At 43.8% G+C, this 279,317-nt stretch overlaps 5 protein-coding genes and 1 pseudogene across 9 annotated transcripts; all 6 read left to right on the top strand.

Moving 5' to 3' along the window:
* Window positions 1-32,343: 32,343 nt before the first annotated feature.
* Window positions 32,344-128,906, top strand: GARRE1 (granule associated Rac and RHOG effector 1). 2 transcript variants are annotated; one of them, XM_080645791.1, is made up of 15 exons: window positions 32,362-32,409; window positions 54,958-55,012; window positions 66,814-68,082; window positions 90,793-90,990; window positions 98,401-98,541; window positions 98,756-98,851; window positions 98,977-99,138; window positions 100,796-100,954; window positions 102,646-102,743; window positions 110,166-110,291; window positions 112,083-113,116; window positions 121,354-121,519; window positions 122,635-122,772; window positions 125,481-125,559; window positions 126,339-128,906. In XM_080645791.1, the coding sequence occupies exons 3-15, from the start codon at window positions 67,588-67,590 to the stop codon at window positions 126,645-126,647; spliced, it is 3,201 nt and encodes a 1,066-aa protein (XP_080501917.1). In that variant the 5' UTR covers window positions 32,362-32,409; window positions 54,958-55,012; window positions 66,814-67,587; the 3' UTR covers window positions 126,648-128,906. The 2 variants fall into 2 exon arrangements, with proteins under 2 accessions (XP_080501916.1, XP_080501917.1); XM_080645790.1 differs by lacking the exon at window positions 54,958-55,012 and having other exon boundaries at window positions 32,344-32,409.
* LOC308235247 (serine--tRNA ligase, cytoplasmic-like) lies at window positions 68,118-75,717 on the top strand (annotated as a pseudogene). Its single transcript has 2 exons — window positions 68,118-68,130; window positions 74,212-75,717. The product of its transcript is annotated as a serine--tRNA ligase, cytoplasmic-like (transcript).
* Window positions 128,907-137,400: 8,494 nt separating the features above from the next.
* GPI (glucose-6-phosphate isomerase) lies at window positions 137,401-167,750 on the top strand. Its single transcript, XM_080645113.1, has 18 exons — window positions 137,401-137,680; window positions 138,681-138,771; window positions 139,086-139,154; window positions 140,530-140,649; window positions 146,796-146,879; window positions 147,001-147,147; window positions 147,883-147,954; window positions 148,391-148,435; window positions 149,708-149,761; window positions 160,595-160,655; window positions 161,093-161,136; window positions 161,310-161,462; window positions 162,419-162,548; window positions 162,661-162,737; window positions 166,659-166,787; window positions 167,008-167,083; window positions 167,169-167,235; window positions 167,332-167,750. The coding sequence occupies exons 1-18, from the start codon at window positions 137,559-137,561 to the stop codon at window positions 167,465-167,467; spliced, it is 1,677 nt and encodes a 558-aa protein (XP_080501239.1). The 5' UTR covers window positions 137,401-137,558; the 3' UTR covers window positions 167,468-167,750.
* A 10,492-nt stretch (window positions 167,751-178,242) lies between these two features.
* PDCD2L (programmed cell death 2 like) lies at window positions 178,243-204,094 on the top strand. 3 transcript variants are annotated; one of them, XR_013959174.1, is made up of 8 exons: window positions 178,243-178,392; window positions 178,492-178,655; window positions 178,759-178,819; window positions 183,150-183,523; window positions 184,708-184,818; window positions 197,647-197,750; window positions 199,639-199,787; window positions 203,919-204,093. XR_013959174.1 is itself a non-coding variant. In XM_080644024.1 (7 exons), exons 1-7 carry the CDS (start codon window positions 178,285-178,287, stop codon window positions 204,047-204,049), a joined length of 1,098 nt encoding a protein of 365 aa, XP_080500150.1. In that variant the 5' UTR covers window positions 178,243-178,284; the 3' UTR covers window positions 204,050-204,094. The 3 variants fall into 3 exon arrangements, 2 of the variants coding, with proteins under 2 accessions (XP_080500150.1, XP_080500151.1); XM_080644024.1 differs by lacking the exon at window positions 197,647-197,750 and having other exon boundaries at window positions 203,919-204,094; XM_080644025.1 differs by lacking the exon at window positions 197,647-197,750 and having other exon boundaries at window positions 178,492-178,634; window positions 203,919-204,094.
* A 12,650-nt stretch (window positions 204,095-216,744) lies between these two features.
* On the top strand, window positions 216,745-269,367 carry UBA2 (ubiquitin like modifier activating enzyme 2). The gene is made up of 17 exons (XM_080644444.1): window positions 216,745-216,942; window positions 220,761-220,844; window positions 221,823-221,893; window positions 223,113-223,177; window positions 225,710-225,810; window positions 228,236-228,357; window positions 233,558-233,625; window positions 234,064-234,185; window positions 238,204-238,303; window positions 239,437-239,603; window positions 242,165-242,258; window positions 242,358-242,470; window positions 247,323-247,478; window positions 258,920-259,016; window positions 264,247-264,352; window positions 265,976-266,112; window positions 268,367-269,367. The coding sequence occupies exons 1-17, from the start codon at window positions 216,805-216,807 to the stop codon at window positions 268,546-268,548; spliced, it is 1,923 nt and encodes a 640-aa protein (XP_080500570.1). The 5' UTR covers window positions 216,745-216,804; the 3' UTR covers window positions 268,549-269,367.
* Window positions 269,368-273,387: 4,020 nt separating this feature from the next.
* LOC308236111 (large ribosomal subunit protein uL18-like) lies at window positions 273,388-274,393 on the top strand. The gene has a single exon (XM_080645428.1). It carries the CDS (start codon window positions 273,445-273,447, stop codon window positions 274,336-274,338), a length of 894 nt encoding a protein of 297 aa, XP_080501554.1. The 5' UTR covers window positions 273,388-273,444; the 3' UTR covers window positions 274,339-274,393.
* The last annotated feature ends 4,924 nt before the right edge of the window (window positions 274,394-279,317 follow it).

Consider the following 279,317-nt stretch of genomic DNA (forward strand, 5'->3'; position numbering starts at 1 on the left):
ACAGTTCTTGAGGACTTAGAATATGGTGAAAGATAGTAGTGCCCAGCTGTAATACCACTCCACACCAGTGTGCTCAGCAAGTAATTCGTTACCATAAGGTTCCAGAAAACCCTGATGTACTGTCAATGTAGACAGATGTGTATATTAGAGCAGATTCAGGGTTAATCCTCTGTGTTCTTTAGCCTTTGACCTCTGAGAACAGTTCCACATTTAGGCACAGTGAGCCACTCTTTTAAGTCCTGGAAATGGTGGAAATATTCCCATCACCAGCTTTCCCTGTGGTGGCATTGGAGTATTTCTTGCCCTACAAATCTATGTTCAGGATGTGGGCTTGGTGTCCTTGCTCTCTTCTCTCTCCTGATAAAACCTCTATTACTCTGTTGAGGCTCATATAACCCTCTCACTCTGCTGATTTGATCATTTAATGACCTAATTACTGCCCATCGTTTGGAAAACCTGATACCTGCTTGCCTCTTACTCTATGCTTCTATTCTTCCAAATGACTTCAGCTTTTGTGTGGTTTACACATCTGTGTTGGGAATCCCCAAATAACCATACTCATGGTTATGATTTCTTACAGCAAAATTAGCAAATGGCAAAGTCTGTGGGAAACCAGGCTGAAACTTTCAGAGGGAATTTTGAAAGGAGTCACACAGGATGTGCAGTTTAGGCACAGTGAGCCACTCTTATAAATTCTGGAAATGGTGGAAAAACTGAAATTCAGGTTTCCAGATGTCAACCAAGGGCCAAACTTGAAAGCAGGCCTGAAAAATGATAGAAGTCAAACTTGCTATGTTAACTCTTCTAGACCAACCCTGGTTCTTGTTTCTGATCCTGTGGCTTTTTCTTTCATCCCCTTCCATCCAAAGCTGTAGATATACCTGGACCTTGTCCATCAGCCTCATCTAAATCATGGATTTCGACACTCCACACTTTGATCTTCCAATTGGCTTCCTCAAGAAATAACTTTTCTTTTAAATTTTATTTATTAAGGTAGAAGCCCAGTGCATGAAATTCGTGCATGGAGGGGGTTGTCCCTCAGCCCAGCCAGTACCCTCTCCAATCTGGGACCCCTCAAGGGATGTCCGACTGCCCGTTTAGGCCCGATCCACGGGCAGTGGGACATCCCTCTCACAATCCAGGACTGCTGGCTCCCAACCGCTCACCTGCCTGATTGCCCCTAACCGTTTCTGCCTGCCAGTCTGATCACCCCCTAACCACTCCCCTGCCGGCCCGATCACCCCTAACTGCCCTCCCCTACCCGCCTGGTCACCCCTAACTGCCCTCCCCTGCGGGCCTGGTCTCCCCTAACTATCCTCACCTGCAGGCCTGGTCACCCCCAACTGCCCTCCCTTGCCAGCCTGGTCATCCCTAACTGTCCTCCCCTGCAGGCCTGGTCACCCCCAACTGCCCTCCCCTGCTGGCCGAGTCACCCCTAACTTCCCTCCCTTGCCAGCCTGGTTTCCCCAAACTGCCGTCCCCTGCCGGCCCGATTGCCCCTAACTGCCCTCCCCCATCAGCCCGATTGCCCCTAACTGCCCTCCCCTGCAGGTCTGGTCACCCACAACTGCCCTCCCCTGCTGGCCATCTTGTGTGTTGGAGTGGCCATCTTTGACCACATGGGGATGGCCATCTTGTGTGTTGGAGTGATGGTCAATTTGCATATTACCTCTTTATTATATAGGATTGATTGAGGTGAATTTGGTCAACATGAACATACCGGTTTCATGTGTGGGTTTCTGTGTTACAAGATCTAAGTATTGTACCGTGTGCCCACCACCCAAAGTCAAATTTTCTCTTGTCACCTCATATTAAAACACCCTTCTCTCCTACCCCCTTACCTCTGGCAGCCGCCACTCTGCTGTTTCTGTACATAAGTTTCAGTTTTATGTCCCACATATGAATGAAATCATATGGGTCTTAGCTTTTTCTGTCTGACTTATTTCACTTAGCATAGTGTTCTCATCCATGTTGTTGCAAATGGTGCTGTTTCATCCTTTCTTATGGCTGAGTAGTATTCCATTGAGTATATGTACCATATCTTCTTTATCCAGTCCTCTACCATGGGACACTTTGGTTGTTTCCATGTCTTGGCCACTGTGAATAATGCTGTAATGAACATAGGGGTGCATATAATTTTGCAAATACATGATTTCGCATTTTTCAGGTATATACTCAGGAGTGGGATTGCTGGGTCATATGGTAGCTCTATTCTTAACTTTTTGAGGAATCGCCCAACTGCTTTCCATAGTGGTTGTACAGTCTGCATTCCCACCAGCAATGAATGAGGGTTCCCTTTTTTTCACAATCTCCCCAACACTTGTTATTGTTTGTCTTGATAATGGCCAATCTGACAGGTGTAAGGTGGTATCTAATTGTAGTTTTAATTTGCATTTCCCTCATTGCCAGTGAGGTTGAACATCTTTTCATATACCTATTCGCTCTATGTCTTGGGAGAAGTTGTATTTCCAGGTCCTCTGCCCACTTTTTTTTTTTATAATATATTTTATTGATCTTTTACCGAGAGGAAGGGAGAGGGATAGAGAATTAGAACATCGATCAGCTGCCTCCTGCACACCCCTATTGGGGATGTGCCTACAACCAAGGTACATGCCCTTGACCGGAATCAAACCTGGGACCCTTCAGTCTGAAGGCTGACGCTCTATCCACTGAGCCAAACCGGTTAGGGCTCTGCCCACTATTTGATTGGATTGTTTGTTTGGTGTTGAGGTTTACGAGTTCTTTGTATGTTTTGGAAAATGAAACCTTTGTCGGAGCTACTATTTGCAAATATCATCTCCCATCTGGTTGACTGCCTGTTTGTTTTGTTGTCCATTTCTTTTGCTGTGTAGAAGCTCTTCAGTTTGATATAGACCTGTTCATTTATTTTTGCCTTTACTTCCCTTGCCTTTGGGATCAAGTCCATAAAATGTTCTCTATGACCCAGGTCCATAATTTTGATACCTATATTTTTTTTCTATGTAACTTATTGTTTCAGGTCTTATATTTAGGTCTTTGATCCACTTTGAAATAATTTTTGTCCCTGGGAACAAACTGTAACCCAGTTTCATTCCTTTGCATGTGGCTTTCCAGTTTTCCCAGCATTATTTATTGAAGAGACTATCTTTTCTTTATTATTATTTTTTACAGAGAGGAAGGGAGAGGGATAGAGAGTTAGAAACATCGATGAGAGAGAAACGGATTAGCTGCCTCCTGCACACTCCCTACTGTGGATGTGCCCGCAACCAAGGTACATGCCCTTGATCGGAATTGAACCTGGGACCCTTGAGTCCGCAGGCTAATGCTCTATCCACTGAGCCAAACCAATTAGGGCTGAAGAGACTATCTTTACTTGAATGTGCATTTCTGGGCTCTTTGTCAAAAATTATCTGTCCATATATGTGTGGTTTTATAGCTAGGTTCTCTATTCTGTTCCATTGATCTGTGTATCTGTTTCTCTGCCAATACCAGGCTATTTTAATTATTGTTGCTCTGTAAGTATAATTTCAAGTCAGATAGCATGATACCTTCAGCTTTGTTCTTTTTTCTGAAGATTGCTTTGGCTATTCAGGGTCTTTTGGGTTACATACAAATCTGATGATTTTTCATTTTATTTCTTTTCTTTAAAATGACATTTTTTAAATTCCCATTGCTTTAAAATCTGTATATTGCTTTGGGTAATATGGCCATTTTAACTATGTTGATTCTTCTAATCCATGAACAAGATATTTTTCTGTTTTGTTGTGTCTTTTTCAATCTCCTTTAATAATGCTTTGTAAATTTCAGTATATAGGTCTTTCACATTCTTTGTTAAGTTTATTCCTAGGTATATTTTCCTTTTGGTTGCTATTGCAAAAGGAATTGTTTTTTCCATTTCTTTTTCTAAAGTTTTGTTGTTAGTATACAGCAAGGTGGTGGATTTTTGCACATTGATTTTGTATCTGCAACTTGACTGTGTTTATTGTTTCTAATAATTTGGTAGTGTCTTTAGGGTTTTATATATACAGCATCATGTTGTCTACAAAAAGTGACAGTTTGACTTATTCCTTACTTATTTTTATGCCTTTTATTTCTTTCTCTTGTCTTATTACTCAGGCTAGGACTTCCAGCACTATCCTATATAATAAAAGCCTAATATGCAAATTGACCGAACAGCAGAACGGCCAGTCGCTATGACATGCACTGACCACCAGGGGCCAGATGCTCAATGCAGGAGCTGCCCCCAGCCCGCAGGCCCCGACTGGCAGTGGCGGTGGGGGGTGGGGCTGGCAAGCGGGCGGCGCCAGGCCAGCCAAGGTGGGTGCCATTGGGGTCCCCAGATCGCCCCGCAGATCAGCCCTGATCGCTGGCCAGGCCTAGGGATCCTACCCGTTCACGAATTTTGTGCACCGGGCCTCTAATATTGAATAAGAGTGCTAAGAGAGGACATCCTTGTCTTGTTCCTGATCTTAGGGGGAAACCTTTTAGTTTTTCGCCATTGAGTATTGTATTAGCTGAGGGTTTATCATATATGAATGGTCTTTATTATGTTGAGGTACTTCTATTCCTTATTGAGTATTTTAATCGTAAATGGATGTTGTATCTTATCAAAGGCTTTTTCTGCATCTATTGATAAGATCATACAATTTTTATCTTTTCTTGTGTTAATGTGGTGTGTTACCACATTGCAAATGTTGAACCATCCTTGTGCCCCTGGAATGAATCCCACTTGATTGTGATACATTGTTTTTTGGATGTACTATTATATTCGATTTCCTAGTGTTTTGTTTAGGATTTTTGCATCAGTATTCATCAGGGATATTGGTCTATAGTTTTCCTTTTGTGTATTATCTTTGCCAGGTTTTGGTGTCCAGGTTATAATGGCCTCGTAGGATATCTTAGGAATCTTTGTACACTTGGTAGAATTGACAGGTGAAGCCATCTGGTCCAGGACTATTATTTTTGGGGGAGGTTTTGATAGTTGTTTCAATTTCCTCACTGCTAATCAGTCTATTTAGATTTTCCAATTCTTCATGATTTAGTTTAGGGAGGTTATATATTTCTAGGAACTTACCCATTTCTTCTAGGTCCGTGGTCGGCAAACTGCAGCTCGCGAGCCACATGTGGCTCTTTGGCACCTTGAGTGTGGCTCTTCCACAAAATACCACGGCCTGGGCGAGTCTATTTTGAAGAAGTGGCGTTAGAAGAAGTTTAAGTTTAAAAAATTTGGCTCTCAAAAGAAATTTCAATCGCTGTACCGTTGATATTTGGCTCTGTTGACTAATGAGTTTGCCGACCACTGTTCTAGGTTATTGAATTTGGTGGCATAAAGTCTTTCATAATATTCTAGTATAATCCTTTGTAAATCTGTAGTGACTTCTCTCTCATTTCTGATTTTATTTATATAGTTCTTTTTTTAATATTTTTTTATTGATTTCAGAGAGGAAGGGAGTGAGTAGAGAGAAAGAGAGAAGAGAGAGAGCAATCAATGAGGTGAGAGGATCATTGATCAGCTGCCTCCTTCATGCTCCACAGTAGGGGATCGAGCCCACAACCCAGGCATGTGTCCTGACCAGGCACCGTGACGTCCTGGTTCATAGGTCAATGGGCTGTTTATATGGGTCTTTTCCTTTTTTTTCCTTAGTGAGTCTAACCAGAGGTTTGTCAATTTTTTTAAATGTTTTCAAAGAACCAGCTCTTTGCTTTATTGATTTTTTGGTATAGCCTTTTTGTTCTCTATATCATTTAATTCTCTAGTTTTTATTATTTCCTTTCTTCTGCTGACTTTGGGTTGGTTTTGTTTTTCTTTTTCTAGTATTTTAAGATGTGATGTTAGATTGTTAATGGGTTTTTTTCTTGTTTCTTGAGGCCTATCATAATATAAATTCCCATCTTATTATGGCTTTTGCTACATCACAGGAGTTTTGATATGTTGTGTTATTCTCATTTGTCTATATATTTTGATCTTGTCTTTTATTTCTTCTTTGAGTCATTTTATAGTAATATCTTATTTAATCTTCACGCATTTATGTTTTTTTTACTTGCTTTCTGCAGTTGATTTCTAATTTCAAGGCATCGTAATCAGAAAATATGCTTGGTATAATTTCAATCTCTTTTAGTTTGTTGAGTCTAGTTTTGTGATTCAATTATATGGTCTGTCCCTAAGAGTGTTCCATGTGCTCTGGAGAAAAATGTATAATCTGATGTTCTGAGATGAAATGTTCTGTAAATGTCAGTTATATCCATTTAGTCTAGTGTATCATTTATGGCTGATATTTCTTTATTGATTTTCTGTTTGGTTGATCTGTCTAGAGCTATGAATGGAATATTAAGGTCTCCAACTATGATTGTGTTTTGATCTGTTTCTCCTTTTAGTTCTGTGAGTAGTTGCTCCCTGGTTGGGTGCATATATATTAAGAAGTGTTGCCCAGCCAGTGTGGCTCAGTGGTTGAGCGACGACCTATGAACCAGAAAGTGAAGGTTTGATTCACAGTCAGGGCCTATGTCCAGGTTGCTGGCTCAATCCCCAGTATGGGGTGTGCAGGAGGCAGTTGGTCTATGATTATCTCTCATCATTGATGTTTATATCTCTCCCTCTCTGAAATCAATAAAAATATTTTTTAAAAGAAGTGTTATGTTTTCTTGATGTAGTGTTCCGTTTATCATTATAAAGTGTTCATTTTTGTCTCTTGTTATCTTTGTTATCTAGAAATCACTTTTGTCAGATGTAAGTATGGCTAAACCTGCTTTTTTGTGGACATTATTTGCTTGGAGAATCATTTTCCACCCTTTTACTTTGAATCTACCTTTGTCTTTGCTGTTTAGATGTGTCTCTTGTAGGCAGCATATGGTTGAGTTTTGTTTTTTAATCCCCTCTTGTTACTCTGTGCCTTTATACCAGTGAATTTAGACCATTTACATTTAGGGTAATTATTGATGTATGAGGATTTCCCAAAGCCATTTTATCTTTTGTTTTCTGGTATTTTGTGCTTCCATTGGTTCTTTTCCTTTATGCTTCTGTCTGTTGTTTTTTCTTTGGTGGTCTTCCCTACATCTTCCCTCTTTTTTATATGTTCTGTTTTGGAGATTTTTGTGTATCGTTACAATTAGGTTTATAAAAAGTGAAATTGCATATATATCATGGTTTTTTCCCTTTTGAGTGTATCTGATCTTCATCTTCCTTTGCCAGTTCAGACTTTTTCCCTTGTACGTTTTTGTTGTCACAGATTATCCCTGTTTATGCTGTAAGTTTTTTGGTGCTCTTACTCATAGTGTTGTGACCTTATTTTCTTTGTTTCAGATAGAATTTCCTGCACTGGAGGTTTTCTGGTGATAAAATCCCTCAGCTTTTGTATGTCTGGGAATGTCCTTATTTCTCCTTCATATTTAAAGGATAATTTGCTGGATATAATATTCGTGGCTGGTAATTTCTCTCAGCCATTTGAATATTTGGTTCCACTCTCTTCTGGCTTATAGATTTTCTTCTGAGAAGTTGGATGAAATTCTGATGGGTTTTCCTTTGTAGGTCACTTCCTTTTCCTTGGCTGCTTTGAGAATTTTTTCTTTGTCATTAATTTTTGACAGCTTCATTACCAAATGTCTTGGAGAGGGCCATTTTGGATTGATGTAACTAGTGTTCTATTTGTTTCTTGGATTCGGATCTAGTTCTTTCTATAGATTTGGGAAGTTCTCATCCAATATTTGTTTTAATAGAATCTCCATTTCTTGCTCCCTCTCTTCCTCTTTCGCAATGCCTATGATTCTGCTATTACTTTTTCTGGTTCAGTTAGAGAGGTCTTTATAGCTCTTTCATTTTTCTTTATTTTTGGTTCTCTCTTCTTCCCTCTTCATCATTTCTTAATTCCTATCTTCAATATCACTAGTTCTTTCCGCTAACTTATTGGTTCTGTTTTCTATGCTCAACAGCTTACTCTGATCTCCTTAATTGCCTGCTTCATTTCCAGGAGTTGTGATATATTTGTTGTTAAAGTTTTGATCTTCTTAGAGAAATATTCATTTTGTTCATGGATTTGTTTTCTGAGTACTGAATTGCCTGTCAGTATTTTCTCACATCTAGTTGAGTATTTTCAGAACTGCAATGTTAAAATCTCTGTCATTTATATCACAATTCCATTAGTTCCAGCCTACTTTCTGGGAATTTTTCATTATCTTTCTGATCATTGTCATTATTGTGGTTCCTCATGGTATTTTATGTCCTCCTTGTTTTTGCATTTATCTCTGAGGAGGTCTTTCTGCTATGTTTCAGTAGATGGCGCTGAATTGCAAGATTCTTACCTCTTTGGCCTCACTGTTTTGAGCCTCTGTGGCTTCTGTAGGATAGTACAAGCCTCTGCTGCTTGAGGGTGGAGTTTGTTTTGCCCCTCTACCTAATGGTGACCCCTGACCTCCACAGGTCCAGCAGAAGCACCCCTCCTGGGGTTCAATCACAGAGGGAAACACGGTTGTACTGCAACAGCTCTTGGTTAATAGATAATATGCTCCTAGAGAGCCAACTCCAAGGGCAACGAGGTGAGTTTTGGGAATCTAATCAGCAGCAGAGCTATGTGATTTTCTTTCTTTGTCTGAAACACCACCACCAGGCCCAGCAGTGGGGAGCTGCTTGGTTGGGCATTTGCTGACTCTGTTCGCTCTTTCTGTTCACTCACGTGACTCAAACCCTATTTGCAGCATGCGCACAACTCAGACAGTGTCCTCTCTTGCTGCTGGCAGGTCACCACTTGCTACTCACAGATTGCCTTGTGGTGCTGCCACCCACAGCTCTCTGTTCCTCCCAGCCTGTGGAAGTGCCTGCTACTACAGCCAGCTCTCTCCCCTTTCCTGGCCAGGCTGGGAGTTTCCAGCTGCACTGGAGACCCCCTGCGCTGCAGGTCTGTGCCTGTAGCCATATCTGTGCTTTCCTCCCTTCTTGTCTCCCCATTTATCCAAGGAAGCCCGCCTGTAGGTGTTTCAGTGTGCAGGTCTCAGGCATGCATTTGTGTTGAGCAGGGACTTCTTTATCGAATTATAGATAGACTAGAGGCCCAGTGCATGTAATTCGTGCAGCGAGGGGGGGGGTTGTCCCTCAGCCCAGCCTGCACCCTCTCCAATCTGGGACCCCTCAAGGGATGTCCGACTGCCAGTTTAGACCTGATCCAGATCGGGCCTAAATGGGCAGTCTAACATCCCTCTCACAATCTGGGACTGCTGGCTCCTAACCACTTGCCTGCCTGCCTGCCTGCCTGATTGCCCCTAACCGCTTCTGCCTGCCTGCCTGATTGGTGCCTAACTGCTCCTCTGCCAGCCCGATCGCCCTAACTGCCCTCCCCTGATCTTGTGACGACATGGGGGCAACCATCTTGTGATGACATGGGGGTGGTCATCTTGTGGTGGCCATCTTGTGATGACGTGGGGGTGGCCATCTTGTGACACCATGGGACCGCCATCTTGTGATGACACGAGGGCAAGACGCCACCTAGGCTTTTATTAGTATAAATGGTTAACTTCTTGAAATGTCAGGGGAGTAGGAAAAGGCGCACTTACGTAGCCATTCCTCTGACTTCACTCATTCCGTCAAGAAATAACTTTTTGCCCAGCCATTTTGGCTTAGTCTTTGAGCGTGGACCTATGAACCAGGAGTTCACGGTTCAATTCCCAGTCAGGGCACATGCCTGGGTTGCTGGCTCAATCCCCGGTGGTGGGGTGTGAAGGAGGCAGCTGATCAATGATTATCTCTCATCATTGATGTTTCTATCTCCCTCTCACTTCCTCTCTCTGAAATAAATTTTAAAAGAAATTTTTTTTTAAGAAAACGAAGAGCCCTCGCCTGTTTGGCTCAGTGGATAGAGCGTCGGCCTGCGGACTGAAAGGTCCCAGGTTCAATTCCGGTCAAGGGCATGTACCTTGGTTGCGGGCACAACACCAGTAGAAGGTGTGCAGAAGGCAGCTGATGGATGTTTCTCTCTCATCAATGTTTCTAACTCTATCCCTCTCCCTTCCTCTCTGTAAAGTCAATAAAATACATTTTTTTAAAAAAGAAAAGAAAACGAAGAAAGGAAGAACTTTTTAAAAACAGTACTCTCTACTTTGGATTCATCAGCTCTCTCTTTTGCTTTCTCCAACACCATCTCCAGCCTAGATTCCATGATCCTTCATCTATCTTGCAAATACTCTAAACTTCCTTGCTCCTCTTTTTTTCTTTTTTCCTTTTTTCTTTTTTTTTTTTTAAGATATGTTTTTGTTGAATTCAGAGAGAAGAAGGGAGAGAGAGATAGAAACAATCGATTGCTGCCTCAAGCACACCCTCTGCTGAGAATCAAGCCCCCAACCTGGTCATGTGCCTTGGCCAGGAATTGAATCATGACCTCCTGGTTCATCAATCGACACTCAACCACTAAACCACATCAACCCGACCCTTGTGCCTCTTTTGAGCTGCTTTTCCTCCTACCTAGAGAAACTTCAACCCTGAAAGTATCCACCCATCCACATTGTCAGTATTCACCCAGAGGGCTTTTTCCTATGGAAAATAATTACAAATGAGTAAATTAGTACCACTATAAATCTGATTACTGCTCTCTACTGGGCCCTCACATTGCCAGCAAAACTTAGTACCTTTTTGTAATCACTTCACTGCAGTCAGCAAATGGCCTAGCCATCTATTTCAAAGAGCACTACAGGATATTGATTAGAAACTGCCTCAAGCACTTATACTCTCTAAACCAACTCCATCCACAATTTAGCCTATTTCCTGGTGGCCCAATAAAAATATCGGGGAAAGAACATCAAAAAACTGCTTATGCTCTAGCTCCATACTGATTTACGTCTTTATCTTCAACTTCTTACCTGATAATGGATCCTTTCTATTCACATTTAATTTTTAAGCTGACATTCTACATAGCATAATGTGTTAATATTCATAAATTAACGTAATGATGTTGCGAACTATTTTAAGAAAATTATGCTTGAATCCTACATCTTATCAGCTCCTACTTATCTCTTTAACTGTCAAGATGATCTCCCTTTTCCCTTCTTAATGCACTTGATCTACTCCTTTTGATAAGGTCACCAATGATCTCCAGTGAGCCTCTCCAGTTTTCCTCTTGTTTTACAGAAGCATTCCATATGGTTGACCTGTTCCTTCTTAAAATACTCTTATCTTCCTGGCTGCTATATTCATGTGGTTTTTCTCCCCTCTCTAGCTGCTGTTCCTTGTTCTGTTTACTTGATTTCTCCACTACCCCATCTTGAAAATGTGTTCCTCAAAGTTCTTTAGCTTTCCCCCCTCGTTTTAAGCTGCATACTATCTCTGGCAGCAATGCCTATGAGGAATTATTTTCAAATTCACATGTCTGGCACAGTTCTCTTTTCTGAATCTAGATCTGACTTCTTGATATCTTTACTTGAAGGCCTCTCAAATTTTGAAGTAATCTCTACTTTTCTTCCAGTGGGCCCATGTACTAACCTGAGTATGCCAGGAATCTGGAAGTCATTTTCAACACTTTCCTTCAATTCTGCACCAGCATCACACCTTTTACCAAGTTCTATCAATTCTTCCCAAATATATCTAATATCCATTTATTTAAAATGTTTAAATTATTTTGATGAAAGATGTGTACATGAATTTGGGGGGGGTTTGTTATTGTTTTAATTGATTTTAGAGAGAGAGGAAGGGAGAGAGAGAGAGAGAGAAGCATTGATGGGTTGCCTCCCATACATACCCTGACCAGAGATGGAACCCGAACCCTGGATATGTGCCCTGACCGGGCATCCAACTGGCAACCTTTCAGTGTACAATATGACACTCAACCAACTGAGCCACACTAGCTAGGGCCATGTATGTGTTTTGTTTTAAATTCCTCTAAATGGTTTATCAGAGAGAAACCAAGATGGCGGCATAGGTAAGCACCTAAACTGCTGCCTCGCACAACAATTTCAAAACTACAACTAAAAGAACGAACACCATCCAGAACCACAGGAAAGCTGGCTGAGTGAAAATTTTACAACTAGAGGGAAAGAGAAAAGCTCACATAGAATTGGAGGTACGGCAAAGGGTCTTTGTGCGCACAGAGAGGAAGGGCGGCTGAGAGCCTGGCTGACTTTCTCTGGCGGAAGGGGGAAGGAAGCCCCCGACCGCACTGAACCCCAGTTCTGACTGCACTGAACCCCACATCCGGGCGAGCCCCTGGGGACCCACGCTCTTACGGGGGGAGTCTGAACTCCTGGGCGGAGACTCGGGAGCCGGGGAAGGCGGAGGACTGAAAGCGCGCGCGTGCCAGTGCACACAAAGGCTGCGGAGGTTGCCACAGGCTTTCCCTAGTGGAAGGGAGTCGGAGGCTCCTGACTACACTGAGCCCCAGTTCTGACTGCACTGAACCCCGGTTCCAGGCGAGCCCCTGGGGACCCACGCTCTTGTGGGGGGAGTCTGGACTCTCGGGCGGAGACTCAGGAGCCAGGGAAGGCGGAGGTCTGAAGGTGTGCGCGTGCCAGTGCGCACAAAGGCTGCGGAGGTTGCCACAGGCTTTCCCTAGTGGAAGGGAGTCAGAGGCTCCTGACTACACTGAGCCCCAGTTCTGACTTCAGTGAACCCCAGTTCCAGGCGAGCCCCTGGGGACCCACGCTCTTGTGGGGGGAGTCTGGACTCTCGGGCGGAGACTCGGGAGCCGGGAAGGCAGAGGTCTGAAGGCGCGCACGTGCGCGCAAGGGCAAGGCTGACGGGAAGCCAAGACTGAGACTCCACCCCATCCAAGCTGAGCACAGAGGCTATTGTAATTTGGCAAGTCTAATCCTATAAGGCTGTCTCCAGCACCGAACTTCTTCCAGCATAGACACAGCTGATCCTTACAGCCAACTGGCCTGGAGGTCAATTCTTCCCAGTGATACCAACAACAATAAAGACTTAATTACAACAAGGCTGTACACACAGTCCACAAAGGGGTGCACCAAGAGTGTCCACCTCAGGTTAACTGGGCAGGCAGACCCACTGGGCCATATTGGAAACCTAGCACACAAATCTACCTTACCAACTCAGGGAAGCAGTGAAAATGCAACGTCAAAGAATCAGATCACAAACAAAAGAAATGGAGGAAAACAAACGACTGGATATAGAATTCAAAACCACGGTTATAAGGCTTTTTAAGAATATCCTAGAAAAGGCCGATAAATATAATGAGACCCTCGAAAATATGAAAAAGGACCAACTAGAAATTAAACATACACTGACTGAAATAAAAAATATTATACAGAGACCCAACAACAGACAAGAGGAACACAAAAATCAAGTCAAAGAATTGAAATACAAAGAAGCAAAAACACTCAACCGAAAAAGCAAAAAGCAAAAAAAAAAATCCAAAAAGTTGAAGATAGTGTAAGAAGACTCTGGGACAACTTCAAGCGTACCAACATCAGAATTATGGGGATGCCAGAAGAAGAGAGAGAGCAAGATACTGAAAACCTATTTGAAGAAATAATGTCCGAAAACTTCCCCCACCTGGTGAAGGAAATAGACTTACAAGTCCAGGAAGCGCACAGGAATCCAAAGAGGACCACACCAAGACACATCATAATTAAAATGCCAAGAGCAAAAGACAAAGAGAGAATCTTGAAAGCAGCAAGAGAAAAACAGTTAGTTACCTACAAGGGAGCACCCATACGACTGTCAGCTGATTTCTCAACAGAAACTATGCAGGCCAGACGGGAGTGGCAAGAAATTTTCAAAGTGATGAATAGCAAGAACCTACAACCAAGATTACTCTACCCAGCAAAGCTATCATTCAGAATTGAAGGGCAGATAAAGAGCTTCACAGATAAGAAAAAGCTGAAGGAGTTCATCACCACCAAACCAGTATTATATGAAATGCTGAAAGGTATTCTTAAAGAAGAGGAAGAAGAAAAAAGTAAAGAGAAAAATTATGAACAACAAATACATATCTATCAACAAGCGAACCTAAAAATCAAGTGAATTAAAAACCTGAGGAACAGAATAATCTGGTGAATATAATAGAATCAGGGGCATAGAAAGGGAGTGGACTGATAATTCTCAGGGGGAAAGGGGTATGGGGGGTTCATGAAGAGAATGGACAAAAATCATACACCTATGGATGAGGACAGTGGGGGGGAGGTAAGGGCAGAAGGTGGGGTGGGAAATGGGTGGAGGGGAGCTATGGGGGGAAAAGGAGAAATAATTGTAATAATCTGAATAAAGATTTATTTAAAAAAACAAAAAACAAAAAAACAAATACATATCTATCAACAAGTGAACCTAAAAATCAAGTGAATTAAAAACCTGAGGAACAGAATAATCTGGTGAATATAATAGAATCAGGGGCATAGAAAGGGAGTGGACTGATAATTCTCAGGGGGAAAGGGGTATGGGGGGTTCATGAAGAGACTGGACAAAAATCATACACCTATGGATGAGGACAGTGGGGGGGAGGTAAGGGCAGAAGGTGGGGTGGGAACTGGGTGGAGGGGAGCTATGGGGGAAAAAAAGGAGAAACAATTGTAATAATCTGAATAAAGTTTTATTCAAATTTAAAAAAAGAAATGTATAAAAAAAAAAGGTTTATCATAAAAGACAACAGTCATGCTAACAGTCTTATTCCTTCCTACCTATATTCTGTTACCAGTTTTGCTGATTTACTATGAAAGGAGAAACAGTTTATTCAACAAATATTTGAGCCCTTATTATGGAAGAGGTACTGTTGCACCCAGCCCTTATTAGAGAGTATATTCCAGAGATAAATTAGTAAAATATGTAATATGCTAAGAAAATGCTTAAGTGCTTGGAGAAAAAGCCAGGAATTGGGGGGTGGAGATAAGTATGGGCTGGAGGGGAATTGCTGCTTCCAATTTAAAATAGGTAAGGGAGTCCTGTCTGGGTGGCTCAGTTGGAGCATCATCCCATGCAACAAAAGGTTGCAGGCTCGATCCTGGGTCAGGGAACATACAGGAGGCAAAGGATAGATTCATACCGATGTTTTGCTCGCTCTCCCTTTCTCTAAAAACATAATAAGCATATCCTCGGGTATTGGGTTTAAAAAAAAAAAGACATAAAAAGCTGACATTTGAGAAATTACTCAAAAAGGCGATTGAATATTCAAACAAAAGAATGTAGCTGCCAAAACCGGTTTGGCTCAGTGGATAGAGCATCGGCCTGCGGACTGAAGGGTCCCAGGTTCGATTCCGGTCAAGGGCATGAACCTTGGTTGCGAGCACATCACCAGTGGGAGGTGTGCAGGAGGCAGCTGATCGATGTTTCTCTCTCATCGATGTTTCTAGCTCTCTATCCCTCTCCCTTCCTCTCTGTAAAATATCAATAAAATATATTTAAAAAAATAAAAATAAAACAAATAAAAAAGAATGTAGCTATGCCCGCCTGTGTGGCTCACTACTTGAGCATCAATCCATGAACCAGGAGGTCAGGGTTCGATTCCTGGTCAGGGCATATGCCCCGGTTGTGGGCTTGATTCCCAAGGGGGAGCATGCAAGAGGCAGCAGATTGATTCTCATGATATTTCTCTCTCTCTCTCTTCCTCTCCCTTCCTGTCTGAAATCAATTTTAAAAAGAAAAATGAACTATAGCTGCAAAGATTCTGAAGCAGGAGCGAACCTAGTATAGCTGTAGTGGAGTGAGTGGGGAAAGGATGGTAGCATTTGAGAAAGGGGACATTGGGGGCAACTGTAATGATTGTTGTTTATGCTGAGGTGGGAGCAATTGTGAGGTTTTGAGCAGAGGAATGACAGTTTGACTTAATTTACAAAGAATCTTGGCTGCTGTGTTGGGAATAAAATATATAGTAGGGCAAGAAGCAGGGAGGCCGGGTTGGAGGCTAGTGCACTAATCCAGAGTGATGCTCCTGGCTCCCTGGCAGTTGGAACATGAGGCTGAGACTTCCAATACTGACTTTATTGTAGAGGCCTTTGTGGTGAGCCCTGTGGTATGGTGGCCAGTGTGGTATCCTCAGCAGATTTGTCCTCTGGCCAAGGCTTTAATGCATGCATTCATTCACACATGTCAAAAATAAATAATAGGATACAGTCAAGTCTTCTCATTGTCCCTCAGACTTAACAGTTACCCTCTCCATGTGGAGCGAGACTGTTTGCAATTTTTGCTAGTACAAACAGTGCTGTAATGAAGAACCTTCATAAATCGTTTAATAAATGGTGGATTTATCTGTAAAACAAATCCAATAACTGGAAATTCTGGATAACAGGAGACATAGCTTTGTAATTATAATATTCCTGTGTCCCCCTCAACAGAGATTTATGGCAATTTACACATTAACCATTTTTTGAGGGTGTCTGTGACCCCATATTCACCAATATGATGTTATCAAACTTTTGAAAGTTTCTGCCAGTCTTTTTGTTGTTGTTAATCCTCACCTGGAATATTTTTCCTATTGATTTTTAGAGAGAATGGAAGGGAGGGGAGAGACAAAGAAGCCTCGATGTGAGAGACACATCAATTAGTTGCCTCCCACAAATGCCCCAACCAAGGCTGGGGATCAAGCCTGCAAGCATGGTTGGTACGTGCCCTTGACCAGGACAAAGCTCTAACCACTGAGCAACCAGTCAGAGCTTGCCAGTCTTATAATTGAAAAATGTTACCTTGGTACCCTATGCATTTCATGTTGTGTGAGGTTGAACATCTTTTTCATAAGTTATAAGTACTTTTTTTATGTGAACTGCATATAAATATTGTTTGATTTTTTTTTCTTATTGGGTGTTGGTCTTTTCTTAGTTATTTGCAGTAGCTCTTTTTGTATTAGGGGAAAAAGTGTTTTGTTTTGTTTTTTATTGACTAATACTGTACATAGTAATGAAAATGAAACAAAATAGTATGTAGTCAGTCTGCTTCTCTTCCTTAAAGACAAATACTTTTAACTGTTTATTTGTATTCTAGAAGGTGTTCCTCTCTACTAGTAAATTGTGTGTGTGTACGTGTGTGAGAGAGAGAGACAGAGAGATACCTGTGTCCCCTTATTATTAATATATCATTAGCAAGAGCCTATATGAACTGTTGTTTACTTTATTTACCTGTTTTATCAACTATAGACCTCCTGATATGAAGACATACTTCCTTAAACTCACAGACACAGATTCACACATCATCACTGTATCTTATTAATATACTTACTATAATACTTGGTTATAGCTCATATATATTACTTAGGAAGTAAACATCATAATGAATGAACCAAGTAGTATAAATCCCATCTGTATTTTCTTTTTTACAAAATGTTATTCTTCCTGCCATTAAGAATTGCCTTAATTACATGTTGGTGACTTTAAAAGCTGAAAATAATAAGCAATATTCTGCTATGATTTTATAAGAATTCTTTAGCACAGAGCCAAGTGGTATGCCTTCCCTACAGTTGTAATCATAAATACTGTACATTTAAAAAAGATATTACTGCCAAAACCGGTTTGGCTCAGTGGATAGAACGTCGGCCTGTGGACTGAAGGGTCCCGGGTTTGATTCCGGTCAAGGGCATGTACCTTGGTTGTGGGCACATCCCCGGTGGGGGGTGTGCAGGAGGCAACTGATCGATGTTTCTCCCTCATCGATGTTTCTAGCTCTCTGTCCCTCTCCCTTCCTCTCTGTGAAATATCAATAAAATATTTTTAAAAAAAATTCTTTAAAAAAAAAAAAAAAGATATTACTATGATCATGATTAAATGGATTGTCTTTTCATAGATTCAAAATCATCTTTTTTTTTTTTAAAGACTTCTTTGTTTTGTTTTAGAGAGAGGAAGGGAGAGAGAAAAAAACATCAATGTGAGAGTGAAACATCGATCTGGCTCCTACACATCCCCTACCCAGGATCAAGCCCGCATCCTGGGCCTGGGCCCTGACCAGGAATCAAACCCGCAACCTTTCCTAGCAACAGGATGACACCCAACTAAGTGCACACCGGCCATGACAAAAGCATCTACATTTTACATTTTAGTTTGCTTGATGATTTGGACCTTAACTTCTCCAATTTTTAAATTGTTTTTCCATCTTTCTCTCATAGTCTCTATTACTTGGAATTTGTTCCATTCTTGAGTTCACAGATTCTCTAATCTAATTTAGCCAATTTTTTCTTGGACCATTATTTTCTCTACAGTTTTTTTCTTGGGTTGTTTTTCTTAGAGAAACTGAATGCTCTTCCTTTTTGCTTGTATTTGTTGCCTTTATCTTATAATAAAGATTTCCCTAACACTCAACCATACTATTTATTTTACTTAGTCTATGAAGTCTCTTTGTTTCCTAGAGACAGTTGTCCTATAACCCTCCACTATCCTGCTAAAATTCAAACATGTTGCTTTCAAGATCTTCAGCAAAGTAATATCCTGGGATTTCTCTTCATTGCTCTTATAAGTTAGAATCACAGTTTCCTGTGTGCCATGTTTTCTATTCCCTTGCTTATAGAATTCTTCCTTAGGGAGCTTTCTAAGATAGTAAATTTCCATCTTCTTTTTATTTAACAAGCCTTTAAAAATATAAAAACTGTTAAGAAACATTCAAATCCAACGAATTTTTGTGAGTTTATTTGAGCCAAACAGTCAGGAAGCAAAATCTCAAGGAATTAAGATAATGCTCTGGAAATGACGGTTTTTCACCTACTTTTATACTTTTACATAAGTGGGTAGAATATACTATCTAATAAAAGAGTAATATGCAAATTGACCATACCTCCGCTACACCCACAAGCCACGCCCACCAGCCAATCATGAGCGAGTATGCAAATTAACCCAACCAAGGTGGCTGCGGCCATGGAGCGAGCAGGAGGCTTGGGTTTCCCTGGCAATTGAGGAAGCCAAGCTTCCCCGCACACTCTGGCGGGCCCTGGATGCCACTCAAGGCTACGAAGTTTCAATTATAGAGGATAAATAAATCCCAACAAAAATGGCTGCGGCCACAGAGCAAGCAGGAGGCTTGGCTCCGCCCAAGGTTACAAAGTTTCAATTATAGAAGATAAATCCCAGATACCAGGGCCTCCGCTTGGGTAGCCAGGGAGGGCGAGGCCGGCCTGCAAACCACCACAGGCCCCTCACCCAGGCCGCCCCACACCCCAAGGGAACCCCCACCCTGATCCGGGACACCCTTCAGGGCAAACCAGCTGGCCCCCACCCGTGCACCAGGCCTCTATCCTATCTAATAAAAGAGTAATATGCAGATTGACCATCACTCCAATACACAAGATGCCTGCCCCCATGTGGACACAAGATGGCCAGCAGGGGAGGGCAGTTGGGAGGGACCAGGCCTGCAAGGGAGGGCAGTTGTGGGCAATCAAGCCTGCAGGGGAGAGCAGTTAGGGATGACCAGGCCTGCAAGGGAGGGCAGTTGGGGCAATCAAGCCTGCAGGGGAGGGCAGTTAGGGGTGACCAGGCTGGCAGAGGAGGGAAGTTGGGGGCAACCGGGCCTGCAGGGGAGAGCAGTTGGGGAGGACCAGGCTGGCAGGGGAGGGCAATTAGGGGCAAGCAGGCTGGCAGGGGAGCAGTCAGGCATCAATCAGGCTGGCAGGGGAGTGTTTAGGGGGTGATCAGGCTGGCAGGCAGAAGCGGTTAGGGGCAATCAGGAAGGCAGGCAGGCGATTGCAGTAGGATCGGGCCTAAACGGGCAGTCAGACATCCTTTGAGGGGTTCCAGATTGGAGAGGATGCAGGCTGGGCTGAGGGACACCCCCACCTCATGCACGAATTTCATGCACCAGGCCTCTAGTTGTTAATAATTAACATGATAGCCCTAACCAGTTTGGCTCAGTGGATAGAGCGTCAGACTGCGGACTGAAAGGTCCCAGGTTCAATTCCGGTCAAGGCACAAACCTAGTAGGAGGTGTGCAGGAGGCAGCTGATCGATGTTTCTCTCTCATCGACGTTTCTAACTCTCCCTCTCCCTCTCTGTAAAAAAGCAATAAAATATATTTTAAAAAAATAATTAACATGATAATAACAATGAGGGAATTTGTGGTCTTTGCCTTGGTGCATTGGTTGTGCCGTGAGGGAAAAGGGAAAGTTACAAGTTACCCTGACATTACAATGGTATGTTATCTTAGAGGCAAAAGACAATAGGCTCAGTTAAGATCAAAATTGATCTTTGTCGCCCTGACCACTTTGGCTCAGTTGATAGAGTATTGGCCTACGGACTGAAGGGTCCCAGGTTCGATTCTGGCCAAGGGCATGTACCTTGGTTGTGGGCACATCCCCAGTGGGGGGTGTGCAGGAGGCAGCTGATCGATGTTTCTCTCTCATCTGATATTTCTGGCTCCTTATCCCTCTCCCTTCCTTTCTGTAATAAAATATATATATTTTTTTAAATTGATCTTTGTCAGTGAAGATACAGGCTAGGAAATGACTACCCACCATAACTGCTTTTAGTTCATGTTAATTTCAGACCATCCTTTTGTGTTTCCTGTAGGTCTTTGAGTTTGCAAGACTGCCACACAGGCCTTCCCTGAGCTAGTCAGGTTAGCATGTGGCCTCTTTTGTCCATAAAACCATTCTTAGGTCAGTTGCTAATCCTTCATCTAACATGGAGTAGTGCTAAATCCAATGTCAATCTGATTCTTTTTCTTTAAACATGATGTTTGTTTTTCCTCTCTGGAAACTTAGCACTATCTTTTGTGTTTAGAAATTTTATAATGACTTCTCTGGGTATGGGTCTTATTTTTTTTTTTTTATCCAGTGTTATGCTGGGTAGTTCATGGACTTCTGATTTAAAGATTTGTCACTTTCCTTTAGCTTGTTCATTTATTACTTCTTAAAAAATTTATTTGACGCAATCCAGCATGTTCTTTTACTCAGATATGAACTGTTGAATCTATCCTTTGTGTCTTAGTCTTTTTTTTGTTTTTTTAATATATTTATTCTGTTCTCATCCGTCTATATTGCCCTAGCTGGTTTGGCTTAGTGGATAGAGCGTCGGCCTGCGGACTGAAGGGTCCCGGGTTCGAATCCGGTCAAGGGCACATGCCCGGGTTGTGGGCTTGATTCTCTCTCATCATTGATGTTTCTCTCTCTCACTCTCTCTCCCTCTCCTGTCCTCTCTGAAATAAAAATATACATATATATATATATATATATATATATTATTAATTTTTAGAGAGAGAAGAAGGGAGAGAGAGAGAAACATCAATCACTTGCCTCCCGTATGACAGGGAATCAAACTGAGCCACACCAGGGCTGTCTTAGTTTTTTCCTCATTTTCTTTCCTTATCCTGATTGTTAATCTCCTTCCTATAGTACACTTCATTCAAATATCTTAGGAGATAGAAGAGTTAGTTGTCCTGGAGCTCTGTATGTGGCCAGGATTTGTCTTCTGGCAAGGTTTGCTTTAAGGTAGTGATTTTTGTCCTCAAGATGTCTGAATTCCAGGGGTTTTGTTCAAAGATGCCATTAGTTTCAGATCCCACTGATACCTGCAGAGAAGAGTCTTCCTTTTACTGTTTGTGTTTCTCAGGAGTTTGTTGCCTAATTATAGGTCATTCTAATTGCAGCAGTGAGGCACAGGATTGCTCACTGCTTGTGCAGACAGACCTTAGATTAATCTGTTTTCCTGATTTCAAACCTCCTTTTTACTCTGCCCTCTGTCACACCTGCTGCCTCAGAATCTGAAGCAATTCAGAGCTCCAGGTGAATAGCTCCTCCTACACACTAGCACTCCAGGCCTGGTCCAGGGGCCTCCTCTACCCTTGGTCACCATACTTATTCTATTCTCAGGCTAGAAATTTGTTGAAAAAATACCTCACAGTTTCCTCCCTGCCCAGTTCTATTTATATTATAAATATCATTTTACTCATTTATTTAGTCTTTTAAAAAAGAAGGTAAACATTTGTAGACATTTATAGTTGGTTTACCATCTTAAAGCGGAAATCTGTTTGCCTCTAGTGTGAAGCATCTTCAACTCTTGCTGGTACTACTACCTCCTCATTGGTCACCCTCCATCTATACCACACTCCTCCAAATCATTGTGTGTGCAGTAGCCAAAATGAACCTTTGGGAACACAAATCTGATTGTCAAATTATACATGTCTTAGGACATCTAATATGGTGGCCTCAAGAGATGGTGTCCTACAGGAAATTGTATCACTGCAACTATGGTCTGATATGGATGTGATCATGGTGTCAAACAGCAAGACCTGTACTCACAAGAGCCAGCCCCTGAGCAGGACCTCTTCTCTCCTTAAGGCCTCAGTCTTGGTCTAGGCCAGTGGTCGGCAAACTCATTAGTCAACAGAGCCAAATATCAACAGTACAACGATGGAAATTTCTTTTGAGAGCCAAATTTTTTAAACTTAAACTTCTTCTAACGCCACTTCTTCGAAATAGGCTCGCCCAGGCCGTGGTATTTTGTGGAAGAGCCACGCTCAAGGGGCCAAAGAGCCGCATGTGGCTCGCAAGCCGCAGTTTGCCGACCACGGTTCTAGGCCTCTGAGTCACAGATCTAAAAGTAAGTTACAGGGCTGTGAGCTAGCAGGGCAACTGCACACCTCTGGTTCTGTGGCTAACTGCTATTCAGCAGTAGTGAAATCCACATGTCCAGCACTGCCACTGCTCTGGACAGCCTGGAGATCCAGCTCAGCTTCCAATTAGGACTCAGAATTACCCATAATCTGGCACTGGGCTTATATCTGGGTTGGAAATGATCAGAATTCCAGATCTATTCTCTGCAAGTGTCTAAAGGGTTCTTAACAAAGCAAGAAATGCCATGCCAACCCATATTTAGAATAACCTCTCCCTGGATGTGTCCATGTGTCTCGATTCCAGACTGTCACTGGATTTGCTCTGCAGCTTTCATCATCCTAGGTCATGACTTCTGCTCAAATCATACCTAGTGTCTGGGCCAGCTTTTCCCTTCCAGCTGCTACTTGGTTTAGATCTGGAAATCCTGGAGTCTTCAGACTGCCATCGAACTGAGATGGAGCTGTCCTGGTGTCTCTCCGTAGCACCATCAGAAGATAGCTGCTTTCTCTTTACCCAGGAATGGAAAGGAGCTGTCAGACATGCTCATTTTTGCATTACCCCAACTTGAACTTCTCATTTAACTTAAGGAGTCAGGGAGGGAAGTATAAAATCAAACATTACTAAGTGCAAGTAATGTCTGCCACAACCAACTTTGGAAAAGGACAGCCAGAGGACCTGGCAATGATAAGACCACAGAGATTTGGTGAAAAGCCTGGCAATACCCCAATTGCTGGCATGAGTACCACCATTTGATCTCCTAACAAACAACTACACCAAATGAACAAACAGGGTGTGCACAGTCTTCAGCCTTTTCAAAAGAAAGGAGATTAAAGAAAAACTCAGCAAATTAGGAATAAATGGAAATCTTACTAATCTAATAAAGAATGTACAACCCACATTATATGTAATGGTGAAATATTGAACTCTTTCCTCTTGAGACTGGTGTCAAATTTACAAACTAATAAGTGAACTGTTAGAGGCAGGGGGAAAAATATGCAAGACATCTACACTGAAAACATTTCTGAGAAAAAAATAGCATATCTTCAGGACCTTGGACTAGGCAAAGAGGACAAAAAAGTGATAATAAAAGACAAAATATTGATAAATGACCATTAAGACAAAAATTGTTTATCAAAAGACATCAAGAGAATGAAAATGGGAGCAACAGCCTGCGAGAAGATATTTGCATTATGTAACATTAGTCATCAAAGAGCTCATAATCCAGAATATAGAGAGAGCTTAATAATCAGTTTTGTAAAGAAAAAGGATCAACAACTGAATTTTTTTAATCTTTAACATAAGAGGATATTCAAATATCTAATAAACATATGAAAAATTCTTGACACTTTGTCCTCAAGAAAATGCAAATGAAAACCACAAAGCCATGCCATTCTAAAAGTGACTGAAACTTTTTTTTAATATATATTTTTATTGATTTCAGGGAGGGAGGGAGAGAGAGACAGAAACATCAATGATGAGAGAGAATCACCAGTCAGCTGCTCTCTGCACGCTTCCTACTGGGGACCGCAACCAGGGCATGGTCCCTTGATCAGAACCGAACCAGGGACCCTTCAGTCCACAGGCTGACATTCTATACACTGAGCCAAACCAACTTGGGTGTGACTGAAACTTTTTAAAAGACTATAATGTGAAGTGTGGGCGAGGAAGTGGAAGAACTGGGATGTAAACGGAGGAAGTGTAAACAGGTACAGTCACTTTGGGAAACTAATAGGCAATATCTACTAAAGCTAAATATATTCATGACGCAGCAGTTTCCTTGTTGGGTACATACCCAATAGAAGTGATTGGCTTATGTCCACCAAAAGACTTGTACAAGAATGTTCATAGTAATCATAGCCAAAAGCTGGAAATAATTTTGAATGTCCAGCAACAGTAGAATTGAATAGATAGTGGTATATTTATCAATGGAATACAAATGAAAAAATAAAAACTTGCTCCACACAATGGTAAGTGAATCTCTGACAATATGATGAGTGAATAAAGCCAGGCACAAAAGAGTATGTTCTGTATGATTCCATTTACATGAAACTCAAAATTGGCAAAATTAACCTATGGGGATAGAGATAGTAATCATCTTTGGGGGAGGTTGGGCCTGCTAGTAAATAAAATATTTTATATCTTGATTGGATGGTGGGGATAGTATGTATGTATACATAAGTGATCATTTGAACTGTGTACTTAAGATTTGAGTGTTTTGTTAAATGTCAATATAAAAGATACATGGGGGAAACGAAGATGGTGGCATAGGTAAACACCTAAACTGCTGCCTCGCACAACAATTTCAAAACTACAACTAAAATGGACATCATCCAGAACCTCAGGAAGGCTGGCTGAGTGGAAATTCTACAACTAGAAGGAAAGAGAAAAGCACACTGAGGCCCACAGGAGCTGCAGAAGGTAGAGATACAGAGGCGCGCTGAAGAGGGCTGGCAACTGAGTACATGGCTGGCTTTCTCAGTCGGGAGGGAGACAAAAGCTCCCGACTGAACTCCAGTTCCGGGCAAGACTCTGGGGACCTAGACTCATATGGGGAGAGACTGGACTGTCTGGCAGCGGGTGAAACTCAAGGGCAGCTTTCTCTCAGAGGTGCTTGCAGCAATTACCAAGGCACACTGAGACCCAGGGGCCTCTTAGGGCAGGGCTGATGGGAAGCCATTGCTGTCTGCTCCACCCTGAGACTCCGCCCCATCCAAGCTGAGTGCAGAGGCTTTTGCATATGGGCCTGGTCCTTTGAAATCTAAACTTACCTAACAAACTGCAGCTGAGTCAGTGAGACCCAGAACATCCAAAAGAAGGCCCAAGGCCCCACAGCAGCTTGCACTGCTTCACAGCTGGGCCTAATCTGGGCACCTCCAAAACCCAAACAAAGAAGAGGAATCTGAAGATCTCTCTGTAGCTCCTGCTGGGTGGCCTCAGGCAGAGACTAAATTAGCACCTCCTTGGAGATCCAAGAGCCAGTGTACCCAGGGGTCAGAGTGGGACCATCCAGATTACAACCCCTCAGATCCATAAGGGACACACTCAGGGGGCAGACTCAGTGAGCACCAAGCCCCACTGAAGCAAGTCTTGTCTCATAAGGGTGTCTGCAGCATAGAAGTTCTCCCAGCATAGACACAGCTGATCCTCACAGCCAATTGGCCTGGAGGTCAATTTCTCCCAGTGATACCAACAACAATCAAGGTTTAAATACATGACTGTGCACACAGCCCACAAAGGGGTACACCAAGAGTGTCCACCTCAGGTAACTGGGGAGGCTGAGCCACTGGGCCCTATAGGACACCTAGCACACAAAGCCACTCTGTCAACTCAGGGAAGCAGCCAAAATGCGGACACAAAGAAACAGGTCACAAATGAAAGAAATGAAGGAAAGGAAACAACTGGATATAGAGTTCAAAACCACGGTTATAAGGTTTTTCAAGAATTTTCTAAAAAAGGCCGATAAATTTAGTGAGACCCTCGAGGATATGAAAAAGGACCAACTAGAAATTAAGCATACACTGACTGAAATAAAAAATAATATACAAAGATCCAACAGCAGACTAGAGCATCACAAGAATCAAGTCAAAGATTTGAAATACAAAGAAGCAAAAAACACCCAACTGGAAAAGAAAAAAGAATTTAAAAATATGAAGATAGTGTAAGGAGCCTCTGGGACAACTTCAAGCATACCAATATCCAAATTATGGGGGTGCCTGAAGAAGAGAGAGAGCAAGATACTGAAAACCTATTGGAAGAAATAATGATAGAAAACTTCCCCCACCTGGTGAAAGAAATAGACTTACAGGTCCAGGAAGCACAGAGAACCCCAAACAAAAGGAATCCAAAGAGGACCACACAAAGACACATCATAATTAAAATGCCAAGAACTGCCCTAACCGGTTTGGCTCAGTGGATAGAGCGTCATCCTACAGACTGAAACGTCCCAGGTTCGATTCCGGTCAAGGGCATGTACCTTGGTTGCTTCAGGGCTTTTGCATGGGCTGTTTGATGAAGGTTGAGTCCCCTGGCAGCTCCTCCTCCCTGCATCTTACATGTTTTCTAAGGTGGTATCAGGCATCCTGTCCTGCTTCTAAGGGAAGGAGTCTGAAAATCCTGCAGTCCAACCCACACATCAGATCTCCCAGGCCCCTGGCCAGCCAAAAACCCTCAAAACAATCAAAGGCGCCGAAACCGGTTTGGCTCAGTGGATAGAGCGTCGGCCTGCGGACTGAAGGGTCCCGGGTTCGATTCCGGTCAAGGGCATGTACCTTGGTTGCGGGCACATCCTCAGTGGGAGGTGTGCAGGAGGCGGCTGATCGATGTTTCTCTCTCATTGATGTTTCTAGCTCTCTATCCCTCTCCCTTCCTCTCTGTGAAATATCAATAAAATATATTAAAAAAAAAAAAAACAATCAAAGGCAACCTAGGATCTTAGAAGTAGGGGTGAGACAGAAGCTGATGTGCCTGGCAAGGTCCTCTTGGCCACAGCACAACCATTTCCAGCCAATGGAGGATGGAGTGAAGAAAGAATAACAGGATGCTCAGATGGTAACATTCAAAGGAGAGGGAGGGGAAGGAGTAACTTCTTCAGGGAGGCAGTCTGAAGACTGAGTTTGCTCTTCAGCACATGACCCACACTGCCCTCACCCCCTTTCCTGCCGGCCACACCACCCAAACTAGACTGGACTGGTCTTGCCCCAGCCTTTTCATACTAAGCAGACAGCCAGCTGCTTTGTGTGCAGAACGTCTGGCCAACCCTCTCCAGACTTCCAAATCCTGTGGATTCTGGAATGCAGCTATGCCTCCTGGGCTCACAGCCCATCTTCCAGCTTCCACACTCTGCCTAAGGGAGACTGATAAGGTAAAATAAAAAATTTTACTCTCTCTAAACTCAAGACCATTGCTCCTGACATCCCGCGCCTGTGCAAGAACACTTGGCTGTGAAAACTTCCCTGAAGGTTCTTTCAGACAGGCCGACTGAAAAGTAACGTGTTAAAGCCCAGCCTGGAAGCCCTGGCTTTTACATCCATGAAGGGTGTACAGCCAACAGTAGGAACTTTGCCTGCTTAAGAAAACCAGTTCTCCAATCCTTTATGAGCCCCTCTAGGGATGTTTGTATTCTTCAGCCCTTCTGACATTAGAAATGTGAAGCCCTGCCCTATCTGGTTTGGCTCAGTGGATAGAGCATCGGTCTGTGGACTGAAGGGTCCTAGGTTCAATTCTGGTCAAGGGCATATGCAACAGGTTGCAGGCTCAATCCCCAGTGGGGGGCATGCAGGAGGCAGCCGATCAATGATTCTCTCTCATCATTGATGTTTCCACCTCTCCCTTTCCCTTCCTTTCTGAGATTAATAAAAATTTTTAAAAAAGAAATGTGAAGCCCTCATGAAAGCTAGTCATAGCAAATCTGCTTTTATTTCCTCAGTAAGAGGAGGCATCTCATGCCAAGGTCAAGGTGCATCTCGGGCCCATCTCACTAACACAGGGCTCTTCAGTCACTGAGGAGCTTCTGAAACCTTGTTCTGCTCTCCTCACCAGCAGTAACCCCCAAGACTCTTATCCCTTCCACAGGATCTGACTCCAATTCTCCCTCTAACCAGATACACAGGGTGCTGGGTGGATTCAGGGAGACCCTGTCCCTGGCCTGGACCTTCTTGGCCTCCTAAGTAGCAAATTGAGGTGTTGGTCTGGTGATCTTTAGCACACCATCCCATCCCTCTGTGCATGTTGAGGCTTCAATCATGAACCTCTCTGGAGAACTGGAGGATCACAGCTTGTGCCTGAAGACAAGGGCTCCGGAAGGGCCCAACCCCCATCTCTAGACCCCTGTGGGCTCCAACCTCTTTTCTTGGCACTCTGGTACAAGAGAGCTTGGAATAGAGGTGACATGAAGTGACAAGTGTCTCAAACCTGTGTGGTGGGAACATGGGTGTTTTTTCCTCCTTTTCTATATAAACGTGTGTTTGATGAATGAAAACAAATAGTTCAAATCTTTATGAGGTGGGTATGATAACTGTAGAGGAGCTCTCAAAGAGGACTTGATAAGTCCACAGTACAAGATGTCCTCAGGTAAGCTTGATGGGTCGGAGCTCCACAGAGGCCACCCAAGGTTGGCAATGTTCACACTGAGGTCAAATAAGAACTGTATGTATGGCTGAATGATTCTCCAGAACCTCCTGGCCCTGGATTGAAGTCTACAGAAGGGGCCCAGATGATGCCAGCACGAGTGGTTTACAGAACTTTACTCTGCAACCATGATGTTTGGAGTGAAGTGAGCAGCAGTGTTTGGGAATGTGGGTCAGAGCCTGCCACATGGGAAGGGGACCTCTTTAAAGTCCCATCTGGCAGTTAGCCAGTGCTTCTAGGCGTGGACACTGGAGGCTTCTGGGACCTGGAATAGGAGCTAGGACCTTCAAATATAAGACAGGCTTGTCCTGAGACTACAGGAGCCACAGTTGGTCCACTTAGAAGCCAGCCATCATTATCTCTGGTCCCTTTTCCAGCCTACATAAGATGACACCAGCACCCAGAAACACTTCCTCCAGCCTAGCTGTTCTCTTTCATATCACATCCCTCCTCCCATAGCTTGGATTCCACAGCCCATCATGTTAGTAATAGCCTTACCCTTTCTCTGTCATTCAACCACCAGGTGAATCCTTGCTCCACCTTCTTCATTTTTACCTGAAAGCTGCTGGGGCAAGCCACTTAATCAGAAAGAGGGTTCTATTCTGAATTAATGGTTATCAACCTGAAGTAGATCCTAAGTACAATTTAGAAATTCTACCACATTTCTCCTGTCAATTCACCTTTCTGCTTTCAGACCTTTTTCACTCTCCCCACACCTGTTTCCCAAGTGCCCCTCACTCTTTGCTGCAACCTGAGGTAAACCCATTGTCAAGCATTTTGTTTTATTTTTTAGTGATTTGAAAGAGAGAGGCATCGATTTGCTGTCCCACCTATTTATGCATACAATCCTGGCCTATCCGGATGAGGTCCTAACCAACCGAGGAATGAGCAACCCAGCCAGGGCTTGTCAAGCTTTTTAGATCCCCCTCCAGCCTTTTCAGAATCTCACAAGATGAACCAAAACATCTCTCTCCTGTATACTTATTCTTTTTGTCAATCAGATCTTCCTGACATGGAAACATGTTTTAGCCTCTTCCTCCTTAAAAAAACCAGCCACCAAATAGCCTCCCCTCAATCTACACCCACTTGCAGCTTATCCCCACAGTTCAATGACCACCTAAGCCCAGTCGATCCCTAGCACTCTCCTAAACTCCAGACCCCTGTCCCCAGTGCCTACTTAGGACTTCCTTTTTGATGTCATGTTCACAATGGCAGCCAATGGCCTTCTTTCCCATCTTCTTCAGGGGCTTCCCACCAATGTGTCATCAATACAATGGTTAGTTCCAGAAACCAGAAGAAATTGAGGATTCCCTCCCCTTCCTGACGCTCCATATCTGTTTAATCATTGACTTTATTCCCCATTGCCACTACCACAGTCTGTGAGTAGCTTTCAAAGTGAGGTTCACATACCCACTAGTATAAGAAGGCAATCTTCTGGGAAACAGGAAGAAACTGTTAGAACTTTTTAAAATTGAATTTTAGAAAGAGGAAGAAAGGGAGAGAAACATCTATGTGAGAGAGAAACATCGATTGGCTGCCTCCTGCATGCTTCTGCATGCATACCCCCTACCAGGGATCGAGCCCACAACCCAGGTATATGCCCTGACCAGAAGAATCAGCAACCTTTTGGTGCACAGGGTGATGCTCAACCAACTGAGCTGTTGGTTGATTCTTGTATGTAACCTAACGGGATTGAACCTGCAACCTTGTCATATCTAACCAACGGAGCTACCCAGCCAGGGCCTAAAACTTATATATACTGGGGGTTTTTTCTTTTAAAATTCTTTTTATGTATGTTTCATAATGTAAATAGCATATTAGTGCATATATATAATTTATAAATAAAATCTAGGTGATAGTCAAACTTTTATCTATGGATGTTTAAGAATAAAAAAAAATGTGGAGCCCTGACCGGTTTGGCTCAGTGGATAGAGCATCAGCCTCCGGACTGAAGGGTCCCGGGTTCGATTCCGGTCAAGGGCATGTACCTTGGTTGCGGGCACATCCCCAGTGGGAGGTGTGCAGGAGGCAGCTGATCGATGTTTCTCTCTCATCGATGTTTCTAACTCTCTATTCCTCTCCCTTCCTCTCTGTAAAAAATCGATAAAATATATATTTTTTAAAAATGTGGAGGTTCTGGTCTAAATCTGGATCACCTTTTGCTTGGATAATCAAAATAGCCTCCTGACTGGTCTCTACATCTATTGATTGACAGATTGTGGTAAAATATACCACTATAACCATTATATATATTCATTGATTTCAGAGAGCAATGGAGAGGGAGAGAGAGCTAGAAACATCAATGATGAGAGAGAATCATTGATTGGCTGCCTCCCGCACACCCCCTAGTGGGGATTGAGCCCGCAACCCGGGCATGTGCCCTTGACCAGAATTGAAGCTGGGACCCTTCAGTCCCCAGGCTGACACTCTATCCACTAAGCCAAACCAGCTAGGGCCATTATAACCATTTTGAAATGTATAGTTTTGTGGCATTAAGTACATTCACATTATTGTGCAACCATCTCCATGTCCATCTCCAGAACTTTTTCATCTTCCCAACCTGAAACTCTGTCCATTAAATACAAACTCCCTTGCTTCCGCAGCACATATATTAAAATTGGAATGATACAGAGAAGACTAGCATGACCCCTGTGCAAGGATGACACACAAATTCGTGAAGCATTCCATATTTAAAAATAATAAAATAAACAAATAAACACAAGCTCCCTATGCTCCCCTACCCTGGCAACTACAATTCATTTTTCTGTCTCTATAAACTTGACTATTCTGGGTTCCTCATATAAGTGGAATTATAAAAGATTGGTTTGTTTTTTGTGACTGGCTTATTTCGCTTGTTCATGTCTTCAGAGTTTATTCATTTATAGTATATGTCAGAATGTCCTTTTTAAAAAAAGTCTGAATAATATTCTGTTGTATGGATATGCCACATTTTGTTTATCCATTCATCCAACGTGGACACTTGGGTTGTTTCTACATTTTTTATTATGAATAATACTATGAACAAATCTACGTTCACTCTTGCCTCCCACAATATAGCCCAAGTAATCCCTTTAAGTCCACAAGTATGGTAAAATCGCCTCTTGCTTAAGACTCAGTTTTCCAATGCTTTCAGGTAAGACCTCACCACCCTAGTTTCTTGAATACAAAGCCCTTGAAGACACCTGCTGCTTCTCCTGCGGAAATGGCCTTTTCTTCCAGCTTCTCCAGGTTTTTCTTTTCTTCTTTTGCTTCTTCTTTCCTTTAAGACTTCAACTCCTGCTCATTTCCTGGGCGAAGAATTTCCTGGGCGAAGAATTTCCTGATTACCCGCCTTCTCTAGGTCAGGGGACACTCTCCTCCCTCTTCCACTTTCCCCTCCTACCACTTGTCACAGTTGGCACTATGTCATCACGCGTATTTGTGACAATTTTATTGTTTCCATCATTAGAGAGTACACTTATGAAGGTGAGGGAATTATCCAGTCCTACAGTGCCTGTCAGGGCCTGGCAGCTAGTAAGCGCTCAATACCTCAGTAATCAATTACAGTAATAAATCCTTGAGGAAGCAGCTGACCCCTCCCTCCCGGAGGCCAAGCCACAGTGCAGGACTGCGTTGGCCTTGCGGGCTCTGGCCGCCTGTCCTCATCCCTGCCCCAGCTGTCCCACATGAAGGTGCTCGGTCCCCGGAGAAAGAGGTTAGGGTCCGCCCCCGCCTTGCTCGCGCGAGGAGGGTTTATGTCGGAGGGGCTGGGTCCGCAGCCACACCGACGTCCGCCGGGCGGGGGCGGGGCCGGCCCGGATACGTCACTTCCGGTGTACACAGCCGGTCGGGGCGGTGTGCTGGGGGCCGGAGCGCGTCGCAGGTGAGGAGCGGGCGCGAGCGGGCACTGCCTGGCGCAGGCGGGAGGGGTTGGGGATGGCCGGTGGCTGGCGGGTCGCGGCCGGAGCTGGAAACTGGACGAGCTCGCAGCGCGCCGAGCCGTAGGCTCCTGCCCCTTGCCCGTCCGCTGTGGAGGACGCGCCGGGTTCTGGGGGCGCTGGCCGGGCGGACGGAAGCCTGGAGGGCCTCCTGGCTCGTGCCTGGGCCCGGGGGAGCGGCGGGGACCCCGAGGACGCGGGGCTGGAGAGGCGGGGGACAGGCGCTCCCTCGGGCCGGCGCCGAGACCGACTCCCGGAAGCCCTCGGAGCGGTCGGCGGAGGGACGGCGGCCTGTGGGAGGCCGGGGTCCGCCGGGACAGGCTGGGGACGTGGCCCTCACGCCGCCCCGCGGCTGGCCGGCCGCTGCGCGCACCTTCCTCGCGGAGCTTGTGCCGTTCACTGCCGGCGCAGTCGGGCTGGGGAGGTTCCGCGGGGACCCCTGGAGGCCCGGGACCGAGGAGGATGAAGGACCCACGCGCGTGCGGCGAGCGCAGGGTCAGGGGTGTGTCTTCCTGCTCCGCGCGGGACCAGGAAAGAAGCGTGCCTGGTTGGCATGATAAGAATTTTGTTTATAGTTCTTGCAAAATTTGCCAGATAAACACTCAGCTTGGGGAGGGGGCAATTTGAAAATAGCTCGTTCCCTCCCCACCCCTCCATTATAAAATCAATTCTCTCCTCACATTCAAGACAACACAAAAAGTATTGACAATACTTTTTAAAATGACAATCATCCACCAACCTATCACTCAGTGACAACCATTGCTAACATTTTGGTGGTATCAATAAATAGAGTCATGTATTATTTTTATGGACTTAATAGTATACCATTGCATATCATAAATTTAACCAAGCCCTACAAATGAACATTTAGATTGTTTCCAGTTCGTCACAAGATAAACAATTCTGTCAAAAGGATTTGTCTGATTGTTGTTATAGGAGAATTTTACAAATAAGGGAAAAGGTAACACATTCATTTAAAAAATACGTAGTATTTCTTTAAGTAAACAGGTTGTTTTTTTCATTGTTGACATGTTTGGAAAATTCTCCATTCCGATGTTTAAAAATTCCATGTTTACTTCTCATTTCACGGTTTTTGTTCGTTTATTTTTTAACTGTTAGCTATTTAATCTACTTAAAATTTGGTTTTGGTTTAAGATATGAAATATTTTCCAAATGGGTTAGTTGTCCTGATTCTATTGAAAAGTTATAACTGCTATTTTATCCTGTTTTAGACCTAAAGTTCTAAGTATGTTTTTGTAAGAGGATTACTTACAGATTTGATATCTAGATTTTGTATATGATGTTTTTAAATGTTATTCACAGTATTTTTTAAAATCATGTTCCTTTACAAGTCCAGGAAACATTTCATGTTTGAGATTTTTTTTTCTCTTTCCTAAAGTAAAAAGTTGAGTTTATTGCTGTTTCATTTGCTTTCTTGCTGACAAGATAACAAACCATATGAAGAGTTCAGGTTTGTTGTGGCAACTTTTCAGTCTGGCATTTGAGATTCTAATCTTCCTCTATTTTTGCACACCAATACGTAGGTTAGCAGTGGAGACCAAGATAGAAAAGTTCTCAGATTCCCTTGGCAAGCCTAGATTTTTTCAATCTAAAATTATCTCTGGATTTTTTGAAGACAGCATGTTTTAATCATCATCCTTAAAAATTTTTAAACAAGTTGCACATGATTCTGTTGAAAATTTTACTAAATGTTCATTCTGTTGAAAACCTGAAATCTAATACACCATTTTTATGTTAAATGGGTCTTCCAAATCTATAGGAAAATAATTGTATCTCAGAGTTAGAAGGCTGGGGCATCAGATGGATTGGATGTCCACTCTCTCTCATTCCTTCCTGTGACTGTCCTTGGTGGAAAATGATGATCTTCCTAGGTAGACAAAGAAAGTTGGCTTGAACAAGGAATTGCTTTATTTTGGAGTTACAGGAAAAGCAGGATGCCATTTCCTCCGGAGAGAGCCTGAATGTGTCAGGGGCTGTGCTTCATATGCCTTTATCTCTATTGTAACTGCCCTCTTGAGGGTCCCCTGATGGATAGAAGCAGTGGCTGCTGCTTACTCATTTCCCTTGACCTTGACCATAAATATTTGGCATGGTGAGCCATACTTTCTTGCTGTTGTGAGTCTCCTTTTGGTTGGCCTTCTTGACTGAGAGCTGTTGTGGTCATTTTCTTAACTTTGTGCCTGTGCTTTTTTCAATTTGCTGCTGCTTTTCTTCCCACATCTGCCTGGGAGCATTTTGTTCTTTTTCTTTTTTGTTAATCCTCACTGGATATTTTTCCATTGATTTTTAGAGAGAGTGGAAGGGACAGGGAGAGACAGAGAGAAATATCAATGAAATACATCGATTGGTTGCCTCCCACCCGAGCCCCAACCAGGGCCAGGGATCGAGCCTGCAACTGAAGTATGTGCCCTTGACCAGAATCAAACCGGAGACCCTTCAGTCCGCAGGCCGACCAGCTAGGGCCTGGGAGCATTGTCTAAGGCTTAGCTTCATGCCTCTACCCTTGTCCTTTAATACATGCTCCTTCCCACTCATTGGATATGTATGTGACTTCTAGATAGAGATGCTCTTCATCCCCTCACCCTGCCCAACTCAGATTTTGCTGCAGGTGATTTCTTTATCTCTCTAACTGACCCTGGACTGTTCCTGAGCCCATACTTTCTCCAGGTCATGGAGCCCTTCAATGCTTCCCAAGGTGGCCTGTCCTTAAATGACCTTAAGGTTCTTATTCGTTGACATAGCACATCTCTTCTTCCTTCTTGATTTGGGTTATATTTGGCATATGCTTCTATTCCTACAAATTGATTTAAACTTTGTACCTTTACTCAGGGACCTCAGACATAATCTGGTTCCACCCTGGATGAGAAAGATGAAATCCAGTGAATTTAGTCTTGAATTTAGTTAGGTTATATTTATGAAGTTTTTGCAGTATAAGCCAGTTACTAAACTGGAAGATTGGAATACAGAGCCATAAGGCTCAGCCTGGGGATAAAAACCAAATAATCCATTGCCATAATGCATTGTAAGTGCATAGAGAAGCAGGAGGCACATATAAGCTCAACCAGGTTTTAGAGAAGATATCTTGCCTGTTTCATCTGTAGGGCCTACAACACAATGTTCTGGAAAAAAATAAGTTTTTGTTAAATGAAATGAATGAATCAGTGATCATCTAGGAATGAAATCAGAATAAATGTTACACAAAACAGCTATCTATAGAAAAGATATAAGCCAAGAGACATTTTGTAAATGTAGTTTGGAGAATTTCAAGGAAAACTTTTTAAGTTCAATCAAAATGACCCAGTTATAACCCCAGGAAAGCATGATTGGAATTTGTTTGTAGCCTGAATGCTTAAACTTAATTTAGTATCCTCAGAAGAAAGACTGCATTTTTTTAGAGGAAGGGGGTTGGGATGGTGTCTATGGGAATTGGGGTAGTGGGGCCAAGTGAGGAATTAGGTGATGTATCTGTAGCACTGTCTGGAGGCCTAGAGCAGAGGAGCTGTGTGTGTAGTTCCCCACCAGGCCTCTGCACTACCAGATGGGCACATCCCTGTTGATGCCTTCAGCCAGGAAAATCCCTTGCTTTGCTTCCATGATCTTAATACCCTCTGATTAGAACATGGCTTCACATGAAGATTTCCTGCCAAGGTGAGTTGTTGAGAGTTTGCATCCAGACTGCTTGGGTCAGATCCTGGTCTTTTTTTTTTTTTTTTTTTAATATATTTTATTAATTTTTTACAGAGATGAAGGGAGAGGGATAGAGAGTTAGAAACATCGATGAGAGAGAAACATCGATCAGTTGCCTCCTGCACACCCCCTACTGGGGATGTGCCCGCAACCAAGGTACATGCCCTTGACAGGAATCGAACCTGGGACCCTTCAGTCCGCAGGCCGACGCTCTATCCACTGAGCCAAACCAGTTAGGGCCAGATCCTGGTCTTGAGATGCTGGCTGATCTCTCTGTTTCCCCATCTGTAGAATGGGGATAATAGTAACATCTTCCTCTTCACTGTCTTGGCACCTGCTAAGTGCTCAGTATTAGCTCTCATCAGTATTTATAAACTAGTAACTGATCTTCTGATTAATGCATCAGTTATCTTTGAGCTTAGATAGCCTGAATTAGTCCCCCTGAACTCTGGTGCACTGACAAAGCTGAGCACCATAAGGTGGAAGTCATGACAGATCGGCTCTTCCCGAACTGGTCATCCAGAGAATCCAGCTGCAGTTGTTAGGGAAGACTTTCCTGGAGAAGGTTGTGCTTGAGCTGAGTACTGTGGGGAAAAGTTAGTGAGTCCAGCCCCACAGTAAGGGGTAAGGCCAGCACATGTAGGCAGGGCACTGACAGGTACAAAGGTGTACATGTGAGCAAGCATGAGGTATGTGAGCTGCAGGAGATACAGGGCAAAGGGTGGGCAGATATGAATAGAGGCATAGAGGGAAATGAGATTGGAGAGGAAAGTGGGACCAGCTCTTGAAGAAATAAGCTCTAACTTATTGGGCACTATAAGTGCAGTGTTAATCTCTTAGACTTACTGTGCTAGTCAGGTTTTATGCTAAGCGTTTTGTGTGCATTACCTTGTTTAGTCCTCATAACAACCCTATGATGTACGTACTTGGTAATACTATTTTAGAAGTGACACGTTGAATGTCACCTGGTAGGTCTCTGTTGATTCAGCATGCACATTTCTGAAAGGCTAACCCTAGACATCTTTTGTACATTTAAAAGCCTTTGGTGACTCCTGAGGAAGCCCAAGCCCACCAAGATCCTCTGGCTTCATGAAACCATCTTGGGCGAAAGTGTGAAAATACGTGTATCTTAAAACAGCATGGGTGTGCCCGGCTGACATGGCTCAGTGGTTGAGCGTCAACCTATGAACCAGGAGGTCAGTCAGGGTTCGATTTCCAGTCAGGGCATGTGCCTGGGTTGTGGGCTCGATCCCCAGTATGGGGCGTACAGGAGGCAGGCGATCAATGATTCTCTCTCATCATGGATGTTTCTATTTCTCTCTCCCTCTCCCTCTTTGAAATCAATAAAAATATATATTTTAAAAAACCAGCTTGGGTGCAAATAATGAATCAAGCTCAGAGAAATATCATTCAGTGAAAAAGGCAAGACACAGAACAATATGTATATGTACCCATTTGTATAAAGAGAAAAAAGAGAGACCTGAAATAGGTTTCTAAGTACAAAAGTTTCTGGAATAATAGAAAAGAAATAGTGGTTGCCTTTGGGAGGAGGCCCCAGAAATCTAGGCTGTTAGACTGACCTAGCTTTTCTTGTGAACTGTTATATAGTGTATAGAGTTTTTTCATTCTGTGTGTGTATTGTATTTCAATTAAAAATTAATAAAAACAAAATTTTAAATGCTATGTAGATAGCAGTCATTTAGAGAGAAAATGTAACCTAGAGGTTAAGAGCAAGTACTTTATTCAGATTGCTTGGGTTTGAGTCCTGCCTCTGCCATTTTCTAGTCACTGACCTCTAAGCTATAACCTTTACCTCATTTGACCCTGTCTGAAAATGGGGAGGTAATAGTATCTACCTCCTGGGGTTATAGTGAGGCTTACATGAGTTTATTTTGTGAAGTTTTTAGAACAGTTCCTGACAGATGTGGTTTTTGTGTTGGTGGTGGTGGTGGTGGTGGTGGTGGTGGTGGTGGTGGTGGTGGTGGTATGGTCCTGTTCTGTGCACTGCAGTGAATGTGAAGATGGGTCCAGCCTCAGTCTCTGTGTGTTTACAATTCATTTGGACGGAGAAAGCATACAAAGCTAAAAGGAGCAATGGCAGTGAAGGCTGCAGGAGATTAGGAAAGGCTCCATGGGAACTGAAGAGGCCCAAGTTGGTTTCATTGAAACAGTGGTTCTTAAATAAGAGTAACTTCTAGAAAAAGTGAAAGGAGAGAAAAGGGCACAAAGGGACTTGTTCCAAAGGTGATGTGTGTTCCAGATGGACTGAGGTAGAGGAGTAAGACAGGAAAGAGCCTTTAGGGAGACTGAGATTGGAATGTGCCATGCGATTGCAGGTCATGGTTATGTGGCAGAATTTTTCCTTTACCATATGTAAAATAATGACTTACAAATGATAACATCTTGGGCTTGTGAAATGTGGCTTTGCCTTGATCTTTAAGATGGTGAGGTATTTCTGTATAATTTATTTAATGACTCCCTTAATGCAGGACATGTGGGTTACTTCCAGGTTGATGCTTATACCAGTAGACAGTGCTGCCAGTGAGCATGCTGAATTCAGACCCCCATATTCCTGAGTCAGTTTCTAGGATTCATTTCTAGATGTTATTGCCCCCCCCCCCTTTTTTTTTTTTTTTAACAATTTTGACTATGTTTTTTGTGTCTGGGCCACTGTGCTTTTTATTTATTTATTTTTTTTAATATTTTATTGATTTTTTACAGAGAGGAAGGGAGAGGGATAGAGAGTTAGAAACATCAATGAGAGAGAAACATCGATCAGCTGCCTCCTGCACACCCCCCACTGGGGATGTGCCCGCAACCAAGGTACATGCCCTTGACCGGAATCGAACCTGGGACCATTCAGTCCGCAGGCTGATGCTCTATCCACTGAGCCAAACCGGTTTCGGCAAGCCACTGTGCTTTTTAAAATTCGTAGTTGTAGCCCTAGCTGGTTTGGCTCAGTGGATAGAGCATCGGCCTGAGGCCTGAAGGGTTCCAGGTTCGATTCCAGTCAAGGACACGGGGCCATGTTGTGGGCTGGATCCCCAGTAGGGGGCATGCAGGAGACAATCAATGATTCTCTCTCATCATTGATGTTTCTATATCCCTCTCCCTTCCTCTCTGAAATAAAAAAAATTTTTAAAAAAGAACGTGGTACAGTCTTGTCCAGATTTGTCATTCATTTAAAAAAAATTTCGTAGTTGTAAAAAATCATAATGGACAAGTCTTTTAGTGTGGAATTAAAGCTAAGTATTACCTAAAAAAAAAATTAATTTTCCTGGTAAAAATGATTTGAGAATTAGGTGCTAGTGAGATGGTAATTATGATTGGGAAACTTGGGAATACTTGAGTCTTTTCCCATCCCACTCCCACGTCCCAGAGGTGGATGTGTGTGCCTGAGAACACAGGCAGAGGAAAGCTGGCTTGGCTCCCAGACTGAGTACTTGCTGCAGGCTGTGATAACCTATGTAGGGAGAGGCAAAGTGGTTCCTTTCACCACTCATAGGGACCTACCCATTCTGCCCGAGAGTCTCAAGGTGGGAGAGAGTACATACACCACATCCTTGTGCTTCAGTAATTCCTCAGCATCGTCCATGTTCTTCTAGCCTGGGGCTGAAAGAGGAGGGAGTAATAGGCAGGGAAATGGGAGGAGCAGTGACCTCTTTTTCCCTCTGGAGGACACAGGGCAACACTCTTAGTTTGTTTCCAGGACCTAAGGAGTTGGGGCCAGAGGTGCAGGAAGGTAAGTAATATGTTTTGAAGTAGTTGTAACTATGCAGTAGTTTGGGAGGGAGGGGAGTGTATTTATTTATTTATTTTACTAATGGTAGGACAGAATGAAGAATTTCAGTAGAAGGTAAAAACTAGTGCCTGGCCGAAACCGGTTTGGCTCAGTGGATGGAGCATCGGCCTGCGGACTGAAGGGTCCCGGGTTCGATTCCGGTCAAGGGCATGTACCTTGGTTGCGGGCATATCCCCAGTGGGGGGTGTGCAGGAGGCAGCTGATCGATGTTTCTCTCTCATCGATGTTTCTAGCTCTCTATCCCTCTCCCTTCCTCTCTGTAAAATATCAATAAAATATATTTAAAAAAAAAAAAAAAAAAAAAAAACTAGTGCCTGGCTTCTTTAGAGCAGTAGCTTCCATTTACTGAGTGAGATTCGGGATATGCCAAGTGCTGTCCTTTATGGATTGAATCCTCAGCACAGAACTGAAGAAATTGAGGCACAAGAGTTCAGTCATTTGCCTAAGGTTATAAAGTTGTTTTTTTCTTTTTTTAATCTTTATTGTTGAAAGTATTACATATGTCCCCTTTATTCCCCCATCGACCCCTTCTAGCCCTCCCCACCCCAGGCCCATTCTTTCCCACAAACATTCCAGCAGGTCAAATATTTAGCAATGTGAACATTAAAGAAGTCTCTCCTACCCTCCCTCTAAGGGAAGACAGCCTTAGAGACCAGTCCTGCAGTGGCTCACCAGACTGGCTTCCAGGATCTGTCACTTATGTAGGCCATGAGCCTTCACATATTTAAGCATTTACTAAGGTCCTACTATGTGCATGGCACTGCTCCAGGCACTGGGGATGCAGTGGTGAATGAGACAGACACAATTCTTGCTGTCTAGGAGTTTACTTAACAGCCTTAATGGAAGAAAAAGGAGCAGTAGCTTCCATTTACGAAAAGGCTCCTTCACTGTGACTGACTTGCTGTTCTTTTTCAGAGATGGGAAGGCTTGCTGGGTGTATAAAATTGGAGTCAGTGTTCCCAGCCTGGAGGAGGGCCATTGGTAAAAAATTTTATGGGTGCCTTACATTTTCAGAAATGGTCCTGGATCTGAAGCACATTTATCTAAAATTTATATAATCCTCTCCATAGTAAGAATTTCCAAATTACAGTTTGATTTACCCATTTGTATATATGCTTCTTGATAAATACTTGTTTTTCCCATTTGAGGCTAATTTTGGGTAGGTTCGTTCCACAGTGCAGGTTGTTAAGAGTGAGTAGCACTATAGAATTTTAAGTTTTCTTTAAAAACTTTCTAAAGGATACATTAGTTTTCACTAATTAGTTCAGCTTTTTCAAATTTGGAAATTTTGTATAACTGGGCTAAAACTAGGCTTAAACAGAGCTGAGTGGGATCGAGGCTTTTTCATACTGTAATAGAAATAAATTCCAGGTTTCTAATAGATGTATATTTTTTGGAAAATTTTTTTTAACAAATTTGGCTTGAAAAATTGCATCAGTGCTGTCCTGACCGGTGTGGCCCAGTTGGTTGAGCATCATCCCACGCATCGAGGCTACAGGTTCCCTTCCTGGGTTGTGGGCTTGATTCCCCAGTATGAGGCCTGCTGGAAGCAGCCCATCAGTGTTTCACTCTCACATCGATGGTTCTCTCTAAAATATATTTGTTAAAAATTACATCAGTGCTTTGTGGTTTTAAAAAATTATTTACTTTAAAGTAGTTATTCTTCTTGATTTACAGTTGAATTTCCATCAAGCAGCACAGTTTTTGTTTGGGAATGTTTTCATAATGCTTGGGAGCATTTGATATGAAGTCTTTTAATGGTCCAAAGCCATTTTAGTTTATAGATAAAAACTTCATTTTACATAGGCCACTTTGTTCACCCCTTGGTGGTGTGTGGTAGTTGTTTATATAAAGGTATTTTCTTTCTTAAAATATATTTTCTATTGATTTCAGAGAGGCAGGGAGAGGGAGAGATAGAAACATCAATGATGAGAGAGAATCATTGATCGGCTGCGTCCCGCATGCCCCACACTGGGGATGGAGCTCACAACCCTGGAGCTGGAACGACGACCTCCTTGTTCATAGATCCACACTCAGCCACTGAGCCAGCACAGGTGGGCAATAAGTATTTTCTTGGCAAGGCTTTGTCCCTCCCAACCCAGTCCCCCTTTTCCCCTTCTTTTGAAGATTTCTGTTTAACAAAGATTTTTTGAACTCAGAGTGTTTCTCTAATAAAATTCTTTCCAAAGTTCTAATACTTGTTTTGTTTGAATGGCAACAGCCTTTGAGAGTTAGTCTTTTGACTTCATTAGAAGACTAAAACACGAGTCTTAGAATATAGTAAGTTAATTTATTACTAGAAAATCAGATTGCTAGGTCTGTCCTCAGCAGGACCAAGTAATAATGGATTTTTCAAAAATTAAATGTTCGCCTGGCCTGCATGGCTCAGTGGTTGAGCATCAACCTTACGAATCAGGAGGTCAGGGTTCGATTCTCCGTCTGGGCACATGCCTAGGTTGATGTTTCTGTTTCTCCCTCTCCCTCTCTGAAATCAATAAAAATATATTTTTTTAAAAAACAATGTTCACTATTTTTCTTTGTATGACATTGAAGATATGGTGATTACCTTTCATTTCATTTACTTTTCTACTTATTTATGTAATGACTGTTTTAAAAATTAAACTAGCCTTTGATCTTCCTCTTTTTCCACCCTCCCATCCCCACCCCCACCAAATACCCTCAGTTTAAACAAAATTAAACTGTCCTTCATTTATATGACTGTTTTAACACATTTGGCCTGTGGTTTTTTTTAATCTGTATTATTTTGAAACTAAATTTCAACTCTGTTGACTTGTGGTTAGAATTTTTTTCTTCTCAGGAATTATCAGTTGTTTGTAGATTACCAAATACAAAAGCTCTTGAGATCCACTAATGATAACTTGCTTTGTTTTGTAGAGGAATGTCATATTTTGTGGTGACAAATTGTTATAGAGCATGTGTCAACACAAAAGGCAGTCAGGTGTCACCATGTGGAGGGAGACCAGAAACTCATTGACAGCAGGCACTGTTCGCCTCTGCTGGGTGGCTAACGCACTTAGGCCCACCTCACAGGGTTCACCGAGTTGGTTGGGGACAGGTGTAGAAGCACCTTTATTTTAACTATCCTCTGATTAGAATTGTTTAGAATTCTATGATTAGAATTTTTATTTAGTAGTGTTTTTTTCTATATACTTGAGTTTTGATAGCTCAGTTTAGGGCATTGAACTTTTGATCGTGTCAACTGATCAGTTAATAACTTTATTTTGTTTTAACAGCAGTTTTAGTAGCTACTTCTTGACTAAAAGGAAATAAATAGTTTAATCTTAGCCTCCTTAAAACTTACTCATTGACATTTTTTACTGATAGGACTTAAATGTTTCAAAAGTTTACACATGATTCTTTAAATTAACATGCTTTTAATTAATTTAATTCCTTGGAAACTGTTTCTGTATAATAGGCTATTGTCCAGTTTTGCACATACTTTTCTTTGGGGACAGTCTGGGCCTGGTGGACCCAGAAGTGTCACTTCCTTTCCTCTGGCCTTGGCTCTCCATGCCTGCCTTCCGTTTTGATGTTTTAATGATACACTCCCTGTTCAGTGATTTGTGTTCAGGAAGCTGGACAGTGATTACTTTTGTTTCTGCTTTGTGAACTTCCTCCCCCACTTCCTATTTTTATGGAGCAACTACAGGAAATGAGGCAGCTCTTGGCTGCTGCTGCTAAGCACTGATTTTAGATGGGCAAAGACAAGGCCTTAGGGCCTGAGCCATTTAAAGCATTTTCCATCTTTGTCTTTTCACTATCTCCTTCCTGTAGGAATCATAGGAACACCATTAGGTTGATATGACGATATATCCTCCTCAGCTTTGGGGGCGGGGAAGAGGTAATGCTCAGCTGGAGGGCAGAGCTTTTGTGAAATAGGTGAGGGGTTTTTCAGTGGTAACGGTAGGGATGGGAATAGTGACCCTGTGGACCAGCTGCTGTCATGTGTGAACAGTGGCAGGAGCAAAGGGTGGATTGAAGGGCCCTGTTACGACTAAGGATGGAAAGGTGCATTCTGGTTATTTTGGAGGCCTTGACTGGCAGGCTCAGAGTGAAACTAAGGAGCCCCTATCTGCTCTCTCAGATCTCTGACTGGGTCTCAGCCTCTGTGGCGCTCTCCTTCTAAACTCATGGCATTTGTTTTCTAAACTACTTATTTAGCTTTTACCGACCTCTTTTCCAGTGATACTGTCTTACGGACCTGTTGTAGCTTAATTTTGGGAAAGTTTGTATCATCTTCCCAGAAAGAAGTAACTTTTTATACATTAGGTAACTCGATTATAGAAGGAGCTCAAAGCGTTTGTTTAACAGTTGCTCATTAGCAGCATTGTTGGCCTTTTGAGTGGATAATTCTTTGTTTTTCCATGGACAGGGTGCTGTACTGTGCATTGTAGGATATTTGGCAGCATTTCTGGCCTTACCCACTTTCACTCCCCCAGTTTTAACAACCAAAAAATATTTTCAGCCCTAGTTGGGTGGCTCAGTTGGTTGTAGTATTGTCCCCTACACCAAAAGGTTGTGAGTTAGATTCCTGGTCAGGGCACATACCTAGGTTACAGATTCAATCCCCAGTGGGGGTGCGTGTGGGAGACAACTGATTGATGTTTCTCTTTCACACTGATGCGCCTCTTCCCCTCCCCTTCTTTTCTCTCCAAAATCAATAAACATATCCTTGGGTGAGGATTAAAAAAGAAGTTTCCAGACATTGCTGAATGTCTCCTGGGCATGCAAGTGCGTGTGTAATCATCTCCACTATTGAGAATTGCTGTGCTAATGGAATGAATGCTGACTTACTGCTTGTGTGAAATGGAATAAAATAGAATGTTTGGTTCCTTGGGATTGGAGCCATTTGTTAGTTTCTAATTCCAGTATCTGACATTCTCATACATTTTTAGTTTGCTACTGAGATTTTGTTCTTGTCTATTAGCCAGCTTTGAGATATACCTTCTGTGTGCTTTCATTTAAAGAGCTGGGGTCTGAGTATCTGGCAGCTTGGCTTCTGGTCCTCATAAAAGGCATTCTCAGCCTCAAATGCTTCTTCTGGAAGGCTAGTTAGTTCCTTGGAAGCTGAACAGTGTGGTGTAAAAGAGGATGAGAAGCATTTAGGATGTAACATAACAGTAGCTAACATTTATGGAGTAGTTGCTGTAGAACAGGTAAACAGGATCCAACTGTGAACTGTGGTGAACAAGATTGGCAGGATTTAATTTAAGGGATAGAAAGGTAAGGAAACAAGACAGGGATAACACCTTAGGTTTAGGCTCAAGATTGGCAGTAAATACAGCAGAAGGAGCAGGGGATGGAAGGATGACTAGGTAAATTTGAACACGTGAGTAGATGTTTTGTGAGTCTAGTCTTGGGGGGAGGAGAGGTCTTGACTGGAGAGTTGAATTTGGGTATCATCAGCAATGCGAAGGGTATGATCTTCTAAAGAGAGGTCACTTTTCCTTGCTCCAGCTCAACGTTATGTCAATTCCAAGAAGCCTACAGCTTTCTTTAAATCATCTAAGAGTGAGAAACAGAATTTCTTTGGCTAGATGTTTGACTGACAGAGGTGGAATAGTACAGTGATAGAGCGCTCAGTCTCTAGTGGCAGACAACCAGGCCCCAAATCCAGCTCTGTTGGTGACTACTACCTTATCCAAGTGGCAAGAACTTGAAGAGTTCACTTAACTTCTTTAGATGCCTCGCCTACCTCACAGGGTCATTCTGAGCATTAAATTAGGTAGCAAGTGTAAAGTACATAGCACAATGCCTGGCATTTAGTACCCATTTAATGTCAGCTGTTTTTCTTTTACAGTTCTAATTGAGCCTTAAAAATGAGACTATGTATCTAAAGCTCCATTGTAGACATTTAATGAATGGTTCATTTTGCTGAGGAGTACTTTGTGTGAACATGATATGTCATCAGTAACTTTTCTTTTTTCTTTTAATAAAGCAGAACCTTATTATCAGCATTTAACTGCTGCCTTTGTGAATGGCAAGGCTGACTGTGAATGCTGTATAGACTTAGCCATTAAATAATACTAAGAAGGAACTAATCATTCAACAAATACCTGTTGAATGTTTAGAGTGTGCTTAGCACTCTCAAATATCTTGAATGACAGGAAGCACAAAGGAAACTGGCAGTTGTGATATGGAATGGTACAGCAAAGATAATACTAAGACGGGCTTCAAAATGGGTGTTATGATAGCACACAGATTTGCTCCTAACTCAGTCTTTGTCAGGGTGGCTTCCCAGAGGAGGTGATGTCTAACTTAGATATCCAGGAGGAGTGAGAGTGAGCCAGGAGAGCTTTCCAAGCAGAGGGAACTAAATGTGTAGATGGCGAGAGGGAAGATGGCACAGCAAGAACGGGGCAGTGTTGGGCAGAGATTGGGAGTGGTGGTGTAAGAGAGTTGCCAAGTGTAGTGGAGAGCTATATGGATTTTACACAGGAGGGTGGCATGATTAAATTGACTCTAGAACAGCCACACAGCAACCAGAGGGGAGCAGTCCAGGCATTTGGGAAATCACTCGGGAGACTCTCTGTAATTCAGGCAAGAGGTGAAGATGGTCTGAACTTTGGATTGGCAGTGAAGGTAGAAGGGAAAAGACCTGACAGATATTAAGAAGACAGGAAGGATATGACTAAAGGATTAACTGGATGTAAAGGTGAACGAGGAGTAGAGGATAACTTCCAGGTTTCTGGCTTGTTCAGGTAGGTAAGTGGTGCTGCCACTGAAAGACTGGGGAGAGTTCGTTTAGACGTTTGACATGGAGGCCTGTTTAGTAGGGATCTGGATATTTGGGATCTGGAGCACAGGAGAAAGATCTGGCTTAGAGAGATGGGTTAGGGAACCCTGCCCAGGGAGAATATGTTGAAACAGACTGGGCACAGTTTAGAGCTCTGAGTAACCCAGCACTTCAGGTCTGTCAGAGGGGGTGTGTGGCTCAGAAGCAACTACGAATGGCCAAAGGGGCAGGAGGAGTGCTAGGAGAACTACCATCTTTTCATATCATTCTTTTAATGTGGCAACATAGAAGAGCAGCAAAAAAAAAAAAAAAAAAAAAAAAAAAAAAAAGAGTCCTGAGAGAGAGAGAGAGAGAACTGAATCTTTCAGGCATTTTTTCTTGCCTGGGTAGGTATTTTTAATTTATGAATGTTGAAACTAAAAGTCTTCAAAGCATTTTTCTGGAGTGCATTTCTAAATATGGCCTGTGTCCTTCTGAACTGCCAAAAAAACATAGAAATGGTTGGGCTTTGAACTTCATAGACAATAACTTCACTAATCTCCCTAAAGCATTTCCTGTAGTGTCTCCACATTAGCAAGGGTAGATATTTAAATTTACATTGTTGTGAACTAGAGAGGAAAAATTTTTGTATCTTTTTCTATGAAGAGGAAATTGTTTATGGAGTCTTTCACGTTTTTTTTCTTTTTTTTTAAATAAACAATAGCTTTATTGAAATTAACTCACATGCCATACAATATCTATTTAAAATGTATAATTCAGTGATTTTTAGTATATTCACAGTTATATAACTATCATTACAGTTAATATCAGAACATTTCATTACTCTAAAAAAACAAACAACGACCATATTCATTAGCAGTCATTCCTCATTCTTCCCATCAACCCTACACAATCATTAATCTACTTTCTGCTTCAGTGGATTTGCCTATGCTGGACATTTCATATTAATGGAATCATTCAATATGTGGCCTTTTGTGTCTGGCTTCCTTCACTTAGCATGATGTTTTCTTTTTTTAAAATATATATTTTTATTGATTTCGGAGAGGAAGGGAGAGGGAAAGAGAGATAGAACATCAGTGATGAGAATCATTGATCGGCTACTCCTGCACGCCCCCTACTGGGGATCGAGCATGCAACCCTGGCATGTACCCTTGACTCGAATCGAAGGCGGGACCCTTCAGTCTGTAGGCTGACGCTCTGTCCACTGAGCCAAAACAGCTAGGGTAGCATGATGTTTTCAAAGCTCAATTTATGTCAGCAGTCACCAATCTTTCAGACCTCATGGACCACCAGTGGTCCACGGAGCACTGGTTGGCGACTGCTGATTTATGTCATAGCATGTATCAGTACTTACTTCCTTTTTATGCCTGAGTAGTAGTATCCCATTTTATGCCTAGATTACATTTTGTTGATCCATTATCTGTTGATAGACATTTGGTTGTTTCCTCTTTTTTTACTGTTTTGAATAATGTTGCTCTGAACTTTCATATACAGGTTTTGGTAAACACATTTTTCATTGTTCTTGGGTATATACATAGTTGTGGAATTACTTGGTTATATGGTAATTCAATGTTTAACCTTTTTGTTTTGTTTTGTTAATCCTCTCCCAAGGATTATTTTTTTCCTTTGATTATTAGAGAGAGTGGAAGGGAGGGGGGAGAGAGAGGGAGAAACATCGATGGGAGAGAGACATCAATTGACTGCCTCCCCCATACCAGGGCCGAGATCAAAGCTGCAACCCAGTTATGTGCCCTTGACCGAGAATCAAACCCAAGACCCTTTGATGCTCGGGCTAATGCTCTAACCATTGAGAACTCTGATCAGGGCTATGTTTAGCCTTTTAAGCTGCTGCCAGACTGTTTTCCAAAGTATCTGCACCATTTTATATCCCCACAGGCTTCCAATTTCTCCACATCCTTGCCGATACTTGTTATTGTCTGTCTTTTTTATTATAGCCATCCTTGAGGTTGTGAAGTGGGATCTTGTGGTTTTGATTTGCATTTCCCTGATTACTAATGATTTTGAGCATCTTTACATGTGCTTTTTAGCCATTTTGTATATCTGCTACAGAGAGTTCGTCTAAATTTAGTTGCAAAACCTGAGACTGTAAAAGAACAGATGAACATACTTGACTAGAGAAATAAAGAAATTGTGTGTGTGTGGTGAAAGATGCTGTAAACATAAAAGATAAAAGGACGGGCCCCCACAGAAATAGCCAGCACTCTCCACCCATATCAAGCCTGAGTGTGTTTGATGACCCTGTTACCTAGCCTTGACTTGGAAGTAGAGACGGTGATCTCTGCTTTCCTTCCCAAAGCAGCCACCCTAAGGCACAGATACTGCAACCATTGCCAGGTTTTTGCAAACCAAAGGCCTGACAGGTAGAGATAGCTTGCCACATGGGTGGATAGGCTCATCCATACTGAAGCATGCATTAGGATTTCCTTCCTTTTTAGGCTAATAGGCCATCGTATGGTTATGCCACATTTTGTTTATCCATTCATTGTCGATGTCCATCTGGCTTGTTTCCACCTTTTTGCTACTTCTACAGTGATAATTGGTGTACAAATAACTGTTCAAGTTCCTGCTTTCAGTTCTTTTGTGTATATTCTCAGGATTGGAATTGCTGGATTATGTGATAATTATATGTTTAATTTTTTGAGAAACTGCCACACTGTTTGCCACAGTGGCTGTACAATTTTACATTCCCACCAGCAATGCACAGGATTCCAGTTCCTTCACATCCTTGCTAACATGTTATTTTCTGCTTGTTTTCCCCCCTTTTTATAATAGCTATCTTTATGGATATGAAGTGATATCTCATTGAGGCTTTGCATGGCATTTTCCTTAATGATTAGTGATGTTAAGTATCTTTTCCTGTGCTTATTGGCTATTTGTCTATTTCTTTGGACACATTTCTATTCAAGTTCTTTTTTATTTTATTTTATTTTTTTAAAGACAGGATCTGACACGACCAGATTAGGGTGAGGGGAGTGAGGTAAGTCATCCCAGTGCAGGGTTGGATCCTGTCTCTGTTTTATTTTGTGTTTGTTTTTTTTAAAATATATTTTATTGATATTTTGCAGAGAGGAAGGGAGAGGGATAGAGAGTTAGAAACATCGATGAGAGAGAAACATCGATCAGTTGCCTCCTGCACACCTCCTACTGGGGATGTGCCCGCAACCAAGGTACGTGCCCTTGACCGGAATCGAACCTGGGAGCTTTCATTCCGCAGGCTGACGCTCTATCCCAGCCGTGGGCAAACTACGGCCTGCGGGCCGGATCCGGCCCGTTCAGCTGTTCTATCGGGCCTGCGGAGCCGAAAGACCGTACCCTTTTATGTAATGATGTTTACTTTGAATTTATATTAGTTCACACAAACACTCCATCCATGCTTTTGTTCCGGCCCTCCGGTCCAGTTTAAGAACCCATTGTGGCCCTCGAGTCAAAAAGTTTGCCCACCCCTGCTCTATCTACTGAGCCAAACCGGTTTCAGCTTAAGTTCTTTTTTAAAAAATATATTTTATTGATTTTTTACAGAGAGGAAGGAAGAGGGAGAGAGAGCCAGAAATCGATGAGAGAGAAACATCGATCAGCCGCCTCCTACACATCCACCACCGGGGATGTACCCGCAACCAAGGCACATGCCCTTGACCGGAATCAAACCCAGGACCCCTCAGTCCGCAGGCCAATGCTCCATCCACTAAGCCAAACCAGTCAGGGCTCTCTTCAAGTTCTTTACCCATTTTACAATTGGACTGTTTGTTTTTTTTGACTCAGTAGCCTTTGTTTTGTGTTTTTTTTTTATCATGAGTTGTAGAACTTCTTTATATATTCTGAATATTGATTCCTTTTTAGATATATGATTTATAAATATTTTATCCCATTCTGTGGGCTGCCTTTTCAGTCAATTGATAGTGTCCTTTGATATACAAAAGTTTTAATTTTGATGAAGTCTAATTAGCCTATTGTTTCCTGTGCTTTTGGTGTCATATTCAAGAAATCATTGCCAAGTTTAAATTCATTAATTTTTTTTTAAATGTATTTTTTTTAAAAAATATATATTTTATTATTGATTTTTTACAGAGAGGAAGGAAGAAGGATAGATAGTCAGAAACATCGATGAGAGAGAAACATCGATCAGCTGCCTCTTGCACACCTCCTACTGGGGATGTGCCTGCAACCAAGTTACATGCCCTTGACCGGAATCGAACCCGGGACCTTTCAGTCCGCAGGCCGATGCTCTATCCACTGAGCCAAACCGGTTTTGGCTAATTTTTTTTTTTAATTTATTTTTTAAAATATATTTTATTGATTTTTTACAGAGAGGAAGGGAGAGGGATAGAGAGTTAGAAACATTGATGAGAGAGAAACATCGATCAGCTGCCTCCTGCACATCTTTTACTGGGGATGTGCCCCAAACCAAGGTACATGCCCTTGACTGGAATCGAACCTGGGACCTTTCAGTCCACAGGCTGATGCTCTATCCCAGCCGTGGGCAAACTACGGCCCGCGGGCCGGATCCGGCTGTTCTGTCCGGTTCTCTTGCTCTCCCCTCCGCTCCTTTACTTTGAATTTATATTAGTTCACACAAACACTCCATCCATGCTTTTGTTCCGGCCCTCCGATCCAGTTTAAGAACCCATTGTGGCCCTTGAGTCAAAAAGTTTGCCCACCCCTGCTCTATCCACTGAGCCAAACCGGTTAGGGCAAAATTCATTAATTTTTATATATTTTCTGAATTTTTCTCCTGAAAAGTTATTCTTTTTGATGCTTAAATTGTCTCATTATTGGCCATTTATAGAGCTTTTTCTTCAGGTTGACTCTAGGTCCTTTTGACACAAACGAGATAGTATTAGATGGATTCCCTGGATCTGGCCAGATAAGAATTCTAGGGCTTTTTGTTTTTAGCCTGAGATCTAGAATCAGCCATTTCTGTACTGTAAGGAACTCTGATTCTTTTTGGTGGGAAATTGTATTAGGGGCATTTGTTGCAATTGGGATGTGAATTCTAGGTCTTTTCTGTAAAGTATGTATTTTTTTGGAAAGAAAAAAAAATCATGATTTCAGACTGATATTTCAAATTCAGATAAAGAATTAAAGAATTTTTATTTTATTTCATATCTGTCTCTTCTTTGTTGACAATAACATCAGAGAGGTACAGTCAAAACACTGTTTACTTGACACAAATCTTCTTTTTTTTTTTTTTTTTTAAATATATTTTATTGATTTTTTACAGAGAGGAAGGAAGAGGGATAGAGAGCTAGAAACATCGATGAGAGAGAAACATCGATCAGCTGCCTCTTGCACACCTCCCACTGGGGATGTGCCCGCAACCAAGTTACGTGCCCTTGACCGGAATCGAACCTGGGACCCCTCAGTCCGCAGGCCGACACTCTATCCACTGAGCCAAACCGGTTTTGGTGACACAAATCTTCTTGATAAATAGGTTGGGTTCATTTGTCTGTTTTTTTTCTTTTTAGGGATTTTTTTTTTAATATATTTTTATTGATTTTTTACAGAGAGGAAGGGGGAGGGATAGAGAGTTAGAAACATAGATGAGAGAGAAAATCGATCAGCTGCCTCCTGCACACCCCCTACTGGGGATGTGCCCGCAACCAAGGCACATGCCCTTGACCGGAATCGCACCTGGGACCCTTCAGTCCCCAGGCTGACGCTCTATCCAGTGAGCCAAACAGGCTAGGGCTTTAGGGATTTTTTAAAATTTACTTTTTAAAAGTTATATTCAGTATTTACATGGTTCTAAAGATCCTATATAATAAAAGCCTAGTATGCTAAGTGTCCGGTCGGCCATTCAACCAATCAAAGCATAATATGCTAATTATATGCTAAGGCCGCTCAACTGCTCACTATGATGTGCACTGACCATCAGGGGGCAGACGTTCTGACCAGTAGGTTAGCTTGCTGCTGGGGTCCAGCCTATCGGGACTGAGCGAGACAGGCCAGACATGCCCTGGAGCCCTCCCGTGGCCCCTCCCTGGTTGGCCAACCTTCCGAGTCCCTCCCTGGCCCCAATCCTGCACCGGTGGAGTCCCTAGGCCTGGCCTGTGCCCTCTCACAATCCGGGACCCCTCGGGGGATGTCGGAGAGCCAGTTTCAGCCCAATCCCGCAGGCCAGATTGACGGATCCCACTGGTGCACAAATTTGTGCACCGGACCTCTAATAAAGCTATAAAGCCAGGTAGATTGAGAGAAGTATGGCTTCCTTCCCTGCTTTTGTTCCTTTCTATACCTCATAGGAAAACATTTTTATTGGTTTTGGTTTATTTTTCCGTTGCTTCATTTTAAAAAATATAGACAAGTGTGTGTGTGTTTGTGTGTGTGTATCTCCTATACCAGGGGTGGGCAAACTTTTTGACTCGAGGGCCACAATGGCTTCTTAAACTGGACCGGAGGGCCGGAACAAAAGCATGGATGGAGTGTTTGTGTGAACTAATATAAATTCAAAGTAAAGGAGCGGAGGGGAGAGCAAGAGAACCGGATAGAACAGCCGGATCCGGCCCGCGGGCTGTAGTTTGCCCAAGGCTGTCCTATACCCTACTCCACTCCCATTTTATTTCTTTCCTTGTTTTTCATCTTGGCAGTCATATTTCTTATTTCCAATAATTCTTTCCTGATTTCTGCTTCCTTTGTGATTTTTCTTCTCAAACCTCTTTGTAGATGTCAGTTAGAATTTCTTTTCAGATTTTTTTCTAGGACTAAAATAGTTTTTTTCTGGGGTCTGATATGATTTTTTTTTTAATCCTCACCCGAGGATATGGTTATTGACTTTAGAAAGAGTGGAAAAGGCCCAGCCAGCATGGCTCAGTGGTTGAGCATCAACCTAAGAACCAGGAGGGTCAGGGTTCAATTTCCAGTTAGGGCACATACCTGGGTTACAGACTCGATCCCTGTGCAGGAAGCAGCCAATCAATGCCTCTCTCTCATCATTGATGTTTCTGTCTCTCTCTCCCTCTCCCTTCCTCTCTGAAATCAATTAAAAAAAATTTAAAAGCGTGGAAAAAAGAGAGAGAGAGAGAAACATCTGTCATATGCGCCCCAACCAGGTGTGTGCCCTAACCGGGAATTGAGCCCGCCACTTTTTGGTGTACAGGAAGACACTCCAACCAACTATGCCACCCAGCCAGAGCTTTTTTAATTTTAAAAATAATGTGTTTTTTTAAATTATATACTTTACATTGAGCACTTCAGAAAATATAATTAAAATGATTTCAAAATGCAATCCCTGGATCCAATAAATATTCTCTATAATTACCTTCAATCGATATGTAGACACTAAGCTAACAAAGTTATGACCTGCTTTTCATCTTAGTTGTCTTTTGGTCCTTTTGGTTTTCTTTCACTATCTGGTGATCCTTGTCAATGAAGAAATGAGCTGATAATGTAGGAATTGGCAAGAGGTTCCTGTTCTTCCAAGATGAGTTGACTGATTCATTGATCAGAGTGAGAAGTATGGAGGAGATCAGATAGATGAACCTATTTCCCACTCTTGATTTCTGTACCTGCTCACTCAAAATGGGGTAGTTACCCAGCTTTGCCAGGAAAAGAGGCTCTGCTTTTCTGCCCACATTTGACTGCATGTTCTGGGAAGTGTCCAGCTCTGCTCTGGTCTGTCTTGTCATATGATTAACTTACCAGTATTTCTCTCCATCTTCTAGAAAGTGGCCAGCATTAAAATAGACTATACCCTCAGCCCTTTTTATTACTATTATGCTGTGATTCCCTTTTTCAAACGTCTTTATTATTATCTCATTGGGATTTGGGGAGGGTGGGTAGGTAAGTGCATGAGACTATTAATTTAACTGGTCATCTTAAAATGAGGCTACTTTGTGCCATACCATTGCTGTCAACAGGACTGCTTTTCGCTCCATTTTGTCTGTTGGCTCAATAACTGGAATGGATTTAAAATTTGTTGTCTGTGTTGACAGATTATAGCTATCACTTCACTAAAGCTTGATGCTGCCTGCCCTAGGATACATACATAGACTCAGTTCAGGGATTGGGTGGCTTTACAAGACCTTTCTTATTTGTTAGAAACTTTTTTCTAGAAAAGCAGAGGTAGCAAGGCCTTATTGTGTGGGAATGATAATAATGAGGTCAAATATATAGTGCTTCCTATGTGCTAGACATGATTCTAAGTGCTTTCTTTATATGTATAAATTTAACTCAATAACAGTAGTTACTGTTATTATATCTATTTTGCAGACGATGAAACTGAGGCACAGAGAGGTTAAAGAACTTGCCCAAGGTCACATAGCTGGTAAGTGGCAGAGCCAGGATCTCACCCAAGGCCACCTTATCCACTGTACTCTCTAAAGGGAAGTCCTTCCGATTTTCTTAGGATGACCACTTTTTATATCTTATCAGTTATGGATATAAGAAAACCCTCTTTACTTAAACTTCATGTAGCATGTTCTTCGTTGTTTGAAATAGAAATTGCTGATCACTTTGATTGCAGAATGGAATGCTTTATTTTAAATGATGTAATCAATTTTGAATTTAATTTTAATATGAGAACTTTTGCAAGTTATTGTGGTGTTGAAAAGATGTAACATCTGCCGAAACCGGTTTGGCTCAGTGGATAGAGCGTCGGCCTGCGGACTGCAGGGTCCCGGGTTCGATTCCGGTCAAGGGCATGTGCCTTGGTTGCGGGCACATCCCCAGTGGGAGGTGTGCGGGAAGCAGTTGATCGATGTTTCTCTCTCATCGATGTTTCTAGCTCTCTATCCCCCTCCCTTCCTCTCTGTGAAATATCAATAAAATATATTAAAAAAAAAAAAAGATGTAACATCTACTAAAGTGTCCTTTTTTGCTATGTGTTTGAGAATCTCAGGCAGCAGTAAAACTTACAAACATGTCTTAGCCCTTCAGGCAGGAAAATACGGGGTGTCGGAAGCATTAAAAATACAGTAAGACAGCATTGACAAGAACTTCATTTATTGTATTTTTAAAAATATATATTTTAATGATTTTTAGAGAGAGACGAAGGGAGAGGGAGAAAGAGAAACATCTGTGTGAGAAAGGAACATCAGTCATCTGCCTCCTGCCCACTGGGGATCAAGGCCACAAACAGGGCATGTGCCCTGACCAGGAATCGAACCCGTGACATCTTTGTGCACTGGCAAGGGCAGAAGAATTTTTTTTTTTAAGTGATGTATCAGCCTGGTTGGTGTGGCTTAGTGATAGAGCATCAACCCATGAACCAGAAAGTCACAGTTCGTTTCCTGGTCAGGATATGTGCCCCAGTTGCAGGGTGTGCAGGAGGCAGCCAATGGTGATTCTCTCTCGTTATTGATGTTTGTATCTCTCTATCCCTCTCCCTTCCTCTCTCTAATAAAAACATATTAAAATTTTTTAAAGTTTAAAGTGCACACAAATATGTACCTAAGTACCTAGATATATCACTTTTTTAAAAATGTTTTTATTGACTTCAGAGAAGAAGGGAGAGGGAGAGAGAGATGGAAACATCAATGATGAGAGAGAATCATTGATCAGCTGCCTCCTGCATACCCCCCACTGGGGACTGAGCCCACAACCCAGAGATGTGTGCTCTGACTGGGAATCAAACTGTGACCCCATGGTGAGATCCTTTCTGGATTCTTGAATGTATAGGAATATTGGTGAAATACCTGAGTTGCATTAAATGGTATTCATGTGGTCAGTATCTTCAGGTGTCCATGCTAAGGTGCTCTCAATCCTTGTTGCTTTCAGCAGGTTTTCAACTGAGTATTTTGGTTCTCAAATTATAGCATGCAACAGAATCACCTGGAAAGATTTTGAAACATGTATCTGCTCCTACCCCCAAAGATTGATTCTTTAGGTTTGGATTGTACCCCTGGAATCTGAATTTAAAAAATATTTTTATTGGTTTTGAGAGATGGGAGGAGAGAGAGAAACATTGATGTGAGAGTGGAACATCAATTGGCTGCCTCCTGCATACCTCCTACCAGGGGTGGAGCCCACAACCCGGGCATGTGCCCTGACTGGGAACTGAACCCGAGACCTTTTGGTGTGTGGTATGATGCCCAACCAACTGAGCCACACTGGCCATTGCCAGGAATCTGCATTTTAATAGTCATTCCATTAAGAATGGTATTCTGGTTCTAATATCGGGAAGTCCTTCAGCCATGATTGGTTTTCATTGGCTTCTTTGTTTTCATCCTAGTCTTAATAAGGTTAATATTAATATGGCATCTTGTGAAAAACTTGCAGGGCACATATCCATCAAGGTTGCAGTTTCAGTCTCTGTTTGGAGTGTGTATGGGAGACAACCAATCAATGTTTCTCTCTCACGTTGATGTTTCTCTCTCTAAAATAAATAAAAAACATATCCGTGGGTGAGGATTTAAAAAAAAAATAAAGTTTCCATTCTTTTTTTTTTTAAATATATTTTATTGATTTTTTACAGAGAGGAAGGGAGAGGGATAGAGAGTTAGAAACATCGATGAGAGAGAAACATCGATCAGCTGCCTCTTGCACACCCCCTACTGGGGACATGCCCGCAACCAAGGTACATGCCCTTGACCGGAATCGAACCTGGGACCTTTCAGTCCGCAGGCCGACGCTCTATCCACTGAGCCAAACCGGTTTCGGCTAAAGTTTCCATTCTTAATAATATATTTAGTGGCCGTTAGGACCACCCCTGTACACTGATAGAGACAGACTTAACCAAGTGCCAGTACACCTTTGGTCCTGGACAATTCAGTTCTGATGCTCATGATATAAAGACCATACCTTGAGAATAAGGTAGTGAGTGGTATTGGGTGCAAAGGGTCCCAAGTGTATTTTCCTTTGATTCTCCTTAACCCATTAGCCTGAACCTTAGGCCTCTGCTGCTTGGTTATCTATTGGGTCACCACTAGATGCAGAAAATGAGGCTCAGTTTTCATGAAGTCACCTGTTGCCTGCAGCTCTATGTAAGGGAAGGGAAGCACAAGGAGTGTCAAGGGCAGGTAGTTCTTCACCTGGGAATCCAGTGCCAAAAATGAATGGAAACTTGGATGGTTTGGATATATATTTGACTAAGGAGTGTTCTTCCATCAATTTCTCAAGGGAATCTGACCTATTCCTCCTCCGTGCTTCACTACTTCACGCCACATACATACACACAACAACAAAAAAAAAAACAGGCCCTAGAGCAGCCTGTGTAAGAATCACCTGACCTCTGGAAAGCAACTGTGGAGGCCACATTACAATTCAGCCTCTCTATGGTGGAATCAGAATTGCTTTTGCCGTCTGGTTAGGACTTTGCAACACACTGCTGAGCCTGGGTGGACAGCTGTGGCCAACTGTAATGCTTACTTATTATTCCATATCTCACCCTACATTTCCCAGCTTCTCTTGTAGTTACATTGGCACTGAGTGACTAATTCTGGCCAAAGGGCTTTGAGGGGAAATGATGTGTGTCACTTTATTTACTTATTTAAAATCTTTATTGTTGAGAATATTACAAATGTCCTCCTTTACCCCCTCCCCGTTGCCCTCCTCCACCACACACCACCCTGCCCCAGGCCTTCACCATCCTATTGTCTGTGTCCATAGGTAATGCATATCTATACTAATAAAAGGGTAATATGCTAATCAGCTAATCAGGGCGGACGTCTTCCAAGCGTCCATCTGGACAAAGCCACAGTGGCTGCGAGGGCCTAGGCTGCTGCCACGTGGGAGAGGTGGGTGGGACTGGCGCTTGTGCAGTGGGGCGGGGGCACCACTGGTCCAGCAGCCGCTTTTGCAGAGCCAGCGAGAAGGCGGCACCACGCCCCCTTCTGCAAAGGTGGCGCGGGACAGGCCGCGGTGCAGCCCAGTCCCAGTGCTGCCCCTTCTGCAAAGGCAGCCACAGAGGCAGCAGTGTGGGCCCGGTCCAGGCACCAGGCCTCTGCAGAGGCTGGACGGGGTGCAACCTGCTGTGCCTCAACCTCCCACAGCCCCTCCCCTAGCCGACCTGGCCCCAGATGGCTCCCCACCCACCAGTGGGCAGGGGGCAGGGCCAGCGCTAAGAAGCGAAGTGAGGGCCAAGGGCCTGCAGCTGCGGTGGCTTGCAGTGGCTGCAGCAGCGGGGTGATGGAGGCAGCGCCTTACCCTAATCATCCCGGTCTCCTCCCGCAGAGGAGGACATCCCCTGAAGGGCTCCTGGACTATGAGAGGGGGCCGGCCGGGCTGAAGGACCCCTCTCCCCGCCCCGTGCATGAATTTTGTGCACCGGGCCTCTAGTATGCATATAAGATCTTTGATTAATCTCTTCCCACATATCCCTCATCCTTTCCTTCTCAGATTTATCAGTCTGTTCTATATTTCCATGCATCTGATTCTCTTTTATCAGTTTACTTTTTTCATTAGATTTCTTGTTCATTTATTTTTATTTTTAGATTCAGTTATTGTAGATATGTATTTATTGCCATTATATTGTTCAGATTTTTTACCTTTTTTCTCCTCCTACTCCTTCTTCCTCTTCTTAAAGAATACCCTTCAACATTTCATGTAATATTGGTTTGGTGGTGATGAATTCCTTTAGCTTTTTCTTGTCTGTGAAAAATTTTTTAAAAATATTATTTTATTGATTTCAGAGAGGAAGGGAGAGGGAGAGAGAGATAGAAATATCAATGATGGGAGAGAATCATTGATGGCTGCCTACTGCATGCCCCCTGCTGGGGATCAAGCCTGCAACCCAAGCATGTGCCCTTGACTGGAATCAAACCCAGGACCCTTTAGTCCACAAGCCAATGCTCTATCCACTGAGCCAAACCAGCTAGGGCGGTCTGTGAAATTTTTATCTGATCTTCAATTCTAAATGATTGCTGAGTAGAGTAATCTTGGTTGTAGGTCCTTGCTGTTTATCATTTTGAATATTTTTGGCCTGAATAGTTTCTGTTGAGAAATCAGCTGACAGTCGTATGGGTGCTCCTTGGCAGATAACTAACTGCTTTTGTCTTGCTGCTTTTAAAATTCTCTCTTTGTCTTTAACTCTTGGCATTTTAATTATGATGTGTCTTGGTGTGGTCCTCTTTGGGTTCCTCTTCTTTAGGATGCTCTGTGCTTTCTGGACTTGTAAGTCTATTTCTTTCACCAGGTAGGGAAGTTTTCTGTCATTATTTCTTCAGTAGGTTTTCAATATCTTACTCTCTCTCTTCTCCTTTGGGCGCCCCGATAATGCGAATGTTAGAACCTTTGAAGTTGTCCCAAAGGCTCCTTACACGATCTTAATTTTCTTAATTCTTTTTTCTTTTTGCTCTTCTGATTGGGTATTTTTTTCTTCCTCATATTCCAAATTGTTGATTTGATTCTCAGAATACTCTACTCTACTATTGAATCCCTGTAAATTATTCTTTATTTCATTTAGTGTATGCTTAATTTCTGACTGGTCCTTTTTCATGTCTTTGACATTCTCAATAAGATTCTTAAAAGTCTCACTAAATCCCTTGAGGTTCTCATTAAGTCCCTTGAAGCTTTCATTAAATCCTTGAGTAACCTTATAACCATTGTTTTGAACTCTGTATCCACTAGTTTGCTTGTTTCTATTACTTCCATTTGTGACATGTTTTTTTGTCTCCACATTTTGGCTGTTTCCTGCATTTGTTTCTATGTATTAGGTAGATCTGTTATGTCTTCTGGATTTGGTAGAGTGGTCTTGTGTATTAGGTGTCCTGTAGGACCCAGTGGCTCAGCCTCTGCAGTCACCTGAGCTGGGCACTCTAGGTGCACCCATGTGTGTACAGTCTTGTTGTAGTTGAGCCTTAATTGCTGTTGGTGTCATTGGGAGGAATTGACCTCCAGGCCAATTGGCTATGAGGATCAGCTGCAACTACAATGGAAGAGCTGCTGTACAAGAGATACCCCTATGGAGCAGGACTTGCTTCAGTGGGTCTTTGGTGCTCACTGAGTCTGCCCCCTTGAGTGTGTCACTTGTGTATGTGTAGAGTTGCAATTTGGAGTGGTCTGAAACTGTCCACTGGGTGCACTGGCTTTGAGGCCTCACAAGAAGTCCAAAGTCAGCCACTGCCTGAGGCCACCCAGCAGGAGCTACAGAGAGGTTTGCAGATACTAGTAGCTGCCACTTGTTTTGGGCTAAGAAGTGCCCAGGCGAGGCTCAGCTATGAAGCAAGGCAGGCTGATGCTAGTGCCAGGTCTTGGACCTTTTATTGATAGGTTTGTGGCATGCTGACACCAGCTGCTGCTTGTCTGAGAGATTTTAGCAAAGTCTGAAGCCTGAGCAAGGGCAGGTCATTTATATGGAAAAGCTTGGGTGGGGCTGCAAATTGGATGGGGCGGGGTCTCAGGGAATTACCAGGGCAGAGCGAACAGTGTGTGTGGGCCATGCTGATGGAAACTCAGATATGGCTACCTGTTATGGGGAGGTCCCAGTGCAGGAACAATGACCCCTGCGAGCACCTCTGTCTGGGAGAAATCTGCTCCTGAGTTCCTGCCCCGATGCCAGATAGTCCAGTTCCTCCCCATATGTCCCTCGATGCCTCCAAAATCACCACCTGGCACTGGAGCTCAGAAGAAGCAGGACTGTGTAAGTTCATGCACCATCTCTTCAAGAGCAGCCTCTGTCACTCAGCCACAATCCCTGCTGGTTTTTATAGTCCGAAGTTATGGGGACTTCTCTTCCCAGCTCTGGAACCCTGGACTGGGGGCTGGTGTGGGGCTGGGATGCCCCTGCTTCTCATGGGAGGTCTTGGAGATATCACTCCCAATTAAAAAAATACCACACATTAGTCTTGGACCAGCCCGTTCAGCACCTCCACTCCTCCTACCAATCTCAATGTGCCTTCTTCTCCACTTCTCTGTTAGGACCTCCATTCAGCCAGATTTCAAGTGGTTCTGAATGATGGTTTTTTTGTATTTTAGTTGTAATTTTTTTTATATATATATTTTATTAATTTTTTACAGAGAGGAAGAGAGAGGAGAGGGATAGAGAGCCAGAAACATCGATGAGAGAGAAACATCGATCAGCTGCCTCCCGCACACCTCCCACTGGAGATGTGCCCGCAACCAAGGCACGTGCCCTTGACCGGAATCGAACCCAGGACCCCTCAGTCCGCAGGCCGACGCTCTATCCACTGAGCCAAACCAGTTTCGGCTTAGTTGTAATTTTGATGTGGTTGTGGGAAGTGGCGAGTACTGGCGTTTACCATTTTGGGTCTCATGATGTGTGTCACTTTAGTGGAAAGCAGTAAAGAATGGGTATGCGTTTCCTTTTTTTAATGCTAAGGTGATTCAGGAGAACACAAGTTCTAATGATGTCCCCTACAAGTTGAAGAAGGGCTGCCAGACCCACATTGAACTTCATGTGAGCAAGAAATAAGTCTTTACTGGGTTAGGCCACTCGTTTAAGGTTCTGTGACTGCAGCTTAGCTTATTTTATCTCCAGTCTGGGTAGTTCAGAACAGAACGTTTATGTATGTGTTTGGAGTTGTGAGACTCAAGATACCCAAGTTTGATTTTGACACTGTGTGGTATATGCAAGACATATAGTATCCTGACATTTTCTCCTCCTCATCTGGAAATTGAAGGGCTTAAATTATGATCTTGAAGGGACAGGGTCTGGATAGCAGCATTTACTAGTAAGTACAGATTTCTAGTTGAATATGAAAAGGAAACTAGGTCTAACATTAGATGTATCCCTGGGAAATTGATTTTTATGTACTTGTTTTTATTTACGAAGGAATTTTGTGCCTTTTGCTGTTAAATAAGAAGTTACATAGGGAAAATGGAAATGAAAGATGAAATAATATGTCACGAACCATATGTGTTTTAGTATATTCAGAGTTGTGCACCCATTCCAGCTATCCAACTTCAGAATCTTATCATCACCTCCCATAAAGAAACCCATTAGCAATTACTCCACAAATCTACTTTCTGTTTCTGTGGACTTGTCTATTCTGGACATTTCATGTCAGTGGATCATATCATATATGTGGCTTCATGTGTCTGGCTTCTTAGGAGTAGAATTGCTTGCCCTGCCTGGTAGCTCAGTTGGTTAGAGTGTTGTCCCTATATGCCAAAGTTTCTTGTTCGATCCCCTGTCAGGGCACATACAAGGAGCAACCAATGGATGCATAAACAAGTGGAACAACAAATCTCTTTCTCTCTCTTTTCCCTCCCTCCATCCTTCCCCCTTGCTTGCTTGATCTCTCTTAAAAAAAAAAAAAAAGAAGAGAGTAGAATTGCTTGGTCATATGGCAGTTCTCTGTTTAACATTTTGAGGAACTGCCAGACTGCTTTTCATAGTGGCAGCATCATTTTGCATTCCCACCAGCAATGTACAAAGGCTCCATTTTTTTCTATATTCTCGCCTAAACTTAACTTCCGTTTTGTTTTTATTGTAGTCATTCTAGTGTTGTGTGAAATGGTGTCTTATTGTGGTTTTGACTTGTATTTTTCTAATGACTAGTCATGTTGAGCATTTTTTTACTTGCTTATTGGACAGTTTTATACGTTTGAAGAAATGTCTATTCAAACCCTTTATCCATCTTTTAATTGGGTATTTGTAATTTTATTGTTGAATTTTAAGAGTTCTTTATATATTCTGGATAAGAGATACTTACCAGATATATGATTTAAAGATATTTTTTACCATTCTGTGAGTTGTCTGTTTACCTTGATAGAGATTAACCTTTGATGTATAAGCATTTTTAATTTTTATGAAGTCCAACTTATCTATTTTTTCTTATATTGTTTGTGCTTTAGATGTCATGTCTAAGAAACCATTGCCTAGTCAAAGATTTACCTGTTTTTTTTCCTGAGTTTTACAGTTATAACTCTTATATTTATGTTTTAGATTCATTTTTGAGTTAAGTTTTATGATATAAGATAGTGTTCCTTATTCATTCTTTTGCAAGTGGATATCTAGTCCCAGCACCATTTATTGAAAAAGACTGTTCTTTTCCAATTGAATGGAATTGGCACCCTTGCCTAAAATCGGTTAACAATAGATATTTGGGTTTATTCTAAACTCTCAATTCTAAAAAATATATATCTTTCCTTATACCAGTAGTCCACTATCTTGATTACTATAGCTTTAAGTAGGTTTTCCAATCAGGACGTGTAAGTCCTCCAACATATTTTTTCAATATTTGTTTGGTCATCTTGGGTCTTTCGCATTCTCATATGATTTTAGGGTTAGTTTGCCCATTTCTTTTTAAAAAGTTCAAATTTTTATAAAGATTGCATTGAATTTGTAGATGAATTTGGTGAAGTAGTATATTTTTAAGTTTCATTTAAATAAATCTTGGAAACATGTAACATGAAAAAAGAAGTTTATGATGCTTTTTAAAAAATTAGATAAGTATATGGTTCTTACTTGGCCTTCTAGGACCATCTGGCTGAGTAATGGGGTGGACTTTCAGAGCCAGAGGCACTAATGTATAACACAGAACAAAGAAGGGTTGTTCAAGGCTCCCTATGGCCAACTCAAGATGATGGTTTCTCATTCACAGACCACTCAGGGTTCATGTAAACAGCCTTCCTCTTTCAGCATTCCTGTTGAGCACTTCTATTGTACATTAGAGTTTGTAAAGCCACATTGATTATAATGGAGCCCTTGGGTAGAGATAGATATGATGGCTTCATTGCCATGAATTGGAAAGAAAGAATACTTGGGAGCATATTTCTTACAAGTAGCTATTTGATATGTTATTTCCTGAAAAGTTTATGAGATTTTAAGAATGAAGGTTCTCTTCAACACAGAGTTACAGTTGGTGGCCAGTTGAGTTTAATAGACATGCTAGCTGGAATAAGGTTGCTATACTTTTATTTACTAGAGGCCCGGTGCACAAAATTTGTGCACTGGTGGGAGGTGTCCCTCAGCCCAGCCTGCACCCTCTCCAATCTGGGACCCCTTGGACATCCCTCTCACAATCTAGGACTGCTGGCTCCCAACTGCTCGCCTGCCTGCCAGCCTGATCACTCCCTTAACCACTCCCCTGACAGCCTGATCGACGCCTAACTGCTCCCCTGCTGGCTCAATTGCCCCCAACTGCCCTCCCCTGCTGGCCCGGTAACCCCCAACTGCCCTCCCCTGCTGGCCTGGTCGCCCCCAACTGCCCTCTCCTGCCGGCCTGGTCGCCCCCAACTGCTGGCCTGGTCACCCCCAACTGCTGGCCTAGTCACCCCTAACTGCCCTCCCCTGCCGGCCTGGTCGGCCGTAACTGCCCTCCCCTGCTGGCCATCTTGTGGTGGCCATCTTTGACCACATGGGGGCGGCCATCTTGTGTGAGGGTATGAGGATCAATTTGCATATTACCTCTTTATTATATAAGATTTTTTTATTTTATTGATTTCAGAAAGGGAGAGGGAGAGAGAAACATCAGTGATGAGAGAGAATCGTTGATTGGCTGCCTCCTGCACGCCTCTCACTGGGGATCGAGCCCACAACCTGGGCATGTGCCCTGACCAGGAATCAACCATGACCTCCTGGTTCATAGGTTGATGCTCAACCACTGAGCCACACTGGCCAGCCTAGGGTTGCTATACTTTTAGAGTATAGCACTTTTCTCATCTTTTGTTGTTTAACATACTTACCTTTCTAGGTTCCTTATGCCATCACAGAACCATAAAGGAGGCATGGTATATTGGCCATAATGAGCGACTAAGTATGACTTGTATTTATTTTTATCTACAAAATAAAGAAACTAGAAAGAAAGAAAAACCTAGTTATCAATAAGTAGACCAAACTATATGGAGACATCATACAAGTTGGAAGTTTAATATAGGCTAAATATATTTGAACTATTGTTATGTTTGGGAGAACAGATAGTTCAGGCAAGTGTGAACCCTGCTGTTAGCTGTGTGAGAATTACACTACTGATACACTAGGTATTGGTAACTACAACCAGAAATGTCCAGACATTGTTATTTGAACCTATCCAGAGTCAGGGGTTCTTCAGAAGTTTCCCTTTGAACATCTGGAGGAGAAATTGGTACCTGAGTGAGGATGAAAACATCCTGTCTGCAAACCTCCTGCCAGCCACTAACTTCTCCAGGCTCTGTCTTTCTGTATGCTGCATTTTGGTTCAGCGGGGTATGCTGATTAGATTCTGTGCCATCCTGCTTTGCTGTGGTGGTCCTTTCACCTGATTAGCCCCACATTTCCCTTTTGCACTTGTCACAACATATCCTGTAATCAAGGCCTACATCAAAGTAACATCTATATATATAAAAGCCTAAGTGACGGTCACAATTGAAACAACCCAATGGATGACTGAACAGGCTGCGTGGGGTGACCAGGCCAGCAGGGGGTTTAGTGGGGGCCGACCAAATGACTGAGCAGCAGGCTGCGTGGGGCGACCAGGCCAGCAGGGGGGGCAGTGAGGGTGACCAAACAGCAGGCTGTGTGGAGCAACCAGGCTGGCAGGGGGGGCAGTTGGGGGTGACCAGGCTGGAGGGGGGGCGGCAGTAAGAGGTGACCAGGCTGCGGGGGAGACAGGGGTGACCAGGCCGGTGGGAGTGGGGCAGTTGGGGGCAACCAGGCCGGCGGGGGGGGGGGGGCAGTTGGGAGTGTCCAGGCCAGCAGGGGGGCAGTTAGGGGCAATCAGGCAGGCAGGCAGGTGAGCAGTTAGGAGCCAGTGGTCCCAGATTGTGAGAGGGATGTCCTGGATTGGAGAGGGTGCAGGCTGGGCTGAGGGGACCCCCCCTCCATGCATGAATTTCATGCACCGGGCCTCTAGTTTTCTTCATAAGAACCTTCCTGATTTCTCTCAGTCTTTGCTCATCACTCCCTTCCCCAAATCCCCTTAAAGTTTTATGGGTGCTGTACTTGTCAACATGAATTCAGGCCCTGCTCGATGTATCACTTACTAACCTTAGCTTTGGGGTTGTTGATGTGGAATCAAACTTTTCTTGTTGCATTATTTTTGTGCTACAACTCAAGGAATTTTCTAGTAATCATCATGTCATAGTTCAAATCACACTGTTGTGCCTAGTTTTGTAAGGTTCTAAATATGATTTCTTAATGCATTTGTAGTCCACCTTTGTGGATAATAGCATTTCAGAAGTTATTGTTCCAGAATTACTCATTGTCCTGTAACTTTCCTAACTTTATCTTATTTTTCCCCCTTACAGGAAATGACTTAGAGGCCTTACAATTACATCTGTGTATTCTTGCTTTGGACTTTACAATTGAGGGCCAACCCAGTCTGGAAGCACCTCTTATTAATGTTACAAGGAAACCGCTACCTCAGCAAACAAAAGGAAAGAAGACTTATAATAAATGCCATTTTTTAAAAAACAAAAACTTGTTTTCAGAAAATATTAAAGAAAATTTGACATTTTTTTGCATTCAAAAGAAGCTTTACAGGTAAATGGATTTGTCAGGCAGGCTCTGTCAAAATTCTGCAGGGATTTAATCTTCCTTCTTAAGAACTTAGAGTAAAGTAATTCTGTACTGCTTTTTAAATTGCTGTTGATCAGCTTGTAGGTTTTTGGTTTCTAACTTTTCTGGTATATTACAGATACATTATTATATTACATTTTTAAAGTTATTTTTCTGCCATTGTAAATACAAGTATCAAAATATTCTTGCAGAGCAATTATAGGTAAGCATTTTTCTCAAGCATATCTTTTTAAGAGAGTGGAATGCTAATAGTTCTTATACAGCATTTTGGACACACTTATTTTTTGTCAGAGGTCCTGCCTACACTGAAAATATTAATTATATAAACCTGTTGTCCTTCTCACATCTATATTGGATCCCATGATCACCTGCCTCATAGAAATGCCTTTTTTAAATCTTATATTTTCAGAACTCCACTATTTTTATACCTAGCTACAGTTTTGGGGATAAAAGACTCAGAACCCTGACTCACTCACAGTCATTGGGACAATTCCCTCTCCCGCATGTATTGCTGCAGTGCCCAGGACAGTAAAATGGACTACAAGCGGCGCTTCCTGCTTGGCGGGTCCAAGCAGAAGGTGCAACAGCACCAGCAATACCCAATGCCTGAGCTGGGCCGAGCACTGAGTGCTCCCCTGGCATCTACAGCCACCACTGCCCCCCTGGGCAGTCTGACCACTGCAGGTAGCTGCCACCATGCCATGCCCCACTCCACTCCCATCGCCGACATCCAGCAGGGCATCTCCAAGTACCTGGATGCCCTCAATGTCTTCTGCCGTGCCAGTACTTTCCTCACAGATCTCTTCAGCACTGTGTTCAGGAACTCTCACTACTCCAAGGCAGCCATGCAGCTCAAAGATGTGCAGGAGCATGTCATGGAAGCAGCCAGTCGGCTGACTTCAGCCATAAAGCCCGAGATCGCCAAGATGCTGATGGAACTTAGTGCTGGGGCTGCAAACTTTACAGATCAGAAGGAATTCAGTCTCCAGGACATTGAGGTAGTGTATCTTCTGTGTCATAACTGGGTAGGGAAATGTATTCCAGAGGTAAGTGAGAATATTGTCTTAGTTTTCCTCCAAATCATCGTAAGTAATGATGGTCTTCATCCTTTCTTGTTTCTTTTAATTTTTTGTTGTTGTTGGTATCCTCACCCGAGGATACTTTCCCATTGATTTTTAGAGAGTGGAAGGGAGAGGGAGAGATAGAGAGAGAAACATCGACCTGAGAGAGATACATCTGTTGATTGCCTCCCATGTGCCCAACCAGAGCCGGGGATTGAGCCTGGAATCGAGCCTGGAATCCAGGTACATGCCCTTGACTAGAATAGAACCTGGGACCCTTCAGTCTGAGGGCTGATACTCTTTGCACTGAGCCAAACTAATGAGGGCTTTTTCCTTCTTTCCTTTTCTTCCCTCCCTCCTTTCCTTTTCTTCCCTCCCTCCCTCCCTCCCTTCCTTTCTTTCTTTCCTTCCTTCCTTTCTTTTTAAATATGTTTTTTATTGATTTTAGAGAGAGAGGAAGGTATTGATGAGAGAGAAACACATCTCTTGGTTGCCTCCTGCACACTCCCTGCTGGGAATTGAGCCTATAACCAGGCATGTGCCCTGACTGGGAATTGAACTGGTAACCTCTTGGTTAATGGGGTCGATGCTCAACCACTGAGCCAAACCGACTGGGTCTCTTTCTTTCTTTTAAAAAAAAAAAAATACTGTATATGTATATAGTATTGATTTCAGAAATGAAGGCACAGAGTGAGAGAGAGAGAAACATCAATGATGAGAAAGAATCATCTATCAGCTGCTTCCTGCACGCCCCACACTGGGAATTGAGCCCACAACCCAGGCATTTGCCCTGACTGGAATCAAACTGTGACTTCCTGGTTTGTAGGTCGATGCTCAACCACTGAGAATACTAGCCAGGCTTCATTCTCTTTCCATTGATACTCTCTCCTTATAAAAAATGTGTTGTGTGCCAGGTTCTGAATTGTTTTCATTTCAAATTAAGTAGGTTAAAAGATTATTAAAGAAACAAATCAACCTATATTTATGTTCTTTAAATATTCAAATTGTAACTGAATTTCCAGATAAGATACTATTAAAAGTACAGGATAGAGACTATGATTATGAGCTTTATTTGTGAATTGTCATTATATAGAACCATTGTTTACTGTGGAAAGTTCCACACGTTTAAATTATTTTTCCAATTCTAAATTCACAGCTATTCACAATTGGATGCATTTGATTCTTATTGGATAGTAGAAGCCTGGTGCACGAAATTTGTGCATGGGTAGGGCCCCTAGGCCTGGCTGGCGATCAGGGCCAATCGGGGCCTTCCAGCTGCTGGGTGGGGCCTTCCTTTGTTCCACGCCACCTCCTGGTGGTCAGCGCACATCATAGCAAGTGGTCAAACTCCCGATCAGTCGAATTCCCAAGGGGACAATTTGCATATTAGCCTTTTATTATATAGGATATTTTTTAGGGTCTTTGATACTCAAAATGAAATATTCTCCCTCTTTTAAGGTGGCTCTAAGTTATAAGATTAGACTAAAAATTTCAGAATAAAAATGACCCTTTCCTTCATTTAAGAAATGATTTATTAAACTTGATCTGTTATATTAGTGTCACTGCTAGAGTTTTTATGTTTTTTATTATTGATTTTTTTTAGAGAAAGAGGAAGGGAGAGAGAGAGAAAACATCAATGTGAGAGAGAAACATTGATCAGTTGCCTCCTGTATGCTCCTGGACCAGGGATCTTACCCACAAGCCAGGTATGTGCCCTGACCAGGAAACGAACCCATGACCTTTTGGTGTATGGGACAACAGCTCCAACCAACTGAGCCACACCAGCCAGGGCTAGAATTATTTTTTAAAATACATTTTTTTTAAAATTTTATTTCAGGGAGGAAGGGAGAGAGAGAGAGAAACATCAGTGATAAGAGAGAATCATTGATGGGCCGCCTCCTGCATGCCCCACACTGGGGATTGAGCCCACAACCTACGCATGTTCCCTTGATCAGAATCAAACCCAGGACTCTTCAGTCCTCATGAGCCAACGCTCTATCCACTGAGCCAAATCGGCTAGGGCTGCTTGACCATTTTAAACCTAAGACAAAGTACCAATCCAACTGTCCCACTCTGAAGGTGCCCAAGCATGCTTCTAATGTTCCCTTATTTACAGCCAGGTTTGGGATTGACAGATCCTGAACTGCAGTTGCCTACTTTGTGCTCTGGGCCAAGGCTGGGTATATGTGAGTCCTGTCATCAGTGACTTTGCCCCTTACCTTGGGTGGTTCACCCTTCACAGTCTCATTGTTGGATAAATGAGTTGCAACTATGGTCTATGAGTTAGTGCCTGTGAAAGTTTGTTAAGGGTCCTGGAGTCGGAAGATCTGGGTTTAAAATTTAACACTGCTTCTTACTGACTGAATGGCTTTGAGCAAATGTAGCACCTCTAAGCCTCGGCTTGCCCATCTATAAAGTGGAATTACCACCCACCTTCCAGGGTTCTTGTGAAGATCAGAAGCAAGTGGTATGTGTAAAACTCTGTATCCATCATCATCATTTATTATTGTTGTTTCAAATATGGCTTGAAAGGTACTCTTAGCTTTTGTCTGAAGTATGGAGCATAATATGTACAAAACCAACATCAGAGAGATGTGTGCAAGTTATTCTTCTAACTGGAACTCTTTTAGGTGGAAAAAGTTACCATTCCCAGAACATTTGCTCTGCTCATTTCTCTCCAGGTTCCTGAGGTAGGCGCCTCCCTTTCCCCTCTTTATCTTCCCTTTTGGTGTTGTAAGTTGGCAGTATTACCTTCCCTTTCCACCAATAGTTACTGCTCTGTTTGCCTTGCATCTAGAATGGGGCCATGAAAAAGGAGTGTGGGGGGAGTGGTTCATTGAATACACTTGTAGTAGCTGAGAACCTTTGAACAAGCCAGCCAATTGACACTTTTCCCTCACTGGATTTATAGAAAATGTGTTGTTTATATTATATAGAAAGAATTTTGTCTAAAATGGGAAATAGGATCTTAATTGAGTACTTCATGGGATTTCCTTTGTATAAGTTTCACACCGTCAGTCCAGGAATGTGAATTCAGGAAAAATATGCTTTTCTGTATTGAATTTTTTCTTTGTACAAAGCTTTGACATGCAACCAAGATGTTTTTTAGCGGTAGACTATGCGGGACCAGCTCTCTGTATCTTTTCTTTTTGAGTTTAGCAGCATTTCCACCAGTGGTTTTTATGATTGTGTTAACTCCAGTGTTCTTGTAAAATGCCAGGCTAGCTGGATTGAGTGGCTGATTTCTCTTTGATTTTGTCTACCTCAGTTTCATTTGTCCTAGAAATGTGTTATCCTAACTAAGGGTCATTTTCAATTAAAACATGTAGTTCATATTAAAGAATTACAGGCAACCCTATAACTTGGTTTTCTATTTACTAGAAAGTGACAAATGTCCACCTCTTTACAAACATCTATCATTTGTCTTAAGTAAAATTACTTTTTCAGTGAAAATATAAATAAAAGAATCAAATGGACTTGTGATTTACACATTCATTCTACAAATATCCATTGCACCCTTTATTTTGTGCCATGTACTGTTTCAGGCACAGGATACAGTGATGAATAAGACAGAAATTCCTCCCTTTGTATATATGGATATAAGAGGACGGCAGTCTTAGATAAGACAGTTAGAAGGCATCACTGAAGAGGTGTCATTTGAGTAAAGACCTGAAGGAGTAAACCCTGTTGATAACCAGGAAAAAAAGAACACCAGGCAGAGAGAACAGCTAGTGCAAAGTTCCTGAGGCAGGAGTGACCCTGACTGTTTGAAGAGCAACAAGGACCTATTGTGGCTGAAACAGTGAGCCCAAGGGAGAGTACTAGGGATGAGGTCAGAAGGTAAAGAGGTCAGCCTCTGAAAGTAAGGTAAAGGGAGGCCAGCAGGACAGGATCTGCTGTCCTTGTGCAGGAAGCAGTGATGCCACATCTCCCTTTGCTTGCTTCATTTCTTGGCAGCTCCAGGGCTCTGGTGTCATGGTGGGGCCTCACTGTTGGGAGACCTTGGCCCCCTGGGCAGGTGCTCTGTACAGGCATTCCAGAAGTCCAGGGCAGCTACAGATCTCCCAGGAGTTTTATGTCTTTAAGGGGACTATATTTTATCTGTCAGCACTTTTAGTGACTAAGTATTACCACCTTGTAAACGGGTAGGCAGACTTTACTAGTAAATCAAATCTTTATGTCTTTATTTGTAAGAATAGTTTATTGATTTTTAGAGAGAGAGGAAGTGAAAGAACCATTGACATGAGAGTGTAATATCAACCATTTTTTAAAAATATTTTTTATTGATTTCAGAGAGGAAGGGAAAGTGAGAGAGAGAGAGAGAGAGAGAGAGAGAGAGAGAGAAACATAAATGATGAGAATCATTGATTGGCTGCCTCCTGCACACCCCCTACTGGGGATTGAGCCTGCAACCTGAGCATGTGCCCTTGACCTGAATTGAACCCGGGACCCTTCAGTCCGCAGGCCGACGCTCTATCCACTGAGCCAAACCGAGTAGGGCTAACATCAACCTTTGATCAGCTGCCTCCTGCAAGCCCCCCACTGGGGATTTAGTCTGCAAACCTGGGCATTTGCCCAGACTAGGAATCGAACCCGCATCCTTTAGATACACAGGATGACGCCCAACCTACTGAGCCATACCAGCTAGGGCAAATCAAATCTTTATGTAATTGAACCTTGGCTTTCAGTTTGATGCACTGACAGATGTCTTTTGTATACTATGTGGTTACCTATGAAACCGTTGGAAATAATTTGTGAGTACTGACTGACTTAATGACCTTAATCCAGGCATATTAACATTTATTTAGGATAGATGCATGCCAAAAATACTGTAGAATAACAGTAATGGAAAATATTAGAAGCTCATTTCAAAATGCGGTGTTCATTAATCTTAATGGAATTAAATTTGCATACTGGTTTTGTGTATGTGTGTTTTGTTTTTTGTTTTTTTGCCTAAAAGTAAGATTCAGTATTACTTTTTTTTTGTTTTGACTAGTAGATCTTCCATAACAGATTATGGAGTAAATATTTCCTAACTGCATGAAAATCCAAATTGCTGCTATTAACCAAAAACTGTAGTTCACTTTATAAAAAGCTTGTATGAATCCATTTTCAAGCTGTTGCTAATTTCTAGTAACGCTTTTTGGCTTATTCTTTTATTGAGGTGAATCTTCTATTATCTAAATTGTCTTCAGATTTTAGCCTTTAGAAGAACCTATAGCTAATTAAATAGTTGGCATTTGAGTGAGTCTCTAAATTTAATTGTGAACAACAAACAAGATTTACTGTCTGACCAGCACATTCTATGTGGGTAGAAGCCAGTGAAGCCAGAGGGCATATGCCACTCTGGGGAGACTGGACCCTTTGACGTTGATTTGTCAAGACATGCTGTGCAACCAATTTATTATCCTGAAAATTACTAATATAAAGGAGAAACATAAGAAATTAAGCAAATTTCCCTGCCTCTCTGGGACAGACTGTTTTTCAGGGTAAACTTTGTCTAGTACTTAGAATATACTGCAGTATATTCTACAGTATACTATATGTATATAGTATACAAAATATACTATAATAAACCACACAGAATAATACTGAGATTCTTCTATTTAGAAGTAGAGGATAAAACCATTTGGTGAAAAGTCCTAGGGGGAACTTCATAAGGGAGGGATCAGCCCTTTCCCAGCCAAATCCATTTGTCAACCTCAGCATTACTGAATATGATAGAACCAGGTGATCATGTCTCCTGATAAGAACCACATAGCATCACCCCTATAATATATTCTTGTACTTCGCCCCTCCCCCCAAGGGGGAAAAACAAACTAATCAAGCCTCTAGAATGAATTCCCAGTCTACAGGAAATGTGAGACATAGTGGAACAAGTTATACAATACTAAAAGGAAGCAATCACACAAATCCAGAATGTGGCATATTCTACAGGCAGTTGACCTGATTTGTTCAACAAGTCGAGTACCTTAAAAAACATTAGGTAGAAGGTACCTGAATTAAAGGAGAGTTAGGTTGACTACTTTGCTGCAATCTTCATTTCTTCTTATGTTGACCTGGGAGGAGGAAAGGTAGTATTGGATCTGGATTTGTTTTGGGTCGATAAAGGAGGGGACCCAGCCCTCATCTGAGACACAAAAGAACTGCTTCAAGGACCTGGGACTAGTGGGTCAGCTGGTGAAGGCAGATGGTGAGTGGCAAAGATGCAGATTTTGAGCAGACAACTTGAACAAGCTGAAGAACCTATGCAGCAAGAAAATTAATTGGAGAGAAAATGAAGAAAAAAGAGATAGTGGGAGATGATGAGTCTATCCTGGAGAATGTGTTAAATCTCGATGATCTCACCTCAGACACTTTAGCTAACGTGAAAGTGTCACAGATCAAAAAAGCTCCCAACTCCTCATTGACGAAGTCATCCTGAAGTGTGATGCCAAGCTATTAAAGCTAGAGGAAGAGCAGTTTGAGAACCTCTGAGAGATCGGAAACCTTCTGCATCCCTCTGTGCCCACAGGTAACGATGAGGATGCGGACAACAAAGTAGAGAGGATTTGAGGTGATTATAATGTCAAGAAGAAGTACTCGCAAATGGACCTGGTGGTGATGGTTCATTGCTTTGAAGGCAAAAAAGGGGTAGTGGTGGCTGGGAGTCAAGGGGGCCCTGGTGTTCCTAGAACGGGCACTCATCCAGTATGCCCTTTGCACTTTGGGAAGTCAGGGCTACACTCCCATTTATACCCCATTTTTCATGAGGAAAGAGGTCATGCAGGAGGTGGCACAATTCATCCAGTTTGTTGAAGAACTTTATAAGGTGATTGGCAAAAGCAGTGAAAAGTCTGATGACAACTCCTATGATGAGAAATACTTGATTGCCATCTCCAAGCAGCCCGTCGCTGCTCTCCACCGGAATGAGTGGCTAGAGTCAGAGGATTTGCCCATCAGGTATGCTGGTCTGTCTACCTGCTTTCGCCAAGAGGTGGGCTTCCTTGGCTATGACACCTGTGGCATCTTTTGAGTCCATCAGTTTGTCTACTCGTCACCACATAACAAGAATTCATGGGAGATGTTTGAAAAGTTGATCACCACCGCAGAGGAATTCTGCCCGTCTTTGGGGATCCTGCACCACATCGTGAATATTATCACAGGTTCTTTGAATCACTGCCAGTATGAAGCTTGACCTGGAGGCTTACTTTCCGCACTTGGGAGCCTTCCGTGAATTAGTCTCTTGTTCTAACTGCACAGACTATCAGGCTCGCCGCCATGAATCCGATATGGGCAAACCAAGAAGATGATGGACAAGGTGGAGTTTATCCATAAGCTCAGTGCTACCATGTGTGCCACAACCCGCCTCATCTACACCATCCTGGAGAACTACCAGATGAAGAAGGGCATCATTGTGCCCGAGAAGTTGAAGGAGTTTATGCCACCAGGTCTCCAGCTCTCTTTGTGAAGCCTGCACCCATTAACCAGGAGCCACCGAAGAAGCAGCATGAGGGCAGCAAAAAGAAAGGGGCAGCAAGAGATGTCACCTTGGAGAGCCAGCAGCAGAACATGGAGGTCACCGATTCCTGAATATTCCTTCCTCCCAGTTCTGTCAGCTGGGATCCCAGAGCCTGCCTATGGGCAGGGAAGCCAGATATACCCACTCATCGCCTGGCCCAGTGGTCGGCAAACTCATTAGTCAACAGAGCCAAATATCAACAGTACAACGATGGAAATTTCTTTTGAGAGCCAAATTTTTTAAACTTCTTCTAACGCCACTTCTTCAAAATAGACTCGCCCAGGCCATGGTATTTTGTGGAAGAGCCACACTCAAGGGGCCAAAGAGCCGCATGTGGCTCGTGAGCCGCGGTTTGCCGACCACTGGCCTGGCCCATCTGGCTGCATTGCTAAAACTGGAACCAACTGCTATTTACAATGCAGTGTAACTGTTTGCATGGGCCTAGGACTGAGGACTGAGGAAACCATGTAATGAAGCCTCTCTGAGGGAAGGCTAGGACTTGCCTGCAGTCTTCCACCAGGCCCTGTCTCATAGCTCTACCTGGAACCACACTCACTTTTGCTTTTCCTCCTACAGAGAGTTGTTCGATTTAGCAAGTAAAAAAAAAAGAATTAGAAGATATAAAAACCAAATACCATTAAGTCCTAGCCACTTTGGGTCAAAGGATAAGAGTGTTGGCCTGTGAACTAAAGGGTCCTGAGTTCAATTCTGGTCAAGGGCACGTACCTCAATTGCAGGCTCGATCCCTGGCCCTGGTCGGGGCCGTGCAGGAGGCAACTAATCGACGTGTCTCTCTCACATCGATGTTTCTCTCTCTCCTCCCACTCTCTAAAAAAATCAATGGAAAAATATCCTCTGGTGAGGATTAGCAAAAAAAAACAACAAAAATAAAATAAATAAATAAATAAAATGAGCCTTTGGGGTTGAGAAACAAAAAAAAAGACATTTTAAAAAATAATTTAGCAAGTTTGAACATGTACTAGGTCTTGGTTGATTGGATTTGCTTCAGAACATTTCAACAAAAGTGGAGTTGTGGAGAACTTTTAAAAATGGCATGGCACCCAGCTGGTGTGTCTCAGTGGTTGAGTGTTGATCTATGAACCAGGAGGTCATGGTTCAATTCCTGGTCAGGGCACATGCCCAGGTTGTGGGCTCTATCCCCAGTGTGGGACATGCAGGACATGGCCGATCAATGATTCTCTCATCATTGATGTCTCTCTTTCCCTCTCCCTTCCAAACTCTGAAATCAGTGGCCCTAACCAGTTTAGCTCAATGGGTAGAGCGCTGGCCTGCGGACTGAAGGGTCCTGGGTTCAATAACAGTCAAGGGCTCATGTCTGGGTTGCAGGCTCAATCCCCAAATTGGGGTGTGCAGGAGGCAGCCAATGAATGATTCATCATTGATGTTTCTATTTCTCTCTCCCTCTCCCTTCCTCTCTGGAATCAATAAAAATACATATTTTTTTTAAAGTATGCCTTTGGGATTAGACACTTAAAAATAATTTTAAAAATGACCCAATGTTGGTAGTTATTGAAGCTTTTTTGATGGATATGTAGGGGTTGGTTATACTCTGCTTTTGTGTATATTTGGACATTTTCCAAACTTAAAGGAAGAGAGAAACGTATGACTACCTGATAGAAGTAATGTATCAAGAATAACCAATAGATTCCATTTCATGGAGGGATTTGTGCATGTGAAGTGGTCTTCTAACAGAAAGGGGAGTATTTAGGAAAACTTCATTTTCTGTCTACTCACAGATACTCTGTTCACTCTTAACACTTCTCATTAACAGATGTGTAGTGGTTTCCCCACACCAGGCATTTCTGACACTATTTATCTGGAGTTAGCATCAGATCTCACCAGATTAAGGGCTCACTCCCACAAGACTGCCCCTCCTCCCCTTTAGATGTCAATCACAAGCCCAGGGTGTTGTTACCTGTCCTTGCAGACTGGTTATAAATCAAAGGGTCCCATGATTGATTTGCTAGAGCAGCTCACAGAACTCAGAAAACTGTTTTACTTACTCGATTATAAAAGGATATAACTCAGGAGCAGCCAAATGGAAGAGGTGCATAGGACAAGGTATGTAGGAAGATATGTGGGACTTCCATGCGCTTTCCAGGCATGCCACTCTCCTAGCACTTCCATATCTTCACCACCTTGGACGCTCTCCGAACCTCTTCCTTTGGATCATTGACTTTTTGGAGGCTTCATTACATAGGTGTGATTTGATTAAATTATTGTCTGTGGATTATTGATTCTACCTCCAGCTCCTTCTCCTCCCCAGAGGCAGAGGGCTGAAAGTTCCAAACCCCTAATCTGTTGGTTGGTTCCCCTTGCAACAAGCCTCCATCCTTAGGGGCTTTCCAAAAACCATCAACATAAACTCAGGTTTGGATGAAAGATGTTACGAATACTTTATCTCTCTTGTTACTTAGAAAATTCCAAGGGTTTTAGGGAGCTGTGTGCTAGGAACCTTGAAAGTAGACCAAATATATAAATTTCTTACTATAAATCACAATATTGCAGGGAGTATTATTAAGATATAGTGATGAATGGAAAGCAGAAAAATGAAGAAAAGAGAAGTGACTCAAAGAAAATGAGAACAGAGAGAAGACTCCTCTGAAGACAGGACCCTAGCAGCAGGTGTAGGAGTCAAGGAAAGAATTGGTGTTCTCCTAATATTGGTGATTAAACTGACAATGTTGCTTTCTTTTAGGAGAATGATTTAAAATTTCATAGTTGCTAAGAAGATTTGAGCAGACAGTAGTGAAAAATTAGGTTTGGTGGGCAAATTAGAAGGAAACAAATGAAAGATTTCATGGAATGTAATTCTATGTAGAACTAGTTTCCCTGAATTATTATTTTTTTAATATACTTTATTTCAGAGAGGAAGGGAGAGGGAGAGAGAGAAACATCAATGATGAGAGAGAATCATTGATTAGCTGCCTCCTGCACGCCCCCTACTGGGGATCGAGCCCACAACCAGGGCATGTGCCCTTGACCAGAATCAAACCTGGGACCCTTGAGTCTGCAGGCCGACGCTCTATCTACTGAGCCAAACCAGCTAGGGCCTGAATTATTTCTTATTCTAAACTAGAGGCTCGGTGCACGGAATTCGTGCACAGGTAGGGTCCCTAGCGGCTGCCAGCTGGGGGCTCCTCCCTTCCCCCCGGCCACCTGCCTTGGCTGCCAGCCCCACCCCCTGATCAAAGTCCTGGTTGAACTCCCAGTTGAGGGGACAATTTGCATATTAGGCTTTTATTATATAGGATTTTTATGGTTGCTGGTCAGCTTGTTAGATTTCACTGCTTTCCTCTTCACCTAGCTGCTACCACTAGGGTAGAATACAGATGAGCTGGCTGTACACTGGCAAAGTTGAGTGAGGACCATCTAAAGTGCTCTAGGCTCGGTGGGCAAGACAGATAAATAAGTAGACTGTGACACTAGGTATGATGAGTGCTGTGATGCATTGGAAAATATCAAGCCTGATCCAGCTCCCTGAGATAGGACTCAGCTCCCATACCAGAATCTCCTAACTCCTGGTGGATGAAGACAGAGCAGGCTCTGGTAAGAATTTAGATTTTATACAGAATGAGATTGGATTTTTTAAAAGGGGGATTTTGAACAAGAGACTAATATTTAAGTTGTTTTAAGAATCACTATGGCGCCGAAACCGGTTTGGCTCAGTGGATAGAGCGTCGGCCTGCGGACTGAGGGGTCCCGGGTTCGATTCCGGTCAAGGGCATGTACCTTGGTTGCGGGCACATCCCCAGTAGGAGGTGTGCAGGAGGCAGCTGATCGATGTTTCTCTCTCATCGATGTTTCTAGCTCTCTATCCCTCTCCCTTCCTCTCTGTAAAATATCAATAAAATATATTTTTTTTAAAAAAAAGCTCATATAGTACTTATATCATGTTCTGTTCTGAGACTCTACACATTTTTAAATTTTTATTAAATTTATTGGGGTGACTTTGTTTAAGATTATATAGGTTTCAAGTGTACAATTCTACATTATATCATCTGTATATTGCATTGTGTGTTCACCACCCAAAGTCAAGTCTCCTTCCATCACCATATATTTTTTTTTGGTTGTTAATCCTCACCAGAGGATACTTTTTCCACTGATTTTTTTAGAGTGGGAAGGAGGGGGAGAGATAGAAATATCCGTGTGAGAGAGACACATTGATTGGTTGCCTCCCACACACACTCCAACCAGGGTCCGGGATGAGTTTGCAACTGATGTATGTGCCCTTGACCGGAATCGAACCCTTCAGTCTGCAGCTGATGCTCTGTGCACTAAACCAAACCAGCTTGGGCTCATCACCATATTTGTGATGGGACTATACACAGTAACATACTGAATTCTATTAATAACCTTATGAGTTAGGTACTATTCATGTTCCTATTTTGTTGATGTGGAGACTGAGGTATGGAGAAATTAAGCAATTTATCAAAAGTCTTCATGGCAGATCTAGACTTCAGACCCAGGCATACTGGCTTACAGAGTACAAACGTGTGACTGTAGCACTGTAGTGCCTCTTAGCAAAACAGTGTATAGTAGTCCCCCCTTATACATGACTGCACTTGCCACAATTTCAGTTACCTTTGGTCCAAAATATTACATGGAAAATTCTGAAAATAAAAAATTCACAAGTTTTAAATTGCACATCATTCTGAGTGATCTGATGAAATCTCCTGCCTTCTTGCTCCATACTGTCTGGTATGTGAATCATCTCTTTGTCCAGAGTATCTACACTTTATACACTACCTACCTGTTAATCAGTAAGCACCTTGGTTATCAGATGGAGTGTGTGGTCTCACAGAGCTTATGTTCAAGTCACACTTATAATACTTAATAATGGCCCCAAAGCACAAGATGGTGATGCTGGCAATTCGGGTATGCCAAAGAGAAGTCATAAAGTGCTTGTTTGTCAGAATGTCCATTTTAGCTAAGTCCCGATGCCTGTGTCATTCACCTCACTTCATCTTCTCATGTAGATATTTTATCATCTCACATAACAAGAAAGGTGAGTACAGTGCAGTGAGATACTGTGAGAGACCACATTCACCTAAATTTTATTACTGTTATTACCATTGTTCTATTTTATTAAGTTAATCTCTTACTATGTCTAAGTTATAAATTAAACTTTATCATAGGTATATATGTATAGGAAAAAGACATAATGTAAATAGAATTTAGTACTAATCTGCGGTTTCAGGCTTCTACTGGGGGATCTTAGAACTATCCCCTGTGGATAAAGGTGGGGGCGGGGGGGACTGTTGTATTTACCTATGAAACTAAAGAAAGTAAGTTCTTTGTGGTTGCATCTGGGAGCTTACTCAATACTGCACAGACTCAGCCTTGGTCTCGTCTCTCTGCCTTTATTTCCAGGCAGACTTCTGTCTCCCTGCCCGAGTCCCCAACAACTCTGCAGAAAGAGCACCTCTGCTTTTCTGGAGATTCTGACAAAAGTTCCAAACTAATGTGGTTGGCTTGGCTTAGGTCAGTGGTCGGCAAACTCATTAGTCAACAGAGCCAAATATCAACAGTACAAAGATTGAAATTTCTTTTGAGAGCCGAAAACCGACTTCTGCGCATGGGCCACGAAGTTTCAATCGCATTATACGTGCCCGCACAGGGTATTTTGTGGAAGAGCCACACTCAAGGGGCCAAAGAGCCACATGTGGCTCGCGAGCCACAGTTTGCCGACCACTGTCTTAGGTCACTTCTTATCTTTGGACCTTGTGGCCAGAAAGGTGAAATGAACCCACTGATTGGCCACTCCTGGGGCTGGGGTACAGTCAGAGCAGTGACAGTGATTTCCTGAGGGGCTGCTTTCAAAGCAACAAGGATTCGATGTGGGGAGGCACACTGCAAATGCCAGCTGGAGAGCATTAGAGCTGTGGTCAGCAAACTGCGGCTCACGAGCCACATGCGGCTCTTTGGCCCCTTGAGTGTGGCTCTTCCACAAAATACCATGGCCTGGGCGAGTCTATTTTGAAGAAGTGGCGTTAGAAGAAGTTTAAGTTTAAAAAATTTGGCTCTCAAATTTCAATCGTTGTACTATTGATATTTGGCTCTGTTGACTAATGAGTTTGCCGGCCACTAGAGAGGATGAGAAACATAGTTAGGACCTGGGTACATTTTGCTAAGTTGTTTTGTTTTTTAGGATTTTAGCAGTCTATTAGGTTTTTTTGTGAAGCTTCTGTAATGTTTCTTAGTAAAATTCCAGTTTTCTTTCTAGTGAGTGTGTATTCTTAAAATTATTAAATTATTTATATTTTAGGTGCTGTAATGAATGAAATAATATTTAAACGTTTTTTTCTATAATATAGAAATATTATAGGTTTTTATATTTTTATCTTTTCTCCTGCTATGTGATTGAACTCAATAAATCTAATGTTTCTTTTCATTCACTATTTTTTTGGTATATGTAGTTATGTCATCTGCATATGTCTGTTCCCTTCCAGTAGTTATAGATCCTGTTGTTTTGGCCATAAGTTTAATATTTAGGCATACCTCATTTTATTGTGCTTTGCAAATATTGCTTTGTTTTGGTTTTTTTTTACAAATTGAAGGTAAGACTCTCCATCATCAAAAAGATTATGACTTGCCCTAACCGGTTTGGCTCAGTGGACTGAAGCGTCCCAGGTTCGATTCCGGTCAAGGGCATGTGCCTTGGTTGCGCGCACATCCTCATTGGGGGGTGTGCAGGAAGTGGCTGATCAATGTTTCCTTCTCATCAATGTTTCTAATTCTCTATCCCTCTCCCTTCCTCTCTGTAAAAAAATCAATAAAATATATTAAAAAATATTATGACTTGCAGAAGGCTTAGGTGATATTTAGCATTTTTTAGTGATAAGTTATTTTTAAAATTAAGGTGTACTAGTATGTGTTCACTTTGGCAGCATATAAATTTAGGTATGTATATTTTTTTAGACATAATGCTATTGCACACTTAATAGGCTACAGTATAGTATAAACATAACTTTTATATGCACTGGGGAACCAAAAAATTCATGTGTCCCAGAATGGTTTGAAAGAGGACTATGATAGGGTAAAAAATATTGGATTTCCATATGAGGGAATCAGAATGTCACTGACTCACTGTGTGTTTTGGGAACAATTTTTATCATCTTTTAGGTCCTTAGTTTCTTTCTTGACTTCTGACCAATACCTTTCCCCAGTACTTAACACATATACACCCATGGTGGGATGATGTTTCTTCATAAAGTATGGGACATTAGGTAACTAGACTCAGGCTTCAGATCATGAAAGGCCTCAGTTTGCAGGATCACAGAGCTCTTAGATTTATCTGATTTTCTATTCTAATTTTTTTGAGAAGGTGGAGTCTAGATATTTCTCTTCCTTGCAGTGCTTCAGTTGTATTTTAATCCTGCAGCAAAATGGATACCTGGATGCTCAAAAGCTTTCCTCTGCTGCCACATTCACACTTTTATGCAGTTACTGGTGCCTCAGAAGTCCAAGGAGGAAGGGACTACTCTGCTCTTTTTTTTTTTTTTTTTCCAACAATAAAGATTGCAAAATTTATTCAAAATAATGTGATCTGAGTGATTGTGGTGGCTGCATCTCCCAACCAGTGCTCCTAACGACAGATTCTCTGACCTCAAATGACAGTAGTGCTAAAGTTGAGGAACCCTGAAATAGTGGCAATTGCTTGTACAAAAGACTTGAGACTGGAGCTGTTCTTAAAATTATTGAGGAAAGCAAGAAGGCCAGTGTGGCAAGAGCAAAGAGAAGAGGGATAGGAATAAGTTCAGAGAATAGTAAGGGGCCAGATCATGTAGGATATTGTAGGATGCAATGAGGAATTTGGATTTTATTCTGATTGTAATAGAAAGGCATCAGAAGATTTTGAGCAGGGGAGTGAAATAATCTGATTTCTGTTTTATAAGGCTTCCTGTATGGAAAGTAGCCTCTAGGGAAGAGAAGAGAGAGTCTGCTAGTTTCCTCCCAATATCCAGTCTACCCTTCCTTAGAGTTTTCTGGAGTGGTGGTGGTGTGTGTGAGAGAGAGAAGTCAAAGATGACTCCAAGGTTTATGACATGAGCACTGGTAGTGCTATATACTGAGATGGGGGGCACTGGGGAAGGGTAGTCTGCAATGCCTTTTAGACATCCAAGAGGTGATGTCAGGTAGATAATTGAATATACAGTTTTGGAGTTCAGGACTGAGGTCCATACTGGAGATGTGAATTTGAGAACCATCAGTTAGTAGATAGTATTTAAAGCTCTAAAACGATCCTGGTTGAGGTCATCAAGAAAGTGAATGTAGCTAGAGAACCAAAGGAGGAATCTAGCACCAGTGAGTCCTGGGCTCATTTAGAGGTCAGGAAATGAATAGGAAGCAGCCAAGGAAGGTGCAAAAGGAACAAAGAGGGAGGACGAAAGTGGAGCAAGGGCAGTGTCTTGGAAGCCCAGGGAAGCAAGTATTTCAAGAAGGCCCATCATCTCAGGTGCTGAGAGAGAGGACATGTGAGACCCCCTTTCCTGCCTCAGCCCAAGACTTGCCACAGTTATCACCAATTGGGTTACCATGTGAATAAAAGTGGCTGGGGGTATCCCTGTCAAATGGGGATGGGGATTTGTATTCAATGAAGTAACACCTGAGAGGCATCTAGTGCCATATCACCTAACATGCAGAGAGAGCCCCTCTCCTAAGTGATGAAGATAATGTTTATGGAGTCAGATTTCCACTTGTGAATTCCTTTTGCCTTTTCAGTTTATCAGTTTAGTTTATCAATTTAGTTTATCAATATTTTAGTATTTTCTTCTTGATTGAAGTGACAATTTTTAATCAAAAATACACTCATGTCAACAAGAATTTTCTAAATTCTAGTAGGCTCCTAGGCCACATGCTGTCTGGTGACTTAAATATATTTTTATCCCTGCCTGATATAAACCCATAGTATTATTTTGCTCTTTTACTATAATTAATGTGCACCTAGTTACCTTGAGTCACATTTAACTTATTCATGTCCTGGATGATATTTTATTATTATCCTAATTAGTTAAGATTTATAGCAGTGTAGCTGAAATAAAAAATTTCCTCTGTGTTGACATGGTAATACATTTTTGACGTATGTATTTTATTTTGCAAAGCAGGCTGTAAAACAACACAACATGATTTAGTTTTTCCAAAAACCATCTATAGGTACAAATGTAGGCTGTATAAAAATATGTAAATCAGTGGTTATTCTATTTAGTAATATTTGGTACATTTATTTATGTATGTAGCTGATCTTTTTCCCCCTGATTTATTTGCAGTGAATATAAATTACTGATGTAAAAGGTTTTGTGTACCACAGCGCTTGGCACATGAAGTAGGAGTTCAGAAACTATCTGTTGATATTTTCACCAGCAGTAAAGCAGCATGTCCAGGGACAGAATATAATTTTGTCTGAATGACTAGCATTTGGTGTTGGCTCAGCCACCCTTGGGCATGTGTTAGCTTTTCTTCCTTCTTCTTTCTCCTAAACATAGCATGGTAACTTCTTTATGCGCTAAATCAACACCGACTGCAAAGAGATCTTTGTTATTGTTTTGTTCGTTGCTCTTTTAATTGTAAATATTTAAACACTCATTGTAATCAGTTTTTAGGTCAGACTATACATGTTAGTTTCCATAAGCTTGTTTTTTTACATTTTCGTACTGTAATCTAATCTTCATAAGGCACTTTGCACAGCATGGTCTACTTCCTTCTCTATCTCTGGAGACACATTTAGATCTTTGTATCAAGTTCTGGTCTTTTGTTTAGGTCATTATGTAATGACTCTGGAATTGTCATAATTACAAAAGGACAAGGTTGAGGACACTTGGAAACAAAGTAATGTTTGAGGTACAAGGATTGAAGAGAAAGAAATGATTGAATGGCTTTGGAATTTCTAATAAAAGCAACCAATTTGAATCGACTTCATTTCATTAACTTTAAACATTTAAAGTGATGAAAAATAAATGCTAGAATCCCTGGGAATGTTTGACACTAACATACAGGACAGTTTTACTTCTTCACTCTGCTGGGATTGAAAAAGACAAATTGTTAAATGAGGTTGAGCAGAAAATGAACTTAGTGAGACACTGTATGTATTGAGGTGAAGTTCACTGGTGTGTTGGGAGATGGGGTGGTCTCAGGTATTCTGTAATTTCAACAAGCAGATATTAAGGACTTAGGCCTCAGCTCTAGATGAGGAATAATGAAAAAACTTTTTTGGCCTTAGCTAGTTTGGCTCAGTGGATAGAGCTTCAGCCTGCAAACTGAAGGGTCCCTGGTTCGATTCCAGTCATGGGCACATGCCCCGGTTGTGGGCTCGATCCCTGGTAGGGAGGTTATATTTCCCTCCCTTCCTCTTTGAAATCAATAAAAATGTATTTAAAAATAATTTTTTGAAATATTCTAGGAAGTAAACTTGAGTAGATCATCCAAAATTATGGTGGTGTGGAAAAGATCGTCTTTTGGGGTTCAAAATAGGATGACCTTAAACTAAAACCTGTTTTAATTAATAAAGTATAAAAATTACCAAAAAGGCTCTGACCAGGCGGCCCACAGACTGTAGGGTCTTGGGTTTGATTCCTGGTCAAGGGCATGGACCTGGGTTGCAGGTTCAATCCCTGGCCCCAGTAGGGGTGTGTACAGGAGGCACCAATCGATGTATCTCTCACATTGATGATTTTTTTCTCTCCCTCCCACCCTCCTTCCATTTCTCTCTTCCAGCCTTTCTGAAAGTCAATGGAAAAAATATTCTCGAGTGAGAATTAACAACAAAAAATTACCAAAAGAAAATGTCCATAAACACAATACCCTTAGCAGCAAATCTTGTACATATACAGGGGAATGGGAAAGCGAATTCATGCCCTTTCTCTCCTCCATCAGGGATTCCCAGAAAAGTCGGTCTCAGCAGATCCTTGATTGATGTTTATAATCCAGAATGTTCCATGGAGGCACAAGGGGAAGGGTCACTGATTGTCTATACTCAGTAATTGGGCCTTTATGAGGAATTTAAGTCACACCCAAAGGTTTCTCCTAATGCAAAAGTTTGATAATGGCCTGTTATCCGAAATTCCATCAATTTGGGATGCATTGGGGTGAATGGATTTATTTTTTTAATGCAAATACCAAGAGTAAGACTGATGTACTGAAGGACTGGACAGATGTTTTGTGGTTGGGAATTTCTTAAGAGGCAGGAGAAGCTGCTCTTTTTCTAAGCCCCAGGTGCCTTCCCCCTGTTTATCATTGCTTTTTCCATCCAGTCTTAGCAGCTGTTCTCTGCTGTGGAGATCATAAAATTTGAGGCTCATGCCACACAGGAATACCACAGGCCACCCCACTTGTTACTCTTGCCCCAATCCCTTTCCAACTGTCAGTGAAGACTGAGCTATGCCTCTCAGTCTGCATTCCCATCCCCATGGTCTGACAGTATACAGAGGATGTCAGGGTTCCTCTCCTCTTCTTAGTATTCACCCACTGTTGTCATAGGAAGATAGAGCAGCCTTGTGGTTAGAAATACAGCCTTTGGAGTCAAACAGACCTGGCATTGGATCTCTACTATACATCAAGTTTCTCTCCGTAAGCCTCAGTGGTGTCATCTATAAATGGATGAATCGCTGTCACCCGCAGAGTTGCTTCACTGCATATAAAGTGCTTGGTATGGGTTAATCCTTCAATAAATGGTAATTGTTGATAGAGCTGTAACTATAGCTCCACTGACATTTTAAATTCAAATGTCTCTCTTTTGTTCCCCTGCTTGCCACATCTGTTCTGCAACCTCACTGAATACCGCAGTCCAGGAAACTTTCTCCATGTGAAAAGCAGCCATCCACTGCCCTGGGGTCACACGCTTCCATGTTCATAACTTTAGAGTCTATATTTCCTCCAAGTTTCTCAGGAAAATCCCAAGGACTAGCCCATCCCTGGGTCAAGCAGTGTGGGGTCTGTTACAGCAGGGGAGGTGGGCTAAGACAGATGTATATAGAAAAGATGGGTAGAGGCAGGCTGGAGGTTGAGCTCTATCCTCTCTCTGGATATGCTGTTTATGCATCTGTTAATTTATGCAAACTTAGAGCAGATATTCTGTGAAATGGGCTTTTTTTAAGGTCCAGGGTAACTATTGGTTTGATTGGCTTTTAATGAGTTGCTTACAACACAAATATTTTGTCACAAACATATTTACATTGTCATTCCATGCATCGTGTAGGAGGAGGGAGGGACTTAGTTCTTGTTCTCATCAGTCCTTATTAGGGAAGAAATTTAGATTAAATAATTCATCCAAGATCAAATATGTAGTAGGTTAATGGAGACAACATACCAAATGTCTGCCTTTTAAAACTATGCAGCATCTCTCCCCACACTTACTCCTCCAGCAGCACCCTCCTCCTTTCACTATTCTTCCACTCAACAGTGAGAGGGTGCTTCCATCCTGCCATTGACCAGTACTGTCAGAAAATGCCCTATTCTACCCCCTGCATCAGGGCCCTTTTCCTGAGTTGTCCCTTTTAGAAGAGGATGGGGTAACTCACTCTGTTCCCTTGGTCCTCTCTTCAGAGATCGTTTTCCTTCCCACTTCACCCTTTAGCATTTCTCCTCCAGTAGCCCTGGCTTTGCATATCTACTTACTGATTTGTTCCCCACCATTAGAAGGTAACTCTCATGAGGACAGGGATTTGCTCATTGTCTTTCTTGTAGTATCTTCTGGCCTTTTTTGTGCTTGTACATATCAGGCATTCACATACAACATATTGTTGGAAAAATGAATGACTTGGTTATATTGGTCTAAAGCTGTACGAGTGTGACCCCAGAGCACAAGGTGCATGACATCTCTACTTCCCTTCCTCCCCCCTTTGCTATAGCCTGCCAAGAAACTGAGGAAGGAGGAGGAAGAGTTTGTATACCTGAGGACCCAGCTCTCCTCCCCCTGTGTTTATACTGTGTGGAGCTTCGGGACACCCTCATTCTGGTGCATGCCAGTTAAGGTTGAGTTTCTGTCATGTCCTTGGTCTCAGTGCATCCAGCCCACAGCTGTATCCAATTGTTTAGAGCCTGTTGAAGGCAGTGGGACACACTGGCTAAGCGCATAGACATCTGAGTCTTGTGACCACTCTGCCACATCCAGTTTGTGTTCCCTTGACAAAGTTTAAACCTTTCTGTGTCTTAGCCTTATTGTCTGTAAAATGGGAATGACCTTATGCAGTTGTTGCCAGGATTAAATTAAATGATCCATGTGATATCTTTAACATAGGAGAAATACAGACTGAGTGTTCCATTAAAGCTGGCTGTTAAGTATGGTACAAATTAAATGCCATTTATTTCATTCATGTCTCATGTCTGTAGGCTGCTAGGTCTACTTCCTTTGTGTCCCTCACCATGCCCCATCTGACACAGATCATTGATGGGTTATAGCTTTGAGGGAGGTTTGTGAGTAAAAACCCATACCTGTAGTTTAGCCTGTAGTTCTGATTGTTTACTATAGAGGGTGGCTACTTTGGTGTGAGATTTCTGTTTGTTTGTTTTAGTTTGGTCCTAGTGATTTCCACCAGGAAAAATAATTCCGAGGGATTGTCACCACTAGGAACTTCCCTGAGTCTCTTTCTCCAGGAAGCAGAACTCTTTGACTAGTGGGACAGGAGCTCACAGACAGGCATCTGAAATGTGCACTAGGAAGTGAGCAGTCCAAGTTTAAGTCTTATTTTTGGCTGCTCCAAGGGACAGGACTGGGCCAGAGGGTCGGCATTGGGGTCTTATGAAACAAAGCTGACAGTCCAGTCTTCTAGGAGCCAACAAAACCGACTGGACAATTCCATTGTTTCATAAGATTTTAGTTGCTTGCAAAAGGCAATGGAAACTGTTTCCCAACATTCACCACCTTCCCAAGGCAGTTCACTGAGTGCATCTGTGCTCTGCCAGCTGGATAAATTGCAAACTCAATAAATAAATTTTTTAAGTAACCTCCTATGTAAGCCAGTGAAATTTGGAATAATTTCCATGAAAAAAAATGTGATTGTATGGTACATGATAAAAGTGGCTAAAGTTTTTGTGGTCAAATTTGGTGTGGACAAAACAAATGTAAAAGATTAGGGGAAATACCAGTAACCTGGAGGGTCTCTGCTCAAGTTGCCTTTTAAGTGGCAAGTTCTTGCTCTCCTTTAAAGAAAAAGAAATAGTTAATCCTAGAGAACACCTTGTAGTTGGGGTTAACTCAAGCAAGGAAACGGGGACCCACGTGGGAACCCAGAGGAAGGGGCCTGCCTGCAGCTAGGATCAGTACAGCAAAGCTTCTAGAGGACCAGGGAGAAAAGGCTGGTGCCCCGGAGAACAGCTTTAGCAAGTGCCAATGGCTTGTAGATAAATACACATCCATATCTTAAAATGTTTGTGTTATGTAGTATTTCTAGTATATACATTATTATAATTACATATTAATAGTATATGTTAAGGTAGTGTTATGTATATGGTACTTTTAAAATTAGTTTCCTAGTTTAATGGACTACTTCATCAACCAACCAATTACTAACATGGATCAGGTGAGGGTTTCTGCTGGACTAACAAATGGAGTTGCCCAGTAGGTTTTGTTGACTCCTAGAAGACTGGTCTGTCAGCTTTGTTTCATAAGAGTAGAAGTATGACATAAAGCTATGTTAATAACTATGTTAATAACACTGTTACCAAAGTAACCTGTTCTTTTGGATTCCATTTCCAATGGAATGTCTTCTTAGAGTAAAACTGACTTTTCAGATTTTTAATCACATGGCTTTTACTCTGCCTTATGAATGCTGTGTAGATATAATTGGAATTGTGGGTTGCTCTGGTTTAGCCAGAGCTCACAGACAGGCATGTTAATGTGAGCCAGAGTCCAGATGAGGGGAGTGGAGAACAGGAATGGAGGAGTGAGAAGTTGGAAGGTGCCTATGAACCTTGGGGCTTGCTATTTGGTTGACTTGTAGGCATCAGGCACCCAGGTCTAAAGATGAGAACAAAGGCAGATCCCTCTAAAGCATGGTGACTTCTAAACTTCATATAATTTCAGATTTCCAGTTAATTGTTACCTTCTACTCAGATTGATGGCTGAGAATTGACTGCACTAATGTAGTAGCAACCCATAATCTAAAAATGCCTGGCTCTTGTTTTCACAGGTGTTGGGGCGATGTTTCCTGACCGTGGTGCAGGTCCATTTCCAGTTTTTGACCCAGGCATTACAGAAGGTCCAGCCAGTGGCTCACTCTTGTTTTGCTGAGGTGGTTGTGCCTGAAAAAAAGAGCAGCAGCTTATCTGGCATGGGCCACACACCTGAACTGGAGGAAGCTGTGCGATCTTGGAGAGGGGCTGCTGAGGTAACTCTGACTTTGGGGAGCTTGCTGCCCTGTGTTCAAACAGGAGAGGCCTTTGCCTGTGGGTTCTTAAAAGAGCCTTCTTATTTAGAATTTTAAACTGTAACCAATAACTTGTCCATTCATTTAACAGAGAATGTCTTTGTAAATGCCCACTTTGTGTCAGACATGCACCAGGCACGGGGTGACAGCCTCTACTCATCCTTGTTGAAGAAAGGGCTTACAAAACCCGGTTAAGGGACTGTGATGGAGGTGCGTGGGAACCCAGAGGAAGGGCCTGCCTGCAACTAGGATCAGTGCAGCAAAGCTTCTAGAGCAGGCGTCCTCAAACTACGGCCCGCGGGCCACATGCGGCCCGCCGAGGACATTTATCCGGCCCCCCGGGTGCTGCTGCCTGTCCTGCTTAGCAGCCGATGCGTCCCGGGCCCGCAGTGTGCATAGGAATTTGTTCATAGTTGGTTTTTTTTAAACTATAGTCCGGCCCTCCAACGGTCTGAGGGACAGTGAACTGGCCCCCTGTTTAAAAAGTTTGAGGACCCCTGTTCTAGAGGGACCAGGGAGAAAAGGCTGGTGCCTCCGTCTGTAAGACAGACTGGAGCTGGCTGCAGAGGATGAGTAGTCAGCCAGGCAACTAGGTGGGGATATAGTTGGTGAGAACACATTTCTTTTTTTTTTTTTTTTTTTTTAATATATTTTATTGATTTTTTACAGAGAGGAAGGGAGAGAGATAGTTAGAAACAACGATGAAAGAGAAACATTGATCAGCTGCCTCCTGCACACCTCCTACTGGGGATGTGCCTGCAACCAAGGTACATGCCCTTGACCAGAATCGAACCTGGGACCTTTCAGTCCACAGGCCGACGCTCTATCCACTGAGCCAAACCGGTTAGGGCGAGAACACATTTCTTGTCGGCAATTTAATATTCCTTTATTTCCAAGGCAGGGGGAAAAGAAGCCTTTTCAAGTTGGGACTTTAACTAGCACTAATTTTGTTTTACAGAGTAAAAGATAATTTATGGAGTAGTATAAGGAGTAGTATATTGATTTATTATATAATATTTATTTTTGTTATATAAATATTGTCATATAATATTTAGTTTGAATCATTCCATAATTAAATTGGGAAAATTTCATTTTATGTTTTAGAGATCTTCTTTAATCAATTTCTTTTAAAGAACTGTTGTTTTGTTTGTTAAATATGTTTTCATTAATTTCAGAGAGAGAGGGAGGGAGAGAGAGATAGAAACATCATTGATGAGGGAGAATCATGGATCAGCTGCCTCCTGCAAGCCCCCTACCCGGGATCGGGCCCACAGTCCAGGCATGTGCCCTGACCAGGAATCAAACCAGTGAACTCTTAGTTCATGGGTCAACCACTGAGCCATATCGGCCGGGCTTAATCAAATTTTTAAATGTGATTTTTTTACACCTTAACATCTTACATTCTGTCATTTTCTTAATTCAGTTTTATACTGTTCTGCATTGTTGTGATTTCTTTTGAATTTCCTTTCAGTTTTTTTTCTGTTTGTTTTGGTCTCACTTTCCTATTAAGGGCTTTTCTTAGCTTTCTTTTATATATATATATATTTTTTTTTTCTTTATTGATTAAGGTATTACATGTGTGTCCTTATCATCCCATTGCCCCCCACCCCACCCCCCACTCATGCCACTCACCCCCCTGGTATCTGTGTCCATTGGTTAGGCTTATATGCATGCATACAAGTCCTTTGGTTGATCTCTGCCCCTTACCCCCACCCTCCCCTACCTTCCCTCTGAGGTTTGACAGTCTGATCGATGCTTTTCCGTCTCTGGATCTGTTTTTATTCATCAGTTTATGTTGCTCATACTATTTTCTTAGCTTTCTTGCTGTTTTTCAGAGCAGCCCTTAAGTGCTAATTGGGGGTCAAATGTGAGTGTGGGACCTGTTGACTTTATTGCAGGTGGCTGAGCAGTGGGATCCAGACCTTTGTCTTGGATCATGTGTGTCCTGCGGCTGCTGGCTTCAACCTCCTGATCACGCAGCTCACATTTATATCCTTAGTACCTGGCTCACGGTGCTCTCCTCTCCACCTGTTGGCATCATTCATGCTGGGAATCCAGCCCATGTGAGGCCTCCTGGGGGTCCCTTGACCTGCTTGCCTTCACCTTTTCCTTCACCCACTTCAGTCTGCCCATGGGTTTCTGCCTTTCCTTACTTTGCTTTCAGCCAGTGACAGTACCCCACACTAGTGAAAATAGAATCTGCTCGGCAGCAGTCCCTCTTCTTCACATCACCAAGTGACATCCCTCCCTCAATGCAGACCCTCTTCTCTTCCTTCCCTTCCTTATTAGTAGAGGAGGTGCCCCCTCCTCCTGTCCAGGGCCTACTCTGTCCCCGCCTTCAAGGCTTCTGTGGTGGGACCCTGTGTTTTCTCCCCTTCAGCGCGCTCCCTCCAGGACACAGACATGCTTACTAACCCAAAAGTCCACCCTGCCCTACCCTGTTTCTCTGCTCTTTTCATAGCCAACTTAGAACTGTTCAACTCACCTTTGTTTCAGTCTTAAAAATGTTATTATGACACATTTCAAGCACATAGGAAATGTCACACATATTCATCTATCTTCCTTTTAGCTTCGTAAAATGAATCTTAACTTTTTGCTACATTTGCTCTATACCTTTTATTTTTCATAGAAAAATATTATTGCAAAGTCAAATGAATCCCCTTTGTACCTCTCCACTATCTTATTTACATTCCTTCCTCTCTAAAGATAACCTCTTAAGTGTGGATTCTGTGACTCCTGTGCATATTTTCATATTTTTGCTCTATGTGCATATATTCATAAATAGTATAAGGTTTTATTTTATACAATGTGAAACTTTATATGAATAGCATCATTCAGCTCACTGAAATCTGGCCTCCACTCCTACACAAGAACATGCCTTCTCTTGTCAGGGTCACTGCTGTCTCTGTGTTGCCAAGTCCAAGAAACCCTTTGCCTCCATTCAGCAGCTCACAGCAGCATGAGCGCTTGGAAATCCTTTCTTCTTGTGACATTTTCTGAACCAGGCGTTCTTAGTCACCCTTTAACCTCTCAGGCCATCCTCTCCATCTACTTTGCTAGCTTCTCCTCTTCAACAAAACCTATGAATATGAGTTTCTTAAGGCTCAATTCTAGGAAATCTCTGTCTAGTCTTGAGTCTTTAAAAACTGTGCCCTCGGGCCCCTCAAATGTGTGTGACCACTTCTCCTGTGGGCTCCAGGCCCCTGTATTCAGCTTCTGCTTACCTCAAGTATCTAGGTGTCTCAGGCTTAATTTATCCCCACAGACCTGTCGCCTCCCCCCGCCACTCCCCAAAAAAGAAATCTTCCCCATGCTAGCAAGTGGTGCTATTCCACTCGGGGTCATTCATGCAATAAGCCTGAGATTTATCCTCCAATTTTTCTGTTATGTTTATATCTATCCATAAGAAAGGCTTATAGGTCGCACCTGCAAAATATCCCAGATCTGTCCCTTTCTTTCCATGTCCACTGTCACTATCCTAGTCCAAATTCTCTTCTGACACTTTTGGTAGCTAGACTCCTTTCTCCCTTTCCTGTCTGGCCATTCTTCATCTCTTTCCATTTAAAATTGGGTGACGTTGCATCCCATTTCCTTAGGGTAAAGTGTGGACCCTTCACTATGACCTGCCTAGTTCTGCAGAGTCTGGCCTTGCTCATCAACCTATCAGTGGTCACTGTCCCCTTTGCGCACTTGGTTCTCGTTTTTTGCTGCTATGTCAGCCTGTTCTACCTCCGTCCCATACTTCCATTGACTACCTCCTTCTCCTTCTTAAACTTTCAGCCTAAATGTCAGTGTCTAGAGCAGGGGTGGGCAAACTTTTTGACTCAAGGGCCACAATGGGTTCTTAAACTGGACCGGAGGGCCGGAACAAAAGCATGGATGGAGTGTTTGTGTGAACTAATATAAATTCAAAGTAAAGGAGCAGAGGGGAGAGCAAGAGAACCGGACAGAACAGCCGGATCCGGCCCACGGGCCGTAGTTTGCCGATGGCTGGTCTAGAGTGTTCCTATTACAGTCTTTGTTTCAATCCATGTGCTTTTCTCCACGTTTAATTATTTTAGAGAAAATTCTTTTTTATTATTTATTTATTGGTCTTTTTAGAGAGAGAGAAAACATCAGTCTGTTGTTCTTCCTATTTATGCATTCGCTGGTTGATTCTTATGTGGTCCAGACTGGGGATCAAACCCGCAACCTTCACGTATCAGGACGATGCTCTAACCAACTGAGCTACCCGGCCAAGGCCTCTGTTTTTAATTTTTAAATGTTTTATATCTTTATTTATTTAAAATATTTTATTGATTTTTAGAGAGGAAGAGTGAGGGAGAGAGAGAAAGAAACATTGATATGAGAGTGAACCATCTATTGGCTGCCTCCTGCATACTCCTGGCCGGGAATTGAACCAGCAATCCTTCAGTGCCCAGAACAGTGCCCAACCAACTGAGCTACACCAGCCAGGGATAAATGTTTTATTTGTGTGCCTTGTTGGTCCATGAGGCTATCAGCTCCAAGATGATAGGGAACAAGTTTTGTACTTCACTATCTATCCAGTGACACCTAACAAGACCTTGTGCGTGAAATATTTGATTGAAAGGTTCTTTTAAAAAGTCAAATTCTGTTACTGTGAGACTCTTAAGGTTCAGGGAATGGTTGGAATGGTATACCTCAATACTCTGTTCTGCTTTGGAACTTTATAGCATTAGTAGATGCCCAGGGCACAAGGTTTGTGCACCGGTGGGGTCCCTCAGCCTGGCCTGTGTCCTCTTACAATCTGGGACCCCTCGGGGGATATTGGAGAGCTGGTTTCAGCCCGATCCCCGCAGGACAGTGCCCCAGCAGCAACTAACGGCCGATTCCGCAAGGAATCAAGCTCCCTCCTCCCTCCTCTCTGGGTCCAGGGTGCAGGTAAAGCAGATTTGGGGCCGACAGTGCCCCAGCAGCAACCTAACCCACGGCTGATTCCGCACCCTCCTCTATTGGTTGGAGCGTCTGCCCCTGGTGGTCATTGTGGGTCATAGCTACTGGGTGGACGGTTGACAGCTGCTTAGGCTTTTATAGCCTATATAATAAAAGCCTAATATGCAAATTGTTCCACTGGGACTTGACCGTTTGCTATGGTGTGCGCTGAACACCAGGGGGCAGCATGGCACATGGCAGGTGGAAGCACTGCCAGCCCCGATGGGCCCCGATGAGAGAGGGACCACGGCAGGATGGTGGAGCAGGTGAGCAGGCAGTGCCAGGCCAAGATGCACAAGGTCTTGTTAGGTGTCACGAAATTTGTGCACGGGTGTGGTCCCTAGGCCTGGCCAAGGCAGGTGCGAGTGGGGGCCTGATCGCCCCAAAGATCGCCCTGCAGATGGCAACCAGTGGCCGGCAGGCCCTGGGCTGGGACATGGAACTGGGGGTGGGTTGCAGCGACCAACCTCCCGCGGTTCCCGGGCGGGGGGCTGTGACTTCTGGCCAGCTACCTGGGGGCAGGGGTGATGGGGGTGGAGGTGCTGTTAGAATGCAGGGTGTCCGCCGAGCTCATTCTCATTCCCCCTGCTCCTCCTTGCCCCCTCACCAGGACACCAGAGCTCACGTGCTCAGGTGCCGGGTGCCTGCAAGGAGTCCGCCCCACACCCACACAGCCTCTTGCAGATGAGCCGGGCCACAGCCACCGAGACCACAGGGGCCGGTCTGACTCCCCATGGGTTTGTGCAGGAGCTGGTCTGCGAGGCCGGCTGGGAGAGACCGGTCTGTGCGGTGCTGCTGGGTGGCCCAGAGGCATCTGGCTGCACTCACCACATCTCCATGTGGGGACTCGGGCACTGTGACTCAGGTGGAGGGAGGTGTGCATGGGCCTGGGGGCCCAGGTGTTGCCCAGGGCCCAGAGGTCAACTGGGATCTGCCCTTCCATGCCAGACGCTCCCACTTTGATTGTCGGCCAGGCCTAGGGACCAAATTTCGTGCACCGGGCCTCTAGTATATAGATAGTTGCTCACTACTTTTCCTTAGTCCTACAACTTTGGTAAACATTAAAACTCTTACACTAGCCTAGAGAACAAAACTGTTTAAAAATGTCATTTGTTGCACTAATATTATTGCAACAAAAATATACATTGGAGAATTGAAAGAGTTCATCCTGAAGCTTTCCTCCCACCTAATAAATCAGATACTTATTTTCCTTACTCTCTAGTCATGAACCATAACTTACATTTTATCACAAGGAAAGATTAGTTTTTTTCTTATTTTTTTTCTTATGTACTCTTCATAAACATGTTTAATGCCTGAATAATTAGTATTTAATTTTTCTGTGCATATTTCAAAAGCTCTGTTTTTCCTTTAATGTTCTGATGTATTTTTTTTATTGTTCTGTATTGGTGTGACTTTTACTTTGGTATATAGGAACACCCAACCATATACATTGTTTTTTTTATTCTGGAAACACCAGATGCCAATATTCTAGGTTATTTGTCTTTCTAGAGCAGAGAAATTTTAAATGCAAATATTTTTATATATAAAAAATAAATAACAGGTCAGGAAGTTTTTTTCCCCAGGGTTTCTTTTCTAAAATATATTTTTATTGATTTCAGGAGAGAGAGAAACATCAATGATGAGAGAGAATCATTGATCGGCTGCCTCCTGCATGCCCCCTACTGGGGATTGAGCCCGTAACCCAGGCATGTGCCCTGACCAGGAATTGAACCTTGGGACCCTTCAGTCCACAGGCCGATGCTCTATCCACTGCGCCAAACCAGCCCAGCTTTCCAGGGTTTCTTAAAGATGGTGCTGTGTCAGGCTTATGTTTTCTTCAGGATGCTTGCTGGAATCTTTCAAAATTTCTGGCTGCCCACTGCTTAATACAACCAATCCAGAATGTCTGGCTTATATCTTAATGCTTTCAGTGGTTCTCAACCTTTCTAATGCCGCGACCCTTTAATACAGTTCCTCATGTTGTGGTGACCCCCAATCATAAAATTATTTTCGTTGCTACTTCATAACTGTAATTTTGCTACTGTTTTGAATCATAATGTAAATATCTGTGTTTTCTGATGGTCTTAGGCGACCCTGCTAGCGGTTCTACAGGTCACGACCCACAGGTTGAGAACCGCTGCTATAGAGCCTAAGACCATCGGAAAACACAGATATTTACATTAAGATTCATAACAGTAGCAAAATTACAGTTATGAAGTAGCAACGAAAATAATTTTATGGTTGGGGGTTACCACAACATGAGGAACTGTATTAAAGGGTCGCGGCATTAGAAAGGTTGAGAACCACTGGCTTAGATGATTTCTTGCTTTATTTCCTTTGTTTTTGTATTTTATCTTTTTAATTTTGCCAGTGTCTGCAGCATCCTCTTTTACCTACTAGTAATTATTTATGTTGCAGGCAACATCTAGACTAAGAGAAAGAGGTTGTGATGGCCGCCTGGCAGGAATTGAAGTTCAACAGCTCTTCTGTTCTCAAAGTGCAGCAATTCCTGAGCACCAGCTAAAAGAACTGAACATAAAAATTGACAGTGCTTTGCAAGTAAGTTTTTCAGAGCTGGCACAGCGATACCTCAGGGATAGGGACAAGGGAGGGAGTTACAGTTCTGATGTTGAACCAATTGGAAAGAGTAATATGATATAGTAGCTGGCCTTACGTGTTTTAAAAACTATAGAATTTTAAATTTCTATTTTCATTGGACTTTGTCATTTTATAATCTATGTAATCTTGATTTTTTAAAATAATTTCTTTGCAGGCATATAAAATAGCTCTGGAAAGCTTAGGCCACTGTGAATATGCAATGAAAGCTGGTTTCCACTTGAATCCAAAAGCAATTGAAGCCAGTTTGCAGGTACACTTTTCTTTCTAGTAGTTCTTGGAAGCTGTGGCATGGCAGTCTCGCCATACCAAGTGAACCAAGTGTCTTGACAGATGAGCTGTGGGTCATCCTTTCTCTCCCATCCAAACCTCTTCCAGGGCTGCTGCAGCGAGGCAGAAGCACAGCAAACAGGGCGGAGGCAGACGCCCCCGCAACCCATGCAGTGTGAGCTTCCTACTGTCCCTGTGCAGATCGGATCACACTTCCTGAAGGGTGTCTCCTTCAACGAGTCAGCCGCTGACAATCTGAAACTTAAGACGGTAGCTTTCCGTGGGGTTCCAACAACCCGGGTGTGAACTTGAAAATAGAGTTGTTAAGGAAACTTAAAGGCTTGTAAAGAATATAGATTAAAAAACAAAACTGAAGTTGGGTCAGGAGGCATTAACCTTTCTCCATAAACTGGTATCTAAAAGTGAACTATGGTGAATTTATTTATTATCCTCCCCCAAAGGAGGATTTTTAGAGAGAGAGGCAGGGAGAGAAAAAGAGAAACATCAAAGTGAGAGAGAAACAGCAATCGAAACATCAATTGCTTGTCTCCCACATGTGCCAATTAGGGTCTGGGATCAAACCTGCAACCTAGGTATGTGCCCTGACCAGGAATCTAACCTTTTGGTGTATGGGACAATGCTCAAACCAACTGAGCCACACTGGCCAGGGCTATGGTGACTTTTTTATTATTTTTAATATATATGTTTTTATTGATTTTAGAGAGAGAGGATGGGAGAGGAATAGAGAGATAGAAGCATTGATGAGAGAGAGAGAAACATTGATCTTCTACCTTCTGCACGCCACCTACTGGGGATCAAGCCCACAACTCAGGCATGTGCCTGACCAGGAATCAAACTAAAAACCTCTTGGTTCATGGGTTGATGCTCAACCACTGAGCCACAATGGCCGGCCGGGCTATGGTTCCTTTTTTATATATTTTATTGATTTTTTACAGAGAGGAAGGGAGAGGGATAGAGAGTTAGAAACATTGATCAGAGAGAAACACTGATCCGCTGCCTCCTGCACACCCCCTACTGGGGATGTGCCTGCAACCAAGGTACATGCCCTTGACCGGAATCAAACTTGGGACCCTTCAGTCCCGCAGGCCGAGGCTCTATCCACTGAGCCAAACAGGTTAGGGCTATGGTAACATTTTTAATGAGACGTTTGTCGAGTTAGTTTTATTTGTAATTTTGTTCAAATGTCTAACATAAAGGTTTTTGAAAGCACATTATAAAATACTCTTTATAGTTAATGTTTCAGTGGACTTTCATGAAAAAATAAGAGGAGAAATCTTGTCATAATATGGCCATAATTATTTCCATTTGTGGAACACCATGAGTCAAGCATTATTATGCCAAGCATTTCACTTGCGTCGTCTTTTTTAATGATCACCCATGAGCATACCCCACTGGAGAAATAGAGGAACTAAGGCCCAAGGTCACATAGCTGGAAAGTAGTAGATTGGAATTTGAACTTACGCAATCTGTTTCCAGAGCCTGCATACCTGACCACTTGGTAATCCAAAGCAAAGTTGAGGTTTTCATTGGTATTTACTTCTACCAGATGATTTTGTCTCCTTATTTAGAGGAATTCAGAATTCAAAATTCCTCAACCAGTGTCCACTAGCAGATTGCTAGATAATGCTGCATTTTGTGCTAGTATAGAAATACCAACATGTGTATTAATGAATGTGATATATCTAATCATTCACTCTATAGGATTGAGAAAATCTCTGAGAGTGTCTGATGATAATTACTTAACAAATTAAATTCCATTATTTGGGGTACTTAAACAAAATACTTTTCTTTTGAGGACTATTATGTACCTGTAAATGCATTTCAGTCTATAAATTTTATCTTAAGATATGAACACTCTTGTGTGGCTTTATCTTAAGATATGACCACTCTTGTTATATATTTATAGCATACAATGTTACAGCTGATCAAGGAGGCAGGCTGCTATAATGGAATCACACCAAGGGATGATTTTCCTGTAACTGAAGTACTGAACCAGGTGTGCCCATCCACATGGCGGGGCGCCTGCAAGACTGCTGTACAGCTGCTGTTTGGCCAAGCTGGACTGGTGAGTGAATATGTGTGATGGATGGGGGAGAGAGAGAGAGTGGAGACACGATGTTTCAAGCATGTGAGGATGGGGTGCGGGCATGTGTGAAAATACTGAGTTACTTTAACAGTTCTTTGGTGCTACAGAGTTTAGACCAGATAGAAAGGTAAGGAAAGAGTAGCATTAAAAAGTGTTTTGTTTTTTTGTAGGTTTTTAATATGTATTAGTAGGGAACCTAGTTGCAAAATGATGTTGCAGACTTTCCTCATTTTAAGGAAACCATTTCACTGGCAATGATTTGATAGTGTCCTTTGACTTGACTTGACTACTCTAGAGCTTCAGTGGATGTCTTTCTGTTGCTCAAACAGGCCAAGCTTCTACCTGTCCGAGGCATTTGCATTTGATACTCCTCTTATCTGAGAATACTCCTCTCTGATTATCATGTGACTCACTTCTTCTCAGTCTTCCTAATGTCAGCTCAAATATCACCTCTCAGAGACCTCAATGGTATAAGTAATGCCCCCATGCAGTTACTTTGTATCCCAGCTCTGTCTCCTTCTTAGCAATCGAGTGTCAACTCAGAAATAATCTTAGTCTTTATCACCATTGGAGAGAATAACTTTTGCTAAAGTTGGATGTGGTCAATATCTGAAGTCACCATTTAGCTTTTTATTTGACACTGCTGACCCACATAACTTTATGTATTTGATTGTACTTTCTTGAATTAAATGACTGCTTTTTTGAAAAGATACAGCATTTCAGTCAGGCTAAAAGAATCTAATTAGAACTAAGAAAATTAAAGAACTGTTTCTTAGTCTAATCCCTACTTTATGAAAGTAGCTGTTGGGCAGGTGCTGTCCTTTTGTTTCATGTGGGTAAAGGCTCCGGTGGCTGAGCTCAGGATGGTGCTGCCTTGTAGAGGGCCAGATGAAGGCCAGTCTACAGTGGGGAGGTATACATGTTCCTCAGTATAGGAACCCTACAAGAAGCATAGACTAGAGACCCCCTGATGAAGTATAGAATAGCCCACTCTCTTTAGGAGATTGAGCTGAAGCTAGGAGAACCATCGCAATCCGTTTTCCAGAAAGGAATGTGTAGAAAAAGACAGAAGGACATTGTAGGCTTAAAAAAAAAGTCCCATTATTATTCAAAGATCAGAAACTTATTCCTAGATCCCTACCCCTTGATCTCAGGGCACCTTTGTACGTGGTTGACAAAGAACCTTTAGATTATGGTTCTGGGGCTGGGAGGAGAGAGGAAACACCTGCCTGGCCCAACAATGGGTATTACTTGGACAGGAAGTCTTTTCCAAAGGACATGAGTCCAGCTGTGGGAACTGTTTACAGCAATGGAAATGAGCTCCATCACAGGCTGCGTTTGGAATCAAAATAAACAGCTCTGCATAGCTTTCCCCTTCTGATATGTCACAGATTTGGGTTTCGGGTGTTTTATGATTCTCTTCTTAAAATTATTTTAGTTATTTGAAAATAAATTCATCACTTTATCAAACTCTAAATTATGTAGGCTACTATATCATCCTGTAATATTAAAGACTGTCCTCCAAATAAGAGGAAATCATTGAAGGAAGGGCTGGTTCAAAGTTCATAGTTCTTGCCAGAGTCACTTAGCATTGATAGGTTCATGTATGGGATTTGTTTGTGAACATTTTGCTCTTTAAATGCTGATCGTTATATTTATTTCTCTCTTAGGTGGTAGTTGACACAGCACAGATAGAAAATAAAGAAGCCTATGCCCCCCAAATCAGTTTAGAAGGCTCAAGAATCGTGGTTCAAGTCCCATCCACATGGTAATGTGACTGTTATATTAACCTAAGCCTAAGCTGTGATAGAAGTTTTCACATCTTTGACAATATTGCTGTCATGAACAAACTCCCTGCTAGCTGATAGGACACATCTTCTGTTTATGCAGGTTTATGGCAATGGTGCCATGTCATGATTATCAGTCCAAGACGAGGAAACCAGGGTACCTGGAGCCAAGTCTCATTGACCAAAAATATAACTAAAATGTTATATACTCATGAATCATAATGAGCAATATTATTTTCTTTGTCCACTGCTTTTAAACGGAATATATCATTTTCTCCAAGTCACCCAGTGTTTCTGTAAAGCTGGGTCCAGAACATAGAATTTCTCCTCCACCTTTGTCTGTTCCAACAACTCTGATGATCTTAAGTTCATGTCATTACATACCCAGTGTCATTGCCTATCTGGGGACAGACTGAACCATTTTTATTTTGACTGCTCCTACAAATCAGTAAGAAAATGGGCAAGGTAAAGGAACAGGTAAATCAGAAGACATATGGTTAACAAATACATGGAGAAACTGTGTAACCTCACCTAGTAAAGAAAGGCAAAGTAAAGAAACAATAAGTGGCCCTGGCTGGTTTGGCTCAGTGGATAGAGCGTCGGCCTGTGGACTGAAGGGTCCCAGGTTCGATTCCGGTCAGGGGCATGTACCTTGGTTGTGGGCACATCCCCAGTAGGGGGTGTGCAGGAGGCAGCTGATAGATGTTTCTCTCGCATCGATGTTTCTAACTCTCTATCCCTCTCCCTTCCTCTATGTAAAAAAAAAAAATCAATAAAATATATATTTTAAAAAAAAAAAGAAAAGAAACAACAAGTGCCATTTTGCCTACCATGCTCAGTTGTTTTAGAATAATATATTATTTTAGAATGCTATATTTGGGCCAGACTATACAAAAACAGACACAGAAGTTGTTGGATAAATGACAGCCTTCCTAGAGAGTAGTTTAATATATCAGAGACCTAAAATAAGGGATATGACCTCAACAATTCCACAGTTCCACCTGTAGGGGTTTTTCCTGGTGATGTCTGTACAAATTCAACTATAAGGATCAGCGTCATAGTTTTATCAGTAAACAGCAAAAATTAAACATATATTGGGAGACTTTTGCTATTAAAATTATAATCTGAATGAATATTGTAACTATATAGAAAATATTTAAAGCATGTAGGTAGGAATAGATATAGTAAGGAACAGTGGCAATGTCGGTGCCTGTATGGACTAAAGTGAGAGCTGGGAAATGCAAATTATATTTAAACCATTTCTCCTTGAATTGTGAGGGTCCAGCAGTAGATTCTGCCCAAAGTTTTAGAACTAGTTGATATATCAAGTAGAGGTTGGCAGTACACTTCATGTCCCCAAATCTCCCATCTATGATTTCCCCTCCCCAACCAAAATTTATAATTTGATTATTCAAATGGTATACTGTTTCCTGAAATGAATGGTAATTTATATGCGTATTTTTATTCTTATTAAACAATACATTTAAAGCTCACTTTTCTGTAAGATTTTTGTGTTCCCAAATTCTTAATTTGTTTTCCAGTGCAAGTTCTTCTTGAAAAATATTTAGTTTAACCTGGGTAAATTGGTTAGAGTGTCATCCCATACACCAAGGTTGCAGGCTCTGTCTCCAGTCAGGGCACAGACAAGAATCAACCAGTGAATGCATAAATAAGTGGAACAACAGATTGATATCTCCCTCCTCCTTCCTCTCTTTCTAAAATAAATCAATCAATAATTTTAATTCTCTTTTTTTAAAAAAAGAAAGAAACATATTCTGTTTAACCTGGATTCCCATTTTGAAAAAGTTTGAATTTTTTAATAACTTGGCGAATGTAAACAGCTAGTCCTGAAATGGGTAGCACTTCAGTTTACTTTCAAACTGTATGATTGATTTCCTTTGTAATTCATTGAACCTCCATGAAAGGACCTTCTGGCCTATGTGGCCTTGGAGTGGTTCCCTCTGCTGGTTGCTTTTGGTAAAAATACAAAGTTTCTTTCTTTGTTGTTTCTTTCAAGTTATAAAATATATGTGCTAGTTGAGACAGACGGACTCAAACAGAAGTGATTACTCCACCTTCAAGAAAATGAAATTGTTAGCAAAGCCAGTCAAGAATTTATTATATTCCTTGCTGCCAGATGTTTTTTCCAAACAAAGTAATACTTTAGTTAAATTTTTAACCTATCATACTTGAGCTATCCATTTTTCTTTCAACAAATACTTACTAAATACCTAATGTGTGACAGACATGCCTGGGAATTGAATCATGAGCAAGAAAGCTAGGGTCCCTGCCCCTAACTGAGCTGACTTTGTAATGGGGACAAGGAGGAAAGAACTAATAAGCATATGAGTTAAGTTCAGACTGGGAGTGTATGAAGGGAATAAGAGCAGAATGATGTCATATGACAGAGAATAACTAGGGTAGAGATGGGTAAGGGAGGCTATTTTGGATGAGGTCAGTTATGAAGGGCCTCTTTGAGGATGTGACATTTAAGAGGAGCTGGCCATGTGGAGAATAGATGAGGAAAACATTCCAGGCAGAAGGAACAGCAAAGGCCTGAGGAGTCACCCAGCATGGCTGGGGAGATATGGTAGGTGATGATTAAGGGGTGGGAGAGGAGGGTTTATAGACGCCAGTACTTGCAGGGTCCTTAAGAGACTTGGATATTTAAGAATGGGTAAAGGTGCCAAAACCGGTTTGGCTCAGTGAATAGAGCGTCGGCCTGCGGACTGAGGGGTCCCGGGTTCGATTCCGGTCAAGGGCATGTAACTTGGTTGCAGGCACATCCCTAGTGGGAGGTGTGCAAGAGGCAGCTGATCGATGTTTCTCTCTCATCGATGTTTCTATCTATCCCTCTTCCTTCCTCTCTGTAAAAAATCATTAAAATATATATTAAAAAAAAAAAGAATGGGTAAAGGGTTTTAAGCAAGTCTCAGTGATGTGTGAAAAGAATGGGTTTAGTCTCTTAAAGGGGACTGTTCTCAAGACGGATGCGTAAAATAAAAATGCCAATTAGTTGATTTTCAGAAAGAGAAATTACTATTACTAGGAACTGTAGTGCTCCTTTCTGCATGACCAGCAAATGCTCTCCTCATGTAAAACATATATGACCAGCCAAATGACAGGCAGAAGGTGGCTTGGGAGCCTAGAGCACGTGTGTCCTAATAACGAGCAACTCCAGGCTGAGAGGATTCAGTGCACGAACCTGGGCTGGATCCACTGGCCGAGATTCTCTCAGGAGTCGCAAGGCTGGTGGGGCACTGTCAGCGCTTGCCTTGTTGCCTTTCCAGTGTTCCTGAAACTGGCCAGCTCACACTCTCACGGATACATTTCTTCTCTGAAGTCATTTGGAGAGTGCTGCGGCCTTCTCAGGGTGGCTGTGCCAGTGTTTATCTCACCATTTAACTCCCGAGCGCCCAGGAGCAGACAGACAACCTCTTTCTGGTTCTCCCTCTCAGAAAGGCCTCTTGCTGGAGATGCTCTGCATGGGCAGTGGGGGCTTGAATGGTGGGAAGCAGCTCTCATGGGAAAGCAGTCGGGAGAAGGCAGTAGCAAGAGCAAAGGTCCAGAGATGTGGGCAATCCCACCATATTCAGGGAGTGACAGAAGGCCTTGTAGTTAGGACAGGGTGAGCAGAGGTGACAGTGGAGAGGTGTGAGCAGAGCATCAGGAGGGGCCAGGTCACAAAGAGCCTGGAGGGCTGGGTTGAGGGGTTTAGACTGCACTTCAGTCATGACAGGCTGCCAGTCGAGGGCTTCAAATGGAAGTGATGTGTTCTGCTTTGTGGTATCGGAGGCTCACTCCAGCTGCTGTGTGGAGGGTGGGCCTTGGAGGGCCCAGAGAGGAGAAAAGGAGACCAGTTGGCAGAGTGTTCCTGACACACAGATGGTGGTGGTTTCTTGGAGTAGAGCAGTAATAAGAGGGGTGAGAAGTGCTTGGGTGCAGACTGTATTTTGGAAGAAGAACTGTCAGGATTTGCTAATAGAGTGATGTAGGATATGCGGGAGCTACAGGTGGCTTACAGGTCGGTAGACAGCTGCGTTGTTTAGTTATTGAGGAAATCTGGAGGAATCAGAGAGGAATCTAGAGTAGTGCTAACCAGGCTACTTCTTTTTCTCGTTGTTAACCTCACCCGAGGATATTTTTTCCATTGATTTTTTAGAGAAAATGGAAGGGAGGGAAGCCACAGAGAGAGAAACATCGATGGGAGAGAGACAGACACATCACCTGGTTGCTTCCCACATGCACCCCGACTGAGGCTGAGGATCAAGTCTGCTACCAAGGTATGTACCCTTGACTGGAATAGAACCCAAGACCCTTCAGTTCACAGGCCAATGCTCTACCCACTGAGCAATACCAGCTACGGTTGACCAGTCTACCTTTGAGCTACCTGTTAGGTGTACAAGGAGAGATATCAATAATGCAGTTAGATACATGAGAGTGGAGTTCAGGAGGAAGGTGTGGACTGGTGAAGGAAATATGAAAGTCTTCATTGTAGGCATGGTCTGTGAAGCCTCAGGACCAGATGCAGTCTAGGGAAGAGGACAAAGCCTGTATGTAACATGCCACAGTACAGAGGCAGGGGTAAGAGGAGCAGGAGTCTGCAGAGGAGACCAAGGAGCTGCCAGACAGGGAGAAGGAAACGAGCAAGTTTGGGTTCACCAAAGCTGCAGAGACAGTGATCCAGGAAGAAAGAAACCTGCACAATGTTCAGAGGTTGAGTGAGGTTGGGGTAGAGACAGGTAACTGGCCCTTGACTTTGGTGAGATCTAAGCTGGTTGATAAATGTTATTTTGGCCCTAGCCCAGCCATGGGCAAACTACGGCCCGCGGGCCGGATCTGGCTGTTCTATCCGGTTCTCTTGCTCTCCCCTCCACTCCTTTACTTTGAATTTATATTAGTTCACACAAACACTCCATCCATGCTTTTGTTCCGGCCCTCCGGTCCAGTTTAAGAACCCATTGTGGCCCTCGAGTCAAAAAGTTTGCCCACCCCTGCCCTAGCCGGTTTAGCTTAGTGGATAGAGCATCAGCCTGCAGACTGAAGGGTCCCGGGTTCGATTCTGATCAAGGGCACATGCACTGGTTGTGGGCTCGATCCCTTGGGGGGGACATGCAGGAGGCAGCCAATCAATGATTCTCTCTCATCACTGATGTTTCTATCTCTCTCTTCCTCTCCCTTCCTCTCCGAAATAAATTTTTTAAAATTTTAAGAAGTTGCCGAAACCGGTTTGGCTCAGTGGATAGAGCGTCGGCCTGCGGACTGAAGGGTCCCAGGTTCGATTCCGGTCAAGGGCATGTACCTTGGTTGCGGGCACATCCCCAGTGGGAGGTGTGCAGGAGGCAGCTGATCGATGTTTCTCTCTCGTCGATGTTTCTAGCTCTCTATCCCTCTCCCTTCCTCTCTGTGAAATATCAATAAAATATATTTAAAAAAAAATTTTTTTTAAGAAGTTATTTTAGTGGGATCTTGGCCGATATTCTCAGTGGTTAGAGCGTCGGCCCATGCACCAAAAGGTCTTGGGTTCAATTCCCAGTCAAGGGCACGAATCTGGGTTGCAGGTTCAATCCCCAGCCCTGGTTGCAGGTTCAATCCCCAGCCCATGTGTGGGAGGCAAGCAATCAATGTGTGTCTCTCACATCAATGTTTCTCTCTCTCCCTTACCCTCTCTTCCCTCTCTTCCTTTTTCCTTCTGTCTCTCCCTTCCTCCCTTCCTTCTACTCTCTCTCTGGAAATCAATGGAAGGAATATCCTCAGGTGCAGATTAACAGCAATAACAAAAAAGTTGTTTTATATATATATAATTTTTTTTTTCAGAGAGGAAGGGAGAGGGAGGGAGTGATAGAAACATCAATGATGAGAGAGAATCATTGATTGGCTGCCTCCTGCATGCCCCCTACTGGGTGGGGATCAAGCCTGAAACCAGGACATGTGCCCTAACTAGGAATTGAACCGTGACCTCCTGGTTCATAGGTTGATGCTCAACCACTGAGCCGCACTGACCCGACAAAAAGTTATTTAGTGCCCTAACCGGTTTGGATCAGTGGCTAGAGCGTTGGCCTGGGGACTGAGGGGTCCCGGGTTCGATTCTGGTCAAGGGCATGTACCTTGGTTGCGGGCACATCCCCAGTGGGGGGTGTGCAGGAGGCAGCTGATCGATGTCTCTCTCTCATCGATGTTTCTAACTCTCTATCCCTCTCCCTTCCTCTCTGTGAAAAAATAAAATATATTTTTTTTAAAAAAAAGTTATTTAGTGGAGTTATGGTGATAAAAGCTCGGACAGAGTGGAATGAGAGGAGAATAGGGAGCAGAGAATTGGGACAGTATTTGAAGGGGAATGCAGGGCTAAGAGAAGGTAGGTAGTGAGACTGGTTTGTTTGCCAAAGGGAATATCACAGGGAAGGAAGGAGTGGGGTGACTGCATCAGAGGAGTCCTTGGCAAGCAAGAGGATGGCATGCAGCACTCAGGTAGAGGTCAGCCTGTAGTAAGAGCAGGGCCTGTGTTCCACTGTGACAGGGGAAAGGCAGGTGGTGGGCAGGGACACAGGTGCGGTGGTGGACTTAGTGATGAGGGGAGATGGAGTAGATCTCACCTGTTTATGTGGTTTCTCAGTTAAGGGACAGTTGAGATAGGAAGGAATGGGCGAGACGGCAGGGATGGCAGCGCTTTAGGAGAGGCGAGGAGGGATGAAACAATCATCTTGGAAAAGGAAAACGTTTACTTATGGGAAGGCCATGTTTGTTGCTTACTCAAATTTGCAGTGAGTCCAGGGGGCATACTGTATGGATTTTCCCCCTCTGATGACCCTGTTTCTTGGATATAGGTGTGAAGAGCTATAGAGGAAGGGAGGGGCAGAGGTATTACAGAAAGAGTTTGCAAAGAGCTAGTTATGGTGCCAGACCACAGAACCTCAGCAGGGTAGGGAGGAAAGTCAGGGCCGGAGCCAGTGTTGGAAAGTGAGAAGGCATTAGGAATTCTAGATAGTTAGAAATCCATGGACAATCCAGACCCTGTTGCTTCCTCCTCCTTTTGCAGAGCAACAAGTTCAGTGTTAGCCCTGTCATTCTCTAAATGTTCTTATAATTACTGAATTTTTATTCAGTGCAAAAGTGTGTAAAAATTGTAGCCTTGGCTGGCCGGTGTGGCTCAGTGATTGTGCATCAACCTATGAAGCAGGAGGTCAACAGTTCGATTCCCAGTCAGGGCACGTGCCTGGTCACCAGTGGGGGATGTGCAAAAGACAGTTGATTGATGATGTTTCTATCTCTCTCTCCCTCTCCGTTCCTCTCTGAAATCAATAAAACTATATTTTTAAAAAAGTTGTCACCTTTCTGTGAGGCCTTCTTGGAACACCTTTGCAGAGAAATGCAGCCCAGACTGACGCAGCCTGGTTTGTGCCTAGGTGCCTGAAAGAAGACCCTGCCACCATGTCCCTGCTGCAAAGGAGCCTGGATCCCGAGAAGACGCTGGGCCTGGTGGACGTGCTCTACACGGCTGTGCTGGACCTCAGCCGCTGGAGGGCAGGGAGGTTGGTGTCTCCAACGATCACTTGAATTGGTTGGCATTCAGGTTCACACCGAGGGACTGTATAGCCACATACAGTTTCATGTGTGCCCATGTCACTGATAGTATGTGAGTACATAAGACAAGAAAGAAAACATTTTGTTAAAAATTTTTTGGAATAATTTCAAACTTACAGAAAAGTTACAAGAATAGTCCAGAGAATTGCTCTCTGCCTTTTACCCAGACTCCCCATTTTGTTAACATTTTTGTCTTCATTTGTTTTATTATTTGAGAATAAGTCCATCAAAGGATTTTAACGCCAACTGATATTCTCCTTATGAACTAAGAGCAAAGACATGTTTAGAAATTTTACTTATATCCTGCATAAACTTTATTTCTATCTGAAAGTAGCTGACACACAAAATTATCCCTTTGAATTGTTAACCTTAGAACAGGGCAGGACCTTAAACATCTAGCCATGTGTCCTCCCCATCTTACCTCCTGAACACAACAGGTCCAGAGCAGTGAGGTGGCTCATCTAGGGTTGCACCAGCCATCACCTGCCTCAGCCCCCACCCAATGCCCTTTCTATCTCTAGGGCTCTCTTTCAGTGCCAGAAAAGAGTGCTTGGAAAACTTTGCAAGTAACAACCATCTGTTCTTGGCACTGTCTGCAAATTACTTCCAAAGACAACCGTGCTGCCTAGTGTCCGAGTCTTCCCCACCCACCCCTCTTTGCTGTGTGGATTTGTCCATTGTCCCTCTGCTGGATCTGCCAGACTCTCAATCCCTGTTCTCCAGGTGCACAGCAGGCCTCTGTTGGTGGCATCCCCACTCTAGTCTTGCTTTGCTTTCCTGTTCTGCAGTTAAAGGGTTTTGCTCAAACTCCTCAGGCCAGAATCCTGATGTAGTTTTCAACACAGTCCCATGTTATACACTATAGGTTTCTTTAAAATAAATATAGATAGTAAGTACTTAAATTATGCACAATTATCTATAAAACTAGAAGCCCAGTGCACGAATTCAGGGTGGGGTCTTGCCAGCCTGACCCCAGTCGGGGTGGATTGGGGCCAGGCCTGTCGGGAGGAGGAGATGGCGGGAGGTTGGCCAACTGGCCCGCCCGATCGGGCCTGATCAGGGCCGGGCTGGCTGGTGAGAGGGACCACAGGCAATTGGGGGCGCTGATCGGGGATCAGCAGCCAGGAGAGGGGCCGTGGGAGGTTGGCTGGCCAGCCCCACCCCTGATTGGTATTGGGGGGGGTCTATCAGGGGCGAAGCTGTCTGGGGGGAGGGGCTGCAGGCCAATTGGGGTGGTGGGGGCTTATCGAGGTGGGGCCAGCTGTGGGGAGGGGTTGTGGGCGGTGGGCCAGCTGGCCCCGCCCCTGAAAGGGGTGGGGGGGCCAATTGGGAGCCAGCAGCCTGGGGGAGGGACCATGAGCCAATTGGGGTGGTGGGGGCCCGTCAGGGGTGGGGCCAGCTGGGGAAAAGGGCTGCAGGAGGTTGGCTAGCCAGCCCTGCCCACTGTTGGGGTGGGGGGTGATCAGGGGCAGGGCCAGCTGGGGGGAGGGGCCGCAGGAGGTTGTCTGGCCTGCCCCACCCCCCATCGGGCAGGTTCACTGGCCACAGTGAACATCACAGTGACTAGTCATTACGGTCGTTACGGTCACTGGCTTTTTATATATATAGGTAAGTGAACCTAATAACACGCAGAGAGGTCTTTTTTGTTCTTGAAGTCTTTTTTAAATATGAAGAGGTCTGTTTCATTATCCAATTTGTATATTTGTCTTTTTAAAAAAAATACATTTCTGTTGCAATAGGGAACAAGCTTTGCCCTGCATACAGATCCAGCTGCAAAGGGAGATGTGTGATTTTGGGAATCAGGCTGACCTCCCTTCTGGAAATGGGAACAAACCTTCAGGTGGCCTGCAGAAGACCTTCTCCAAACTGACATCCCGCTTCACCAAGAAAGCTTCATGTACCAGCTCTGGCAGCAGCACCAATTATTCCATCCTAAATACCCCTTCCAAAAGTATCTTCATAGCTGGGTGTTCAGAAGAGAAAGCCAAAATGCCCAGTAATATTGATTCAAGGTTACAAAGCATTTTGAACATTGGTAATTTTCCTAGGACTGCAGACCCTTCACAGTCAGCTCAGAATCCCAGTAATCAAATGGCCAATGGTTTTCTCGTGGAGAGGCGTGACAGCTTTCTGCAAGGGGATGATGGCAAGGACGAGAAGGGTATGAACTTACCAACTGATCAGGAAATGCAGGAGGTGATCGATTTTCTCTCCGGCTTTAATATGGGCCAGTCCCATCAGGGCTCCCCATTAGTGACAAGGCGTAATTCTGCTGCCACAGCCATGGTGACAGAACAGAAGGCAGGAGCCATGCAGCCACAGCAGCCACCACTGCCTGCGCCCCCTCCACCGCGGCCACCCCAGGCTGGGGGACACACACCTCTGACACCCCAACCAGGCCTGGCACCTCAGCAGCAGTCCCCAAAGCAACAGCAACCCCAGGTTCAATACTACCAACACTTGCTCCAACCCATTGGACCACAGCAGCCCCCACCCCAGCCTCGGGCCCCTGGGAAATGGGTACATGGCTCATCCCAGCAGCCAGCACAGCCCGTCGGAGTGGGTCTGTCTCCTCTTGGCCAGTGGCCTGGCATGTCTGATCTCAGTTCTGACTTGTACAGCTTGGGTCTGGTGAGCAGCTATATGGATAACATGATGTCAGAGGTTTTGGGGCAGAAGCCGCAAGGACCTAGAAATAATACCTGGCCAAATCGTGACCAAAGTGATGGAGTCTTTGGAATGTTGGGAGAGATTCTGCCTTTTGATCCTGCAGGTACGTGAGTCCCCTCCCCACCTCAGGGTTGTAACATAAATACAATCACTGAGGACATCACAGGGCCAGTCAGCCACAGCCTTGTGGGGAAGTGATTTTAAAGACCCCTTTTCACTGTCTGACGGCAAGCATGGGACAGGCCCAGCAAAGGTGGGAAGCAGTCAGGTTGAGGCTGAGAAGATAAATGGAACTCTTTCTCACGTTGCAGAGGACAGGGTAAGGCATAAGAGAAGCTACTAGTGCAAGTGGGCTCCAGTCTGGGCCCTCCCACTCATGGGAGCCACAGCAGTGGGGGCTTTTTCTTGTTGTGGTGTTCTTTTCTGCTTAAACTCTAGGACCTATGAAAGGTGGTAGGGTACCCCCCTGCCTTCATAGAATTCAGCTTCTCCCAACATACACAGTGTGAATATACCACCAGAGTTATCTTAGGAAATTAGAAAAAGAACTTAGAAACAAAACAAAAATAAACTAGGAGGAGGAATTAAGGATAAAAGCCATGATTAATTAAATTTAAAAGAAAAACATAGTATCCCTGGCTGGTATGCTCAATGATTAGAGCGCCAACTGTGGACTGAAGCTTCAAGGGTTCGATTCCCAGTCAAGGGCATGTACCTGGGTTGCAGGGTCATTCCTCAGCCCAGTTGGGCTCACACAGAAGGCAACCAATCCATGTGTCTCTCACATATCCCTCTTCCTCTCCACCTCCCCGTCCCTCCCTTCCACTCTGTCTGAAAAAACAATGGAAAAAATATCCTCAGGTGAGGGTTAACAAAAAAAAGAACACATCCTCGCCTGGCTGGCATGACTCAGTGGTTGAGCATCAACCTATGAACCAGGAGGTCATAGTTTGATTCCCGGTCAGGGTATATGCCCAGGTTGTAGGTTCACTACCCAGTGCGGAGCATGCAGGAGGCAGCCAATCAATGATTCTCTCTCATCATTGATTTTCTATCTCTCTCTCCCTCTTCCTCTCAAAAACAAACAAACAAAAAAAGAAAACACATCCTCAGGTGAGGATTAAAAAAAGAGAGTGAGCCCTGCCAAACTGGCCTGCGGACTGAAGGGTTCTGGATTCCATTCCAGTCAAGGGCACACCTCAGTTGCAGGCTCGATCCCCACCCTGGTTGGGTGTGTGTGGGAGGCAACCGGTAGATGTGTTTCTCTCACATCAAAGTTTCTCTCTCCCCCTCTCCCTCTCTCCCTTTCTCCCCCCTCTCCCTTTCTCCCCCCCTCTCCCCCTCCCCCTCCCTCTCCCTCTCCCTCTCCTTCTCCCTCTCCCTCTCCCTCTCCCTCCCTCCCCCCTTCCCTTCCACTCTCTAAAAATCAATGGAAAAAATATTCTTGTGTGAGGATTAATGAAAAAAAAAAAGAGAGAGAGACAGCTAAAAGAAACAAGACTAGAAAAGAAGGAGACATAAGTACTACAGATATAGGAGAGATTAAAAGAACTCGTAAAACATTACTACATAAGACTTCATGACAACAGATTTGAGAACTTAATGGAAAATGGATTTTTTCCTAATAAAATATACATTACCAAAATTGTACCAAGAAGTAGAAAACCTGCCTAGATCTATAGATCTATTTCAGTAGAAGAGATTATAAAGGCAATTATGAAGTGAACATTATTTTTACCACAAAAACTTTATAAGGATTATACAAAAAGTAAACTATAGTGCATCTCATGTATGAGGATATATGTGAGAAAATCCATCAGTACATATGTTACTAAACCCTGTTTACTTCAGGGATATAAGGTGGTTCAGTAGAAGGAACTCTGCTAATGTACAATAATCCATCAGATCAGCCAATTAAATGAGAAAAACTCATAGTAATAGATACTATGGAGACATTTAATAAAAGACACCAGCAGTTCTTAAAAAATAAATAAGTCCTTTATTTTTTAATTTAATAAATTTTTATTCAGATTATTACAATTGTTCCTCTTTTTTCCCCCAACAGCTCCCCTCCACCCGGTTCCCACCCCACCCTCTGCCCTTACCTCCCCCCCACTGTCCTCATCCATAGGTGTATGATTTTTGTCCAGTCTCTTCCCACACCTCCCACACCCCTTTCCCCCCGAGAATTGTCAGTCCACTCCCTTTCTATGCCCCTGATTCTATTATATTCACCAGATTATTCTGTTCATCAGATTTCTAATTCACTTTATTTTTAGGTTCACTTGTTGATAAATACGTATTTGTTGTTCATAATTTTTATCTTTACCTTTTTCTTCTTCTTCCTCTTCTTAAAGAATACCTTTCAGCATTTCATATAATACTAGTTTGGCGGTGATGAACTCCTTTAGGTTTTTCTTGTCTGTGAAGCTTTTTATCTGCCCTTCAATTCTGAATGATAGCTTTGCTGGGTAGAGTGATCTTGGTTGTAGGTTCTTGCTATTCATCACTTTGGATATTTCTTGCCACTCCCTTCTGGCCTGCATAGTTTCTGTTGAGAAATCAGCTGACAATTGTATGGGTGCTCCCTTGTAGGTAACTAACTGCTTTTCTCTTGCTGCTTTCAAGATTCTCTCTTTGTCTTTTGCTCTTGGCATTTTAATTATGATGTGTCTTGGTGTGGTCCTCTTTGGATTCCTTTTGTTTGGGGTTCTGTACGCTTCCTGGACTTGTAAGTCTATTTCTTTTCACCAGGTGGGGGAAGTTTTCTGTCATTATTTCTTCAAATAGGTTTTCAGTATCTTGCCCTCTCTCTTCTTCTGGCATCCCCATAATTTGGATGTTGGTTCGCTTGAAGTTGTCCCAGAGGCTCCTTACACTATCTTCAAATTTTTGGATTCTTTTTTCTTTTTGCTTTTCTGGTTGAGTGTTTTTTGCTTCTTTGTATTTCAGATCTTTGACTTGATTCTTGCATTCCTCTAGTCTGCTGTTAGGTCTCTGTAAAATATTTTTTATTTCAGTCAGTGTATGTTTAATTTCTAGTTGGTCCTTTTTCATATCCTCGAGGGTCTTGCTAAATTTATCGGCCTTTTCTAGGAAATTCTTGAAAAACCTTATAACCATGGTTTTGAGCTCTATATCCAGTCGTTTGCTTTCCTCCATTTCTTTCGTTTGTGATCAGTTTCTTTGTCTCCGCATTTTCGCTGCTTCCCTGAGTTGGTAGAGTATCTTTGTGTGCTAGGTGTCCTATATGACCTAGTGGCTCAGCCTCCCCAGTTACCTGAGGTGGACACTCTTGGTGCACCCCTTTGTGGACTGTGTGTACAGTCTTGTTGTAGTTAAGTCTTGATTGTTGTTGGTGTCACTGGGAGGAATTGACCTCCAGGCCAATTGGCTGTGAGGATCAGCTGTGTCTACACCAGGAGAACTTCTGTGCTGGAGACAGCCTTATGAGACAAGACTTGCAAAATTGCAAAAGCCTCTGTGCTCAGCTTGGATGGGGCGGAGTCTCAGGGCTGAGCAGACAGCCTTGGCTTCCCATCAGCCCTGCCCTATGAGGCCCCTGGGTCTCAGTGTCCCTCGGTAATTGCTGCAAGCACCTCTGAGAGAAAGCCACCCTCGAGTTTCGCCGGCTGCCAGATAGTTCAGTTTCTCCCCACAATGAATCTGGATTCCCAGATTCTCGCCTAGAACTAGAGTTCAGCACAGTCGGGAGCTTGCGTCTTCCTCCCGCTAGAGAAAGCCAGTGGCACACTCAGCACTCAGTCCTCTCTGCGCGCACTTGCGTGCACGCCTCCAGACCTCTGCCTTTCGCGGCTCCCCTGAATTTCCGTGCGCTCCTCTTTTTCTGACAGTCCCGACTCCCCCCGTATGAGTTTGGGACCCCAGGGTCTCACCTGGAACTGGGGTTCAGTGCAGTTGGAACTGGGGTTCAGTGCAGTCGGGAGCTTCCGTCTCCCTCCCGCTAGAGAAAGCTAGCCAGGCGTTCAGCCGCCTGTCCTCTCCATGTGCGTCTCTCCGCACCTCAGCCTTTTGCAGCTCCTCTGAGTCTCCGTGTGCCCCTCTCTTTCCTTCTAGTTGTAGAATTTCCACTCAGCCAGCTTTCCTGTGGTTCTGGATGATGTCCGTTCTGTCTTTTAGCTGTAGTTTTGCAATAGTTGTGCAAGGCAGCAGTTTAGGTGTTCACCTATGCTGCCATCTTGGTCTAAATAAGTCCTTTAGAGTAAAACATGAATAAAAGGAAATTTCTTGAATATAAAAAAAAGACTACGGGGGGAGGGGGCTGAGTGTGGAATGTAGAGTTTGTTTTTAAGAGAGACAATCTCTAGAATAAAAATTTTTTTTTAATTTTTAAAAAAAGACTACTTACCAAAAGCCAGTAGCAAGTGGCACTTTGTATAGTGAAACAAGATTCCAGTTAAAATATAGACTCAGCCCTAATCAGTTTGGCTCAGTGGATAGAGTGCCGGCCTGTGGACTGAAGGGTCCTGGGTTCGATTCTGGTCAAGGGCATGTACATTGGTTGTGGGCACATCCTCAGTAGGGGGATGCAGGAGGCAGCTGATTGATGTTTCTCTCTCATTGATGTTTCTAACTCTCTTTCCCTCTCCCTTCCTCTCTGTAAAAAAATCAATAAAATATATTTTTTTAAAATCTAGACCCAGACAGGGTGGCAACTATCGCTACCAACAGCATGTAACTTTGTCTTGAACTTTCTAGCAAATATATCAAGACAAAAACAAAGGAAATAAGAGGTATAGGCTTTAGAAAATGATAGATTATAAAGCATATCTCTTTGCTAGCTATAGAATTGGAAAAAAGAAGACTCAGTAAAAAAAATAATAAAACCTGTAGAATTAGTAAACAAATCTGATAAAGTGTAGATGCAAGATAAATATATAGAAATTGCTTTTTTCTCTCATTTAGCAAAAGGTATACAGAAGTAGAAAATATATTTCATTCTCAAGGGGAATACTCTGAAATATTGTACATAACTATCCTATCTAATAAAAGGGTAATATGCAAATTGACCATCACTCCAACACAAGATGGCCACCCCCATGTGGGTACAAGATGGCTGCCACAAGATGGCCAGCAGGGGAGGGCAGTTGTGGGCGATCAGGCCAGCAGGGGAGGGCAGTTGGGGAGGACCAGGCCTGCAGGGGAGGACAGTTGGGGGGGACCAGGCCTGCAGGGGAGGGCAGTTGGGGGGACCAGGCCTGCAGGGGAGGGCAGTTGGGGAGGACCAGGACTGCAGGGAAGGGCAGTTGGGGGGGGACCAGGCCTGCAGGGGAGGGCAGTTGGGGGCGACCAGGACAGCAGGGGAGGGCAATTAGGGGTGACCAGGCTGGCAGGGGAGGGCAGTTAGGGGTGACCAGGCCAGAAGGGGAGGGCAGTTAGGGGCAATCGGGCCGGCAGGGGAGCAGTTAAGCGTCGATCAGGCTATCGTGAGTGGTTAGGGGGTGATCAGGCTGGCAGGCAGAAGCAGTTAGGGGCAATCAGGCAGGCAGGCAGGCAGGCAAGCGACCGATTGGGAGCCAGCAGTCCTGGATTGTGAGAGGCATGTCCCAGATTGGAGAGGGTGCAGGCTGGGCTGAGGGACACATACCCCCGCCCCCCCGCACAAATTTCGTGCACCAGACCTCTAGTAGTATATATTTACATAACCACAAGAAGAGGAGTTTCCCTCACAAAACAACCCAACATTAATTGTTAAAGGGCAGTAGTGTTTTCTTATTTCTTCTAAAAATTTCTCAAGCTGCTGCTCATGCTTTCTTGTTCTTGTTGCCCTTGGGTGGGTGGATGTGGGGAACCTTATACCCTGGGGAAGGGCAAACAGCTCCAACTGCTGTGGAGGAGCAAGCCTACCTTGGCACTGCTGGAGAGGCACGGCACATTTTCTGCATTGCTGATAAACAGTCTGTACATTTCTGACAGTCATGTAGGTAAACCAGAGTATAGATGCTATTTGGCAGAATTTTATCACTATTGTTGTTTTTTCTTTTTTTAATAATCCAGGTGAGTTGATGTTACCTATGCTGAAGCTTTGGATTCTTTATTCTTTCTTTTATTTTTTAAATATATTTTTGTTGATTTCAGAGAGAAAGGAAGGGGGAGAAATAGACACATCAATGATGAGAAAGAATCATTGATCGGCTGCCTCCTACACGCCCTTTACTGGGGATCAAGCCCGCTATCTGGGCATGTGCCCTTGACTGGAATCAAACCCGGGACTCTTCAGTCCACAGACCAATGCTCTAGCCACTGAGCCAAACCAGCTAGGGCAGAATTTTATCACTGTTGATATCTGTTGAGACCCAAACTATCTTTATGTCCTTAGCCTGCAGATCCTACCAGCTTTTCCTTCTGGGTGTTTCTTTGTGATCTTCAAGTCTTTAATGTAGCTAGCTTTCTGAAGACCTGTCCCAAGGGCATAGAGTCTATATAGACAGGTGAATTACAGAAGGCACTCTCTGGACAGACACACACAGCCCCTGGGAACATGGCTTGACTCACTGGGACAGGGCCTTGATTTCAGCCTCTACTCTCGCTCTTGCGGGCATCTGTCTATATTGCACAATGGCACGGTTTCATGCAGTGGTCCTGTGGCAGAGCCCTAAGCAAAAGCTAACAGTGTGATTGTGCTTTTAGTGCCTTTCCCAACCTGGAACTAAAACATACAAACTACTGATTCATAATCAGTTTGTGACCCATGGGTATTTTCCTGCCATAGCTTTTTTATTTATTTATTTAATATATTTTTATTGATTTCAGAGAGGGAGAGGGAGAGATAGATAGAAACATCAATGATGAGAGAGAATCATTGATTGGCTGCCTCCTGCACGCCACCCACTGGGGATCAAGCCCACAACCCAGGCACATGTCCCTGACCGGAATCAAACCCGGGAATTTTCAGTCCCCAGGCCAACACTGAGCCAAACCAGGCAGGGTCTGCCATAGCTTTTTAAAAAATATTTTATTGATTTCAAAGGAGAGAGATAGAAACATCAATGATGAGATAGAATCATTGATGGGCTGCCTCCTGCATGCCCCCTACCAGGGATCGAGCCCGCAACCCAGGCATGTGCCCTGACCAGGAATCAAACCGTGACCTCCTGGTTTGTAGGTTAACGCTTAACTGCTGAACCACACAGGTTGGGGTTTTTTGTTTATTTGTTTGTTTTTTAATTTTATTGATTTCAGAGAGAAAGGGCTGCCATAGCTTTTTGTTTGACTCTTTCTCTAAGAGAGAGATACCTTCTGTGCTGTTCTTTTCTCCCACTTTTACTGCCCTGCACATTACTCAGCTCTATCCAGTATGTTTCTAGGCACCTCTTAATACATCCTGAAATTTCATGTTATTTATTACCAGTTTTTTCTTTTCTTTTTTAAATTTATTGACTTTTGAGAGAGAAAGAGGAAGGGGAAGAGAGAGAGAGACATTGGTTTGTTGTTCCACCTACTGATGCATTCATTGGTTGGTTCTTGTATGCACCCTGACTGGGGATCGAACCTGCAATCTTGGTATGTCAAGACAAGGCTTTAGCCCTAACCGGTTTGGCTCAGTGGATAGAGTGTCGGCCTGTAGACTCAAGGGTCCCAGGTTCGATTCCGGTCGAGGGCATGTACCTTGGTTGCTGGCATATCCCCAGTGGGGGATGTGCAGGAGGCAGCTGATCGATGTTTCTCTCCCATCGATGTTTCTAACTCTCTCTCCCTCTCCCTTTCTCTCTGTAAAAAAATCAATAAAATACATAAAAAAATAAAAAAAAAGACAAGGCTTTAACCAACTGAGCCACTGGGCCAGGGCCTATTACCACTCTTATTTCTTCAGACTGAATGAGCAGATTTGCCATCCAATATCCATGGAAATATTCTATCAGAGTTGGGCCCAAGTGGGAATGGCATATATTCTCTATCTGGCTAACCCTGATGCTTTGATAACTTCCAGGTTAGTTGGCTGCTCACGTGACTTTCCAGGTTGTTACCGATGTAACATTAGACTTTGGAAAATGTTGAAGTATTTGTCCTTAATATTTAGTCATGGATAAAACAAACCTTTTTTGTTCTCTCTGTCTCCTGTTCACATTCAGCCTGCCTCTGTCCTAGGCATAAGCCTTCCTGACAATCCTATGTACACCATAGGTGAGCCTCAGACCTATGTGCTACAAGCCCCAGCTCACCATTGCAGACTGCTAGGCAAATCCTGCAGCCAACTCAGCCACCGGCCTGGCAGCTCACCACTTTTCTGTGCGTGTGACCAGCACATCCTCAGAAGGTAGCAAAGGAAATGAGGCTAATTTGGCTCCAAGCCCTGTTTATCCCTTTGTCTCAACACAGTGGGTTCAGACCCTGAGTTTGCACGCTACGTGGCAGGAGTGAGCCAGGCAATGCAGCAGAAGCGGCAAGTCCAACATGGTCGCCGTCCAGGCAACCCCCGTGGACACTGGCCACCCATGGATGATGCCCATCGGACCTGGCCTTTCCCAGAGTTCTTCACAGAAGGGTGAGTGCTGGATGTGGCAGTAAAGCTGAGTTTGGGATCTGGGTGTCCCCCTGGGGCCTTTGTGACTCTTATCAAGTAATTCAATTGCAAACCCGAATGTGAGAGTGACAAATGGTCAGATCTTCAGGAAGCAGAGTTTTGTGATTGACTGTGGGATGCGTGGTGGCATAAAGTATCCCTGTGAACACACCATTGGTATAAAATCGATTTTCTAGACAGACTCGTCCACTTTAGACAAGGATCTTATTTGATAGTGTAAAGAAATTGCATGTTTAACGAAGTTTTTATGCTGAAATGAGCATGTCTATGAAAGCCATGTGATTTATGGAATGTGATCCTTACCGTTTACAAAAGGTAAAGGTATATGGTTCAGATTCCAATGAATGGAGAGAATTGTGAATTTTCATCATAAAGACAACTGGGGATTGGTTTTTCACATCTCCTATTGCTACCTGGTTAAGAAATCTGGACAGCTGCCCTGGTTGATTTGGCTCAGTGGATCTCAGAGCATCGGCCTGCGGACTGAAGGGTCCCGGGTTCGATTCTGAGCAAGGGCACATGCCTGGGTTGCAGGCTCGATCCCCAGTGGGGGCGTGCAGGAGGCAGCCGATCAATGATTCTCTCTCCTCATTGATGTTTCTGTCTCTCTCTCCCTCTCCCTTCCTCTCTGGAATCAATAAAAAATTGGAAAAAAAAAATCTGGACGGCTAAAGACCACCTCAACTTTTTGTTTGCTCTGATGAATTTCGTATGTAAACCACAGGTTTCTGAGAGGAATAAAGGGCAGTGGTGCGTATGTATTACAGTTGACCCTTGAACGTCACAGGGGTTAGAGGCACCAACCCACCATGCAGTTGAAAATCCACACAAATTTAAGTTGATTGTCTGCATACATGGGTTCCTAACCATGGAACAAAAGTACAGTTGACCCTTAAATAAAGCAGGTTAGAACTGCACAGGTCACTTGCACGTGGACCTGCATATAAGAGATAAGAAACCACCATTTGGTGTGAGATGAGTGGAGGGTAAAGACTTCTTCTAGAGCTTGGTTTGGGCTGCCGGTGTCCACGCTGGCTGCAGGAGGCCCAGGACCAACTTCTCTCTTTGGCTTTCAGGGATGGCCTGCACAGCGGCTGGTCGGGTACTCAGGGAGACTCAGCCAGCTCCAGTGATGAGACGTCCTCCGCCAATGGCGACAGCTTGTTCTCCATGTTTTCAGGGCCTGACCTCGTTGCTGCTGTCAAGCAGAGAAGGTATGAAGAGATTTCTAAATCAATGGACAGGGGGCACGTGAATGTGATCCACAGCTCAGTCCTCTGGAAATCTCAGGAGCCCATTGTTCCCAATCGGCCTTGTGTGAAAAAGGCAGAGGGCCTTTTCTGGCACTGTCTTGCTTAGGCCTCTGTGGGGCCACCACACAGGCTTGTAGTCCAGGTGACTTAACATTGGGTTGAGTTTTTGCTGGCAGAATAGTCTCATGCCAATGGAAGTCAAAAAATTCCAGTATGTCAGGCAAGGGAGAATTCTGAGACAGGGTTTACCTATGTTGGTCTGTGCCTTGCAGGAGGCAGCCTTTTGTGTATGTGTTTGGGGGGGGGCAGGAGGTGAGGGGGCACGGGGAAGGGGAGAGCAGGACCAGGACAGGCAAGTTCTAATCAGCACTCCCAGCAGGCTTTGCAGCTCCAATCAAAAGGCTGACCCTCAGTTTCCTTGTGAAAGGTAGAACTGGGTAAAATGACCTCTGACTGGTATTTCAAAGTTGAAAAAAACAGTACTATAGTATATTCAGATCTAAGAAGTTTAGATCTCATATTTAAATGGATCCTGAAATAAGAGGAGAATTTGGTTACAGAGAAGTAAAGAGACTTTGTGGGTGTGAGAAAGCAGAGGCCCAGAAGTGGCAGTCTAAAGGATGTGGGCAGGAAATAGCATGCAGGGCTGCCTGGGCATCGGAAGTCATGCTGCGGAGAGGAAAGGGAGACCAGGTTACACGGCCCTTGTGTGACAGGTTGGGCTTCAGTGGATAAGCAATGGGGAGTGGGTAGGTGAGTCACAGAGTTGTAACAGTGGTGATGACAGTGATTGCTAATACAAACTAAGCCCCAGGTAAGCATTTACGTACATTTTCTCACTCAGTTCTCGCAACCACTGTATTTTTATTTGCTAGGGCTACCATAACAAAGTACCACAGACTGGGGGCTTAAACGACATAAATTTATTTTCCTACAGTTCTGCAGGCTGGAAGTCTGAGATCAAGGTGTCAACAGGGCTGGTTTCCTCTGAGGTCTCTCTCCTGGGCTTGCAGACAGCTATCTTCTCCCTGTATCTTCACATGGTCTTCTCCTGTGTGTGTCCATGTCCTAATCTTTTCCTATGAGGACAACAGTCACATTGGATTAGAACCCACCCTAATGACTTCATTTTAACTTACGTGTTTAAGCACCTTATCTCTAAATACACTCACAGTATAAGGTATTGGGAGTTAGGGTTTCAGCATATGATTTAGAGTCAACATATGAATTGGGGGGAGGAGGAGTGACACAATGCAGCCCATAGCAACCATCTTGTTATACAAGTACTAGAGGCCCGGTGCACGAAATTCGTGCACTTGCGGGGGAGTCCCTAGCCTGGCCTGTGCCCTCTCGCAATCCGGGAGCCCTGGGGGGGATGTCCGATTGACGGCTTAGGCCCACTAAGCCGTCAGTAGGACATCCTTAGCATTGCCATCGAGGCAGAAGAGGCTCCCACCACTGCCGCTGTGCTTGCCAGCTGTAAGCCCGGCTTCTGGCTAAGCGGCACTCCCCCTGTGAGAGTGCACTGACCACCAGAGGGCAGCTCCTGCATTGAGTGTCTGCCCCCTGGTGGTCAGCGCGCATCATAGTGACCGGTCATTCCACCATTTGGTTATTTGCATATTAGCCTTTTATTATGTAGGATTGTTTTACCCCCAATTCATAGGTGAAGAAGTTGAGACTTGGAAAAGTTAAATTCATTCATTCATTCATTGGCACCTGTCATGTACCAGGCACCGTAATGTAGCGGCAAACAAAACAAAATCCCCCTCCTTGTGGAAGGTATATTCTATTGCGGGAAGGCAGATTTAAAACAACAACAACAACAAAATATGTCAGGTTGGGTTAGATGTTATGAAGAAAAATAAAGCAGGGTTTTGGGGCAGACTGCAGGGGTCAGGCGGATTTTCTGTTTTCAGAATGAGAGTCAGAAAGGCCTCTGATGAGCAGAAAGCTAAACACAATGAGGGGGCAACTGGTGAGGTATTGGCAGAGGGGTATGTGTGAGAGAGAAGAATCAAGGATGATAGCCAAGTTTTTGGCCTGAACATCTATCTGTGTGAAAGGGGGTGTCATGGACCAAGACTGGGAGTACTGCAGGAGAAGCAGGATGGAGCCAGGGGTGGAGTTTAAGACTTCTGTTTGAGACATGGAAAATCAGGAAGGCTGGTTAGACATCTAAGTCACCTGTAGCACCACCTCTGCAGAGACTGCTGTCTGCGTGCAGGAGCGCCGGATAGACTGAGTTACCTGGCTCTGAGCCTGCTACATCCTGCCTTTTTGATCGTTATAACAAACTTCAAGTTGTGAAACTTAACAGGCTTTTAGTTTATAGTCACATATCCATATTGCATGGTAAATAATCAGTATCTGTTGAATAAATTAACAAAAGGCCATAGCTGATGGACTCAGAGAGCAGCTGAAAGAGCCAGTATTTGTCCTCATGCCTGCCACCCCTACTCTATCCCAACCCTGTGATGGCTTGCGGGAGTGCAGCATTTGATGGTGACTCACTTTTTCCCCCTACACATTGTGTATCCAAGCACGTCTCCACACACCCACCTGGAATCAGTGCCCCAGAATGCCAGAGACAAGTGATAAGGTGCCCCCTGGAGGTAAGCTGGACAGGAAGCAAGGCAACCACTGCACTGAGCTCTTGGTTCTTTCAGAAAACACAGCAGTGGAGAGCAGGACACCAGCACGCTGCCCTCACCGCCTCTTCTTACCACAGTGGACGATGTGAATCAGGTACTGGGGGCTCTGCTCTGGCCATAGGGCTGCCTCTATTGGATTCAGACCATGAGCAAGGTTCCAAGGTTGAAGTATTTTTTTTCATTTTTTATTTGTTCATTTATTTAATTATCCTCATTCAAGGATATGTTTATTGATTTTTAGAGAGAGAGTGGAAGGGGGAGAGAGAAACATGGCTGTGAGAGAGAAACTTTGATCGGTTGCCTCCCAAACGTTCCCCAGCCAGGGATCAAACCTGCAACCTAGGTATGTGCCCTGACTGGGCATTGGGGGAATTGAACCCACAACCTCTTGTGTACGGGACGACGCTCCAACCAACTGAGCCACCCAGCCAGAGCCCAAAGCTGAAATTTGAAGAGGGCATCAAAGAAATGATGGGATCTTTGTTTGTGGTGAACAAATTTTTTCCCATGATTCTGCCTAAATGATCAGCCAGCCCAGCTGACTCAGAGCCATATGTAGAGGAAGCTCCGGGACTGTGCTGCCTGATATGGTAGACACTGGCCACATGTAGCTATGTGAATTGAAATTAATGTAAATAAAATGGAGTTCCTTGGTTGCACTAGCCATAACTGGTGCGTGGCTGCTGCACTGAACAGTGCAGACAACATTCCTGTCACTGCCAGTTCTCTTGGACATGCTGTTCCAGGGCTGTGGGAGGGCGAGGGAGAGGCTGTCACCCTGTCTCCTAGGTGAGAATAGGGCAGAGATCCGGGATGGTGGGAAAGATGATAAATTGCCAGAAATGCCACTAAGAACCTTCTTCTGTCTCTCAGGATAACAAAACCAAAACGTGGCCACCCAAAGCACCCTGGCAACACCCTTCTCCACTACCCAGCACACTGCCTAGCCCAGGCGCACCACTCTATGCAGTCACCAGCCCTGGCAGCCAATGGAACGACACCATGCAGATGCTGCAGTCCCCGGTGTGGGCTGCAACCAGTGATTGCAGCGCGGCCTCCTTCTCCTACGTGCAGACCCCACCACAGCCCCCACCTCCAGCAGCACACAAGGCAGCGCCCAAGGGCTTCAAGGCCTTCCCAGGGAAGGCTGAGCGCAGGCCGGCCTACTTGCCCCAGTACTGACCCAGGCCTGCCTGCCCAAAGCTGTTGGGGCCAATGTCCCCATCCTAGGTCTGACTAGCTGGCACCAACCCCCAGAGGACCAGTGCACCCCTGTCCCAGGCACGGATCCTTGGGGATGGGGGTGGTTGGCAGCTCTCCAAGCCTTTAAGGCCTGGATTCTCGAACTTTGGAGGCATCAGACCCCTGGAGGGCCAGCTGAAGACAGAGGTCTCTGACCCTCCTCAGGGAAATGCTGGATCTTCGAGCTTAATAAGCGCTTCTGGTGATTCTGATGCAGTTGGGCCACAGGCCACACTCTGAGAAATAGCTCTCAAGTTTGTAGTCCCACTGTGTGTGCTGGGGAGGCATCAGGCTGGAAGGATGACTGCAAAACTGACCATTCTTCTGAAACCTCTCCCTTCTTAACATGTTAAGTGATGACCACACCAATCACTGTATTTTATAGCTATTTTTCATACAGGTTTTCAGTTAAAATATCTCCTGCCTAAAATGCATTGAAGTTTTTAAGGTAACAAATATAGCGGCTGGAGATTTGTTCAACACTATTTTTATTTAAGCTTATACAAAATGGGCAACATATAGAATATTTGTGATCAGAAGAAATTACCTGGGTTTTCTGTGTGTGGGCAGCCCCTCACCACCCCAGCAGCACCCAGGGAGTGCAGCTTTTATTCGATTTACAAAAGCAGGATAATAAAACTGAAGTCGGAGGCGTATTCCTGATGGTGCGTGGAGATGAGCCAGCTGGCTGCTGTCTTCGGGACAAAGACACACCTGTTGCCCTCAGGTCCTTCCACACATGGTCAGAGGCTTCATACGGTCTCAGAGGCTGGGTGTGGCCAAGGGGCTGTACAGAGACACTGGCACTTGAAATTGCAGTAACTTTTATGAGCTGGCTCAAGACAAACCGATTAAGATATAGATAAAAATTAAAGTATTTTCTTTTTTAAAAAACCCACCTCATTTGCAGTTAACGTGCCATTAAATAGATAACATCCTGTGGATTTAGGGATTTTCCAGCCAGAATGGATCCAGAAGAATTGAATGGTGCTTAAATTGAGAAATAATAATAAATATATCTATATAGAATAGACATCCCACTGTATATTAATTGAGGTTACAGAAGTTCTTTATATAAAACTTATTTAAATTTTTCATATTTCATCTTTGAAAAAGTCTAATTGAGAAAAATCTGTAATATTTTCTGGTATGAAAGTTTGACAGTATTAATATTTTTTTTTATATTTTCTTAAATCATTAAACCATTTTAATATATGTTAACTACTAATAAATGGTTTATTCTTTCTAACTCCATATAACCTTTTCCAGCAAAGATTGTAATAACACATTTATGTTCTCATTTTTCTACAGATATAAGTAAATTTATATTTTAAAAATACCAAAAAGAAAAAATAAATATATATGTCTGTATACACACTAATTATAGAGGGCCCTTAGGGTGTCTGAGCCCAGCCGCCTGAATTTTCAATACTGTGTCGCCAGGCTACTTCCAGGCCCGGGTGTTGTCCTGTACTGTGTGGGGATGCCATTGCTGCCTGTACTTATGATCCTTTCCCCGTGGGTTCTGAACATTCACCTCACCATGTTTACAGAGAACTATTTTGTACATAGACTTTTTCAGGCATGTGCTTTGCACCAACCCTGCGTGGCTCTTGTCTGTGTTAGCCGTCACAGTGTGTGCACTAAACTCTGTTGAAGTTGTCTGTGGCTGTTTGACTTGTAACATAGTTTTCTGTTTCCTTCAGTAATGTGTCCACAGTACCCTGTATTTCAAGTTCTGATATACTGAAGTACTCTTGTTTTAATAGTGCCTCCCCAAGACCTCACCCTGGTCAGAGGTCAGTCCTTGATGCCCCAGCACAGCTGACGTCGAAGTTGCTAATTGTCCCATTCTAGTCTGTTTTTCTTAAGACATTTTTTAATTGCATCTCCATGGGCTGTGAGACTGTGTGAATCTGTTTGTGTGGTGTCCTGGTAGGTGCTGTGTTTTCAGCACCACCTCTTTCTGAACACTGGTAATTCCAGGTGCTGCGCTTGGCAGAGGAGTCTCTCCAGAGCGCGTGTGTTTGCATGTGTGAGTGTGTGTCCTGGCATGGCTGCCTTGCTCAGGCATCAGCAGGACATTGTGTGAATAGTTACAATGCTTCCAAACTGGAACTCTACATTTTGTATCTTACTTTTAAAGCTCCTATAAGTAAATTAACTATTGGCTTTATTAAAAATATACATTTAATAATATATTTTGTATGTCTGTTTAAAATGAATTGCAACAGAAACCATGTCAGAAGCCCTAATTGGTTCGTTACTTGGAAAAGCTACACCTGAATTGGTTTTTTAAGTCAGTCTATTGTCTGATTCTGAAAACTTGAAAGGGGAAAGACCACTGAGGCGAAAAGATGAACTGAGATGGGAGAGCAGGAAGCAAGACAACCTACCACATCTCTCCTTCTGGCTTCCCCAAGGCCAAAGCTGAGGTCTCTGTGTGGGCGGAGCCAATGTCATGGTGAAGACCACTTGGAAGGATACCAGCTCTCCTTGGGTTGTGGTCTGCCAGCAGCCACACTCCATGAAGTATGTGTGCAATCAGCAGCCCAGGCAGCCTTTCCAGGGAGCAGACCCAGGGATAAGGGACCCAATATATGGCAGAGACCGTACCTCAGAGGGACAAGGAGGACTAGTCTGACTGGATGATCATCCTGCTAAGCAGAAGAATAGATTGTTCATTGGGAACCATAACTAGAGGTTGGGTTACAGAGGAATTTCAACTCTTTAATTTACTGCAAGACAGCACTTGATTGAAACTTTTTTTTTCATTAACTTAGTGTGAGCATTAACATATAATCTAACTGTAAGCACCACTCATGCTTCTTTCTTCTGTGATGCCCAGAAGCTGAGCATGGGGACCTGTACCTCAGGAACAGCTATGTTGCATGAGGGTATTAAGGAAAGCATATTAAAAGCTAGCTCGGAAAACACTTATCCAAGCGTGTTCCTATTTAATATGAGTACCAGGTATTAACACTGACCTGATGAACAATAGTGGTGGAGATAGGAGTCATGTAGCCCTGGCTTATGTGCTGGATGGGTGGTGATGGAAGCAGAACAGATGTGTTACATCTGAGTCCCCAGAGGGTCCTTGGAGGCCCCACCCTCGTTGAGAAATAGCGTGAAACATGCAAGCCGGTGTGAGACTGGTGATACTCCTTTCTCACTTGGGGTATCTTGGGTGTGGCATCCAGCTCTAGGAGTGTAGCTGAAATGCCAAATGCTAACTATTTGGAAGGGATGGCCCTCTGCACTGTATGGCCCCTGTTGTGATCTGGAGACGAGGAGGAAATAGCTCTTCGACTGCCAAAAAGCACTGTACATGGTCAGCATGCTCCCAACCATAGAAACCGTCAAGGGCAAGCTCCTGGAAGTAATACATAGCTGGCCTTATGATCCCACAGGGGTAGGCGGGCCGCACCCAGGCTTCTGCATGTTTGTGAAGGGACTGGAAGTGGCCTAGAAGACAGTCTTTAGTCTCTTCATTTAGGCAGGAAGTCCTTTAAGTGTATATTTACACACATTTAAATTCTACCATGTTCTTACATCTCCATTGTGCTCCTGCCTCGCCCTCTGGCCTCAGGGTTTTCCTTACACCCCTGCTACCTCGACATCAACTTCCCAGTGCCCACTTGCCTGTGCTCCTGGGACTGCTCCTGCTCAGGGCCTCTCCATCAGTTCTCGGGCCAGGCCTAGCCTCCACCGGGCTTTGTTTCTCATGACAGCAATTAGCGCTCCCTTGGAATCGTGTGTTTGCATTTATTTGTCCCTCACTAGGACCAGGGCTTCATGATAGGAAGGAGCAAGTCATTCATGGCCACACGTCTGGGTACAGAACCGCGGGAAGCAACTCCACACGAGCCAGCGGAAGGAGGTGTTGCTGGGGCCAGAGGCAAACTTCTAATACAGAGCAAAAAAATAGAACCAGACTTAAAATGAAATCGCCTCTCATTTAGGACTAAAATACGTGATGACCAGAGTTTGTTCTTACACTGCAAGGAGGGATTGACACTAGGAACTGTGGATAGGACTGAGTATTCTTTTACTAAGTATAGAGCTTTCTATTCTCATGGAAACCCACGCCATTGTGCGGTAGAGAAATTTTGTTAATATACATAACAATGGATTCACAAGGAAAACCTGGGGCGACATCCCGAAGCGTCACGCCTACGCAGAACAAACTTGTCCCCGCCCCCCTCCCGGGCGCCTGCGCCCCCTCCCACTCCCGCGTGCGCAGGCGCACGCCCATCCCCACGCAGAGTATGCGCACATGCGCGCGCGTGTCCATCCCAAACGTGCGGGCAGGGGCGTTAGCGAGTGCCCCTCTGCATTCACCCCCACCTGCCCCGCCCCCAACTCGGCGCGGGGACATGCGCACATGCGCACATACGCACCCTGGACGTGCGAGCCCACACGCAGACGCGTGTGCTCCCCCGCCCCCCGACCTGTCCGGCTTCCGCCTTCCCTGCTGGTAGACACGTGCACACCGCCCCTCGCGAGAGTGGGAGCCAGCGCCAGGAGCTGCGCGGAGTCCCAGGGAGGTGTGGTGCCCTAGGCCTCGGTCAGTCACCGTGACTCAGCATCCCCAGTGGGTGCACCTCTCCGGAACTGGAACAACTTATGAAAAGTCATGGCGTGGATCCCCTCGCGCCTGACCTCCCGCGGGCTGCCAGAAAACACACACTCCCTTTCCTTCTGCCTCCACCTTTACTTGGTGATCCCTGGTCTCCAGGTCCTGCCTGGCCCTGTCAGCGGCCCCAAATTAAGGTCTGACTCAGTTCCCCATCTGTATAACAGGGCTCTTGTTTGGAACTTTGCCCGCCACAGGCTCAGTAAGTGCTAGTTTTGCAAATATTCAGTGGAAGCCAATTGGTTTTCCTTAGGCTCTGAAATTAACCCTTGTTTAAAGTTTGGACTTCCTAACTTGCCTCGGCGTTCAGGTCCGCCCTCCAATCCACTCCTCTGTCCAGGGCCAGACTTACTGAGGTTACTGGAAGGCGCCCAGCGCTGAAGCAGGGTCTTTGAACGTTCTGAAGGTTTCCTCTCAGTTGTGGTTAATCAGCCCCTGGTCTGGGCACGTAAGACCCCTCGGAACTTCATACCCTCAGGATTCCTGGGACCCTGAACCCTATACTCTGAGGTTTGCAGACCAGGCTTGGTAAAACATATGGTGCTGATTGTGGTGATGGTGATAGAAAACAGGTTTCACTTTGTCAGAATATAAGATTACCTTACACCAGTGGTCTGCAAACTCATTAGTCAACAGAGCGGCAAACCGCGGCTCCCGAGCCGCAGTTTGCCGACCACTGTCTTACACTGTTATTTTTGCAAGCTATACCCTACTCTACTCCCTAAGATTTGATTAGAGATGCCCCACCTCACACTCCAGTCAGTGACGGGTTACTCTCCCGCAATTTGAGTGCCCAGTTCCCGGACCTCCATTCCTCTCTGCATGCTGCTATCCTTTCTGTTTGAGATGCCATTTCCACTTGTAAAATTCTACCCTGTCAATCAGAGGCCCAATTGATGTCAAAACAAAACTGAGATGATGGAGAAGTGCCAGAAAATGGCAGACAAGACAGGGTTTGATTAAGAACAGAGCTCAGGAATCAGGCAACCGTGGGCTGATTCTCTACTTACTAGCAGAGTGGCTGTTTTTAGATTTCTCAACCTGTCTGTAAATGGGAAGGACAACATAAGGCTGTTTTGAGGGTCGCAAAGGAGAAAATCCAGCACAGAACTCTGCACAGAGTAAACTGCCAGGAATAGTCACCATGTCAATTGGATGTTGTAAAGCTTTCAATTAACAACAATCTTCCTTTGTTCTCCTTTTTGTTTTCTTTCCTTAGCTGCTGTGACTTAAGGCCTTCCAGCAGGAACCTAGTTTTTTGCTAATGTAGAAAATATATGCAACTTTGGAATTTCAAAGTATGATGTTAAACATAAAATATTATTGGGGAAATCCAGAATAGTTGAACCTGCTGGGAACCATAGAGGCTAAACTTCTGAAGATACACATAAAGGAATGTCAAAAAGATGAAAACTTCAAAAAGGCAGTGATCAGAGGCCTTACCTCCTGCTGCTTCTTCAGTGCAGGAGCCCAGAGCTGCTTCTATAAGACTAGGATGGACGAGAGGATATTGGAGAAGAGAGTGTGGCAGTGGCAGGTGAACACCCAACAAACCTTTGGAAAGACTTGGGAGTTGTGACAGTTCAGCTTAAAACAACTTCACCCTTAAGAGAAATCACTGATTCCTGTACCAGCTACAGACAGTGGTGGCCCAGCCCCAGGAACCTGGGCCCTATGAGGTTCCCTCTGGCTTCTCTCTGGGGGTCATTCTCTCCATTGTTTTCTTTGAGACCAAGGACTGACCCTCAGGTTTGTCCTTTCAAAAAGGCAATTTGACACAACAAAAAGCTGGGAGTTTCTTTCTTTCTTTTTTTTTTTTTTTAATAAATCTTTATTGTTCAGATTATTACAGGTGTTCCTCTTTTTTTTCCCCCATAGCTCCCCTCCACCTGATTCCCCACCCCACCCCATGCCCTTACCCCCCCGCCACTGTCTTCATCCATAGGTGTAAGATTTTTGTCCAATCTCTTCTTGAACCCCTCACATCCCCTTCCCCCTGAGAATTGTCAGTCCACTCCCTATGTCCCTGATTCTATTATATTCACCAGTCCATTCTGATCTTCAGATTTTTTATTCACTTGATTTTAGATTCACTTGTTGGTAGGTATGTATTTGATGTCATTTTGTTGTTCATAATTTTTATCTTTACCTTTTTCTTCTTCTTCCTCTTCTTAAAGAATACCCTTCAGCATTTCATGTAATCCTGGTTTGGTGGCGATGAACTCCTTTAGCTTTTTCTTGTCTGTGAAGCTCTTTATCTGACCTTCAACTGTGAATGATAGCTTTGCTGGGTAGAGTAATCTTAGTTGTAGGTTCTTGCTGTTCATCACTTTGAATATTTCTTGCCACTCCCTTCTGGCCTGCATAGTTTCTGCTGAGAAATCCGCTGACAGTCGTATGGGTGCTCCCTTGTAGGTAACTAACTGTTTTTCTCTTGCTGCTTTCAAGATTCTCTCTTTGTCTTTTGCCCTTGGCATTTTAATTATGCTGTGTCTTGGTGTGGTCCTCTTTGGATTCCTCTTGTACGGGGTTCTGTGCACTTCCTAAACTTGTAAGTCTATTTCTTTCACCAGGTGGGGAAAGTTTTCTGTCATTATTTCTTCTAATAGGTTTTCAATATTTTGCTCTCTCTCTTCTTCTGGCACCCCAAAAATTTGGATGTTGGTACGCTTAAAGTTGTCCCAGAGGCTCCTTACACTACCTTCATATTTTTGGATTCTTTTTTCTTTTTGTTTTTCTGGTTGGGTGTTTTTTGTTTTCTCATATTTCAGATCTTTGGTTTGATTCTTGGGGTACGTTGATCTACAGTTGAGTTTCTGTATATTCTTTATTTCAGACAGTGTATGCTTAATTTCTGACTGGTCCTTTTCCATTTTTTTGGCATTCTCATTAAGGTCCTTGAAGGTCTCAAGTTTCTCGGTGGTTTTTAGAAGATTCTTGAGTAACCTTATAAATGTGGTTCTGAACTCTATGTCATCCAGTAGTTTGCTTTCCTCCACTTCTTTCATTCGTGACATGTTTCTTTGTCTTGGCATTTTGCTGCTTCCCTGTGTTGATGGAGTGGCTTTGTGTGGTAGGTGACCTATAGGGGCCAGTAGCTCAGCCTCCCCAATCACCTGAGGTGGACACTCTTGGTACACCCCTTTGTGGGCTGAGTGCAAAGTCTTGGTGTAGTTAAGCCTTGATTGCTTGGTACACTGGGAGGAATTGACCTTCAGGCCAATTGGCTGTGAGGACCCGCTGTGTCTATAATGGAAGAACTGCTGCGCTGGAGACACGCTTATGGTGCAGGACTTGTTTCTGTGGGGCTTTGGTGCTCACTGAGTCTGCCTCTTGAATGTGTCACTTATGGATGTGAGGAGTTGAAATCTAGTGTCTCACACTGACCACTAGGTACACTGGCTTCTGGATCTCCAATGGGGTGCAGGTCAGCTACTGTCTGAGGCCACCCAGCAGGCGCTACAGCGAGAACTACAGTTTTCTCCTCTTTGCTTGGGGTTTGGAGGTTTTGGAGCTGTCTGACCTGAGCTGCAAGTTTGCTAGGTTAAGCTGCGATAGGGCAGGCCATTCATATGCTAAAGCTGCTGCTTGGAGCTTGGGTAGGTTTGCAGATTGTGTGGGGCGGGGTCTCAGGGCATCACTAGGCTAGGGCGTGGAAAACAGCGATGGCTGCGTCTCCGACCGCATCTCTGTGTCCCGCGCCCCAGCACAGTAAACAATTATTCCTGCGCGCAGCCCTGCTAGCAAGCCTCACTCACTTTCCGACCCGATGGCAGACAGTCCAGCTTCTCCCTGTAGGAGTTTGGGTCCCCTGCATCTCCCCAGAAACTGGAGTTCAGAGTAATTGGGAGCTTGTCTCCCTTCGGGTTGAAAAAAGCAGCGCTCCCAGTCGCTAGTCGCCAGCCCGATTCGCGCACCTCCGTACCTCAGTTTTTCAGCGCTTGTGCACCTCTCAATGCTGTTTTCTCTTTCCTTCTAGTTGTAGAACTTCCACTCAGCCCACTTTCCCATGGTTCTGGGTGATAGACGTTTTGTCTTTTAGTTGTAGTTTTGAAATTGTTGTGCGAGGCAGCAGTTTACGTGTTTACCTGTGCCGCCATCTTGGATCCTCTTATCAAGCTGGGAGTTTCTGCTGCTGGCACCAGGGTCACAGAAAAGGACTGTGTGTGACTGACTGAGGTCATGTGCTCATATCTGATATAATCAGAGAGTCAGAAGAAAAAACACAAGGGTGGGAGGTAGTGGTTTTGGATAAAGACAAGAGATGTCCACCATAGTCACCAAAAACAGCCTATTAGTAAAAAGGAGTCAGTGGCTACTGTTGGGCTAAAAGTCATCAAAGGAATCATAGGGCAAGTGGCTAGTGGTGCAGTGGTTACTGAGATTGGCTTTCCTATTGGATGAGGTTCTGTTCTGAAACACAGAATTTAGGTGTGGGAGCATTGTTGTGTGCAGACAAGTAACTGGTTTGGATGGGAAGCTCTGGTTGGAGTATTTCCCATGAACTCCAGCAGTTCAGGTGCTGTTCAGCGCTGTCAGGGTTGTGCTAGATATGGGAAGTTCAGTTCCAGCTTAGAGCTGATAGTTAATTCAAAACTCCTCTGGATAAATAAGGACCATGTGGACAGGGCTTTTCCCTGCAAAGTACTGTGATTTCTTCAGTCTTCAGCCCCTTCCTATTTTCCTCCTTCATCTTAGGACTCCAGATCATTCTGGGCAGGGAGAGAAAGCCATTTGCAGAGGCCAGAGGCGGCATCGACTGCATGAGCTGGGAGGTGGGTGGTAGGAAGACCCATGGTTGGGACTGCAGCAGGACAGGGCACACACCTGGGCATCTGGCTACTCTGGTGGAACCCAGCAACATTTGAGTGCCCAGTTCCTGGACCTCCTCTCCTCTCTGACTATATTCACTCCCTCTCATCCAAACTCTCCCCTTGAGAGAGTCATTCAAATGCTCTCCATTCACTGATGACTCTCCCAGGTTTTTTCCTCCAGCTCAAACCTTTTCCTATACATATACTCCAGACATGTATAGCCAACTCAACACTTAGATGTGGAATAGGTTTTGAAAACATGTCCAAAAACAAGATCATATGATTTTCCCCAAAAAACTTGCATCTCTGCAAGATGCAATGACAATTCCATTTTTCCAGGAATTCAGTTAGAAAACTAGATGTCACCTTTGACCATTCTTTATCTGTCTTTCACCAGGAAATTGCCAATTCTTCACTCACAATATATCCAGATCACCATGCCCAACTCCTACTACCTTGACCCAAGCCACTTTTGTCCCTGGCCTGCATTATTGCAGTAGCCTCCTATCTGCTGTCCTTCCATTCCTGTTGCATTGTGGGCCTCATCCTTTGTAAAACATGCTGGATGATGTCCCTTCTTTGCTGAGAACCCTTCAGTGGCTTCCCATCTCTCTGGGAATAAAAACTCAAGCTCTCACAATGACTTGCAAGGTGTATGTGATCTTGCCTTCTTTCCCTTTCTGACCTCATCTTCTATCACTTTCCCCTCCTTCATTCCACTCCAGCCAAAATGGCTACTTCTGTTTCTGAAACATCTAAGCATGCTGCTCTTGGTAATTTTGCAGTTGCTCTTCCCTTTGCCTGAACACTTTCCCCCTAGATATCCCATTGGCTCGCTTTCTAACCTTCTTCAGGCTTTTGCTCAAATGTAACCTCATTAGTAAATTTTCCCCTGAACATTCTATTCAAAATTGCAACCCACAATCCCAGCAACCTTTCCAGTGTTCTCAATAATACTTACCAGCATCTGACATACCATATGTTTTACGTATTTGTCACTTATGTATCCGAAACGCCTGCAACACTACCTGTAACATGGAAGGTGTTCGGAGTTGTGTTAAATGAATGAATAAATGAATGAACGGACGAATGAAGCAGACTGGGCACGGAGAGTTCGGCTTCTGTCCTCCAGTCATGTCCAGGCAGGGGTCGCAGAGGGGCCGCACAAGTGGCCACCCTGTGCAGGGAGAGACCAGCCGAGGCCCCATAGCTGGGCTGCTGGCAAGGTCGTCGGGCGGGCGCTGAGGGCGGGGCCTGGCGGGCGGGGCGGGGCGGGGCCCGGCGCCTGCGTCTGCGCCATAAGGCCATAAAGACCGCTGCTTGCGACGGGCTAGCTGCACGCCGTCAGCCCTTCTGGTTCCTCCGCCCTCCTTACTGCCCGTGCATCCTGCTGCTCTCGCCATGGCCGCGCTCACCCAGAATCCGCAGTTCCAGAAGCTACAGGAATGGCACCGCAAGCACGGCTCTGACCTCAACTTGCGCCGCCTTTTCGAAGGGGACAGGGAACGCTTCAACCGCTTCAGGTGCGCGCGGGACCACTGGCGAGCGGGACATGCGGGCGGGGATCGGGGCGCGCGGGACCGCAGCGCATTGGCTCAAGGTGTGCAGGGCCGGGGCCGGGGGCCGGCCGGGCGGTCCCTGGGAGCCCCCGGTCCCGGATCAGGACCCAGGCCGCACTTCGCCCTTGACGCCTCCTTGAAACAGGTTCCGGGAACTCGCCGGAGGTCCCAGGGCTGCTTAGCCCTGAGAAGTGGGCCCCTCGGTGGCTCCCCTCCACGGGGACATGCCCATCACCCTCCTCCTGTCCCCACCGCGCTGCCCCCGCGGATTGCAAAGATACTCCTTCGCTGTTGTGGGGAGGGACTCTCGCTGACGCAGCAGGCGGGGAAGGGCTGCCTGCTTCCATCCGCTCGCTGCTGAGGGTGTGGGGCCCTCTGCGGGGTTCGGTCTGGGCGGGGCAGGCCGGGGGGATTGCGGGCAGTCTGGTGGAAGGGTGGAGATGTGGGGACGTGATTCCTGCGGAAGAGGCCAGGTCTGGAGACTTGTGAAGGACCAGGGAATAGAAAGGAGTCTATTAGAGGACATCTTGGGGAATGGGAATGGGGCCGACCGTGCTCCGGTGCAGGTGTGTCGGGGAGGGGTGGTCTGTGGCTCTGGCTGGAAGTCCCCTGTGGCCAGCCCTGTCATCTGAGTCCTCCCCGGAGTAAGCTGAGGTGCAGAGTGGGAGTTCAGGGAGGGACGGTGAACCTCGCTCTGTGTCTTCCCATCCCCCAGCTCAGTTTTAGCAGAGGAATGGCTCCTCACCCAGAGACATGCATTCTGTTCAGAGGCTGGCCCTTCTCACTGCGGCAGCTGCAGGTCAGCCTGTTGGGCGGGCAGGTGACAGATACCACCCTGTGCTGGGCAGCGGAGGCCTGGTTGGGGTATGGCACAAAGAGGATTTTTTTTCCGGAAGCAGTTCTGGTTAGGGAGCAGGCTGGGGGTACCTGGGTGTGGTCAGCGGCTTCTGCCATCTTTCTGCAGCTTGACCCTCGATACCAACCATGGGCGTATTCTGGTGGATTATTCCAAGAACCTTGTGACGGAGGATGTGATGAAGATGCTGGTGGACCTGGTAATGTTCTTATTTGGGAGGCTTGACCTGTAACCCAAAGTGTGGTGGGCAAGCTGGGCTCCTGGGAGCCCTCATGTCCTTGAGCATCTTTACTTCCTTCTCTCTGTGGACCTCAGTGACTGTGCCAATGCAGGGCTCTGAGCTCCTGGCCTGAACTCAGGTTCTGAGCTGACCCTTCTTACTAGGCGGTGGGAGAAGGTGCCAGGCTGCAGCCATCTGTCAGCCCCACCTGGGGCTGCACCAAGCCTTGTGCTTGGAGCTTGGACTCCTGGTGGCTAATGTGGGTGGTTTCCAGCCTGTGTCTTCTCTTGCAGGCCAAGTCCAGAGGTGTGGAGGCCGCCCGGGAGAACATGTTCAATGGTGAGAAGATCAATTTCACTGAGGTGAGCAGGCCTGGTGGCATCAGACTTCTCAGGTCCTCCAGGGCCTCTTCCTTCCTTCTCATGACCGTTGGCCTCACTGTGTCTTCACCCCTCCAGTTAGGCAATACTTTTGCTTAATGAGGGGCTTGAAGGCCTATTTCCTCTAGCACATTGCCCGGCCTTGGGGGGTGTCTTCCCAAGACTGATGGTCTGGACTTGGTAAGCATAGAATGGCTCCCAGTGTCTGCCTAGGGAGAGCACATTTCAAACCTGTGAGGAGAGGGCTTCTCAAGGCGTACTTGGAGAACTTTGATCTAGCTTTGCTTCAAGTTTTATTAATGAAAAGAAAACTCTTATGTCAAAAAATAAACCTCCTCAGTGGTAGGAGTCAAGAAGAAGGCCAGGCTTTGGGGGCCCAGCTCCTGAATTGCTATGGAAGCCTGGAGGCATAATAATCACTGAGCACTCAGAGGCCTGGCCTCAAGATTATTAATCCTCCTTTTACACATGAGGAACCTGAGGCTCAGAGGTCAGATTACTTACCCAAGAGTCATATCTGTACGAGGTAGAGTCAGAATTCAAATACAACCTGTCTTGCACTGCTGGGTTAGACTGAGAGAGGTTGTAATCAAGGAGGGCTTCCTGGAGGGGTACATTTACCTGTTGAAGTGGGGCAGGAGTAGGGTCGGGCAGGGTAGCATGACCATCTCTTTCCTGCCCACCTGGCATCTTTAGATCTGTTTTCTTCAAGGACTCCTCTGCTGGCTTCAGCTTGATGAGACTTGCTCTTGCATGACAAGGCCAGCTGCTTGGCATCTGTCACAGGCTTAGGGTCCGATTTGTTTGTGATAGGGCTGCTTGCTGAGGGAAGCTTGAGTTGCCTGCTTTGCTTTACATTCAAGAGGCTGGGGGCACTTTTCAAAAGATGCCAGCAAACACCATGTGCTCTGATCAGGAAGATGAGATGACTTTAGGCTTAATGAGTGAGCCCCAGCCCTCTGAAGCATTGCTTGTCTCTGACCTGTGTTGTCACCACTCTGCCTTTGCTCGCTGTGTTCCTTTTTCCTTGGCTTTTCACACCCTGAATACCTATGGGCCCTTGGGGCTTATCCTAGGCTTGTTCCAGTCTCTATCCCCTTGTGGTCATCTGCAGCGCCTAAGGGGGCAGCATATGCTTTGCCTTACCCCCGGGGCCTGGGGTAGCCCCTATTTCCATAAGCACACAGTGCATTCTCCATGTGAGACCATAGTAGTGACAGAGACCTTGGGGCCTGCGTGTCCAATGAATAAGGGGCTCACTCATTAAGAGCTGACTCTGGGCCACACTGCACCATGCCCAGCTGGAAGTGTGGCTGCCCTGGGGTGGGGATCTTCTCACTCTGACTCTTGTCCCCAGAATCGGGCAGTGCTGCACGTGGCCCTGCGGAACCGGTCAAACACACCCATTCTGGTGGATGGCAAGGATGTGATGCCAGAGGTTAACAGGGTCCTGGAGAAGATGAAGTCTTTCTGCCAGGTAAGCAGCTATTGGGCTGGACTTGCCTTTCACTGTATGTGTGCATGTATTTGGGAGTTTGGGGGCCCTGGTGGGCCACGCCTCCATTCTCTTCAGAGAGGGCTCAAGCCCTCACTGCAGCCTAAGGCGACAGGGGGGCGGGGGAGGAGGTATCTGTGTGATTGCTGGCCCTTGGGGGCTCTGCTAAGGCACGAATTTCCATGACCCAGTTCTGAGGGAACCCACCACTGGCAGCAGTGGAACAGCTTCCTTCCGGAACTACAGACACCTGTGGGCTCATGGACAAACTGGCCAGTGGCCAAGGTCTGAGAAGAAAGTGAGGGATGGGAGAGTGGGGAAGAGACTTTCTAATCTGTGTTTAGTCATATGCCCTTATTACCTAGTCTAGAACTAGATAAAAGACTTGCTTTGATTATACCCCCAAAGGCTTCCTATGCATGCATGCATACAGCTGTCGTCTCCTCTTTGAAATCCACGCATACCCATGCGTACACACAGGTTCATTTTTACCTATGTTTCTGCAGCTTATTTGTAAGTTTGGAGGAGATGCCCCATGTCAGTGTTAATGTGCATAACTTCCTGAGTGCGGCTGTAGGGGTATAGCCTCAGAGACCAGCTAGAGATTTTGCCACATCAACACGGTGCCTCAGTGTCTTGCCCAGGGGTGATCCTGCAATGGGTGGCAGACGTCCTCAAGCCTGGAGTACAAGGACGATGTCTGTGGGCTTGTTTGTGTGTGTGGGTGTGTGCATGTTCGTGACGTGTGCTCCGGGAGTGAAAATCTGGGTTCTGGTCAGCTTGTACGGAAAGCAGTGGCCCTCAGGTGGCTGGTCAAAGTCTGGTTGCTTTGGCTAAGAGCCATTTTCAGACCTGAAATGGCAGGAGGTGACCTGGGCATCAATCCAAGAGGCCTGGCAGCCGAATGAGTAGTACTTCACAGGGTGAGGAAGGCTTGGGGTCCTGATAGGAATCTGGTTTCCAGAATATTCCTTAACAGTGGTTGATATGTGTGGTAGCTCTGGGTATGAAGGAGGAGATTTCCAGCCATCTGTTGTGAGTGCCAGAGCTGACATGCCTGGGAGAGCCTGCTGCTCTGTTTGATCAACGCTTGTGTGCTGAGGCAAGCCCATGTGTGGAGAGTGTGCCACTGGCTGTCTGGGAGCTGATCCCAGGAAAGCCCTCCCATACAACTGGCTGCTGGAGAACCTGACTCCGACTGACAGGATATTTATAGTATAGAAAAGCTGCTGAATGGCAGCAATTCCATGGTGAGGAACACTCCCCATGGCTATGCTCTTAAAAGTTCCCCAGGCCCTTGATGGTGTTGTTAAGTGGTTAGAGTGCCAGCCCATGAACTGAAGGGTCACGGGTTCAATTCCCAGTCAAGGGCATGTACCTGGGTTGCAGGTTCAGTCCCCGGCCCCAGTCAGAGCACGTTTGGGAGGCAACCAGTCGATGTTTCTCTCTCCCTCTTCCTTCCTCCCTTCCACTTTCTATAAAAATCAATGGGAAAATATATCCTCAGATGAGGACTAAGCAAACAGAAAGTTCACTGATATCAGGTGAGGATGCCATGACCTTGATTGTGATGGAAAAGAGCTCATTTATCAGAGGGCACGGGTCAGTAAAGTCAGTGTATGTTCTTACACTGTAGCAATGAGGAAGCACCAGGAGGAAGTAGGGAGTTATGGTTGCATTGACCTGCCGTGCTGTTTAGGACATACTATGATTTTAAAAAAGGAAATTATAGAATTGGCATGTGTCGTAAAATACCATCTGGTCAAATAAAGAGTGTGTGTACTTATATTAAAGATAAACACATTTCTCCTCTGAGGTGCTTTATTATAACAAAACTTTAATAGTGACATTGAGAAAATGTGCAATTTACTTCCTTTTTTGTATTGATGGAAAGTTTTCCATAGGTTGATTACTTTATTATTTAAAACAAAAATAAAATAAGAGTTGCAGGATCTTGAAATTACTCCAGAATTTAGCAGCTAAAAACAACAACCAACATCTCTGTGGATCAGGAATTTGCAGCGTCTCTGCTAGCTGGTTCTGCCTCAAATCTCAGAAGCTTGTAGTTAAGACGTTGGCCCAAGGTTACACTCATTTGCAGGCTTGATGGGGGCTGCAGGATCTGCTTTCAAGTGGCTCACTAGCAATTAGTGCTGGCTTTTGGGAGCCTTGCAGTTCCTCATCAGATGGACCTCTCCACAGACTATTGGATTGTCCTCAGGACAAGGCAGCTGCTTTTCCCCAGAGTGCCTCAAGGTCTTTCATGAGCTAGCATCAGAAATTATTCTTTGATTTCTCTAGTACCCTATTGGTTTTACAGGCTACCTCTGATCAGAGTGGGAGGGGACTGTAAGGACATGAATGCAATGCCAGGAGGCAAGAATCACTGGGAACCATCTTGAAAGCTGGCTGCCATACTCTGCCCTCTGGCTTCCAGTAACCCATCATGTTCCTCCACATGCAAAATATCCCCAGTCACCTTTTCCTAAGGTGATATCCCATTACTGTATCAGCTAAAAGTCAAGAACCTGGTCATCTAAATTAGGTACAAGTATAGTAATATCTGCATTTCTTTCTTTCTTTTTATTTTTTTAATCCTCACCCAAGGATATATTTCCATTGATTTTAGAGAACATGGAAGAGAGAGGGAAAGACAGAGAGAAACATTGATGTGAGAGAAACACATCGATTGGTTGCCTCCTGCACACGCTGTGACCAGGGCCCAGGCCAGGGAGGAGCCTGCAACCAAGGTACGCGCCCTTGACCAGACCCTTTGGTTCACAGACTGATGCTCTATCCATTGAGCAAAACTGGCTAGGGCTTCATTTCTTTTAATACAACTTAAATATAGTACCTTTAGATCTGAAGACGTGAATTAAAGAGACAAATTATTTACCCCCTCATACACCCCATATACAAAGGTGAAATAAGCGTAGGCTAACTGATAGGATAATTCCTTACAGAAAGAGGGGGAAATGGGAGGCACACAGGAGCCATTGGTCCAAAGCAATTCAGAAATTCAGCAGGGCACATTTTGGCAGTTACTTGGTTAGCACTCAAAGCTTGGGAATCATTCCTTAGAGGTTTTGGTTTGGGCTTCATTCGTTCCTTTTATATGAAAGGTACTTGCAAGTGCATCTTTTTGTCAGCCTGCCTACTCCTGTAGAAATGTGGCTATCTAAAGACTTCTTCTCCCGTTGTACCATCTCTGTCCCTTTTAGTCTAAACTGGTGGTGTTTCTGCCAATTCAGTTATCTTAAAAACTTTGTGTCGCCTGGCCAGTGTGGCTCAGAGGTTGAGTGTTGACCCATGAACCGGGAGGACACAGTTCCATTCTGGTCATGGGACATGCCCAGGTTTCAGGCTCCAACCCCAGTGGAGGGCATGCAGGAGGCAGCCCATCGATGATTCTCTCTCCCAGTGATGTTTCTAACTCTCTCTCCCTCTACCTTCCTCTCTCTGAAATCAATAAAAATATTTCTTTTAAAAAAAGAAAAAAATCTTTGAGGTTCTGCCCTAACCGGTTTGGCTCAGTGGATAGAGTGTCGGCCTGCGAACTAAAGGGTCCCAGGTTTGATTCCGGTCAAGGGCATGTACCTTGGTTGTGGGCACATCCCCAGTAGGGGGTGTGCAGGAGGCAGCTGATCGATGTTTCTAACTCTCTATCCCTCTCCCTTCCTCTCTGTAAAAAAATCAATAAAATATATTTAAACAAACAAACTTTGAGGTTCTCCTATAAAGCTTATTGGTGGGTTCACTCCATTAGACAAAAGTTATACCCACAAATATCTTCAAGGTAACTTTTTCTTACCATTGCTTCTAAGACCATGGAGATAATAACCTTGAGCTTCTTAGAAGCTTTATCTCACCAAAAGGTTCTCTCTGTTACCACCTGGGCTTTTTCTGAGATCTAAAGGGTTTTACAGCTGCACTCTCAGCGTTGTCTTTATACTATGCTTTTGTGACAGTGCTCTGCATTTGCTCTTTGCCAAGGATTCATCTCTCTCTATTAAAAAAAAAAAAAGTGATTTTTAGAGAGGAAAGGAGAGAGAGAGAGAAACATGGATCGACTGCCTCCTGCACATCCCCTGTGCAACCTAAACATGTGCCCTGACCAGGAATCAAACGAGGAACCTTTTGGTGCATCGGACGACACCCAACCAGCTGAGCCACACAGGCTGGGGCAAAGAACCATCTCTTAATTTTAGCATCACTTGCTTCCTTGAGAGGCTGTGATTTTCTAACCCACCATTTCCCAGCTTCTTTTTGTTAATTTTTCTGTTAGCTTATTTCTCTAATATTTTACTATAAACACCAAAAATCCAGGCAGTTCCTTTAATATAGTGAAAAGCTCTGTAGCTAGATCATCCAGATCCTAAATAGGTATATCTTTTACTTTCCCTGTTAATGCAGGCAACAGTGTTGTTAAATGTTCTGTCACTATATAACAAGGATTATTTTTCCTCCAATTTCCAATAATGTTTTCCTCCTATCTCTTCAAATCCACATTAGCAGCCTCTTCAAGGACTATCAAACTTCTGCTAACAGTCTTTCCTAGTATTTTTTAGGCTTTCATTAACTGATTCTTTTAGCTTTTGCCCACAAATTTTGGGGTTTTGTTATGGCAATACTTTTTGGTACCAAAATCTGGCATTATTTATTTATCATTATACTAGAGGCCCAGTGCACGAAATTCGTACACTCAGGGGGTTCCCTTAGCCTGGCCTGCGCCCTCTCACAGTCCCTCAGGAGCAGGGGGAGGTGGAGAAGCCCTCAGGGGCACCTGCTGATGGTGCCAAGCGATTGGGACCGGCGCCGAGTGCCGGCAGCAGCTCCAGCGCTGGCTGCGGGTGCAAGCAGGGCCAGTGCCAGCAGTGGGTGCGAGTGGCAGCTCCGGCACCAGCAGCAGGTGTGAGCGGGGCCGTCGCCAACAGTGGGTGCAAGAGGCGGCTGCCGGCCTTAATCGTCCCTCAGGAGCAGGGGGAGGTGGAGAAGCCCTGAGCAGCAATTGGGGCCAGCAGTGGGTGCTAGCGGGGCCAACGCCAGCAGCAGGTGTGAGCGCCCAGTGGGACTGCAACATGTGGGAGCAAAGAATTTTCAGTAACCATTAGAGGCTCGCCCTGATGACAGCGACTGGTGCCCCACCTTGGTCTGGCACCCCCACTCACCTGCTCCACAATCCCACCATGTTCCACACTCGGCCGCCTGCTGCTTACACCCGCCATGTTTTGTGCGTGCCCCCTGGTGGTCAGCACATGTCATAACGACCAGTTGTTTGGTTGTTCCGCTGTTCGGTCTATTTGCATATTTGGGTTTTATATATATAGATAACAAATCACACCCAAGTTTGGCTTTAAACAGCAGTAAACGTTTATCTCACATAGTTTCTATGGGTCAGAAATTACAGACTGGCTTAACTGGTTTGGGGGTCTCTCTTGAGGATGTGGTCAAGGTGTTTGCCAGGCTGCACTTACCTGAATGTTTGGCGGGTCCTGGAGGATCTTCCCAGGTGGTTCCCATTCATGGATGGTGAATTGGCCCTGGCTGTTGGAGGAATGCCTCAGTTCCTAGTCGCATGGGTTTCTTCATGTGATCTTTTGTGTGTCCTCTCAACATAGTAAATGGCTCCACCAAAAGTGAGTCATACAAGACTAATCCTTTCATGACCCAGCTTCTGAAGTCATGCTCCATCCTGCCCACAGTACCCTAAAGGGTGCACAGCTCAGCCCTGTTCAGCTCAGGGACTGTGCTCGGGAGTGAATACCAGGAGGCAAGGATCATTTGAAGTCCATGTGGAGGTTGGCTGTGTGTTTGATGTTCTTTTTCTGGTGCAGACCAGTGTTAGTGATTGGCATTTCCCATCTCTCGGTCTCTGATATGTTGGGTTCTGCTGAGAGTTCACCCTTGTTTTATAAATTCTGACAATATTACTGTGAGGTGAGGATATATCCCACTTTGCTAATGATGAAATAGTTGGTGATGAGTGTGGCAGGCATCTGCCACTCAATAGGCCCCCGTGAGGGCCTGAAAGTTAGGACTGAGGCATAAGGAGGAAGCAGTAATGATATGTCTGAGCAGCAACTTATCCTTGGGGTTTTGGGCTCATCACATCTCTCACTCTATACCAGCGCGTCCGAAGTGGTGACTGGAAGGGGTACTCAGGCAAGCCCATCACAGACGTCATTAACATCGGCATCGGTGGCTCTGACCTGGTAAGGAGAGGACAGTCTTGGAATGGGGTGACGGGTCCCATCCAGGGCCTTGGTTTCTCCAATGATGGGACCTACCTCTTCCCCCTGGAATCTTGTTTTCTGATGCCTCGTCTCCCCACAGGGACCCCTCATGGTGACTGAAGCCCTTAAGCCATACTCTTCGGGAGGTCCCCGGGTCTGGTTTGTCTCCAACATTGATGGGACCCACATTGCCAAAACCTTGGCCAACCTGAACCCTGAGTCCTCCCTGTTCATCATCGCTTCCAAGGTACAGGCCTCAAACCCAGCCTGGCTCTCCTGTGTGTGTTGGGGTGGGGGCAGGGCATGGGACCATCCCCACCACTTCTGAGTGGACTCTGTGTTGGGGATCCAGTCAGCACAGCTGCCCTCAGACTGCTCCTTGTCTGGGGGCATTCACTGTTTGCCTGATGAAAGCCTGGACTCATCAGTTTGAATCTGGGTCTTCAGGCCGTACCCACTTGCTTTATGGGATCTGTGCTCAGCCTGGGACTGTTCTCATCCTTAGTGACCTATCCCTAGTGTCTGCTCCTTTCTGATCCCAGAGCCATGCTCAGATGATGTAAGCATTTTGTTTGTTGTCATTTATGCCCAATTTACTCACGTTAATGCACATAAAATATTAAAAATCCCATCTGAATTCTGGATATAGCCTAGCCTGGGCTGAAGGAAAGTCCAGGCGTGGCCACAGCTCTTCTCCTGGAAGATGCTCTAGCCCTTGACCTGTGGCGGGGATCAGAGGAAGTGGGATGAGTTGTGGCTCTTAGTAGAGTCCCCTCTGTCACTGTTCCCTTCTGGTTGTGAAGTCTTGGAATCACAGGATGTCGCTGCTACTTCCAGGCCCCTTTTAGCCCCAGACGCAGCCACTCACCGTGGCTTTGTGGACCTGTGGGCGGCGGTTATGTGGAGTTACGCACGGCTCCTTGTGACCACCGGGCACCCACATGGCCTCTGCTGCTCAGACTGCTATGCTCTCTGGTTGCAGACCTTTACCACCCAGGAGACCATCACGAACGCAGAGACGGCGAAGGAGTGGCTTCTCCAGTCGGCCAAGGATGTGAGCGCTGGGTGGGCGGTGGGCAGTGTGTGGGCCAGGAAGGCTGGGGCGGGGATGCCCAACCACCTGAGTGGCTCAGCCTAGCCCTGTAGCCCTATTTCTATCATAGGAGGCAGCCTGCCTGACTTTCCTGATTAATGTGGCAGAACCTGCTGTAATTGGCTGAGGGCCCTTTCTTTAAGTTCCCTTGCTCTGCGGGATCCTCTCCTCCCCTGGTCACACCCACTTTATAAGGAGGGCCATTCCTGGGCCTTGTATGCTGATGTGGTAGGATGGGCCAGCCAACCTTTCTGTCCCCTCGACCTTGGACCTTGAGGTGGGGCTCCTCCAACAGCCTCAGAACCAAGGACCTTGGTTTCTCTAGAGATGGGAGTGTCCCCTCCCGTGGGTGGCCCCCTGGGATGGGTTCAGTGTAACTTGGCTCTGTCTCTTGTAGCCTTCTTCTGTTGCGAAGCACTTTGTTGCCCTGTCTACTAATACGGTAAGTGCCCATGTGGGTCCCCAGACTACCTCCCAGGGAGGGCCCACACCATACAAGGACATGGCCTTTCAAAATACGTGCCAAGGTCACAGGTTCGGGGACCTTGGCTTGGCTGATGGGATAGGAGGGTTAGGTGCCTATGAGGGAAGTGAGCTACAAACTCCCCTTGTTTTTTCTGCATTCTCCCAAGTCTCTGCAGCTCCAAGGGCTTTGCACTCCGTGAGATCATGTCAGGCCCATGCATTTCCAAGGCCCGCCTGATAGTTCAGAACACTCCATGCACACGACCTCCCTTGTCTTTGCTACCCTACCACCAGCCTCTTCCTAAATGGGGTTGGGGTTGCACCCCAGTTCTTACATAAAGATGTGACTTTTCGCCCAGTCGTTGCCGGGATTAGAATGCAGGCCATCTGCCTGCCAGGTCTCATAGTCTGCCTGGCTGGAGGTTGTGCATGGTAGGGTGGGAGTGGGCCAGCGGAGCAGGGTGGGGCTCTGGGAATAACAACCATGGCAAACATTGTGAGCACTTGCTGTGTGGTGGTGGGCTTTGTGCTGGGCTGCGTAGAGTTGGAACCACACCCAGGTTCCTGACTGCTCCCTCCCGCCCCTTCCACCTCTTCCTGCCTCCACTGCTGACCTGCCCATTGAGGGAAGACAGGCGGCCCTCTTTAGGCTGGCTAACCACAGTACCACTGTCTGGCAGAGCCTGAGCAAGCGGTAGTCAGAGACATGTGGTGTTCCTGCTGTCCAGGAAGCCCGAAATCAGATTGATCATCCCTGAAGGCTTCCTAGGGCAGAGTCACCATCCCAGATTTTGAAAGGGCTGAGCAGGTGTCCTGGCTGTTTGGTACCTGGCCTAGAGGTAGCCCCTGCCAGGGCTTGGGTCCCAGCACTAGGTTAAGTTTCCCAGATGTTCGGGGGATGAAAGGGAGGGTGCGTCTCTGGGACCCTGACAGGCAGATACAGGTGGGTCTTGCCAGAGCAGCATGTGGGCCAGGTCCTCGTACTAGGTGTGCAACCCCCTCAGCAGGAAGGCTTCACAGGTGCCAGGCCACTGGCATGCCGGATTCGAGCTGGCCTGGTGTCCAGCTCTGGGAGTGGGCAGCTCTTGGTCCCTGTCCTGGACCCATAGGCTGTTTCAGCCCTGCCCCATCTGGGGCTCTGCGAAAGGTGGGGGTGCTCCCATGCTCGGACCGCACAATTCCTTATAGCTCCTGTTCTTGTCCAGCTAATCCATGCTTCCTTCTTTCCCTCTCCCTTTGCTGTTTGTAGACCAAAGTGAAGGAGTTTGGAATTGACCCACAAAACATGTTCGAGTTCTGGGATGTAAGTAAAGGCACTTCCTTGCTGGGTTAACTATGTGTCCTTCTCTAAGTCAGGACGGTTGAGCCACAGATAAGGGTTCTGTGGGGTCAGGTCCACGTTTATTGATTACCTGCTGCATGCCTGGCTTTGAGAAAAGCCAAGAGGCCCCCAGAGAGGCATGTGGGGCAGGAGCAGCTCAGTCAGGATGAGGGCTCCACTTCCACCGATGGAGAGCCAAGCTTACAAAGCTAGGGTGACACTCCCCTGGGTGCCTGCCAGCAGCACCCACTGAGGCGTAATGGGAGCCGCCCCTACCCTCCTTGCAAAGCTGAGGCTATGAGTTATTCTCAGTGGTGACCTTTCTCCTGAAGGACAGCCGCAATCTGAAAAGGCCAAGGGGCAGGGAGAGGCAGGGGGTGTGACCAGGCAGCCTGGGAAGATTGTGCAGGAGCAACTGGAGGGCAGCAAAGAGGAGGCACCAGGCCTGGGGCCTGGGAAGGGCCTTGCTAGGCAGCTTGCAGAGCAAAATTTGACTGAGTGGCAGAGCTGCAGGCCACTCTACCGGCATGTGGTCACATGGACTCATCTCTGCTAGAGCCACAGCTGGTGCCAAGCAATGGGCAGGAACTTTCCTTGCACCTTGCCTGAGAGCAGCAGTGGTGTGAGAAGCGCTCCGGCTGTGGAATGCAGGGAAGGCTTGGAGTGCAGGGCTACAGTGCAGGGTGCGCTGTGGGTACTGTGAATGCGGGGGGCATAACCATGGCAGGCTCACTGAAGAGGGCTTGATCCCTGGAGCTGTTTCCAGGCCTTTAGACTGTTTGCATGGTGACAGCATTCACAAATGTAACCTTTGAAAGCTCTAAAGGCCTTGGGAGTCTGGGAGAGAATTAAGCTCTAAGGCATCTACTGTGTGCAATGATTTAATGTCTTTCTAGAATGGGACTAGTTATGTACCTTCCTTGGGAGAATTGAGAAGTCACTCAAATAATTTTCTTCATCCAGTGGCTCAGCGGAGGCACTGCAGTCGAGAGAGACTGCAGCTCTAACAAATGCTGCATGCCTGCTAAGGGAGGGGAGGCACCTTTCACCTCCTCCCAGGGTCTGGAGCCTGAGCGAGTGGTGGTCCAGGACATGTGCGCCTGCTAGCCAGGTTGTGTCCTAGTCTGGGTGTTCAGTGCCCGTAGTGCCCAGCATGCAGAGATGAGCTGGGATATGGCTTAGGGAGAGGCCTGTGTCTCCCAGGTAAGGCCTAGGAATGATACTTGGGCACAGGAACATGGCTCTAGGGCTGCCTAGTGAGGCCTAGGTGGCCAGGCACAGCAGAGGCCTCCTGGCCAGGCCAAACATACCACATGCCACAGTAGCTGGAGGAGGGACCTGCCTGGTTCACTAAAAGTATATGTTGCTGAATTGAGTCGTTGGTGTCTGAGGAGCCAAGAACAGGGACAGGTGAAGTTTCAGGAGTTAGGGTGTCTCAGGTGAGGCAGAGGAGTCAGGACAGACATAAGGATATTGCATTGACTCCGAGGTAAGGTTGGAAGAGTCCATTCGGGCAGAGGTATGTAAATTGAGGCCCGATCTGTTGACGTCGGTCATGGGGCATCTTCATGTGTTGGGATCAAGCAAGGGCATGGCAATCAATTGTGGGCTGTCTCCGGGCTTGCCAGTCAGCACACAGTGAAGAGCTAATTATGCCTGGTGAGATCTGAAGAGGAACCAGGACAGGTACAGGTGGGTTCTAGAAGGTGCAGGAGAGGTAAAGGTACAGGTGAGGTCTTTGAATTCTGGAGGAGAAACAGGTATTTAGAGATGGTTCTATCAAGTGAAGTCTGAGGATCCAAAGTCACATACAGATCTTTAAATCTGGATCTGTGAGTTGAGGTTTAGATCTTGGACAGGTATATACATTGGGGTCTCTCTAGTCAGTTCTGAGAAGTCAGCATCAGGTAATGGGTGGCTGATCACTCAAATGAGGTGATTAGAACTCAGGATTAGACAAACATAGGTGAATCCCCTGAGCCAGGGCAACCACCTGGCTCTCAGCATCCTGACCAGGTGTGATGGGCAGAGCACAAGGTACTGCAGAAGCCTCTGAGGTTTCATAACTAGGCCAAGGCATGGCCTGTGGCATTGGGGTCTGGCTGGGGTAGGGTTAGAGGAGCCTACATGAGAGAGAGGTAGGAATGTACCTGGTTATAAAAGGTGATGATTCGCATTCTGGGCAGAATGCAGCAGGACAAAATGAGATTTCATCACCCTTCTCAGAATGGTGTGCAATTAAAATTTTGTAAATTGTTTATTTCTGGAATTTTCAATTTAATATTTTTGGACCATGGTTGACCCTGGTTAACTGAAATTGCAGGAAGTGAAATGAATAAGGGGTGACTTGGAGTCTGCCAAGGGCAGTCTGTAAAGCTCCATCTGTCTGAGGTCTCAGGAGCTGGAATCAGACAAGGTGTGTGACTGTGTTTCTTAAGGAGGTCTGAGAAGCCAAGATTAGGCACATTTAGGTAGAACTGGATTGGTCAGGTAAGGACCAACTGGAGCCAAAGATAGGCAGAGACAGAGCTGAGTCTGACAGGTGAGTTCTGACAGGTCGAGGTCAGAACTTTGTCCTCAGGTGATGTCTGAACAGTTCTGATGTTGCATAGAGGTCGATGGGAAAAGACTGAAAGCTGGAGTCAGGCAAAGGGATGTAGAACTGAAACCATCTGGGAAGTTAGCGAATTCTGAGTCTGACTCAAGTATGTAGAGCAGGGTGTCAAGTGAAGTCTGAGGAGTTGAAGTGAGATACACAGGTTAGTACTTTTGGGTCTTGAACAGGTAAGTTCTGAGCTGCTAAGGTCAGGCCCTGGTTCTTATTCTACATCTGAGGAGCTGAGGTCAAGCACAGGTAGGTAGAATTGAGTATTTCAGGTAGTGTCTGTGAAATCAAGGGCAAGCAGAGGTAGGTTGACCTGTAAAGCCATGGCTAAAGTTCTGTCTCACTTTAGAGGCACAGGTAGGTAGAGCAGATTTGTAGGAGAGGTCTGAGGAGCCAGGGTTTGGCTCATTTAGAAAGAACTGAATCTCTTAGATCACCTCTGAGAATATGAAGTGAAAACAGGTGAATAGAGCAGGCTCTCTCAGGTGAGGTCTGGTGTTGGGATTAGATACAGTCTTCCAGGTAAGGTCAAGTTTGGCAGGTAGAACTGCATCTCTACCTATCTTATAGAGATTTCATGTGAGGATGAGGAGTTGTGGCCAGGTACACATATATGGAATTGAGTTTCTCAGGTAAGGTCTATGGAATCTGCATCTGGCACAGGTTTGTATCCTTTGCTCTGTCAGTGTGTTTTAGACACAGGTGGGTAGAACAGGGTTTGTCAGGGAAGGTCTGTTGGGGCCAGGATCAGGTCAAGTTAATAAACTGGATCTGACAAGTGAAAGCTAAAAAGTCACAGTTAAGCTCAGGTAAGAACCGAATGCATTCAGTGAGATGTAAGCAAGTAAGATGAAGTACAGGTAGGCAAAGAAAGCCCACCAGGTGCAGTCTTAGCAGCCAGGAGCAAGCTCAGGTAGGCAGCACTATCCCACTGGGTAAGGTCTGAGGATCAAGTGTCAAGCACAGGTGGGCAGGTCTGAGGACACAGGGTCAAGCGTTGGTAGGCACAGCTGGCCTATCAGGTGTGTTTTGGGACCCCGGGTCAAGTACAGGTAGGTAGAGCTGGGCCACAAGCTGCAATGTAAGTAGCCACAATCATCTATAGGAAGAGCTGGCCTTCCAGGTTCAGTCTGAGGGTGGAGGGTCAAGCACAGGTAGGTAGAACTTTCCCACCCAGTGTGGTCTAAGGAGCCAAAGTCAAGCAAGGTAGGCAGAGCTGGCCCACCAAGTACAGTATGAGGAGCCAGGATCATGTGCAGGTAGGCAGAGCTGACCCACTGCATGCAGTATAAAGAGCCAGTGTCTGCCCAGATGGCGTGGCTCAGTGGTTGAGTGTCAACCTATGAACCAGAAGGTCACGGTTCCATTCCCGGTCAGGGCATATGCCCTGGTTGTGGGCTTGATTACCAGGGGGAGAGGGGAGCGTGCAGGAGGTAGCCAATCAATGATTCTCTCTCATCATTGGTGTTTCTATCGCTCCCTCTCCCTTCCTCTCTGAAATCAATTTTTTTAAAAAGCCAATGTTATTTGCAGGTAGGCAGAACTGGCTCACAGGTGTGTTCTGAGGAGCCAAGGTCAAGTACAGCTAGTAGGTAGAGCTGGACAACCAGGTGAGGCCTGAGGAGTCAGGATTAAGCATAGGTAGGCAGAAATGCCCACTAAGTACAGTATAAGGAGCCAGGGTCACATACAGGTAGGTAGAATCAGCTCACCAGATATGGTCTGAACACCCAAGGTCAAGCACAGGTAGGCAGAGCTGGCCTGCCAGATGTAGTCTGAGCACCCAAGATCAAGCACAGGTAGGCAGAGCTGACCCACCAGGTGTGTCTGAGGACCCAGGATCAAGCACAGGTAGGCAGAGCCCATTAAGTACAGTATAAGGAGCCATGGTCGTGTACAGATAAGTAGAGCTGGACTACCAGTTGTGGAGGAGCCTAGGTCAAGAACAGGTAGGCAGAACTGACCTGCTAGGTGCTGTGTGAAGACCCAGGGTCAAGCACAGGTAGGTAGAACTGTCCCACAAGATATGGTCTGAGGAGCCAAGCTCAAGTACAGGTAGGCAGAGCTGGCCCACTAGGTACAGTATAAAGTGCCAGGGTCATGCCCTAGCTGGTTTGGCTCAGTGGATAGAGCATTGGCCTGTGGACTGAAGGGTCCCGGGTTCGATTCTGGTCAAGGGCACATGCCCGGGTTGTGGGCTCGACCCCCCCTGTAGGGAGCGTGCAGGAGGCAGCCAGTCAATGATTCTCTCTCATCATTGATGTTTCTATCTCTCTCCCTCTCCCTTCCTCTTTGAAATTAATAAAAATATGTATTTTTTTTAAATGCCAGGGTCATGTACAGGTAGGTAGGTCATGTACAGGTAGGTAGCTGACCCACCAGGTGTGATTTGAGGAGCCATACTCAAGCAAAGGTCGCCAGGTATGGCTGAGGAGCTAGGAGGAGCCAAAGTCAAGCACAGGTAGGCAGAGTTGGTCCACCAGCTGCAGTGTAAGGAGCCAGGAGCATGAAATGGTCTGACAGATTTTATCAGAGGACCCAGGGGCCAGTACAGGTAGGTAGAGCTGCCATCAGGTATCGTCTGAAGAGCCCAGGTCAAGCACAGGTAGGCAGAGCAGGCCCACTAGGTACAATATAAAGAGCCAGGGTCATGTACAGGTAAGTAGAACTGTGCTGTCATGTGTGGTCTGAGGAGATAAGGTCAAGCACAAGTAGGCAGAGCTGACCTGCCAAGTGCTGTCTGAGGACCCAGGTCAAGCACATGTAGGTAGAACTGTCCTACTAGGTGTGGTTTGAGGAGCCATACTCAAGCAAAGGTCGCCAGGTATGGCTGAGGAGCTAGGCACAGTGGAAGGAGCCAGGGTCATATACAGCTAGATAAAGCTGGCCCATCAAGTGTAATCTGAGAACCCATGATTAATCTGTGGGTAAGGTAGAGCGGGCCTACCTAGTGTAGTTTGAGAAACCAGAGTCTAAGGCAGGTAGGCAAAGCCTGTCTGCCAAGTGTAGTGTCTTATGAACCGTAAAGGGTTAGAGTTGAACACAGGTAGGTAGAGTTGGCTCTTTCACGTATTGGATTCAGGTGAAATTAGGTACCCTTGGGTCTTTGTGGTAAGGCCTGAAGAACCAGGGTATAGCCTTCCAGGACAGGCAGAGCACTGTGGGGCTTATGGGGCTCCAGGGGCCAAAGTTAGACACAAGCAGGCAGATGTGGTTCTCAGGCAGGGACTTTGGAGCTACAGGTATGTATGCCTGGATCCTGCAGGTGAAGTCCTTGGAACATGGCCTTGGCTCAGGTGTGTTGACCCAGGTCTTAGAAGTTAGGCTTGGGGAACATGGGTTCATCACAAGTAGGTAGAACTGCATCTCTCAGGTGGGGTCTATGGAGCACAGGTATGCAGAGATGTTCGTGTCTGATGAGTTCTGTGACTCTTCAGTGAGGTATTGATGCACAGGGTAAGCAGGGGTTGTGAGTGTTGGGTCTGTCTAGAAGATGAAAGAGCAGAGTCAAGCATAGGATATAGACTTGGGCCTCTCAGGTTAGACCTGAGAGCCCATGTAGATAAAGCCAGCTCTCTCAGAAAGGTGTGAGGAGTCTGAGTTGGGCTATAGGTTGAGATGCAGGCAGGTATGTGAAACTTGGTCCATTAGCGGAGCTGTCTAACTCCTGCCTCTGACGGGTGTATAACCGTGCAATATGAGGTACTGGAATAGGACACAGACAGAGCTAACCTCCCAGGGGAAGCCTTTGCATCCATGCCCAATGCTGGCTTTGTCAGTGAGACCATTGATCCAGGGTCATATGGGCAGAGATGTAGGAACATGATCTTAGGTGGGTTCTTGCCACCTGGATTCAGGTACAAATTGGCATCCTTGGGCTTGTTAGGCAAAATGAGTGGGCAAGATTTAGCCCAGAAATGCATAATTGGTGTGGCTGGTGAGGCCTAAGAAGGAGGGTCAGACACAGGTGGGAACTTCAGTGGTAGGATTAGACAAGGTCAGATGGGCGGTGTGGGGCTCTCATCAAGGGAAAGACAAAGTCATTCTATGTATGTGTGCCTGGGTCTGCCTGGGAAGGTCTTAAGAGCCCTTAGTATCAGGGAGGACAGATAGAGTGCCCCAAGCTGGGTAAGCATCCTGTCAGGTTGATGGGCAGAGCTCAAGGTATTGTAGAGGCCTGAGGATCCATAACTAGTCTGAAGTATGTCTGTAGTCTGGTTGGCATAGGGCCTGACTTACCCAGGTGAGGAAAAAGATAGGGTTATGTCTTACTAGATAAAGTAAGGTCTGGGGCACAGGTCAGGCACAGAATGTTGAATGGCTGAGGAGCTACATCTATAAGATGTGGTCTAAGAGGCCCACTGTAGCTACAGGTGAGGTCTAGAGACATGTGTTTGCAGGTTGAGGTTTTAGAGTCTCAAGTCAGACACTGACATTGCTGGGCTTTCCAAAAACGTGAGGTCTGTTGACCAGCCTCAGTCAAGGTCCGCAGCTTGGAATAAGGGCTTGTTGGCTCTCAGTCCAGTATCTAGAATTGAGTCTGTTTGGTGCGATCTGAAAGCCTATGTCAGGCATGGTGTGGCCAGTGAAACTGTGTCTGTCAGATAAGGTTCCCCCAAACCTGGACCCTTTCCAGGTGAATACCCCCACCATCCGTCTTTATTACCCAGGCCAGAGACCTCTGGGCCATACTTGGTTCTCTTATTCTCCAAATTCATCCTGTTTGATTGAACCTCCTGAATCTGCACTCCCAGAGTAGTATCATTCTCTGGATGACCACTGGGGGTCCTAAGTGGTTTCCTGTTTCCATTTTCACCTCTCCCAGAATTCTCCGTTCTCCAGCCTTGCCTCTCAGCTTCTAACCTCCAGCCCCACTCCTTTCTTAATCTTCTAGATTGTGCTGTGTTTCCTCCTGGCCAGCCTATTTCAATGGGGTTCCAGTAGAGAATTAAGCCTTAATGCCTCAAGGCATCCATTTAATGTAATGAAATTAGCATCTGTCCTTAGCATGTAGAAGAACTATCCTTGGGATAAGTGGGAAGTTAAGTCACTCAAAGCATCTTCTGTGGGAATTAATTCTCTCACTATTGAGAAAAAGCTGCTCTTGCCACAGGACCTTTGCATCTGCTGTTCTGGTTGCTAGAATGCTTTTCCATCATGCTTTGATGGGTAATGCCTGCTCTTCTTCAAATCTAGGCTCAAGCACCCCTCAGATTTCTTTTACTAATTTTATTGTTCTTAGAGAGAGGAAGGGAAGGAGAGAAAGAGAGAGATGTGAGAGAGATACATCGATTAGCTAGCTGCCTTCCGTACATTACCCAACTGGGGAATGAACCTGCAACCCAGGTATGTGCCCTGACCAGGAATCAAAACAGCAACCTTTTGGTGCACAGGACAATGCTCAACCAGCTGAACCACTGCAGCCAGGCAAGTTCTGAGGATTCTGATGATAAAAAGTAGAATCTGTATTATGGCATGAAAAGGCACAGTGTGAGTGAATAGTAGGCCTTAGTGTGTCTTGGGCTGAGGCTGAAGCCATCAGTGAAGCTCAACTATGAGCTGCGGGGCCTGCGGTTGTGTCAAGAGGCAGGCTGGGCCCAGGTATGAGGCACTGAAGCTGTTAGTCTGAGGATGCAGGCATGGCATAGGTACAAGGCACTGGCTCTGTCAGTGCTCAAGGAGATGAACTAAGTACAAGTTTGAGACACTGGAGCTGTGGGTGTCTGAGGAGGCCTGCCCAGGCACAGGTATGAAGTTCTGGATCTGTGGGTGTCTGAGGAGGCCTGCCCAGGCACAGGTATGAAGTTCTGGATCTGTGGGGGTCTGAGGAGGCCTGCCCAGGCACAGGTATGAAGTTCTGGATCTGTGGGTGTCTGAAGAGGCCTGGCCAGGCACAGGTATGAGGTTCTGGATCTGTGGGTGTCTGAGGAGGCCTGCCCAGGCACAGGTATGAAGTTCTGGATCTGTGGGTGTCTGAAGAGGCCTGTCCAGGCACAGGTATGAAGTTCTGGATCTGTGGGTGTCTGAGGAGGTCTGCCCAGGCACAGGTCTGAAGTTCTGGATCTGTGGGTGTCTGAGGAGGCCTGTCCAGACACAGGTATGAAGTTCTGGATCTGTGGGTGTCTGAGGAGGCCTGCCCAGGCACAGGTATGAGGTTCTGGATCTGTGGGTGTCTGAGGAGGCCTGCCCAGGCACAGGTATGAGGTTCTGGATCTGTGGGTGTCTGAGGAGGCCTGCCCAGGCACAGGTATGAGGTTCTGGATCTGTGGGTGTCTGAGGAGGCCTGCCCAGGCACAGGTATGAGGTTCTGGATCTGTGGGTGTCTGAGGAGGCCTGCCCAGGCACAGGTATGAGGTTCTGGATCTGTGGGTGTCTGAGGAGGCCTGCCCAGGCACAGGTATGAAGTTCTGGATCTGTGGGTGTCTGAGGAGGTCTGCCCAGGCACAGGTATGAAGTTCTGGATCTGTGGGTGTCTGAGGAGGTCTGCCCAGGCACAGGTCTGAAGTTCTGGATCTGTGGGTGTCTGAGGAGGCCTGTCCAGACACAGGTATGAAGTTCTGGATCTGTGGGTGTCTGAGGAGGCCTGCCCAGGCACAGGTATGAGGTTCTGGATCTGTGGGTGTCTGAGGAGGCCTGCCCAGGCACAGGTATGAGGTTCTGGATCTGTGGGTGTCTGAGGAGGTCTGTCCAGGCACAGGTATGGTTCTGGATCTGTGGGTGTCTGAGGAGGTCTGTCCAGGCACAGGTATGAGGTTCTGGATCTGTGGGTGTCTGAGGAGGCCTGCCCAGACACAGGTATGAAGTTCTGGATCTGCGGGTGTCTGAGGAGGTCTGCCCAAGCACAGGTATGGTTCTGGATCTGTGGGTGTCTGAGGAGGCCTGACCAGGCACAGGAATGAAGTTCTGGAGCTGTGGGTGTCTGAGGAGGCCTGCCCAGACACAGGTATGGCGCTGGATCTGTGGGTGTCTGAGGAGGTCTGTCCAGGCACAGCTATGGTTCTGGATCTGTGGGTGTCTGAGGAGGTCTGTCCAGGCACAGGTATGAGGTTCTGGAGCTGTGGGTGTCTGAGGAGGTCTGTCCAGGCACAGGTATGAGGTTCTGGAGCTGTGGGTGTCTGAGGAGGTCTGCACAGGTATGGCGTTGGATCTGTGGGTGTCTGAGGAGGCCTGACCAGGCACAGGTATGAAGTTCTGGATCTGTGGGTGTCTGAGGAGGCCTGCCCAGGCACAGGTATGAAGTTCTGGATCTGTGGGTGTCTGAGGAGGCCTGCCCAGAACAGGTATGAAGTTCTGGATCTGTGGGGGTCTGAGGAGGCCTGCCCAGGCACAGGTATGAAGTTCTGGATCTGTGGGTGTCTGAGGAGGTCTGTCCAGGCACAGGTATGAGGTTCTGGATCTGTGGGTGTCTGAGGAGGCCTGTCCAGGCACAGGTATGAGGTTCTGAATCTGTGGGTGTCTGAGGAGGCCTGCACAGGCACAGGTATGAAGTTCTGGATCTGTGGGTGTCTGAAGAGGCCTGCCCAGGCACAGGTATGAGGTTCTAGATCTGTGGGTGTCTGAGGAGGCCTGCCCAGGCACAGGTATGGCGCTGGATCTGTGGGTGTCTGAGGAGGCCTGTCCAGGCACAGGTATGAAGTTCTGGATCTGTGGGTGTCTGAAGAGGCCTGTCCAGGCACCGGTATGAGGTTCTGGATCTGTGGGTGTCTGAGGAGGCCTGCACAGGCACAGGTATGAGGTTCTGGATCTGTGGGTGTCTGAGGAGGCCTGCCCAGACACAGGTATGAAGTTCTGGATCTGTGGGTGTCTGAGGAGGCCTGTCCAGGCACAGGTATGAGGTTCTGGATCTTGGGTGTCTGAGGAGGCCTGCCCAGGTACAGGTATGAGGCGTTTGGTCTGTCAGTTTTTGGAGAGGCTGAATCTGGCACAGGTATGAGGCCCTGGGGCTGTTGGGGTCTGGAGAGGCTGAACCAGGCACAGGTATGAGGCTCTGGGTCTTTCAGTGTCTGAGGAGACAGGGCCAGCTATGGTAAGGTCTCTGATTGAGTCTTCTGGCTCTGATCAGTCCCAGCACCTGTCCCAAGGTGGGTTGGGCCCCGGCCTCTGAGCTGCACCTGTGGAAGAGCATTGCTCTCAGGGGGGCAAGTTTTGTGGCAGGAGGGAGGGGGCGGGTGTGCCAACCCTTCCTCAGCACCATTTCCTGTCTCTCTTAGTGGGTAGGAGGACGCTACTCGCTATGGTCAGCCATTGGACTCTCCATTGCCCTGCACGTGGGTGAGTTCTGTTTCTGGCTTGGGAGATGATGTTGAAAGTCTAAGGTTGGAGGGTGCTCATGTCACTGAGCACCTTCCCGTGCCCACAGGCCCTTGGCCTTGCTGCCCTTGGCTGGTACATGTCTTTCAGGTCAAGAGGGATGGACCGAGTTTTCTTTGGGGTTTGCAGGTTGGCCTGTCTCTCTGCCCCTCACAGCTGCAGTCCTGCTTGTTTCCCAGAGAGGTTGGGAAGGCCTGTTTCTCCTGTGAGGTGTTTAGATCCACCTTTGCACTCAGAGCTGACCCGACAAGAGAGGCTTCCCGCAGGCCCAGTTCCTCCCAGTTCCTCCTTCTCCTGGCTCCCCATCTAGCCTTTCCCTGGTTCCAGAAGAAGCTGTGCCCACTGCCAGGAGGGCTTAGGGCATGACCACTTCTGTTGACACTGCTTTTGTGTCACAGGATTTGACAACTTCGAGCAGCTGCTCTCGGGGGCTCACTGGATGGTAAGTGCGGAGGCTTGTGTTCTCTGCCAAGCACTGGCCAGAGACTTGTGCTTAGTCCCGCTCCCTCCGCTCCCCCGGTCCCCTCACTCTCCCCCTCCTCTCCCCCCCTCCTCGCCCCCCCCCTCCCCTCCCTGGCAGCTGCTCATTGCCCACCCACCCTGCTCTCATTTCAGGATCAGCACTTCCGCAAGACACCCCTGGAGAAGAATGCCCCTGTCCTGCTGGCTTTGCTGGGTATCTGGTACATCAACTGCTTTGGGTGTGAGACACATGCCATGCTGCCCTATGACCAGTACCTGCACCGCTTTGCTGCCTACTTCCAGCAGGTACGAGCTGCCAGGCCAGGCCTTGGGGTCAGCATAGCCTGTGGGGAACCTGAGAGGCCTATGTGTCCAGATACCCAGCTTCCTGCACATCCATTACCCCTGGGCATGACCAAGGCCCACCTCTGCTCCCCATCGCAGGGTGAATCTTTGCATCCAGGATCTGTTTGAGCTGAGGGTCGGCCATGTTTGATTTCCATGGAAGGGGCATGACTGGTTGTCATGGAGCCCTGGCCAGTTAAGTCCTGGCTTGGCTCAGGGCATGTTTCTCAGCTGGGTGGTTTTCCCTTGGACATCACTCTGTGTGCCTGTGATAGGGTGGGGCCACAGGTCAGGACCCCTATGGTTTGTACTCCCTTTATCCCTCCAGAAAAGCAAGTCCACACCCAGTTTGTGGTGCCTCTTTGGGCTACTCACAGCCCTCTGCCCCCTGCCGGAATCTCCAGGGCCCCTCCCCTAGTCCAGCCTCCGCTCTGGGCAGCAGCCTTTCCTCATCTGTCCCTGCTTGTCTTGAGCACAGACCCAGTCCCTGCCTTGTAACCCTTGGGCAGGCACAGCAGACTTTCACCAGCACCTGCAGGTGAATCCTGTGCTTGAAGGAGGGCAAAGACGTCCCAAGGCCCAGTATCCATTTGGGTGACAGCCCTCAAAGGCTCTTCACTCTGGACGCCAGCCTGCTTCTCCCTTAAGAAGCCAGTTGAAGATTTTGTGACCAATTTCTTCCCTTAGGGAGTTCTTCCTGGAACCTTGATACCCACTTTCTCCTAGTCATGGCTCCTTCCTACAGAGTGGTCTAAGCTAGAAAGCTTGAGAGCCTGTATCTTCACGGGTGAGGGGAGATAAAAGGATCATGCTTGTGGATATCTCTCGGGGCCAGGGCAGGACAGGGTAGGAGTTGGGTACAGTGCATGAGGGAGCATCACTTGCAGAGAGAGGGCTGGTTTCTGTTCACATTTTAGGGTGACATGGAGTCCAATGGGAAGTACATCACCAAGTCCGGCACCCGTGTGGACCACCAGACGGGCCCCATTGTGTGGGGGGAGCCAGGGACCAATGGCCAGCATGCCTTCTACCAGCTCATCCACCAAGGTAGGGCCCACCTGGCCTGGGCACAGGTGCTGCTGGGTGGGAGAGGGCCCACCAGCACAGACCTCCCCATTAGGTCCATGCTGTGCCTGAGTGACCATAGTGCCATTCACAGGCACCAAGATGATACCTTGTGACTTCCTCATCCCGGTTCAGAGCCAGCACCCAATAAGGAAGGGTCTGCATCACAAGGTAAGAGCCCCCATCCAGACCCTCCTCACGCTTTCCTAGGCTCATGTTACAACCAGACCTCGTAAGACCTGATGCATTGATCGGCAGTTAGACTAGTTCTCTATTCCTGCCATGACAATGACCACACGCTTAGTGGCTTAAAACCACACCCATTTGTTATCTCAGTTTCTGTGGGTCTGAAGTCCACCACGCTCTGCTAGGTCTCTGCTCAGGTTAGAACCAAGGTCCATTTTCCTTGCTGGCTGGTGGCCGGGGGTCATTCTCAGCTTCTAGAAGCCACCTTGGCTCGTGGTCCCCTCCATCCCAGAATCAGCAATAGTGGGTTGAGTCCCTCTCAAGCTTTGGTTCTCTTCTGTTGCATCTCTATGACTGACTCATTTGCCTTCCTCTTCTACTTTTAAGGGCCCAGTGGGCCCACCTGCATAATCTCTAGATCTTAAGATCTGTAACCTTAATTCTATATATATATATATATATATTTTTAATTTTTTATTGATTTCAGAGAGGAAGGGAGAGGGAGAGGGAGAGATAGAAACATCAATGATGAGAGAGAATCATTCATCGGCTGCCTCCTGCACACTCCCTCCTGGAGATTGAGCCTGCAACCCAGGCATGTGCCCTGACCGGGAATCAAACCGTGACCTCCTGGTTCATAGGTCAGCACTCAACCATTGAGCCACACCAGTCGTGCTGTGACCTTAGTTCCATCTGTAAAATCCTTTTTGCCATGTCATGTGACATACACAGGTGTAACAGCAGGGGGTAAAAAAATCACAGAGCCAAGATCTTGCCTACATGGTAGCAAATGGGAAAATCATCTAATTCTTTTTTTTTTTTTAAATAAATCTTTATTCAGATTATTACAATTATTTCTCCTTTTTCCCCCCATAGCTCCCCTCCATCCATTTCCCACCCCACCTTCTGCCCTTACCTCCCCCCCACTGTCCTCATCCATAGGTGTATGATTTTTGTCCATTCTCTTCATGAACCCCCCATACCCCTTTCCCCCTGAGAATTATCAGTCCACTCCCTTTCTATGCCCCTGATTCTATTATATTCACCAGATTATTCTGTTCCTCAGGTTTTTAATTCACTTGATTTTTAGGTTCGCTTGTTGATAGATATGTATTTGTTGTTCATAATTTTTCTCTTTACTTTTTTCTTCTTCCTCTTCTTTAAGAATACCTTTTAGCATTTCATATAATACTGGTTTGGTGGTGAATTGACCTCCAGGCCAGTTGGCTGTAAGGATCAGCTGTGTCTATGCTTCAGCTTTTTCTTATCTGTGAAGCTCTTTATCTGCCCTTCAATTCTGAATGATAGCTTTGCTGGGTAGAGTAATCTTGGTTGTAGGTTCTTGCTATTCATCACATTGAAAATTTCTTGCCACTCCCGTCTGGCCTGCATAGTTTCTGTTGAGAAGTCAGCTGACAGTCGTATGGGTGCTCCCTTGTAGGTAATTAACTGTTTTTCTCTTGCTGCTTTTAAGATTCTCTCTTTGTCTTTTGCTCTTGGCATTTTAATTATGATGTGTCTTGGTGTGGTCCTCTTTGGATTCCTTTTGTTTGGGGTTCTGTGGGCTTCCTGGACTTGTAAGTCTATTTCTTTCACCAGGTGGGGGAAGTTTTCGGTCATTATTTCTTCAAATAGGTTTTCAGTATCTTGCTCTCTCTCTTCTTCTGGCACCCCCATAATTCTGATGTTGGTACGCTTGAAGTTGTCCCAGAGTCTTCTTACATTATCTTCAACTTTTTGGATTTTTTTTTTTGCTTTTTGCTTTTTCGGTTGAGTGTTTTTTGCTTCTTTGTATTTCAATTCTTTGACTTGATTCTTGAGTTCCTCTATTCTGTTTCTGGGTCTCTGTATAATATTTTTTATTTCAGTCAGTGTATGTTTAATTTCTAGTTGGTCCTTTTTCATATCTTCGAGGGTCTCGTTATATTTATCGGCCTTTTCTAGGATATTCTTAAAAAGTCTTATAACCGTGGTTTTGAATTCTATATCCAGTCGTTTGTTTTCCTCCATTTCTTTCATTTGTGATCTGATTCTTTGACCCCGCATTTTCATTGATTCCCTGAGTTGGTAAGGTAGATATTTGTGCTAGGTTTCCAATATGGCCCAGTGGGTCTGCTTCCCCAGTTAACCTGAGGTGGACACTCTTGGTGCACCCCTTTGTGGACTGTGTGTACAGCCTTGTTGTAATTAAGTCTTTATTGTTGTTGGTATCACTGGGAAGAATTGACCTCCAGGCCAGTTGGCTGTAAGGATCAGCTGTGTCTATGCTGGGAGAAGTTCGGTGCTGGAGACAGCCTTATAGGATTAGACTTGCCAAATTGCAATAGCCTCTGTGCTCAGCTTGGATGGGGTGGAGTCTCAGTCTTGGCTTCCTGTCAGCCTTGCCCTTGCGCGCATGTGCGCTTTCAGTCCTCCGCCTTCCCCAGCTCGAGTCTCTGCCTGAGAGTCCAGACTCCCCCCACAAGAGCGTGGGTCCCCAGGGGCTCGCCTGGAACTGGGGTTCACTGCAGTCAGAACTGGGGCTCAGTGCCGTCAGGAGCCTCTGACTCCCTTCCACTAGGGAAAGCCTGTGGCAACCTCCGCAGCCTTTGTGCACACTGGCACGCGCGCGCGCCTTCAGTCCTCCGCCTTCCCTGGCCCCCGAGTCTCCGCCCGAGAGTCCAGACTCCCCCCACAAGAGTGTGGGTCCCCAAGGGCTCGCCTGGAACTGGGGTTCATTGCAGTCAGAACTGGGGCTCAGTGCAGTCAGAATCCTCTGACTCCCTTCCACTAGGGAAAGCCTGTGGCAACTTCCACAGCCTTTGTGCGCACTGGCGCGCGCACGCGTGCGCACTTTCAGTCCTCCGCCTTCCCTGGCTCCCGAGTCTCCGCCCGAGAGTCCAGACTCCCCCCACAAGAGCGTGGGTCCCCAGGGGCTCGCCTGGAACTGGGGTTCACTGCAGTCAGAACTGGGGCTCAGTGCAGTCAGGATCCTCTGACTCCCTTCCACTAGGGAAAGCCTGTGGCAACCTCCGCAGCCTTTGTGCACACTGGCCCGCGTGTGCCTTCAGACTTCTGCCTTTCCCAGCTCGAGTCTCCGCCCGAGAGTCCAGACTCCCCCCGTAAGAGCGTGGGTCCCCAGGGGTTTGCCCAGAACTGGGGTTCAGTGCAGTCAGAACTGGGGTTCAGTGCGGTCGGAGGCTTCCTTCCCCCTTCCGCCAGAGAAAGTCAGACAGGCTCTCAGCCGCCCTTCCTCTCTGCGCGCACAAAGCCCCTTTGCCGTACCTCCAATTCTCTGTGAGCTTTTCTCTTTGCTTCTAGTTGTAGAATTTTCACTCAGCCAGCTTTCCTGTGGTTCTGGATGGTGTCCGTTCTGTCTTTTAGTTGTAGTTTTGAAATTGTTGTGCGAGGCAGCAGTTTAGGTGCTTACCTATGCCGCCATCTTGGTTTCTCTAGCCAAAATCATCTAATTCTTAACCTGATAAAGTCCTTTAAGAGGATGGATCATACCTCATCTCGGGTATGCAGAGTAGCATGGGTTACTGTGGGCACCAAATTTGGACTCAGAGACCTGGGTTTGAATTCTGATTCTTCCCCTTGTACTTCTGCGAATCAGTGCTGTTCACTTGAAGAAACTGAGGCTCCACTCAAGAGAGATGATGCCTTTCCTCCTGGGAATCTTAGTAGGTGTCATTTAAGTTCTTAGCAGGGCCCTTGGCAAGTAGTACATATTCCTTAAAGGATAGTTACCTACTTTCTGGTGTCGTCAGATGTGCCTTGCTGTCCCCCTGTGCTCCAACTGAGCTCTAGAGTGGAGACAGCTGTCTGGCCCATGTTAACTGTGACTGGCAAGTTCCAAGTGGTCTCATCCCTCTGCCTGAAGCTCAGACAGTGCTTCTAAGCAAAATTGGATGTCTCTCTCGTCAGATCCTCCTGGCCAACTTCTTAGCCCAGACTGAGGCCCTGATGAGGGGGAAGTCGACAGAGGAGGCTCGGAAGGAGCTCCAGGCTGCAGGAAAGAGCCCAGGGGACTTGGAGAAGCTGTTGCCACACAAGGTAAGCACTTTTGAAGTGGGGTTTAGGTGGCATATTGGAGTTGGAAGGATAAAGTGGTGGGGCCAAGGCAGGGCTTATGATGTGCTTGGCTTGTCCTACACAGTAGGAGGGACCATCCTAAAAGACCTACATATCCCTGCTTCTGGGGCAGGGTGGGCTTCCCTTCTGAGGACTTAGGGATCACAACTAACTGGGGGCTGTTCCTGGGTGTTTTCTGAAGGTCTTTGAAGGAAATCGTCCAACCAACTCTATCATGTTTACCATGCTCACACCATTCATTCTTGGAGCCTTAATTGGTAAGTGAGTGGGGAAGGTCCCGGCTTGGGGTAAGTTGTACTGGGCTGGTAGAGCCCTAAATGTGCACATCTGCCACCTCTGCAGCCATGTATGAGCACAAGATCTTCGTTCAGGGCATCATCTGGGACATCAACAGCTTTGACCAATGGGGGTGAGTTACTGATTCAAGGAGAGGGTGGGTATGCTTGTGGATTTCACAAGCAACACTGGAACCTTCCTCATACAATTCTTCCTCTTTTCCTGGCAGAGTGGAGCTGGGAAAGCAGCTGGCTAAGCAAATTGAGCCTGAGCTTGATGGCAGCAGCCCAGTGACCTCTCACGATTCTTCCACCAATGGGCTGATCAACTTCATCAAGCAGGAGTGTGCTGCCAGAAGCCAATAAACTCATGCTGGGCTGCAGTCCCTGTTGTGACTGTCCTTCTTGTCCCTCCTCACCAGAGTCTGCTCTGCATGGTCCTGCCCAGAACACCCTCTGGTCACGGACTTAGACCACAAGCCCTTTAAGGAAGCTGGTCTGGAACTGTCACCCCCACCCTCTGTGTCCACTCCCCTCTGTTTTACAATTAGTTGAAGTGTTTCAGTGCAGCTGATTTTTTGACCCACATTTACATTGTTCATGTACCAGGTAGAAAAATAAAGATGCCACAAAGGAGGTTGTAAGCTCAGCCTCTTGTTTCCTGAGATGGTGCTTTTTGCAGGAGTAAGAGCGCCTGTAGGAAGAGTGACGTGCCTAGATTGCGGCTTGACTAAGTGGTGAGCAGCTCCAGATGGAGAATGGTCCTTGAGAAGAGAGTGTATTGAGTGGGCAACTTGGCTTCTGTAACCAAACCCATTCTTCATCTTCTACTCCTCACCCCTGTGACTTTTGATTAATTGTATACTTGTGTTCACTGGATAATTTTACAAACCAAATTGAGATTATATCTGTTTTGGGTAAATTCCTGGCCCAAATTAAGGGTGACTACCTTTACCTGGCCAGATGCCCAGGTAATTCTTTCCTTCTGTAAGGTAGACATTGAAAAAAGCAAACTAGTCTTTTATTCAAGATACTAAATATTTGTCTGGTTAATTAAGCAGAAGAGGAACTTGAAAGAGTGAGGGGCACAATGGTTGGGCAGGCTAGAGGCTGAGCATTCAGGACATACACCCTAGACCAGAATGCGAAAATCCAGACCGGGAACCTTCTGCCTTGTACCCTGTCATCTGGGCTGCTGTTACCCCATTCCCTCCTGGGTCACCCACTTCTGCATTGTACTCTGGCTTGGTCACATGCCTTCCTTAAGACAGGGAAAGCCAGGATTCATATTTTCTGCTCCTGTAAGAAGGCAAACTGTACTCCCAAAGTCTCAGTGAGGAATACCCTAATTCTAGAAAGTGATCATACAGGTGCAAATGTCCACTCGAAGTGATATTTGGATATTGTCGACATCTTTCTATTAGTGAAGTAGGTTTCTTTTTTTATATATATTTTATTGATTTTTTACAGAGAGGAAGGGAGAGGGATAGAGAGTTAGAAACAACGATGAGAGAGAAACATAGATCAGCTGCCTCCTGCACACCCCCTACTGGGGATGTGCCCGCAACCCAGGTACATGCCCTTGACTGGAATCAAACCCGGGACCCTTCAGTCTGCAGGCGAACTCTCTATGCTCTATCCACTGAGCCAAACCGGTTAGGGCAGTTTCTTTTCTTTTTTTTTTTTTAAATATATTTTATTGATATTTTACAGAGAGGAAGGGAGAGGGATAGAGAGCTAGAAACATCGATGAGAGAGAAACATTGATCAGCTGCCTCCTGCACACCTCCCACTGGGGATGTGCCCGCAACCAAGGTACATGCCCTTGACCGGAATCGAACCCGGGACCCTTCAGTCCGCAGGCCGACGGTTATCCACTGAGCCAAACCGGTTTCGGCATCTTTTTTTAATTCTAAGAGTGAATGCCCACTTCTCTCCCCACCTTTGCAGAGGGGCTAGAAATATGTTCTTTGACAGTTCTATTTAGGCTCCTGCTGATCCACCTTTTTTTTCTTTTTTAAAAAAGTATGTTTTTATTGATTTTTAGAGAGAGAAGAAGGGAGAGGAATAGAGAGATAGAAATATCAAACTGCTGCCCCCTGCATGCCCCCTACTGGGGATCGAGCCTGCAACCCGGCATACGCCCTGACCAGGAATCAAACTGGTGACCTCTTGGTTTATGGGTTGATGCTCAACCACTAAACCACACCAGCTGGGCACCACCTCCTTTCTTAATGTTGCTGATGAAAAGTGAAGGTCTTTCCCTATCACGCTACTTCCTCTATTACAGAATGACAAGCACAAAAAACGTACAGATAGGAAAACTCAAGGTGGCAGACCCTCTCAGACTAACTTGGCTTCACGTGAAAGATATGTTAGCAGTGGGACCACTGTGCTCTAAGCCAGCTGCCAGGTCTCATGTCTTCTCTTATGCAGGAGGAACTGGCATGTGACAGTTGGCCACATGTCTGTCCCTTTGCTCTCATTCTGCCCCTCACCACTCCCATTATCGTCACTTGTTGCTTCCACTTAAGTGTCCCATGGCTGCCTGTTATTTCAAGTATTGAACAGTATATGAATTAGAGTTCTCCAGAGAAATAGAACCAATACAATACATATATATATATATATATATATATATATAGTGATTTGAGATTTACTATAGAAATTGGCTCATGTGATTATGGAGGCTGAAAAGTCCCATGATATGCTGTCTGCAAGCTGGAGCACCAGAGAAGCCAGGCGTATAATTCAGTCTGAGTCTGAAAGCCCAAGAACGGGGGAAACACTGGTGTAAATCCCACAGTGAAGGTCTGAGAACCAGGAACTCAGATGTTCGAGGGCAGGAAAAGATAGGTGTTCCAGCTCAAGAAGAGATAGAATTTGCCCTTCTTCCTTTTTGTTCTATTCCAGCTCTTAGTGATGCCCAGCCACATTGGTGAGGGCGACCTTAGTTACTCATTCTACTGATTCAAATGCTATTGTCTTCTGGAAATACCCTCACACACAATATCAGAAATGTTTTACCAACTATCTGGGCATCCTTTAGCCCAGTTGATGCATAAAACTATCCATCACAAACAGGTAGCTCTTCAGTGTGAGACTGAAGCAGCTTTCAACAACTTTATTCTGTATTTCCTCATACAAACTATCATAACTTGTTATGTGTGGGTTTGCTAGGTGGTTCGAACCCTACAAAATAATGAATTAAGCCAGATACTTCAAATCTCACACATGCAAGTATTTTTTTGTAACATTGTTCCAAGGACTCCACAATGATGTCGTTGTCAACTTTGATGTTAAATTGCCTCTGGAATTCCAAAATGTGGCAGTAATTAATATCCTGAAAATTCACCTTAAGCAGTAGGCCTTCATGCTGCAATGACACTTCAATCAAGAGGTTGTAATAGGCCGAAACCGGTTTGGCTCAGTGGATAGAGCGTCGGCCTGCGGACTGAAGGGTCCCCGGTTCGATTCCGGTCAAGGGCATGTATCTTGGTTGCGGGCACATCCCCAGTGGGGAGTGTGCAGGAGGCAGCTGATCGATGTTTCTCTCTCATCGATGTTTCTATCTCTCTATCCCTCTCCCTTCCTCTCTGTAAAAAATCAATAAAATATATTAAAAAAAAAAAAAAAGAGGTTGTAATAGGCTGAAACCGGTTTGGCTCGGTGGATAGAGCGTCGGCCTGTGGACTGAAGGGTCCCAGGTTCGATTCCGGTCAAGGGCACGTACCTTGGTTGCGGGCACATCCCCAGTGGGAGGTGTGCAGGAGGCAGCTGATCGATGTTTCTCTCTCATTGATGTTTCTGGCTCTCTATCTCTCTCCCTTCCTCTCTGTAAAAAATCAATAAAATATATATTTTTTAAAAAAGAGGTTGTAATAGGTAGTGTTATGATGTAAGTAAGTGACTGATGTTGGAGAGTGGTCAGTAACCATGTTAGCAAACATAAGAATTTTGAAGTTTGTTTCTTGCTATAATTTTTTTACTATTTTATTTTATTATTTTTATATATTTTTATTGATTTCAGAGAGGGAGAGAGAGCTAGAAACATCAATGATGAGAGAGAATCACTGATAGGCTGCCTCCTGCATACCCGACATTAGGGATAAAGCCCACAACCCAGGCATGTGCCCTTAACTGGAATCGAACTCAGACCCTTTAGTCGCAGGCCTACACTGTATCCACCAAGCCAAACCAGCTAGGGCAGTGGTCCACAAACTGCGGCTCGCGAGTCACATGCAGCTCGTGAGCCGTCGTTTGCCACTCTTGTTGACTAATGACTTTGCCGACCACTGAGCTAGGGCATTCTTGCTATAATTTAAAAATATGTCATGGGAAACGTGTCAGGTCATCCAACTCTTTGTCTAGAACTGAAGTGAACACCAAGGTCAGACTTCACAGCCCTTTTTAAAGCTATCAGATTGGTATTAATAAACCAGAAGTAAACTGGTCTCATTTCCAGGTCCTCTCTGGGGCTTGAGCCGAACATTATGAGTCACCTGTGTCTTCCTTTGAAATGTTAGATAGGATAAGAGTCTTAAGATCTAGGCAGTGCTAAACATTTATTTTTTTTAAATTTTTTTGATTGATATTTATTTGAGAGAGAGGAAGGGAGAGGGAGATATAGAGAGAAACATCATTGATCAGCTGCATCCAGCATACCTCCCACTGGCAATCAAGCACACAACCCAGGTATGTGTCCTAACCAGGAATTAAACCATTAACCTCTTGGTTCCTGGGTTGACGCTCAACCACTGAGCCACACCGGCTGGACTAAACAGTTATTTCTCGTTAAATATTAAAATACTAGAGGCCCGGTGCACAAATTTGTGCACAGGTGGGGTCCCTTGGCTTGTCCGGTGATCGGGGTCGATTTGGGCCATCTTGCCCAGTCACAACTGGGGCTGATCAGGGCTGGTCAGCAGTGGGAAGGGACTGCGGGAGGTTGGCCGGCTGCAGGAGGTTGGCATTAGGAGCGCACTGACCACTGACTGGCTGGGGGGACGTACTGCGGGAGGTTGGCTGGCCCCAAGAGGTTGGCTGTGGGAGCACACTGAGCACCAGGGGGAAGCTCCTGCATTGAGCATCTGCCCCCTGGTGGTCAGTGCACGTCATAGCAACTGGTTGGTGGTCTGGTTCAGTCGTAACGGTCACGTAGGCTTTTATATATATACTAGAGGCCTGGTGCATGACATTTGTGTACTTGGGAGGAGGGGGTCCCTCAGACTAGCCTGCATCCTTTTGCAGTCCGGGAGCCCTTGGGGGATGTCTGACTGGCATCCCTGGGGGAGCGGGCCTACGCCACAGTCGGACATCCTTAGCGCTGCCGCCAGCTGTCAGCCTGGCTTGTGGCTGAGCAATGCTCCCCCTGTGGGAGCACACTGACCACCAGGGGGCAGCTCCTGTATTGAGCATCTGCTTTCCGATGGTCAGTGCATGTCATAGCGACCAGTCATTGTGCTGTTCAATCGATTTGCATATTACCCTTTTAAATATAGGACTAGAAGCCTGATGCATGAAGATTCATGCAAGAATAGGCCTTCCTGGAAGAGAAACCAAGATGGCGGCATAGGTAATCACCTATACTTGCTGCCTCTCACAACCACAACAAAACCACAACTAAACGGCAGAACAACTACCACCTAGAACTGTGAGAAAGCTGGCTGAGTGGAAATTCCACAACCAGAGAGGTGAAGAAAGCACATTGAGCCCGGTAAGAGGTGCGGAGGCGCTGAAAGTGCTGCACCTGGATGTGCTGCTTTTTAAACCGGGAGGGAGATACAAGCTCCCGCTTGCTCTGAACTCCAGTTCCCGGTGAGACTCTGGGAGACCCAGACACATAGGGGGAGAAACTGGACTGCCTGGCATCAGGACAGGAACACAGGGGCGGCTTACTCTTAGAGGTGCTCGCAGCAATCATTGTTCCTACACGTGGGACTTGGAGAACCAGGGACTTCTCTGGTTCAGCAGCCCTTGCTGTTTGCCCTGCCCAGGTGATTCCCAGAGACCCTGCCCCACCCAATTCACAACCACACCCAAGCTGTGAGCAGTGGCTTTTGCATATGAATGGCCTGTTCTTTCACCTAAACAAACTGCAGCTGGGTCAGAGAGCCCCAGAGATTCCAAAAGAAGGCCCACTACTGGGCAGCAGCAGCAGCGGCCTTGCTTCACAGCTGGGCCACGTCTGGACACTTCCAAACCCCACAGAAAGAGAAGGAATCTGCAGATGTTTCTGTAGCTCCTGCTGGGCTGCCCCAGACAGCGGCTGACCTTGCACCTCCTTGGAGATCCAAGAGCCAGTGGTCAGAGTGAGACCATATCGGATTACAACTCTTCACATCCATAAGCAACACACTCAAGGGGCAGACTCAGTGAGTGAGTGCCAAAGCCCCACTGAAGCAAGTCCTGCCCCATAGGGTGTCTCCTGTGCAACATATCTTCCAGTGTAGACACAGCTGGTCATCACAGCCAACTGGCCTGGAGGTTATCCTCCCAGTGATGCCAACAGCAATCAAGGGTTAACTACAACAAGACTGTGCAAACAGCCCACAAAGGGGTGCACCAAGAGCATTCACCTCAGGTGACTGGGGAGGCTGAGACACTGGGCCCTAAAGGACACCAACCACACAAGGCCACTCTATCAACTCAAGGAGACTTAGCAGCTAACCAGTACATAAAAACAAACACAGGGAAGCAGCCAAAATGCGGAGACAAAGAAGTCACATATGAAAGAAACGGATGAAAGCAAAAGACTGGATATAGATTTCAAAACCACGGTTATAAGGTTACTCAAGAATCTTCTAGCCGAAACCGGTGTGGCTCAATGGATAGAGCGTCGGCCTGCGGACTGAAGGGTCCCGGGTTCGATTCCGGTCAAGGGCATGTACCTTGGTTGCGGGCACATCCCCAGTGGGAGGTGTGCAGGAGGCAGCTGATCGATGTTTCTCTCTCATCGATGTTTCTAGCTCTCTATCCCTCTCCCTTCCTCTCTGTAAAATATCAATAAAATATATATTTAAAAAAAAAAAAGAATCTTCTAGAAACCTCCGAGAAATTTAGTGAGACCCTCAAGGATATGAAAAAGGACCAATCAGAAATTAAGCATACACTGACTGAAATAAAGAATAATATACAGCCCTAACTGGTTTGGCTCAGTGGATAGAGCGTCGGCCTGCGGACTGAAAGGTCCCAGGTTCAATTCCGGTCAAGGGCATGTACCTTGGTTGCGGGAACATCCCCAGTAGGAGGTGTGCAGGAAGCAGCTGATTGATGTTTCTCTCTCATCGATGTTTCTAACTCTCTATCCACCTCCCTTCCTCTCTGTAAAAGATCAATAAAATATATATATTTTTTAAAAAAGAATAATATACAGAGATCCAACAGAAGACTAAAGAATCCCAAGAATCAAGTCAAAGATTTGAAATACAAAGAAGGAAAAAACACCCAACCAGAAAAGAAAAAATCAAAAAATATGAAGATAGTGTAAGGATCCTCTGGGACAACTTCAAGTGTACCAACATCCGAATTATGGAGGTGCCAGAAGAGAGAGAGCAAGATATTGAAAACCTATTTGAAGAAATAATGACAGAAAACTTCCCCTACGTGGTGGAAGAAATAGACTTACAAGTCCAGGAAGCGCAGAGAACCCCAAACAAGAGGAATCTAAAGAGGACCACACCAAGACACAGCATAATTAAAATGCCAAGGGCAAAAGACAGAGAATATTAAAAGCAGCAAGAGAAAAACAGTTAGTTACCTACAAGGGAGTACCCATATGACTGTCAGCTGATTTCTCAACAGAAACTATGCAGGCCAGACGGGAGTGGCAAGAAATATACAAAGTGATGAATAGCAAGAACCTACAACCAAGATTACTCTACCCAGCAAGGCTATCATTCAGAATTGAAGGTCAGATAAAGAGCTTCACAGACAAGAAAAAGCTAAAGGAGTTCATCACCGCCAAACCAGTATTATATGAAATGATGAAGGGTATTCTCTAAGAAGAGGAAGAAAAAGGTAAAGATAAAAATTATGAACAACTAAGTGACAACAAATACATATCAACAAATGAATCTAAAAATCAAGTGAATAAAAAAATCTGATGAGCAGAATAAACTGGTGAATATAATAGAATCAGGGGCATAGAAAGGGAGTGGACTGACAATTCTCAGGGGGAAGGAGGTATGGGGGGTGCGAGAAGAGACTGGACAAAGATCTTACACCTATGGATGAGGACAGTGGGGAAAGGGTAAAGGCATGGGGTGGGGTGGGAACTGGGTGGAGGGGAGCTATGGGGGGAAAAAAGAGGAACAACTGTAATAATCTGAACAATAAAGATTTATTTTTAAAAAAGAAAAGAATAGGCCTTCCTTCCCCTGGCTGCCAGCACCGGGCAGACTTGCTGCAGCAGCCTGTGCAGCGGCGGCAGTGGAAAGCCCTGCGCACTCCAGCACTGCTTCCTCCTCGCAGTCCTTCTCCGGAGAGTTCCTCTGTGCAGTGCTGGCGATCCCGGGGAGGCGTGGCGGGGAAGAGGTGGAGGGAGCGAGGCAGACGGGGAGGACTGGAGAGGTTGAGTGTGCTAGTATGTTTTACTTTTTGTGAAAGTGGGATGCAACTGGCCCCTTTCCTCATCCTTTTCCTCCTCCCCCCTCCGCCTCCTGCCCACCTGCCCTCCCCTCTTGATTTGGTGAGATAGGGAGGAGGGAGATCTGATAATGTGAGTTACTGTGTAGGTGGCCTCTTTCATCTATTCTAAACAAAGCTGAGCCGCCTGCTGCTGCTGCCACAGCCACCACCATTGCCCCTTGGCTGGCCTGGGGCTCCCGGGGCGTGCTAACTGTGCACAGAGCGAGCTCCCGCAGGCATTTGCGCCCGTGGGGCTGCTCCAAAGCTAGGGTTTTGTTCAGCAGAGCAGCAGGGCAGGGGTGGGGTAGAAGGAGACATCAGACACCGGGAGCTACGACTTCAGGCACCAGAAGGTTGCCTCTGAGGCCAGGGGCTGGGCCACAGGGAGGCTGCAAGGATGGTTGACAGGTGTGGAGCGCAGCAGGGAGGCCCTGAGGAGACACGCTGCTCAGAGGCCATCTTTGTCAGGTTAATTTGCATTCTCACTTCTGATTGGTGGTGGTCATTGTGAAGTGATGGTCAATTTACACATTTCTCTTTTATTAGTAGCATTTTGTAGGTGAAGCAGTAAACAGGATGAGCTGATGGGAACTCAACCTGATGGAAGTAGCCAACTGCAAAGAAGAAACCAACTTGTCATTGACCTAATTGTGTATATAAGTAATGGCTAAGCCTTCCTTCCAGGAGTCAGAACTTGGGATATTAATCCCTTGTCTCATTTACTTGCTGCAAGTAAATAAAACTACCTTGTGACAACCATGTCTCTTTTCTTTTTTATATTTTTTTTATTGATTTCAGAGAGGAAGGGAGAGGGAGAGATAGAAACATCAATGATGAGAGAGAATCATTGATCGGCTGCTTCCTGCATGCCCCCTACTGGGGATCCAGCCCACACCCAAGCATGTGCCCTTGACTGGAATTAAACCAGGGACCCTTCAGTCCGCAGGCCGACACTTTATCTATTGAGCCAACCCAGCTAGGCCTCGTTTCTTTTTAAAAAAAATAATTATTTATTTATTGTTAATCCTTACCTGAGGATATTTTTCCATTGATTTTTAGGGAGAGTGGAAGAGAGAGAAACATCGATGTGAAAGATACACATCGATTGGTTGCCTCCTGCAGGGCCCAGGCCGGGGAGGAGCCTACAATTTAGGTATGTGCCCTTGACCACAATCGAATCTGGTACCTTTTGGTTGGCAGGCTAATGCTTAAGCCAAACCAGCTATGGCCCATGTCTCATTTTTGAATAGAGCACCCCAAGTGGCAAACCCCTTGAGTCTGGTAGCAGTGTGGGTCCCTGAAAACATTAATTTCTTTTGCACCCTGATATGAAGTCTGAGATAGTGCTTTTGCAACATGCATTTTTTTAAAAGTCAGGTTTATTGAGATATAATTTACATACAGTAAAATTCACCTTCCTCTGGTGTACAGTTCTGAATTTTGACAAATGTATACAGTCATGTAACCACACAGTTGAGATATACAGCATTTCATCACCCAAAATAGTTCCTGGCACCCCTTTGTGATTAATCCGTCAGCGGACAGCAGAAACAGGCAAGGAATTATTTGTAGGAAAGCAATACACTCAGAGAGGACCTGAGTGGGCAACTAAGCTGGCTGAAAGGGAACCGAATGTCCTGCCTGGGTGGGGTTTGGGATATTTATATCCCTAGACTGGAGTGCCCCTTGGTAAGTCTTCCCTTCCCTTATTCACCAACCCCCCCCCCCCCGCCACACACACACAAAATGTATCTTTAAATTATAAGACTCCTTCATCTAGTTGTTATGCCACCAGTTAGACCTCATCCTGGAGAGGTCTGAAACTTTCCTGCTCACATAAAGGCCTGCCACCTCCATTGTTTGTTTTCAGCTTGTCAGGTCTGGCACTTACTTCCTCCAAGCCCCAGCTGCCTCTCCCAGTTCATATCTTTCTAACAAATCCCTACCTCCCAAACCCAAATCCGGGCAATCAGTGGTCTGATTTCTTTATCTTGAAAGTTCACCTTTTCCAGAATGCGGACTTTTGTGTCTGGCTTCTTGCACAAGTTCACCTAGGTTGTGCATTTAAAAAAACTGTATTTTGGAAAACGTCAAACTATTAACAAACAGTACAGAAGACCTCCATGTACCTGACACCAAATTTCAATAATTACCAACTCATGACCTTATTTCATCTACCCCTTCATCATGTTTTGGCAAGTTTCAGATACATCCTTTCATCTGTAAGTATTTTTATGTTTATCTCTAAAAATTACGGACTTTGTTTTTTCTTGTTAACCATAATACTATTATTTCGCTTATTTCAGGTAAAACTTTATGGAAACACTACTTCATAAGTGCGCGTACTTCCTACTTCAGGGCATTTGGAGACACATGAATGCCTGGGGCTCCCGGGTTTTGAGCCCAGCACAGCAGCAGTCTCCAGTTCGGCTCCCATCCTCAGAAAGGACCTTCAGGGGCGGGGCCGGCTCGCTGATGTAGGAGGTGCGCGTGCGCAGCGGGGCGCACCTTCTGGGCTACCGTAGTTCCTCTTTTCAGGTGGATGCCCCGTCGTCATGGCGGCCGTTCGGAAGCCAGTACTGCTCGGTCTTCCAGACGCAGCGGTGCATGGCTGCCCCACAGGGCCAGGCGCCTGGACTGCTAGCAAGCTGGGCGGCCTTCCGGTGAGATGGGGCGCCGGAGTCGGGTCGGCGGGTGCTGGTGCGGGGGTGGGCTAGGTCCCGGGCACTGTCCGGGTCTGAGCACTGCCCCCCCGCCCTTAGGACGCCCTGCCCGCAGTAGCAGCGCCGAGGCCAGTGTGTGAACATTGCAGGCAGCCGCTTGCCTTGGTCGTGCAGGTGTACTGCCCGCTGGAAGGCTCCTCGTTTCATCGGCTACTGCACGTGTTCGCTTGCCCCAGCCCCAGGTGCGGCGGCGGGGCGCGCAGGTAGGTGGGAGGTGCTGGGCGCCGCGCCGGTCGCCCCAGGAGGGGTGGTTAGCTGGCTGGCGGCCCGAGTGGAGCCCTCACCGCAGTTATCTTTACCCTGAAGCTGGCAGGTGTTCCGCTCCCAGTTCCTGCAGATGCGAGAGAAAGAAGTGCCGGACACTCAGGTAAAGCGGTTGTGCATGTTAGGAGTTGCTGTGATTTGAGGGTATTTTATAGAATATCGTTTAAGACAAACTTTAAGCTGTGTTCTTTGAAATGTTTTTTGCTCTTTTCTGAACCATAAAGTGCTATTTCTTTAAGGTTTTGTTAGTTGTGTCTTTTAATATACACTGAAGGTTTTGAGGCACATACTTTACTGATTTTTTTGTTTTGGAAAAAGTATGAATGTATACATATACATGGTTGTGTGTAATACATACATGTGTTTATAGGAAATATTCTTACTGTGATATGTATATACTAGTGGCCCGGTGCACGAAATTCGTGCACATTAAAAGGGGATTAATTAAAGGAAATATTTTAATACTAGGGGCCCACTGCACAAATCCATGCACCTTGAAAGGAACTGTGGGCTGTCAGGCTGTGGTAGGTACAGAGGCAGGTCTTGGCCCATCCACTGCACCCCTGCCCAGCCCCTCCTGCCATAGCTCTGGTTCCCTGTCTGCCAGCATCCCCGCTTCAACTGCCTCCGCTCCCACATGCTGACAGCGCTGGCCCCATTCGCACCCGCTGACAGAGTGGAGCGATTGGGGCTGGCACCAGCAGTGGATGCAAGCAGGGCTGGTGCTATCAGCGGGTGCAAGCAATGGCTGCTACCCCGATTGCCCCTCGGGAGCAGGGGGAGGTGGAGAAGCCCTCAGGGGCGATCGGGGCTGGCAGCCACTGCTCGCACCCACTGATGGCGCTGAGTGATCGGGACTGGCTGCCAGTGGGGCTGGCGCCAGCAGCAGGTACGAGTGCCAGGTGGGATCACGGCATGTAGGAGCAAAGAAATTTCATTAATCACCAGAGGCTCGCCCCAATGACAGCGACCAGTGCCCCGCCTTGGTCTGGCACCCCCACTCACCTGCTCCACCATCCCGCTGCAGCCAATGCCCACCATGTTCCACACATGCCCCTTGGTGGTCAGCGCACATCATAGTGACCGGTTGTTCTGTTGTTCTGGTTGTTCCACTGTTCGGTCTATTTGCATATTAGCCTTTTATATATGATGTATATGTATATAACTCATTTAATAAGACGAACTCTGAATTTAATAATCTAAAAGTCAGGCAAATGGGTAGCAGCAGAACAAATTTCAGCCTCCCTTTGCCTGTAAGTGTTGCTTTATATATATATGCTAGAGGCCCGGTGCACGAAATTCATGCACGGGGGAGGGGGGTGTCCCTCAGCCCAGCCTGCACCCTCTCCAATCTGGGACATCCCTCTCACAATCCAGGACTGCTGGCTCCCAATTGCTCGCCTGCCTGCCTTCCTGATTGCTCCTAACTGCTTCTGCCTGCCAGCCTGATCACCCCCTAACCACTCCCCTGCCAGCCTGATTGATGCCTAACTGCTCCCCTGCCAGCCTGTTTGCCCCTAACTACCCTCCCCTGCAGGCCTGGTCACCCCTAACTGCCCTCCCCTGCAGGCCTGGTCCCCCCCACCTGCTCTGCCAACCTGGGTCCCCCCCCAACTGCTCTCCACTGCAGGCCTGGTCACCCTTAACTGCCCTCCCCTGCAGGCCTGGTCCCCCCCAACTGCTCTCCCCTGCAGGCCTGGGTCCCTCCCAACTGCCTTTCCCTGCAGACCTGGTCGCCCCCAACTTCCCTCCTCTGCCAGCTTGGTCACCCCTAACTGCCTTCCCCTGCAGGCTTGATCGCCCCCAACTGCCCTCCCTTGCAGGCCTGGTCCCTCCCAACTGCCCTCCCTTGCTGGCCATCTTGTGTCCACATGGGGGCAGGATCTTTGACCACATGGGGGCAGCCATCTTGTGTGTTGGAGTGATGGTCAATCTGCATATTACTCTTTTGTTAGATAGGATAGAGGCCTGGTGTACGGGTGGGTGCCAGCTGGTTGGCCCTGAAGGGTATCCCAGATCAGGGTGGGGGCTCCCTTGGGGCGTGGGGCGGCCTGGGCGAGGGGCCTGTGATGGTTTGCAGGCTGGCCACGCCCCCTGGCGACCCAAGTGGAGGCCCTGGTATCTGGGGTTTATTTATCTTCTACAATTGAAACTTTGTAGCCTGGAGCAGAGCCAAGCCTTCTGCTTGCTCCGTTGCGGCAGCCATTTTTTTTTGGATTTATGTATCTTCTATAATTGAAACTTTGTAGCCTTAAGCGGAGGCCTGGGCCGGCAATGGTGTGTGGAAAGCTTGGCTTCTTCCATCGCCGGGGGCAATCCTAGCCTCCTGCTCTTTGCAGCTCCATGGCTGCTGCCAGTTTGGGTTTATGTATCTTCTGTCATTGAAACTTTGTAGCCTTGAGTGGAGGCCTAGGCCGGCAAGGGCAGGCGGAAAGCTTGGCTTCCTCCATCGCTGGGGAAACCCAAGCCTCCCTCCTGCTCTCTGTGGCCGTAGCCATCTTGGTTGGGTTTATTTGCATATTCGTTCCTGATTGGCTGGTAGGCATGGCTGGTGGGCGTGGCTTGTGGGTGTAGCAGAGTGATGGTTAATTTGTATATTACTCTTATATTATATAGGACTAGAGGCCCGGTGCACAAAATTTGTGTAAGAGTAGGCCTTCCTTCCCCTGGCTGCCAGCACCAGCTTCCCTCTGGCACCCGGGACCTGGGCTTCCCTCCAGCCACCAGCAGGCACCTGGGACCCAGGCTTCCCTCGCAGCCTCGGCTTTGTCTGGAAGGTTGTCTGGTCTAATTAGCCGGCAGTGGTTCTCAACCTTTTTAATGCCACGACCCTTTAATACAGTTCCTCGTTCCTCATGTTGTGGTGACTCCCAACCATAAAATTATTTTCTTTTTTCTTTTTTCTTTTTTTTTTTAAATATATTTCATTGATTTTTTACAGAGAGGAAAGGAGAGGGATAGAGAGTTAGAAACATCGATGAGAGAGAAACATCCATCAGCTGCCTCCTGCACACCTCCTACTGGGGATGTGCCCACAACCAAGGTACATGCCCTTGACCGGAATCGAACCTGGGACCTTTCAGTCCGCAGGCTGACGCTCTATCCACTAAGCCAAACCGGTTTCAGCTATAAAATTATTTTCGTTGCTACTTCATAACTGTAATTTTGCTACTGTTATGAATCGTAATCTAAATATCTGTGTTTTCCGATGGTCTTAGGCAACCCTGCTAGCGGTTCCCACAGGTTGAGAACCGCTGCTGTAGAGTCTAAGACCATCAGAAAACACAGATATTTACATTACGATTCATAACAGTAGCCAAATTACAGTTATGAAGTAGCAACGAAAATAATTTTATGGTTGGGGGTCACCACATGAGGAACTGTATTAAAGGGTCGTGGCATTAAAAAGGTTGAGAACCACTGATAGCGAATTACGCTTTTATTATATAGATGCTGAGTTCTTAATATGTGCCAGGCACAGTACTAGCAGTACTGGGGATAAAAAGATGACTGTGGTGTCTGCCTATATTTGTCAGGGTTCAATTGCAGATAATAGACAAACAATTTGTCTTTTTAAAGATGAGACTTAAAATTAGATTTTTGCTAACTTACTGGACAGGCTGGAGAAGGTAACTCCAGCAATGGTCTCCAGAATGACACCTCAGAACTGGTCTGTGAGAGAGCTGCTATGCTACCTCTGCTGCAGTCAGGAAGCTGAGGTGTGGGCTCCTGAACTGGTAGTTGCCCTGTCAGAATGTTGATTCCAGAGACATGCTCTGTCTCCTGTAGAGTTTTGCTTCAGGGCCTCTCAAGTTTGTCTTTTTCTCTCTCTTTTTTTTTTTAAATATATTTTATTGCTTTTTTACAGAGAGGAAGGGAGAGGGATAGAGAGTTAGAAACATCGATGAGAGAGAAACATCGATCAGCTGCCTCCTGCACACCTTCTACTGGGGATGTGCCTGCAACCAAGGTACATGCCCTTGACCAGAATCGAACATGGGACCTTTCAGTCCGCAAGCCGGCGCTCTATCCACTGAGCCAAACCAGTTAGGGCTGTCTTTCTCTTTAGTGGACCTGATTAGCAGACCCCTGACCATATTTGGACCCCTAGCTGCTAGAGAGTCTGGGAAATGTAATTCGTTCCTGCTAGATTCTGCAATACATGAAGCACAACTGAAAGAGTTTGGAACAGGTGGTTGAACAAGACACTGGACTGCATCTGCCATACTGCCCCTCAAGAGGAAAGACACTATCTGCCACCTCCAACATGCTTTTGAGTAAATGAGGTCCATGAAGTGAATCAGATTGTGCTGGAAGGGAAGTAGCTGTGTGACACCTCCCTCAGGCAGGTGAAGGGATGAGTGGCTGAAGCCAAGGGAATAGGTGAGATCACCCAGGTGTGCTTGGACCTTATTCACTGGATGTTCTTCCAGAAACAGGAAAATGGCCTTGCAGCTGAGGATTGGTGTGAAGGTGCGGATGACTGGGGAAGTGACAATGAGGAGGCGCCTTCACCACAGCTTACCTTGGATTTTGGAAATGATTCTAACAGTGCCAAAGACAAAGACTGGACTGTCCAGCTCCAAGACCTCCACCTTCAGGATACTTACCCGAATGCTGCTCTTCCTGTGCCTCCTGGGGAAGGAATGGCCTTGCCTCCTGTAGTGCCGCAGTTCCTGCCCCACTACATCTGTGTGGTAGAGGAGGATGATTACAGAGACGTCGTCAGTCTAGATCATGCTCATAGTCTTCTCAGGGAATATCAACAACGAGAAGGAATTGATATGGAACAGTTGCTTTCCCAAAGGTGAGAATGTGTGCAGCTGAGGTTAAGAGGTGACTTGATCAGAAAGCTGCCACAGTAGATACCCTTTGGTTTTACCCTAATACGTGGGAAAACTTTTTCAGGCAGAACTTGTCTGTGTAAGACCTTTTTTGCTTCAATCTCTTGAATTAGCTAAAGAAGATGTGTTCAGTATCTCTTGTTTTCTGCTTCTAAATGTATAACTGAGACAGGTAAGTTAGAAAAATGCTATTTGTGCCCTGGCCAGTGTGGCTCAGATGGATGAGCCTCTGTTCTGACATGTAAAATGAAAGTGACTTTGATAAATATTGTCTTATCAGACTAGTAGCCCTATGCACAAATCCGTGTGCCAGTAGTTCGCTAGTAGCTCACTGCCACCCTCCCGTAGCTCTCCGCCCGCTGCCCTGCCCTCCTGTAGCTCCCCTTTCCCCCCGTCATAGCTTGCTGCCCTGCCCCCCCTATAGCTCTCCGCCACCTGCATGTAGCCAGTAACTCGCTGCTGCCCTCCTGTAGCTCTCTGCCTGCTGCCCCGCCCTCCTGTAGCTCCCCCGCCCCCCTCATAGCTTGCTGCCCTGCCCCATCATAGCTCTCCACCACCCGCTTGTAGTTTGCTGCCCCACCCTCCTGCAGATCCGTGATCCCGTTGTTATGCCTTATGGCATAACAGATAATTAGCATATTCCTCTCTTATTATATAGGATGGTTTTGGGAGTCAAGTGAGAAAGTAGGTCTTGAAGGGCTATATAAACCAAAGCCCGTCTAAAGACGTAAGCATGATTATTTTGCTGTTATAATTACAACAAGATATTTAGAGAGATGACCTGGTTCTGTACCAGAGCTCTTCCATTCATAAGCTTTTTCAGAATAATTTTGGGTTGCATAAAGACATGTTGGTGTTTGAAAATAATCCAAATGGAGAAAGAAATGGAAGGAGTCAATGGGCACAATGACTCTTCACATTGCAAACAATTATTCCAGAGTTGAAAATGGTTAGGGAGCAGGGCTTGGGAAAAGGGTGAGTAAGGGGATTACTGTCATACATTATAATGTATTAAATTTATGATATTTAAATTGTTTGCATATGTTAACTTTGGTAAAAAAAATTTTTAATTACCTTGTTTACTCTTCTAAATACTATAATTCTCTAGATATAGACACTCAAAACTATTTTCTGCTTCTCTTTTTAGTCTTCCTAGTGATGGTAATGAAAAATATGAGAAGACCATAATTAAAAGTGGAGACAAGATATTTTACAAATTCATGAAGAGAATTTCTGCTTGTCAGGAGCAGATTTTGAGGTAAAGGTACAATTTTCTTTTATTGTTTCTCCTGATATATTAGTTTGGAAAACACAGGAAAGTAAAATGAGAAAACCAGTATTCCTCAAACTGAAGCTAAGATTTTAGTATATTACCTTCACTTATTTTTTTATGCATTTGGATGCATGGATGCAGGTAGATATTGTGTGTTTTTGAAAAATATAATTGGGATCATAGTATTAATAATTTTTCTTTTTCAATAACATTCACTGATATTGAAAGTTTGTTGTATATTAAAAATTATTCAAAATGTTTTCCTGCATTTTTTAAACTAAATTTTTAATAGGTACTGTATTCCTAAGTCTCAAAAATATAAAAATGTGTACATATGTATAAATACAATGATTCCTTTCTTGTCATCCACAGTCTACTGAGGTACCCACTGTTGTTAGTTTCCTGTGTGTGCTTACAGTTTTTTTATGCATGTATAAGGAAATATAATGATTACGTACTACCTTTTTTTTTTTTTTTTTACACAAAAGGATGCATTTGAGGCAGATTCTAGACTTTGCTTTTTTAACTCTACACTGTATCTAAGAGTACTGTATTTTTTTTTAAACACTACCACTTTTATTTTTATTTATTTATTTATTTTTTTATATATTTTATTGATTTTTTTACAGAGAGGAAGAGAGAGGGATAGAGAGTTAGAAACATCGATGGAAGAGAGACATCGATCAGCTGCCTCCTGCACGCCCCCTACTGGGGATGTGCCCGCAACCCAGGTACATGCCCTTGACCGGAATCGAACCTGGGACCCTTGAGTCCGCAGGCCGACGCTCTATCCACTGAGCCAAACCGGTTAGGGCTAAGAATACTGTATTTTTGTAGTACATAGAGAATTTTGTTTTAAGAAAAGCTTTATAGTACTGTGTAGTTCTTTGTCAGTATTTCTTGGACTTTTTTTTTTTTTTTAATATATTTTATTGATTTTTTACAGAGAGGAAGAGAGAGGGATAGAAAGTTAGAAACATCGATGAGAGAGAGACATCGATCAGCTGCCTCCTGCACACCACCTACTGGGGATGTGCCCGCAACCCAGGTACATGCCCTTGACCGGAATCGAACCCGGGACCCTTCATTCCGCAGGCCGATGCTCTATCCACTGAGCCAAACCGGTTAGGGCGGTATTTCTTGGACATTTAATGTTATTCCCAAACTTTTGCTATTATAAATTATACTAATGAACAGTTTTGCACCTATGATATTCTGTGTGTATTTAAGTATATTTGTAGCATAATTCCCTGAAGTGGCGTAGTTAAGCAAAAGCTCTATGCAGTTGTAATTTTCATTGGTAGCACCAAAATGACTCCCTTAAGACTTCAGTTCCTACTGGTGATATATCAAAGTTTAATTCTCACTGGCAGTCTGTAAGTGTGTTTTCCTATAGCCTTACCAATAGTGTGAGCTTCATGCTTTTGTGTTTCTACCAATTCAAGGTAAAAGGGCATCTTGGTATAATTTTACTTTATTATTATTATTATTATTATTATTATTGGCATCTTTCTCTATGTTTTTGAATCATTTCTATCTATTCATGTCCTTTACTCATTTTCCCATAACTTCTTAGTCCTTTTGATTTTCAGGAATCTTATCTAGGGTATCCCCAAAAATGTATATATGCACTTTGAATAATTATAAAGGCAGTGTTTATTAAAATACATTTCATTTTCAAAATTGTGCTATCAGCTCTAGCCAGTTTGGTTCAGTGGATAGAGCATCAGCCTACAGACTGAAAGGTTCCAGGTTCGATTCTGATCAAGGGCACATGACCAGGTTGGGGGCTCCATCCCAGTAGGGGGTGTGCAGAAGGCACCCAATCAATGATTCTTTCTCATCATCGATGTTTCTAGCTCTCTCTCCCTCTCCCTTCTTCTCTGAAATCAATAAAAAAATTTAAAAATTTTTTTAAATTGTGCTATCAGCTGTTACATTGTGTGTATATATATATTTTGGGGACACCCTGTATTACACAGGTTAGCCTTTATTATTATAATTAATTTTCTTGATTTGTTTTTTTACTTTGTTTATAGATATATCATAGTATTTAAGTGTTCCCATCCAGTTCATTCCAGTTTTGCACAGTTTAGTGCTGCATTACTGAAATCAGTAAAAATATATGTAAAAATCTTCTATATATAAAGAAACCTAATATGCAAAGTGTCCCTCGGGAGTTCGATTGCTCGCTATGATGTTCACTGACCACCAGGGAGCGACCTGGAACAAAGGAAGGCCCCAATCAGCCCTGATAGCTGGCCAGCCTAGGGACCCTATCCATAGGGACCCTACACTAATAAAAGAGTAAGATACAAATTGACCATACCTTGAGACACCCACCAGCCAATCAGGAGTGACTATGCAAATTAACCGACAAAGACGGAATATTAATTTGCATACACAGGCACCAAGTGCTGGGGGCGGGGTGGGACGCAGGCGTTCTGCACCACCCCAGCCGCTCCGGGCCTCTGGGCAGCGTGGGAAGGCGGAAAGGCGGCTCCGGCTGGAGCAAAGGCGGTGCCGGCAGTCAGGGAAGGAAGGCTCATTCTTACACGAATCTTCGTGCATTGGGCCTCTAGTAAATAAATAAAAACCTTATGCCTGGCCAGTGTGGCTCAGTGATTGAGCATCGACCCAAGAACCAGGAGGTCACAGTTCAATTCAGGGTTGGCACATTCCCATGTTTCCAGCAATCTTCAGTTGGGGGGCGTACAGGAAGCTGCTGACAATTGATGTTTCTCTCTCCCTCTCCCTTCCTCTCTGCAATCAATAAAAACATATTCTTTTTTTAAAAAAAAATATATTTTATTGATTCTTTACAGAGCGGAAGGGAGAGGGATAGAGAGTTAGAAACATTGATGAGAGAGAAACATCAATCAGCTGCCTCCTGCACACCTCCCACTGGGGATGTGCCCGCAACCAAGGTACGTGCCCTTGACCGGAATTGAACCTGGGACCCTTCAGTCCACAGGCTGACCCACTGAGCCAAACTGGTTTCGGCAAAACATATTCTTTTTTTTAGAATATATTTTATTGATTCTTTACAGAGAGGAAGGGAGAGAGATAGAGAGTTAGAAACATCGATGAGAGAGAAACATCAGCTGCCTCCTGCACACCTCCCACTGGGGATGTGCCCGCAACCAAGGCACATGCCCTTGACCGGAATCGAACCTGGGACCTTTCAGTCCACAGGCTGACCCTCTATCCCAGGGGTGGGCAAACTTTTTGACTCGAGGGCCACAATGGGTTCTTAAACTGGACCGGAGGGCCGGAACAAAAGCATGGATGAAGTATTTGTGTGAACTAATATAAATTCAAAGTAAACATCATTACATAAAAGGCTACGGTCTTTTTTTTTTTATTATTTCAATAGTTTTATTCATTTCAAACATTTTAACAAGAAGAATGTAAACACTAATTATTATAATTTGAAACTTCAAAAAATGGAGGAATCATAGCACAATAACATACCTTATATTGAAGATGGCAAAGGCAAAATAAAATTGCCTAACAAAGGAAAGGTACGAAAGCCTTTCAAATTAAACTTAAATATAATAAAATAATTTAAAACTAAAACAAATAGAAAAGAACAAAATGTGTAAACAGTAAATTAAACATTTTCTTTAGTGCAACTTCCAAATTATGCCCGGGACATAGATGTAGATGGCAATGTAGACTGGGTTGAAAGGTTTTTGGTCTTTAAAACATCAACTTCAGTGGGAACAGTGTTGTTGGTCTTTTTAGCTAATGCTCTGATACTGTGCTCTCCAGTGGTGTGTCTCCCTACATCACCACGATAACGTGTCTACGCATTCCCAGGGTGATGTCAGGGGACGCATCCGCGGGCATTACAAGGAGCCTCTGGAAGATGGAGAGGTTGTTCCTTCTACTGAATAGGCAGATATAAATCCGCCCACTCAGAAGAAGGAGCTGCGGCCGTGTTTCCCGACGTTGCCATGTTAACACTGCTGCTGGTGAAGGAGCGGAGGGGAGAGCAAGAGAACCCTCTGCTCTTTCGGCTCCGCGGGCCAGATAGAACAGCCGAATGGGCCGGATTCGGCCCGCGGGCCGTAGTTTGCCCACGGCTGCTCTATCCACTGAGCCAAACCAGTTTCGGCTAAAAACATATTCTTAAAAAATAAATAAAAGCCTTAAAAAAAAAAAAGGAATGAATTCTAGTTCATCCACATCCTTGCCAGTACTTCATAGGGTCAGTGTTTAATTTTAGCCATATTAGATGATGTGTATTAGTAGTATTTCCTTGTGGTTTTAATTTGTATTTCCTTAACGACTAAAGATGCTGAACATCTTTTCGAGTGTTTGTTTTCCGTCTGTATCTGTCATCTTTAGGAAAGTATCAGTTCAGATCTTTCCCCCATGTTTTTATTGGGTCATTTATTTTTTTGTTGTTGAACTATAGGAATTCCTCATATTTTCAGGATATGAGTTCTTTTTGAGGTTATATATACATTTCAAATATTTTCTCCCTTTCTGTGGTTTGCCTGTCATTTTTTTTTTTAAATATATTTTATTGATATATTACAGAGAGGAAGGGAGAAGGATAGAGAGCTAGAAACATCGATGAGAGAGAAACATCGATCAGCTGGCTCCTGTACACTCCCCCACTGGGGATGTGCCCGCAACCAGGGCACATGCCCCTGACTGGAATCGGACCCGGGACCCTTCAGTCCGCAGGCCGACGCTCCATCCACTGAGCCAAACCGGTTAGGGCGCCTGTCATTTTATTAATAGGGTCTTTAGAGGTGAATTTTTTTTTTTTTAACATATTTTATTGATTTTTTACAGAGAGGAAGGAAGAGGGATAGAGAGTTAGAAACATCGATGAGAGAGAACCATCGATCAGCTGCCTCTTGCACACCCCCTACTGGGGATGTGCCCACAACCAAGTTACGTGCCCTTGACCAGAATCGAACCTGGGACCCTTCAGTCCACAGGCCGACGCTCTTATCCACTGAGCCAAACCGGTTTTGGCTTGAGGTGAAGTTTTTTTTTTTTTTTTAAGAAAGGAAATATACTGATTATTTATTTATTTATTTATTTCTTAAATATATATTTTATTGATTTTTTACAGAGAGGAAGGAAGAGGGATAGAGAGTTAGAAACATCGATGAGAGAGAAACATCGATCAGCTGCCTCTTGCACACCTCCTATTGGGGATGTGCCCGCAACCAAGTTACGTGCCCCTGACCGGAATCGAATCTGAGACCTTTCAGTCCGCAGGCTGACGCTCTATCCTCTGAGCCAAACCGGTTTTGGCTGAGGTGAAGTTTTAATATTGATCCAGTCCAACTTAACAGTTTGGGTTTTTTTATCCCCTCTTATATTTTTTACTTTTTAATAAGTTTAAGTCCTTGAGTACAGCATTACATACATCCTGTGTCCAGTGGCCTTAGCAGAAGGTGGTCGGAATTTGTCTCGGACCATGCCACCGTTCCATGAGGATACTGCCTTTCCCCATATTGCTCTGATTTTCTTAGGTTTCCCACCAGGAGTCACTGTGGGTTTGCCTGTACACACCTTTTCCTACATAGACTTCCGTTTCAAGAGCTGCCCTAGCCGGTTTGGCTCAGTGGATAGAGCCTTGGCCTGCGGACTGAAGGGTCCTGGATTCAGTTCCGGTCAGGGCACATGCCCGGGTTGTGGGCTCAACCCCTAGTAGGGGGCATGCAGGAGGCAGCCGATCAATGATTCTCTTTCATCATGGATGTTTCTATCTTTCTCTCCCTCTCCCTTCCTATCTGAAATCAATAAAAAATAAGAAAGAACAGCTGTGTGCTCCCTCTGGTTCTAGAGACCCCGCTTACAGCTAGCAGCCTTGCAGGCATATTTGTTAGTTTAGAGTTCCTGTTCCCAGCAGGCTCCCAGATGGTGGAGAGGCTGGTTTTTTGTTTTTGTTTTGCTTAAGAAAGTTCTGCCTAACCCAAGAAGGGTTTTTTTCTGTGTTTTCTTGAAGAAATTTTTATTTTCAGTTTTTACATATAGGTCTGTGATCCATTTTCAGTAAATTTTAATATATGACATATGAGGGTCAAGGTTCATTTTTTTCCACGTGAACATCCAATTGTTATAATACCAGTCTTTTTTTTTTTTAAATAATGATTAGCATTATTTTTATTTTTTAAATATATTTTATTGACATTTTACAGAGAGGAAGGGAGAGGGATAGAGAGCTAGAAACATCGATGAGAGAGAAACATCGATCAGCTGCCTCCTGCACACCCCCCACTGGGGATGTGCCTGCAACCAAGGTACATGCCCTTGACCGGAATCGAACCTGGGACCCTTCAGTCCACAGGCCGACACTCTATCCACTGAGCCAAACCGGTTTTGCCATAATACCAGTCTTTATTACTTACTAGAGGCCTGGTGCACGGACTCATGCATCAGTGGGGTCTCTCTATGTGGCATGAGGGAATCCAGGGAAGAGCCGGTCCCACTATGGGAGTGCACTGACCACCAGGGGGCAGCTCCTTGGTGGTCAGTGGGCGTCATAGCGACCAGCTGACCAGTTGCTTAGGCTTTTATATGTATAGATTACTGTTGTCTTCTCCCATCCAAGTACTAACCAGGCCCGACCCTGCTTAGCTTCCGAGATCAGATGAGATCGGGCGCGTTCAGGGTGGTATGGCCATAGACTACTGTTGTCTTCTTATCAGTTACTGGGAGAGGAATGTTAAAACCTCCAACTATGATTATGGATAGCTTTTTCTCCTATTCTGTCATTGTGTCTCATGCATTTTGGTGCTGTTTTAAGTTATGTACACTTAGTGTTATTATCTGATGAATTGGTGGTATTATAATTATGACATGTTCCCATTTATTTCTGTTCATACTCCTTCCTTGGAATGTATTTTGTCTGATGTTAATATAGCCACACTAATATTCTTTTGTTTAGTCTTTGTTCACTCTTTTACTTGCAACTTCTTTCTTATTTTTATATAAATTATCAATTGATTTAAACTAAAAAGTAAACAAAAACAGTTCACCTATTTGCCTACCTCCCAACCTCCACCACTGGCAATGACCAGTCTGCTCTCTACATCTATGAGATTGGTTTTCATTTTCTTTTAGATTAATTCTACAGAGAGATCACATGGTATTTATCTTTCTCTGACTTACTTCGCTTAGGGTCAACCCATGTTTTTCATAAATGGGAATATTCATTCTTTTATATATGTACTAGAGGCCCAGTGCATGGGAATCGTGCACTGGTGGGGGGCGTGGCCTGCAGGGATCGGCCTGCTTTGGGAGTGCCTCTGCTCATCCCAGTCAGCCAAGCATCTGTGGACCCACCCTCTGAGTGCTGCTTCCTGGTCCGACATCTTCTGTGGAGCCGGAGCAGTTCCCTCTCCAAGGGACCTGGTCAGGGCTGGGCCCAGGGACAGTAGCACTGAGAGATGGCATAGTAGGCCTCAGTCCTGTGGCAGCAATGAACCTGCCTCGCAGCCTCCGGGGTCAGCTCTGCAAGCCCGGTAGTGGCACTGTGCAGCCTGCAGGCATCTGGAGGAGGCGGCAGGGAGCGAGGAGGAGGAGCCTGGGGTGAGGAGTGACGATCGCAGCCCGGGTTCCTGCCCATTGGCCCAGGGTTTGCAGCGAGAGCAGCCGTTCATCCCAGTCAGCCGAGCAGCCATCCCACTGTGGTAGTGCACTGACCACTAGAGGGTAGCTCCTGCGTTGAGCTTCTGCCCCCTGGTGGTCAGTGTACATCATAGCGATTTGTCTTGTTCTACCATTCTGTTGCTGGGCTTTTATTATATAGGATATATACATATATACATATATATACACACTTATACCACAATTTCTCTTTTTTTTAATTTCAGAGAGGAAGGGAGAGAGAGAGATAGAAGCATCAACGATGAGAGAGAATCATTGATGGACTGCCTCCTGCACGCCTCCTACTGGGGATCGAGCCCGCAACCTGGGCATGTACCTTAACTAGAATTGAACCTGGGACCCTTCAGTCCACAGGCCAATTCTCTATCCACTGAGCCAAACCAGTCAGGGCTATACCATAATTTCTTTATCTATTTATCCATTGATGGACACTTACGTTGTTTTCATATCTTGGCTAGTATAAATAATGTTGCAATGAACATGGGGGTGTATCACGTATCTTTTCAAGTTAGAGTTTATATTTTCTTTGGATAAATACCCAGAAGTGGAATTGTTGCATCATATGGTAGATCTGTTTGGATATTTTGAGGAACCTCCATACTGTATTCCATAGTGGTTGCACCAATTTACATTTCCACCAACGGTGCACAAAGGTTCCCTTTTCTCCACACCCTCATCAATACATGTTATTTCTGTTGTCTTTTTAAAAAATATATGTATTTTAAATATATTTCTTTATTGATTTCAGAGAGGAAGGGAGAAGGAGAGAGAGAAACATCAATGATGAGAGAGAATCATTGATCGGCTGCCTCCTGCACACCCCCTACTAGGGTTGGAGCCCGTAACCCAGGCATGTGCCCTTGGCTGGAATCGAACCTGGGACTCTGCAGTCTGCAGGCTGACGCTCTATCCACTGGGCCAAGTCGGCTAGGGCACTGTTGTCTTTTAAAAAATATTTTTTAATTGATTTTTAGAGCAAGAAACATCGATGTGAAAGGGAAGTAGGATCAGCTGCCTCCTACACACCCCCTATTGGAGATGTGGCCCACAACCTGAGCATGTGCCCTGACCTGGAATCTGACCCGCAACCTTTGAGTGCACAGGATGACGCCCAACCTACTGATCCACACAGGCCAGGCTGTTATTTCTTTTTTTTTTTAAATAAATCTTTATTGTTCAGATTATTTCAGTTGTTCCTCTTTTTCCCCCCATAGCTCCCCTCCACCAGGTTCCCACCCCACCCCTTTTCCTTACCCCCCCACTGTCCTCATCCATAGGTGTACAATTTTTGTCCAGTCTCTTCCCGCACTCCCCACACTCCCTTCCCCCCAAGAATTGTCAGTCCACTTCCTTTCTATGCCCCTGGTTTTATTATATTCACCAGTTTATTCTGTTCATCAGATTTTTTATTCACTTGCTTTTTAGATTCACTTGTTGATAGATATGTATTTGTTGTCACTTTGTTATTCATAATTTTTATCTTTACCTTTTTCTTCTTCCTCTTTTAAAGAATACCCTTCAGCATTTCATATAATACTGGTTTGGTGGTGATGAACTCCTTTAGCTTTTTCTTATCTATGAAGCTCTTTATCTAACCTTCAATTCTAAATGATAGCTTTGCTCCCTAACCGGTTTGGCTCAGTGGATAGAGCGTTGGCCTGCGGACTGAAAGGTCCCAGGTTCGATGCCGGTCAAGGGCATGTACCTTGGTTGTGGGCACATCCCCAGTAGGGGGTGTGCAAGAGGCAGCTGATTGATGTTTCTCTCTCATCCATGTTTCTAACTCTCTATCCCTCTCCCTTCCTCTCTGTAAAAAATCAATAAAATATATTTCAAAAAAAGATAAAAATAAATAAATGATAGCTTTGCTGGGTAGAGTAATCTTGGTTGTAGGTTCTTGCTATTCATCACTTTGAATATTTCTTGCTACTCCCTTCTGGCCTGCATAGTTTCTGTTGAGAAATCAGCTTACAGTCGTATGGGTACTCCTTTGTAGGTAACTAACTGTTTTTATCTTGCTGCTTTTAATATTCTCTCTTTGTCTTTTGCCCTTGGCATTTTAATTATGGTGTGTCTTGGTGTGGTCCTCTTTGGATTCCTTTTGTTTGGGGTTCTCTGCGCTTCCTGAACTTGTAGGTCTATTTCTTTCACCAGGTAGGGGAAGTTTTCTGTCATTATTTCTTCAAATAGGTTTTCAATATCTTGCTCTCTTCTTCTGACACCCCTATAATTCGGATGTTGGTATGCTTGAAGTTGTCCCAGAGGCTCCTTGCACTATCTTCATATTTTTGGATTCTTTTTTTCTTTTCCGGTTGGATGTTTTCTGCTTCTTCGTATTTCAAATGTTTGACTTGATTCTTGCGATCCTCTAGTCCAGCCGTGGGCAAACTACGGCCCGCGAGCCGAATCCGGCCCGATCGGCTGTTCTATCCGGCCTGCGGAGCCGAAAGAGCGGAGGGTTCTCTTGCTCTCCCCTCCGCTCCTTTACTTTGAATTTATATTAGTTCACACAAACACTCCATCCATGCTTTTGTTCCAGCCCTCCGGTCCAGTTTAAGAACCCATTGTGGCCCTCGAGTCAAAAAGTTTGCCCACCCCTGCTCTAGTCTGCTGTTGGATCTCTGTATATTATTATTATTTTTTAAAATAAATCTTTATTCAGATTATTACAATTGTTTCTCCTTTTTCCCCCCATAGCTCTCCTCCACCCGGTTTCCACCCCACCTTCTGCCCTTAACCTCCCCCCCACTGTCCTCATCCATAGGTGTATGATTTTTGTCCAGTCTCTTCATGAACCCCCCATACTCCTTTCCCCCTGAGAATTATCAGTCCACTCCCTTTCTATGCCCCTGATTCTATTATATTCACCAGATTATTCTGTTCCTCAGGTTTTTAATTCACTTGATTTTTAGATTCACTTGTTGGTAGATATGTATTTGTTGTTCATAATTTTTATCTTTACTTTTTTCTTCTTCCTCTTCTTTAAGAATACCTTTCAGCATTTCATATAATACTGGTTTGGTGGTGATGAACTCCTTTAGCTTTTTCTTATCTGTAAAGCTCTTTATCTGCCCTTCAATTCTGAATGATAGCTTTGCTGGGTAGAGTAATCTTGGTTGTAGGTTCTTGCTATTCATCACATTGAAAATTTCTTGCCACTCCCGTCTGGCCTGCATAGTTTTTGTTGAGAAATCAGCTGACAATCGTATGGGTACGCCCTTGTAGGTAACTAACTGTTTTTCTCTTGCTGCTTTTAAGATTCTCTCTTTGTCTTTTTCTCTTGGCATTTTAATTATGATGTGTCTTGGTGTGGTCCTCTTTGGGTTCCTTTTGTTTGGGGTTCTGTGCGCTTCCTGGACTTGTAAGTCTATTTCTTTCACCAGGTGGGGGAAGTTTTCAGTCATTATTTCTTCAAATAGGTTTTCAGTATCTTGCTCTCTCTCTTCTTCTGACACCCCCATAATTCTGATGCTGGTACACTTAAAGTTGTCCCAGAGGCTTCTTACACTATCTTCAACTTTTTGGATTTTTTTTTCTTTTTGCTTTTTCGGGTGAGTGTATTTTGCTTCTCTGTATTTCAATTCTTTGACTTGATTCTTGTGTTCCTCTAGTCTGTTGTTGGGTCTCTGTATAATATTTTTTACTTCAGTCAGTGTATGTTTAATTTCTAGTTGGTCCTTTTTCATATCTTCGAGGGTCTCGTTATATTTATCGGCCTTTTCTAGGATATTCTTGAAAAGCCTTATAACCATGGTTTTGAATTCTATATCCAGTCGTTTGTTTTCCTCCATTTCTTTCGTTTGTGATCTGATTCTTTGACGCCGCATTTTCACTGCTTCCCTGAGTTGGTAGGGTAGATTTGTGTGCTAGGTTTCCTATATGGCCCAGTGGGTCGGCCTCCCCAGTTAACCTGAGGTGGACACTCTTGGTGCACCCCTTTGTGGACTGTGTGTACAGGCTTGTTGTAGTTAAGTCTTGATTGTTGTTGGTATCACTGGGAGGAATTGACCTCCAGGCCAGTTGGCTGTAAGGATCAGCTGTGTCTACGCTGGGAGAAGTTCGGTGCTGGAGACAGCCTTATAGGATTAGACTTGCCAAATTGCAATAGCCTCTGTGCTCAGCTTGGATGGGGTGGAGTCTCAGGGTGGAGCAGACAGTCTTGGCTTCCAGTCAGCCTTGCCCTTGCGCGCGCGCACACCACCAGACCTCTGCCTTCCCCGGCTCCCGAGTCTCCGCCCGAGAGTCCAGGTTCCCCACACAAGAGCGTGGGTCCCCAGGGGCTCGCCTGGAACTGGGGTTCAGTGCAGTCAGAACTGGGGCTCATTGCAGTCAGGAGCTTCTGACTCCCTTCCACTAGGGAAAGCCTGTGGCAACCTCCGCAGCCTTTTTGTGCACTGGCACGCGCGTGCCTCCAGTCCTCTGCCTTTCCCGGCTCCTGAGTCTCTGCCCGAGAGTCCAGATTCCCCCCACCCCGTAAGTGCGTGGGTCCCCAGGGGCTCGCCTGGAACTGGGGTTCAGTGCAGTCTCAACTGGGGCTCAGTGCAGTCAGGAGCTTCCGACTCCCTTTTGTTAGGGAAAGCCTGTGGCAACCTCTGCAGCCTTAGTGCACACTGGTGTGCGCACCTCCAGACCCCCGGGTCTCCCCTGGCTCTCCGAGTCTCCGGGTGCCTTTCTCTGTACCTGACAGTCCAGACTCCCCCTGTATGAGCCTGGGTCCACGGGGTTTCGTCCAGGACTGGGGTTCAGTGCAGTCAGAACTGGGGTTCAGTGCGGTCGGGGGCTTCCTTCCCCCTCCTGCCAGAGAAAGTCAGCCAGGCTCTCAGCCGCCCTTCCTCTCTGCGCGCATAAAGACCCTTTGCCGTACCTCCAATTCTCTGTGAGCTTTTCTCTTTCCTTCTAGTTGTAGAATTTCCACTCAGCCAGCTTTCCTGTGGTTCTGGATGGTGTCCGTTCTGTCTTTTAGTTGTAGTTTTGAAATTGCTGTGCGAGGCAGCAGTTTAGGTGCTTACCTATGCCGCCATCTTGGTTTCTGTAAAATATTTTTCTTAAGCAGCTTAAATATATGGGTTATGCCTTTTTAAAATTCAGGCTGTTTGCCTTTTGCCTTTTAAATGTTTTGTGTGTTTTTTTGTAATCCTTACCTGAGGATATTTTTTCCATTGATTTTCACAGAGAGTGGAAGGGACGGCTCAGGGGAGTGAGAGAAAGAAAAAAAGAGAGAAACACATTGATTGGTTGCCTTCCACACGGGCCTGGGGATCGAACTTGCAACCCAGGTAAGTGCCCTTGACCTGGAATCAAACCTGAGAACCTTTGATACCAGGGCCAATGCTTTAACCACTTAGCACACCAGCCAGGGCTACGTGGTTTTTAGTCCTTACATCTAATTACTGGTGGTGGTGGGTTAATTTTAATCATTCTGGAATTGGATTTTTTCCCTTTATTTTGCTCCTCTTTTCCATTTTGGTTAACCTTCTTTTCAGTGAATTGAGTATTTTTAGTTTATGATTTTTTCAAATACATTGTTATTGATTTCAGAGAGGAAGGGAGAGGGACAGAGAAAAAAAAAATCAATGATGAGAGAGAATCATTGATGATCAGCTGCCTCCTGCACGCTCTCCACTGGGGTTGGAGCCTGCAATCCAGGCATGTGCCCTGACCAGGAATCGAACCGTGACATCCTGATCTATACAGGTTGATGCTCAACCAATAAACCACACCAGGGGAGATGGTTTATGATTTTATCTCCTTTCCTAACTTTCTATAATAGCTCTGTGGCTTTTTTAGTGCTTGCTTAATGATTACTGTATAATGTACAGCTTTGACTTATTACAATCTACCTTCATTTAGTTTACTACTATGAACTGAGAACCCATCCACAGATTCCCACTTACCTTTCCCCTTCCCTTTGTGATCTTGTTTTCATGTATCCACTTCTATAGATGCTATGTACCCCATAAACATTTTTATTTTTGCCAAGGTACATGCCCTTGACCAGAATCGAACCTGGGACCCTTGATTCCGCAGGCCGATGCTCTATCCACTGAGCCAAACCAGTTAGGGCTTAATATTTCTTTTAATGGACATTTTTATTACTTTTTTATCTTTCAGTACTGAAAAGATTTTGTTCTATTGTCTTCTTGGTTTATTGTGTTCATTAGAAATTAATTCTTATTATTTGTGGTTCTGTTTTTAACATATTTATACTTTGTGTATAAACACACTTTAGAATTTGTGTGTTTCAATTTATTCTGCCTGGGATTTGCTGAGCTTTTTGAATTTATGGGTTGATTACTTTCCATTAATTTTGGAAAAATTTTGGTCATTATTTTCAAATATTTTTTCTATCTTTCCTTCTAGGACTCTAGTGAGTTGCATGTTAGATTATATGAAATTGTCTCATGATTTTTAAAGCTTTTTTTCCTTTTGTTTTAAATTTTCACTTTTTGTTTCATTTTGGATATTTATATTTTCCTCAGACATACAGGTTTTTTGTTTGTTTCCAGTCTACTGTTTTCCTTTATTGAGTGAAGTTATTTCTGATATCACATTTGTGTTTCCGTCTTGTCATTTCCATTTCTGTGTTAAATGCCTAATCTGTTTATTGCATGGCCACCTTTTCTACTAGATTCTTTTACATGGGTATTATTGGTATTTTAAAATCTTTGTCTGATAATACCATTATCTTGTCTATGGTTCGGTCTCCTTGTATTGACTTGCCTTATGGATTAAATTTTTCTGCTTCTTTGCATATCTAATAACTTTTTTAAAAAATTGTTTGCCAGGAATTGTATGTTGAAGAAAGGTAGATACTAAAGTAAATATTTACTCCTTAGAAGGGCATGCCAGTAGTGAGGAGGTCTGAGTCCATTTAATTTGCAATTGAGCTAAATCTGGGCTTTGTGGCATTTTTGGTTAGATTCAGTTCCACATTGGCTTTTGTGCCTTCATCCAAACTTTGAATCAAGTATTGATAAAACTTCAGATATCTTGCCATGCTTTACAGGCTTGATGCTGGTGTTTTGAGCCTGTGGATTTTCTTTTTCTCTGGCTTAGGCCTGGTACTCTGCAAGAAAGAAACAAAGTTTGCAAAGTGAGCTCTTAGATGTTGGAATGTGACTTTTATGTGGTCCTGACTGTGTGTTTTTTGTTTCCGTGCCCTAGGTATTCCTGGAGTGGACAACCACTGTTTTTGACCTGCGCTACATCAGAAGTCATTGAGCTCCCAGCCTGCAGCCACTGTGGAGCCCAAAGGACATTTGAGTTTCAGCTTATGCCAGCACTGGTCAGCATGCTAAGAAGTGCTGACTTAGGTAATAAGCCCTTTATTAATTTGAGTTTGTGAATTTATGGCACTAAATTGGAATTATTTTTAAATGAAAGACTATTTTGTTTTACTTAGTAATAAAATATAAGCATATTACAGAAAATTTGGGAAATTGAAATTAAGGTAAGGAAATTTATAATCCAATCCATCTAATGTGAATGCACTGATAACAATATAGTTGATTTAAGGCCACACTATTTTCTGTCCTTAAAATTATTTTCATCTCACCCTATCCGGTTTGGCTCAATGGATACAGCATCGGCCTGCAGACAGAAGGGTCCTGGGTTTTATTCCGATCAAGGGCACATGCCTGCATTGTGAGCTCAAACCCCAGTAAGGGGTGTGCAGGAGGCAGCCAATCAGTGATTTCTCTCTCATCATTGATGTTTCTCTCGCTCTCTCCCTCTCCCTTCCTCTCTGAAATAAAGATATATTTAAAAATTTTTATTTTCATCTCATTATAATATAATAAAAATGTATTATTCTTTTAGAAATTGCATTTACATGATTATAGTTATTTTCAGAAAAAAATGAAAAGACCCTGGCTGGGTGGCTTAGTTGGTTGGAGTGTCATCCAGTACACACACCAAAATGTTGTGGGTTTGATTCCCTAGGGCCGTGGTCGGCAAACTGTGGCTCGCGAGCCACTTGCTCTTTGGACCCTTGAGTGTGGCTTTTCCACAAAATACCACGGCCTGGGCGAGTCTGTTTTGAAGAAGTGGCGTTAGAAGAAGTTTAAGTTTAAAAAATTTGGCTCTCAAAAGAAATTTCAATCGTTGTACTGTTGATATTTGGCTCTGTTGACTAATGAGTTTGCCGACCACTGCCCTAGGGCATATACCTGGGTTGTGGGTTCCATCCCAGGAGGTCACTCACAGGAAGCAACTGTTCCATGTTTCTCTCAACAATGTTTCTCTCTCTCTCTCTCTCTCTCTCTCTCTCTCTCTCTCTTTCTTTCTCTCTCAAATCAATAAAAAAGTCCTGTGCAGGAGGCAGTCAAACAATGATTCTCTCTCATCATTGATGTTTCTCTCTCTCCCTCTCCTTGTTCTCTGAAATCAATAAAAAAAATATTAAATCTTAAAAAAACAAAACAAAAAGAAGCCCTAGCCAGTCTGGCTCAGTGGATAGAGTGTCAGCCTGCAGACTGAAGGGTCCCAGGTTCGATTCCGGTCAAGGGCACATACCTTGGTTGCAGGCTCCTCCCTGGCCCAGGCCCTGGTCAGGGCTCATGCAGGAGGCAACCTATTTCCCTCTCTCTTCTACTCTCTCTTAAAAAAGAAAAAAAGGAAAAAAAATCTTCAGGTGAGGATTAAAAAAACAAAAAGAAGTAAAGGCCTTCCTCATGTCAGTTACTAGAGGGAACTTTTTAAATTGATTTTTAGAGAGAGAAAGATCTGATGTGAATGTGAAGTGAAGCATTGATTGGCTGTCTCCTATACACCCCTCTCTGGGGTTCAAGCCCACAACCCAGTCACATGACCAGAATTAAACCCAACAACCTTCTAGTGCACAGGATGACGCCCAGCTAACTAACTGAGGCGCACTGGCCAGGGCTAGAAGAAACTTTTTATTGCAAGTTTATTTTCTTATACTTTCCTCTAAACATATTTTATGTGTATACACATATAAAACAGTTTTTTGGACAAAAGTAGGTTTTATAGCCTCTCTTTCTCATATATTGGGTAATTTTTTCCATGTTAATATATTAGAATTTTTTGCAAATAGCTTTATTGAGATTTAATGGCATATAACAAAACTATATATTTTAAGTATGCAGTCTGCTAAGTATTGACATGTATACACATGAAATCATCATTACCAGTGTCAAAGTAATGTGTTCATCACTCTCAGAAGTTTTCTCAAGCACCTTTGTACCCTGTTTTACCCCCTTCTATTAACCCGATTGACTTTTTCATTATAGATTAGTTTGCATTTTCTAGAAATTTTATAAATGGAATCATTTACTTTTTGTTTGTTTGTTTTTACTAATAATTACTTTGAGATACATCCATATATTGTATATCAATAGATCACATATTTTTCTCTCTCTCTTTTTTTTTAATCCTCACCCAATATTTTTTCCATTGATATTTTACAGAGAGAGAGAAAGAGAGAGAGAGAGAGAAGCATTGCTGTGAGAGAGACATATTGATCGGTTGTCTCCCCCACACATCCCAACCTGGCCGGGGATTGAACCTACAACTCAGGCACATGGCCTTGACCAGGAATCAAACGCGGGACCTTTTGGTATGTGGGCTGACGCTCCAATCACTGGGCCACACCAGCTAGAGCAATAGATCGCATCTTATAGTTGCTGATTACTATTTTATGGGTACATCACACTTTGTTTATTTTTTTTATTTTTTAAAATATTTTTTATTGATTTCAGAGAGGAAGGGAGAGGGAGAGAAAGAGAGAAACATCAATGATGAGAGAGAATCATTGATCGGCTGCCTCCTGCCTCACTGGGGACCAAGCCCGCAACCCAGGCATGTGCCCCCGACCCGAATAGAACCTGGGACCCTTCAGTCCGCAGGCTGACGCTCTATCCACTGAGCCAAACCCGCCAGGGCACACTTTGTTTATTGATGGACATTTTTTGGATGTTATGTGTTTCCATATGGGGCTGTTACAAAAACAGATGCTGTGAAGATTTATATGGACAGAGGTGGGTTTTGTTTTTTTTTTTAATATATTTTTATTGATTTCAGAGAGGAAGGGAAAGGGAGAGAGAGACAGAAACATCATTGATGAGAGAGAATCATTGATCAGCTGTCTTCTGCATGCCCCACACTGGGGATCGAGCCCACAACCAGGGTATATACCCTGATCGGGAATCGAACCATGACCTCCTGATTCATAGGTCAAAGCTCAACCACTGAGCCACACCGGCCAGGCGGGATTTTATTTTGTATGCTGCCTTTTTTCCTAACCCAGTGGTTAATAGTTCTGAGGCTCCAGCCTTCTCCTGTCCTCTGCAAATGCTTTTGCACATGCTTGTTAGAAATTATTTCAGATACATGAGGTTATTTCCCCAAAATCAGCTCTATTTTGGCCTTCTGTCGTCTGGCTTTGATCATTTTCTTTCCATTAAACCTGTCTACATTTTTTCCCCTTGGTTGCTTCAAACCAGTTATCCACCTCATCCTGTTGTCCTATCTTCCTATTCTGTTATTAGCAGGAGTTGGATTGCTCATGTTTCCTTGGTACCATTCTTCGTGGCTCCATGCACTGATAAATTTCTGTAAGCTCTTAGGACTTATTTACTATTTTTTGCCTGAGTCCTTTCTTGGTGGTTGTGTGTTCTGTTGGAGTGATGTATTTTTTTTTTATAAATACATATTTTATTGATTTTCTTACAGAGAGGAAGGGAGAGGGATAGAGAGTTAGAAACATCGATGAGAGAGAAACATCAATCAGCTGCCTCCTGCACACCTCCTACTGGGGATGTGCCCTCAACCAAGGTACATGCCCTTGACCGGAATCGAACCTGGGACCCTTCAGTCCGCAGGCCGACGCTCTATCCACTGAGCCAAACTGGCTAGGGCTGGAGTGATGTATTTTTAAATGTTCATATGGTCTAGACAGCTGTAATGAAGACTTGTTTAGATTTTCGTTTATTTTTTAAATTATATTTTCCTGTTAAATGTGCTTTTTGTCACCAGTGGTCACTTATTGTAGGAAAGAGTGTGACTGTTTTGTGACTGAAAGTTAGTGAGCACTTTTTTTGCTTTACATAATTATTTTTTCAGATTGTAAGTTAAAATCACTCTTTGTATCAGTTATCCTGACATCGAGCTATCTTTCTCCTTTCCTTCTATCATCGTCTAGTTACTTAACTAACCTCTTTGTTTGATGGTAAACACATAACAGGGCCAGGATCTGTTGTAAGTATCTTACATGGACTAGTTTATTTAATCCCCCTCACAACATTGTGATGAATCCAATCATTATTACACAGAGGTGAAGTCACTTGCTAAAGGTGGTAGAGCTGGAATACGAACCTAAACAGTCTTGCTCCAGAGTGGACTCTATCCACTAACAAACTCAAATATTGAGTGTATGTCATAACAGTTGCTCTTAGCTGGGATCCTGACTTTGTTATATTTTTCAGGTCTTTCTGTGGAATTCGGAACAGTTCTAATTTATACATGTGAGAAGAGTTGCTGGCCTCAAAATCAGCAGACTCCCATGGAAGAAGTTTGTATTGTACAAGAAGACCCAGATGAATTATTATTTAAGTAGAATATTTCCATTTTTAATTTAAATTCAAATAAATTTTAATGTCCAAATTTGTGTTTTTACTTCATTTTGACTTACAAGCTATTCACTCTTGTTAAATGTTTCTAAATCTCGCTTCAGTCCCAGCACGCTTTTTGGCACCGTGCTGGGACTGAAGTGAGATTTAGAAACTCCTGGCTGTGGGCTGGACTACCAGGATCAGTGGCCTTTCTCCACAGGGTAAGCTTGGAATGAGGCTCGTCTGTGACAGAGGGCAGCTGTTCCCTGCACAGGCAGCCTGATGGACATTCTGGGAGGGTGAGCAGCTGAAGAGCCAGGAGCAGCCATCAGCCTCTAATTCCCCTGCTGCCTCTGCCCCTCACTGGACTCTTGCAGTCCTTGGATCCGGACAGATCAAGCCACTCTGCCTGCTTCAGCTGCTTCAGGCTCCCACACTGTGACACTAGCTGTTTATACCTGCCCCACGTTCCCCCACCTCAGGCTCCCTGCCATCACCCCTTTCTACTGTGGACGAAAAAGGGGCCATATACAAAACCCGACAAGCTCATGGGAGGCTTGCATTGTGGGCTGTACAAACTCAGGGACTGAAAGTAACCATATAGGATGTTCTGAACATAAAAATTCCTAACAGTCAGTCATGGTGGGTAGTCATGTTTTAGGCTTACAGCTTCCTTGACAAAGGTCCTTTTTTTACCTTAAGTAGGTCTGTCTATCCTTTTTTCACAGCTAAGATAGCACACCTTTGAAATGGGAGAGTTATCTTTTCCAGACCCGTCAAGGCACAACTTCTGTACCAGAGCTCCAGACCACAGAATCCTCATTATCTTGTTCCCCACATACCATCATCTCTGTGCTGTAAAGGTTAGTAATTTACTAGCTTGTACCCACCAATGTAAAGGAAATAGGTTTTCTCCTTTTGCCTTATTATCCAACCCCAGAAATTTCTCACCTTGCTTTTATCTTGACGCTTAATTTACCACCAGTGGATTTCATGTAACCCTCTTTATGACTCCTCCTTTCATTCTGATATAAAATAAGCTACATTCTTTTGAGCATTTTTTCAATCTGTTGATATTTTGCTTCCTATCATCAGTTTGGCTCAACTAAACTCATAAAAAATTTCTGAAGGTTTTGAACCTTCTGCCTGTGCAGCATCACAGGAAGGGTCCCTTACTGAATTCTGGACATTGTCCTTCCATCCAGCCATCTACTTTTCCAAGTTCTCTTTCTATTCACTTTTTGTTATTAACCCCTTCCATTCTGCTACCCCTTGACAGCAGTATGAAAACACTCCACCAGTTTGTACAGACCTGCTCTTTGCCTGCGCAGATGAGGAAACTGGATATAAACAATTTGGTTTACAACTCTGGTAAATAACACATTAGGCCCAGAGTATCATGAGATGGGGTTTTTCTGGACAGTGCGTGTCTGCTTAGAACCCTACCTGATCCTTCCCCCTGGGTCCCTGAGGGAAAGTGGCTGGCTGTGTACAAACTAAAGGTGCTGGTCAGTGGGGCTTCAGGCATGCTGGATTTTGTTGGGGAAGACAATTTTTCTTTCTAGATTCTTGTCTGAGACACCCCCAATGTAATAAAAGATTAACAGAAGAAAAACAAGCTTAATAACATGTATACCTCTTGTATATAAGGGAGAGACCCAGGAAAACTGATTAACTTCCAGAAATGGTCCAAGCCATCATCTTAAAGACCTTGTTCAGCTAAAGAGAAAAAGTATTGGGAAACAAGGGGGGACCTAGTTATGAGAGATTACTAGACACAGTAAACAAAGGTAGGGTTATATTATATATTGTTAAGGCAGAAAGGACTGTAAACGCTTGTAAATGTAAAACTGCACATTGCTATGTAAAAACCTAGATCTAGAGAGGCCAGCAAGGGCCCTGAGGAGTAGGATTAGGACCTTTTCAATTTTTATTTCCTGCATTTAAAACCTTGAATTTGGTGGGCAAGTATTTTATACTTTACTAGAGGCCCGGTGCACGAAATTCTTGCACGGGGGTGTGTGTCCCTCAGCCCAGCCTGCACCCTCTCCAATCTGGGACCCCTTGAGAGATGTCCGACTGCCCGTTTAGGCCCAATCAGGGTCGGGCCTAAATGGGCAGTCGGACATCCCTCTCACAATCCAGGACTGCTGGCTCCCAACTGCTCGCCTGCCTGCCTTCCTGATTGCCCCTAACTGCTTCTGCCTGCCAGCCTGATCACCCCCTAACCACTCCCCTGCCAGCCTGATTGATGCCTAACTGCTCCCCTGCCAGCCTGTTCACCCCTAACTGCCCTCCCCTGCAGGCCTGGGTCCCCCCCAACTGCCCTTCCCTGCAGGCCCAGTCGCTCCCAACTTCCCTCCTCTGCCGGCCTGGTCACCCCTAACTGCCCTTCCCTGCAGACTTGATCGCCCCCAACTGCTCTCCCTTGCAGGCCTGGTCCCTCCCAACTGCCCTCCCCTGCTGGCCTGATCGCCCACGACTGCCCTCCCTTACAGACCTGGTCCCTCCCAACTGCCCTCCCCTGCTGGCCATCTTGTGGTGGCCATCTTGTGTCCACATGGGGGCAGGATCTTTGACCACATGGGGGCAGCCATCTTGTGTGTTGCAGTGATGGTCAATTTGCATATTACTCTTTTATTAGATAGGATATACACACACAGACACATTCACAAAGAAAAGCCAAGAGGGAGGCAGGAGAGAAGCCAAGGAAGTGGCTCCCATTCACTGAGTATCTAGAGAGGAGTAAGTTCAGCATCTTTGGGGGGCCTCCGTTCGGTTTAGCTGCCAGGGTGGGGAGTTTGTGAGAGCCGCCCAATATAGGAAAGGAACATGAGCAATCCACTATACATGGGGCCCCCGACCCTGGTTGGGCACTCTGACACTTCCTGCACCTCCTGCTTCAGGGCAATGGCCTAAGTATTCTTCACAAATCAGCTTGGTGTGTAGTCGGTGAACCAAGCAGTTGATTAGAAAGACCATAGAAGTCAAAAGCATTTTTTCCTGTTTTTTATCTTTACCTTTTTTCTTCCAATAATTTTTTAAATAAAGGAATGGCAAGGAAACAGGCCTGTATTTTTTGAAATAAATTTTATTTTATTTTTAATGATTTCAGAGAGAGGAAGGAAAAGATAGATACTAGTAAAAACATCAATGATGAGAATCATTGACCAGCTGCCCCCTGCTAGGGATTAAGCCCACAACCTGGGCATATGCCCTGTCCGGGAATCAAACTGTGCCCTCCTGGTTCATGGGTCAACGTTTAACCACTGAGCAACACCAGCCAGGTTTTTCTAATAAATTTTTTTAAATATATTTTTATTGACTTCAGAGAGGAAGGGAAAGGGAGAGAGAGATAGAAACATCAATGTTGAGAGAGAATCATTGATAGGCTGCCTTCTGCATGCCTCACACTGGGGATCGAGCCCGCAACCCAGCCACGTGCCCTTGACCGGAATCGAACCTGGGACCCTTCAGTCCACAGGCCGATGCTCCATCCACCGAGCCAAACCAGCCAGGGCTCTAATAATTTTTAATTAAACATATTTTTCGTATAATATTGTGTAAAAATTTAAGGTGTACAATGTGTTGATTTGATACATTGATTTATTGTATTATGATTGCCATTGGAGTGATATTTAGCGCCTCTATCACATTAGATAATTATCCTTTCTTTTCAGTGGTTGGATAACAATATATTCCCAATTTTAAAATGAGCATTTTCTTTGAGGAACTTGAGCATCTGGGAAATACACAAAACTTTAAAGAAGAAATAAAAATTATAATTCCACCACACACATGCAAAAATATTAACTGTGGTTTTCTTGTTTTTTAATTGTCAAAGGTTCAGAAATAGCCAAAGTAAAACCAATGAATCACTGAAGTAGTAATTAGTAAAAGTTTATTGTGCACACACCAAAAAGACAGTTTCTAAACCAGGAACACTTGAACCAAAACATGGAATGAAGCACAGGGGTATATTATTACAAAGCAGCTTATACAGTGAGAAAGCAGTATCTTCACAGTTGTTGGTAATTAAACTAATTTAATGGCTGAACTGGTTTTGTCCAGGGAACTTCCAAGACTGATCTCTATTTGCTTTTGAGTTTAACAAATTTGTTTTTTACAAAATTTAATCATACAAATGGTTTTGTATCTGTTTCATTTAACACTGAAACCATTTCCTCCAATAATATTTGCTCAGGATATAATTTGCATTGCTACAAAGTATTTTTTAAAAATATGCATAAAAATACAAATTTTTGCCAATTTTTATTCTTTTTTTCTCTTTCTTTTATTATTATTATTATTTTATTTTGTTGCCATTTGTTGTTCTTATGATGAACATGCACATAGCTAAATCTTTTTTCTCCACTGATTTTTTATTTGTTTTGTTAATCCTCACCCAAGGGCATTTTCCATTGATTTTTAGAGAGACTGGAAAGGAGGAGGTAAGACAGAGAGAGAAACATCAAAATGAGAGAGACACATTGATTGGTTGCCTCCTGAATGCACCCCCAACTGGGGTGGGGATCAAGCCTGCAACTGAGGTACATGCCCTTGACTGGAATCGAACCGGAGACCGTTCAGTCTGCAGGCCAATGCTCTATCCACTGAGCCAAACCAACTAGGGCTCATTGATTTTTTAGGAAGAGGGAGAGAAGAAGAGGGAGAGCAAAACATCAATAGGCTGCTTTTTGTACACCCCCTACCGGGTATGCAGCTCGAAACCTGAGCATGGGCCCTGACCAGGAATTAAACTAGGGACCTCTCTGTGCATGGGATGAGGCTCAACCAACTTTACCACACTGGCCAGGACTAAATCTCTTTTTTTAAATTTTAAATCAGTGATAATTGTCATAGGACAAATTTTTTGAATTGGGATGAGTCAAAAGCAATGCATAATTTTAGGGTTTTTGAATCATATTTCCAAATTATCCTAGTTAAAGAAAAAAGACAACAGGTTCAGAATGGTGTTACTTATGCTAAACCCCACATAACCAAATTAGGTAATCTGCTTGATAAACTCTGTCATCTTATAAAGGAAAGTGACTTTGCAATAACCAACCCACTTTTTGCCTAGTATAACTTTCTTTTTTCTACTCCCTTCTGCCTTCTGCCTCTAAAAGTCTTATTTTGTACAATTCCTCAGAGCTCCTTTCTGTTAGATTGGGCCCTGCCTGATTTGAATTGATTTTTGCTCAATAAAATGTTAAAGTTTTTAATATGCCTCAGTTTATCTTTTAACATACTCTAGAAAAACTTTGCTTTAGCCATGCTTATTTTATTATTCTTTTGTGTGTGTGTGTGTGTGTGTGTGTGTGTGTGTGTGTGTGTTAATCCTCGTTCAAGAATATTTTTTCCATTGATTTTTAGAGGTGGTGGAAGGAAAGAGGAGAGAGAGAGAGAAAGAGAGAGAAACATCAATTGGTTGCCTCCCATACATGCCCAGAGTGGGGCTGGGGATTGAACCTGCAACTCAGGTATGTGCCCTTGACTGAGGATCAAACCTGTGAGAATTAAATCAGTGCACAGGCAGATTCTCTAACCACTGAGACCACCAGCCAGGGCTGTTTTCTTATTCTTTGACAAGAGTGTTATACTTTTCTTGCCATTAAAAAACTGTTTTCAATTACAGTTGCCATACAACATTACAGTAGTTTCAGGTATACAACATAGTGATCAGACATTCATATACCTTATGAAAAGATTCCCCCCAATAAGTCTAGTAACCACCTGGCATCATACATAGTTATTATATTGACTATAATCCCTATGCTGTACTTTACATCCTCATGACATCTTTGTTGTAGTGAACCCCTTTCACGTCCCGCGTGGTTCAGGGTTCAGGTTCAGGGTTTGGGTTCTGGAGGAGGCCGCACACAAATGAAAGAGACTAGAAAATATTAATTTGGAAATATTGGGGGCTAGGGGGGAGCTCAACTCAAGGGGAAGGACTCCACCCTGCTCTGGCCTTGCTATCCCTTTTATTAAGCCTATGGGACACACCCATAGCCTTTAGGCAGGCAATTCCAATAATAGCCAATCAGCAAGAATTTACATACAACTAAAAGGTGGATGTTGCTTTAGCTACCATTGTCTCAACTAAACAGTGGGTGGTTGGCTCTGACCTTTCAGAACTTCAAGGTTGACCAGCCTTCTGGGTTCCTTGTCCACACCTCTCTGCTAGTGAAGGCAATGGGCGGCTTCCAACATCTCCCCCATTTTTTTTCCTTAAAAAATCTTGCATCTGCAGACTAGAAATAAACATGTAAGAACAAAAATGAGAAAAGCAATAATGGTTATGCTGAGAGGCAAATGAATCAGTCTGTAGTAAGTTTCTTTCTGGGCCAACAGTTCCTTGAGTCCCAATTTCAATGTCCAACAGTTTTTAGTCCCAATTTCAATGTCCAACAGTTCCTTATGTGTACATGTCAGCAATGATATTTCAGTTCTGGATGGTGGACAAACTGTGGCAATGTAGGTCCGACCCTCTCTGGCTTAGTCCTGGGCAACCTGCAGTGACGCACAGCTGCTGACTGCTAGCATGGCAAGGTGTCTTCACCATCTTCCATCTCTGGACTGTTTCTTCTCTTGTCTTCATGGCTGGAGCAGTCCTGTCAGTTCCTCTCTGGAATCCGTTGTTGCAGGAATCCACATGGGCTTTTCTGGAAATATACAAACATATTCTCAACCAAAGGTTAATAAAGGAATCTTTTCTATAAATTAGACTTGGGATCCTTTTTCATTTTTTCCCAAATGATTTTCCTTTGGCTTATTTTGACAGTGATTTTTCATGGGTGTCTTGCTGTTAGCATTACAAATGAAAATTAATTTTCAAAGTAAAAAAATTTTTTGATGTAATTTACTTACAGGATATTTCTCCTTACAGGATATTATTCTACTATGCCCCCCCCCCCCCCCCCCGCTTTTTATCATTTTATAAAAATTTTTTTCTATTAAAACGTGTTCTGGACAAATCACATCTTGACGCTCTGGACTCCAGTCTCCTGGGAGAGAGGCCCGAAGAGCTCCGAGCCAGGGCAGGAGGCGGCGACAGGTGGGCAGGCAGCCAGGAGGAGGCCGGGCCTGGGGCTTTGAAGCTGCAGGTGAGACGGTGGTGGTGGAGGTGCAGGTGGCAGTGGCAGAAGCCTGAGCTCACACACCTGTGTCAGCAGCACAGCTGGTTCCTCAGTGGCTCAGTTGGTGGTGAGGCTCCGCTTAGAGTCTGGTTTGGGGTCCACAACCCAGGAGATGCTGGCATGGGACTGGGCATCTGGCTCCACGTCGGGCGGTTCCAGCTTGACTCCAGGACTATCCCCCCATTTTTGATTTAAATATTAGGAGGCTTTTGGAAATTTTTACATTGCAGTCTTGATAACTTTTAATTTTAATTTTTTGCACAGAAATATGACTGCTTTGGATTCATAGCATGTTTAGCAATTTTACTATGAGATGAACCATTAATAAAAATTTTAGTTAATACTTCAGGAACAGTTTTTTATCCAGTACAATTAAGTTTTTATTTTTGAATATTCATTCATTTCAATTAGCCAATTTAAATTAGTCTGAAATAAGGTATATATATATATATACATATATATATATACACACACACACACACACATATATATATATACATATATATATTACTAATTTAACTTTACTTGTCCTTGGTTATGGACAGTAAGTGACATTAATTGCAATTAGTCTTAGAGTAACTTTACATTAGCTATATTCAAGGAGGCAAAAACACAAATTATTTACTTCAGTTTATGAGGCCAAATTTATTGACTTTTAATTACAGTTCTTCAGATGTTTGAAGAAAACCACTCTTTATTTCCTTCCAAAATAATTTTCAGGCTACAGAGAGTTTCATTTAAAATGCTTTGTATTTCTTTAAGAGTACTATTTTACTGTCAGATTTAATACTTTAACAACAATCTTTGTTTACCTGTAAATATCAGTGAAAGAGATTTCAAAATTTTCAAATTTCTCCTTTTCATTAAGCTAGAATTTTATTTTTAAGGAGTATCCCCTTTGGCTAATTAGCATATACAGAGGGATCATGGGAGGCCTTAAGTAACTTTCTTAGAAGACTTAATCAAATTGCTTACAAAGACATTGGCTTATTCAAAGGGAGGGGTGGGCCTTTGCTGTTTCAAGATGGCAGCCCCCATGGGAGCAGCAAGACATGTGGCCATCATGGCGGCTGCCAAGGCAGGCAGTCCTCATGGTGACTGTATAAATTGTTAAAGCCAAAACTACACTGCAGACAAACAGAAATCTCACTAGCTGTTTCTGGTGGCTTTATTAGAATTTAATATTTTAAAAAATATATTGGGCCGAAACCGGTTTGGCTCAGTGGATAGAGCGTTGGCCTGCGGACTGAAGGGTCCCGGGTTTGATGCCGGTCAAGGGCATGTACCTTGGTTGCGGGCACATCCCCAGTGGGAGGTGTGCAGGAGGCGGCTGATCGATGTTTCTCTCTCATCGATGTTTCTAACTCTCTATCCCTCTCTCTTCCTCTCTGTAAAAAAGGAGTAAAATATATTTTAAAAAATATATATATTGGTTTTTCACTTAGCTGAAATTATATGATTGACTTAAAATGCTAATTTATTAAGTAATTAAAGTAGGTATCTTTTTAAAAATATATATATTTTATTGATATTTTACAGAGAGGAAGGGAGAGGGATAGAGAGCTAGAAACATCGATGAGAGAGAAACATCGATCAGCCGCCTCCTGCACACCTCCCACTGGGGACGTGCCCCCAACCAAGGTACATTCCCTTGACCGGAATCGAACCCGGGACCCTTCAGTCCACAGGCCGACGCTCTATCCACTGAGCCAAACCGGTTTCAGCTAAAGTAGGTATCTTTATTTAAAAAGCAAAGCAAGTAGCCGAAACCGGTTTGGCTCAGTGGATAGAGAGTCGGCCTGTGGACTGAAGGGTCTCAGGTTCGATTGCGGTCAAGGGCATGTACCTTGGTTGTGGGCACGTTCCCAGTAGGGGGTGTGCAGGAGGCGGCTGATCGATGTTTCTCTCTCATCGATGTTTCTAACTTTCTATCCCTCTCCCTTCCTCTCTGTAAAAAAATCAATAAAATATATTTTAAAAAAAATTTAAAAAAAAATGCAAAGCAAGTAAATTTAGTAAGTGTTTATGCTGATTCACAAGGCACAAAAGTGGCCTCACCTTCAGCCTAATTAAAAATGCAGGCGGCTATGGGCTTTTTGTCATTTTAACTTTATGCTGTTGGATTTTAAGAAACATTTTGCCCTCCTTAGAGTCCAAAACTTTCATTACATTTATAAGTAAAATATAGTTATTAATTTATATTTGATAATGCTTTCCATGCAATTTCAAGTATATTAGATTGCCTAAATTTAAAATAATTCCTTTAAGAAGAGAGTACAAATTTCTTGAATTAATCCGGGCCCTTGGAGCTTTTCAAGAATCATCTCTCAGTTAAAGCCTTGACATTTTTTTAAAAAATATATTTTATTGATATTTTACAGAGAGGAAGGGAGAGGGATAGAAAGCTAGAAACATTGATGAGAGAAACATCGATCAGCTGCCTCCTGCACACCTCCAATTGGGGATGTGCCCCCAACCAAGGTACATGCCCTTGACCGGAATCAAACCTGGGACCCTTCAGTCCGCAGGCCGATGCTCCATCCACTTAGACAAACCGTTTTTGGCAAAAGCCTTGAAATTTTAACATGGAAAAAACCATCAAACAAATATCTATATATGATTTAAAGATTATATTACTTTTTATAATTATCTTAAGATATCAATTAAATTTTAAACTGGTTATTATATTCAAAAATTGGTTGGGATCACAGAATTAATCCTTCTTATTTAGACCAATAAGTAACATATTTTGAATTCCTAATTATTAGAGAAAACACATTTTAAATTTCTATACTTTAGGCATTTAATTACCTTAACTATATAATTTCTCCCAACTTAATTTAATTTGAATCTTTAAACTTTTAGAGCTGGCAAGTCAAATATTTAGCAGTTCCTAGATTAATAACACTTTACATTTCTAAGAATAAATTTCAAAAATACAATAATTAACTTTAAACCGACCATGTTTTTTCTCTGCCAGGGGAAGTTGAGTAGTAAAATTGTAGGTATTCAAATGCAAAATTGTCCTTAAAGAATGGCTACTGGCTGGAAGCTGATTTCAAACAAGCCACATTTAAATTAGAATACTAGGAGAGTGGGATTCCATATTGGATTGCCATGTGTCTCCCTTCCCCCACATCCTGCTTTCTCTAGGGGAAGTTTTCAGTAACAGATCTGGCTTCGTATCTTTTCATGCTTAATAGATAAAGACAGATCTTAAATTTTTTCTTTCTTTTTCACTTTCTGAAGTAATTACTAGCACTTAAGCTTATCTTTGCCAAAATTTGCATTTCCCTGCGAGTTCTTCTATAATTTTTAAATTTATTTTTTTAAAAATATATTTTATTGATATTTTACAGAGAGGAAGGGAGAGGGATAGAGAGTTAGAAACATCGACGAGAGAGAAACATCGATCAGCTGCCTCCTGCACACCACTCACTGGGGATATGCCCGCAACCAAGGTACATGCCCTTGACCGGAATCGAACCCGGGACCCTTCAGTCCGCAGGCCGACGCTTTATCCACTGAGCCAAACCGGTTTCTCCTCTTCTATAATTTTTAAACAAAACTTTAAGTAATCTCATTGTGGGAGAGTGGATAGCCTTGTCCTCTCCTGCCACCTTTGAATTTCTCTGCACCAGAGGTGGTTTCAGCAGCGGAGTTTCATTTATTACAGATTTTAGATTCCAAATACAAATTAAGATTTTAATTTGAACAAGAAACCACATTCCTTAAGCATGCAAACCAAAAGTCTATAATAAAGTTTACTTTATAACCTAATTCTGCCCCATTAGCCTGGCTGAAAAAGACGTTCCCACCCTACTTACAGATTGCGACTTCTGCAGCTGATTGTGGGTTTTGTGTGCGGTGAATTTCCCTCACCTATATGGTGATCTTTTTCCCACCTTTTCTGTGAATTCTTAATCTTCCCCACCTTCTCAGTGAAATCTTCCTTTCTTCGCTCTAGGTGAAAATATCATCCCCTCCAGAGGTCCCTGTTTGGGCGCCAGTTTGTAGTGAACCCCTTTCATGTCCCAGGTGGTTCAGGGTTCAGGTTTAGGGTTTGGGCTCTGGAGGAGGCCGCACACAAATGAAAGAGACTAGAAAATATTAATTTGGAAATATTGGGGGCTAAGGGGGAGCCCAGCTCAAGGGGAAAGACTCCACCCTGCTCTGGCCTTGCTATTCCTTTTATTAAGACTATGGAACACACCCATAGCCTTTAGGCAGGCAATTCCAATAATAGCCAATCAGCAAGAATTTACATAAAACTAAAAGGTGGATGTTGCTTCAGCTACCATTGTCTCAACTAAACAGTGGTTGGTTGGCTCTGACCTTTCAGAGCTTCAAGGTTGACCAGCTTTCCGGGTTCCTTGTTCACATCTCTCTGCTAGTGAAGGCAATGGATGGTTTCCAACACTTTGTAACTACCAATTTGTACTTCTTTTTTTAAAAAATTTCTTTTTTATTTATTTCAGAGAGGGAGAGAGAGATAGAAACATCAATAATGAGATAGAATCATTGATCGGCTGCCTCCTGCAGGCCCCCTACTGGGGATTGAGCCTGCAACCTGGGCATGTGCCCTTGACTGAATCGAACCTGGGACCTTTCAGTCCGCAGGATGACACTCTACCTAACGAGCCAAACCAGCTAGGGCCCAATTTGTACTTCTTTATCCCTTCACCTTTTTCACTCAGTCCCCCCAAATCCCTTCCCAACTTTTTGCAGGCTTAATAGGTAAAAATAATATTATATATTTTAATAGTTTACAATTTTTAAATTGATTTGAGAGGAAAGGAGAGAGAGAGAAAAATATATATCAATTTGTTATTATACAAGCACTGTTTGATTCTTGTATGTGCCCTGATGGGATGGAACCCACCCACACAACCTTGGTATATCCAGAGGATGTTCTAACCAACTAACCTAAGCCAATGGGTGAAAATAATTTAAATACAATTGTGCATTTCTTTGATTAAATTTCAATATGATTATTGATCGTATTCATTTTCTTTTTTTTAAAATGATATTTTATTGATTTTTTATAGAGAGGAAGGGAGAGGGACAGAGAGCTAGAAACATTGATGAGAGAGAAACATCAATCAGCTGCCTCCTGCACACTCCCCCACTGGGAATGTGCCCACAACCGAGGCACATGTCCTTGACTGGAACCGAACCCGGGACCCTAACCTGGGACCCTTCAGTGCGCAGGCCGATGCTCCATCCACTGAGCCAAACCGGCTAGGGCAGTATTCATTTTCTTTATGAGTGCCTGTTCATATCATTTGTTTTCTTCTTAATTTGTAAGAGCTCTTTACATATAGGGGTATCTGTTTGTAACCTGTAAGAAAACCTTGGCTGGCAGTTCAAACCCCAGGCTACAAAGTGACCCTTACGCTTCTTAAACTGGAGAGTGGGTCTGAGGCTATCTGTAAACAGCACAACCAGGCAGGAGCACAGCCCCTGGTGGGAGAAGCCTTCTCTGCGCACAGCCCACCCCGCGTAGGGCAGAACGCAGTGCGCAGGAACGGAAGCCGGGCCGCCCTTCCCCCACCCGCTTCCGGCCTTGGCTCAGTTCTCCCGCCTCCGCCTCCGTCGCGGCTCGTGGTCGTCGCGCCATGGCTCTGTCGCGGGGGCTCCCCCGAGAGCTGGCCGAGGCCGTGACCAGGGGCCGGGTGCTGGTGGTGGGCGCGGGCGGCATCGGCTGTGAGCTCCTCAAGAACCTCGTGCTCACCGGATTCTCCCACATCGACCTGGTGAGGGCCAGGCGTGCGCGCGGGCTGATTGGGGGGTCGTGGGGCCGAGGTCCGGGGGTCGTGACCGGAGTGGGAGTGCCACGGCAGGCCAAGAGGCTCCGGGGTCCCGGCTGGAGAGAGGGAGCTTATCGGCGGGAACGGAGCGGGCCTCGCCGCTGGCTGGCCTGCTCGGGACGCTGAGGAGGCCGCGGGCCCGATCTTCCGGGCATCCCGCCGGGCCGGCCTCCGCTTCCCGCGCCGCGCCGATTTGTGGCGTTTCTAGGGTGGAGAAGCGGCCTCTTGTCTTTTGGCTTTAGAGCAGTTCCTAGCTTTAATGGGAGGCAGGAGGTGATTGCATTTCTAGTGCACGTTGTGACTGTTGAAATCAGAGGTCCCCCTTAACTCAGAAATAATGATCCAGAGAAGAGGGTGGCGATAATAGTATCAAAACTGAGCACTTGTCCCGAGCCTGAGGAGACCCTGAGGCGTTTACTCGCGTTAACGCGTTTAATCTTCATACCACCGTGAGGCTGCAAACGCTATTTTCATCACATGTGGTCGTTAACAGATTCCAGGGAAGAAAAGTGAGATGCAGTGAGGCTTCGCAATTTACCTTGGGTCACGAAGCGAGTGGCAAGACTCTTTGGGACTCATGCTTTTCTGTTCTGGGTCAATCTGCGTGACTCATTCTTATTACCATAGACAATACACTTGCTAATTTCCTCAGATGTTGGTTAGGATCTTAACTTTTGCCTTGGTTTACGACGACTAATTTTAAATCTAGTAATTTCTATTAAAGTGAACTTTTAAGAGATTAGAGCTGTTTCCTGGAATTGGATGTGAGTTTAAAGGTGTCTTAAGATGTAATGGAAACTTGGAATGAAAAAAAAAAAGTAGAGGTGGCTGACTGAGCTAATAATGAGTGATTGGGGGAAACAATTCAAACATTTTCCTTTGTTTTTTAATAGGGCTTTTCTTCCCATTCACTTCTGTACCACAAATCCAAACATGGTTGTGCCTTACCTGATAAACAGTGATACATATTTAAAAGAACCGTTTTGTAATAGACACCTGAAAAATACATGCTGATCTTTTGTAGCTTGGGTTTCAACTGCCAGCCAGTTTTTGTGGGAAAATTTTTTATTCAAAGTTTTGTAGTAAATTTTTGAACATACAAATAAAAAATTGTTTGTTTAGGTTGCTTATATGTTTTGATGATTTTCACAAATTAACCAAATCCGTTAAGATGTTTCACAATTAGAACATTTGATTACTCTTTATATAAATTTATTGAAATGGAATGAAAATGGCTTTAGTCATTATTTTCATCCTTAATATTTACTTTTTTTTAAAAAATTTTTTTATTGATTTCAGAGAGGAAGGGGGGAGAGAGAGAGAGATAGAAACATCAATGATGAGAGAGAATCATTGATGGGCTGCCTCCTGCACACCCCTCACTGGGGACCCAGCCCGCAACCCAGGCATGTGCCCTTGACTGGAATCAAACCTGGGACCCTTAAGTCCGCAGGCTGACCCTCTATCCACTGAGCCAAACCCGCTAGGGCCTTAATATTTACTTTTTTTTTTTTTTAATATATTTTATTGATATTTTACAGAGAGGAAGGGAGAGGGATAGAGAGCTAGAAACATCGATGAGAGAGAAACATCGATCAGCTGCCTCTTGCACACCTCCCACTGGGGATGTGCCCACAACCAAGGTACATGCCCCTGACCAGAATCGAACCTGGGACCCTTCAGTCCGCAGGCCGTCGCTCTATCCACTGAGCCAAACCGGTTTCGGCTAATATTTACTTTTGAGCAGCAGTTAGATAAGGCTTAAAACAACACATTTAAAATCTTGTGTAGAGCCCCAGCCGGTTTGGCTCAGTGGATAGAGCATCGGCCTGTGGACTGAAGGGTCCCGGGTTTGATTCCAGCCAAGGGCACATGTCGGGATTGCGGGCTTGATCCCCAGTGCGGGGCGTGCAGGAGGCAGCGGATCCATGATTCTCTCTCATCATTGATGTTTCTAAATCTCTCTCCCTCTCCCTTTCTCTCTGAAATTAAAAATATAATTTAAAAAATCTTGTGTAGAAATTTTTCTTTTCAGCCCTCAGGAAATAATTATAAATGATATTGTGGGGGCTGGCTGAGGTTGCTCAGCGGTTGTGCATTGATCTATGAACCAGGAGGTCACGGTTCAGTTCCGGTCAGGGCACATGCACGGGTTGTGGGCCCGATCCCATCAATGATTCTCATCATTGATGTTTCTATCTCTCTGTCCTTCTCCCTTCCTCTCTGAAATCAATAAAAATATATTTTTTAGCCGAAACCGGTTTGGCTCAGTGGATAGAGCGTCGGCCTGCAGACTGAAGGGTCCCGGGTTCGATTCCGGTCAAGGGCATGTACCTTGGTTGCAGGCACGTCCCCAGTGGGAGGTGTGCAGGAGGCAGCTGATTGATGTTTTTCTCTCATCGATGTTTCTAGCTCTCTATCCCTCTCCCTTCCTCTCTGTAAAATATCAATAAAATATATTAAAAATATATTTTTAAATGATATTTGTATGTGTGAAGACTTTTGAATTAAAGAAATTAGCAAAAGCTCAATAAATTTGTCAAGTATCACTTAAGAAAAAGGCACAGTTAAATCTATGTGGATTTCAAAGACTAATTAGATTGATAGAGATTAATTATATATTGTTTTTTTTTGTTTTGGTTAATCCTCACAGGAGGACTTTTTTTCCAATTGATTTTTAGAAAGCATGGAAGGGAGGGAGAGGAGGGAGAGAAAAACATCGATGTGCTGTTTCCCTTGACAGGGAATTGAACCTGAGATCCCTTGTACAGGGACCAATAACACTCTAACCTCTGAGCAACACTGGCCAGGACTATAATGTATTTTCAATATGGAACTTCTTTTTTTAAAAAAATTATTAATTAATTTTTAGAGGGATGGAGGAAGGGAGAGGGAGATAGAGAAAAACATCCATTGGTTTTACTTATTTATGCATTCACTGTTGATTCTTTTTTGTTGTTGTTAATCCTCACCAGAGGATATCTTTTCCATTGATTTTTTTTTTTTTTTTTTTTAGAATGGAAGGGGAGAAAGAAAGAAACAGAAATGTCATTGTGAGAGAGACACATAGATTGGTTGCCTCCTGCACAAAGCCCTGGTTGCCAGGAATGTGCAAACCAGGCATGTGCCCTTGACCGGTAATCGAATCCGAAACTCTTGGGTGCTTGAACGCTCTAACCACCGGATAACACTGGCCAGGGCTCACTGGTTGATTCTTGTATGTGCCCTGACCTGGGATGGAATCTGAAACCTTGGCGTGCTGGCAGGATGCACTAACCATTTGAGCTACTAACATTTGCTAGGATGATTGAACAAAAGAAAAAAAACCATCCTTTCTAAAAATGTTTTTGAGAAAGTTCTCTTTTTAAAAATATATTTTATTGATTTTTTACAGAGAGGAAGGGAGAGGGATAGAGAGAAACATCGATGAGAGAGAAACATCGATCAGCTGCCTCTTGCACACCTCCCACTGGGGATGTGCCCGCAACCAAGGTACGTGCCCTTGACCGGAATAGAACCTGGGACCTTTCAGTCCGCAGGCTGACGGCTCTATCCACTAAGCCAAACCGGTTTCGGTGAGAAAGTTCTCTCTTAAGTTATGCATTAAATTATCAGTTTTAAGAATTTTGGTATTGGTAAAAAAGCATTTTCTCCACCAAATGTAGCAAATACCAAAAGTTCTGAGTTAATGGATGCTGAGAATAGTGATATTGCTCAAACATACCAGAAAATTTGTGATTTATCTGGGTTTTATGCATTCGTAGATTGATCTGGATACTATTGATGTCAGCAACCTCAACAGGCAGTTTTTGTTTCAAAAGAAACATGTTGGAAGATCAAAGGCCCAGGTAATTTCTCATATCATTTCTATTTATCCATTTATATATCCTACCCTTTGATGGATTTTCTGTTTATGATATCAGATTAATTTGTACTAAGGAGAGTATGGGGAAGCAATATCTCTTCGTAGCTGAGGGATTGTTAAGAATAAAAGAATATGTGGGCAGGGAGAATATGTGGAGTAAAGAACTAAATATGCCCTCTCTAGGGAGAGTGGGGGTGTCTACCTAGGAAATGGAAGTGCTCTAACAAATCCTGTAAATGGTGTCCCTTTCTTACTTAAATTTCTGATTGTTTGCTTAGGATAAACCTCACGTTCCAACCTTCCCTAGAGGTTGGCTGCTCCTATATTGGCTTATGCTGTTGTCTCTTTTTATAGGAGACAGCCTCCCCTGAGGTTCTAGCCACCCTGACCTTTAGTTCCTTGAGTGTTCCGTTTTGATTCAGTCGTAAAACATCTTTTCCCAGCCCTTTTGGCAGACTCCCACGCTTTTCTCTATTTGGCTTTCTTCTCTAGGGGTACTCGCCTAAATCTCTTGGACCAGACCAGTTCTTCATAATAACCTCTACTTTTTCTGAGTATCATTTATCATACTTTGTAGTTATATTTATCTAGGTGGGTATTTGATTAATGTCATTTTTGTTCACCAGTGCCTTATACCGATCCTGGTACATAGAAGATGCTTAGTAAATATTTGTTGAAAGAATGAATGACTTCTTTACTGTATTTTATATTTTTTCTTAAGCTTGTCATTCTTGTAGAATTATATATTGGAATGGGGCAGTCCTCCTGTTTATAAATATGTGTATATAGCTTAATTTTAATGAAATTTTGTAACATTTTAATATTTCTTTAGTTTTTAATATGAATAACATTATGTAAGTAGGTAAAATAACTATTGTCTGCCATAAAAATATTTCAAATACAGATAAAAATGTTGTATTAATTTAGTAAATTAGTAATTTAGTGTTGTTTGTTTTTCCAGGTTGCCAAAGAAAGTGTACTGCAGTTTTACCCGAAAGCTAATATCATAGCCTACCATGACAGCATCATGAAGTATGCTCTAATTATTACGTTGCAGAATTGTTTGTTGTGAACTTTTAAAGTTTTATTAAAGTATAAGGTATTTTTATTAGCCAAATATGTGAGCTTGAAGTCATTCTGCTTTTTTAAAAAATGATTTCTCTAGAATAATTAGAATGTGATAGTTTGTGCCCACGTAAGTTGAGTGGCATTCTTGGTAATAAGTGTGTGTGTGTGAAATCATATATATATATATGATTTGAATGATTTAGATAAGAGGTAATGTATTTTAATACTTTTCAATAAATAATTTACTTGGAAACTGAATATAAGGATCTTATAGTCTTGTTTTAAATAAAAATATCTTCTAAACTATGATAAATCCTTTTATGTGATGATTCAAATTTTTCTAAATATATTGTTCTCATTCTGATGGATTTCAGTTGTGGTCTTTTTCAGTTTAAAAGGTTCCTTCCCAGGATAATTCATTTTTTAGGACTGTGATTTCTGTAACATAACCCTAGGAATTGTGATGGAGCAGTAGTTTTAACAGTATATAAAGATGCTCTGATCTTAGTAAAATAGAGTAAATATAACATTTTGGAGGTGTTGGATCATAGGGCCTCAATTCTTTACCTATAGTTATGTAACTCACAAGTAAACTATTAAAAATGAGTTCTTATATAAGGTCTGGAATTAGAGGAAGTTTTATACTTTCTCAGGGAATTTGTATCTCTAGCTTTTTATTCTCGGGATGTTTGCTCTACAAGCCTGCCTATAGTCTGTAACCCCCTTACCCTGTGTTATTTTCCCAATGCTGCTAAAAGCAGGGACTCTAGGGGCCTGAACCCTGCCTGATCCTAACCATGTGAGGTGAAGCCAGAGGCCAGGCAGATCCTGGGAATGTGTTCTTTTTATGTTCCCAGGCACTTGCTGCCCAGGGAAGGCCTGGTGGGACTAGTGAGGTCATGCCATCTTTCTGCTAGTTGGAGATCCTGCTCTTGTGCCCTAGGTAGCTGGCCAAAAAGGATGTGTAGTCATAGGGATTAGCGGGGAGTAATTTCTTTAAAATCCACTTATGGTGTTTAGAAAAAGTCAAATCTGTGTAATGGTAGAGAGCCCTAATTGTATCAGTTATTTTTGCACTATTTAATATAGTAATAGTGCTTTTTAGGACCTTGTATTATATACTGTGAAGATCCTATATGTAAGGCCAGTTGTTTTGTTGACCTTTTTTTGTTTTGCTTTGTAGCCCCGACTATAATGTGGAATTTTTTCGACAATTTATATTGGTTATGAATGCTTTAGATAACAGAGGTGAGATTATTTTAATATTTTTAATTTCTGAGTATTTTTCTTCCCCCATAACAAGGCTGTTTACACATTTAGAATTAATCAAAATATTTTCTTATGAGTTAAAGCTTAAAGGGGAAGTGTGTCATCAGGCTTAAGTCTTGCCAAATGATTGTAATTTTATTTTATTTTATTTTATTTATTTTTTTAAAATATATTTTATTGATTTTTTACAGAGAGGAAGGGAGAGGGATAGAGAGTTAGAAACATCGATGAGAGAGAAACATCGATCAGCCGCCTCCTGCACACCCCCTACTGGGGATGTGCCCGCAACCAAGGTACATGCCCTTGACCGGAATCGAACCCGGGACCTTTCAGTCCACAGGCTGATGCTCTATCCACTGAGCCAAACCGGTTTCGGCCAAATGATTGTAATTTTAATTAAAACTGATTCCAGACAAGAATGTAACTGTCATATATTCTGCTGTTCTACCAAAAGGTGTGAATAAATATAAAGGAACTTAAAATACTAAAAAGGGTAACTACATAGGGTGCATGCATGGGTGTTTGATTCAGATTATCCCAGCACTTAAACAGTGTCACACCCCTCATCTATATGGAAATTTGAGAATTACCAATGTCTTACCAGATCTCACCCAAGACCAACCAGTTCAGTCAGACTTAAGGGGCCATATTTCTTGAGTTCCCTGGATGATTCCAAAGTGCAGTTAGGACTGAAAACCACTGTTTTGAGAATGAGGCAACAGGATCCCAAAGTTAATACAGAAGCTATGGCTCTTGAATTATTTTAAGTATATCTGGTGCTGTAAGATATCATTGGATTCTATTAGATGTACACATTATATCCTAATTCAACTTTTCACAATATGTGGTGATGTCTTGTATAATCTAGTATTGTATAGCTGGTCATTGTTAGCAAATCTGTGTGTCTGTAATGTGGGATGAAAATACTTAATATTCCTTGCCTGTATGTACTTCCACATGTAAAAGTACATCTGTCAAGTGAGTTTGTAACAATTTGGGCCAGAAATACCAAAAGAAAAAAACCATACAGAATAGCATGAGGAAGAGTTAGAATGACTCTTTTAACTGGACTCATCTTTCACTTAGCTTTATACTGCCTTAATAGTTCTAACTTGATGTCCCATGTTCTAAACTTATATGTATTACCTGATAATTGTATTAGAATAATAGCAAGTTAAGGAATAGGAACACATTGAAACAATGTTTTAGCCAAGGTTAAAAGAGTAGGCACAGCAATAGAAGTAGAAGATGGCACTTTGGAATTTAAAAAATAGATATAGGAGTACTTTTCCTGGAGTAAATTTATGATATAAATTCCTTATGTTTGAAATTTTGCTAGTGAATGTTTCTTAAATGTCTGTAACAGTTGTATTATTCTGGTCATAGCTGTAAGAAAATTGCATGTAATCCGGCCATTGTGCCTCAGTAGTTGAGCATCAACCTATGAACCAGGAGGTCTTGGATTGATTCCTGGTCAGGGCACATCCTGTTAACATGGTTGTGGGCTCGATCCACAGTAGGGGGAGTGCAGGAGGCAGCTGATCAATGATTCTTATCATTGATGTTTCTTTTCTTTTCTTTTTTTTTTTTTAATATATTTTATTGGTATTTCACAGAGAGGAAGGGAGAGGGATAGAGAGCTAGAAACATCGATGAGAGAGAAACATCGATCAGCTGCCTCCTGCACACCTCCCACTGAGGATGTGCCCGCAACCAAGGTACATGCCCTTGACCGGAATCGAACCCGGGACCTTTCAGTCCGCAGGCCGACGCTCTATCCACTGAGCCAAACCGGTTTCGGCTGATGTTTCTTTTTACTTTTTTTTTTTTTTTTTTTTTTTTTAATTTCTCATTCAAGGATATTTTTTTCCATTGATTCCTAGAGAGAGTGGAAGGAGTGGGAAGAAGGGGAGAGAGAGAGAGAGAGAGAGAGAGAGAGAGAGAAACATGGACATGAGAGAGACACATTGATTGGTTGCCTCCTGCACATGTTCCTATTGGGGCTGGGGAACCTGCAACTGAGATACCTGCCGTAGACCAGGAATTGAACCATCTGAGGGCCGACACTCTAACCACTGAGAAAACCAACCAGGGCTCATCATTGATATTTCTGTCTCTTTCTTCCTCTCCCTTCCTCTCTGAAATCAATAAAAACACATATTAAAAAAAAAAAAAGGCCATGCCTTTGTGGTGTGGCTCAGTGGTTGAGTGTTGACCTATGAACCAGGAGTTCATAGTTCAATTCCTGGTCAGGGCACATTCCCAGGTTGTGGGCTTGAGCCCAAGTGTGGGTCATGCAGGAGGCAGCTGATCAATGATTCTCTCTCATCATTGATGTTTCTAACTTTCTTCCTCTCTAAAATCAATAAATACTTAAAAAAAAAAAGGAAAGAAATTGCATGTAAAGTAAAAGCAATAAGAAATTGTTTGGGTAAATGTCAACCTAATTAAAGGTTAATTAATTTCTTCTTTCCCCCCATAAAGTCCTGCTAACTAGTATTTTTCTTCCAGCTGCCCGCAACCATGTTAATAGGATGTGTCTGGCAGCTGACGTCCCTCTTATCGAGAGTGGAACTGCTGGTTATCTTGGGCAAGTAACTACTATCAAAAAGGTAAAGAACTTTTTTTTACATACTTTCTAGATCCTTATTTGGGACCTCTAAGATGTAGACTTTGGATATATATGATACCAGAGGCCCGTTGCACGAAGATTCGTGCAATAGGCCTTCCTTCCCCTGGCTGCCAGCACCGGTTTTCCTCTGGCACCTGGGACCCAGGTCTTCACTCTGGCCACAGCGGAGAAGCCAAGTATTGCTGTGGCTGGAGTGGAGAAGCCTAGCCTCTTCAGTCTTCAGTCTTCACTTAGGTGGGAGATTTCAGTCTTCAATCCACGCCTGCATATGCAAATTAACTTGCCATCTTTGTTGGGTTAATTTGCATACTCCTGATTGGTTGGTAGGCGTCACGGAGGTACCGTCAATTTGCATCTTTCTCTTTAATTAGTGTAGATGGGCTGGTCAGGATCCAGGACATAAGGAATTTTGTGCCCCTACAAAATTTAGGATACCATAAAGGTACCCCAAAAGAGGGTAGATCTTTTTATCTTTGCTACTTTGGGTCATATAACTTGTATATTAAAATCTGTAGACTGGTAAGCATAATGAACTTGACTTTTAAAATTCCTTGTAGACCTGAGACATATCATGTTATAGTTGACATATGGTAAACCAGGTTTCTAAAAAAGTGACTTTTTTTGTAAAAAAATCTGCATATATAGATCTGAAGAGTATGCTGAAAAATATTTTTGGTGTATTTGAAATGTTTCAAATGTTTAGATAAAACTAGAGAATAACAGCAAATATCAGTGTACTCATAATCCAATTTTATAAAATTTCAGCATTGTGATTCATTTCCTGTTCACATCTTTTTTCTTTTAATTCTTTCAAGAATCTAAACATAAATACATTCGAAGAATGATTTTACAGATTTTGAAACTAAAAGAAATTACACTCTACTAGAAATTTGCTGTTTTTATATATTATTTGGCAGTTTACTTAGTTTACTTATCTTAAAAAGTCTGGTTCTACTTTAATTGCCACAATTACTCCTACTTAGCACTAGAGGCCCGATGCACGAAATTCGTGCAAGAATAGGTCTTCCTTCCCCCGGCTGCCAGCACCGGCTTTCCTCTGGCACCTGGGGCCCTGGGCTTCCCTCTGGCCACTGGCAGGCACCTGGGACCCTGTCTTCCCTCACAGCTCCGGCTTCTTAGCATATTACGCTTTTATTATTATAGAAGATCTTTCTGCAGACTCGTAATATCAAAGTGTATTGGATTTAATGAAATCAGTGGAGGCCTTCAGATCTGTTGATAAGTCAATGCAGTTGTTCTTTTTTTCTCAGCTGTGAAATGGGAGATAACTGCCTCCATATGACTGCCTCCAATAAAGCATATTGGAAGGCCCCAGAAATGGTATTATGGGGAAACCCTGGATCTGCTGTAGTTAATATTAAAACACTATTTGCAGGTTTTGGTTCTTTAACCATTATTTGAAAGGTACTTCTCATTACCATGATTCTGAGATACTAGTATGTATTAAAACTGAGGTTGAGAATGGCTGAGAGGAAAAACATTTATTTGATTGTTTTGAAAAATTATCTCAGGTACTAAAGACTTCTAGGGATTTCTTACAGTGTAACTTTAAAGGTAACCCTGTCAGCAAAATGAAGAATATTTCTATTTCGTTTGATAATGCCTAGTATTTTTCCATGTATCTGGATAAGATAGGTCTTGAAATACATAATTACTTTTAGCTCATTTAGTTTTTAAGGTAAGGCTATGAATAATCTACACTAATAAAAGAGTAAGATGCAAATTGACTGTACCTTTGTGACACCCACAAGCCAATCAGGAGTGACTATGCAAATTAACCCAACAAAGGTGGGTTAATTTGCATACTCAGGCACTGAGTGCCATGGCAACGACCCAGGCATTCCGCACTGCCCCAGTTGCTCCGGGCCTCTGGGCAGCGTGGAAAGGTGGCCGGAGCAAAGGCAGTGCTGGCAGCCAGGGGAAGGAAGGCCCATTCTTGCATGAATCTTTGTGCATCGGGCCTCTAGTATTTAAATAATTGAGTTTCACGACTTTGAGAGAGAAGTTGTTGGAAAGCTGTCTTTCTAGTAGTAATCTTTCTCTTTGGTGTAATCAAGATAAAATTCCCATATTTGATATTTAGGTCTGGTAATTTTTATTTTGCTGTTGTAAGTGGTCACTGGTCCAGGAGTCAGAGGAGCCCAGTGATAATGGAGATGGCTTAGTTTTAGCTGTGACTGTGGTTGATTTAGTTAGCTTTTATATTATAATTGCTTCTCTGTAAAGTGTAAGGGTTTTGTAGTCACTAATATTTTAAAATTTCCTTGATAGTATACAATTCAGTTGAAATGGAGATGAATGAATGAAATGGTTATGATAATATTAATCTTATTGAGAAACCACCCTCGTGGGGTAACTGTTTTTCTCACATTCTGACTTTGCAGGGTGTGACTGAATGTTATGAATGTCATCCCAAACCAACTCAGAGAACTTTTCCTGGCTGTACAATTCGTAACACACCTTCAGAACCTATTCATTGCATTGTTTGGGCAAAGTATTTGTTCAAGTAAGAATATATGTATATTTCTGGGCATATTTTTAGTACTGATGATAGAAAATGGGGTCATTTTTTATTTAAAGTCTTGAAGAGAGTGTACTCATAGTGATTTTTTTTTTTGTGTGGCGGGAAGAGGGGGGAGGGGAGTTAATCCTCACCTGAAGATATTTTTCCATTGATTTTAGAGAGAGTGGAAGGGAGGGGGAGAGACACAAATAGAGAAACAGCAATGTGAGAGAAACACATCCATTGGTTGCCTCCTGCACGTGCCCTGACTAGGGCCTGCAACTGAGGTACATGCTGTTGGCCGGAATCGAACCCTTCCATCTGCGGGCTTATGCTCTATCCACTGAGCAAACCCAGCTAGGCTTGAATGTTATTTTAAATATGGTGAAGGGACACTTTAATAGCTTCCTTGTGATAGTTCTTGGATTAAATTCAGCCAACATTTATTGCATGCCTGTTGTATGCAGTGAACTTCATGTGATATTGGAGATATACTGAAGGGTCCCGGTTCGATTCTGGTCAAGGGCACATGCCTGGGTTGTAGGTTCGATCCCCAGTAGGGGACATGCAAGAGGCAGCTGATCAGTGATTCTCATCATTGATGTTTCTCTCTCCCTTTTTCTTCCTTTCTGAAATCAATAAAAAAAAATTTTTTTAATTAGTTAATTAAAAAATTTCATTGATTTTAGAGCAAGAGTTGGGGGTAGGAGGGAGAAATATCAGCCAGCCACTTCCTGCATGTACCCAGACCACAACCTGGACATGTGCCCTGCCTGGGAATTGAACCGGTGACCTTTCAGTGTACAGGATGATGCTCAACCAACTGAGCCACACTAGACACAGGGCCTTGATGGTTTTAAGGAGTACTTGTCAGATACTTTGTTAGGGTGCCTACTCATAATAATAATACTGCGGTAATGAGTTATTGAGAAGAAGACCATAGAGTTAGATTGACATTTTAATCACATATATAGGGTACATAATCTTGATATAATTTATTACTGTTTAATGTTGGTCTTGATCACTTAGGTTGTTAGGTTTCTCCACTATAAAGTTACTCTTATTTCACTCACTTACTATACTGTACTGCACACTTAGAAAGGAAGTCCCTATGTGTAGCTCAAAGCTAAAGAGTGGGGAGTTAATGTTCCACCTCCTCAGAAAGGGCAGAGTATCTACATAAGTCATTTAGAGTTCTGCCTGAAACTCATCTTTAAATTAAAAAACACACACTATTATTAAGTTGATTTTAGAGAGAGGGAGGAGGAGGAGGGAGAGAGAAACATTGATTTGTTGTTCCACTTAATTTATGCATTCATTGGTTGTTTCTGGTATGTTCCTTGACTAGGGATTGAACCTATAACCTGTATCAGAGCAACACACTAACCCAGTGGTCGGCAAAATCATTCGTCAACAGAGCCAAATATCAACAGTACAACGATTGAAATTTCTTTGGAGAGCCAATATATATTTTTTTAATATATTTTATTGATTTCTTACAGAGAGGAAGGGAGAGGGATAGAGAGTTAGAAACATCGATGAGAGAGAAACATCCATCAGCTGCCTCCTGCACACCTCCTACTGGGGATGTGCCCACAACCGAGGTACATGCCCTTGACCGGAATCGAACCCGGGACCTTTCAGTCTGCAGGTCGACGCTCTATCCACTGAGCCAAACCGGTCACGGCAAGAGACAAATTTTTAAAACTTAAACTTCTAATGCCACTTCTTCAAAGTAGACTCACCCAGGCCTTGGTATTTTGTGGAAGAGCCACACTCAAGGGGCCAAAGAGCCGCATGTGGCTCACGAGCCGCAGTTTGCCAACCACGGCACTAACTGAGCTACCCAGCCAGGACTTTCTCACCGTTTATTAATTTGTATCAATACAGACTTACTGATATTGAATATATTTTATATTTTGGGTTATAATACAATATTACTTAATTTCTTGCTCGAGTTCCAGCTTTCGCCATTAGGAGCTCTTTCACTTGGCTCTGTGTTCTCCAGGATCATCTTGTATATATTTCCAGCCTCAGTCCCAGAATTACATTTTTCCAAGGAGCCCTGGTTTCTTTTATTGAAGAGTAGTATTAGAAACCAAGATCTGGCCAAAACCGGTTTGGCTCAGTGGATAGAGCGTCGGCCTGCGGACTGGGGGGTCCCGGGTTCGATTCCGGTCAAGGGCATGTGCCTTGGTTGCGGGCACGTCCCCAGTGGGAGGTGTGCAGGAGGCAGCTGATCGATGTTTCTGGCTCTCTATCCCTCTCCCTTCCTCTCTGTAAAAATATCAATAAAATATATTTAAAAAAAAAGAAAAAAAAAAAAGAAACCAAGATCTGGCCCTAGCCGGCATGGCTCAGTGGATAGAGCGTCAGCCTGCGGACTGAAGGGTCCCAGGTTTGATTCCAGCCAAGGGCACATGCCTGGGTTGCGGGCTTGATCCCCAGTAGGGGGTGTGCAGGAGGCAGCTGATCAATGATTCTCTCTCATGATTGATGTTTCCATCTATCTTTCTCCCTTCCTCTCTGAAATCAATAAAAGAAATATATTTAAAAAAAGGAAACCAAGATCTTGACTCCTTAGGTATGCTACTGGAGTGTTGATTTGTTTAAGCCCTTAGCTGACAGAGCAAAAAAATGCATTTTATTTCTATTTTTTAAAAATATATTTCTTTACTCATATATCTTAGCAAAAGACATTAAATTATATACAGATGATAAGCCATTAAATGTGAGAAAATATTTGTAACATATAAGCAACTAAAAATTGATCTAGAATATATTCCTGTAATCAATAAAAAGACATCCTAAAAACAGAAAAAGATAACCTGACAAAGTAATATGAACAGGCATTTTTTTCACTTCATAGGAAACCCAAATAGGAAATAAACATGATATGTTGAACTTGATGACTAACTTGCAAAATTAAGAATAAAATCACAATAAGATACTGTTTTACACTGTTAGTTTGGCAAATATTAAGTCTAGAGAGGAAGTGAATCAATTAGAAATCTTACATGCCATTGTGGGGGTGCAAATTGGTACAATAGGTTTGGTAAACAAATGGGTATTGTGCAGTGTATTAGGAGCTTTGAGATAATATCTTTTTGGTTGTTTTTATGGGTTTTTTTTTTTAATGATTTCATAGAGGAAGGTAGAGGGAGAGAGAGAAACATCAATGATGAGAGAGAATCTTCAATTGGCTGCCTCCTGCAGACCCTCACGGAGCCCGCAACCCAGGCATGTGCCCTGACCAAGAATCAAACCATGACCTCCTGATGGACGCTCAACCACTGGGCCACACTGGCTGGACTTTTTTTTTTTTTTTTTTTTTTTAACCGCAAAGATTCATTTAAGATAACTTTCTCGCCCTAACCGGTTTGGCTCAGTGGATAGAGCGTCGGCCTGCGGACTCAAGGGTCCCAGGTTCGATTCCGGTCAGGGGCATGTACCTTGGTTGCAGGCACATACCCAGTAGGGAGTGTGCAGGAGGCAGCTGATCAATGTTTCTCTCTCATCGAGGTTTCTAGCTCTCTATCCCTCTCCCTTCCTCTCTGTAAAAAAATCAATAAAATATATTTTAAAAAAAATTAAAAAAAAAAAAAAGATAACTTTCTCATAGGTCATGTGTTTGAGGAAAGATTGGGGAACTATATTCCTATAGGTGTTATAAATGAAACAGGTTTTTATTTTGATTATAATTAACAAAAGAGAATTGCAGCTTACTATCCTATATAATAAAAGCCTAGGTTGCGTCATGCCCTCGCGCAGTGTCGTCACAAGATGGCTGCCACAAGTTGGCAGTTGGGGGCGATCGTGCCGGCAGGGGAGCAGTTAGGGAGTGATCAGGCTGGCAGGCAGAAGCAGTTAGGAGCAATCAGGCAGGCAGGCGAGCAGTTAGGAGCCAGCAGTCCCAGATTGTGAGAGGGATGTCCGACTACCTGTTCAGGCCCAATCCCTATGGAGTCCCAGATTGGGACACCCGCCATATGCACGAATTTCGTGCACCAGGCCTCTAGTTTTTATATAGTTTAAGACTCTTCAGTAGTAATGATGCATCCTACCATTTAAAAAATGTTTTATTCACTGCTTCATTTCCTGCACCTAGAGCAGCATGTGGCGCATAGCAGGTGTGTGATGTTTACACTTCACAAACATTATTGTGGCCAACTTGGAATGTAAAAGTTCCTTACCTGTTTCTTGATCAAAGTTTTTTAAGTTTTTTAGAGAGAGAGACATCTATTTATTGTTCCACTTATTTATGCATTCATTGGTTGACTCTTGTATGTACCCTGACTGGAGATCGAAGCTACAACCTTGGCATATCTGGATGACACTCTAACCAACTGAGCTGCCTGGCCAGGGCCTGATAAAAGATTTTTAACAGGAATTTACAGAGCCTAGCTGATAGGAATGAATATAGGTCTATTAAAATTTGGCTTTGCTTGTGTAGCAGTTGAAATTAGTATGCAAGCTGTCAATAGATTAATATTTTAATTTTGCATAGTATTATTTATCAATTATTGGTTCTTCATCCTTACTAAAGATTTGGGTTATTCTAAATTAGCTATTTGTGCCCTGGCTGGTTTGGTTCAGTGGATAGAGTGTCGGCCTGTGGACTGAAGGGTCCAGGTTTGATTCCAATCAAGTGCACATGCCCGGGTTGTGGGCTCGATCCCCAGTAGGGGGCGTGTAGGAGGCAGCCGGTCAAGTCTCTCTCATCATTGATGTTTCTATCTCTCCCTTTCCCTTCCCCTCTGAAATCAATAAAAAAAAAAAATTTTTTTTATGTACTTTTTTTTTATTGTTTGAAGTATTAAAAATAGTAGTACATATGTCTCTTTTTTTCCCCCATTGACCTCCCCCCACCAAAAATTTTTTTTAAATAAATAAGTTAGCTGTTTGTGGCTTGGCCGGCATGGCTCAGTGGTTGAATGGTGACTGGCGGTCACAGTTTGATTTTTGGTCAGGGCACATGCCTGGGTTGTGGGTTCGGTACCCAGTGTGGGGCATGCAGGAGGCAGTCAATTGATGATTCTTTCTCATCACTGATGTTTCTGTCTCCCTCTCCCTTCCTCTCTGAAATCAATAAAAATGTATTTTAGAGGGAAAGAAATAAATTAGCTGTGAAGAAAATTGGAAAAGTAAACATTTGTTCAGACTATTTTGTTGGACATAAATATTTACTACTTTCAAATTATAGCCAGTTGTTTGGGGAAGAAGATGCCGATCAAGAAGTATCTCCTGACAGAGCTGACCCTGAAGCTTCCTGTGAGTAAACTGTTTGTGATATCTTATTAGTGAGCACCTTTATTTTGCTAATTGAATATTGATAGCTTTAGGAGGGAAAATGCAGTTATGTGCTAGATAATATATATTTAAGATGTATTTATATTTAAAACACTGTTTTCAAAATGGGTAGTTTCCTTTTACTGGTGAGAACAGGGTGCAGAGAAATTTCACTAACCTAGTAAAAGAGCTGGGAGTTGTTACCAGATCTAATTATAGGTTATACTTTGAACTGCTCTACTTGTGGCCTTCAGAATCTCAGGTACAATAAAAATGCCGATGCACATGTTATTTTTCTTTCTCCTTGAATTAAAAATGTTTCGTGTGCAGGTGATGTCCAAAAGTGACCTCCCCCCCAAAGGTAGATGAGAGCTTCTTTGTTTTTTACAGTTGAAAATAAAAGTGGTGTTTCTTTTGTAGGGGAACCAATGGAAGCTGAAGCGAGAGTCAGAGCATCAAATGAAGATGGTGACATTAAGCGTATTTCCACAAAGGAATGGGCTAAATCAACTGGATATGATCCAGTTAAACTTTTTACCAAGGTTAGGTTTACTTTATTATTATGGATTCGGTTTGTTTTAAAAATAGTATGTGAAATTGAATTAAGCTTTTTGTGCCTAATACTGTCATAATACATTTATTGATGTAGTCAAGATAAGAGGTTATGAAATTTTGGCATCTACTAAATCAGTGTAGCATCTGTATAGGAGGTAAAATACTGAGGCTTATACACTCTTGGTTGTCTTCCCTTCTCTCACTTTCACTGAAAGTTTTTTTCCTTATAACTAGCCTTTGGTTCCTGCTGTTTCTCGTCTTATACACCTTTCCTGCTTAAATTTTCTATTGGCAGTTTGACATGTTCTGAATTGTTTTTGAATCCCAAAGCCTCTTATTTTTGGCTGAATCCTTTTTCATTAGCATATATTATTTGTCTGCTGAATATTTCTAGAAGAATACTCAGGTTTGTTTTAATTGGATCTACTTAATTATAGTGTAGGCCCTCAAATCTGTGTTTTAAAGTCTTTTTATTTCTTCTACTTTGCTCCTTAGTACTATTTTATCTAACAGATACTTGAAACTCTCTCAGCTCTTCTTAAACTGCCTAATATATTCTTCCGACCCTCACTACGCAGATGACTTTAAAGATACGTTAACAGGTTTGAAGCCATTGCACATAATTTACTTGTTAAGAGAATATCCCACTTCATTGCAAACTCTTTTTTCTTTTTCTGTTTGAGAAAATTCTCTGAGTTAAGGCTAACTCTTCTATCTCTTATTTTCCCTTCCCCTTGTACCTTATTTTTCAAACAGTATTTTCTCTGCCCTGCATCTTAAATCTCTCCTGGCTCCTGCTGTCTGCTTTCTAACATGCACAGGTCTCACTGTCGTAAAAGCAATGGCCTACTGCTTCATCCAGCTTGCATTTCATCTCTTTGCTCACTGTCCACAGATGTCACGGGTTGATTTTTTTTTTTTTTAATGTATTTTATTGATTTTTTTACAGAGAGGAATAGAGAGCAAGAAACATCAATGAGAGAGAAACATCGATCAGCTGCCTCCTGCACACCCCCTACTGGGGATGTGCCCGCAACCGAGGTACATGCCCTTGACTGGAATCGAACCTGGGACCCTTCAGTCCACAGACCGACGCTCTATCCACTGAGCCAAACCAGTCAGGGCACGGGTTGACTTTCTTAAACCTATTGCATTTACTTCCTCACTATTGCCTTTTCCTTGGGGAAAAAAAAAGGTTTTTATTTTGATTATAATTAAAATGCACTTACTGTGATATGGATAGCGACAGTATTTTCCAAACTGGTGTCTATATACCTATTTCCGTCCCAATCTGATATACATTTCCATTCTTTTATTAAACAGATAACTTTAAGCATCTGCTGTGTATCAGACACCACTTTAAAAGTATAGGAAATTTAGTGTGGAACAAGACAGAAAATAGGGTCTCTGCTCTTTATAGGAAACTCAAAGTCTAGAGGGGAAGACAAACATTGAACAAGTAATTTCAGTTCAATGTTAAGACATTAATTTAATTTGCATTGGAATCCTTTAATAATTAGTAGATTTAACCTACTTATTATTAGACATTATTATTAGACCTAGTATAAGGGTTCAAAAGAAGCTTTCCAGAGGAAGTGACATTTCTTAGGGTGAACTAAGATTTTAAAGAATAAGGGTGGGGTGCGACATATACAAAGAAAGTCTCAGGTTACAGTACTGAAATCATTCCCAGTAAAGGGGAGAGTGGAAAGAGAATTGGAAAGGTAAGCTGAGGCTGGATCAGGCAGGGCTTTCTAGGTTATATGGAGACAGTGGAAATCCATTAGAAAATAGTCTATAGTGTCACTATAAGGATATATAGGGTATGCAGTGCACCACTCTAGCACCTGATGTTCCTCTTGTGAGCAATATGGGACAGTACCTTCTGGAATTGTGCAGCACCAGAGTAGTCTGAAGGGCAACCTCCTCTACCCTCTGTATTCCCAGTGGAGAGTGGAGGAAAAATAGACCTGGAGTACTTAGGACATATGAGGTGAAGAATCAATATCTGGTTTCCTGCTGGGCAGCAGGATAAACAGAGGTACCATTCTCTGAGGTAGGTGTGGTAGGAAGCAGATGTGTAGGGGTTGGAGCATAGAGAAGGAGATAGGAATCCTATGAAATATTGGAGAAATGACAAGAGATTTTGTAGGTGAGTAGAGAGGTTTGGACTAGACATGTATTAGGGATTCATAGGTTTATAGAAAAAGAAGAGTATGAAGATACCTCTGTATAGGGACTCTCCGCATTTAATAATTGGATAAAAAAGGACATGGAGCTTGTGCTTGGGAAACAGTGCTAATTTCCCATTGCCTGGAAGACTTTTCAGCCAAGTGCTGAAGGTCCTCTACATAATGTCTCCAGCCACATTTGCGACCCATATCCTATTGGACTTCACATTCCTTTCCTGTGTCCCCATTTCAGATGTTACCTTCTCCTTGAATTCTTGCCTCATTTCTCAGATTGATACAACAAAATTCCTGATAATACTCCAAGCTATTTGATTTTCACTTTATATTCTAATTATATGTATATGTGACTGGTTTCCCAAAGATTAAAGATGCTTAATAAATATTGATTGTGCCGAAACTGGTTTGGCTCAGTGGATAGAGCGTCGGCCTGTGGACTGAAGGGTCCCGGGTTCGATTCCGGTCAGGGGCATGTACCTTTGTTGCGGGCACTTCCCCCGTAGGGGTTGTGCAGGAGGCAGCTGATCATGTTTCTCTCTCATCGATGTTTCTAGCTCTCTATCCCTCTCCCTTCCTCTCTGTAAAATATCAATAAAATATATTAAAAAAAAATAAATCAATATTGATTGAATTGAGTAGATTTAATAGAATATAGTATAGTTCTAACTTTTTTTATTAAGCCAAATCTACATAGAGATAAATATAATAAATACGTTCAATAAATCAATTAGGAATAGAAAATGCAGCTAAGGATAAGATAAAATCATTTGAAATTCTACCATATAGGATAGTGTGATTTATGTGATAGTCTTTCAGTCTACATGTAGTAATGTTTATGTTTTTGAAATAGTAATTTTTATTTATTTGGGGGTGTCACATTTCAGAGATGTTACAGATGACTAAGAAATTCTGTTCTTAATAACTTCAGAATATGTATGCTTTATTGGTATGTACCCACAGATTTGGAGATACTGCTAACTGGTATCTCTAGGCTCAATGATTGTGTTCAATTCTTATGGAGTTGGTGTATATTTATTTAAACCCTTGATTGGTATTATTGTGCTTTGGACGATCTTTGAAGCCTTAGGGGAGTTTTTAGGGAGGTGATTGGTAGGGCAGGGTCAGTCTTCATAACTCAGAGTTCCCTTACTCTGCTTTCCTCAGAGCACCTCTGCTTCTTTTTTCAAACAAACAAATAATAAATAAGTTTTTCTAGAATGGGGCGGGGGAGAGAGAGAGAGAAACATTGATGAGAGAAAGTCATTGATTGGCATCCTGCTGCACACTCCACCCTGGGGATTGATCCTGAAACCCAGGCATGTGCCCTGACGAGGCATTAGCTGGTGACCTTATGGTGCATGGGATGACGCCCAACCAACTGAGCCACACTGGCCGGGCAGAGCACCTCTGCTTTTAACTGTCTCAGATGTAGGGGCTCTGTGTCATATTTCCTTTTACAAAAGACTTGAGGTTTTTTCTTCTAAAAATTGTTAGCCTAAGCCCTGGCCAGGTTGCTTAGTTGGTTAGAGTGTCGTCCCTATATGCCACAGTGTTGTGGGTTCGATCCCCAGTCAGGGCATATACAAGAATCAACCAGTGAATGCATGAAGAAGGGAACAACAAATCTATGTTTCTCTCTCTTACTCAGGTCAATAAATAAAAATTTAAAAAACATTGCTATTCTACTGGTATACAGCATGTCTTTAAATCAGAAGGTATTATAGTGTAATATTGATAATAAATCACCAATGAAGTTTTGCTGACTTATCAGCAAAGGGACTCTAGGGTTCATGGAGTTTTTTTGTTTGTTTTAAAGCTTTTTAAAGATGACATCAGGTATCTGTTGACAATGGACAAACTATGGCGGAAAAGGAAACCTCCGGTTCCATTGGACTGGGCTGAAGTACAGAGTCAAGGTAAAGGATACATTTTAGTCTTTGGAATACCTAAATTGGAACCTCAGTCTTTAGCCCTGTTGTTTCTTGACAGTGGTATATGTTCATGGTAAGAAGTTCAAACAATTCAGAAAAGTTTGAAGAAGGGGAAAATCACTGGAAATCTTATCACCTAGAGCAGTGGTCGGCAAACTGTGGCTCGCGAGCCACATGCAGCTCTTTGGCCCCTTGAGTGTGGCTCTTCCACAAAATACCACGTGCGGGCGCGCACGTACAGTGTGATTGAAACTTCGTGGCCCATGCGCAGAAGTCAGTTTTCGGCTCTCAAAAGAAATTTCAGTCGTTGTACTGTTGATATTTGGCTCTGTTGACTAATGAGTTTGCCGACCACTGACCTAGAGAAATAGTCACTATGTTTTAGGGAATGTCTGGGAATCAGATCTATGCATACAGGCACAAGCCATTCTGTGTGCACTTTACATAATAGAGGCATATAAATTCATATCCTCTGACTTACTCTTTTTAGTAAATAATACTTAACAAGTCCTTTATCAGTTAACATTTAGTTGTTTCATTTTTCCTGAAACACCATGTGGTGATGAGTATATATGTACATACATCTTTGTACCTTTGTGTGATTATTTCTTTAAGATTTAAGCCAGAAACATTTATTATTCTAAATGTAACACTATTGCAGTAATGACAACTTCCTTATCCTACTCCCCTTCAACACACTGTCTCTCTGCTTTATCTGAATTGTATTGCCATTGATGTATGCACAGCAGTGGTCAGCACATTGGATCTTAAATGGTCCCAGGAGATTAGGGATGTCCGTTTGGAGCAGTTTTCTATAGTGATGGATTTTGGCTCTAATAGTTTGCACTTATTGAGTGCTTACTATGTGCTGGGCATAATGCTCCTCATCTTTATTATATCCTTGAATCCCCCAGTAACCCTTTGAGGTTCTGAAACAGTCTTGCACCTTTCCCATCTCAATATTAGCAATTTTCTTGTATACATATTTATATCATAGTGATAATTACTTCAGCAGAATTTGTTTCATATTACTTACTTTCTTATTGGTGAGGCATTGAATTGTTAAACAGTAGAGGAATGATATCTAATAGTGAAATTTCTAATATTTTTTCCCTTAGGAGAAGAAATCAATGCAGCAGATCAACAAAATGAACCCCAGTTAGGTCTAAAAGACCAGCAAGTTCTAGATGTAAAGAGCTATGCACGTCTTTTTTCAAAGAGCATTGAGACTTTGAGAGTTCATTTAGCAGAAAAGGGGGATGGAGCTGAGCTCATTTGGGACAAGGTTCGTTTTGAAATATCAGGTGTATATTTTAGTTTTTGAACTATAGTCAGAAACTAGTCATTTTTGAATATTGTTTATTTTGCCAGATTTTGAGGGCATAATGTTTGTATATTTTTATCTTTAATTTCTACATGAAACTGAATTTTCTATACATGAATTCAGGCAATATCATAAAACGTTATTTAGATTCTAATGTGTTCATGGTTTATAATTATGTTGATAAGAGAAATATTGTGAATATTTTGTGGTAAAATGTTTTACAGACTTAAGAAAGCTTCCTGTGTGGTATAGATTAAATATAAGTCAAAATCCTTTTGTCAACAACAGCTTTGGGCCAGTTTGACCTTGAAAGAAATAAAATTGCCTTTCCGTTGCAATAGTAATAACTATTTTAGAAGTTTAAGACCTCAATACAAAAATGACATGTAATTATCCTTGCAAATTAATATATAATAGTATTTTGCAATTAGATGTCATATTTCTTTTACATATAGAAGTATGTTTTTAAAAGATTTTTATTGATTTTTAGAGAGGAGAGAGAGAGGAACATGTGAGAGCAAATGTCGATTGGCTGCCTCCTGTATACCCCCTACTGAGGATCAAGTCCCCAACCCGGGCATGTGCCTTGACCAGAATCAAACCAGCAACCTTTCAGTGCACTGGATGACGCCCAACCAACTGAGCCATACCAGCCAGAGCTAGATGTCATATTTTGAGGTTTATTTCTAATTGCAGTTAATATTTTCCAAGGCTATAAGTGATGTATCTGTTACAAAGTTTATATGTTCCTGTGATAGTAAAGATTTTCCATGAGTTTTAAAGTAAGGGAAAAAGTGTAGTCAGTATTAGCAAACAATATGATAACTTTGTGCAAATTTTGGAATTGTGGTTGAATCAGACATCTAAAATGAAGATAGTGAATTTAGATTTTTTTAGGATTCTTGTAAACAGTCTTTTAGGAATATGTGATGTTAGGAGTAACTATGTTTTAAAAATATTTTAATTGTTATTGTTACAACAGGGATTTGGGAGGTTTTCATCTGTACACAGGGGCTAGATAAGGAAACCTTGGAAGTGGGAATTGTTACCCTCTGAGTAAAATCTACACCTAAGGGGTGTGATAAGCTCTTTGCCTAGGGAAGTAACTGATAGACACTGTGTTGGATACTTTAAATATTTCAACTTAATTCTCAGGATTGGGAACAACCTAATTTCAACCACAACATTCCGAAGTGTTTATATAATTTTTCTATTTAACAGATTAAGGAATTTTGATTCAGGGAAGTTGATTTGCTTGAAGTTACACAGCCAGCCAATAAATATATAAAGGGCTGACATCCTATCAATACTTTTACTTTCTTTGGTGCTTCTGAATTATAGGGTAGGATAGAATCTTCTCAGGAAAGCAGGAAACCTTGCTAAAATCTAATTATAGAGACTAGGATATAGTCTCAGGAAGAATATAAATTTCAGGGGAAAACTTCTATTGTATTGTCATTTCTGAAAAGAAATAGCAAATGTAGGACAGTGGTGTATATATGAAGGAGAAGGAAAGCCAAAAGGAGTTGTCCAGGTATTTCTGAGACTATCTGAACAGCTTTAAAAAAAAAAAAAAAAAACCTTCATTTCTTTGCCTGGAATCTGTTTGTCAAACAACCTTCTCATTATAGGCATACCTCGTGTTTTTTTTTTTTTAAAAAAAAGATTTTATTGATTTTTTTACAGAGAGGAAGGGAGAGGGATAGAGAGTTAGAAACATCAATGAGAGAGAAACATTGATCAGCTGCCTCCTGCACACCCGCTACTGGGGATGTGCCCGCAACCAAGGTACATGCCCTTGACCGGAATCAAACCTGGGACCCTTCAGTCCGCAGGCCGACGCTCTATCCACTGAGCCAAACCGGTTATGGCGGCATGCCTCATTTTATTGTACTTTGCTTTGTTGCATTTCACGGATGTTGTGTTCTCTCTTTTTTTTTAAGTTGATTTTGGAGAGGGAAGAAAGAAGAGAGGAACATTGATGTGAGAGAGATACATCAGTAGGTTGCCTCCCATATGTGCCCTGACTCGAATCGAACCAGTGACCTTCCGGGGCCCAGAATGACACTCCATCCAACTAAGCCACATCAGCCAGGGCAGATGTTGTGTTTTTAACAAATTGAAGGCAAGACCCTCCACCAGCAAAAGTTTTATTGCTGTGGTTTGGAATGGAACCTATAGTATCCAAGGTATGCCTGTACTGACTGATAAACCCAGGAAAAGATTGCCATTGTCAATTAATAGAATTGGTGTCCAAGTTCCTAGGGGCCTGGTGGCTCATGGCATTCTTGTCAGATTACATTCCTGGGTCAGAAGAGCTGATGATGAGACCCTGCGCCCTACTCATTCAATCTCCATGCTACTGTAAGGCTTTATCTCCTGCAAGGCCATCTCATGTTCTAGTTGACTGACTGCAATGTTATAAACGTGAAAGTATGTTCTGAAAGTAATACTAATCAAATTAGTAAACTTGTGGGGATACTTGTTAAATTAAATTTAAGTTTAATTTAAATTATTGGCAGGATGACCCATCTGCAATGGATTTTGTCACCTCTGCTGCAAACCTCAGGATGCATATTTTCAGTATGAATATGAAGAGCAGATTTGATATAAAATGTAAGTTGTACTTCATTTGTGACATCTAAAATACTATTATTTTCTTTTTTAATAGTTAAGCATATTCATCTTTCTTTTTAATTTTTAATGTCTTTTTAGCAATGGCAGGGAACATTATTCCTGCTATCGCTACTACTAATGCGGTGATTGCTGGGTTAATAGTATTGGAAGGATTGAAGATTTTATCAGGAAAAATAGACCAGTGTAGAACAGTGAGTATTTCTATTTGTATTTTTTATTCACTCTCTTTGTAAAGTAATACATGTTTGCAGGGAAAAAACAGTTTATTTAAAAAAAAAAAAAAAAACACACATTAAACTGACAATTAAAAAAAAATCAATAAAACTGGTTTAAAGCAGTGGAAAAATAATTGTTCCAGTTACCTTGTGAGTGCTGAGTTCTTTATGGGTTTTTAATTTTGTTTGGTTGTTTTATAGTCCCCAGTTATTGTTGTTTTTGTTGTTTTTTTCAATTACAGTTTACATTTTATATTATATTAGTTTCATGTGTTCAGCATAGTGGTTAGGTAATCATAGTGTTTTTACATAGTGTTCCCCTCAATATTTTCAATACCCACCTGGCACTATACATAGTTATTACAATACTAGTGACCCAGAGCGCAAAATCGCGCGAGACCCACCCTCACGTGCCTTGCCACGCACACAGCATCCTGGTGATGGGTCTTTGGTCGTTATGGCGTTAGGGCCACTGGGTTTTTATAATATAGATTATTGACTATATTCCCTATGCTGTACTTTACATCCCCATGTATAGTCCTTTATATTCTTTAATTGTTTTACTTTAAACCTGTTTTATATTATTTGATAATGTTACTGTCTGAAATCTCTGTGAATGAGTCTACTGTTATGTCTGCCAAATATCTCTCATAGTACAGGAATATTGTTTGTGTGGTGTATACAGGCACTCCTAGGGTTACGTCAGACTCGATGTACATGTACGTTGTTTTGTGGTTATGTCGCCATTTCCCATTTATTTATTTAAAAAAAAGTTCTGTCATTTTGACGTATGTACATATGTGCTTTATGTTTTTTATTATTTACCACAAGTAAAGGTCAGGAATTGTTACCTTTTAAATTTTTTTTACTGTTCACTTCATTACTGCTGTGTATGTGCTCCATGTGAGTGACGTAGGTGCTTATGTAGGTGGGTTCTGACTTACAGTGAAAATCGCTTTATGTTGCGCCGTAGGAACAGATCTTCGACATAACCCAAGGACCTGCTGTAATTCGTTTTTTTAACTGACTTAGTATTTGTTAAAACTCTATTTTTGATAATTTTTTAAGGACCCCTTAAAGATGTATTTCTTCAGAGGATTTGTGTTTACTTATATCTGGGTGCCCTAGGGTCTGACCAATCCAGGGCCATTTTAAAACTTTTTAGTTTTTCAATCCACATACATATTCAGACAGCAAATCTGCATGAGCCCTATATTATTGTAATTTTATAAAGGAAGTTTCCTCCCTCTTTGATGCACCAAGATTGAGATAATTTTTCTTGTAATTTCTGTGAGGAACCTATCCTTCTCTTTATTCTTCTTCCCTTGCAGGTCCTTGTTTTATGTGTCTTCTTAGGTGTATCTCAAAAGTAAGACACTTGGATATTCTCTGTGGAATCCTGCTTTCATTCTGTATTGAGTTTGTGTATCTGAGATGCTTTGATATCCTACCAGCTGAGCAATTAAAAATCTCCTTAAACATATTGTGGCCAATATTTTTTGCAATTTAGTTTCTCCTTTTATAAAAAAATCAGCCAAAACTGGTTTGGCTCAGTGGATAGAGCGTCGGCCTGTGGACTCAGGGGTCCCGGGTTCGATTCCGGTCAAGGGCATGTACCTTGGTTGCGGGCACATCCCCAGTAGGGGGCGTGCAAGAGGCAGCTGATCCATGTTTCTCTCTCATCGATGTTTCTAACTCTCTATCCCTCTCCCTTCCTCTCTTTCTCTCTGTAAAAAATCAATAAAATATATTAAAAAAAAAATCAATTTACTTTCAGGAATTTCTATTTTAAAAAAACAAACCCTAGTCTGTGATGGTATTTCAATGCCATTAGCCCTTGTTTGTTCTTGTTGCTATAAAAATATTCTCACCTGAGGATATTTTTTCCATTGCTTTTCAGAGAGAGTGGAAGGTGGCAGCCGGTTGGGGGAGGGGCGGGAGTGGAGAGAAATATCCACTGGTTAGCTCCTGATTGAGCCTTAAGGGTCCGGGGAGCAAAACTGTGACCCTTCCGTGTTTGAGCCAACATTCTAACCACTGAGACATGCCGGTCAGGGCTTTAGTGCCATTATTGACGTAGCATTTAAATATCTTACTGTTTTCATGAAATTTCAGGGTGAAGGAATGTAGAACAAGCATGTCAAACTCAAAGGCTAAGGGCCAAATAAACAAGGTTTAGTTTATGTGGGCCACAAAAAAACAAAAGCTTCAATTTCAATAGAAATGTAGGTTTATTTCGATAGAGACATGCTGAATACAAAGGGCTGAAATAAATGAGTAATTGTTAACATAAAATAATAGGACTTTTTTTTAAAAAATATATTTTTATTGATATTTTACAGAGAGGAAGGGAGAGGGATAGAGAGCTAGAAACATCGATTAGAGAGAAACATCGATCAGCTGCCTCCTGCACACGCCCCACTGGGGATGTGCCCGCAACCAAGGTACATGCCCCTGACCGGAATCGAACCCAGGACCCTTCAGTCCGCAGGCTGACGCTCCATCCACTGAGCCAAACCGGTTTCGGCAATAATAGGACATTTTAATAAAAGTTAATATTTTTTCTTAAATATTAACTTACCAGACACTGAATAACTGCACAAATTAATAAGCGTCGCACAAATAAACCTATTTTTCTTGTTCTCCAAAAGTAAAATATTTCCTGTTGTGCACACCAAACAAGTCTGTCCAAGATTAATGATGTGGCAATTGGCTGCTAAAATATTCACTGCTACTATGAGTGCAGAGAAATGGTGTGCCTGCACTAAGAAGCATAAGGGAACACGATTATAGTAACCAGTCATTAGCGAATGTTGTACTTTGTTATTAATAATTATGTATAACAGGATATTGTAAAAATTAAGTTATGAAATTTTTATTAAAACATTATATTGGCTTGGCCACAAAAATATTTGTTATGGGCCACATGTGGCCCGTGGGCTGCAAGTTTGACATGCTTGATGTAGAATCACGTTGCCAGTCTGCCATCTTTTTATAAAATTTTTTTAGCTAAGGGGGGGATAAGGACACATATGTAATACCTTAATCAATAAAGAAAATAAAAATACAAGGAAAAAATTTTTGTTTAGCTAACATTTTTAATTTCTAAGAACTTCACTTTTTTAGTTCTACCTTTTTTCTAGAAGCCTTAATTTATCCTGTGGCTACAATATCCCTTTGAGCTCACAAACATTACTAATTGTTGAATTTATTAAAATGTCTACTGTTCCTGTAACATCCTTATTGGTTTCTTGCCATCTCAGCTCTATTCTCTCTTGAGCTAATGATACTTATTTCTGGATTTTATTTGTCCATAATGAATTTCAGGATGGGTTATAGTGTTAACCTGGATATTAGTAGTATTAGTGCTTGTTTTCATTATTGTCAATTTGCTTAGGCACAGTTACCTTTCCAGTGAAGCTCAAGATCCAACAAATCTGTTCCCCCATTGTACCCTGTTTCCAGACCCACTAGTATAAGGACTAGTACCAGAAATACTGTTAATATAGGAGGTCTTTTCCTATCTCTTACTGCCTCTCGAGGAATTTACTGTGGGAATCTATGGGACTTTTCTCTTTAGAATTAATTAATCTTAGCAAATACCATAGAACAGCCTTGGGCAAACTACGGCCCGTGGGCCGGATCCGACTGTTCTATCCGGTTCTCTTGCTCTCCCCTCCACTCCTTTACTTTGAATTTATATTAGTTCACACAAACACTCGATCCGTGCTTTTGTTCCAGCCCTCCGGTCCAGTTTCAGAACCCATTGTGGCCCTCGAGTCAAAAAGTTTGCCCACCCCTGCCATAGTACCTAGTAGTCACAAGATGATGAATTGTATATTAGCTTTCAGTGTTGTCCTGACATTTCTTTGTATTGAATCTGGCTAGTGTTCTCTAAGCTTCGTAGTAGTATGAGGTTAGGGCCTTTTAATTTATTTTCTAATACGTTTTTATTGATTTTTAGAGAGTGAAGAAGGGAGAGGGATAGAGAGATAGAAACCTGAATAAGTGAAAAACACCAATCGGCTGCCTCCTGCATGCCCCCTACTGGGGATTGAGCCCACAATCTGGGCATGTGCCCTGATAGGGATTCCAACATGTAAACTCTCGGTTCATGGGTCGACACTCAACCACTGAACCACACTGGCCAGGCGCCTTTTTAAATTTCAGTGTAGTTTTTTTTTGTTTTTGTTTTTTTACTTGCCTTGGTTCTGTTTGTATATTAGAGAAATGGTAACTAGGTGCTTATAGTGCCAGAAATACATTATTTTTTTCTCTTAATTATGTAAATGTTAATATTGTAGTCATAGAAAATTTGAAAAGGAAGGTAAGCATATTGGTTCCATACATCTGTGAAAGCATTCTCATTAGTTGAGAAGTTGGCTTAAAATTGATAAGAATAACTACAGGAAGGCACCCAAAAACTGATTTAATGATACCAGAGATAAGTATGGCTAAGCCCTTAGTTTGCTAAATTAATTTGCAGCATAGTCTACAGTGTTAAATATAAGTAAATTTCTTTTCAGTAAGCTAAGCCTTTTACATGGTAGCTAATTTTTTTAATTTATTTTATTTCTTCCATCACTATTTATTCCCTCTATGCTCCCTTCTGCCTCCACCCACACTCCTCCCTACGTGGTAGCTAATTTGAAAATAAGTTTGGGAAATCAGGCTCTTAAGGTCATGCTTTCCTTATTCTTTTTGCCATCTAGAAGGGAATATTTGTCATTGTTAAATAACATAAATAAAAGACAGTAAGCTTCAGATGCATTGTGTAAAACTGTGGCTTGAATTTCTGATTTCTGCTTATGTTTTTTCTCCTCCAAAGATTTTTTTGAATAAACAACCAAACCCAAGGAAGAAGCTCCTTGTGCCTTGTGCACTGGATCCTCCCAACCTTAATTGTTACGTATGTGCCAGCAAGCCAGAGGTGACTGTGCGACTGAATGTCCATAAAGTGACCGTTCTCACATTACAAGATAAGGTAAGTGCAGAGGCTAATTCTCTTTCACAACTTTGTTCCTTTTCCTAAAAGAAAAAACCTCTCAAGTTTCCTTTTGCAAACTAAAAGCCTCATAATTACTCTGAAAGACTCTGGCTACTGAAGTGTGTTGCTCTGATATCCTTGATCACTTTACCATTTGGGATCCTGCTGGCTTTTTTCTCTGTTGTTCCAGAATACGTGCCTCACATCCCAGAAAGGAATTAACAGCATTTGTCTACAAAATGCACCGTGGGTATTGCAGAGGTGGTGTAGTATCTTGGCAAACAAGAGACGCCTTGCTCACTATTTCCCAGATAGTGTATAAATTTTGTGTTTTTGGCTGATAGGAAGTATCCTAAAAGTCTGGTAATGTTCTGTTGAAGATATACAGCATTTATTTTTTATTTTATTTTTTTAAATATATTTTTTATTGATTTCAGAGAGGAAGGGAGAGGGAGAGAGATAGAAACATCAATGATGAGAGGGAAGCATTGATTGGCTGCCTCCTGCATGCCCCCCACAGGGGATTGAGCCCACAATCCAGGCATGTGCCCCTGGCCGGGATTGAACCCAAGACCCTTTGTCAGTAGGCTGACACTCTATCCACTGAGCGAAACCAGCCAGGGCAGCATTTATTTTATTCACTAGAGGCCCAGTGCATGGACTCATGCACCTATGGAGTCTTGCAATCTGGGGTCCCTTGGGGGATGTCAGATAGCCAGTTTCAGCCCAATCCCTGAGGCCCGATCCAGACAGGAGGGAGCCCAGTCCTGTGCGTTGAGTGTCTGTACCCTGGTGGTCAGTGCATGTCATAGCGACTGGTCGTTTGGTTGCTTAGGCTTTTATATATATATAGTAGAGGCCCGGTGCACAAAATTTGTGCACTCGGGGTGGGGGGTCCCTCAGCCCGGCCTGAGCCCTTTCGCAGTCCGGGAGCGAAAATCTTGGGGGATGTCTAACTGATGGCTTAGGCCCGCTCCTGCCACCTCCACTGCGCTTGCCCAGCTTCTGGCTGAGTAGTGCTCCCCCTTGTGGGAGCGCACTGACCACCAGGGGGCAGCTCCTGCATTGAGTATCTGCCCCTTGATGGTCAGTGTGCATCATAGCTTCAAGCCAAAACTGGCTCTCTGACATCCCCCGAGGGGTCCCAGATTACAAGAGGACGCAGGCTAGGCTGAGGGACCCCACCCATGCATGATCAGGGTCGGGGAGGGACGTGGGAGGTTGGCCAGCTGGGGAGGACTGCGGGAAGGCTCCAGAGTGTGTCTGGCCCATCTCACTCAGTCCCAAATGGCTGGACCCCAGCAGCATGTTAACCTACCAGTCAGAGCGTCTGTCCCCCTGTGATCAGTGCACGTCATAGCGAGCAGTTGAGCAGCCTTAGCATATCATTAGCATCTTACACTTTGATTGGTTGAACGGCCAACCAGACGACCAGACACTTACCATATTAGGCTTTTATTTTATATGTGTGTGTGTGTGTGTGTGTGTGTGTGTGTGTGTGTGTGTGTGTGTGTTTTATTTATTTTAATTCTCACCTGAGGGTATATTTTTCATAAATGTTAGAGGAGGGGAGAGAGAGAGAGAGAAAGAGGAACATCGATGGGTTGCTTCCCAAGCACACCTTGGCGGGGCATTGAACTTGCAACCCAGATATGTGCCCTTACTGGGAATGAAACCTACCACCTTTCGATGAATGAGTAGAAATGGGGTTTAAGATGTGGTTTGGTTCTATTGCCTGGTTTTTAAGTTCCTCCTAAACTGGCTAATTTAGTTATTTTGTTTTTGTTTATAATTCTTTGTTATTAAAAGTATTATGTATGTCCCCTTTTCCCCGCATTGACCCCCTCCAGCCTGCCCCCGCTACCCCCGCCCCAGGCCTTCACCACCCTATTGTCTGTGTCCATGGGTTATGCATATATGCATATAAGGCCTTTGATTGATTACCTCCTACCCACTCTCCCTCCCCTGCCTTCCATGTCTCTGGATCTACTCCGTTCATCAATTTATTTTGTTAGATTCTACATATGAGTGAGATCATGTGATACTCTCTAACTGACTTATTTCACTTAGCATGATACTCTCCAGGTCCCTCCATGCTCTCTCAAAGGGTAAGAGATTATTTTTTACTGCTGCATAGTATTCCATGATATAAATGTGCTTCAGCTTTTATTTTTTACTAGAGGCCTGGTGCACGAAATTCATGCATGGGCCGGGGCTGTCCCTCAGCCCAGCCTGCACCCTCTCCAATCTGGGACCCCTCAAGGGATGTCCGACTGCCCGTTTAGGCCCGATCCCACCGAGGACTGCTGGATCCACCACTCGCCTGCCAGATTGCCCCTAACCACTTCTGCCTGCCAGCCTGATCACCCCCTAACCACTCCCCTGCCAACCTGATCGACACCTAACTGCTCCCCTGCCAGCCCGATTGCCCCTAACTGCCCTCCCCTGCAGGCCTGGTCCCCACCAACGATCCTCCCCTGCAGGCCTGGTCGCCCGCAACTGCCCTCCCCTGCCGGCCCGGTCACCCCCAACTGGGTTCCCTCCAACTGTCCTCCTCTGCAGGCCTGATCATCCCCAACTTCCCTCCCTTGTAGACCTGGTCCCTCCCAACTGCCCTCCCCTGCCAGCCATCTTGTGGCGGCCATCTTGTGTCCACTTGGGGGGCGGCCATTTTTTACCACATGGGAGCAGCCATTTGTGTGTTGGAGTGATGTTCAATTTGCATATTACCTCTTTATTATATAGGATTGATTTCAGAGAGGAAGGGAGAGAGAGAGAGAAACATCAGTGATGAGAGAATCATTGATTGACTGCCTCCCTCACACCCCCTACTGGGGACCAAGCCTGCAACCCAGGCATGCGCCTTTGACCTGAATCGAACCTGGGACCCTTCGGTCCGCAGGCCGATGGTCCAGCCACTGAACCAAACCAGCCAGGTCAGCTACAGCTTTTTTATCCACTCATCTACTGATGGGCACTTGGGTTGTTTCAGATCTTAGCTATTGTAAATTGTGCTGCTATGAACACGCGTGTGCATATGTTCTTTCTTTAAAGAATTGTAAAAATATTTTTATTCATTTCAGAAAGGAAGAGAGAGAGAGAGAGATAGAAACATCAATGATGAGGGAGAATCATTGATTAGCTGCCTCCTGCATGCCCCCTACTGGGGATCGAGCCCACAACCCTGGCATGTGCCCTTGATCAGAATCGAACCTGGGACCCCTCTGTTTGAAGACTGATGTTCTATCCACTTAGCCAAACCAGCCAGGGCCATACATTCTTTCTGATTGGTGTTTCTGGTTTCTTAGGATATATCCCTAGAAGTACAATCACTGGGTCAAATGGCAGTTCCATATTTCATTTTTTGAGGAAACTCCCTACTGTTTTCCTCCATATTTCATCTTTTGAGGAAATTCCATACTGTTTTCTATAATGGCTGCACCAGTCTGCATTCCCACCATCAGAGGGTACTCCACATCCTCTCCAGCACTTGTCATTTGTTGATTTGTTGATGGTAGCCATTATGACAGATGTGAGGTGATACTTCATTGTCGTTTTAATTTGCATCTCTCTGATGATCAGTGACTTTGAGCATTTTTTCCTATGTCTCGTGGTCATCTGTATGTCCTCTTAGGAAAAGTGTCCATTTAGGTACTTAGCCCATTTTTTATTTGGATTGTTTGTCTTCCTTTTTTTAAGTTGCATGAGTACCTAATATATTTTGGATTTAACCCTTTATCAGATATATCATTGCCAAATATGTTCTCCATGCAGTGGGTTCCCTTTTTGTTGTTGATGGTTTCTTTTGCTGTGCAGAAGCTTTTTATTTTGATGAAGGCCCATTTGTTTATTTTCTTCTTAGTTTCTTTTGCCCTAGGAGATGTATATATAAACATACAGTATTGTTACAAGAGATGTCTGAAATTTTGCTGCCTATGGTTTGTTCTAGGATTTTTATGGTTTCATGGCTTACATTTATGTCTTTCATCCATTTTGAGTTTGTATGATGTAAATTGTTGACCTAGTTTCATTTTTTTACATGTAGCTGTCCAATTTTCCCACTACCATTAATTGAAGAGACTGTCTTAACTCCATTGTATGCTCTTGCCTCCTTTGTCAAATACTAATTGAGCATAATGTCATGGGTCAATTTTTGGGGTCTCTGTTCTGTTCCATTGATCTATATGCCTGTTCTTGTGCCAGTACCAGGCTGTTTTGATTATGGTGGCTTTGTAGTATAACTTGAAATCTGGTATTGTGATTCCTCCAACTTTGTTTTTCTATCTCGAGATTGCTGCAGCTATTTGGGGTCTTTTCTGATTCCATATATAAATTTTTGGAGTATTTATTCTAGATCTGTTAAATATGATCTTGGTATTTTAATAGGGATTGCACTGAATCTATAGATTGCCTTGGGTAGCATTTTAATGATGTTGATTCTACCAATCCATGAACACAGTATATTCTTCCAGTTGTTTATATCTTCTATCTCTTTTTCAGTGTCTCAGTTTTCCAAGTATAAGTCTTTTACCTCCTTGGTTAAGTTTATTCCCAAGTATCTTAATTTTTTTGATGCAGTGGTAAATGAGATTGTTTGTTTAGTTTCTCTTTCTGAGAATTCATTATTTGGTGTATAAAAAGGTCATCGATTTTTGGGTGTTGATTTTGTATCCTCTTGCATGGCCAAATTCATTTATTAAATCTAATAGTTTTTTGGTGGAATCTTTGGGGTTTTCTATGTACACTATCTTATCACCTGCAAATAATGAGAGTTTTACTTCTTTCCAATTTGGATGCCTTTTATTTCTTCCTGTCTGATCATTGTGGCTAGGACTTTGATGAATAAGAGTGGTGAAAGCAGACATTCCTGTCTTGTTCCTGTTCTTAGGGGAAATGATTGTAGTTTTTGCCCATTGAGTATGATGTTTGTTTTATGTTTGTCATATGGCCTTTGTCATATGGAGATATGCTCCCTCTATTCCCACTTTGCTGAGAGTTTTTATCAAAAACGGGTGTTGGGTTTTCTCAAATGCTTTTCTGCATCTATTGATATGATCTCGAGATTTTTATCTTTCAGTTTGCTTCTGTGATATATCACATTTATTGATTTGCAAGCATTGTACCAGCCTTGCATCCCTGGAATAAATCCCACTTGGTTATGGTGTTTGATCTTTTTAATATATTTTAATATATTGCTGGATGCGATTTTTTTTATATATATATATTTTATTGATTTTTTACAGAGAGGAAGGGAGAGGGATAGAGAGCTAGAAACATTGATGAGAGAGAAACATCGATCAGCTGCCTCCTGCACACTCCCCACTGGGTATGTGCCCGCAACCAAGGTACATGCCCTTGACCGGAATTGAACCTGGGACCTTTGAGTCCGCAGGCTGACGCTCTATCCACTGAGCCAAATTGGTTAGGGCTGCTGGATGCGATTTGCTAATAAAATTGGTTGAGGATTTTAGCATCTATGTTCATCAGTGATATTGGCCTGTAATTTTTTTTCTTTGGTCTTTATCTGGTTTGGGGATTAGGGTAATGCTGGCCTCATAAAAAGAGATTGGAGTGTTCCTTTCTCTTGGGTTTTTTGAATAGTTTGAGGAGTATAGGTATTAGTTCTTCTTTGAATGTTTGGTAAAATTCCCCTGTGAAGCCATCTGGACCTGGGCTTTTGTTTGGTGGGAGTTTTTTTTGTTACTGCTGCTATTTCCTCCATTGTGTTTGGCCTATTCATGTTTTCTGATTCTTCTGATTTAATTTTGGGAAATTGTATTTTTCTAGGAATTTTTCCATTTCATCCCCATGGTCCAGCTTGCTGACATGTAGTTGTTCATAGTATTATAATCTTTTGTATTTCTGTGGTGTCAGTGGTTATTTCTCCACTTTCATTTCTGATAGTATTTATTTGAATCCTCTCTTTGTTTCTTTTCTTTCATTTTTAAAATATATTTTTATTGATTTCAGAGGAACGGAAAAGGAGAGAGAGAGCGTGAGAAATATCAATGATGAGAGAGAGTCATTGATCGGCTGCCTCTTGCACAACCCCTACTGGGATCAAGCCTGCAAACCAGGCATATGCCCTCAACCGAAATCAAACCCTGGACCCTTCAGTTCGCAGGCTGATGCTCTATCCACTGAGTCAAACCAGCTAACGCTCTCTTTGTTTCTTCATGAGTCTGGCTAAAGGTCCATCAATCTTGTTTATCCTTTCAAAGAACCAGTTCTTGGTTTCATAGATTTGTTTTGTATTGTCTTTTTAGTCTCTATGTCATTTATTTCTGCTCTAATCTTTATTATATCCTTCTTACTCTGAGCTTTTCTTGTTCTCTTTCTAATTCTGTAAATTGAAAGGTTAGGTAGTTTATTATTAATTTTTCTTTTTTTTTTTTTTAGGTAGGCCTATAGTGCTATGAACTTCCCTCTCAGGACTGCTTTTGCTGTGTCCTGGAGATTTTCATTTGTTGTGTGTTAATTTTCATTTGCTTCCAGGAAGTTTTTTATTTCTTGATCTCATTGGTAACCCATTCATTGTTTAATAACATGATATTTAAGTCTCCATGTGTTTGAATGTTTTGGGGTGTTTTTACTGTAGTTAATTTCTAATTTCATTCCACTGTGATCTGAGAAGATGGTTTATATGAACCTGTAGAGATTTGTTTTGTGTCCTGACATGGGTCTATCTTTGTGAATGATTCATGTGCACTTGAGAAGAATATATATTCTGCAGCTATGGGGTAAAATGTTCTATAAATGTCAATTAAACCCATCTGATCCAGTGTGTCCTTTAGAGTCACTGTTTTCTTGTTAAGTTTTTGTCTGGAAGACTATCCAGTGAGGTCAGCAGGGTGTAAAGTCCCCTACTATGACTGTATTGTTGTTGATCTCTCCCTTACAGTCCTCTAGAAGTTTTTTTTATATATTGGGTGAATATAAGTTTATCAGGGCTATATCTTTTGGTTGGAACGATCTCTTTAGTATTATGTAGTGTTCTTTACTGTCTCTTGTAATGGCCTTCATTTTGACATCTATTTTTTCAGTTATGAGTATTGGTAGCCCAGCTCCCCCCCCCCCCCCCCAATTTGCCTGGAAACTATTTTCTCATCCTGTGTGTGTCTTTTGTTCTGAGGTGGGTCTCTTGTAATGAGCAGATAGTTGGGTCGTGTTTTTGTATCCATTCAGCTATTCTGTTTTTCTATTGGAGCATTCAATCCATTTATATTTAAGGTTCTTATTTATTGCCATTTTAATTCTGTATGCCAAGTTTCTCTCTTTCTTCTCATTACAGCAATCCCTTTAGCATGTCTTGTAATGCTGGCTTGGTGGTGATGAACTCCTTTAACCTTTTTTTTTTGTCTGGGAAGCTCTTTCTTTGACTGTCTATTTTGAATGATATCCTTGCTGGATATAGTAATCTTGGTTTCAGATCCTTGCTTTCCATTAGCTTGAGTACTTCATGCCATTCCCTTCTGTTCTGTAGAATTTCTGATGAGAAATCCGATGACAGCCTTATGGGAGCTCCTGTGTAGGAAACAGTTTGCTTTTCTCTTTTTGCCTTTAAGATTCTCTCTTTTGCCGAAACCGGTTTGGCTCAGTGGATAGAACGTCGGCCTGCGGACTGAAGGGTCCCGGGTTCGATTCCGGTCAAGGGCATGTACCTTGGTTGCAGGCACATCCCCAGTGGGGGGTGTGCAGGAGGCAGCTAATCGATGTTTCTCTCTCATCGATGTTTCTGGCTCTCTGTCCCTCTCCCTTCCTCTCTGTAAAATATCAATAAAATATATTTTTTTAAAAAAAAGATTCTCTCTTTTGTGTTTAATTTTTGGCATTTTAATTATGACGTGTCTGGGCGTGGGCCTGTTTGGGTTCTTCTTGCTTGCGACTCTTCTGTGGCTCCTGAACTTGCGTGACTTTTTCCTTCACCAGGTTAGGGAAGTTTTCTGCCATCATTTCTTCAAACACGTTCTCTGTCCCATAGCTCCCTTAAGCTGTCCTCCTGTTTTTTCTTGTTTGTTCTCTGATTAAGTTTTTCTACCCTATCTTCTAATTCACTGATTCGATCCTCAGCTTCCCCTAATCTGCTGTGTATTTCTTCCAATGTGTTCTTTATTTGTGCTATGTTTTTCTTTATTTCTGTTTTCATAGTTACTATATCTTTTCTCATGCTATTGAGCATCTTTACATTAACATCATTATTCTGAACTCTGTATCAGGTAGATTTCTTATCTCCGTTTTATTTATCTCTTCTCCTGGAGAGTTCTTTTGTTTGGGGGTTGTTCTTACTTCCTCATTTTGAGTGCCTGTTTGGGTTTGTGACCATGTATTAATTAGGTAGATCTGCTATGCCTTTCAGTCTCTAGTACAGGACAGTGTCAAATGCTGTTTACAACTAATTAGATCAGGCAAAGACTCAAAGCCTCCAGGGACCACCTCTGCTTGCAGATTGGATTTAGGGTTTTGCAGCCGCCAGGCAATGGTCCACAGGTATGGTGACAGTTTTGCCAATAGGGTGGGGCAATTGTTTATGCCTGGAGGCTTATTGTTATTCCCAATCTCTTAATGGGCCTCAGAAATTTCACACCATGGGGCAAGGTGTTTTCTATTAGGGTGGGTCGACTGTCTTCCCCCCAGGTCATACCGCCTGGACAGCAAATGTCAGTCTCTATGCAGTCTCCACTTTTCATTCTTGGTTATCAGGGTTCTCTCCAGCTAGTTTTCAGTTGATTATTCAGAATGTGTGTTTTTTTGTATTTTAATTGTAATTCCAGTTTGATCCTAGGAGTGTGTCTGTGTAGCATCTACTTACTCCGCTGCCATTTTTAATCCAAAAATAATATATGCACCGGAGTTGTGGCAGTCACCGGAGTTCTGCTTGCAGAACCCCCCACTGCAGAATGAAATCCAGGGCTGGGCAGTGTTGTGGCGCTGCACCTAGATCACGTTCTCTGGCTGGCTCTCCAGGTGCAAGGATGGAGCAGCCTTCCCTGGCCCTTCCTAATCCTGCCACTGCTGCTGCCCTAGCCACTGCCTTCCTGGTATGAATGCTTCCAACTTGCCACTATGAGCTTCCCAGGTTCTGGTGTTTTTATTAGGGAACATATAAAAAATGGCCCCAGTGGGTATCACTTCCCACTTTTTGAGTCACTTCAGATTATTCTCTGATTATATCCATTATCAAGACCTTCATGGTTCTAAAGGCTGCTTAAAAGGAAATGTCCTTTCTCCAAGAAATGGATATACAGAGCATGTTGGTTGGATCATATGTTCTGGATAGGAAAATGGCAGGACTTGGAATACTGGCCAGCAGACGATGGTTGCCCCACCTTTTTGTTTTTTTAACAATATTTCTTTGAAAAAAATTTTAACAATGTTCTTTCTAAAAAAATTTTTTTAAATTGATTTCAGAGAGGAAGGGAGAGGGAGAAAGAGACAGAAACATTAGTGATGAGAGAGAATCATTGATCGGCTGCCTCCTGCACGCCCCACACTGGGGATCGAGTCCGCAACCTGGGCATGTGCCCTTGAATCGAACCTGGGACCTTTCAGTCTGCAGGCTGACGTTCTATCCACTGAACCAAACCAGCTAGGGCTCCACCTTTTTTCTTAGGAAATAATTATAGTTTGTTTCTACTCATTCTTGAGTGTAAAGATAATTCCACTCTTTATAAGCTTTTAGAGAAGTTTCCCACCCCCCTTCTCCCTTTTAGGAGCTTGTAGATTTGACAGAATATGACCGCTTTTGATCCATCTTAGAACTTAAAGCGAAATGGAATTTGGGAAGGGGAATGCCATCTGAGAATCAGGTTAATGAGAAAATTTGCATCTGTAAGACATCTGCCAGTGCAGGGTTGTCATGGAGACTAAAAGGAATTATATGTCTAGCTCAGTATTTAATCTGCAGGAAGGAGCAAAATACCAAGAGCCAAAGAGTTCTCGGTCCCCCATTTGGAGCAAGTTGTATCTGATCTTCATCACTGGTCAAACATGAGGATGGAACATGGGCATGAAGTAATTGGGTGAATTCCCACTGCATTTCAACTTGCCCTAGCCCAGTGGTTGGCAAACTCATCAGTCAACAGAGCGGCAAACCCCGCGGTTCACGAGCCGCATGTGGCTCATGAACTGCAGTTTGCCGACCACTGCCCTAGCCTAAGGTATCTTATAGGACTACTTGGCCCCTTTCCAATGGAAGGGGAAAGTAAGACCCTTTATGGAACAAAGGATTGAAATGTTTTATGGTCTTTAATTACATATATCAATACTAGAGGTCCAGTGCACGAAATTTGTGCATGGGGGACGGGGGGGTGTCCCTCAGCCCAGCCTGCACCCACTCCAATCTGGGACCCCTCGAGGGATGTCCGACTGCCCGTTTAAGCCTGATCCCAGTGGGATCGGGCTTAAACGGGCAGTCGGACATCCCTCTCACAATCCAGGACTGCTGGCTCCCAACTGCTCGCCTGCCTGCCTTCCTGATTGCCCCTAACTGCTCCTGCCTGCCAGCCTGATCACCCCTTAACCACTCCCCTGCCAGCCTGTTTGCCCCTAACTGCCCTCCCCTGCAGGCCTGGTCACCCTAACTGCCCTCCCCTGCAGGCCTGGTCCCTCCCTACTGCCCTCCCTTGCAGGCCTGGTCCCTCCCAACTGCCCTCCACTGCTGGCCATCTTGTGGCGGCCATCTTGTGTCCAAATGGGGGCAGCCATCTTGTGTGTTGGAGTGATGGTCAGTCTGCATATTACTCTTTTATTAGATAGGATAGAGGACTGGTACACGGGTGGGGGCCAGCTGGTTTGCCCTGAAGGGTGTCCTGGATCAGGGTGGGGGTTCCCTTGGGGCGTGGGGTGGCCTGGGCGAGGGGCCTGTGGTGGTTTGCAGGCCGGCCACGCCCCCTGGCGACCCAAGCGGAGGCCCTGGTATCTGGGGTTTATTTATCTTCTACAATTGAAACTTTGTAGCCTGGAGCGGAGCCAAGCCTTCTGCTTGCTCTGTGGCGGCAGCCATTTTTGGGGGGATTTATGTATCTTCTATAATTGAAACTTTGTAGCCTTAAGTGGAGGCCTGGGCTGGCCAGGGTGTGCGGAAAGCTTGGCTTCCTCCATCGCCATGGGCAACGCTAGCCTCCTGCTCTTTCCAGCTCTGTGGCTGCCTCCATTTCTGTTTGGGTTTATGTATCTTCTATCATTGAAACTTTGTAGCCTTGAGTGGAGGCCTAGGCCGGCAAGGGCAGGCGGAAAGCTTGGCTTCCTCCATTGCTAGGGAAACCCAAGCCTCCCTCCTGCTCTCTTTGGCCTTAGCCATCTTGGTTGGGTTTATTTGCATATTCACTCCTGATTGGCTGGTGGACATGGCTTGTGGGTGTAGCAGAGTGATGGTTAATTTGCATATTACTCTTTTATTAGATAGGATTTTGAATCTTTTTTTTTTTTTCCTTCTGTAGATTGTGAAAGAAAAATTTGCTATGGTAGCACCAGATGTCCAAATCGAGGATGGGAAAGGAACAATCCTAATATCTTCGGAAGAGGGAGAGACAGAAGGTATGATACATTGCATTTATTCACTTTGCTCTTTTGAGTGGAGATGTCTAAATGAAGGAGTGCACATTAGGTTGTTCATTTGCTATGTATGTTATTCAGTATAATAGCTGAAAGAGGCAATATGTGTGGTCAAGGAGGTGCTCTCCCAAGACGGCATTGCCTTAGTGGGATCACAAGTTACAGTTTTGGGAACTCCATGTTGTCAGTGTGTCTCAGGTGCTATTTTTCAATAATCCAGTAAACAGTCATCATTTACATTGACTTCAATTCTCTTGTCCATTTTGAAGGAACTGCCTTGCCTATATCATGGATCCTGGAGCTAAATTGGTAATAAGAAAATTGTTCTGATTGTTAGATCAGAGTACGTGGTTTTCTAAGGCTTTTAGGTGTTTGACCCAAGAAATTACATAAAGTTAAACATGACAGCTAGAACTTAAAATATAGTTTACTCAGTATGTGTCAGGCACTGTGGATATAGATCAGCAGGTGCTATACCGTCTGTGCCCCTCACAAACAAATACTCAATAAAGTGGACTGAGTGTAGCAAGCAGGGAGTGTATATAGGGAGCAGGATGAGGAAGCAGGGTTTTACTTTCCTTAAGACTTTATTTTAAAAAATGTTTAGCACTGATCAGTTTGTCTGATCAGTGCTAAACATTTTCAGTTATTCCCACTGAAATAAAGGGGAACCCTTCATAGCAGTGGTTCTCAACCTTTCTAATGCCACGACCCTTTAATACAGTTCCTCATGTTGTGGTGACCCCCAACCATAAAATTATTTTCGTTGCTACTTCATAACTGTAATTTTGCTACTGTTATGAATCGTAATGTAAATATCTGTGTTTTCTGATGGTCTTAGGCAACCCACAGGTTGAGAACCGCTGCTGTAGAGTCTAAGACCATCAGTACCTAGTTTTGGCTTTTTAGATATATATATATATATCTTAATCCTCACCCGAGGATATTTTTTCATTGATTTTTAGAGAGAGTGAAGGGGGTGGCAGGGGGCACATCAGTGTGAGAGAGGCGCATTGATTATTTTCCTCACATACGCGCCCGGACCAAGGGTGGGGATTAAGGCTCCAACTGAGGTATGTGCCCTTGACTGGAATCGAACCCAGGACCCTTCAGTCTGCAGGCCGATGCTCTATCCACTGAGCCAAAGTTGCTAGGACTAGACTTTATTTTTATGTTCAAGAAGGCTGTTGCTTTTGTTACTGCATTTGTTATATAAGGTTGAATGTATTTGATTCTGTTTAAGCTTTCTGATTGGTTCTGAATATGCCTCCTTTAGCCTACAGTAGTCAGTCTGGTTGAACTTAACAGAACCGTTCTCTTCTGTCACTTTGGCATCTCAATCTCTTGGGTTATCATTTTAGTTGATTTCTTCATATTTCAGATTTTGTCAGTGTACTATTGCTTTGAAAATCTAGGGACATTGTTCTTTTCTATATTGACTTATTTACTTACCCATTTCTTCACTGGTTATTTATTCAGTACACTTTGCCAGATCCTGATGGGGATGTTAAGTTTTCTTTAAATTAAAACTTAGGGTCAGGATTCTTCTTGGCTGTAGTTACTTGTCAAATTGTTTGGGCTTTTAAGGTCATGAGTAATTGGGGGCCATTTGGAGGCCATGTTTTGGCTGGGTAGTAGTCTTATTTTCAGAGTCTAGTTGAATGTTTAGGCCCCATTCTAGACAGCTGTCTAAATAAATTAATTAAATAAATTAAATAAAATAAATAAAATAAATTTGTTCATGACTATACACTGTTCTCTTAGTTCCTTTCAAATTCTAGGTCCTTAAAAATAGAAACTGGTCAAGAATCTCAGTGGCTTAAATGTGGCCCTTCTCCACAAAATACGTGTGCTGCTGAGGATGAGATGGCATTTACTCAAATACATGTGTAGTCCTATATGTATCACTAGATACCTGGTGCACAAATTCATGCACCAGTGGGATCCCTCAGCCTTGCCTGTGGGATCAGGCAGAAACCAGCTCTCAGACATCCTCCAAGGGTTCCTGGATTGTGAGAGGGCACAGGCCAGGCTGAGGGACATGGGAGGTTGGCCAGCCGGGGAGGGACCGTGGGAGGGCTCCAGGGCATGTCCAGACCATCTCGTTCAGTCCTGAATGGCTGGACCCCCAGCAGCAAGCTAACCTACCAGTCAAAGCATCTACCCCCTGGTGGTCAGTGCACATCATAGCAACTGGTCGACCAGTCAACTATCTGCCCACTGGTGGTCCGTGCACATCATAGTGAGCGGTTGAGCAACCTTAGCATATCATTAGCATATTAGGCTTTTATTATATAGGATAGGCACAGTCATAGGTATTCATAATTCAAGGATGAGTGCAACAGTAGTCTCTGGTTTGAATTACTTTGTAGCCTGGAAGAAGAGAAATTATCAACTAGTGGATTTAGTACAGCCTAAGAAATACTGTGGAAAAGAGTATATGAATTGAAACTTTGTGAAGGGAAGTTCAAAGGGAGGTCACAGGAGAAAGGACTCTTGGACCAGTTCTTGAAGAAGTAAGGACCCTCTGGGCAGAGAAGCGAGTGTCTGCATTTGAGCAGAATGAGCAGCTTCTACAAAGGCATGACTTATAGAACAATAGAAAAGGCTTTCGGAATGGCCAGTTATTTTGTTTTACTGGAAGTTGGGGTGCTGTGGGGTGGCAGTGCTGGTTCATGGAGGTGCACTGGAGGACTTTCTCTGGCTACATGTAGTGTGTCTTTGTCCGTCCCCCCCGCCCCCCAAACCAGGGTTTAAGAGGTGAAATAATGTGGTTACTTTCTAGTATGATTTGCAAAGGGTAAATTAAGTGTGTGAGAGTGGAGGATTTTTACTAAGATAGAAGCAGATGACAAGACTTGAGATTTGCAAGGTCAGAATTTAGGGCACAGGTGAAGAAGAGCAGCATTGTTGCCCTGACCGGTTTGGCTCAGTGGATAGAGCATCGGCCTGCGGACTGAAGAGTCCCAGGTTCAATTCCGGTCAAGGGCATGTACCTTGGTTGTGGGCACATCCCCAGTGGGGGGTGTGCAGGAGGCGGCTGATCGATGTTTCTCTCTCATCAGTGTTTCTAACTCTCTATCCCTCTCCCTTCCTCTCTGTAAAAAATCAATAAAATATATATTTGAGAAAAAATAAAAAAAAGAGCAGCATTGTTACAGGACTGTTGCCAGGACTCTAGCTTTACAGATAATGCTAATAACAGGTTAGAGTGCACAGTGACTGTTTCCTTTTGAATATGTTGCGTTTGAGGAGTTTGTAGAGAGTGGGGAGTGTGTGAAAGGTCTTGGGATGGAAGGGAACTATGGTTTTCTGAAGACATTCCAGGTACATTGGAAAGTTAAAATAAGAAAAAAAATTGTGAGAGAACTAGAAACTGTCAGTAGTTTCTGGGTTTCAAAGTCTAGGTAGGGAGATACTTCCTAAAGCATTTTCCTTCTTAAGCAGTGAAAGAAATAAAGACTAAAGAAAGAAATTACATAACGTTAAACATGACAGCTAGAACTTAAAATATAGTTTACTCAGTATATGTCAGGCACTGTGGATATAGATCAGCAGGTGCTATACCGTCTGTGCCCCTCACAAACAAATACTCAATAAAGTGGACTGAGTGTAGCAAGCAGGGAGTGTATATAGGGAGCAGGATGAGGAAGCAGGGTTTTACTTTCCTTAAGACTTTATTTTAAAAAATGTTTAGCACTGATCAGTTTGTCTCAGTGGTTAGAGTGTCAGCCTCTTGGGTTTGATTCCCGGTCAAAGGGCATGTACCTGGGTTGCAGGTTTGATACCCTGTTGGGACGTGTTCCAGAGACAACCAATCGATGTGTCTCTCTTACATTGATGTTTCTCTCTCCCCCCTTCTATTCCACTCTCTCTTAAAATCAGTGGAATAAATATTCTCAGGTGAGGATTAAATTTTTTTAAAAAAAATTTTATTGCAGTTTACATACAATATTATATTAGTTTCAGGTGTACAGCACAGTGGTTAGACAATTACATAATTTACAAAGTGATGACTCCCATAAGTCTAGTACCCACCTGACACCAAACGTAGTTATTACAATATTATTGACTAACTCCCTATGCTGTAGAGGAAGCAGTTTTGTAGATGAGACTTGAATGCTTTTACAGGCCAGAGAGAGCAGCATTTGAACATGCAGGAGAGAAAGCATAAGTAAGGCAGAAAGACTCTAGAATGGGTGACACCAAAAATTTGGTTGGAAGGATTGTTCTTCATTGGAGTATTTACACCCATGTAGCAAAGGTCTGTTGAGTGCTAACTGGGAAGCAGAAAAGACATGTGGAAGATAGAACTAGGTTGGAATGTTTATTTTTGGGAGGTCCCACTAGCTCTTCATTGAGAAATGCTGATGTTGAGAAATAAAGTTTTTTTTTTTTTTTAATTTTCTTATACTTCTGAATTGTAAAATTTGCTAAGAAGTTTTGTCATGGATAACCTGTTTGCAACATAGAATATATTTTGGGCCCTGGCCAGGTAGCTTAGTTGGTTAGAGCATCATTCCGATACACCAAAGTTGTGGTTTCAATCTCAAGTCAAGGCATATACAAGACGCAACCAGTGGATGCATAAATAAGTGAAACAACAAATTGATATCTCTCTCCCCCTCCCCCCCTTCTCTTTCTCTCTCTCCCGTCAATAAAGAATATATTTTGTGCAACCCTAAAAGTTGTCTTTGACTCCTCAGGACTTCAGATTAATTTGGTTTGAATAGGAGAAAGTTCTCAGAATCTCTGTTTGGTGCCTTTGAAGTAGTTTTAGTAGTTGAGTATTCAAGGATGAATTCCTAAGTGTCTAATATTTTAATGGATTAGTTTGCTAGGACTGCCATATCAAAATACACAGATAGGGTGACTTAAATAACAGAAATTTATTTTCTCATATTTCTGGGGCTAGGGGACTTAAAGTGGCAACAGGTTTGTTTTCTCCTGAGGTTTCTCTCCTTGGCTTCTCATAAGGATACCAGTTAGATTGTTAGATTGGATCAGGGCCTACCCTAACAGCCTCCTTTTAATCACTTTAAAAAGCACTATCTCCAAATAGAGCCACATTCTGAAGTCCTGGGGTTAGTGCTTCAACATAAGAAATGGGGGGTACAATTCAGCTTAGGGTGAGTGTTAACTTTTTTTAAATTGGCTTGACTGCTCCATGGAAATATAATTAATGTATCTAAATTTCTTTAAAATTTCCTAGCTAATAATCACAAGAAGTTGTCAGAATTTGGAATTAGAAATGGGAGCCGGCTTCAAGCAGACGACTTTCTTCAGGACTACACTTTATTGATCAACATCCTTCATAGGTAGGAACTATTAATATTTTAAAATGTAAGAAATTATTTTAATATATGCACTTAAGATATAGTAAATGGGGAAAATATGTTTTCTTATCCTTAAACCCTAATATTCATTTGAAACTGCACAGTACATTTGTTCTGTTCAAGTTGGCCCTAAATTCCCTGAGGTTTGACTGACAGAAAAACTTGGGTATTCAGAAATAAAAGGAGTAGACAAAAAATGTTTAAGGGTAACTGTTGCCAATGATGCCTGATGAGAATGAGGGTAGAAATCCAGGGGTTTGAATAGTTATAATCAGAGGTGAGTTCATTTTGATAATTGAACTAGAATAAAAATTCTATTCTTTTTAAAGACTCATTAGAAGAATGGAAGAAATACTTTATTTGTGATCTATAACAATACAAGAGAATATTAAAATTGATTTTACATCCTTTATAATAATCATTCATAGTGTTTGCATTATAGAATATTTGTGTATATATAACAATTAAATATAGATGGTCCTCACAAGGTGCAGTTTTTTTGTTTGTCTGTTTTTAAGGTGCAGTTTTTTACATGCTCATTGATACCCCTAAACTGCATCTTGACTTAGGACTTTTGGGTACCATCTAACCAACAGCTTTGTCCAGTTATTTTTGCCAGTATTGCCCTCTCCGTACAAACATATACAACTTGTATAGTTTGGAGAACATTGTATTTTATATATTTGGTTTATAAAAAGCATTAAATGACAGGAAAGACTGAATGTGAGTTATCGATAATAATAAAAGCGTAATATGCTAATTAGACCGGACAGCTGAATGACCTTCTGGATATCCTTCCTGACAAAGCTGTGGCGGCGGGGGCCGAGGTAGAGGCAGTTAAGGGCCATCAGGCAGGCAGGCAGAGTGGTTAGGGGCAATCAGGCAGGCAGACGAGCAGTTAGGAGCTAGCCATCCCAGATTGCGAGAGAGATGTCCCGGATTGCAAGAGGGTGCAGGCCTGGCTAAGGGGCTCCCCTCATACCCCATACATGGATTTTGTGCACCGGGCCTCTAGTTAGTAATAAGTATGTTTCACAAAGTCAGACAATTGAGCAAAGATAATGCTAGGAATGAGCTCTAGCCTCAATTAGTCACCAATTGGATGTCAGTGGTGTGCTTGTGTACATGTTTTTGGGAACTCATTACAAAAGCAGGATGCTGTCTGTAAAGATGGGGGAAACCCAGAATCCATGTATCCTACTCCTAAAACACCAAATTACTTTGGTCAAGATCAGAGTCAGTCGAGTGTAGAATCTTCTTGCACAGTAGCTGAAAAAATAATGCCAAAAAGTTACATTGGGCCATAGAGTATTAGACTCAATTTTCTGCTTTAGCAATAAAAGTTATTTAACATCAAAAACAAACAAACCACCCTGCGCCTATTTGAAGATGTAGTGGTATTTACTATTTGAGTTTGGAATTGTCACAAAAATCTGTTATGTATAGTCTTATTTTTTATTTTAGCTCTTTGAAAGAAAACCAGAATTCAGATATTTGGTGTGTATATAGCCTACCCTTCAAACAGGGGCAGTATCTCTTCTGGTGTGTCCTTTTGTAAATAGTTATAGTGCTGGTCTATTTTTATAGTGTGTGGTTCTTTTACAGTGAAGACCTAGGAAAGGATGTGGAATTTGAAGTTGTTGGTGATGCCCCAGAAAAAGTGGGGCCCAAACAAGCTGAAGATGCTGCCAAAAGCATAACCAATGGCAGTGATGATGGAGCTCAGCCATCAACATCCACAGGTGAGTCATGGTCCCAGCCAGCAGGTTGTTAATTACCCAACCAACAGGCAAGACTATATAGAAACAAATTATGATTATCTCAAACATTCTATACAATAAAGAGTTAATATGCAAATTGACCCTCACACCCTCACAAGATGGCTGCCTACGACCAGGCCGGCAGGGGGGTTAGTGAGGGACGACCAAAAGACTGAACAGCAGGCTGCGTGGAGCGACCAGACCAGTGGGGAGTCGGGGGGAGGCAGTTAGGGGCAACCAGGCAGGCAGGCAGGTGAGCAATTAGGAGCCAGCAGTCCAGGATTGTGAGAGCAATGTCTGACTGCCAGTTTAGGGCCAATCCATGGGATCAGGCTTAAACCGGCCATTGGCCATTCCCCAAAGGGGTCCCGGATTGGAGAGGGTGCAGGCCCTGGGCTGAGGGGACTCCCCGTGCACGAATTTCGTACACCAGGCCCCTAGTTGACAACAAAGTAGAAATCCATAGGACTACTAGAGGTATGTGTTGGTTTGGCATTGATTTTGTTGTTAATCCTCACCTGAGGATATTTTTCCATTGATTTTTAGAGAATGGAAGGGAGAGAGAGAGAGAGACATCATGCAGTGAACCTGCAACCTAGGTACATGCCCTTGCCCGGAATTGAACCCAGGACCCTTCAGTCCCCAGGCCTTCACTTTTTTTTTTTTAATATATTTTATTGATTTTTTACAGAGAGGAAGGGAGAGAGATAGAGAGTTAGAAACATCGGTGAGAGAGAGACATCGATCAGCTGCCTCCTGCACACCCCCTACTGGGGATGTGCCCGCAACCAAGGTACATGCCCTTGACCGGACTCGAACCTGGGATCCTTCAGCCTGCAGGCCGATGCTCTTTCCACTGAGCCAAACCAGCCAGGGCAGGAGCCTTCACTTTCCACTGAGCTAAACCGGTTAGGGGCTGGCATTGATTATTTTAATGGAGTTTGGAACGTATGACCCATGAAGCCATTTTTTCTTACTGAAAATAGAAACATTGTGTTATTTTTTGTTAGTGGCTTTTTACAACTGGACATGTGAGTTTTCTACTAGATAATAAAGACCATTCTTAGTAGTAGTAGTTTTGGATTTTGTATCTATTTTATTTAGAGATGACAGATCAGTACATCTGACTTTGGAGTGAGCAGATGCTTGCTGAGTACAGAATTATAGCATTTCACAGTTTTCTCAGAACCAGTATGACTGGGAAAAATGCATCAGAGGCCCTGTTTGCTGGGTTTTCAGTGCTGGTGCTTGTACTTGACTGTGCTGGATTTGGATGTCTATTACCCCTCCCCACACACACCCCTCTTCATTCTTTAAGTCAGGAAACAAAAAGGTACTGATTTTTGTACTTGTTTTCATTTCTTTGACCCTAGGTCTTTGATGTTCTTTGGAGTATGTTCTAGGTTCTGATGTTCTGTGAGAGTTTTAAAGATGGTCTTGGAGACTATCTACAGTTTGGCCCACTTGTGGGCCATGGGTTCATGACCTTTCTTCTCTGAAAATAGAGAGGCCCATCATCCTTTGAGGAAGGGACGAGAGTATTTTTTAAAAATCATAATTTGAAATGTGGCTTGATTGACCCTCTGTGGGTAGGTCTTGGAGGCTGTAGCAATAAGTAAGATAGGTACTCTGCCTTTGATTTGTTGGGTGGGGCACAAAACCAACTGTGGTGTAAAGTTAAAAAGCACGTACTGTAGAGCCCCCACTGCATGGGTTTGTATCCTGACCTCATCTTCTACTTTTGACCTTGGGTAAGTCAACCTCTTTGTACCTTAGTTCCTTTTCTGGAAAACGGATAATGATGTTATCTTCTTTATAGGGTTGTTGTGATGATTAAATGAGTTGTTATTTGCAAAGTGCTCAGAACAGTTCCTGGCACATTGTAAGTGCTGTGTATATGTTGTTCTTGTTGTTGTTGTGTTGTTGTTGTTTACCACTACCACAGTATTAGGATTTTTACCTTCCCTTTTCTGTTGGAGAAATAGAAATAAGGAACTGTATAATTTATGAGTTATATCACACAATTTTTTGTTTTGATTAGAAAAGAAAGGTACTTGTTACAGAAAACATTAAGGCAGTATAGAAATACGTGATGTATAAAGTGAAGGTTCCTAAGGGTAGCCTTAAGTCTGGTGTATATCAGAAGAGTTAGCTTTTCACTTATATGAATATATTAATGAACTATTAGTAATTCCCACACTTTTAACCATTTTTCTTTTATTTTTCCTGAAATAAGCACAAGAGCAAGATGATGTGCTCATAGTTGATTCAGATGAAGAAGGTCCTTCAAATAATGCTGACATCAATGCAGAAGAGAGAAGTCGCAAGAGGAAATTGGATGAGAAAGAGAATATCAGTACAAAGAGGTCACGCACAGAACAGACAAAAGAGCTTGATGATATTATAGCATTAGATTGAACAGCAGTGCCTCCAACAGAACCCTCTGACTGCATGGATCACCCAGCGTCCTTTGTTCCAAAGGGAAAAAGTGGAGCCCAGGGACTTGAAGATGATTCTGCTCCCTTTGAAAGCACTCATTTTGCTGGAACTATCAGACACATTGCGGAATGCTGTACGGAAGTAGGAACATAGTTTTAAAACCCTCTGAACAAAGCGTTTGCATCACTAGTCATGAGAAGAAACAACACAATGCATGTTGCCTTTTTAATGTAAATATTCTTAGGTATCATTTAATAGTTTAAAATATTGTGGTTTAGTAAAGTTGATACCTGGTTATAAATATTATGCCTTTATTTTTGGTTAGAAAAAGAATTATTTTTAGCCTAGATCTAACCATTTTCATACTCTTAACTGAAACAGATTTAAAAAAAGTATCAAGTGCTGTATTGAAACTTGTTTTTAAATATGAACTGGCACTATGTATATTGATGTAAAACAATGTTAATTTACTCAAGTTTTCAGCTTGTACTGCCTGGTATGTCTGTGTAAGAAGCCAATTTTTGTGTATTGTTACAGTTTCAGGTTATTTATATTTGATGTTTTGTAAAACTCAAATACAACTATACTGTACTTAATGGACCAAATAAAATGGCCTCTGCATACTTGTTGTACATGCCTGCACAGTATCTGCTGCCTTGTTGGGTTTATTCATTGTATTTTCTGCAGGAATGCTAAATCCTTTCCTTTTAAAAAATTAACTTGTGATGGATATGAAGGTTAAAAGATCTCCACTGTTTGCCATAGATGAGTACTTTCTAAAATAAAGTTTTTAATGGTGGTGGTGCTTTTTAAATTTGGATTGTAAACAGCCTTTTATTGAGAATATTTCAGTTATCTTTGGCCAGCTCTTGTAACTTAGAGCCTTGGATTTGAGATTCCAGATGGCCAGAGTCTCTCTTGTATTCTGCAGTCTTCTCTGGATTGTTCCCCACTTCTTCAGTCCTCCTTGAGTATACCATTCATTTTGGGCCTAACTCCAGCCTATAGATATGGCCATATCTGCTCCAGATGGATCAACACTCCCATCTGCCTAGACCCCAGAGGGCTGTTAGGGTACTCTCCTCACACAGATGTGCCTTGAGTTTTCAGATAACAGAAACCCCAGAGGCTGTTTACCCGTTCTCTATCTCTGCCTTTGGGGTTTTTTGCCACAGTCAACTAAATTTCAAACTGATAATTTATTATATTATCTCACTTCGTATAATTCTTATTTGCCACCCAGGTTTTGTTTTGTATCATTTGTAAACTTGGCATGTAATCAAAGCCTTCAGAAAAGTCATACTGAACAAGACAGCCCTCGGGAACATGCTGCTTGACGCCTCCCAGATGAACTGACTTCCAGCCTTCTGCAAGCTGGAAGCAACTGCAAGCAGGCTGGGTCCCTCTGCAACTCTGGGAGCCCGTGGGCTTCACTTTGCTTTTAGATTTTTAGGAGTTTTATTTCCTCCAGAAAGAGTTTCAAAATTACATGTAACCATGTAACATAAAAAAATATCCTGGAATATCAGATCTCAATAATTTTTGGTTGGCTGGACACTGAAAATCATGTTCTATTTTGAATTCTGAAAACCAGAAATTTGCGTTTTGAAATTATCTTCATTCTTTAAAACCTTGACCTGCCTATTTAGACACGATTTTGACAGTTTCCATTTTGTATATGTTCTTTTCTTTCTTAATTGAATGTACATGGCAAGAAGTGCCAATTTGATCGGTAGAAGTGTGTTTATGTTTTGACAGCAATGGCTTTCATTTTTTCAACACTTATTTTCTTCAGTAGTTTCTGTTAATTTTCAACCTCTTACAAAATTAGTGTTTATCATTAAGGCAGGTCTGATTAGGAGTCTTAATTAGACTTAGCAAATCCAAGTTGCCTCTACTTCCCTAGAGTATGGAGACACGTTAGGTCTGGCCTTGTATTTGTGGTTTTCCCATGGGAGTTGTCTTCTCAGTGGTGGAGCCGGGAGTAGGACTCCAGCCTGAAATACACCTGACATCTTCCAGCCTCATTGGGAGCAGTCTGGTGACTGAAGTTTACCAAACAAGTCCATGGCCCCAAAGGTCAATCTACATTACTGAAGGCTTAAGGGAAAGAATTCTTCATTCTACCACAAAGATTCAGTGTTTTAATAGTGTCTGACCCTTAATGAAGTAACTGATCAAAGATCAGTGGATGCCAAAACCTTTAGTAAAAGAATCTTGACTCAGTGCTCAAATGCTATACAGGTAACTTGCAAAAGGCAAGTCTTGACAATGGACTGATGCCTGTCACTACCATAATCAAGAGGTCAAACCCGGCATCACAAATAGGACAACCTGATACATACTTCCTGAAGAAAATAGCACCTAGGCAAAAAAAGAAAAGCCTGAATCTAACCCAGTAACTAGATGTAGTTTCCAGCTGACTGGGAACAGAGGGGTAGAGAAACCCATTAACATGAGCAAACAATTGGACAAGTACACATGTGGGTCATACTAGAACTCAAGTGCAAAATAAATGGCTATAACAATTCTTGTGATAATTGGAAATTTTAAAATGAAATAAATTAGGTGATGGTGGAATTATTTTCTTAGGTATGATAATCTTGTGTAGGACTGTCCTGATTTTTGAAATATTAGGGATGAAGCTCTGTAATACAACTTTTATATGGCTGAGCAAAATATATAATACAGGAAGAAAAAAAGCAAAATTAACATAGAATCTAGTTGGGACCTATATACATTGTTCATTGTGTTATCCAACTTTCAAGACTTTCATAAAAGTGGAGATTACATATAGTCTGTATTTTCCTTTTGTGCCTATGTGACTTTCATGCTTCGTATTGAGTATATTCTATGATTGAAATAAAAAAGGCAATAAAAGTCATTAAAAACAAGTTGGCATGAGAAAGTGTTAGTGATTTGTGGGTCCAACATTGGTAAAGTTAGCTTTATTCATCTTTGTTGCTAGGCTGTGACTTAGCAAGAATTCTCTTTCATTTGAGCCTTCAGAGAACTAGGAAAAGCCAAGTTGTTCCTAGTAAATTAATTAGAAGCTGTCAGAAGCTTTCGGTTCATAATAACCGTTTCTGTTCCTGAAAATTGTCCATTGGTGGCATACGTATCTGAAATGTACTTGTCCTGCCGAAACCGGTTTGGCTCAGTGGATAGAGCGTCAGCCTGCGGACTGAAAGGTCCCAGGTTCGATTCCGGTCAAGGGCACGTACCTTGGTTGCGGGCACATCCCCAGTAGGGGGTGTGCAGGAGGCAGCTGATAGATGTCTCTCTCTCATCGATGTTTCTGACTCTCTATCCCTCTCCCTTCCTCTCTGTAAAATATCAATAAAATATATTTTAAAAAAATAAAAATAAATTAAAAAATAAAATGAAATGTACTTGTCCTGTTGAACACAAGCAAATTTAAGCCTCTACTAGCCTTTTTTAATATACAAAAAATGGAAGCTATTTAAGTAAAAAAAAAAAAAAAAAAAAAAAAATTCTGGAGAAAAATATTGGCAGGTGTTTCTAGTTATTGTAACTTACAGGCAGCAAAGGCCTCCCATTTCTTTGCATCTTACAATAGTGTTCCTGAGGTCCAGAATCTCCATTTTATCATTTTCCAGGAGGATATATTTAGAGAAGTATTTTTATAAACACTTTAATACTGGAAATACATTATTTGCGTTCTGCACACAGAAGGAAACCCCACATCTAATTTAAAATCCAGCAAAAATTTTGAACTGCTCTCACTAACTCAACTGAGTTGAACTATAGGACTATGATTCTGCTGTATAGTTGTATTTTTAAAAAATATTTTTAAATTTACTGATTTGAGAGAGAAAGAAGGGGGAAGAGAGAGAAACCTATTTGTTGTTCCACTTATTGATACATTAATTGGTTGATTCTTGTATGTATCCTGACCTGGAGTCAAACCCACAACCTTAATGTATGGGGATGACACTCTAACCAACTGAACTACCCAGCCATGGCTTTGGTTGTATTTTGAAGACCATTACCTCCTGGCAAAATATTTTTGGAAGTTTTGCTGTCTGACTCAGCAGCTTTAAAATTTTTAAATCTTGCGACAATTAATGACTTTACTACATAGGGAAAGGTGTTGTGAGCAAAAAAATGTACTAGAATGTACAATGCGCCAAGAGAGCCCTCAGGTTTTTACTTAAATCTTCAATTTATTTGGTTTTCAGAAGGAAAATCAAATCTTAAAAAATATAGGCATTGTACACACACTGTCTCACTCATTCTATAAATATGTATTGCATCCCTACTCTGCACTATGCTGCACTTCTTGGAAAATGTTACCAACCCTGACAGCCTAGTTGGAAAATTTTTAAATACACATATATTTTTAGCCCGGCCAATGAGGCTCAGTGGTTGAGCGTTAACCTATGAACCAGGAGGACACGGTTTGATTCCTGGCCAAGGCACATGCTGGGGTTGGGTGCTCATCCCCAGTGTGGGGCATGCAGGAGGCAGTCGATCAATGATTCTTATCATTGATGTTTCTCTCTCCCTCCCTATCCCTTCCTCTCTGAAATCAATAAAAATATATATTGGGGATCGAGCACCCAACCCCAGCATGTGCCCTGGCTGGGAATTGAACCATGACCTCCTGGTTCATAGGTCAATACTCAATTACTGCTAGCAGGGCAGAAATTTTTGAAAGCTGTAAGACACTATAAGGGCTGGTGTGCAAAAGAAACTCAACTTCTCATGGCAGCAATGGGTGGTGGAATGGGGATCTGGGGCTCCACCTCCTCTAAGTTGCCAAGATTCCCAGTTGAGCTTTTTTCTCCACCGGAGTTAGGCTAGGCCTGCAGGTCTGTGGCAAGCCGCGGCCGTGGGTCTCTCTTCCGCAGGATGGGGTTTGCGAAAGTTGTCAAGAACAAGGCCTACTTCAAGCGATACCAAGTGAAATTCAGAAGACGGCGAGAGGGTAAAACTGATTACTATGCCCGGAAACGCTTGGTAATCCAGGATAAAAATAAGTACAACACACCTAAATACAGGATGACAGTTGGAGTAACCAACAGAGATAACATCTGTCAGATTGCTTATGCCTGTATAGAAGGAGATATGATAGTTTGTGCAGCTTATGCTCATGAACTCCCAAAGTATGGTGTGAAGGTTGGCCTGACAAATTATGCTGCAGCATATTGTACTGGCCTGCTGCTGGCCCGCAGGCTTCTCAATAGGTTTGGCATGGACAAGATCTATGAAGGCCAGGTGGAGGTGACTGGGGATGAATACAACGTAGAAAGCATTGATGGTCAACCTGGTGCCTTCACCTGCTATTTGGATGCAGGGCTTGCCAGAACTACTACTGGAAATAAAGTTTTTGGGGCCCTGAAGGGAGCTGTGGATGGAGGCCTATCTATCCCTCACAGTACCAAACGATTCCCTGGTTATGATTCAGAAAGCAAGGAATTCAATGCAGAGGTACATTGGAAGCACATCATGGGTCAGAACGTTGCAGATTATATGTGTTATCTAATGGAAGAAGATGAAGATGCTTACAAGAAACAGTTCTCTCAATATATAAAGAACAACGTAATTCCAGACATGATGGAGGAGATGTATAAGAAAGCTCATACCGCTATACGAGAGAATCCAGTCTATGAGAAGAAGCCTAAGAAAGAAGTTAAAAAGAAGAGGTGGAACTGTCCCAAAATGTCTCTTGCCCAGAAGAAAGATCGGGTAGCTCAGAAGAAAGCAAGCTTCCTCAGAGCTCAGGAACGGGCTGCTGAGAGCTAATAAACCAAATCACAATTTTCTATGATTTTTCAGAGACAATAAACTTATTAGGCAAACAGCTAAAAAAAAAAAAAAAAAAAAAAAAAAAAGATTCCCAGTTGATCCTAGCAGCAGCTTCCAGCATTACTGAAACTCATGAACAGCAACCTCAAGCTCAAAAATGTTCCTACGCTGTCCCAATCCTCTCCATGATGCTGCAGATTGGCTGAGGTCTTTGCTTCATACAAAGTTTGTGCAGAAATTCCTATTCCTGAGTGTAGGGTAAGCTCTCAGGACAAGAAAGTGAGGGTTCTTCCAAGATGGCCCTTGCAGGCCCTCCCCAGGGTAGCTCAATTGTTAGAGCATCATCCCTATACACCAAGGTTGTGGGTTTGATCCCCTGTCAGGGTACATACAAGAAGCAACCAATAATGCATGGATGAGTCAATGTTTCCCTCCCTAAAATAAAAATGTTTAAAGGCTACTTGCTTCCTGGTGAAGGAAGCAAGCTGTAATTGTCAGATCTTAGATTGGGGAACCAACCCATCAATGGCTTCAGCTATCAAAGCATTGAAACTTCTGTGTCCCCAGAGGGGCCTAAGGGGATACCAGGGCCAGGGGACGTTGGCCTCAATCTGGTTGAAAGAGCTGGGCCTCCAAAGAGGGGATGGGCACAATTTCCAGTGGACGGCCTCCCAGTGGATCAGGCAGGAAATGTATTTTGGGTCTGGGGCTGTGTGTGTATGGGATCACCGGCCCCTAGGAGTTGAGCCGGGAGAGGTGCTTTATATATATATTTTAATATATTTTTATTGATTTCAAAGAGGAAGGGAGAGGGAGAAATAGATGTAAATATCAATGATGAGAGAGAATCATTGATTGGCTGCCTCCTGCATGCCCCCTACTAGGGATAGAGCCTGCAATTCGGGTATGTGCCTGACTGGGAATCAAACAGTGACTTCCTGGTTCATAGGTCGATGCTCAACCACTGAGCCATGCTGGCCAGGCCAAAGTGTGCTTTAGGTGAAAGATTACTGCTGCTCTCCCAGGAAAAATTGCAATGGTGAAGACTGCTGCCAGCTTAGGGGAGAGAAAGAAGTGTGGTCCCAGCACTTCCTCCATTGCAAACTCCACCTGGAGGAATTGCTGGAATCCACACTTCTCTAATTAACCCAAGTTCTCCAGCCACATTTGATTGACATCTGAGTGTATCCCAAGACTGTAGGAAAACCCCTGAATTGTGTCCATAATTGGGGTCCAGATAATACACACACTACAGACAGATAAGGAGGTCTGATGGAAGATAGATTACAAGGAGAGATTCAAAACCTCTAATAGATCACCATTAGTGTGGACAGTCTGGATAGGATAAGCCTCTGGGGCCTTAGAAGGAGAAGATGGTGGGTTCAGGACTTAGTGTGAGACTGTATGGAGCATGTTCTGTGCCAGCCTCTGAGTGTGTCCGTCTGCCTAGACAAAGGAAGGTTTTGGTGAACTTGAGAGGATGATAGATCGAGAGGCCCAGCAATTCTGTTGTGAACCTTTCCTTTCTCAACGGTGGGGCCCAGGCAGTGGTAGTTGGAGCCAGCTCATACTAGTTTTTCCAAGCTGATTATACTAATTTCTTCCCAACTCTGTTCAGTGATACCATACTGGCAGTTTGAAATTGACCATGGAGGTATTGGCAAATGCTATAAATCAGGGCTCCAGATTTGTACAAACCTTTCCCAGAGCACTGGTTGTTAAATCCAGCATACCCCTGGACCCAGGAGGAAAACGGCCAGAGAGAGAGGTGAGCACAGAGAACACCCTGTATCAGTGGAGGGCAGGGAAGGCATCAGTGGAGGCTGGGCAGCGAGTCCTTGGATGGTGCTTCAAGCCCTATGAATCAGCCCCTGATCTTTCCTTCTCCCCTATTGTTCTTCTCAGAGAGAAAGAGCTAACAAATTGAGATAAAGTACTCAGCATTTTGTAGTGAGGCTACAAAAGAAGGTGGGATCTGGGACACATTTGGGTAATGTATAGATGAGACCACACCATTTTGAATGGTACTCTGTATTATTTAGCATGACAATGGTATGACTTCCCACACCGTTAAATATTTTTAATATATTTATAAACACTTGCTTAATGTACTTCCCACTTCATGGAAGTATGTACTTTGTTTTAATGTTGAACAATGAACATTTTATTTATTTATTTAAACTTTTAAAAAAATGGATTCGAGAGAGAGAGAGGAAGAGGAAGAGAGAGAGAGAGAGAGAGACATTGATGTGAGAGAGATACATCAATCGGTTCCTTTCCATATGAGCCCTGACTGGGGATTGAACCTGCAACCAATTGAGCCACCTAGCCAGGACCATTTTATTTATTTATTTAAATGAGTTCTGGCCAATTTTGTATAATTCACTCCTCGCCAGTTTGTTCTGTCATGCTTCTAATAACATTAAAATCACCTGTGTAAATGGTAGCCAATGTGCATACTTCAGCATTTTCCACACACTGTGCCCAAGTCATATTACTGCTATTCTAGTGATGGACCCGGTTTTGGCCAACATGGGGTAGCACTCTATCAGATTTCCTCAAATCTGGGTAGTTGTTATCAAGGATGACCAGGTTTGCTTTGCCTTGTCTGATCATCTTCAGAGTCTGCTTATACCCAGTAGTACTCTCGCTGCTTTTCATAACCAGTTGGAGCCTAGAATTGATTGACTCTCATGTCTTTTTTGTCTTCTCTGTGGCCACCATTTTCCCGTTATAGGTGTTGGATAGCCCCTAAACAAAAATAGCTAATAAGATGGCCAGAAGTGAGAAAGAAAACTATTTTGGGTTGTTTCTGTTTCTGATTGTGGGTGGTTGTTTTTATTTATTACTACTAGAGGCCTGGTGCACGAAATTTGTGCATGGGGGTGTCTATCCCTCAGCCCAGCCTGTACCTTCTCCAATCTGGAACCCCTTGAGGGATGTCCGACTGCCCGTTTAGGCCAGATCCTAGTGAGATCGGGCCTAAATGGGCAGTCGGACATCCATCTCACAATCCAGGACTGCTGGCTCCCAACTGCTCGCCTGCCTGCCTTCCTGATTGCCCCTAATCGCTTCTGCCTGCCAGCCTGATCACCCCTTAACCACTCCCCTGCCAGCCTGATTGATGCCTAACTGCTCCCCTGCTAGCCTGTTTGCCCCTAACTGCCCTCCCCTGCAGGCCTGTTCATCCCTAACTGCCCTCCCCTGCAGGCCTGGTCACCCCCAACTGCCCTCCCCTGCAGGCCTGGTCCCCCCAACTGCTCTCCTCTGCAGGCCCGGTTGCCCCCAACTTCCCTCCTCTGCCAGCCTGGTCACCCCTAACTGCTCTTCCCTGCAGGCCTGGTCCCTCCCAACTGCTCTCCCCTGCTGGCCTGACCGCCCACAACTGCCCTCCCTTGCAGACCTGGTCCCTCCCAATTGCCCTCCCCTGTTGGCCATCTTGTGTCCACATGGGGGCAGTCATCTTTGACCACATGGGGGCAGCCAGCTTGTGTGTTGGAGTGATGGTCAATTTGCATATTATTCTTTTATTAGATAGGATTAGATAGGATAGAGGCCTGGTGCATGGGTGGGGGCTGGCTGGTTTGCCTTGAAGGGTGTCCCAGATCAGGGTGGGGGTTCCCTTGGGGCATGGGGCGACCTGGGCGAGGGGCCTGTGGTGGTTTGCAGGCTGGCCACGCCCCCCCCACCCCCCCGTGACCCAAGCGGAGGCCCTGGTATCTGGGATTTATTTATCTTCTATTGAAACTTTGTAGCCTTGAGTGGAGGCCTGGGCCGGCCAGGGCAGGCAGAAAGCTTGGCTTCCTCCATTGCTGGGGAAACCTAAGCCTCCTGCTCTCTCTGTGGCTGCAGCCATCTTGGTTGGGTTAATTTGCATACTTCTCCTGATTGGCTGGTGGGTGTGGCTTGTGGGTGTAGCGGGGGTACAGTCAACTTGCATATTACTCTTTTATTAGATAGGATTAGAGTGGGTAATGCATTTTAGCTGACCCTGAACTCCAATATATTGTTTAAATCTTGGAAGCTTTAAGTGGGGCATGTGGAGATGGAACAGTTATTTAAGAACTACCTTTGAGGGCAGAGAGCTTCCTCTGAGCTCCTTTTCAGAAGGCTGGAGATCCCAGTACTGTATTGATTACATAAAAAATGTGATGCCAAAACTGGTTTGGCTCAGTGGATAGAGCGTCAGCCTGCGGACTGAAAGGTCCCAGGTTCGATTCCGGTCAAGGGCATGTACCTTGGTTGCGGGCACATCCCCAGTAGGAGTGTGCAGGAGGCAGCTGATCGATGTTTCTCTCTCATCGATGTTTCTGACTCTCTATCCCTCTTCCTTCCTCTCTGTAAAAAATCAATAAAATATATTTAAAAAAAAATGTGATAAACACTTTTTGCTTGCATTGTTATCTGCATTTTGCATTACTTCCCTAGCTTAGGTTCTTGGAGCACTACTGCTTATAAGAGTTTTCATTTGTGAGGATGTTAATGTAAGGTTTAATCAGAGATGTAAGACTTAACCCGACCGAAACCAATAAGTTGACCAAGACAAGCAGGTTAAAAGCGAAAAATCGCGTTTATTGAAAGCTCTCGGGTGAGGTCCCGCGGTCCGAGAGCACAGGCCGGGGGAGTCACACTTATTCACCGGTGGGCTTCACCAGTGGGCTTAGAGAAAATGAATTCAAATTCTAAGCAAGATTACAAGCAGAACTTCCCTTTTTATTAAAGAGCCAGCCCTATGTGCACTTAGTGGTTATCTCGCTGCTGGCCTTGAAAACAACACAGTTCTATCCAATTAAAAAATGCACCTGGCATGGCATTGAAATTATGGGCATATCTAGTCTCTGGCCTACAAGGTCAGACAGCTTAAGTTTATTTTTCTCATTATTCAAGCAGGCTAGAAAGCAAAGTTTGTAAAGTTCCTGCTTTCCCAGCCCCAGACCTTACAGTTAATACCAGCAAATTGCTCTTCCTGACAGGAT

The sequence above is a fragment of the Plecotus auritus genome (assembly GCF_963455305.1).
Source record: "Plecotus auritus genome assembly, chromosome: 10".
In the NCBI taxonomy this organism is placed as follows: domain Eukaryota; kingdom Metazoa; phylum Chordata; class Mammalia; order Chiroptera; family Vespertilionidae; genus Plecotus; species Plecotus auritus.

What these genes read in the sequence shown, in the direction of transcription:
- GPI (XM_080645113.1), top strand. Translation starts at nt 137,559, where the DNA reads ATGGCCGCGCTCACCCAGAATCCGCAGTTCCAGAAGCTACAGGAATGG. An exon ending in TTCTCCAGTCGGCCAAGGAT is followed by an intron (nt 147,955 to 148,390) that starts GTGAGCGCTGGG and finishes TGTCTCTTGTAG; the next exon opens with CCTTCTTCTGTTGCGAAGCA. An exon ending in AGAAGCTGTTGCCACACAAG is followed by an intron (nt 166,788 to 167,007) that starts GTAAGCACTTTT and finishes TGTTTTCTGAAG; the next exon opens with GTCTTTGAAGGAAATCGTCC.
- GARRE1 (XM_080645790.1), top strand. Translation starts at nt 67,588, where the DNA reads ATGTATTGCTGCAGTGCCCAGGACAGTAAAATGGACTACAAGCGGCGC. An exon ending in TCAGTCTCCAGGACATTGAG is followed by an intron (nt 68,083 to 90,792) that starts GTAGTGTATCTT and finishes TTGTTTTCACAG; the next exon opens with GTGTTGGGGCGATGTTTCCT. An exon ending in CTTGGAGAGGGGCTGCTGAG is followed by an intron (nt 90,991 to 98,400) that starts GTAACTCTGACT and finishes TTTATGTTGCAG; the next exon opens with GCAACATCTAGACTAAGAGA.
- UBA2 (XM_080644444.1), top strand. Translation starts at nt 216,805, where the DNA reads ATGGCTCTGTCGCGGGGGCTCCCCCGAGAGCTGGCCGAGGCCGTGACC. An exon ending in AAGTAACTACTATCAAAAAG is followed by an intron (nt 225,811 to 228,235) that starts GTAAAGAACTTT and finishes CTGACTTTGCAG; the next exon opens with GGTGTGACTGAATGTTATGA. An exon ending in TTGATCAACATCCTTCATAG is followed by an intron (nt 264,353 to 265,975) that starts GTAGGAACTATT and finishes GTTCTTTTACAG; the next exon opens with TGAAGACCTAGGAAAGGATG.
- PDCD2L (XM_080644024.1), top strand. Translation starts at nt 178,285, where the DNA reads ATGGCGGCCGTTCGGAAGCCAGTACTGCTCGGTCTTCCAGACGCAGCG. An exon ending in AAGAAGTGCCGGACACTCAG is followed by an intron (nt 178,820 to 183,149) that starts GTAAAGCGGTTG and finishes ATGTTCTTCCAG; the next exon opens with AAACAGGAAAATGGCCTTGC. An exon ending in TGTCAGGAGCAGATTTTGAG is followed by an intron (nt 184,819 to 199,638) that starts GTAAAGGTACAA and finishes TCCGTGCCCTAG; the next exon opens with GTATTCCTGGAGTGGACAAC.
- LOC308236111 (XM_080645428.1), top strand. Translation starts at nt 273,445, where the DNA reads ATGGGGTTTGCGAAAGTTGTCAAGAACAAGGCCTACTTCAAGCGATAC.